The 248,327-nt window shown below is 45.4% G+C and overlaps 4 protein-coding genes across 7 annotated transcripts; 1 reads left to right on the forward strand and 3 right to left on the reverse strand.

Moving 5' to 3' along the window:
- Nucleotides 1–14,554: 14,554 nt before the first annotated feature.
- LOC135573390 (uncharacterized) lies at nucleotides 14,555–18,224 on the reverse strand. 2 transcript variants are annotated; one of them, XM_065022568.1, is made up of 11 exons: nucleotides 17,843–18,224; nucleotides 17,492–17,562; nucleotides 17,228–17,404; nucleotides 17,076–17,137; nucleotides 16,907–16,993; nucleotides 16,778–16,819; nucleotides 16,538–16,709; nucleotides 15,781–16,458; nucleotides 15,596–15,711; nucleotides 15,388–15,499; nucleotides 14,555–15,293 (listed from the first exon to the last, which is right to left on the reverse strand). In XM_065022568.1, exons 1-7 carry the CDS (start codon nucleotides 17,998–18,000, stop codon nucleotides 16,575–16,577), a joined length of 732 nt encoding a protein of 243 aa, XP_064878640.1. In that variant the 5' UTR covers nucleotides 18,001–18,224; the 3' UTR covers nucleotides 14,555–15,293; nucleotides 15,388–15,499; nucleotides 15,596–15,711; nucleotides 15,781–16,458; nucleotides 16,538–16,574. The 2 variants fall into 2 exon arrangements, with proteins under 2 accessions (XP_064878640.1, XP_064878639.1); XM_065022567.1 differs by lacking the exon at nucleotides 15,596–15,711.
- An 18,632-nt stretch (nucleotides 18,225–36,856) lies between these two features.
- Nucleotides 36,857–62,571, forward strand: ttc23 (tetratricopeptide repeat domain 23). Of its 3 annotated transcripts, none has more exons than XM_029668060.2 (12): nucleotides 36,857–36,934; nucleotides 40,339–40,441; nucleotides 45,781–45,907; nucleotides 46,183–46,306; nucleotides 46,436–46,592; nucleotides 50,419–50,544; nucleotides 54,792–54,963; nucleotides 55,279–55,384; nucleotides 55,795–55,922; nucleotides 56,370–56,519; nucleotides 61,827–61,909; nucleotides 62,113–62,571. In XM_029668060.2, the coding sequence occupies exons 2-12, from the start codon at nucleotides 40,356–40,358 to the stop codon at nucleotides 62,231–62,233; spliced, it is 1,380 nt and encodes a 459-aa protein (XP_029523920.2). In that variant the 5' UTR covers nucleotides 36,857–36,934; nucleotides 40,339–40,355; the 3' UTR covers nucleotides 62,234–62,571. The 3 variants fall into 3 exon arrangements, with proteins under 3 accessions (XP_029523920.2, XP_064878644.1, XP_064878645.1); XM_065022572.1 differs by lacking the exon at nucleotides 36,857–36,934 and adding an exon at nucleotides 39,164–39,283; XM_065022573.1 differs by lacking the exons at nucleotides 36,857–36,934; nucleotides 40,339–40,441 and adding an exon at nucleotides 43,859–45,612.
- On the reverse strand, nucleotides 62,568–78,516 carry synm (synemin, intermediate filament protein). The gene is made up of 4 exons (XM_029668059.2): nucleotides 77,609–78,516; nucleotides 74,462–74,586; nucleotides 72,403–72,458; nucleotides 62,568–67,715 (listed from the first exon to the last, which is right to left on the reverse strand). The coding sequence occupies exons 1-4, from the start codon at nucleotides 78,395–78,397 to the stop codon at nucleotides 65,623–65,625; spliced, it is 3,063 nt and encodes a 1,020-aa protein (XP_029523919.2). The 5' UTR covers nucleotides 78,398–78,516; the 3' UTR covers nucleotides 62,568–65,622.
- Nucleotides 78,517–82,227: 3,711 nt separating this feature from the next.
- Nucleotides 82,228–234,221, reverse strand: igf1ra (insulin-like growth factor 1a receptor). Its single transcript, XM_065022571.1, has 21 exons — nucleotides 233,237–234,221; nucleotides 220,492–221,055; nucleotides 119,663–119,969; nucleotides 117,375–117,511; nucleotides 116,618–116,762; nucleotides 115,652–115,860; nucleotides 115,379–115,505; nucleotides 115,044–115,279; nucleotides 114,641–114,808; nucleotides 114,218–114,425; nucleotides 99,749–100,020; nucleotides 99,460–99,602; nucleotides 99,198–99,363; nucleotides 98,942–99,044; nucleotides 98,661–98,731; nucleotides 98,329–98,558; nucleotides 97,530–97,634; nucleotides 96,336–96,495; nucleotides 95,959–96,088; nucleotides 94,558–94,692; nucleotides 82,228–89,200 (listed from the first exon to the last, which is right to left on the reverse strand). Exons 1-21 carry the CDS (start codon nucleotides 233,328–233,330, stop codon nucleotides 88,672–88,674), a joined length of 4,239 nt encoding a protein of 1,412 aa, XP_064878643.1. The 5' UTR covers nucleotides 233,331–234,221; the 3' UTR covers nucleotides 82,228–88,671.
- Nucleotides 234,222–248,327: the final 14,106 nt, after the last annotated feature.

The following is a 248,327-nucleotide window of genomic DNA, read 5'->3' on the forward strand; positions in this document are numbered from 1 at the left end:
CCAGTGGGTCAGATGTTTACATACACTAAGTTGAATGTGCCTTTAAACAGCTTGGAAATGTCCATAAAATGATGTCATGGCTTTAGAAGCTTCTGATAGGCTAATTGACATCTTTGAGTCAATCGGAGGTGTACCTGTGGATGTATTTCAAGGCCTAACTTCAAACTTGGTGCCTCTTTGCTTGACATCATGAGAAAATCAAAAGAAATCAGCCAAGACCTCAGACAAAGAATTGTAGACCTCCACAAGTCTGGTTCATCCTTGGGAGCAATTTCCAAACACCTGACGGTACCACGTTCATCTGTACAAACAATAGTACGCAAGTATAAACACCATGGGACCACGCAGCCGTCATACCGCTCAGGAAGGAGACACGTTCTGTCTCCTAGAGATTAACGTACTTTGGTGAGAAAAGTACAAATCAATCCCAGTACAACAGCAAAGGACCTTGTGAAGATGCTGGAGGAAACAGATACAAAAGTATCTATATCCACAGTAAAACAAGTCCAATATCGACATAACCTGAAAGGCCGCTCAGCAAGGAAGAAGCCACTGCTCCAAAACCGCCATAAAAAAAGCCAGACTAAGGTTTGCAACTGCACATGGGGACAAAGATCGTACTTTTTGGAGAAATGTCCTCTGGTCTGATGAAATAAAAATAGAACTGTTTGGCCATAATGACCATCGTCGTGTTTGGAGGAAAAAGGGGGAGGCTTGTAAGCCGAAGAACACCATCCCAACCGTGATGCACGGGGGTGGCAGCATCATGTTGTGGGGGTGCTTTCCTGCAGGAGGAACTGGTGCACTTCACAAAATAGATGGCATCATGAGGTAGGAAAATTACGTGGATATATTGAAGCAACATCTCAAGACAACAGTCAGGAAGTTAAAGTTTGGACGCAAATGGGTCTTCCAAATGGACAACTTTGGAAGTATGCTTGATACTTCCAAAGTTGTGGCAAAATGGCTTAAGGACAACAAAGTCAAGGTATTGGAGTTGCCATCACAAAGCCCTGACTTCAATCCTATAGAAAATTTGTGGGCAGAACTGAAAAAGCATGTGCGAGCAAGGAGGCCTATAAACCTGACTCAGTTACACCAGCTCTGTCAGGAGGAATGGGCCAAAATTCACCCAACATATTGTGGGAAGCTTGTGGAAGGCTACCCAAAACGTTTGGCCCAAGTTAAAAAATGTAAAGGCAATGCTACCAAATACTAATCGAGTGTATGTGAACTTCTGACCCACTGGGAAGGAGATGAAAGAAATAAAATCTGAAATAAATAATTCTCTACTATTATTCTGACATTTCACACTCGTAAAATAAAGTGGTGATCCTAACTGACCTAAGACAGGGAATGTTTACTCTGATTAAATGTCAGGAATTGTGAAAAACTGTGTATAAATGTATTTGGCTAAGGTATATGTAAACTTCCGACTTCAACTGTATATACTGTATATCATGCATGTTTTTTCTAGTGGAATAACTTTGACAATATACATAGAGGTAGGTTATTGTAATTAGTACCTGCATCTGTGCTCTTCTTAGGAGTGACTGAGGTGGCATGTAAAGCACGTTGTTTTAATGAGTAGATGATCTCCCCTGGGGATTTCTAAACCCTTGGGCTTTGGTTTTCTAGCCCATACTGCTTTGTTCTTCACACTGCTCAGTGCTTCTGAACTCTGCAGGGTGGAGGAGCACAAAACAGCTTATTGTCTGTTTGTTTTGGCTAGACCCTTTCTCGGGGAGAAGTACAGAATTCCCAGCAACAATATGAGCTCCTTAATTATCTTAAATATTCAGACTAAGGCTTCATTTATAAAATGTGCCAGCCCTCGTACTGAGCTCATAAAAAATTTAACAAGGTCAGAAATGAAACTCCTCTTCCCATTTTTCATTTTGTCCTTAATTTCAAGTATCATTTCATTTATCACTTAAGATGACTACCAAATAAATGACTCTGGCATTTTGTTGTCAGGTAACATTAGCAGTATCTCTACAATAAACACAGATCAAAAATCGGGAATAATGTGATGTTGTACTCTGACCAAACAAGAGGTTCTATCCATTATATGAAACAATTAGAGATATATTTTTGTAATATCTTATGTATGTGAAGTATGATTCACTAGTGAATTGTTGGTTATAATTTATGAATGACAATTGAAAGAAACCATCTGTAATTGTTTGAAAAATACTTGAGATCAATCAAAATACATTGTTATGCAATGGTTTTGTGAATACTAGTCCTACCTAAAATGAAAGTGTTGGGTTTTGACTGATATTTTGAAAGCAGATAAACAGTAAGCTGTATTATTGAGTGACAGTTCAGTGCTGTTAGAATGGCCTTCACTTAATCATACGTTACACCTAACATTGAACTGTGTAAAAATGCCGTGAGAGTCGATATTATCTCGCACCTCACCTTTGTCTAGTTTAAAAACCCCAATGCAGATAGCCCATTTGGACAACCTAATCAATGCTGCAAAAACTGAACGTAAATAACAGATATAAAAAGCTTGTCTGGAACAAGATTCTTGTTGTCAGTTATCTATTCCCAATATGCATCTCCAGAGAAAGGGACGATAGATGATTAAATAAAAAGTCCATTTATACTACCTGTTAACTCATTAAAGATGGCACTGAAAGAACATTCTTTTTGAGTCTCATCTTGTTATTGTATACTCAATTTCACAATTATTTTATATACAAGGAATCAGTTGCAAGTCAAATATATTGAAAGCCGAGAAGGAACAATTTCTGCACGAATTTAGTCATTCAAAGGAAGGTGCCATGACATTATTGAAAGTGAGATGCACCTCACAGTTTATATCATCCCAGACACAACCCTTTTACTCTTGCATTGAGCCAACTGAGCCTAAAGCAGCTAAATCTTCTCCAGATGTTGGGGCCCCTAAAGCGTACTGCTGTACTAAGACTGCCACACAGACCAGGACAATGCAACTGATATGTGATACTGTATAAAATATCTGAGAAAGTATTATCAGAAAATATGGATTTGATAAAGTGTATCAAAGCTTAATGTCTAAACTTATAATTATGCACATATGATAAAAACGTAATGAATGTTATCTAATCATGCCATGTTCATAAAAAGACTGACATTACTGTCTACCCAATCATTAGTGTTGCTTTTGTTGTGAGTCATTTCAAACAATTAATCTGTTCCAATCCTTTCACATCTAACATCTAAGACCAGTTTTCACTTGAATTATCTCGCACAATCTGTTCACCTGCCACTGATTGTGTGGCACCCAGAATAAACAGCCTGCTTTGTCCTACATTTTCTGGGATAGATTCATAGTAGAATAGAGCATTGTCCACAAAACAGGTGCATATGTTTTTTTAAATTAGGGTATTGTGATGTTATTTTAGAGGAAAATAGCTGTAACATTCTAACTGCAGTACACTGCGTACTGCATTTCTATGTAATACCTTGCATTTGTTCAATTTGAATAATGACTAGAATATCAAGTTTACATTTCTTCACTGTATACACTAAACGTTTGTTCCATTAACCCACTCTAACATAAAAGGTTGCCATAAAATGTAAGGTACACAATTTCAACTAAGCATTATGACTTCTAGCAGGCACAGACTATCCAATTCTAATCCATGAAAGATAATTTGGAATTCATGTCTTACAAATGTGCAAAAGATCCTTAGCTAAATAACTTTGGCAAGAGCATTCGAACAAATTGCAAGCACATCCTCCACCATAAAATGCCAGTGAAATGATCCAGCAATGCCAGGCTTTGTCTCTGGAATTCTATAGAAACCCTATAATCTAAGCTTTCCTGTGTTTTTCTTCATGGATTTGGTTTTTCCCCTTATTTGACAATTTTCTCAAAGGTAAACAGGAGACAGACACAGGGGACTCGTGCAGTTTTCCTACAACAGGTAATAAACGTGCATGTCAGGCCTGAGCGTCACAAATGAAACATGCTTTGTTTAGCAATGATTTATAGCTCTGATGCCTGGGCGCACTTGGCTGTGACTAGCTGAGGGTTTGATAGTGGTGAAAGAGCAGTTGGGAGAGGTTGGGGGGGGGGGGGGGCAGTGTCAGATTTGTCTTACAGGAAGACTGATCTGTACCTGCTCTGAGGATGCTCACTACAACACACAGCACTGCCATTAATCACATGGAGCCTCAGAGTGCTGTGAGCGTTGTCTTCCCCTGCTTTCCTCTGTGTTGCATGATGCCAGGAGGCTGGGGAAACCAAGTCTCACCAAGCCCTTCACAGCAGCTCCAGGCCATTAACAGACTTCGACTGAGCATCCTTAGACACAGAGACCACTGGGACATACACAGTGCATAGTACTGTACTACCCGTGTAAAAGCAGGCAGATGTAGGGAGAGTCCCTAACTCTATTCCAGCTCTCAGGCCGTCTCTCTATAACTACAGCATGAAAGTCAGCCAATATTTGTCAAGCTCTTAGATACCTGGAAAAAGTATAATTAAGCAATAAGGCCCGATGAGGTGTGGTATATGGCCAATATACCATGGCATAGGGCTGTTCTTATGCATAACACAACGCGGAGTGCCTGGATACAGCCCTTATTCGTGGTATATTGGTCATATATCACAACCCCCTTATTGCTATTATAAACTGTTTACCAACGTAATTATAAAAGTACAAATACATGTTTTGTCATACCCGTGGTACACTACGGCTTTCAGCCAATCAGCATTCAGGGCTCGAAGCAAACAGTTTATAAGAATAAATAATCTGTGATTCAACCCAATCAAAACTGGGCCTTATAACCATATTTCATTTTGCTGTCTGGTACAGAGGGGCTTCCTCAGTGTATTGTTGTGACAAAGCACTGAGTCTCTCTGTCTCATATCCATCCTACATCAGAAAAGGTTTCCTGGATACACAAGATTTAGATCTTTCACTAGCATTGCAAAGGAAGAGCTAAATCTACAGGCGCCTCAAATTACAAACCAAATACGATTGGCTGCCGATACTCTGCTTTTATCAGTTCGCAAGTCCCGGAATCCAGAACTGAATTTACAGTGCAGTATCCTGGCAGAACTCAGCGGGTTAAACTGCTCCCAGATTTATTCAGTTGTATCTGCTGTTGCAAGGGTGTCCTTGAAGCTGACATTGTACATAAAGGAGGCAGCCAGTGTTTGACTTTGTTTAGGGATACTTCAGGATTTGGGCAATGAAGCCTTCTACTTCCCCATGAATCCGAGGAACTCGTGGATACCATTTGTATGCCTCTGCGTGCTGTTTGAAGAAAGGTACTAACTAGCGTTAGTGTAATTGTTAACTAACATTAACTCAATGACTGAAGGTCTATGGTAACAGCTAGCATGCTAGTAGACACCATAGACCTCCAGTAATTGCGTTAACACTAGTTAGTATTGGTTAGCGAAACTACCTCTAACTCCCTTCATAATGGAAGTAGATAAAAGCCTTGATTGCCAAAACCCCTAAATATCCCTTTCATTAACCACTTCCCAGCCAAGTTCAGAGGACCATTGTAATCTGGATAAGCCTACCTTCAGTATTGATAGGCGTGTACTGTATTTGAACAATCAGGTGACCAAACAATCAAATAGTGGCACTCAAGAGTGTTGGTTTAAAAGAAAGTTGATATGTATATCAGATAAAAATGGTCTGGGCTTGTTACAGCGTCCTCCCTTATACAATGTATAGTCTCTATGTAGTGATGCCACTTATATGTAACAATGTCATTGTATAGTCTTAAAAAGAAAGAATGATTGCAATACTGACAAAAATAGGCTCTGAGATTGCGATGGTTACCCAAGGCCTAGATCTATTGTATCCAGCAGCCTTCGTTCATCACAACCCGATGGTCCAGTCAGGACATTGGGAGAAGGCGATTGTTCCTGTTCCCAGCTCCAGAACAGTGATGGCAGACATAGACGTGAGAAAGCATAGAAAGGTTTTTTAAAAAGGAGGAGGACTGTGGAAAGCAAGACCAATGAAAGGGAATAAACTAATGTGTGTGCAGGAAGGAAGGCTAAGACAATGACAGGAAGCTCATAGAGCTAGCAGGTAACAGCTAGCCCAGACTGTAATAGCATTAGCCTAAAATCCAATATCAAACAGATCCAGTCTTTGTGTTCAGAATGCAGCCATCAAGTCTAAACACTACTTGATCAGTCGCCATAGAATTCTATGATATCGTCAACATTTTAACATCAAAAGATGTTTTCCTGGCGAAGATTTCGATTTCAATTGATCATGAACCATGAGTGTTTAATCACAGCTAATAAACAGTTCATCTTTGGATGTAATAGTAGTAGCTCAGGAAGAGGAATAACGATCTGTCAGAATAGAACGTCAGCATACAAAGGCATTCTTTCAGTGTGGAGGGCCAGATATGTGAGGTCTACAATTCCATACACTGTTTAACATTTATTTCATTCAGTACACCATCGTGGTTTGTTTATCTAAACATCCAGAGCAAACTGTTTAAATATGTGCCTAAGCAAATATTTGCAGCACTATATCAAATTCCCCCCACAAAATTAAGGATATCAGGGAGGCCAAATGTTAGAGCCGTGTACTGCTCCACACAGAGATGGACCTATCGCAGGAGCAGCTAAAGTGTTTGTCCACGGAGAGCTGTGCCGTCTCCAGGCTAATAGATCACACTGTGCCTTCCTTATTAAGAGCTTTTAAAAATCTGGCTTTCACTAACACCCATCCCCCCCTTTATTCACAGGCAGGTAGGCAGGAAGTACATTTTTACACTACTCTGCCTTAATTCCCACTAGTATCCCCAAACAGATTGGAAGAGTACATTTTCTGCGATAGATAAAAAGACAAATATTTGAGGGGAAGAATGGAGAAGTCATGGTTCAGCTCAATGAGCTCAGGACAGAAGTGGTCCAAACTGATAACCCTCTCTCTCTGTATGCGTCTTTGGCCCTGTGCTTTCCATCCCCTCTCCCTGAGTATCTGTAATAAGAAGAGAGGGATCAGACACGTACTGTAGGGAAGAAACACGATTGGTGCAGACTGCTTGGAGAGAGACAGGGCTGAGGTCTCCGCATCCACAAACACAATAACCCCTCATCTTTAGGGAATGTCATGCTTTTACGTGATTAAATTTTACATCATAAAAGCATTTATATTGAGCCGAATATATTCGTATTTACTACAAATGCTACTTAGAATTCAGAGAGCGCAAACCAACGGACAATCATTTTTTCTCCCTGAAACCTCAGATTTTCCTTAATGCAGTAGCCATGCAATCAATGACAAGCTCTATTTTGACCGCCATGGAGGGAACATAGAGGATATTTAATTCATTCTGCTCACACGACAGTGACTTATTTTACTCAGTGGCATAGCACAGTTTCACAGTCTGAGCAAGGCCCCCCATAATATTGCCATGGAGTATAGAGACAAATGTGCAGTTTTATAGCTAATATCATGCTATTCTACACATTTTGCAATGGGGCTAAGAGAAAATGTTGCAGTTTTACAGCTAATTTTCTGTAATTCTAACTATTTTGTCATGGCTTATGACATGTTCATATGCTATCTGGGGAGGAGGGCGACCTCTAGGGGTTGGGGGCCCCCACACTCCATGCCCCCCCTCCCCGCTTTAGCAGTTAGAGATTACAGATCAAACATGAAATGTTTCAGTCAATGATTAGCATTTGAACCACTATGTCACGTCCTGACCATAGAGAGCCCTTATTTTCTATGGTAGAGTAGGTCAGCGCGTGACTGGGGGTTAGTCTAGTTTATTATTTCTATGTGGGGTTCTAGTTTTGTTTTTCTATGTTGGTGATTTTGTATGATTCCCAATTAGAGGCAGCTGGTAATCGTTGTCCTTTATTGAGGATCATATTTAAGTAGCATTTTTTCCACCTGTGTTTTATGGGATATTGTTTTGAGTTAGTGCACGTAGCACCTTAATTTATTGTTTATTTGTTTTTGTCTTTGCTAAGTTTCACTTTATCATTAGATTATGTGGAACTCAACATCCGCTGCGCCTTGCGCCGATATTTATTCAATCGAACGTGACACACTAGCTCACAAATTAATTAATTATCAATGGCTACAGACTAACCCATAGAAAATGGTTGCATTTTGCACATTTCCTGCAGTGATGTAAATATTGGGTGTAGCCCAATGACATTACTTCAATCACTAAAATAGAAGTCCCAGTTTTATGACAGCCTGCTGGGAATTCCCCACCATTTCCCATGCTCTTGACCTCCCACCTCCCATTGTATGAACGAGTAAGGGGTTTGAGGCCAGAGGAGCCAGGAGCCAGCCCAATGCCCCAGCCAGGCTGACAGATTGTCCTTCCATTGCCTCTGCTTCTCCTCCAGCACTGCGGACCCATTGTTCTGCCCGCTCAAGCCCCACCACAGGACACACCTCACCATTGTGTCTGACAGACCTGCAACCTGATACCATGGCAGCAGGCGCCTGCCTCCCTCCAGTGGACGAGTGATGCGGAGTGTGTGTGAGTGTGTGTGTGTGTGTGGTGATGTGCATGCGCTGTAGAGCTGAGGAGCTGGGTGATTGAATAAGGATATATGAGTTTATGCATCGGTTGGGGGTAGAGCTCACTATCAACAATACTAATGTGGAAAGAGATGACGAGGGGGGTGTTAAATAAGATGCATGGAGACATTGGTATCATCTGAGGGATGTTAATGTATTGTGTGATTGGATCCTCGCTAGAATCGGATAGGGGAGATATACTGGGGTTTACATTAACTCCCTACCAGCACACTTTGGGGGATGGATCTGTAGACAAACCATTATTACCAGTGGACCAGATCAGGGGCATCTGGGACCAGCCCTACAGTACACTGTGAGAAGGTGCAAGCCTACACAAGCCCACATCTGGTAACACTGACACTGCAATCTCTGTTGCAACAGCACCAGGACTGCAGTTCTCTTACACTGCCACTGAGATCAACCCAAGAGGAGTAATAGTAAGACACAACCCAAAAGCCTGTGTACAGTAAGTACATCAAAGCAAAGCCCTAACTGTGGGTGGCTCCATGTGCGTTTCACAGAGGAATATTCCTCTTTTTATATAACACACACAGATGATTAAAGAGTTCAACACTGCTAGGGGACTAATGACTCCACTGGGTTGGAAGGGAGCTTAAGAGAGAGGAGTCTAGGAGAATAGATGGTTCCCTGGAGAGTAGTCACAGAAATGGGGGTACACTTTAAAATATACGAATGTATTCATCAACAAGCAGCATTCCTGGTTGTGTCTGCAGGTGGCAGAGAAAGAGGAGAACGATGAGAGGCCTGATGGGAGGCCTGATGGGAGGAAAACAGGGCATCAGAGGGCAACAACACACTGAACAATCAAGAGACACAGAGAACAAGCACCATGGAAATACTGCACTGTTTGACCTTACGTTGCCCATGACCTTACGTTGCCCATATGTTTTACTCCACTCTATTATTATGATTCATTGTCAGCTTTCTAAATATAACAACTTGTGAACGTGATTTATACACTGTTGAATTTTTGCAGTGAAACATATCCCAAACTTGTAGTCATAGAGGCTGTGGTTTCAGTTTGCATGCCCAGCGATTCCCTCCTCACATAGATAAATGGACAGTGCACTGTCCCATGTGAGTGCCAGTAGATGACAGAATGACAAATGGCTATGTTGTCCCTCGTACAGTGCAGGGATTATTGTCAGTCACTGTAGGGGATGGGATTAATGACCACAACCCAGTGGCAAAGGGTAATCACAGTAGATTAAGAAGAAGAAATCCCCCAGACTCGGAAGACCGTAACGGTGCCTCTATTGCAAGGTCCGTAAGGACTAAATATTACCCATGAGAGGGAAGGACTGAAGCTTCTAGGTAATATAACCCCAGTGATACACTGAGATGGTGGTTTGAACGGCAAATTGTACTAGTACAGATAATATTTTTTTTAGAACTCTGCTGTCCCCTTTTCTATTAAGATGAGAGTCAAATGCGTTACAAATCCTCTTAAGCTGTAGGCTACACCGTGGGCTACACAATGAACCTTGTTTCAAAGGGAGGTTTTCATTCCTGGTTATACCATTTACATGGTATTGTACGTACAAATCCACTAAAATGATTTCCCCTGTGAGGCAGACCCAGAGGGGATGACAATGTAAACAATGGTGCCGATTCTTGTTCAAACCAGCGGCACGAATGTTCACAGGTTGGGATTTGGATGAGGAGCTCAGCACAAGGTAACACTGAAAGTAATCATCGTAAAGACACATGATTAGTCTAGGTGGATAAGTCATTGTTCCACTAACTCCGTGGCTGTTGCAGTCAGCAAAAACCTGAGCCACATATTTCTACCAACTGAGACATTGATCCAAATGTCATGAGTGTGCCCTCACACCAGGTAGCTGGGCTGCTGTGTGGTGCAACCAAAGATGTTGTTCACAGCACACATTTAACCGGACCAAACACAAAACACACAGCACTACAGGGATGACTGGTAGATGGTGAGACTATGCAGAAGCACTGAAGAATATCAGTGATAACGGGGTCAAAGGAAAACAAGTCATGGAGAAGGAAAGGAAAGAGAGGAGAGGGGAAGAAGGAGGAGAGAGTGAAAGCCCCTCTGACTAGAGGGGCAGAAGGCATGCAGCGCTTGGCAGGAGTTCTGCTCCCAACAGCAGCTGTGGCCCCAGCTTATATCTTAAGGTGGTGCCTATTCCACCCGACACCCTATCTCCTGCGCTCTCATGTTTTAATTCGGGGGGGACCATCAATTATTGTCAGCAGTAATCACAGCTGTCCACTGGGGCACCGCTGAGGGGTCCCAGCTTGTCTGGGTGCATCCATTCACACTTTCCTGACACCACTGACACGGGCATCGAGCCGGGCCTGGGCCTGCATGTGGGCCAAGCAAACAGCACCCAGCTCCAAAAAGAGGCTGCACCCCGTCCGGGACTAAGAGCTCATGATACTGATTAACCTACTGTATATGCTTAGGGCCTATTACATCAGCAGTGGGAACGGGTCAGGATGGGAAATATTTGGGACTGATGGAGATCCATGTGATTAAAGCTCCTCGCACCTTGAAGGGAATATGCTGTTTTGTTGAACTCTAACCTTTAATGGAATGGATACGTACATGGGCCTCTGACTGCCACGTAACACTGATACAGTTCTCCTTCCCAGTGTAATACGACAGACAGAAGGGGGTTTTCCCTCTCCCTCCCTCCCTCCCTCCCTCCCTCCCTCTCCAAAACTCATCTGGCTTCTTTGGCTGACTGCCTGTGTTTTTTGTTATTTCACTGTGAAAACTCCCAGCATGGGGTGGCACACCCACCTCTGGCAAGACACTGCTGTCAGAGCAGATCATCGGAGAGCAGCCTTCCCCTTCAATTAGCCCTCATCTGTCTGAGAGGAGGGCCAGGAGCACCGGAGCACAGGCAGGCACCCAGCCCAGCCAAGGAACAGAACAGCAATGAGAGCAGGTGGGAGGAGAGATGAGGAGAGATAGAGAAATAAGCTCCACAACTCCAGACGGGGACTGAAATACCCTCCACTGCTGCACACTAAGACCCTCCATACCAAAGAGACCCCGCCATAGCACGTCACAGTAAACACAGCCCAGCGCTATGGAAACGCAGCCGTTTGGCACTAAAACATTTGATGAGAAACGGCAGCAATGAGCCATTTAATTCCCTGAATATCTGGAACTGCTCATGCACTCCCTGTGACTGAGAGGGAGGAAAGACCGAGACCATGAAGCAGGGCTGCAGCACTGTGAGGCGTTCCAGTGAAAACACCCATCTCACATGTTACCAATGGAGTGAGACCAGAAACCACAACATATATGGCATTAATCCTCAATGGACAAATCAGGGGCTGTTCAGTGAGCTTGTAAAGAGACGTATGTGGGGAAGGGGCTTCAGGGGGAACACAGAGAGTGAGATGGTGGAGGATGGCAGCCCTACAGCAACGCCCGTAGGTTGTTTTTTACAAATGCCACATCCAGGTGGGATTACCACTGCTGCACCCCAGCCAGCCAGCTCTCTCTCTCCCTCTCTCCCTCCCTCCCTCTCTCCCTCTCTCTCCCTCTCCCTCTCTCCCTTTCCCTCTCCCTCTCTCCCTTTCCCTCTCTCCCCCTCTCCCTTTCCCTCTCTCCCCCTCTCCCTCTACCTTTCTCCTCCTCTCCGCTCTCCCTCTCCATCTCCCAATCCCACTTCCCCTACCTTTCTCCTTCTCCCTCTGCCTCTCCCTCTCAGTGGAAAGAGCCTGAGGTGGATGGTGGTAAACATGGCAGCTGCAACAGTGGCAAAACTGTCCCACCAGGCACTGCTGGGGGCCTTGAGCAGGGACATGGACAGGGGGACGTTCAGCAGCTATTCCCCCCTGTATGTTTACATTAACATTCAATCAGAGTACACGAAGGAGAAGAAAGAAATGTATTGCAGAATGAAAGACATCTTCCGCCCACATAGTAATCGTCTTATCTCCTTGGAAATCATTTCAAGGCATGTCTAATTCAAACAACTTCATGGTTACCAGCAGATAGTTTGAGGTGAATGTCTGGCTGTGCCTCCACAAGATTGTCAGGAGAACTTGGGGCTTACTTGGAAGCTCAGCATAATTCAATGCAGAACAATTGTCTCAGTCTCAACACCTACAGTTCATCCGTCCTGCTCCATTCCAGACTGTGTTTGGCTCGCTGTGGCCAAATGGGTCGAACTAAACCAGAATCTATATATTTTTAAATCACAGGGATGCTTAGGTATGCTGCTCCAATGACTTTTCCAAGCATGTTTGTTTTTCTCCAGCAGAAAGCAAAAGCAGAAATGTTCCAGTGTAATGAGTCCTGTGTGCTTAGAGCCTCCACAGAGGACCATTGTACCAGATTTCAAATCAACAGGCTAACACTACTTGTATGGGGCTGTATTCAGTCCAGAACTCAGAGTTGGACTGAGGTTTCAGACTTTTGATAAATTCTTCTGTTGATGTGAAAGTATTCTCTGAAGCTTTTGCATTTAAAAGTAATATTCTGTGCAGATATGTGGGCCACAGGCAAAGTGAGATAACTTGACCATATTTGGGGACAGGAATACTAAAAGGACAAAGGACACAGAACAACACAGAGTCCCCGTTATTACAGGTCTGCCCTCCAGTGGAACAACTCCTCCGTCCATTGCATCACTCCATTGTTGTTGTGGATCATAGACATAGATTCCAAGCATGCCATACTTGGCCAAAATCCAACTCCATCTAGTCTCAGTGGGTCCATGTGCATCCTGTTGAATCCATATGTCACAGAGGACATCTCTCTTTATATTTCCCTATTTGTTCCTCTGCCATTCACAAAACAACCATATATGATTCAAGTTCAATTGACAAAACATCCAAACATTTCATTACGCCCCCCCCCCCCCCGATAATGATCGTACGTATCTAAGTATTGGACACTATCCGAACAAAACTCATCACAGACGCAACCATTTCGTTACACACACAACTCACATATGTCCATGTCTGTACGTACCTTACATCCCTCAGAGTTGGACTGATTGCTTTGCCATTTTTGAGAGGGGGAAGAAAAGAGCAGAGAAAAGGAAAGAAGAAACCGAGAGAGCAGGAGAATAGGACAGGATAGGACAGGACAGGAGTGCACATCCTCTTTCCCCACTAGAGCTGCTGTGTTGGATGGGTGCAGGGCCCTTTGGTGGGTGCTAGCTGTTGTCAGCGGAGACAAACTGCAGCTCCTGGGAGTGCCCCAGATCTGACAAGACTCTCCCCCTCCATCAGTCACATCATCTGGCTCAGTGAAGGAGTCTGTGCCCTGCTGGAGGTCACCCTAACCAGGGGCCTGTTGCACAAAACTAGGATAAGGGATTAAGCCAGGATATCTTGGTGATCCTGGCTCAATTGATCCGTAATCCGGTTGCACTAAAGATGGATAGGGGGCAGGAGGATATGTTATGGTATAAATTACCATGGAGATTTATTCTGTGGAGCTAGCCTGCTCCAGACCAGGCTAAATTCCAGGATCTATTTAATCTCATCCCTAATGTCAGTCAGCAGTCACCACAAATGGAAACCAATAGTTATTTCACTGCTCACTATACATTGTTATCACATATAACTAGACCCACTGTTATTATTTAAACGTTTGTGATCATTAATTTCAATGATTTTGGATAAAAAATGATTTTTAGATGTTGCTATCATTAGATAATTTACAGTTTCCCATAGACTATAAGGCTATATATAAAATGATAGAATATTAGGGCCACAGAGGGGAAAAAAAACACAAGTCATAATATTGTAACCAGTTGTTTTAAAGGAGGACAGTTGTTAAAATGACAGATGTGGGGCATTTCGTGAAATTGTACTTCAGTATGGTTTCATAAACAAAGACATGCTGATGTGCCAGAATATTAAGTATCACATTGTCATAAGTATCAAAACTGTAAAAACAATATGTAGCTTTTCTGCAGAAAGAACCAGCCTCATAAATTTATGACTTTATCCTTTTTCTTCAGTGTGGCCCTAGTACTCTGTCATATAAACAAATACACATTCCATATGAATATAAAAACACAATGTGTAACATTATGTTCCTTTATTGAATAAGGACAAAACAAAGCAGGTAAACCATCAGCTCCTTTCGAAACTGAAGTCACAGTGACTCTACAAGATGGAAAGCACAGAATCCAAGCATATTATACAAAATGATACATACACATTCAAAGGTCTGTATATAACACACCCTGCATGTCTGCACACTAAAATAAATGCAGGACAAATCCATACACATCAACTGAACAGACAAATGAATGGATGCAGTAGCCTCCCTGCAGCCTTGTATTACACACAGTATACCGCACAAACATCATAAGAGGCCAAATTCGTCAAAAAACGAACCCAAAAACCCAAATTGAAAGCACACATACTAACTAAAATAATTCAACACATATTGGTCCCTCAGCAGCCGACCACTGTCGTCATCAGGGAAGATAGCCGGATTGTCCCAGTCCATGGATGGTGGCACTCTGGGGGCCCTCTCCTTCCTCAGGCAGGCCACATTGTGGAGGACAGCACAAGCCACAGTAATATCACATGCCCTAACAGGGCTGACCCTTAATTTGTGAAGGCAGTGAAAGCGTGCCTTCAGGAGGCCAAAGGTCATTTCAACTCTGGCCCTGGTCCTGGCATGGGCATGGTTGTAGGCCTGCTGTGCTTCCTGGGGGTCTGTGAAAGGTGTCGGGAGAAAAGGCTGGCAGCCATACCCCCTGTCTCCCAGCAACACACCAGAGAATTCACCTGTCAACACAAAATCTCATCATTACTACCTCATAAACACAGTGATATTCTTGACACAGCCATGATGGTTATAAATAGGGGTTGTGTGGCTTACCTTGTGATAGGCACTGATAGATTTCAGAGGCCCGAAAGATTCTGGAGTCATGGACTGAGCCAGGCCATTTTGCCACAACATTGCTGATCACACAGTCAGCATTGCAGACCATCTGAAATCATAAGATGAGGAATATTACACCAATCAATGCACATCACTGGCAATGCAGAGTGTTCGTCAATGGACAATATCAAAAAGTTATGTTCACCTGAACATTAATGCTGTGAAAGGATTTCCTATTCACAAAATCGGCCTCATGGGCACCTGAGGGGGCTTTTATCCTTATGTGTGTGCAGTCCACTGCACCAATGACATTGGGGAAACCTGTCACACAAAGTAATGAGTATCCTACTATGTGTTAACAGTTGTCCTGTAATTTGTAGATCCTCTTACCTGCAATCCTATAGAACTCCTCTTTGATGTCACAGAGTCTTCTGTGGCCAGGGAAGGAGATGAAGACATCTGCTAATGCTTTGATAGCCAGACACACACTCCTTATTGTCCGGCAAATTGTGGCCTTGTTCAGCTGTTCTGCATCCCCCACTGAGTACAGGAAGGCTCCACTAGCAAAAAAAGCGCAAGGCCACACAAACCATTTGCTCCACACTCAGTGCATGGCTCCGTGCAGTGCGGTGCTTAATCCTGGGACCCAGTAGTCTGCATAGATACCTGATGCCATCTGCAGAAAACCTGTATCTTTCATATAGATGGTCATCAGGGAAGGCCAGTGGGTCCAACCGGTCCCTGAAGACCCTTTCTCGCCTGAAGGCTCTCCTCAGCACAAGTGCTTCTTCATCCACCACATCTCGCACGAATGGGCATGCCATTGTCAGAGCAGAAAGGAACACACAATTTTGGGCCTTCATATAGGCTAGTGGCCACACCTGGTGCTGGGGGGGTGGGCAAAAGAGGGCGATGCCTTGGTTGTACTGATTGCTGGGAAAATAAAAAAAACCTTAGAAAGATGCCACCGTCCTGTGTGCTCACAATAAGAGCTCATATGTCATGGCTCACTTGACTTTACGAGAATATACCTAATTTTTTATTTTGAGCTGTGTCATCTTCTTGGAGCTGGGGGAGGAAAGAAAAATAATGATTAATACATTTGTGTTACAGTTAGCATACAGTGTACATTGAAGGCATATCTCACCTCCCTCTCAAGTTTTTTTATTTCAAGGTCCAGTTTCCTAATTGTCCTCTTTTATTTCGGACTCCAGTGCAAGATTTTCCATCTTTTTCTTCTTGTACTGAATGTCTATGTCTGCCAGTTCTATTTGGCGCCGGAGGTGGTTGCCATACAACTTTCTGATAGCTTGTGAGCTCTGTGAACACAATACAATTAGCGCAGCTGGAATTTGGCAGGATGTGGTGTCCTTTTATTAATACGCACTATGTTGCCAGGCTGGTTTTCCCACTGTATAGCATCTGGGTCCTGTAAAAGAAATTAGATTTTTTGATTTTGATGAGGACTCCTCACCATTGTAGAGTAAATAGTACTTTCACAGTCTTAACATGATACCTCATGCCTTCTGGAATCCAGAGAGATGGTCTCCTCCTCATCATCGTCTCCATCATGTGCTGTTGCTGCTGCACTGGGGCCTTCACCCTATCACATTTAATCGGATTCATATTGAAGCTAGTAGACAAGACATGCCAGGCCTACAGTATGCCTTTGATGGAGTACTCACTGGATCAGCATCGTCTGGTGCTTGTGCTGGTGGCTCTAACAGGAACACAGTGCTGCCAGGCACTGCAAGGCAATAGGTAAACCAAAGTCAGACAGTCCAAATTGATTCAATATGAATGTGGTTGTATCCCATGTAGAGATGGAAGGACATACCTTGAATGAAGCGGGTGGCATCTTGGGAGGAACCTATGCTCGTCTCTTTCCCCCCAGGGATCCCCTCTAAGACGGGCCTGCCTTTATTTAGCTCCAAGGCCATGTCCTCTGCTGGGGTAAGGTCAGCCTTTGGTGACCCACCACCCGTGCCTTGTCTGTGGGTATTCTTTTTCACTGCTAAAACAGTACAGACAATGTGTGAGCAGGCACCTTCTGGGTACAATATATGTTTGTGCTTTGTTAAATATTAGTCAGGGACCATACCATTCTGCAGAATGTTCTTGTATTTGATTTTGACCTGGTGCCATGTCCGTTTTGGCCCGTTCATGTTTAATCTACACACACACACACACACACACACACACACACTGCAAAAACTTACTTGGTATTTTTGTCTTGTTTTCAGTAAAAATATCAAAAAATGTATCATAGCTTTATACAGTGTGATGGAGTTACTTTACACAATTTCACTCATATCTGCAGTGCATTTCAATTAAAAATTTAACCGTTTCATAATTACAGTACAACTGCATTTTTGGAGATGTGAATTAAATATTTGAATTGTAATTGTGATGTTTCAGCGGAGCGGTGAGTGTGTAATTGTGCACTACTTACGCATTCAGGCGGTCTGCAATACTTTGCCACGCTTTTTCTCTTTGCTTTATCACTGTGGCGGTGTTGCCTTTCTTCTTAATTATATCTTTTACCTCCTCGTATGCCTCCATGAGGATTTGTGCTTCCGACGGGGAAAAGTACGCGGCTCTAGTTGCCATGGTAAATCAGTTAATCTGTGATCTGTGGCGGGGTCTATTTGAGTGAGCCGTGAGCGCGCACCTATCCAGGATTGGTTTCACCTGGCTTAATGAATCCGTGTCTGCTCATCCTGGCTTGGTCTTTGTGCAACCAATTAAGCCTGGACGCACATGTTTTGGCTTCATTGAGCTCAGCTGAGTCATTTATCCCGGATGTCTTAATTCTACTTTTGTGCAACAGGCCCCAGGAGACACACAAGCTGTTCTCTCTCCTCCAGGTGTTCATTAATGCAATTGTCCTTGATGCCTCCCTCCATGGTACACAACACAAAGACACAAAAACAATACCTCCCATCCTGCACTGCTCTAATTAAACAGAGGAGCATATGCATCATGCAAAACACTAAAAGACTTAAATGTCAAACACAGCATATCCATAACATAGGCAGTAGTTTGTTGTTGTTGTGTTTGTTTGGGTGTCCCGTCCCACTCAGGCACCGACATGGCTGTGTATAGCCTGGAGTGTAAATCCCATGCAGATGTAAGGATGGAGGAGCCCTTTGAAGATGAGGACATTGGGGACAGCTGATGGGAATGCCAGCCCATCACTGGGATGTTGGAGATCTGGGAGAATTCAGCAAAACTCCTCCACTATCAGCATATGGGGCTCATTATCATATGGAACCAATCCCCCATAAAAGCTCTCTCTCTGCTTGCCATTCTACTCCCTATCATTGTATCGCTCTCCCCACTCAGTCAGGCCAGAGCAGAGAGTGGGACGAACCCAGTCCAGCTCACAGCACCACTCTAAAGAGTCCTGCCTGAGTAACTATACCGCACCTCACCAATTTCTGTTTCCATTAAGCTGTTAAGCTACACATTTAATTATCCAGGACCATGGAGGCAGGGGCTCTGTGCAGGCTGTGATGACGATATGCTTTGCTGGGCAGGGAATGGGGAGGGCCAGCCGGGGGAGCCGTGTTCAAGCCAGGCAATCTTTCAAAATAAAGGGGCAGGCAATTAGATGCAGCGGTGCAACCAGAGATGACTAGTGTTATTGAAGATACTGGGTCGCTGCTCTAATGGGGGTATTTAGGGCTATTATGATAAAGATGTCAGGCCGACCTCCCTGCTGCTGTTGCTGCTCTTACATGTGTTACCTCTGTGCAGGGTCAGAGAGTACAAATACTGTAAGTGTGATGCTTTCAAGCGACCCATGGCCACCCACATACGGAGCTTTGATGGGTCTGGAATCCAAATGTCTTGCTCAACGTATTTGTTCAAATAACCTTTTCATACACGAACAGGGAGGAGGATTAGTCAATGTGTTTTTCTTTCAAAGGAAAAAGCACAGTCACATAATAATAGCAAGGCAGTACTATTTATTCTTTACTTAAATGCTTGGAAAGTGTTTCATTTTGGTTGCGGTGAGTATGGGTATGATGGCTCATGAATGGCTGACTTCGATTATAGGCTCTTTAAACAAGTGACAGGCCATTGCAGGATGGCAGACTGGAGAGGATTGGGGTTAGTAAAGTCCACTCAATGGAGGAAAATAAACCTAGTTGTGATCAGCCAGAGAGTGACCATGATTCACCACATCTCGTCTGGAGGAGGATTTACTGTTATTCTTTAATGGCTGAGGGTAGGTGTCCATCTACATAGCCTCTTTTCATGTGGTTACTGTCAACAACACTGCTTGCCTCTGAAATGTTTCCATTCTCCCCTTTGCCTCAGACTGTACCCCCACCACCACCACCCTCAGATCAAAGCCCTAGTGTGGGGAAATGACCAAGAGTTACTGGTCCCCTTATGGAAACGTCCACTCAGCTTCTTTACATCATAATGTTAGCATATGCCTGGGATGGGCACCTGGCGGAATTTGGACAGTTGGCAGATAACAGGGCTTTTTTGAAGGTCCTCGGAGGAATGGATATATAGTAATAATAATGAATTATTTATTATGTTTTTCTTACTCAGTCGGGGTCTCAAGCTATTGTTGCGAGTTAGAATAGTAGAATACACATGGTGGAATTTCAAATGTTGTCTATCAGCAGTTGTACGCAGACCCACGCTGAACTGCAGCCCCTCATGATGAGTTCAGATTTTTGACCATCCCTGGCATATGCCATCCACATGGCTGGCATGGATCAAAGCTCACACTGTAGTCGGCAGTCCGCACTGACTATTGTTTGAAGCAGGTTCAAAGGAACACAGTGAGAGACAGAGTGCAATGTGGAAGCAACTCATGAATAGGTCTCCTCCTTTAAAAAAGCCCTGCTATCTGCCAACTGTCCAGCCAACAACCACGTCCCCTGAAAAAAAAGATTGAAATAAATACATTAGTATGAGGAAATGTTATATTTTCCTCAGTGCATTGATGTGATTAATGTGCAATGTAAAAGAGGGTCACCTGCTTAGTTTTCAATCTATCAATAACCCACCTGATGGATGTAGGACAATCGTTTTGGAAACAGCAAATCCCACTTAACTAAATGAAGAAAAGCCCTGGTGTTTCCAACAGTGAAGCAATGTTTCCGTGGCCAGCTGAGGCAGAACTGGCACGCTGCAGCCCACTCTAAAAGAACTGCCATACACTAATCAGGAGAGATTTGAACTACTCTAACATACCCAAACCACTACGACTTTCAGATTTCTTTCATGTCACCACTATTCCAGGGTAAATGCTTTTCTAGGACCTTTATGAATAATTATTCTACAGGAATAAAAGGTGGGGGAGAAATGTCAGCAAGGAAAAACCATTTGATGTAAATGTATGGGGCCCTGGAATACATTTGAATACACTTTGTAATGGTACACCTCCATAAATCAGATAGAAAGCATCCCCAGGAGAGCATACAGAGGAGCAACATGGGGTAAATAAATACATAGTAAAGACACACTTTTAGTTTTTCTTTATTTTTCTTCCCACTGGGCACACACTGGTTGAATCAACATTGTTTCCATGTCAGTTTAATGAAATTACGTTAAAACAATGTGGAATAGATGTTGCATTGTAGTCTGTTCCCAGTGGGGAGAGCTATTTCAAAGCTCTAAGTCATGGACAGTCAATAGTCTGTAAATGGTATGAAGTCGGATTCTCAACATGACCTGCAAGTGCATATGAGTGGGTTAGTGTGTACCTATTAATGTGTATTGGTCACATGCTGAAATATCAGGTGGTGTTTTTAAAAACTTTATAATGCAGAGCATATTGTATGATAAGATCATTTTAGGTCAGAGCCCTTTCGTGTGATATTGCATGTGACTCCCTGTATCGTATTAACTAATGTGCCGCTATGGGGTAGGAGAGTGTTAAAATGGAAGCATTCAGATTATACACATTTTGTCTGATCTAAATCATATAAATACCAACATTAGGGGATTATGCTGATCTCTTCCTCTTAGTCTGAATCTTCCTCTTTTGGGAGGGGGTGTTTGTTCTCTCACTAGCGGACTCATCAACTTCAGCACTCTGTCATTATCTTTCTGTCACTTTGGAAAAGTCTCTCACTCCAGAAAAGAAGCATAGGCAAATGGGCCGGGGGCCCCTGTGAAACACTAGCCAATCAATCAGCTTGGTTTGCCCTTCTGGAGCAACAAGCTCACATCACATCCAGTCATCAGTCATGTCCTACCTCTGGTTGTCCTCTCTCCTGTTTTCACACCATTTCTCTCATTCCACACAGCTAACATGAGTTATTATGTTTTCCACCAACTTGATTCCTCACATTGTTTGCACTCACACTCCCTTCTCACTTCTCTGCCTGTGAGTTACGATCCCCTTCCCCAATTTTCCATCTCAATAGGTGGAGAATTAGCTCCAAATGTCTGGCAGGGTGTCAGTCAGCAAGCTGGGCAAACCTCAGGGAAAGATTACTAGCTTTGAGGGGTAATTCTCCTTCAGTAGAACTCTGGGAATAATATTAATCTTACCAAAAAAAACACATCTTTCCCCTTAAAACACATGAGAAGGGAGAGGAGTGAGCTACATGCAAAGAGCCTATTCTGATTTTAACAGGGCCAGGGGAGCGTAAAATCTTTGCACCTTCTCTACAGAAAGACACATTACATTCATTCCTTTTCCCACTGTGAATCTCTGACAGCTGGTCAGTATGTGAGACTGGCCAGTGGCCACTACTCAAGCTTCTCATCCCTGTTTGTGTTCCCAGATAATCCCTGTCTGTTCCTTCAATCATATCATATGCAACACATCATGAGACAACACATCATTCAACAGTCAGCTACGGAATATTCCATTACAGGTGTAGGATCGTAATTTTATCACTCTTTAGTTGCTGAGAATTTTCCAGAACCTCAGGAAATGCAAATGAACCTCATGATTTACATAAATTCACTGAAAACCCACGGTCATATTAACTATTTTGCACTTTTCAAGTAGCCTCCTTTTGGCCTGCTAATAGCCTTACCATGATCAAACAAAATGATGGACTAAATGTTGAAATCCTGTTGCTGCAGGATGATTTTGCTGTGGATCAAATTAAGATCCGAAACCTGTATGTCCCTAATGCCATTAGTAATAATGCACCAGGTCCAATCCCTCAGCCACAGTCAGTGTTGACTTTTTATCACCTCATACATCAGCAAAACACAGGTGCTTACTGGAGAATAGTCCCCCACTCTGATCCACAGCCCACCTATGATTGGGATGACCGGCGTACAGTAAAGGCTGCACAGACAGTTAGGCAGAAAACTCAACAGAATTTAGCCAGCAACCTGGGGAGAAAATAGATGTCAAATCCCTTCGTGCTCCAGCTTCCTATTGATATATGGATACAAAACAGCAGCAAGGTAAAGGAGATACCCCTGACCTCACAGACAAACAAGCCCTGTGTCAACTGAGCCTGAATAATCTTCAAAATATTTACGTAAATGTATCACCATTCTCAATGGAATATGAAGATGAATACCAGTATAAATGTGCAAATTAGAAAAAGAAAACCTTTGAGTCAGGTCAATTGGGAGGTAAAAAGATTCCATACTACCTACAAGGACAGCAGCACAAGGACACCACTGCATGAAAGACAAATAACCACTTGCATGAATCAAATTTATGATGGTGGTATTGGAGGGAAGACATTGTCTTCCTAAATGTAATGCCTCATCCTGTTGTAACATAAATAAGACATGTTACAGCTTTTCCCAAAAGTGTGATACATATGTCTGTGAAAAGCTCATTGTTCACCCTGCTGAGTCTCAAAAGGTGACTTTTAAGGTTACTGTGCTCCAGCCTCTGCCAAAACATACAGACTAAGTTGTGTATTCAACAATTCTGTGTTGACTACTCTAAATGCCTCAGGATGATACAACTGTCTGTCATTGTGGCAATTAGCCTCTGTGTTAGCTTCCATACAAATCAACACCTACATCGTTGTTAGCACTCTGACTTTTATAGATTGTTGAGCAATATAGATAAACAAGATGTTTCTACGTGTTTCTAACATTGTTGTGTGGGCTTGTATTACAGGACATGTCTTGAATATCACTGAACAACGCATTGTTTATTATACTGTATATATACACAACACAATACCGAGACAATACGAATGGCTGCCCCCATCAGTGGGTGCTCTGGTCAATGGGTGCGCTCGCCCACACCTGCCCAGAGACCCCGGCAGGGTGTTGCCCCCTCCCCCAGCCCAAAGGGATTTTCCAAGGGAGGGAAGGACCAAGCCCCGCCCGACGCCCGGGAGGGCATGGAAACGAACACACCCACCGCTCACAACATGAAACCAAAACAGAAATAACTTATCGCAAAACATACAGTAATCATTTCCCAACTCCTGATTGGAGGACCTCAAACCTTTATACTGTACATGTGTGTATGTATTTAACCCAAAACTCTTTAATTCCACCTTCAGACAGCCACAGATCCACCCATCTTTCCCAGTAAATCATCATTCTACTATTTCCTCTTGCAATTACATCCCTCCATTCTTCCTTGGTGTCTCAATAGGGACTTGAACCTCCCCATCTGCAACATTTCTGCTGAAATTGACCCAAAAATAAACATTTTACCCAAGAGCACATTGGTATTTCCTATTCAAAGATTGTGGTCCTTCAAATCCCCCAACAATACCGTTTGTAGGTCCAACAGCGCCCTGATACTATGACATAATAACCATTCCTGGACCTGACTCCAAAACCCAGCCACTGATAGACAGAGATGCTATATTGATTCTGTTTCTACGTGGCAAAGCCTGCACAGGGCTAACTGATCAATGCCACATACTGAGCATTCTTTTTGAAGGGAGAATTTTACATAATAGCTTAAATTGTAAAGAACGGATTGATGAGTTTTGTATATCAGTTCATAAACCCGATGCTGTGGTAACTTCAAAAATCTGTTCCCAGCTATCTTGAATTGTGTGCAGCATAGTTGTCAACCCTCTTGACCGTAAGTAAAACTGATATATTTTACAATTTATATTGGTCATTTTAAGCCATTTATCATTTTTAATTGGCGGCAGACAAACTAATTAATTCCTTTCTCTTTTAAGCAATTGCCTCTTCCATTTTTGTGGCAGTGCAGTGATGAGTTGGTTATAATTTTATATTGAGCATACATCTCCATACACATTGATGAATTACTTGAGTGACATCATTTTACAATGTCATTCATAAACATAATACTTACCTTCCTTATACATTCTCTTCAAGAAAATTGGTTTATCCTCTATCAGTACATTGGAGTATAGCCACATTATTTGCTGTAATACAGTGTTCTGCCTCTTCTGGAGGATAAAATTGGAATTGAAACCAATTCTGTATGGCTTTGTTAAAAAAGGAGGATATTTTACACGGGATTCCATTGTCAATCCACCGGAAACTGATTTAATCTGTTAAAACAGCAAAGAGCCACCTTTAAAACATCAGATATGCCTCTCTAGGTAGACTACTGGAAAAACTGGATTTAGATACAGTTTCGGTATAATAGAGAAGTTTACAGCATACATTGATACCTTTGTTTCTAACCCATTAATTTCTAACCCTTTCATTTTATCATTGGATCTGATTTTGATAGATAACCATTCAATGTTCATAACAAACAAGCATGGTGATAGAGGGAAACCTTGTTTTACACCTCTAGACAATTCAGAATTCTCCGAGAAATAACCATTATTTATCATTTTACATGACTTTTATCCATTTTATGAGAGATTCTCCAAAATTGAAATAATCCAGGCACTTATAAATAAATTCTAGCTGTACTTTATCGAAGGCTTCAAAAAAATCTGCTATAAAGATTATTCTTGGTTTCCCTGAATTCTCACAGTTTTCAATTATTTCAAAGAAATTGTCTAATGCTATCTCCAATATATCTTACTTTTAAAAATCCTGTCTGATCGGGGAAGAATAATATCCTGTAAGACATTTTTAAATTCTATGAGCTATACATTTTGCCAATATTTTTAAAATTCCAACATTGAAGTGTGAGGGGCCTCCAATTTTGGGGAGATTAGGTCTGTCCCCAGGCTCCTACTTCAGTAAAAGATAAATCAGTGCCTCTTTTTGTGTGTCAGACAGTTTACCATATGATAAAGTCTATGAATATTTAAAACATGCTAGTAGTGTATCTTTCAGTAATTCATAAAATGTTTGATATACACTATACAGTATGTACACAAAAGTATGATGACACTCCTTCAAATGAATGGATTTGGCTTTTCAGCCAAACCCGTTGCTGACAGGTGTATAAAATCAAGCACACCGCCATGCAATCTCCATAGACAAACATTGGAACTAGAATTGCCTTACTGAAGAGCTCAGTGACTTTCAATGGGGCACTGTTATAGGATGCCTTTCCAACAAGTCAGTTCGTCAAATTTCTGCCCTGCTAGAACTGCCCCGGTGAACTGTAAGTGCTAATATTGTGAAGGGAAAACGTCTAGGAGCAACAATGACTCAGCCGCGAAGTGGTAGGCCACAAGCTCATAGAACGGTAGCGCCAAGTGCTGACATGTGTAGCACGTAAAAATAGTTTGTCCTCGTTTGCAACACTCACTACCGACTTCCAAACTGCCTCTGGAAGCAACGTCAGCACAATAACTGTTTGTCGGGAGCTTAAATGAAAGGGGTTTCCATGGCTTAGCAGCAACACACAAGCCTAAGATCAACAATGTGCAATGCCAAGCGTCAGCTAGAGTGGGGTAAAGCAAGCTGCTACTGGACTCTGCGGGAGTGGAAATGCCTTCTCTGGAGTGATGAATCATGCTTCACCATCTGGTAGTCCAACAGAGGAATCTGGGTTTGACAGATGTGAGGAGAACGCTACCTGCCCCAATGCATAGTGCCAACTGTAAAATTTGGTGGAAGAGGAATAATGGTGTGGGGCTGTTTTTCACGGTTCAGGCTAGGCCCCTTAGTTCCACTAAAGGGAAATCTTAACTCTACAACATACAATACATTGTGTGCTTCCAACTTTGTGGCAACAGTTTGGAGAAGTCCCTTTCCTGTTTCAGCATGACAAAGCCCCCGTGAACAAAGCGAGGTCCATACAGAAATGGTTTGTCGAGATTGGTGTGGAATCATTTGAATGGCCTGCACATAGCCCTGACCTCAACCCCATTGAACACCTTTGGGATGAATTAGAACGCCGACTGTGGGCCAGGCCTAATTGCCCAACATCAGTGCCCAACCTCACTAATGCTTGTGGTTGAATGGAAACAAGTCCCTGCAGCAATGTTCCAACATCTAGTGGAAAGCCTTCCCAGAAGAGTGGAGGCTGTTATAGCAGCAAAAAGGGGACCAAGTCCATACTAATGTTTATCTCATTCATGATTTGGAATGAGATGTTCGATGAGAAGGTGCCCGCATACTTTTGGTCGTGTAGTGTATGTCTATTGGAATGCCACCAAGGCCAGGGGTTTTCCCAGTCTGAAAGGAATTAATTGCCAACCATAGTTCGTTCTCTGTCATTTGTCCTTTACAACAATAAAAAATTGTGTCGCAGATACAGGCCCGGCTCCAGGATGACATGCCTGAGATATCACATTTCAGGTAAGACCCAGATGCAGACAGTGTCGAAGTAACAAAAGTGTATTACTAGTACAGGGGCAGGCAAAACAACAGGTCAATGGCAGACAGAGGTCAGTAATCCAGATAAGATACAAAAGGTCCAGAACGGCAGGCAGTCTCAGGGTCAGAGCAGGCAGGGGTCAATAATCCACTGTGTTGTGGCAAGGTACAGAACGGCAGGCAGTCTCAGGGTCAGGGCAGGCAGGGGTCAATAATCCAGTGTGTTGTGGTAAGGTACAGAACGGCAGGCAGTCTCAGGGTCAGGGTCAGGGCAGGCAGAATGGTCAAAACCGGGAAAAACTAGAAAACAAGAACTAGGACAGACGGGAGCAAGGGGAAAACCGCTGGTAGGTTTCACAAAATAAAATGAACTGGCAACAGACACAGAGAATACAGGTATAAATGCACTGGGGATAATGGGGAAGATGGGCAACACCTGGAGGGGTGGGGGGACAAGCACAAAGACAGGTGAAACAGATTAGGGTGTGACATGAGGGAGAATTTTAAATCCATGGGGGGAAAACTAGTATTGCTTTAGATCCCTAATAAAACAGGGTAGATTGGTCGCACTACTGTTCAAATATACAAACATGTTTCTGAAATGTAGCCATTCATGTCAACAACCGCTGTTTTGTAGAATAACACAAGAAAGATATGCGCCCCACTACGACATACAAGTGTATCTAACACAAGATATGCAGCCATAGCAGCCATAGCTGCCGTACGCCTACACACAATTAGTGCCTACCAACACGCACAGATCAGCTCGACAGAATGAGCACCCCTATCAAAGATTCTTACAGGTTTCATAGCTTAAACTTCTATAATTACAATTATAAACTACATTGCTCTCGAATTTGTGACACTATGCAATGAGCATAACCAAGTCGCCACTTCTCCAGGTGCGCAATATTTTCTGTGTGGGAGAGTTTCACACAAACACACATGCTATAGCAAGAGATTAGGGACGTGGCAAAAAAAAGTAGGCTATGAGTCGTTTTCATAGTATTGACATTCGTTTTACAGTAGCTTATCACACAACGACTGTGTAATGCAAATAGATGATAACAGAATGAACTTCTTTAAGTAGGCTACACACGATATTTGTCCTACTACTGTGACATACAAAATGTACAAAAATGTAGGCCTATCTGAAAGGCAGCCATATGCACAACTGCATACAACTGAAAGCATGTGATGTTGAAGAGAAGGCCCATGAAGACTGGTAGCCCATGATGCGCTCATTAAAACAACACACACCGTAACCATCGATTCAGGACCATGGACAGAAGGCTACCGCCAGTCAGCATGATGAAAGGATAACTTTAGATGCTCTGCGGATTTCAGCACCAACAATGTGGACCGCCAGGACAAGGCTCACCTCAGAGCACAACCAACTAGGCTACATTGGTCATTGTCCCTATACCCATCAAATAACACAAAGCTGTATATCTATCAATTAGACCGGCAAAAGCAAGTAATGACATCAAGAATCACAGATAAATCTAAAAGATGCATTGCAGTAAAACGCAAAGGCCTAAACTATACATTACATCCAAAAATGAGCCAAACAACCAGTAGGTTTACCGATACATGAGGAATTCTGGCACGGCGGCCAGGGCCATAAAGGTTGTAGCTTACCATTTAGAAGAGTTGCAGCCTTATTCATGTTGTGTTGAACCTGTTCAAAAGTTTCTGATTCCATTATCCTTCCTGGAAAAACGTACGTGTCAGGTCCCTCTCAAATGCCAGCAGAACAAGTTGGGTTTTTCACTGATGTAACATGCTCTGTGTTCAGAGTCTCTGTTCACTGAATACGTTCTTCAGTGTGGAGAACACATTTTATCACATTGTTGTATATGCCCCAAAATCTTTTCTTGTGTTTCAGTGCCAACAGTTGGCATTGCTGATAAAGACCCGCAGTGTGGAGTCCATTTGAACGCTGAGTGGAGTCCATTTGTTGTTGCTGGCTGTGGTTGCGATTTCACTTTGCAAAAATGTGTGAGCCACAATAAAAACTATGCTTCAGTTTTCATTAGATTGAACAGGTCCTCAGATGCTAGTGGCTGGGGTAACGGAAGTGCAGGTGCGTGTTGTGATGTTAACCTCGTGTTGTTGGTGCTAGGCCGTGGCTTTTCTCGCTCTTGTTGGTCAGCAGGCGGCGTGGAGGATAGGCGGGTATTACATTTACTGCTAGGCTCCTCAACCTCGGTGGTTGGGCCTGCAGGCTGGTCGGTGAGCTTGACTTCGCCCTCGACATGGTGGTTTTTGCCCAGCCAGCCATTTTCGGATATCCATGCTGATCAAAGCTTAGCCACCTTGTTATAATTATTCAGCACGCTGCTCCCAAAACTTAACGAACCTAGTAGCTACTGCAAAAGTGAACAACTTTTTCCCCTCTCAATTAGATCCCAACCAACTGGGATCCAATGAGCTTCCTAAAAAAGGTAATGAAGGTCATACCTTATGACAATGCATGGCTAAATGACCAATCAGAATGCATTTTGGGATTTGAAGTACTAAATATTACATTATTACATAAAACAAAAATATAAAAGCAGCGTTCAACAATTTCAAAGATTTTACTGAGTTACATTTCATATAAGGAAATCAGTCCATTTAAATAAATTCATTAGGCCCTAATCTATAGATTTCATGACTATGAATACAGATATGCATCTGTTGGTCACAGGAGCGTGAATCAGAAAACCAATCAGTATCTCGTGCCGCCATGCAGCACGACATCTCTTCGCATAGAGTGTATCAGGCTGTTGATTGAGGCCGGTGGAATGTTGTCCCACTCCTCTTCAATGGCTGTGCGAAGTTGCTGGATATTGGCGGGAACTGGAACACGCTGTCTTACACATTGATCCAGAGAATCCCAAACATGTGACAAGTCTGGTGAGTATGCAGGCCATGGAAGAACATTTTCCGTTTCCAGGAATTGTGTGCAGATCCTTGTGACATGGGGCTGTGCATTATCACGCTGAAACATGAGGTGATGGCGGCGTATGAATGCATAACAATGGGCCTCAGGAGCATGTCACAGTATCTCTGTGCATTCTAATTGCCATTGATAAAATGCAATTGTATTCGTTGTCCGTAGGTTATGACTGCCCATACCATAACTCCACCATCACCATGGGGCACTCTGTTCACAATATTGACATCAGGAAACAGCTTGCCCACATGACGCCATGCACACTGTCAGCTATCTGCCAGGTACAGGTTCATCCGTGAAAAGCACACTTTTCCAGTGTGCCAGTGGCCTTCGAAGGTGAGCATTTGCCCACTGAAGTTGCAGTCAGGTCAACTGCAGTCAGGTCAAGACCCTAGTGAGGATGACGAGCAAGCAGATGAGCTTCCTTGAGACGGTTTCTGACAGTTTGCGCAGAAATTCTTTGGTTGTGCAAACCCACAGTTTCATCAGCTGTCCGACAATCCTGCAGGTGAAGAAGCCTGATGTGGAGGTCCTGGGCTGGTGTGGTTACACGTGGTCTGTGGTTGTGAGGCCAGTTGGGCATACTGCCAAAACGACATTGGAGGTGGCTTATGGTAGAGAAATTAACATTCAATTATCTGGCAACTGCTCTGGTGAACATTCCTGCAGTCAGCATGCCAATTGCACGCTCCCTCAAAATATCTGTGGCATTGTGTTGTGACAAAACTGCAAATTTTAGATGGGCTTTTTATTGTCCCCAGCACAAGGTGGGTGGATTATCTTGGCAAAGAAGAAATGCTCACTAATGTCCAAAATTTGAGAGAAATAGGCTTTTAGTGCTTATGGAAAATGTCTAGGATCTTTTATTTCAGCTCATGGAACATGGTAGGTAGCCTAGTGGTTAGAGCCACATAGTCATGGGTGAACAGGGAGTACAGGAGGGGGTTAAGCACTCACCCTTGTGGGGCCCCAGTGTTGAGGATCAGCAAAGTGGTGATGTTGTTTCCTACCTTCACCACCTGGGGGCGGACCGTCAGGAAGTCCAGGACCCAATTGCATAGGGCGGGGTTAGGACCCAGGGCCTCCGGCTTAACGATGAGCTTGGAGGGTACTATGGTGTTGAATGCTGAGCTGTAGACATTATTTTTGGTATTCCTCTTGTCCAGATGGGATAGGGCAGTGTTGAGTGTTAAGGCGATTGCATTGTCTGTGGATCTATTGGAGCGGTAAGCAAATTGAAGTGGGTCTAGGGTGACAGCTAAAGTAGAGGTGATATGATCCTTGATTAGCCTCTCAAAACACTTCATGATGACAGAAGTGAGTGCTACGGGGCGATAGTCATTTAGTTTAGTTACCTTTGCCTTCTTGGACGTGGCTAGAGATGCCATCTGCGCCGGCCGCCTTGCGAGCGCAAACAACGTTTAAATGACCTCGACTAACCTGTACCCCAGCACATTGACTCGGTACCGGTACCCCCTGTATATAGCCTCGGTACTGTTATTTTATTGTGTTACTTTTATTAAATGTTTTCTTTTAATTTATTTAGTCTCTACTTCTTGAACTGCATTGTTGGTTAAGGGCTTGTAAGTAAGCATTTCACGGTAAGGTCTACATCTACTGTATTTGGCGCATGTGACAAATATTTGATTTGATGCCTGGCTTTGCCATCCCGTAGAGCCAGCCATGCACAGAGAGTTGAACCTGATTTTTAAGGAAAACAATATTACCACACTGTTCGTCAAGTGAAGTTGGAGGAACTTGAAAGTATAACTTTAAAAATATATATATTTGTAACGGCTTTCTAATGGTGAAGGAGAGTCGGACCAAACTGCAGCGTGTCTATTGCGATTCATCTTTAATAAACAAACGTAACACACGACAAAACACTAACATTACAAAACAATAAACGAAAACCGAAAACAGCCTATACAAGTGTCTACTAACCTCAAACAAGGACATCAAGACACACAGGACAATCACCCACAATACAACCAAAGAATATGGCTGCCTAAATATGGTTCCCAATCAGAGACAACGGTAAACACCTGCCTCTGATTGAGAACCACTTCAGACAGCCATAGACTCTCCTAGAACACCCCACTAAGCTACAATCCCACTATACACACATACCAAAATCCCAAGACAAAACACACCACAATACAAAAACTCTATGCCACACCCTGGCCTGACCCAATACATGAAGAAAACACAAAATACTTAGACCAGGGCGTGACAATATTTTGCTTCTTCATTCAAAATATCCTTCGGTGAGGAAATGATTTCTATGTCATTTGTAACTATTTTCTGCAGAAGACTATTCTACAGAATGAAGCATTTCTCAATGGGGGCACATATTATTTCCAGCATGGGAGAGGTGTTCCTCTTACAAGTACTGATCAAGACTTGTAACACACATGGCTTGGACAGCAGACAAACAAGACCTGCTGTGTGAACATAAACTACTGGAGGAGTGATGGATGGTCTGTGTGTAAGACTGTTGCTGTGTGATTCAGCTTAGGAGATTTCAAATCTACCCCATCACACACTCGTCTCCATGGTCAAACTCGGACACAGATGGTCAGACATATGTGTAATGGAGCATTGTCGCACAGATATTGAGGCACAATACAATATTGACAGAACTTAGCTTCAATTCTGGTGCACTTCCGCGTGTGGTTACATGCACAGTACATTTCGTACAGTAGATGTAAATGTAAAGTCTCAAGTCTCCTCAAGTCTCTCTGGAGACTGGTCGACAGTCTGCCACACAGCCCCCTACCATCCACTACACTCCAGACTCCCAATAAATGTATCATGCATCCATTTACGATGGGGGGGAAACAAAAGAGAGAGAGTGAAAAAAGGTAACAAGCATCTTTCCAGGAAAGGCCTAACGGATTTGGAGCTCTGAAAAACAAGGCTAATTTAAAGGTTGTTTGAAGAGCGTCAGGCTGTGTTTACTCAGGAGGGGGGGCTGTGAGCGAGTGCAGGGGGAGAGTCTGGGGTAGCTCGGCACTGAGGTGGCGTTTAGAATCTCTCCCCGGTGCTCTTCATCAATTTCCCCTGTCCTCCGAGAGCCTCTTCTAACCCACATGGCAGCCAATGGCAAAGGGAGTGCCTTTACTCCATTATTGATACCACTGCATCACATGACCCCCACTTTTCTCAACCAACACAGTAGAGAAGCCACAAAGGTCAGAGGACCATCGGCAGACATTTAGCCTCTCACTCACAGTCACAAAGTAGGTGACAAAACTCCCTCTGAGATCACTAGGACTGTTTATGGTTTCAATACACAGCAGGCCATATAAGGATCTGACGGAAACTTCATGGCATGAATTTTACTTCAAAAAATGTTTTACATAACTAATTATGGCTGACAAAAGTAGTGTAATTAGTTAACTCAAGCTCAAAATAACAGGAACTGTAAAAAGTACAGTTGCTTTTTGTGTCCAGTAACTTCATCAAAGTGCACTGACTGTTTATTGATGTACAAGAACATTTGTGAGTTTTCTCAAAAGAGCCTCTATCTAAGCACAGGGGAAAGTCTTCTTTTCTTGGCAACAGTGCCTGTAGCCATGCAGCTTGTGAGACATCGGAGATCTAACATCTCAGATGCTGTTAAATAAACTGAGTAAGGACAACAACCCTATAAGCTGCAAAAAGCTGGAGGCAAAGATTGTTCGTTTTCACCTGGATATCCATTTTCACAACTCTGGCTAAACAAATAGGTGAAATGAGGTCGCCTCATGGTGTGTTGACGCTGGACCTCTCAATGGCATTAGCACAATAAACCATGAATTTCTGCTCCCTGGGTGAGCGAAATAGCATCTCTCACATTTTCCATTGGTTAACACCAGGATGACAGAGGGCAGTGGTTTTAGCATGAGCAGGAGGGTGTTCCAGGGACACAGGGCTACTAGACCCCCTCTTTACCTGGAGCACTGCCCTCTGCTACACCGTTCAGGGGAAGCCTCACCAAGCAGACAAACACCTGAGCACACTCCTGGAGCAGCCTGCTGTATGTTTACGAAACAGACTGTGTCTGAGCAAAGCTAAGCCTGGATACGCTACATAGCCTTCGCTCGCTGACAAAACTCTACAACACATGTATCTCCCTGTCACAATGCTGCTAAAACTGCAATTACAAAGGAATTTACACACTGTCAGCAAACAAAACATGGTTATTGGTTTACTGTGCCATTGTCTAAAACAAAAGGCAGACAACATCACCTCCAAAGCTTTCCAGAATCATAGATTTTGACACCAAAAAGGAGTGTGAGTGGAGGCTTTAGCTCTGAAACAATGGGATATTTGTTCTCGGCATACGCCTACATTTAGGCCAAGGTTTGCGAGGATAAAACAGCAGTCTAAGCCATTCTAAGACTTTCCATAGTATAGAACAATTCAAATGTGAATGTGAAGCTATTTTAAAACCCAAATGCAGGCATGGAATGAACTTCTGTTGGATGGAAACACAGCTTATCTTATCATAACTGTATCATGCTACTGCCATGGACAGTCTCGCTCTGATTCAAAGCTAGGGGCGCCTGGCTTAAGTGTTTGGCTTTGTTTCTTCTTCTTAACTGCTGCATTACTTGCACAAACGATTTGATTAAAGTACTGGGACACATTACTCACTCTGCGTGTGAAAAGCGGTCTTTATCTGAAGTGCAGCAGCTGTGAAGCTATTAGCATATGTGCTGTGAGTCAGAATAAGACACCTTTGTTGAAGTGTTAAACCACTTATGCAATTTTACAGCCAAGAATGTGCTCCAGCTTTTTCCCAAAATTTGGTTTCAGTTCATTATAAATAATCATAAGATGGAGATAAATTCGGAGAAAGTTGGAAATCTTTCCTCCTCTCTGGCAGACAGCATTGTGTTGTTTAACTTCGACGTTGTTTTACCTCAAAGTTAGGAATAGATGTGGCTCCTCGGATGAGTTTTTCCCTGGTAGTGAACTGCATTTCAAAGCCTTGGCTTTGCAAAATGACGGTATATTATCATGTAACAGTACAAACACATAGACTAAGCACTCAACACATACAACTTCAGATCATATGTTAAATGATATGTTAAACTATCGCCTTCTTTTGGAAGGGTGTCTCTAATGTTTCCACGGTACTACTCCAAGTTATGTATCATATTCAAAAGAGCACATTTGAAGTTTTGTGATTGGAAACACCTTAGAGAACGTGGGTTGAACAATGCAGGGGATCATATGGCCGAGGGATGAATGTGTGTTGGTAAACTAAGACAGGAAGTGGGGACATCTGTATGACTGAAAGTGAGGTGTTAGTTTGTGGCTCAGACAAATAACTGTGACTTCCCTAGCAAACATGAGTATGATATCGAAGAGGATTAGACAAATTCCTGAAATATGTCAATTAGTCTGTCATGCTCCTTTCCGGTTGTATAAAAGTGTGTATAGTGTGTATGCTTGTGACAATTCAAAAAGAAAACATGTACAACCTGAATGCCATGCTGGAATCCTGAAACAATTAGAGATATCTGAGGGTAAATCAAAAACAAATTACTGTCCTTGATGAGATATAAATGGGTTCAAAGCTGTAAATGATGCATTGCAATTATATTAATTACAAAATACAACTAACTCAATAAAGATAATGTTACTGTGAAACCTGTCTCCGTTACGTGACTCAAATAAGGTCCTGTGGCTTGGCGGCTTGGTGTCTGTGTGGCAGAGAGCACAGTGCACCACACCAGGTGGGGGGTGGAAAGGTGGGTGCTGAGAAGCAGACAGAGCGGTTTGTCAACATGAAAACAGCTCATGATCACAAACACAGAGGCGCTGCCTTGTACCTACAGTGCAGCCCAGGGGAAATCACCTGTAGTCCCTGTTCACCTCTCTATTTTTCACAGAGGTATCGCACAGGTTGGTCTATGACACTAATAATATCTTATTGAGTCACTCATTTAGCTATGTTTCCAAGAACTGAGTGCTAAACTATAATCACACTGCCTAAAAATGCTACATAGTAAAATACTGTCTGTGTGCTATTGCCTCCTTTAACCACATGCTAGGGGGGGGTTGATTTAATTTGTAGCTGCGGGACATGCAAGTGAAGTCAACAAGGTTGACATGAGCCCCTTGAACTGTGAACAGGGTGGGGAGATTGTCATGACAATGTCTAAAGGTGAGGATGCAATTACAAGCAGAAAAACACTAGGGAGGTTGAACAACTCTTCATATAAGCCTAATTGATCATTGACATACATGAAAATATAAACGTTTTCAAATAAAAATCAAACAGCAGCTCCCCTTTAGAATGCCCTATGATGCCCAGGAAAGATGCCGAGAAGCCGGGTGTCACAGAGAGTCCAGCATTTTCACACAAGACATTTTTACAAATATAGCCAGGAGCCCAAACTCACTGCAGACTCACTATAACAGCACTCACTGTGGAGGTTTCTTACACAAGCTACTAACAGTGGGATTTAAAGGTAAAGGGGAGAGAGTGTTTGGCTGGGGGAAGAAATTCAGAGCACACACAGATGTAGGAGAAGTCTGTGCCGTGGCTTCACTCCTCTGTCACTGTGTGCCTGCTGTGAAAACAACACCCCCCTTTTCTCCCCCTCGCTCTCTCCCCTGGACGCCAGCCTGACATACCAGACCTTGTTCGTTAGCGCATATTTTTATCCGCCGTTACTAAATTAGGAAGCCAGAGAGAGCAAACGGAGGGTGTCTGCCAAGGCAGAAGAAGAAGGGTCTGCTCAGGCCTGGGTTTGCTGAGGGCCCGTGCCAGCCCTGCCAGGTTCATTAAGAGCCACTTGGGTTTCAGAAATAGAAGCCCAACAGGGACCCGAGCCAAACAGGACCCAGGACAGCCCGGCCAAAAACTCACGGGACAAACAAACAAATAAACTGCTATCTTATGCACTGCCAGAGTCAACCGGCAGCAGCCACCCTAAGGAGCTATTATAAGTTATCTTGGGCAGTTCTGCAAACAAGGTGAGCACTGCCGCAGGTTTAAAACTGGTGACAGCACACACACACTGCCAACCTGATAGAGAATAAATTAACCTACAAACTCTCTCTAGAGACCAATTTCTTAAAGCAGCCACAGAGACATCAATTTGTGTTAGTTTAGCATGGTTTTAAGACAGATGTTTAGGATATTTATAATGGATGGATGGATATTTATAAAAAAAGTACATAAATTCTTGTTAGTTCGGCATGGTATTAAGACAGGGATGTTTAGATTGATATTTATAAAAGTACATTTACATTTTCTCATTTCTCATGCAGTTGGCATCATGTCTGCTCTTTAAGTGCTGATTAGGACATGGATAAAATGCCACCCGAGAGATCATAGAGTTGAAGCAGAATATCAACAGGGGGTTGATTGACCTATCTAACCTGCAGGACATTCTCAGATGGAACTTGATACAGTTTACATTTGGGGGGCTTGTCCAGTACAGAGATTTCATGAACATCCAGGCGTATTTGTAAAATCTGTCTTGTCTTCTTTAGTAACCTTTAATCATATTTTTAATAACTTCTAGAAATAAAAAGTATTCTTAAAGTTTTGACTCCAAGGTCAAATAAAAGTTACCATATCAGTGTCTAAAGTCAGTATATTGCCAGCAGCACAAATGTCTCCCTTCAAAATGTGTCAATGTGTCACCAACACACACCATATTCAAGAAGGCCACAGAGCGTGAAAGGGATGGATGTCTGGTACTTTACTGACATCTATTGGATCATTAGAAAACTTTACTTATCCAGCTGTGCAATACAGTCTATGGTCCAGCAGCCCCATCATCAGGGAAAGAATAAAGCAGGAAGGGGAAGGTCAGTTGTACAACTGAATGCATTCAACTGAAATGTGTCTGCCCCATTTCACCCAACCCCTCTGAATCAGAGAGGTGCGGGTGGCTGCCATAATCAATATCCACGTCTTCGGCTCCTGGGGAAAAGTGGGTTAACTTCCTTTGCTTAGGGGCAGAACGACAGATTACTGGCTCAACGCTCTAACCACTAGATTATAGCATGCTGCGTGTATATATTATTACAGGCATGGCAATTGAGATCATGGTCACATCTGTCTTGATACAGTTTAATCAACTCCAAATAAATGCAATAAAGGAGGCTGTTGTGACAGCATGCACTAAAACACATGTTATCGGAATGAAACTTTATAGCACTTATCAGGAGTCACTTGTATTACAGAGTTTGAAATCCCAGCTCTAGTTGTGTTAAATCCTAATTAATAGGTCTACTCAAAATACTGATATTTTGGCACTATTTTGTGTGTATTGTTATTTATTTTAATTGAAAATGTATTTATCTAGGCAAGTCAGTTAAGAACAAATTCTTATTTACAATGATGGCCTAGACAGGCCAAACTCAGACGACGCTGGGCCGATTGTGTGCCGTCCTATGGGACTCCCAATCACGGCCGGTTGTGATACAGCCTGGATTATTTACTGCTAGTTAACCTATTAAAGTGAACACGTTATTTAATGCAGTCTAAGTATATTACCTTATTGACATCTTCAAAAAAAGAAGGGATTTGGCATAGCCCATTGAAAAGGGACAAATACACAGACCCAAAGAAACTAGGTAATGATGATGGATAGGGATTCCTCTAACTGGATTTCCACTTGGCTGGAGAAAGCTTTTATTAAATGTCTCCATTGGAAAATGATTACACCGTCCCATGTGGGACCGCACCAAGGTGGTCTGTATATCCTCACACTCCAGGACAGTTGACTATAAACCAATAAACCCATAAAGATCACCCATATTAGAAACGAATGGAGTAGTAATAGGAGCAATTTCCTCCTTCCCTAGTGCCCTTTAAAGATCCTCGCCAAAATAAGGAATTTTATGAGCTGTTGAATCAAACAATAAGAAAGCATATTATTTATTGCTGCAATTATGACAATATGCCTATTGTAAAGTCAGTTCTCAAGAAAACTAGAAATGCTACATTTTTCATAAAGGATTTAATCACAGGTGGCTGGTGCGGGGAGCTTTAGGAGGACAAGCTCATTGTAATGGCTGGAATGGAATGGAGTCAAACACGTTGTTTCCATGTGTTTGGAACCACTCCATTAATTCCATTCCAGCCATTACAATGAGCATTTCCTCTTATAGCTCCTCCTACCAGCCTGCTCTGGATTTAACAATAAGTAGACACATCCTATATAGCTGTATTACGCCACCTTTTATATCATGAGGTGAGGTCCTTAGAGCTAGCACCTAAAAGCACATGTTCTTGACATTAAGGATTGGAGCATGGGAATGATGCAACAACATAGCACATCAAACAGTCATATTTGTCTTCAGCTCCAGGTACTTTGTCTTTGCATTGCCTACTTACATTAGGTGTAACTTAAGCGTTAAAGGACTGTGTGTTGCAGTAAGAGTGGTTTTGACAAACTGATGGCAATGTATTCCATTCTGGAAATTTGTTTAGGATCACTCTTAGTCTGGAACCTCCCCCTCTTGGGATCTTTGGGACTAACAAGCTCCTCTACCAAGACAAGGTGGCAACACACAGAGAATATTTATTTATTTATTTGATTTGTCATTAAATGGACTGTGCCTGTCTCAGATTGCACTGTAAATCAAAGGTGGGGTTTTATCGCTCATTGGCTAACCAGCATTCATGTCTATACTTTGGCAGATTTCTTTGGTTAACGCCATATCTTCAGAGTCCTGAGGCCTGAAACCCATACCGTTAGTCTTTCTGAAACTCAATATTTTGTGATTGTTTGTGGTATTTTGTCCCTCTTTGTCAGACAATTGGCATAGGCTACAGGCCATATTTCACATTTGGTACATGGGCTACATATCATAATCGACACGGACACATTTCACAATCGGCACACTGTCCACACTTGGAAGCTCCAACAAGTGGCAAAACAATAATACAAATTATTAGAAAATGCCATTCCTTCAGAATGTGTTTTTATATTTCAGTTTTAAATTCTGAAAGTTCTGTGGCATTTCAGTTTAGAATGTTGAAGCCTGCATCCCACCATTGACATGAATGGGGATACAATAACCTTCACAGTTTATTGTATGAATGATAGCAAAACTTTAAAAAGTACAGTACAGCACAAAAGTTTTAGGCAGGTGTGAAAAAATGCTATAAAGTAAGAATGATTTCAAAAATAGACATGTTAATAGATTATATTTATAAATTAACTAAATGCAAAGTGAGTGATCAGAAGAAAAATCTAATCCATATTTGGTGTAGGTACACTTGCACAAAGTCTGGGATTTTTTAGGCATATAGTCAGGTGTATGATTAAACATTATGCCAAACAGGTGCTAATGATCATCAATTCAATATCTAGGTTGAAACACAATCATTAACTGAAACAGCTGTACCTGTCCTCCAGGACACCTACACCACCCGATGTCACAGGAAGGCCAAAAAGATCATCAAGGACAACAACCACCTGAGCCACTGCCTGTTCACCCTGCTATCATCCAGAAGGCGAGGTCAGTACAGGTGCATCAAAGCTGGGACCAAGAGACTGAAAAACAGCTTCTATCTCAAGGCCATCAGACTGTTAAACAGCCATCACTAACATTGAGTGGCTGCTGCCAACATACTGACTCAAATCTCTAGCCACTTTAATAATTAAATATTGGATGTAGTAAATGTATCACTAGTGTTAGAAATTAAATGTGTAGATGGGTGAGCCGGTCAAGGATCGATTCAGACTAAGTGGTAAATTTTATGACAAGTAAACAGTTTATTCAGTGTGAAAATATGTAGTACAACGTAATTACGGCTCTTCCGTTAGTTCGTGTGGAACGGCAGGAAAAAAGAGACCGTTCCTATTCAGTCCACCACTAATATACGGAACAAACAGAAGGTTGATTCTAGGAAGATCGGATCTCCGGATTGGTTCAGCTGGTAGTAGTCTTTGGTCTTCCGCCATTGGCTCAGTTGTCTGTCCGTCATCGTAGAATCTTCTTCGGGCACACAGTGTTCGGTTACAAAAGAGATTATGTGTAATGTGGGAGCTATCCTGTAGGGGACCCCACAGGCTTTACTGTGAGTTGTAGCCACGTAATTTAGCAGTAAGTTAGTCACCTGCATACGAAATAGCAATTCCTTACAAAACCCTCTCTTCACGTCTCACCAGAGACGTGACACAACCTAACTGGATCCAGACACAAAGAGAAACTTCTCCCATAAGGGACTATGAAATAAGGCACGGTATTTAAACAGAAATAGACATATATGTATTACCATCATGTTCTCCCTTCAATCCCACTATGTACTAAGTTGGCTACCAGCCACCTAGGAACTTACAACCCTCATCTAACAGAGCAGAGAACAGCTCAAAATAAAAGTAAAAATTATTGTCCACATTAGCCAACTTTTTCCAGCAGGAAAAAGTTTCTGATACCCTCTCTTCACATCTCCTAAGAGATGTGATATAGTCCAGATACATTACTCCAAGCAAAAACGAAGACATAATCCAAAAAGGAAAAATATCCTAAACTAGGTATGTCTATCCAGAAATGGCCCACAAAGAAAAATAATTTCCCCCTCTTCCCATCCCAGATGGGACACGACATACAATGGAGAAGCTTAATCAATAAAAGCAACTGGATCCCCCTCTTAAAATTGCTGCAAAAACTGAAAGATGGGTCTCATGCTCCATACCGTTATCTCGCACCTGGCTCCTGTTATCTAACCAAAAAGACCGCTTGTTCTCGCAACCCCACGCTCTGAATGTGCCCTCCCTTCTGTATTTTTCCAGCATGAGAAAGTTCCATGGCCCTGATACTTTTAAGAATGGTTCAAATCAGCTAGGTAGCATAACACATACATACATCCACACAAGGCAACAGCAGATAATATTCAATCATATATATGGTAATGGCTATAATGTAAAAATAACCCCAAGGGTGTGAACAAAAACTCAGCAATGAATCATATAACAGTTACAAAGTGTAAACTACCTTCATGTCAAAAGAGAACAGCTCATTCAAAAACAGAACAAAAGAAAACAGTGTGAAATTTAGGTCCCCCTTTTGACACCAGCTAGGGTGTCACTCAACTATCCTTTATTTCAGCAGTCATAGCATTTCATGAAAATAATAAAAAGTTTATTACTAATAACAAGTTATATATGCCTTTGTTGTATGCCCTTGTTCCCCCCAAGGGTGTCACCTATCAAAAACAGGATAAAACTTTATTGTTATTGACATGTAAGATGTAGGATAAAACTTTGGTCATGGAAAACAGAGTAAAGAATTATTAGAAACCATCTGGTCCTCTCAGCTACTTCTATCCTGTACCAAGTGGGCTCCTTGCCACCCAGGGACTCCAAACCATGTGTCATCATCAGTCAGTCCCATCCTCCCCTGAAAGCATGCTTCCGTATCGGCATCGCCAACTGGAGCATCAAGCAAAGGCATCATGCCTGAAGCCCTCACCACATCTGTAACAGACTTGTCAAAACACAGTATGATGCAAGCAGCACATCACATCAATAACAAATAATACAAGAATTAGGGTCAGAAATCCAGTAACCATCCTCTGCTACCAAGTTCTGTTAGAAATTAAATGTGTAGATGGGTGAGCCGGTCAAGGATCGATTCAGACTAAGTGGTAAATTTTATGACAAGTAAACAGTTTATTCAGTGTGAAAATATGTAGTACAACGTAATTACGGCTCTTCCGTTAGTTCGTGTGGAACGGCAGGAAAAAAGAGACCGTTCCTATTCAGTCCACCACTAATATACGGAACAAACAGAAGGTTGATTCTAGGAAGATCGGATCTCCGGATTGGTTCAGCTGGTAGTAGTCTTTGGTCTTCCGCCATTGGCTCAGTTGTCTGTCCGTCATCGTAGAATCTTCTTCGGGCACACAGTGTTCGGTTACAAAAGAGATTATGTGTAATGTGGGAGCTATCCTGTAGGGGACCCCACAGGCTTTACTGTGAGTTGTAGCCACGTAATTTAGCAGTAAGTTAGTCACCTGCATACGAAATAGCAATTCCTTACACTAGCCACTTTATATCATGCTTACATACCCTACATTACTCATCTCATATTTATATACTGTACCCTATACCATCTACTGCATCTTGCCTATCGCTCATCCATATATATGTACATAATCTTATTAATTCCTTACACTTGCGTGTATAAAGTAGTTGTTGTGAAATTGTTATATTACTTGTTAGATATTACTGCATTAGCATTTCGCTACACTCGTGTAACAAAATAGTATAGCTCCCGTCTCTCTCCTCGTCCCTATCTGGGCTCGAAACAAGGACCCTCCGGACACATCGACAACAGCCACCCTCGAAGCATGTTTACCCATCGCTCCACAAAAGCCGCGGTCCTCACAGAGCAAGAAGAACAACTACTTCAAGGTCTCAAAGCGAGTGACGTATCCGATTGAAACGCCGTTAGCGCACATCCTGCTAACTAGCTAGCCATTTCACATCGGTTACACTCGGATTAACATCTGCTAACCATGTGCGTGGGACAAATAAAATTAGATTTGGTTTAGGGGTGGGAACAGTAAGTGTTTGTTGTCATTCAACTGAGAGACGACTAGCAAATATTTGAATAACTAGACCAAGATAGCCCACAGCCTGTCGTTTCCAATGGGAACAAATTAGTCATAGTGAGCAGAACAAGCAAAGGAGGGGGCAGAGCCAAGCACGAGCTAGTGAGATCCTATTAGCCCGTTCTAGCAAATGTCTGCATATTTCCTTTAGGGAACGCCTACTTTGAAGTGCGCGTGTGCAAAAGCTCAATTCCCCTTTGCACTCCTAAACAACTTTGGCAAAGGTTAAAGTTTACGAAACGTAATCCACTCTGTTCATAACATATTCTAGTTTTGGGAACAGAAAACTATATTGAGATCAAATGCTTCATCGATGAGAAAATGTGCAGAATGTCGTCCAAAATCCATCTCTTCCAACTTCTCCCACTGGGCTACCACTTTTTGGTAGTGAGTGGAAACGCCAAGCGGATGTTTCACATTTATACATCCGGTGAAATATCTGTCTCATTGTTCTATCTGTGCGACTAGTTTACATGCAATTTTTTATTATTTGATAAATACTGCACCAAACATCTTAGCTAAATGTAAAATTGCACTACTCGGCAAAAACGTCAACATTTATTTATTTTAGATGAATTCTGACTATTTTGAGGAAGTGTTTCTGGCCATGTTGTTGCTAAGGTGTCTCAAGAGGGGAAAACAACAATAATTATTGCTTATTTGATCTCATTTTTCAAGCGAAGGTCTTTGGTGTGTTTAAGAGTCCAGGCGGTCCCTTCGCTTAGCTGAGTTATGCTAGGAGCAAACCGAATCTATTTTTATTTGATTTATTTCACCTTTATTTAACCAGGTAGGCTAGTTGAGAACAAGTTCTCATTTGCAACTGCGACCTGGCCAAGATAAAGCGTAGCAATTCGACACATACAACAACACAGAGTAGAATAAAGAAAACATACAGTCAATAATACAGTAGAACAAAAGAAAACAAAAAGTGTATATATACAGTGAGTGCAAATGAGGTAAGTTAAGGAAATAAATAGGCCATGGTGGCGAAGTAATTACAATATAGCAATTAAACACTGGAATGGTAGATCGGCAGAAGATGAATGTGCAGGTAGAGATACTGGGGTGCAAAGGAGCAAAATAAATAAATACCAGTATGGGGATGAGGTAGGCTGATGGTACAGTTATCACGTCGGGGACAACAGTTGTTGACAACCATAGCGTTTTAGCTTTATTTTGTATTTGTATTTATTTAACTAGGCAAGTCAGTGAAGAACAAAGTTTTATTTACAATTACGGCCTACCTCGGCAAAACCCTCCCCTAACCCGGACGACGCTGGGTCAATTGTGCGCCGCCCTATGGGACTCCCGATCGGTTGTGATTACAGTCGGGGATCGAGTCAGGGCCTGTAGTGACTCTGAGTTTCAGTGCCTTAGACCGCTGCGTCACTCGAAAGCCCCAGTCCCGACAAACCATCACTGTCACCACCGGTAACAAAATAAGGGTAGACCAATCATTTAGTAAAAATTCAGCAATAGCCTAAAAAGCTAGCGTACAATAATCAACACGGCATGTTCCCCATCATTTATTTTCAGCTACATCCTGCCACCTTATCAGCTGTTGTCAGACACACCCGGGTCTGAGAAGTAGGCCTTATTTCACATATTCATATTTTTATTAATTCGAGCTAAAAAACAAAGCCTGATTTAACATCAAACAATTTGTCTGCACAAATATTTGCACGTGCATAAAGTTGGTCTGGTGCTGTAGAACATTGTCGGTCACGTGACATTTTATCAGGAAGTTACATTTAGCGCTTTTTGATTTTTAAGTTTTATATTAGTGGATGCTTGCTTGTATGAACACCCCGAGCGAACTGTTTGTGGTTATATGATGAATACAACCAACAAAATAAAAATAAAATGTCGCGCATTGATTTATGATGAACCTTTGCTGATTATGACGCATACTGCCGTATCCACGACAACGGATGTAAAAAAGAAACAAACATGGCATAAAATTATTCTGCAAAAGGTTTCTTTTTTTTAACCTAAAAATGAATTATAATTATCCAATGACAAACACACGCTCCAAACCAGGACTTGGATTAGTTGACGGTGGAGAATCGTAAGTTAAACATTGTGCTTGTGCATGCATGCATTGCTGTAAAACTGATGTTGGAAGAAAAAAAATATTTTCGAAGAGATCAATTCTGCGCATTCGAGTCAATGTGGATTGTGCATGTCTATTATTAGAAAAATGCTGCTGCTGATGATTGTGCACCTTTATCCTCAGTGATAAAGGACTGGCAAGTGTCTCTCAGAGAGGAATGGATGACACGGGAGAGTCGATGATGATGACTCCTGAGGAAAAACTTACCCAGTATGATAGCAGGGCCCAAGCCTTTGCAGACACTCAACAGGTAGACCTATAGAGGTTTTAAGTTGCTTTCCATTCTGACACCTGTATGCAATGGGGTGAGGTGGAAAGTACTATAACCAGAGGTACCTGCAAAGTTTGTGAAGGTTGTCTTAACCTTCTGTAGACGTCATAGTCACCCTGTCATGTTCAGGAATTGTATCATTCTCTTTTCAAAGGTATAATGCATGTACAGTACCACTCAGCATAAAGGCTTTTTTCAATACAGCATCATGTTGGTCATGTATGTCAACAATAATGAAATGTTTGTCCGGACAGTTTGATGCTTGTATCCAGGACCTTGTCCGCTGTGTGGCTCTTACAAGACTGGTATATGGAGATGGGCAATTGAAACTAGCCCAAGCCCATGTCAGACTGGCTAAAGCATACCTACAGTTTAAAGGTGAATTATGTTGTGATTAGCCTTTAGAATGAGGTACCATTTATAAAGAGTTCATAACGGTTAAAATTGTATATATTTATACCTTACCAAATCTTGGAATTACCTATGTGTTGTCCCTGATTCCCACAGGCTGGGCAGTGCAGGCCCAGGAGCACTCAGCCAGAGCCAGTGACCTGCTCCCCTTCTGCACCCCCAACTCCACCAGCCCGGAGGACAGGGTCCACATTCTCGCCTGTCTCCTCAACATATACCTAACACAGGGAGGCGCCACTCTGCTGCTGGCAAAATATCCTTTACCCACATTGTTTCTGTGATAAATTACATTTCATCGGTGAATACAACAAGTGTAGACTTTACCATTAAATGACTACTTACGAGCCCATTCTCAACAATGCAGAGTAAAAATGTATGAAAAATATTTGCTAAATAATAAAGGAAATAGAAACACAATAAAATAACAATAACGAGGGTATATACAAGGAGTACCGGTACCTAATCAATGTGCAGGGGTACGGGATTGAGGTAATACAGTATGTACAGTTGAAGTCGGAAGTTTACATACAGTTAGGTTGGAGCCATTAAAACTCATTTTTCAACCACTCCACAAATGTCTTGTTAACAAACAATAGTTTTGGCAAGTCAGTTAGGACATTACTTTGTGCATGACACAAGTAATTTTTCCAACAATTGTTTACAGACAGATTATTTCACTTATAATTCACTGTATCACAATTCCAATGGGTCATAAGTTTACATACACTAAGTTGACTGTGCCTCTAAACAGCGTGGAAATTTCCATAAAATGATGTCATGACTTTAGAAGCTTCTGATAGGCTAATTGACATCTTTGAGTCAATTGGAGGTGTACCTGTGCGTGTATTTCAAGGCCTACCTTCAAACTCAGTACCTCTTTGCTTGACATCATGGGAAAATCAAAAGAAATCAGCCAAGACCTCAGAAAATAAATTGTAGGCCTCCACATATCTGGTTCATCCTTGGGAGCAATTTCCAAAGGCCTGAAGGTACCACGTTCATCTGTACAAACAATAGAACGCAAGTATGAACACCATGGGACCACGTAGCCATCATACCGCACAGGAAGGAGACACGTTCTGTCTCCTAAAGATGAACATACTTTGGTGCGAAAAGTCCAAATCAGTCCCAGAACAACAGCAAAGGACCTTGTTAAGATGCTGGTGGAAACAGTTACAGAAGTATCTATATTCATAGTGAAACGAGTCCTATATCGACAACCTTAAAGGCCGCTAAGCAAGGAAGATGCCTCTGCTCCAAAACCACCATAAAAAAGCCAGACTACGGTTTGCAACTGCAGATGGGGACAAAGATGATACTTTTTGGAGAAATGTCCTCGTCTGATCAAACCGTTCTATTTTTTTTTTACAATAAAGGGGGTCAATGTAAATTGTCCGGGTAGACATTTGATTAATTGTTCAGTCAGCTATCTTATGGCTTGGGGGTAGAAGCTGTTCAGAAGCCTTTTGGTCCCAGACTTGGCACACTGGTACTGCTTGCCGTGCGTTACCGGAGAGAGCAGCCCATGACTTGGGTGGCTGGAGTCTTTGACAATTTTTAGGACCTTCCAATGACACTGCCTGGTCCTGGATGGTAGGGAGTTCAGCCCCAGTGATGTACTGGGCCATACGCACCAACCTCTGTTGCGTCTTGTGGTTGGATGCCGAGCAGTTGCCATACCAAGCTGTAATGCAGTCAGTCAAGATGTTCTCAATGGTGCAGCTGTAGAACGTTTTGAACATCTGCCAAATCTTTTCAGCCTACTCAGGGGGCAGAGGTGTTGTCGTGCCCTCTTCACGACTATGTCGGTGTGTTTGGACCATGATAGGTCTTTAGTGATGTGGACACCAAAGAATTTGAAGCTCTCGACCCGCTCCACTACAGCCTTGTCGATGTGAATGGGGGCTTGTTTGGCCCTCCATTTCCAGTAGTCCATGAAAAGCTAATTTGTCTTGCCCACGTTGAGGAAGAGGTTGTTGTCCTGGCACCACACTGCCAGGTCTCTGACCTCCTCCCTGTAGGCTGTCTCATCGTTGTTCAACTACTGTTGTGTCGTCAGCAAACTTAATGTTGGTGTTGCAGTCGTGCGCTGCCACATAGTTGTGGTTGGGCAGGGGGGGACTGAGGGGCCCCCGTGTTGAGGGTGAGCGGGGCAGATGTGTTGCTACCTACCCTCACCACCTGGAGGCAGCCCGTCTGGAAGTCCAGGATCCAGTTGCAGAGGGAGGTGTTCAGTCCCAGGGTCCTTAGCTTAGTAATGAAGTTGGAGGGCACTATGGTGTTGAATGCTGAGCGGTAGTCGATGACCAGCATTCTCACTTAGTTGTTCCTTTTGTCCAGGTGGGAAAGGGCAGTGGTGGCGTCATCTGCGGATCTGTTGGGGCGGTATGCGAATTGAAGTGGGTCCAGAGTATCTGTGATGATGGTGTTGATGTGAGCCATAACCATTCTTTCAAAGCATTTCATGGCTACAGATGTGAGTGCTATGGGGCGGTAGTCATTCTTGGGTGCAGGGTTTGGTGGTGTGGTTGAAACATGTACAGTCCTGGCCAAAAGTTTTGAGAATGACACAAATATTAATTTCCACAAAGTTTGCTGCTTTAGTGTCTTTCGATGTTTTTGTCAGATGTTACTATGGAATACTGAAGTATAATTACAAGCTTTTCATACGTGTCAAAGGCTTTTATTGACAATTACATGAAGTTGATGCGAAGAGTCAATATTTGCATTGTTGACCCTTCTTTTTCAAGACCTCTGCAATCCGCCCTGGTATGCTGTCAATTAACTTCTGGGCCACATTCTGACTGATGGCAGCCCATTCTTGCATAGTCAATGCTTGGAGTTTGTCAGAATTTGTGGGGTTTTGTTTGTCTACCCGCCTCTTGAGGATTGACCACAAATTCTCAATGGGATTAAGGTCTGGGGATTTTGGACCCAAAATATAAATGTTTTGTTCCCCGAGCCACTTAGTTATCACTTTTGCCTTATGGCAAAGTGCTCCATCATGCTGGAAAAGGCATTGTTCGTCACCAAACTGTTCCTGGATGGTTGGGAGAAGTTGCTCGCGGAGGATGTGTTGGTACCATTCTTTATTCATGGCTGTGTTCTTAGGCAAAATTGTAAGTGAGCCCACTCCCTCGGCTGAGGAGCAACCCCACACATGAATAGTCTCAGAATGCTTTACTGTTGGCATGACACAGGACTGATGGTAGTGCTCACCTTGTCTTCTCCGGACAAGCTTTTTTCCGGATGCCTCAAACAATCGGAAAGGGGATTCATCAGAGAAAATGACTTTTCCCCAGTCCTCAGCAGTCCAATCCCTGTACCTTCTGCAGAATATCAGCCTGTCCCTGATGTTTTTCCTGGAGAGAAGGGGCTTCTTTGCTTCCCTTCTTGACACCGGGCCATCCTCCAAAAGTCTTCGCCTCACTGTGCGTGCAGATGCACTCACACCTGCCTGCTGCCATTCTTGAGCAAGCTCTGTACTGGTGGTGCCCCGATCCCACAGCTGAATCAACTTTAGGAGACGGTCCTGGCGCTTGCTGGACTTTCTTGGGCGCCCTGAAGCCTTCTTCACAACAATTGAACCGCTCCCCTCTCTCTCTTCAGTTCATTTGCATGGCAAAGAGGGACTTTGCAATTAATTGCAATTCATCTGATCATTCTTCATAACATTCTGGAGTATATGCAAATTGCCATCATACAAACTGAGGCAGCAGACTTTGTGAAAATTAATATTTGTGTCATTCTCAAAACTTTTGGCCATGACTGTAGGTATTACAGACTAGGTCAGGAAAGGTTACATTTTTTATTAAAGACACAGGCCAGCTGGTCTGTTCATGCTCTGAGCACGCATCCTGGTAATCTGTCTGGATAAAGCTCTGGCACAAGGAAATGGGCCTGAGCGTTAGGAGAATCATTAGGAGAATGATTAGATATTTGTAATGGAAGCCCCAAAAACATTAGGAGAATGATTGTCTAAATGTGAATTCAAACAATTGCATGGTTAAATGTCCACGGGTAAATGAATGTAGTACTGCTTTAATGTTGATTATGCAATACTCTTTAACCATCCCAACTCTCGAGGAAGCAGAGTATAATCATCGAAAAGCAGAGAGGATTGTGGTCGAACTTCATCAGCTAGGAGGCATGAGCAAGGAGGAGAAAATGGAGACTGAGTTTCAGATATCCACGTCTCTGTCCAGGTATTATAGAGAGAACTAAACTGATCTGCAGAAATATTTTGCGTCAAATCACTTTCAAAAGAAACTTATTTGGAGCATTGTGTCTATTTGACCAATGTGGCCTTTACTACAATGTCCGCTGTGACAGCAGAGAGTGCTTTGATTTTCACTGGATTCCTCTTTAGGTATCATACGCTATGCTACTCTATTTATTTCCACAGACTCCTCCTTCAGTATCATATTCAGGTTGAAGTCTGAATGCCTTCGCACTTCTCCAACAAAAACAAGTTAATGTTCATGTGAAGTGTCATTGTAGATTCAGATAAGACTGTTGTATCAAATACACCTATATGTTCAGATGTCAACATACAGCCTGTTACCTTGAAGGCACAATAACAGCCTGTTATTAATACTGTTTATCTGAGTATATCCACTGAGAAAGACATTAGGTTTTGGCCACAAGATGGAGACAATGTCTAACATGTCCACTGAGCAAATCCATCTATTGAAATACATTTTAATGGTTCATTTCACTCAAACAATGTGGTATTTTCTGCTCTAGTTTAGACTAGTAGTGACATGGAAAGTCTCTGAATGATCTTAACCTGGTCCTCACAGTAGAAGTGCCTAAAGTACCCTCAAAGTTGTTGTTTTTCCCATGTAAACATCAAGCTGTTCTCCCAGGCCTGTTGTCAAGCCCATGGGGTGTGGGCATGCGCAGCTGCAGACCAGTGACTGGGGTGACTGTGACTGGGGTTATTGCACTTCCCACTTGTTTAGTGTCTGCTGGATGGAGTGGAGCAGGGAGGATAACACATCCCCAGCGCTGCATTCATATTTCATGATTGCCTTCACTGCTCTGCCTGTAATAGCTAATTATTGTGTACTGAGGAGGCTTTTTGCACTAAACGGCATTGATCATTTTGTTCAGTTGTAGGGTAACACTGTTTTTGCTAAAGTATATTGATGCCTTCCCACCCTTCCACACTGAAGTTGTATTAACTTCACTGTTATGGATTTGTCAAAACATAATTTGAGTAATTCATGAATACACAATATTTGCTGTACAAGTCAATATTGATTACAAGACATGGCTGAGGCAAATGTGGTACCAATATACCCAGATACTCAGTGTGGAATATTAGTAGCATTAGAGTTGTTTCAACTTGAAGGGAGCTGAGGTAAAAAAGTATTTGGGAGTAAGGTCATCCTTTTAAGTTTTTATGACTGACTGTTTGTTTACGCAATTTGTGAAATTGGAAAAATGTGCGGACGCTCGCTGGTGTGTAAGCTTGCTAAAGCTCTTTTGTTGGAGGATGACTGAACTTGGCTGGCTTCTGTAAGCACCATAGTCAACAGGACTGTAATGTTGTGACCAGTGTGAATGTCCCCACAAAAGCCTGGAACAATAAAACAAGCTTTCACACAGTTTCAGGTCTAGTTGGAGATTTTCCATTTAACTCATTGTAGAGGTACAGTATATGCAAGGTGCCAGTGTAATGAGCACAATATGAAATACTGATCACAGTATTATAGTTTACTTTGCCACCTGTACTAAGTTATTGTTTAAAGGTTTTGAAACAATTCTAATAAATGCAACAGTTGGACAATGAAAGAAGATACTCATATAAATTAACATAAAGGGGTGGAACAGGGCTGCAACCACCAAAGACCTGCTCTGTCTACCCTACCTGCTCTGTCTACCCTACCTGCTCTGTCTACCCTACCTGCTCTGTCTACCCTCCCTGCTCTGTCTACCCTACCTGTGTGTTAAATCCCTGACGAAACTAGCGTTCTAATAGATTCAATGGTAAAACAGGGTGTGTTAAATCCCTGATGAAGCTAGCGTTCTAATAGATTCAATGGTTAGACAGGGTGTGTTAAATCCCTGACGAAGCTAGCGTTCTAATAGATTCAACAGTACGACTGGGTGTGTTTAAATCCCTGATGAAGCTAGCGTTCTAATAGATTCAATGGTAAAACAATGTACTTTATTCCATTGAGCTCATTTCAGCCATTACCAGGGTGTGTTTGACAGGTCATTACGAACATTTCCTTGGTCGTAACGTTAACGGAAAAAATGTCTGGCACAAGTAGGAGTATGAAAGAGTCGCAGGAGTAAAATGAAAGCAATCAATCCAGCGATATTTAAGTGACAAGTAGATTTTACATAGATGGTTGAAAAGACAAGTCCTGAGGTGGGCTTTGCATGCGAGTTGCTGTTGACATTAGAGGTTCTCAGTTGAGCCGGCTGTTATGGCTCTCATCCCCCACTGACTTGCATTCCTATGGCAACATGTCATATTCTGGTCTCAAATCTAGGTGTTGTCACAGTGGATTTACTTGATGCTGCCTGAGGCACAGGAAAGGAAATGATAATGAAGGATTGTGTTTTGTTCCAACAGGGCACCCACAGCCCAACAAAACAACAGTTTAACATTAATTTTTCTGTATATTTCCACCTCCAATAGTTCCTTTCCTGGCTTTGTGAACACTGTATAATTTTCCCTGTATAAGGAGCAAACCTTCGAGGGCCCCTACGTGCGTCAGTATTGGTCTGGTAAGCATTACTAAACAGAGGGCCGTGTGGGCTGCTTGGCAGTTCATGTGAAAATCACTAATTACATTATTGCTCTGCTCTGTGGACAGTGAATTAGATGTCAGCTGCAGATGACATACTGCCTCCTGTGCCAGGAACAGGAAGCTTGGGAGGGTGGCATCAGCTGGTGAATGAGGGGATGCAGTGGCATTGTCCACAGGTCTGTCTGTGGAAAAGAAGGCAGTACGCTGGCCTGGGCAATGGGCACACAGAGTTTCTGCCAATGCAGCCAGCCATCCCAGCTGCCCTAAAAGGCTGTGCTGTTCTCTGGAATTTCTGATGCCTGAGGGGGGAAGCCGTCCCATTCCCATGCAGGCCAGCTCCCATCAAGGCTTGCTTTGATAATCAGGGATTGATGGGAAATCTCAGAGATATTAATTTAGTGCTACCCTCCACAACCAAAATTTCACTGCACTAACTATACACACTGATGTTTTGATTTGTAGTCATTTATACTATACTATTATTTATGGGGTAAATAATAGAAAATGACTGTCAGCATAAAATCACCTGCTTTACCGTTACTGTCCATGTAGAGGGATTCATTAATGATGGGGTGTTTTCCTGCTGCAGTAGTAGTCCTGTACTGTGGTATTGATGCAAACAGTATTCCCTCTGAGGAAGGCCACCTACGAACAGCAGAGCTGAATTGAATTTAGACTCCATTAGTGTCTGAATCAAATCAAAGTTTATTTGTCACGTGTGCCGACATGCTTACTTACAGGGCCTAACCAACAGTGCAATTCTTAAGTAGAAAATAGTTATTAGGTATTAGAATCCTGTGGTGTGTTGAGGCTATTAGCAGGCTAGATGGATTGATGTCTGACTAGTGTCCTTGCTGAGGATGATGCAAGTCTCTGCTGTGCTGCAGCCCCTTGCTAGCATCCCATCACCCACCCCCCTATGTGGTGACTGAGGGTGTTAGACCACAGACTGAAGGCCTATTGTACAGAGATCCAGAGCTGGTGTTGTCCTCGGAGTGGCACATTATTAACTGCCTACGTGCTGCCTCATATCAACAGCAAATATACATGTTTTTACAACAGTGTCTTACAACAGGGGTGATTTGACCATTTTAGTGCAGTTTTTGTTTTCGTCTCATCAGATATCTGTTCACAACCTATTTAAGGAACTGTCTGCATTCTTTACTGGTGCAGAGGATCTCCACTGTGTTGTGACTACCAGGACAAACCTAATTTAGACATCCTGGTGTGGAGCTCTTGTGTGGTTGCTCTGCGAGGTGCTGGACTTGTTAGGCAGTGTCAGTAAGTCTTTATTTATAATGTGGCTCTGAGAGCAACACACTCCTCAGTCTTCCCAGAGGAGAGACCATTAGAGACCATCTGAAAGGACACAGCCAGAGACGGAGTAAACAGTTCTTTGTGTAGGAATCTCCTTTTATAGTCTGCACTCACTGCACCTGACATCAGAGGCAGCAGTCCGCTAGACCCAGCCAGGCCTAGTTCGACGTTCCTCCTCAGGCCCCACTCTTGGCACAGTTCTGACCAACACTCTGGGCCAAGATTTCAACACTGCAACATGCCTACAGAAAGAGCCCGACCACTAATGCTTTTCTTTACTCTCCCTCCCTCTTTCTCTCTCTCTCTCTCTCTCTCTCTCTCTCTCTCTCTCTCTCTCTCTCTCTCTGCCCTATCCATCTCTCCTGCAGGGTGTACCAGCGGCAAGGCAGGTCAGAGGAGGCCCTGGGTCAGTGTGAGAGTAGTTTGCAGCTGCTGGAGGGCTGGGAAAGGCCAGGTCAGGCCTGCTCCGTCTATAAGGACATGGCTGCCATCGAACAGGCCCAGGGCCGCCTCGACAGAGCTTTAGAGCACCTCTCTAAGGTAAGGGACATATGAGACCTGAATACAGGCACAAAACAGCAACACATAACAGTGAAGGTAATACAACTTCAGTGTGGAAGGGTGGGAAGGCATCAGTATACTTTAGCAAAAACAGTGTTACTATATTAACATTACACACGACTATATGAATGACTTAACATTACACACATACTGACTATATTACTCAGACTATATGACTATCTTAAGATGAGCTGAGGGCTGTTAGAATGCCTCTGAGACCTGTTGTTTGGTAATGTTCTCCTCAGTCCTTAGTGTGATATGTGATCTGTCATATTTCGTTTGGGTTTCTGCTAGGCTCATGCCATAGCTCTGAGTCAGAGCCCTGGGGGTCTGGATGGGGCTCACATCGCTCACAGCCTGGCCTTGGCCTACTCTACTGTAGCAGAGCCCCACCACAATGGTGAGTCTATTCATACAACACAGGACTGCTGCAGTGCACTATGGGGGAACTCTGCTATATAGGGGGTTGTTGTTGGGGACATGAATCCTTTTCTGCCTGTCTTATGTCAAGCTCTTTGAGTTCATAAATTTGAAGGCAGGCTGATTATAGTTTTGCAGAAATAGCATGTTGTGTGAGTTCACCCCCATATCAATGTTCACTCCCATCTGACCTGTATGTATGGAACTTCACGGTATAGTTACATTACATGAACAACAATATATGAGCAACCACTACCAGGAATGATGAGCTGTGGAGGAATGGACAAACTACGTAAAAAGCAATGCAGGCAGCACCAATAAGCAAATAAATAACATACTGTAATATGTTGAAGATCATAAGTGATTACGTGATCTTCCATCTGCGACTAGACTCAGCAGCACACTACTATGAGGAGAGTCTGAGTACATACAGGAGCTCCCTAGGCCCACAGGCTACTGTCACTCTCAACCTTCAGGATGACTACTGTCGCTTCCTCCTCCTCACTGGGCAGCAAGAGGTCAGTCCTGCATACACACACATACTCACACACACTCCAATAGACCACCAACACCAGTGGTCTAATCGCCCTAATAGCATGCCTTCCAGGTGTTTACAGCATCACAGACATCTCTGTTCTGTCGCTCTGAGAGGTTTGACATTCTCAAGGGGACTTCCCTCTCTCACATGGCATTGTGGGAATCCACCTTGCAGTCAGTCATGTCATGTTTACAGGGATAGTTTAATCTGCTACTAAGGATCAGGCTAGCTGAGGGTAACAGAGGGTGACAGGTGTTTTTGAGACAGGAGAGTCTGTGAAATGAATAGCCACCATAGTGAGCTTCAATTGCCTGAAGCTCCGTAAGACTGGCCATACGGAATCAGTGGAGGGGAAGACACAAAAAAAATGCACTAAGCAGTCACTAAGTAGTCATTAACCAATGTTGTTGTGTATGTACTATGTCAGAGGTGTGTAGAGATCCAGAGGGAGTCCCTGGCCTTGAAGAGAGAGACGTTTGGTGACCTGAGTCCTGAGGTGGCTGACACACTGCAGCTGATTGGAGGGGTGCAGATGACCCAGGGCCAGGTGAAGCATGCCCATAGGACCATGAGCAAGGTAAACACTGGCATTATACCCACCATTCCCTTTTGTTGCCCAACACTGATTTTAAAGACTCAATGCAGTCAAAAACGTGTATATTTGTATATTTTTCCACATCATGAGGTTGAAATAATACTGTGACATTTTGAAAATTATGAATATGCTTTTTTAGTATAAGAGTTGTTTGAAATTTGTGCCTGTTTTGGTGGGGTGGGGTTTTGGCCTGCCTGGTGACATCACCTGGTTGTAAATGAGTTAATACACCAATAAGAAAGAGAGTTCCAAACCTCTGCCAATAACAGCTAGTTTTCAGTTTTTCCCTCCCCACTCAGACCCCACCCAGACAGTCCAAGCTAAATTCTTGCTTGAGAAATTGCTCTTTGTTAAGAAGTTTCTTTTTGACAATTTTTATTGAAAACAATAGTAAGGTACTTAATTGTTAAACAGAAATTATTTGATATTGAGATAAAAACGGCTGCATTGAACATTTTAAGGCAGCTTGAGGATCACTGGGCAATATTAATATTATTATTATGTTAAATCCAGTCGAATTATATGGCAAAATGTAGATTTCCACCCTGCGTAGACATACTCAAAAGTAATTATTTTTCATGAATTGGCCATAAACAATAGCTAGTAATGCTGCAGGTAGCCTGGCGGTTAGGAGAGCTGGGCCAGTAACCGAAAGGTTGCTGGATCTAATCCCCGAACTGACTAGGTAAAAATCTGTCGTTCTGCCCCTGACCAAGGCAGTTAGCCCACTGTTCCCCGGGAGCCGACGACGTGAATGTCAATTAAGGCAGCCCCCCTCTCTGATTCAGAGAGGTTGGGTTAAATGCAGAAGAAACATTTCAGTTGAAAGCATTCAGATGTACAACTGACCTTTCCTTTCTAGAAAGATCGGAAATCCCTTTTCTGGAGAAAAACTCATTGTTATGCATTGCTGAGTTGTACTCCCATTTTGAGGACACAATCTCAAGTACATAGTACACTATATATATACTTTTTCCCCCTTCCTATTATACAAGTGGGGCAATAGGGCTTGAAATGTCAGATATGCTTTCTAAATAAAGTAACAATAAAATTAGAAACAACTTACTATAAGATTTCACCTTATAACTGTAAAATAAATATGATCATATTTAGTGACAGTACAAATATGGCACCATTTTATATAACTGACAACAGAGCATTTTCTGCCAAGCCTCCTCTGAGCGATGATGAAACACCATTCTAATTGCTGCAGACTCGTTACAACTTTAGTTTCGTACAAAGTGATTTCGTGAGACCAAGAGAAAGTGGTTGTGTTTCAATTCTATGAAATCATTGAATATTTTTTCCTGTTGAGATCTCTAAATCCGACTGAGAATATCACATCGAGATGAAACTACAACTGTTGGATTTGCTAGACTGTCCCCTTTATTATGCCCTCTCCCGGGCTGGGCTCCATCACTCAGACGGAGAGCAAATCAATTATTTGTCTGGATAAGCCAGAAAATGGCACTCCCTATGCAAATGTGGGGTGTGAAACCTGACACTTCATGGCAGCTCCACTGACAGAGTGGTAGTGGAGAGCAGGCAGATGAGACTTTCTGGCACTATAAGGCACTGGACCCTACGACATTCACAGGGAGCTTTGTACAACAAAATGTCAGTTGGAACCATTCCAGAACCGCTAAAAGTCCTCTATATAGGGGACTTAACATCTATTCGAAAAAGCACAGTTATATTTCATTACCATGTCTTCCCTACTACTGCTCAGTTTGATAAAACATGGCTTAAGGACTGAAGGTAACTGCCAAAATAAAGGAAACACCAACATAAAGTGTCTTAATAAGACATTGGGTCACTACGAGCCAGAACAGCTTCAATGCTCCTTGTCATAGATTCTACAAGTGTCTGGAACTCTATTGGAGGGATGCGACCCCATTCTTCAACAAGAAAATCTTGTTGCAATTTGGTGTTTTGTTGGTGGGGATGAAAAACACTGTCTCAGGCGCCGTTCCAGAATCTCCCTTAAGTATTCAGTTGGGTTGAGATCTGGTGACTGAGATGGCCATGGCAAAATCTCTGAAACTGGAAACACTTATCTCCCTCACTAGCTTTAAGCACCAACTGTCAGAGCAGCTCACAGATTACTGCACCTGTACATAGCCCACCTATAATTTAGCTCAAACAACTACCTCTTTCCCAACTGTATTTAATTTATTTATTTATTTTGCTCCTTTGCACCCCATTATTTTTATTTCTACTTTGCACATTCTTCCATTGCAAAACTACCATTCCAGTGTTTTACTTGCTATATTGTATTTACTTTGCCACCATGGCCTTTTTTGCCTTTACCTCCCTTCTCACCTCATTTGCTCACATTGTATATAGACTTGTTTATACTGTATTATTGACTGTATGTTTGTTTTACTCCATGTGTAACTCTGTGTCGTTGTATCTGTCGAACTGCTTTGCTTTATCTTGGCCAGGTCGCAATTGTAAATGAGAACTTGTTCTCAACTTGCCTACCTGGTTGAATAAAGGTGAAATAAAATAAAATGGTTCACATCGTTTTCATGTTCATCAAACCATTCAGTGACCACTGGTGCCCTGTGAATGGGGGCATTGCCATCCTATATGGGCATAGCCATGGTAGACAAAATAATGGGCAACTGGGCCTGCCCAGCATTTTTATACATGATCCTAAGCATGATGGGATGTGAATTGCTCAGGAACACTCGAGTGTTTCCTTTATTTTGGCAGTTACCTGTATGTTTTAAGCGTAGGGAAATATGAGTATGTTGTGTTTACGTGGAGTTACTGCTCTCTCTCTCTCTCTCTCACCCACATACAGAGTATTGCCCTTTCTTATTGCCAAGCTATTTGAGAGGGCTCTGCTAAAGTCTAGTAGTCACAGGGCAACCTAACATTGATACATGACTGAGAGTATATTTATGAAGCTCCCTCATATATATATACACACACACACACACACACACAGAGAGAGTCCCTGTCATTGTGAGAGCAGCTATTTCTGCCATGGTCTCTCAGGCTCAGTGCCTTGAGAATAACATGCTAATCTAGGCTCTGTGCAGTGTGCTCAGCCAGCCACTCTCTGGTGTAAAAGTCACACAGAATTAAATTGTCCTGCTTTCTCTTTTTGAACACAGCCAGATAGGTCTGGGGAGTGTGGACGGAAAGGGGAACTTTGCTCACCACTGTCAAATGAAAGGGGCCACTGACCCCAATTAGACTGACAGGCCATTACGTCCTTCTAAATCTAAAATTCCTGAATCTGTCCCTGTATACAGATGGAATATGAGACTTATATGATGACTATCAACTCAGAAAACAGGTAACAAAAAGTTGCCTTACAAGTTCCTTGTCAATACCACAGCATACCACCCTGCATACCACTGCTGGCTTGCTTCTGAAGCTAAGCAGGGTTGGTCCTGATCAGTTCCTGGATGGGAGACCAGATGCTGCTGGAAATGGTGTTGGAGGGCCAGTAGGAGGCACTCTTTCCTCTGGTCTAAAAAAATATCCCAATGGCCCAGGGCAGTGATTGGGGACATTGCCCAGTGTAGGGTGCCATCTTTCGGATGGGATGTTAAACGGGTGTCCTGACTCTCTGAGGTCATTAAAGTTCCCATGGCACTTATCGTAAGAGTAGGGGTATTAGCCCCGGTGTCCTGGCTAAAGTCCCAATCTGGCCCTCAAACCATCACGGTCACCTAATAATCCCCAGTTTACAATTGGCTCATTCATCCCCCTCCTCTCCCCTGTAACTATTCCCCAGGTCGTTGCTGCAAATGAGAACGTGTTCTCAGTCAACTTACCTGGTAAAATAACGGATAAATAATTATTTATTTTTTAAACTGTGTTTGTGCCAATTTTGTTTGATTTATAAAAGACACAGTTAATGCTTATAGCAAATACCTGTCATCAATAGCTATATACTAAGTATGACACACATATACATTGACACACTTTCTCCGTCCTTGCCTTCTGAGCTCGTTCTCTCCATCCCCAGAAACACACTAAAATAGTCCAGTTCAGGGAGATTTCAGAGTACTAGTAATAACAAGCCTGTAAGTTAAGGAGCCTTGTTGCTATGTTGCTTTGTTATTGTATCTAAGTGCAAAGTGGGTCCAAGTATCCCAGAGTGAATCAGAGCTCCCACACTCTGCTTCTTATCCGGACGGGATGGGTAACCTTTCTGAAGTACCCCTGACAGATAACGTGCAGTGTTATCATGTTCTTTCCCCCGTTATCATGACAACCGCTGCTCTCTGGAGCCATGATGTTAGATTTAGAAATCTGGACAGAATCCAAGAGGATTTCTCAAAGGAAAAAATACATGAAACTTGACAGTGAGAGAGTCCCACTTATCCTAAACTTTTTCCTCTTTGGGGACTATAAAGGAAGCCTGACTCTGACATGACACTCAGAGTTTATGAAAGGGGAAAACAATGGCTCACACAAACATTTGTAGTTTTTCTCCATCTTCCTGTTGCAATAGAAGTCCTTCCATTACATAGTGCAGCAGGGAGAACTGACGAAAACATCCAAGGCCAGATGGCTATCTGCCAGAGTTTCCCCGAGCCCTTTACTCTGCCGTTTCCATCGCCAGGCAGGAAACATTGAGCACTCACTTTCCTTGGTTCCACAAAGTTCTGTTGACATCCTGTGATTTATGTTGATTGTGGAAATGTTTGATAATCTTTCTCATTGTTGTTATCAAACACACGTGTGTGTGATAACAACATTACTGTTTTCTATGGTTACAGTGCATTCAGCAAATCTGCTCTGACATAGATAAACAAAGTGGTCGTTCCCCACTCATTTCCATTGATTAAAGAAAGTCACTCTTGATCATCACTGCTACTTGAGTTTACCTTATAAACCTATTAAACCAGATCAGATGCCAGGTTTGTTATTGTTTGGTCATAGAAATACCCTGAGATGTGCTGGTCAGTGTCTACTCCCCGGGGTGAGTCAGATAGACTGGTGTTATCTGAACCCTGGTTACTAGAGGGGTTATTTCTGGATGGGAAGAGCTCTCTATAGAATTGGACAGGAAGTGTTTTGATACCCCTCAGCTGTCTAAGTGTAGCTCTACCTTTTCATATTGTTTGTAGACAAAAAACAACCCATCAGCCTCCCTACTATTTGTCATACGTTCACACAATTAGCGCTGTAGTCACTAAGTGCTTTGAATTTGAATGAACTTTAACCTCAGATTTTGTGCTAAATAATTCAGAAGTATGTCATATCCTTTCCTATTTAAAATCATATCTTACCCCACAGTGAACCTTGTTGTTTCTGTTTCAGTGTCTGGACATTCAGAGTATCCTGTATGGCTCTCAGCATAAGAAGACAAGAGCCACGCAGAAGACAGTGGACATGCTGGCCCAGTAAGTCTGCAACCTCAGTAATGACCATCGATACCAACACATTATACATCCAATGCATTTATCAATAGAAACATTGTTGTGAGAGAAAGTAAAATAGTGACTTTAATGTGTTGGCAAAATGATAAAGGGCATTCCCTACACTGTCTGCCCTGTTAAATATATTAAACCCACATTGTCATTTACAGTAGTGTATGTTTTTCCAGGGCGCCCGAGGTTGCTGGGAGACAGAAGAGGGAGGGTAGCCTGAAAACAAGGCCTCCTTTCTGTGCAGTCCTACCTTCTTATAGCAAGGCAGGAGGAAACGCCAACATGTCGGACTCCTAACATGCCATCAGAGCTGAGCTGGATGAATGAGCCTTGGCCCTCTAAGAAAATAAAGCCTCTCCCTTTGTCGCAAGGAGAAATTCTATGAATTGGAAATTAACCAAGAAGACCCCTGGCAATCCTTTCTGTTTTCATTGTGCATTCTCTGCGAAATTAGTGTCAGGCTGTTGGCAGGACAACGCAGACAGAACTCCTCAGAATGAAGGGAAGGTTCTACAGCTCAGGAGAAGAGCTGCAGCGGAGGACTCTGTCCCTTCCCTGTCTCTCTGTGTATACAACGAAGACGTTCAATGTTATGTTTATGTTGTATTAATAAAGACTCAAACTCAGGAAACACACTCAAGTAGTAATTTAATTGTTTTTGCAATATGAAGAGGTGTCCAAACAATGGTTGAAAACTCATTCTCACTAAATTCACTAAAAGAAGAATAAAGTAGGCTAATGCATGAAGCACTTACTTTCAATATGCGAATAACACCAATGAATCATGAGGGTAGCACATCCCCTTTTTAAACATTCAAAATTGAGGCATGAAACGCTCTTTTGCACTGCACCATTTTTGTGTTTAAACATGGCACATTGGGTAGTTTGGAGGTTTAATTTCACCTACAATGTTGCGTATCAAAAAGGACTGCCTTTTTGATAATGTTCTTAAACACAAAATGAACCTACAGTATGTAAGTGTTTTGGCCAAACGGGGTGTTTTATAAAAGTCTTTCACGCTATATTCACACACTAAAGAGATGTTTAAGGACTTGTACTGTGAAAGGCAAAACCTTGTTTCTAATGTATCTGGGCACTTAAGTACAACAACAAACCATTGTCTATAGCTAACATCTTTCAACTCTAAAGTGCTCTACTTTAGGTCATTTGCGTTCAGCTTTGTCACAAAACAATTTGTAAAGCAATTATATTGTATTTTCACACTCTTTATGCTCTGTTATAACAAGACTGTGCCAAGTAAGCATAATGTGAAAGATCTGTGTTCGGTGTTTCTGCTCTGGTGCAGAGACGAACTCTAAAGCAGCTTATTGAGGAAGAAGACGGGGGTTGTGGGGTGAAGTCATATTGGAGGTGTTTTAGTTTTTCCACACGCGCGCAGACACACACCACACACACACAGGCAGTGCTACTAAGCTGGTGCGCTGGTCCTAAAATAGCCACGGTGGTACACACACTAACTCACCTCTGAGCCAAGGTGAATTCTGACACTGGTCACCAACACAACATGGCTCATGCCGAGGCAATTCATATGTACTGTGGTTTACTGAAATTAGATATACAGGTGTCTTCTCAGACACTAACCATCTGCTTACCTCCTCATTCTCTCTAGCTCTCTGTCTCTATTCATTCCTCAAGTTATTTCCACCTAGTTTAAAGCCTCTGTCTGTCTTGCTACCACTGCCTCTACAAGCAGAGAAAAACACCTCTCTTTGGAATTCAAGATGGCCGGATTACTTCTCGCCGATCTAAAGCCATTTACAGATTAAAAGATCATGGTGAGGGAACCGGAAGGATAAACTATAAAATTATTTTGAGGGACAATTATTTTAAACGTATAAGTCATGTCAAACATGCAAAGTGGTGATCAGAATCACTCGATAACACCCCATTTGATTTGACAAATTGCAGTTAAAAAAATGTCTATTTCCAATTCAAATGATTCATAGAGGGTAGATTTCATTTGACAAGACATGATACACTTACTTTTATGCCCTATCATAAACACATTCCTATATATCCATCATAAGCACTGTATTGGATGATTCCACTTATTAACCACAGGAAGTCCCTCAGCAACAAACCACTAGCTTTAAATGTGGTTCCAAATATCATGGCATTACAGGAAACAATACGTTTACGTTTTTTCTTCTAGCTACATACATGTTGAACCTGTTTTAAGACTGCAATCTTAACCATAACAATGAAGGATATACATGTATATTAGCATCATTCCATATTTGGTTAAAGTATCTCAGGCAAAAGAGAAGAGAGGCCTAAGCAGTGTAGTACAAGTTAGTACACAAATATATACACTCCCTACATATTTATTTGAATGGTGAAGCTACTTTTTTTTTTTTGGCTCTAAACTTCAGCATTTTGGATTTGAGATCAAATGTTTTATAGGAGGCGACAGTAAAGAATGTCACCTTTTATTTGTGGGTATTTTCATACATATTTGTTTTGCCATTTATAAATGAATGCAGTTTATGTATCTAGTCCCCCCATTTGAAGTTGTGATAAGTATTTGGAAAATGTAATTAATAGTGTATTAAATTCAGGCAAGTTTAGTATTTGGTCCCATCAAGCTTGTGACTACAAATTTGTTAAATGCATTTTGAAGTTTGTTTTGGTCTTATTTTGGATTATGTTGTGCCTAATTGTAATTATTGGTACATAATGTATTGAGTCATTTTGGAGCCACTTTTGCGGTAAAAAAAATCATATAATGTTTCTGAACACCTCTACATTCATTTGGATGCTACCATGATTATGGATAATCATGAATGCATCTTCAATAATGATGAGTGAGAAAGTTAGAGGCATAAACATCATACCCCCATCAAAAAAGCATTCATTCATGATTATCCAACATCCTGGTAGCATCCACATTCATGTAGAAGTGTTCAGAAACATGTTGTATTCTTATTTACAATAAAAGTGACAAAACATTATTTACCATCAATTTCTATTGGGCACAACATATAATCCGAAAAACAAACTGTAAATGCATCCAATAAGTTTGTAGAGTCACAAGCTTGATGTAGTCATTGCGTGCTAGGAAAATGGGACCAAATACTAAACATTTGACTTCATTTAATACACTATAAGTGCATTTGTCCAATTACTTATGACACCTTCAAATGGGTGGACTATATAAATGAAGTGCATTCATTTATAAATGGTAAAACAGATATGTCAAATAAAATGTTATACAGGTAAAATAAAATAAAATAATCAAATACAACAGGTGTAGACCTTGCAGTGAAATGCTTACTTATAATGTATGAAAATACCCTCAAATAACAGTGATATTCTGTACTGTCGCCTCATATAAAACATTTGATCTCAAATTCAAAATGCTGGAGTATAGAGCCACATTAATGTTTTAGCTTCACTGTATAAATAAATAAATAGAGGAGTGTATCTAGCAGGAAATGAATATAACATATTCTCAAAGAGAAGCAGAGAGCAGTGTGAAAATGGGTAACCAATGCTATTTCACTTTTTGATATACAGGCAGGGCTATAATTTGTATTCTTACCATGATTGTAGGCATCGCAATTTATGAATCGCAACTAATGACGTCACTTCACTGTTCGTTGCAACTGATTGACTGGTGTGTGGCTTAATATGGGGAGTAATGTAATAAAATGATCTAATTTGAATCAGATCTCATCTTCATTAGATTCAAGATAGACTGTGGCAACTCTTTTCTCATGAGTGACCTTCAGTGGGGGATCCTGTCCTTGGCCGTTATTCACATCCATCTGGAAGGAAAAGGACTTATCTGATGGCCCCAGCTTGATGTGCTTCTCAGTGACTTCAGTCGTGGACTCTCCTCCCTGTCCCTCACTGCTAGTCACCCAGCCCATCTCATTTGTGACCAGGGTGAATCCTCCCTCTGCTCCAAGGCCGGAGTTGGAGGAGCGTAGAGCCGCCATGATCTGCTCCTCAGATACATCATCCCCCTGCTCCTCCAGCAGCCCAGAGTCCTCCAGGGTTGTTGAGCTCTTGAGCTCTGCCACGATAGTCGTGGTTCCGTTATTGAAGGACTGGTGTACTTTCTTGATGTCCACAGATATGTTCTGAGGACCATCACTGCCGCCTCTTGTGAAGAGCGCCAACTCTTCTTTCAGGCTCCCTGACACTGTTCCTTGGAGCTGCTCTAAGGCTCCCCTCAGCTGCTCTTTGGGGTCCAGAGTTTCCTCTCTCAGGTATCCAAGCATCGACTCCTGTACTGTGGGGGAGACATGGATGGTCTCCTCTTCAATAATGCACTCAGGGAAACTCTCTCGCGCCAAGGAGTGGTCACCCTTTATGTGCAGGCTGTCTGATGCAGGTCTGCAACTATCGCTTTCCTCAACAAACATTCTGTTCCTTGAGAGTCCCCCATCCTGGTAGTACCTTTCATCTGAAAGGTCGTCCACCACTCCGTAATGTCCATATGATGCAATACCACCACCCTCCTCAGGCTCTTCAGGTGTAGAGACAAAATACTCTTGAGACTCTTGGTCGTGGCTGTAGTATGGAGATTCACTATCTCTGGAGTCTTCCTGGACCTTCACAGATCCACCATTCCTGCCATAGTTTTCATCTGTCATGGAGGTTTTCATTACATCAGCACCACTCTCATGGTATTTGGTGCCGTGGGGGTAATTCTCTAGTTCTTCAATCTGGAAGAACATTGAAGAGGGCTGGGAGAACTTGGGTGTGGACTTCTCCTCAAACTCGTACTCCTCGTCACTGTAACCCTCCACTGGTTCCTCAATGATCTCCACATTGACAGACTTGTTTTCCATGTCCTCTCCTCCATGCAGCCCAAGGCTGAGAAGGTTCTGAATCATGTTTCCTGTTTCACTGCCCTTGATATCCTCCAGTGACACGTGTTTCACTCCCTTGCTGAGCAGTTGTTCCAGTGCAGAGTCCTCTGACATATCCAGCTCCTCCTGGACCTTGGACTCCAGGATAATCTGTGTCTTTGTTGACCCGTCCTCCTGCTCCGTTTTCTCCACATGGTAAGTGATTTTGGAGTCTGGAGATGAGCTGCAGACCATTCGATCAAAACCAGCAGGTTTCATGACCTTATCAATAAGTTCTTCCATAGACACAGAGTCTAAGACCATCTCATCACTTGTTGTGGTGCCTGCAACGTTGCCCTCTTTGGCATGCATCTTGACATTCTGAAGATGAAATACATCGCCTCTCACCTCTCTTTCAACTTGCCTCTCTCCTTTCTTTTTGCTGTTCTCCTCCGTGTTTCTGCTCAGACTCATCATTGGTGGTGACACTATTCTCACTGATTTGATGTCAGCAGTGGGTGAGGCAATGGGACTGGACTTGTTTGCTGTGCCTCGAGAATGGCCGAGAGAATCCTTAGCTGAGTGTTGTGACACCTCTTTGATTCTCACTCTCCTCTCCTCCACAACTTTTTTCTGAGCATCTACATTCTTCTTGTCGGTACTCTGGGCCACAGGTTTAATAGTAGAGGATGAAGAGCTGGAGGATGCAGACTGGGATTTAGTGAACGAGACCATGTCCCTTCTGGCTGCAGGACTCTGATTCCTATTGTAGCTGCTGCCTGTGACTGAGATAGGTATGACCCTGGAAGGACTGGTGCGACCATACTGAGATGGAACAGGTGATTTTCTCAAGCTTGAGGTTGGTTCCATGTATCTCACATCCAGATGCTTCCTTACATCCTGTCTGGCTGAGGTGGAAACTCTTGGTTTGTAGTGTTGTGGAGGCCTCATCTTAATATCTGAGGTAGAGAGTTAAGGACCAAATTAATATGATTATAAATCCTTTATATAAATACATTGGGAAATGTTTATCACTGCATGTATATACACTGAGTATACAAAACATTAACAACACCTGCTCTTTCCATGACATATAATGATCAGGTGAATCCAGATGAAATCTATGATCCCTTATTGATGTCACCTGTTAAATCCACTTCAATCAGTGTAGATGAAGGGGAAGAGACAGGTTAAAGAAGGATTTTTAAGCCTTGAACATTTGAGACATGGATTGTGTATGTGTAACATTCAGAGAGTTAATGGGCGAAACAAAAGATTTTAGTTCCTTTTGAATTGGGTATGGTAAGAACTGCAACGCTGCTGGGTTTTTCACACTCAACAGTTTCCTGTGTGTATGAAGAATGGTCCACCACCCAAAGGACCTCCAGCCAACTTGGTACAACTGTGGGATGCATTGTAGTCAACATGGGCCAGCATCCCTGTGGAATGCTTTCGACACCTTATAGAGGTCAGCAACGGGTGTGGCTGAAATAGCCAAATCCACTAATTTGAATTGATGTCCACATACTATATAGTATATATACAGTACCTGTCAAAAGTTTGGACACACCTACTATTTCAAGGGTTTTCTTTATTTTTACTATTTTCTATATTGTAGAATAATAGTGAAGACATCAAAACTATGAAATAGCTCATATGGGATCATGCAGTAACCAAAAACGTGTTAAACAAATCAAAATATATTTTATATTTGAGATTCTTCAAAGTAGCCACCCTTTGCCTTGATGACAGCTTTCTTTATACACTCTTGGCTTTTTCTCAACCAGCTTCATGAGGTAGTCACCTGGAATGCATTTCAATTAACAAGTATGCCTTGTTAAAAGTTCATTTGTGGTATTTCTTTCCTTTTTAATGCGTTTCAGCAAATCAGTTGTGTTGTGACAAGGTAGGGTTGGTATACAGAAGATAGCCCTACTTGGTAAATGACCAAGTCCATATTATGGAAATAACAGCTCAAATAAGCAAAGAGAAATAACAGTCCATCATTACAATAAAACATGAAGGTCAGTCAATACGGAAAATTTCAAAAACTTTGAAAGTTTCTTCAAGTGCAGTCGCAAAAACCATCAAGCGCTATGATGAAACTGGCTCACATGAGGAACGCCACAGGAAAGGAAGACCCAGAGTCACCTCTGCTGCAGAGGATAAGTACATTAGAGTTACCAGCCTCAGAAATTGCAGCCCAAATAAATGCTTCACAGAGTTCAAGTAACAGACATCTCAACATCAACTGTTCAGAGGAGACTACGTGAATCAGACCTTCATAGTCAAATTGCTGCAAAGAAACCACTACTAAAGGACACCAATAGGAAGAAGAGACTTGCTTGGGCCAAGAAACACGAGGAATGGACATTAGACCTGTGAAAATCTGACCTTTGGTCTGATGAGTCCAAATGTTTGATTTTTGGTTCCAACCTGTTCTTGCCATAATATGGACTTGATCGTTTACCAAATAGGGCTATCTTCTGTATACCACCCCTACCTTGTCACAACCCACTGATTGGATCAAACGCATTAAGAAGGAAAGAAATACCACAAATTTACTAGGCATACTTGTTCATTGAAATGCATATCAGGTGACTACCTCATGAAGCTAGTTGAGAGAATGCCAAGAGTGTTCAAGGCATCATCAAGGCAAAGGGTGGCTACTTTGAAGAATCTAAAATCAAATATAATTTGATTTGTTTAACACTTTTTTTGTTACTACATAATTCCATATGTATTATTTCATAGTTTGATATCTTCACTATTATTCTACAATGTAGAAGATAGTAAAAATAAAGAAAAACCCTTGAATGAGTAGGTGTGTCCAAACTTTTAACTGGTACTGTATGTGTGTGTGTGTGTGTGTGTGTGTGTGTGTGTGTGTGTGTGTGTGTGTATATATATATATATATATATATATATATACTGAACAAAAATATAAACGCAACATGCAATAATTTTACTGACTTTACTGAGTTATAGTTCACATAAAGAAATCAGTCAATTGAAATGAATAAATTAGGCCCTAATCTATGGATATCACATGACTGGGCAGGGGCACAGCCATGGGTGGGCCTGGGAGGGCATAGGCCCACCCACAGGGTATTTGGAAAGTATTCAGACCCCTTGAATTTTTTACGTAACAGCCTTATTCTAAAATAGATTAAATAGTTTTTTTCCCCTCATCTGTCTACACACAATACCCCATAATGACAAATCAAAAACTGTTTTTTTATTTATTTAGCTTCTACACCTGCATTGCTTGCTGTTTGGGGTTTTAGGCTGGGTTTCTGTACAGCACTTTGAGATATCAGCTGATGTACGAAGGGCTATATAAATACATTTGATTGTATTTGATTTATAGAAAAAATAACAAACTGAAATATCACATTAACATCAGTATTCAGACCCTTTACTCAGTACTTTGCTGAAGCACCTTTGGCAGTGATTACAGCCTTGAGTCTTCTTTGGTATGACACTACAAGCTTGGCACACCTGTATTTGGGGAGATTCTCCCATTCTTCTCTGCAGATCCTCTCAAGTTCTGTCAGGTTGGATGGGGAGTGTAGGTATTTTGCACAGCTATTTTTAAGTCTCTCCAGGGATGTTCCATCGGGTTCAAGTCTGGGGCCTCATTTATAAAACAGACTTACGATCAATTTTGATCTTAAGTATGACTTTCGCAGAAAACGATAAGTAGTATAAGTAGTTATTTATAAAACCTTAATTTGACCTGGAAATTATGTTATCTCTATGCAAAGTCTAGACTTGACGTAAGTGATTTTCCTACTACTTATGCACGGCTATTATTATTTCCCCTTGCAGTTTAAGGTCAGACCCATTTCTTTTTCACATCAGCCACAGTTCTGTCTTGCTGTCCCACCTCGTTCACGGCAGTGGTGACACACTCCCAAGCTACCTGTTTGGTTTTGTTTGTCAACCCACTATTTAGTCCACCGAATAATACGTGTTGCCTGTCTTCAATCTCCTCTACCATCGCCGTGATCTCGTCTTCCAAAAAGTTCGCTTTTCTCTTTTGGTCCATGGCTATTCCTGACTAAACCCTAATTTGTGCTAGCATTCTATGAGGGGAAATCGCTGATTGTAAAGGCATTTTCAGGTGCTGTCAATTTTAAGTTAATTTGAGATTCATAGATCACAGTAAGTTACAAATGGGCTTCTTAGAACCTGTGTAAGCAAGGTTTTTTATGCTCAGTATCTTTTATGAATCAAACGTAAGGACACCGTCGGAAATTATCTTATGACTAAGTTCAAGTATAAATCTAAGAACATTTTTATAAATGAGGCCTCTGGACTTTGGCTGGGCCACTCAAGGACATTCAGAGACTTGTCCCAACGCCACTCCTGCTTTGTAATGGCTGTGTGCTTAGGGTCGTTGTCCTGTTCGAAGGTGAACCTTCGCCCCTGTCTGAGGTCCTGAGCACTTTGGAGCAGGATCTCTCTGTACTTTACTCCGTTCATCTTTCCCTCGATTCTGACTAGTCTCCCAGTCCATGCCGCTGAAAAACATCCCCATAGCATGATGCTGCCACCCCCATGCTTTACTGTAGGGATTGTGCCAGGTTTGAGGTTTCCTCCAGACATGATGCTTGGCATTCACGCCAAAAAAGTTCAGAGAAGAGAATGTTGAAGAGAATGTTGTTTCTCATGGTCTGAGAGTCCTTTAGGTATCTTTTGGAAAACTCCAAGCGGGCTGTCATGTGCTTTTTACTGAGGAGTGGCTTCCGTCTGGCCACTCTACCATAAAGGTCTGATTGGTGAAGTGCTGCAGAGAGGGCTGCAGAGAAGGATCTGGAAGGTTCTCCCATTTCCACAGAGGAACTCTGGAGCTCTGTCAGAGTGACCATCAGGTTCTTGGTCACCTCCCTGACCAAGGTCATTCTCCCCCGATTGCTCAGTTTGGCCGAGCGGCCAAGCTGTAGGAAGAGTCTTGGTGGTTCCAAACTTCTTCCATTTAAGAATGATGGAGGCCACTGTGTTCTTGGGACCTTCAATGCTGCAGAAATGTTTGGGTACCCTTTCCCAGATCTGTGCTTGGACACAATCCTGTCTCAGAGCACTACGGACAATTCCTTCCTCCTGGCTTTGCTTTTGCTCGGACATGTACTGTCAACTGTGGGACCTTATATAGACAGGTGTGTGCCTTTCCAAATAATGTCCAATCAATTGAATTTACCACAGGTGGACACCAATTAAGTTGTAGAAACATGATCAATGGAAACAGGATGCACCTGAGCTCAATTTCGAGTCTCATATCAAAGGTTCTGAATACTAATGTCAATTACATATGTCTGTTTTTTATTTATTTATTACATTTGCAAACCTTTCTAAAAACCTATTTTTCGCTTTGTCATTATGGGGAAATTATGAGGAAAATGTTTTATTTAATCCATTTTAGAATAACGCTGTAACAAAACAAAATGTGGAAAAAGTCAAGGGGTCTGAATACTTTCCAAATGCACTGTATATATAGTTTGGGTAATTGAGTAAAAGAAAATATTGCTACCAATAGGATGTCACCTACTGAAACATTTGAAACATGTAAATTTACTCTCAAGTGTATAGTAACACAAATTTCCCAGCCAAAAGCGTGACTTATTTGAAAGGAATGTACAATACCTAGGACTCTTTCTCTTGACTGCAGATGTTGCTGATGCTCTCCTTCAATAAGTGCCCTATAGAAAAACAAAAGGGCATTAAAACCAAGGATAAATACATGGTAATGATATGATTGGATTTGCATTCTTAGAGAAATATTGCTTCTTCAAAATTAAGCACCGTTTTGTTTTCATACAATTACAATCGCCTCACAGGAGAATGCTGATCACCCTGCTCTGCCATCTCAAACCTCAAATCAAACACAGAGGTAAGCTACCAGACGATGAACACAACCTATGGACCTGGCCATATACAGAAAAGAGCAGGTCAACAACAACACTTTACTACAACAGACCAAAAGACATGAACAACAAAGACACTATACCAGTAACGTTGACCAGCTCACACGCCCCGGCAAAGCATTGGCTCCACAAAACAAGTTTTGGAAAACAACATCTACCATAGGATACTTTTCTGAAGCTATAACCCCTCTGAAAGTCCATGGTGTGCCTCACAAAAGGCTCCGTAAAAATAACAGCTACAATGCACCGCTGTCTACTCTCTACTATAGATCCTAATGTGTTAACCTGCACGTACACTAACATACATACCAGCTTTCCCACTACCTCTCCAAGGAAGACATTTCATTTCTTGCAAATATTGTAAACAAAGTGCAGATGTGTCACCCTAAGTAGGCCTACTACAAGAGAGCTCAATTCAGAGTCTCGGGAGACCAGGGAATTGTCTGTAAAAATAGCCTTGAAATAGGCCCCAGACCAGGAGAAATGAAAAGAGACTCTGGAACATACCCGAAAAGAGACCAGTGTCCGTATTACATTTCTGAAAGAACTCTGGACAATGGGTAAAAAACAATATCATTAAATGTCATTGCTTTATATAAATAACCATGTGCATCGACTAAAGTAGTCTCTGTTATGATAATGTTGAAGTGTTCTTGAAGTGATCCACTGTGACCAATGGGAATTGTAGTGACATAGTAATAGTCTGGCATTGTCATTACAGGGCTCAACAGGTTGACATCTATCAAGTAATAACCCCTTTTTGAACACTTTTTTCTATATGAAAAGCATATATTTCCTGTTCACCGAAAACCAAACTATAACAAATAAGCCAAAATATCCCTACAGATATCACAATGTTTTAGACTTTTCTGAAGCTATAACCCCTCTGAAAGTCCATGGTGTGCCTCACAAAAGGCTCCGTAAAAATAACAGCTACAATGCACCGCTGTCTACTCTCTACTATAGATCATAATGTGTTAACCTGCACGTTAAACATTAAACATTGTGATATCTGTAGGGATATTTTGGCTTATTTGTTATAGTTTGGTTTTCGGTGAACAGGAAATATATTAACTAGGCAAGTCAGTTAAGAACAAATTCGTATTTTCAATGACGGCCTAGGAACAGTGGGTTAACTGCCTGTTCAGGGGCAGAACGACAGATTTGTACCTTCTCAGCTCAGGGGTTTGAACTTGCAACCTTCTGGTTATTAGTCCAACGCTCTAACCACTAGGCTACCCTGCCGCCCCAATGTGGATAGCATCAGGAGTTAATATAAGTAAAGGCTGTGTGGAGGAATGCTAAGTGCCCCTGCCAAATGGGAGGGCAGCAGAGCATTTGCTTTGCAGCTACAGTGAAGGGTGAAATCACTATAAATACATTCCAAGACCAACAACACTGCAGCATTGAAGGATCTGTGTTGGGCCTAACATGACAGAACTAGCATCAACAGGCAAAACAGTTGTATTATTATACATAAGGCTGCTTTGTAATTCCATGGTACCATTAAATTGCGATATTAAACATATTGTTTTTACACAAGCACTGTCATCTGACAGTTGATTAAAAACCACAATGTTGTATTCCTCAGAATCAGCATTGTCAGCCAGCTCCTCTGATTTCCCAAGATAGTAAAAAGGGTCTCTCCACAGGCAGAATAAATGTCACAGTAAATATTAAGGCTGCTATGGGTTGCATTACAGTCATTTCTACTACAAGTCTCCATAGTGGTCTCTATTGAACTCAGAAAGGCCTAACCAGAACATAAGAAGACCTACCTGTAGTAAGCCACCTCCATGCCCAGATCCATCTTGACCTGCAGGAGCTCCTGGTGGTCTCTGACCTTTTCTGCCATGGTGTTGGCCAACATTTCCCGCTCCCTCTCCAATTCATCAATAATCACCTGCAAAGAGACCATGGAACAGAATTGTGAACCTGTACATTCCCTTCTATCCTGTTCTAACATACTTCTATGAGACTATTATAGGGATGGTCTACATTTATTTTGTTCATTGCAATATCAGGTAGAGGGAATTAAGATAAGAGATGGTGCCCTGAGTATGAATATAAAGACATCTTTCAGGTCACAAATGACTGTTCAGGTTTGTCCCTCTACAGTACCTATATGGTCATGCATTGAACTACTTGTCAGTTTCAATAGTACTTGGTTCACCATCTGACCCTCCTTGTTTATTTCTAAGTAGGTAACCGATTAAATTGTATTGAGCGTGTTAGGGTGAACTTTAGCAGTGCTGTTGTGTTGTGCACCTGTTTCAAGGCCCTTGAGACACCTTCCCTAGAGAGAGCAATAGTAATGCCGTCTTTTTGTAGGCACTAACGGGGGCTAACTTCGCCATGGCTTGTCGGCCGAAGCCTATGGGGAAATGAATGGATTTTTTGTAGGTTTTTTTGATAAATGCTGAAAAATAAGGTCTGTGGTAAACACAGGCTTAAGAGATCTAAAACACATTGCACCAAATGTGGATCTAGCGTTTGTTCAGCGTGCTGTGTTTTAGGGACCACCCGCTGTAGACATCTGACTGACACCATTTTTTCACACAATTCTACATGTAAAATTGGTGTGCACTCGGATCGCAAATTAGGTTCAGGGGTGCTAAGTACTCTCGGCCAGCAAACGGTGTTGGTGTATCTGAGCCTTATATGTTTTGTTCTAGTAGATCATCTTCATCAGCTAATGTCACTTTTTTTGAATGTTGAAGCATTTATGTAATCACAACTAGCACATAAATGATTCATAATTCCTAAAGGTCATGTTAACTGACGCGCGCGAGCGAGGTTCGCAAAATAAATGTACACATTCATGTTACTCAATCATTGCACCCACACTGCTCACACGTGCCAACGAGCGTCTGTGTAGCCAGGTGCTAAAATAGAACTTGGTTCTATTTGTGATGCTTAACACGTTACAAGTCCTTCCTCTCCCATCTCCTCATTGGTTTTTAGGAGCATTTACCCACGTGGGTGATTGAAAGACGAACTGAGGTCCACACTCCAGTCCAGTTGGTGGTGGTAATGCACCTTAAAAATGGTTGCCGCCATATAAAGTCCAAAGAAGAAGAAGCCTGAAGGAGGAGAGACTACTAGAAACTAACTCGGTTTACCCTTTTATCTGTTGATTAATTGTTGGAGTAGAGGACCTTGTGCATTTCAGGTAAAATAACAACCAAATGTTTATATTCCAGGACGAATTAGCTAGCAACAGCAAGCTAACTAGCTAAATTGCCATAAATGTTGGCTTTTCAACCTGTCCCAAAATTAATATAGTTGGTTTAGAGTTTGTTTTGATATTTCAACCTGCGTGTCCTGATCGCGTCTGGTGTGGGTGGACAAAATTAACATGAACGAGCGCGAGTGGTGTGGTCAGCATGTAAGCCTGTGTTAACCTCAAACCTTATTTTTGGCTTTTATCCCAAAACTTCATTATTTTCCCATTAATTTCCCCCATAGGAATGGCTGAATGAACCAGATATAACTAATTTCTGTTTTTTAGGACTACAAGCTGGTGAGCTCTAGTTCACTGTTACCTCTCATTTAAAGGAGAAGGAGGATGGACTGGATGAATCATGGGTGATCCCTCTAACAGATCAGACGAATTAGTCAGCTCAACAACTGTCCCTTTAAGTCTAGTCTGACACTCACTGTCCTAGAGTGAAATATGGCATCCCATTGGATGAGTGTCAGGGTCAATTTACAATTAATTTATTGGGATTGCAACATAATTTTTAACAATTAGACATAACTTGAGAGTTTTACGACAATATCATGCATAACGTACATTTAAATTCAATGCAGTTGACTTGCAAATGTGCATGGGAGAAAAATGATTGACCTGCTTGGTATAGCTCTATCATTAGTAGGCCACTAAGGATTAGTCTCTGCATCAGCTAATTGGTTTAAGTGGCTGATGCAATCCTTTTAGTCTGTCCTGAAACACTGCACTGGTGCAGAATGCATTTTTCTCTGTGGTTATGAATGGAGTTTTGGGCAGTCCTTTTAACGGCATGGGCTATAAATCAAAGCTTCTGAGATTATTTTCTAGATTTATTTGCTTCAAAACCAGCGACTGTGTGTTGATATCATCTATAAAAGTGTGATCCCAGTGGATGAATGAAGGCAGTGGGTGTGAAACAACAGAATGTCACTCCCCACTGTGGTCCAAACAGGCCTGTCAGGGAACATGCACTGAATGATAGTTTATATGCAGTTGTGCACATTTAGAATCACAAAGTAGTACCATGACCCTTCAAGTTGGATAGTGATACTTCTGAACCACAAGGAGGTGTGGCTCATGTATCAATTCCACAGCTCCTGCAGTAACCTTTGCCCCTCTTTTTAATTCATGTGGGCCAATATGATTGGTGATTGAGGTGCACGAGCACCTGAGCAAGAGTGGCCCCTGCTGTTTCACTAAATGAATCAAGTATGCATATTTTGTGTAGTTTAAACATAACTTTGAAAGCATACAGCATACTGTGAACATTATCCATGAAGACATAGCTGATCAATTAGTTCAGTCATTTTCATTTAGATTTTTTTATTTTAATTTTGACATTACCAAACACTATAATTTATATAAAGACCCATCTGTCATCATAATAATTATGCATAATGATGTAAAATATGATAATGAGCTATTAAAAAACACATTGTGGATGTTGGGGTAGCTGCTCTTTCTCGTCAGATCGTGGGTGTGGCACCTAGAGGAGGAGGTGGTCAGCTCTTATGGAAAGGCTGGGCAATCTGTGCGTAGCACCCATCACGTTGAAGAAATACATTTTATGATCCATAAACAGATCCAAAAATAACACACATATTGCATTTAAAAAAAACTCTTCTAAAAAAACAGCATGACCGACAGAGAGTGATGTCTAAAGTAACATGGGTTGCAAACCCAATTTTCTCACCTGATACTTGGTGATGTCCCCATGGAAGTTCTCCTGCATGTCTATGAGCTGTTCCTCCAGGTGTATTTGAATCTGACCGTGCGTGTCAGCCTCTTTGCGTAATTTGTCAAACTCTGCGGCATAATGTATCTTTTCCCTTTGGAGATCATGCAGCCTCATCTGGTCGGCTTTGATCGAGTCCTCCATTTCTTCGACCTTCCTTCGATACATTTCGAAAGTGTCCATCCATCCATCGGCCAGGCTGAGGGCGTACTGTTGCATATCTTCCATCGAGACTCCCGGAGGGCCATGATACATTTTGGTAACATTAGGTCGTGAATGGACCTGGTTCTGAAGCTTGGTCATTTCTTGTCTGTGCGCATCCTCAATAAATCTGCACTCGTTCTCAAGCTGGAACAGACGTTCCTCAAGTGCATCATTAGTCTGTTGAGCTTTTTGAAGCTGCTTTTCACAACCTTTCATCTCTCCATCAATGTCTTTGCATACCACCTGCTCCTCACCACACATAGACTGTAACATCTGAAACTCTTGCCATAACTTCTCTCGTTCCATCTCGGCTCGGGACTTATCGAAGGATAGTTGCCCCACCGTTCTCCTCAGGTCCCGCATTTCGGCCATACATTTGTTGTCCCATTCCACCGTTTTATCTTGTCTTCTCTTGTTTATTTCAGTTATCAGGATTGCATTTTCATGCTCCAACTGCTTCGTTCTTGACAGATACTGGCCCAGTCTGTTGTTGAGCTCCTGTAATTGATGTTTTTCGGCATCGAAGCTCCTGAATTGTAACATTTTGTAATTTACAAATTGTACACCTTTGCTTCTTTATATTTCTATACAGGGGAAATGTTGTACTGGTCTTATTTGCAAGTGCGTTTGTGAGCAGAGCTGTGATGCAACTATGTGATGAGGGCTTGACTTGTCAAGTGCAGAAGGTGGGCGGGGGCTTAATTATGTGTTCTAACGTTCCGTTATCCTGGCAGATGTTAGTTGGTTAGAAATCTCCTTAGCTTTCACAATGGTGGGCTACAGCGCTCACAAGTGGAGAGACATTGACAATGCAACGGGGCGCGGTTCTAACATAGATAATAGCCTATATCACGCAAATAATTGTTTTTAATTAGGCTTTCATTAAACTATTATTGATTCATCTCTTTATAGACATACATGTAATCCATAGGTAGAGATTCTATTTCCTGAATGTACAGAATGCGCGTGGGTAAAATGGATGGGATCAGTTGCGCAAAATGGACGAAGTCGCCTTGGTAATAACTGGTTGGTGTATTTGTTACTTTTACAAGTTTTATTTCGAAGTTATATTAGTCTATTGTATGTTTAATTGACAGCTGAACAAGTTTGGGCGTCTGCTTTGTATGCTATTGTTTCGCTACTGGAACGGAGCTCTCTGGTGTTCACCTTTGGACGACAGTTTTGTTTTATTTTGATCCAGGTTTGGGAGCTTTTTGGTAATATTTAGTAAGTCCTTGTTGGTAGGTAGCTCCTACACAGCACGTTAGATCATAATTGTAAGACCCACGGTGTTAAATCTTTCTTAGAAATGATATGTGACCCACTGAAATAGCGTTAAACACTTTTCAAAGTGGTGATAAAGAACACCCCCAGAGTGTTGAGTCCCCAACACAGTGTGTGTTACAAATTCCGACTTAAATTAACACTTTATTAGAGCTGATGTTGTAACATTTTCTGTGTTAGGGAATAACATATGTAGTGTTACAGGGTGTAAAGCCTTATTTACATATTTGCCAGGGTGCCTTTCTAATGAACGTTAGAGCTGCCTACCTATGACTGCGTTTGTTAGTGACAGACACATGAATGTTTCGTGAATTAATTTTCAGTTCTCTAGCCTTCACTAAGTGACTGCTTAAGTAAATGTGTTTGAATTAAAAGTAAACCCTTCCTTATCATACATTATATAAGGCATTTAATTGTGGCCAAGTGTTCCCCCAACATTGTGGTCTGAAAATTCTGGCTCATGGGCCATATCAGACCCGCGAGTCACAATATGCTGGATGTGAAGTAATTTGTCATTCCAGTCATATAGTCAACATATAGTCAACAATTTGAACATTTCATCACCCATAATCTGCATTCAGAATGCAATTTGCCAAAGAAGACTACCTAAACCATCTAAACTAGAACAATCATCTCAGTAACATGTGCAATAAGTCCCCACTTACATATTGGATTAGTTTAGAAAAATGTAAGTTATTTCTCTTAGATGAATTAATCAATCAATGTGCATGCAGAACCATAGATATTAAAACATACTTTTCTAAAAATCAACCTGCAACAAAGCATGCTGGGAAATATGATGAAGCCCCTCCCATATATACATTAACTAAACATAGCCAAGTGACAACAACACCAAGCAATGTTGATTCAAATAACACTTAATTTATTTACTGCAGGTAGCTTCAATTTCTTTTTTTGAATTCTTTACAGGTCTGGTTAGACTGTAAACTCTCCTTCCAGACCCATATCAAACATCTCCAATCCAAAGATAAATCTAGAATTGGCTTCCTATTTCGCAACAAAGCATCCTTCACTCATGCTGCCAAACATACCCTTGTAAAATTGACCATCCTACCAATCCTCGACTTTGGCGATGTCATTTACAAAATAGCCTCCAATACCCTACTCAACAAATTGGATGCAGTCTATCACAGTGCTATCCGTTTTGTCACCAAAGCCCCATATACTACCCACCATTGCGACCTGTACGCTCTCGTTGGCTGGCCCTCGCTTCATACTCGTCGCCAAACCCACTGGCTCCATGTCATCTACAAGACCCTGCTAGGTAAAGTCCCCCCTTATCTCAGCTCGCTGGTCACCATAGCATCTCCCACCTGTAGCACACGCTCCAGCAGGTATATCTCTCTAGTCACCCCCAAAACCAATTCTTTCTTTGGCCGCCTCTCCTTCCAGTTCTCTGCTGCCAATGACTGGAACGAACTACAAAAATCTCTTAAATTGGAAACACTTATCTCCCTCACTAGCTTTAAGCACCAACTGTCAGAGCATCTTACAGATTACTGCACCTGTACATAGCCCACCTATAATTTAGCCCAAACAACTACCTCTTTCCCAACTGTATGTAATTTATTTATTTATTTTGCTCCTTTGCACCCCATTATTTTTATTTCTACTTTGCACATTCTTCCATTGCAAAACTACCATTCCAGTGTTTTACTTGCTATATTGTATTTACTTTGCCACCATGGCCTTTTTTGCCTTTACCTCCCTTCTCACCTAATTTGCTCACATTGTATATAGACTTGTTTTTTTTTTTTTTTTTTTTTTTTTACTGTATTATTGACTGTATGTTTGTTTTACTCCATGTGTAACTCTGTGTCGTTGTATGTGTCGAACTGCTTTGCTTTATCTTGGCCAGGTCGCAATTGTAAATGAGAACTTGTTCTCAACTTGCTTACCTGGTTAAATAAAGGTGAAATAAAAAAATATATATATATTTTTTTTTACCCATTTTTCTCCCCAATTTCGTGGTATCCAATTGTTTTAGTAGCTACTATCTTGTCTCATCGCTACAACTCCCGTACGGGCTCGGGAGAGACGAAGGTTGAAAGTCATGCGTCCTCCGATACACAACCCAACCAAGCCGCACTCCTTCTTAACACAGTGCCATCCAACCCGGAAGCCAGCCGCACCAATGTGTCAGAGGAAACACCGTGCCCCTGGCAACCTTGGTTAGCGCGCACTGCTCCCGGCCCGCCACAGGAGTCACTGGTGCGCGATGAGACAAGGATTTCCCTACCGGCCAAACCCTCCCTAACCCGGACGACGCTAGGCCAATTGTGCGTCGCCCCACGGACCTCCCGGTCGCGGCCGGTTACGACAGCCTGGGCGCGAACCCAGAGTCTCTGGTGGCACAGCTGGCGCAACTACTGCGCCACCCGGGAGGCAGTAGCTTCAATTTCAATCCTATTGGTGTTAACCCCACTAGAATCAACACTCAGAAAGAACACGCACAACACTTGTAACCTCAAAAACGAGATTTTAATACCCAAACCTGAACAGTCACATTTTTTGGGCTTGCTTCAAAGTTTGCCATACATCTTGGTATAGCCCTGGGTTCTAGGGGTATCTCTCTGGAGCAGACAGGGAAGAACAATGGCTACAGAGATGTGTGTGGCTTCTGTCCTGTCAACCATTGCTGCATTGAAGGAAAACGAGATAGACTGAACTCCATCATAGACATGAAGTCCCTCTCCAAGGATGGGTCTGGATGTCATCTACTCAGGTGTGTTAGATGATGGCCCCATTTTTGTTACTATTCATACTGTATCAGTATATAGTCTCACTTGCTATTTTACTGCTGGTGTTTAATTTTTTGTTACTTTTATTCTTACTTAACACTTTTTTTTCTTAACTTCTTAAACAATTGTTGGTTAAGGACTTGTAAGTAAGCATTTCACTGTAAGGTCTACTACACCTGTTGTATTTGGCGTATGTGACAAATACAATTTTATTTGATTTTTGATTTGATCAACAGAAAGTCATTCTGCTAAATATACAATTATACAGTCAGGTATGTTGAGATGTGGATAATTTATAATTCATAAGTAATAAGTCATCACAAAAAGTCATCTTTCTCATTCACTTTTTTATTCAAAATTTAAGAAAAAAAGAAAATACAAGAAATTCTCATAGATACACATTAAGAGAATGGCATGTCAAAAATACACCAGCTCAACTCTACTCATGAAAAAAACAGGAGGCCTCAGATACAGAACTTGCAAGAAGACAGTCTAGCCAAGCTGTTTAACCTAATCTATTTGCCAATCAATGAAATGACACAGCGATTCAGATTTTGTGAAAGTAAAGAAAATAAAAAAACAAGTAAAATATTCTCAGTAGATCAAGGCCCATTTTGAAGTTGTCAGAATGCTAAACAGAACAACAGTGCCTGAAAAATTATACTGATAAACCTCAAGCTCATTATTGCGATTTGATTGCACTGATGCATCTCATATAAACCTGAAGTTTACATATAAAACATTCGGAAGAATATACAATTACATGAATATGAATGAGAATTGAAATGCAACCTTTTCAGTCAATTTGATCTCCATTTATCTCCATGCAAACTGGCAATGCAAAAAGCAACTATTTATCTACTGTAAACAACTCTTCTTAAAACTCTAGTCATGTTATTTACTCTCTGCCATGACTACCCGTAATCTACTGGACATGCCTGTACTATTTATGTCCATGTGTTTGGTTGAGTTATGGGTATAATCGGTCTGTAACCTTCTGGTAACTAAACAACTCTGGCAGCGTTCCATAAAAACAGATATTCACTTCACAACAGGACAACCCTTTAACCCATTTTGATAACTGAAAATAAGAAGAAATAAATGTCACTTATCTGTATCTTTTATCATTACAGACACCAACACTTGAAACACTAAATCTAATTGTGAAACACTCCCATCCATTATACTGTACTCAACAACAGAAGCGCAAGGCTCTTGTTAAAGCTAGAATCATTAGTTGCTACATACATTTTTGGACTTATGAATTATTGATATATACCCATTGATTCTTGAAGAATATAACTTTTAAATACCTCAGGTCTTAATTCCACTGTCATACCCGATCAGAACCCCAAATATAACCTTTTTTTTGCTCCAATGTTTGTAAACAACATCAATGTAAACAAACACTGTATACTGTAGCTTCAAAATATGGTTAAAATGTACATTTTGACATCATGGATGGTCAGTCCTTGCATCCATAGCTCTGTCTATATATTTGAGAGTGGTAACATTTCTCCAGGCCCATCCCTCAGCTTTTACCAAAAAAAGAGTTGGGTTGACTATTTTGTTTTTGTTTCAACTAAGGATTCTAGCATTAAAAAGGTGACCTAGATTCTTTCTTTAAAATCTGGTAGCATATATACAGTATAAAGCCATTTGTTCCTGGAAATGTGCCATTCATCCAACCAAGTCTTTTTTGCTGCACTCATTTCCCCCCCAATTGATTTCTCAAAAATAATAACTTCAGAATATACTGTAGAACACTTTAGCCTTCCAGGCTATGTTGAACTGTGAACCAAAAACCTTTCTCCATCCCACGACCGAACAAATTAAATATTGTTCCGCAACTAGTATAAACTCTAATATGCCCTCAGATCCACTTGTCTTTTGCTCGACAAAATTGGATCTTCCCCTTTCAATGACCCTTAATCTATTGAAAAATACATCTAATGAGAATTTGAGGTCTAAATCCAACGCCGCCATCTCAACCACACTTCCATTGATATTGGCATAGTCTTAGAGGATTTACACCCACGGATTGAGACAGTCTTTGAAGCAGTATTATTATCAGCAGCAGTAGAATAGAGAAAGAGGGTGCAGTCTTATGAATAATCACAATGAGGATGACGATGAAGAAGATTACGATGAAGGGACAGTAGAAAAATCTGATAAATCTATTCCAAGCCAATTGGAATGGTTTCAAAAATCTTAACAAGATACAAAAAAAAGATAACTGCATTATTTGAATGTGGGAGCTTTGTAGGTGTTATTTAGAAAAGTTAGTCATTGGGGGCAGGTGGATAGGATGGAGAGATTAGATGATGAAGGAGTACAGAGGAAACAACAGTGTCCTGTCTGACAGATGCACGAGGAGGTGGAGCAGCAGCAGACGGCTGTAGATGTTTTTTATACAGTTAGTCTGCTTTGAGACATCCCTCCCAGGACAGAGTGTGTGGTGTCCTAACCATATGCCTTCATATAACACAATTACTCCATATTGACCTAGTATTTCTCTAATGCTGGTGATTTCTACACTCAACTGCTCCCAGCAACATAAACGACAAAGCTCTGTTTGTTGTTGTAGCACTAACTTTGAGGACTTGTGGGGCAGTTGAGTCTAGGAGTATATGAGTATGTTGTCTTCACTATGAGCGTTTCAAAGAAATAAGTGCCGTCATTTATACTTCAGGGGAAATCCATACTTTACATCACCGTACATAGGATATTATCAATTAACATTTTTACATGAAGAAACGTTTAAGCTGAAACCAGAAGCCAGTGTTGGCAAACATTCTATTGGAGTTGTTTCAATGTCAGTAGTGGTTTAGATGTCCAGAATTCAGGCTAAAGCCAAACATCCTCTGATCTACCTGGTTCCCCAATATATATTACATTGCAAAATGTCTTAAACGATCAAAGATGATAAATGCAATGTTCCCACTTTTCTTTACCCACATGTTGCTTAACTGCAATGTATTGATTTGCTTAAAATGGACCTAAATACATGATACAATAGAAAAAGAAGAAGATACCATTCAGCTTCACCCTTCTTACCAGCTGTATGATCAGAGGATTTCTAGTTGTGAAATCATTTGCAGAGGAGTGGAGATGGGATGTCTGAGGTGGCTGTGTCATGCTCTCTACCAATACATAGTGTACCTCATGTAGCTTTCCATAAATGCTTCCCATCACAATAGTAATTTAATGTTGTTGTAAGTTAGCATTATTAGGTAACCCGGTTAGCATGTTAGTGCTCGAACCATGAGGGTGGGAATAGAGCCATTTCCTGTGCAATACAGTACATGCCAGTCAACCTCTTTTATTAAATCAAAGCCATGATATAACCTGTACCACATACATTATATTCCTCACACTTTCAGCTTAACTACAAACATACTGTTTTCCATTTAAAATCTTTGGACCAGCATAACATTTTAAGAGGGCACAACAACACCTTTTCCCCCTCAGGAGATTTGGCATGGGTCCCCAGAACCTCAAAAAGTTCTACAGTTGCACCATCGAGAGCATCACCGCCTGGTATGGCAACTGCTCGGCATCTGACCATAAGGCGCTACAGAGGGTAGTGCGTACGGCTCTGTACATTACCGGGGCCAAGCTTCCTGACATCCAGGACCTATATACTAGGCGGTGCCAGAGGAAGGCCCAAAAAAATTGTCAGAGACTTCAGTCACCCAAGTCAGACATGGCAAGAGGTACCAGAGCGTCAAGTCTAGGATCAAAAGGCTTCTACCCCCAAGCCATAAGACTGCTGAACAATTAATCAAATGGCCACCCAGACTATTTATATTGACCCCCCCCGTTGGTTTTTACACTGTTGCTACTCGCTGTTTATTATCTATGCATAGTCACTTTACAAATGACCTCGACTAACCTGTACCCCCTCACATTGACTCGATACCTCCTGTATATATCTTCCTTATTGTTATGTAATTTTCTTGTATTACTTTTTGATTCGATTTTTTAAAACTTTAGTTTATTTAGCAATTATTTTCTTAACTATATTTCTTGAACTGCATTGTTGGTTAAGGGCTTGTAAGTAAGCATTTTCACGGTAAGGTTGTATTCTGGACAAATCAAATTTGATTTGACATGTAGTTGATACAGAACTTTTTAAGCATGGGACCAGATATAATTAGAGCCACCCTAGCGCCATCCCATCTCCACACCAACCGGGTTTGGGTGTGGTGTGTTTTGTTAATAATGTTATAACCTTATACAGAGTAATGAGAAAAGGTGAGACATACTTTTCTTTTCATACACACTTAAAAAGAGTGAGGTAGATATATACTTGAAGGGAAGGGGAAAAAAAGTCCCCCAGCCATGACACCAAAGAAAGTACATATCAAAAATCCAACTTTATAATGAATGAAGGGGCATTTATACAGTGATTTAAACTGATATCACAAAAGGAAAATAAAAAAATAAATAACAATCCTACAGAGAATAACTTCAAAGCTGGAAACTTTTTCAAAAGATGAGGAGAAATCCTTCAAAAACACTTTTCATACTGACACCCCCAGTAAGACCTATTCAATTCATGACATTGAAATGCGACCACTTCCCTGGACTTTAACCCATCCTTATTTGGTGTACAGGTGCCATGTTTAAGGAGACAAACAATAGAAACTGTTTTCACTTTGATTGTAAGAGAATGAGTATGACAACACAAATTAAATGAATGATAAAGGAGAATAGGCAGTAATGCTGCACTTGAAATCTAAGACACAAAAAGAGAACTTTGATTATGGATGAGCATTATTTGAGAGGATGGCGAGTGGTTGGGATCATTAAGGCAAACAAGACAACCCAATTAGCCCTATCAATTGAGAGGCAGGAAAATGAATGGGTTAAAACACCAGATCCAGTAGAAAAAAGAAGATCCTGTGCAACTAATCCTGACTTCAAAAGGAGGCACTGGGGGAGGCAGGTGTACTGCACATTTCAGTGTGGGGCTGGAGGGGAGGGGAGAGGGCACTATTGGACTCAACAGAGAGGTGAAACAAGCAGAGGACAGTAATGAGAATGTATGGAGAAAGCAAAACATGTACTTCGACCTGAGATTAAGTTGCACCTAGGGGGCAATAACTAGGTACTAGACAACTGGTACAAAAAGGGTGCCAAACGTACACACTCGCAAACGGAGCTACAGTGTCCATTCGAACTAATAATAATAATAATAATAATAATGATAATTATATAGAAATCTACAAAAAATAATGCAAAGAAAAACATGTTCATAAAAAAATAAAAGGCAATGGACAATATGTTGTGATACAGACAACCTGTTCTGGGGTAAAGAAGAGAGAAAGGTCATTTTTTTAAATATTTTTTTTGCTAGAAGTATGAAGCATAAGAAATGGACTGTAGTGGAGATCATAAAATAGTCAACCTGAAGGATTTCTTTATATATATATAACATCCAAAAAAGAAAAAGAAAAAAATAGCAGCTTTATTCTGTACAGACATAGAAGAGAACATCTGAACCGTATAAAAGTTATAAAAGTGACAAACCAATGATGTGTGTGTGACAATGATCCTAAGGTCTAACATACAACTGTAAGACCTTTATATAAATGTTTGAATTGTACAGAGAAACTAATGACTAGTCTAAAAAATACCTGTTGTGTACAATGCCTTTAGCAGACTTATGTATGCTCACAACATGGAGTTCTGTTAAGTCCTTTAGTTCTCCTTGTATCAGAACTGATCCAATACCTTCCACTTCAGGTTTGTCTCTGTATGTGTTGTATTTTTGGCGCCAAGTCCTTTTTGTTCAATGTCTCTGTTGGTGATGATGGTGTTTTCATCTCTCAGATGACACATACAATAAAATAGGACTCCAAATAAGGGCTCTGATGTGAACCCGAAAAACCTCAGAAAAGAAAACAGGCAAATTCCTTTTACAATTTGATTGTAATTGTGAAGTAGAAAAAGAAAAAAAAACAGCAATGTGGGAGTTTTATGATGCTTGATTGTGTTTCTCTCCATGTCCAATCAAAGAGAGAAATGAAGAGCAGGAGGGAGAAAATTGCTCACTTTGATTTGGCAAAACATATGGCAGATTTACAATAGCCCCTCCTCGATCTACCCACTCCTGAAAACATTCCCTCCTACCCCCGGAATATTGACAGGAAAACCAATGAGCCTAGTCCAGAACACATCAATGTCTGAAATATGGGAGGAGAAGTATATTGATGGAAAGAAGTGTGGAAGAGGAGCTCTATCTTACTGTCAAGAGAATCATGTGTTTGTATAGAAATACACAATCAGATATATACAACCTTCTCTCTGAGATCATCAAAAAGTGCTCTTCTGTCGGATCTGCTGGCAGATATGCTTAAAATAAGTTATTGTCTCTCACTTACAATACCTGTCAGTCAGGGAATATTAATAAGTCTGTATTTTTGTCTTTCTTTAAGGATTTTTAAAAAAAGTAACAAATACTCTACAAGAAGGAAACACCAGAGCTCCCCAGTGTTGTAGTTCGGTTTGAGCCACCATGCTCCAAATGCTTTAACAGGTTTCTGTACTGTTTCTCAGTCTCGGGATTCAATCATACATCTTGTTAATATTAAATTTTTTAAAGAAAAGACTCCTACTGCAGTAGAGTAGTATGATGTCTGTCAGTTATTCACTCGTCCATCCCCCCATTAGAACTAAAGCGGAGGAGAAGTTTATGTTACCCTGTCTGAGAAGAGGAGGCGGAGAGGGGTGATCTGGCTGAGGGGAGAGGAGGGGGGCTAGAGATCAGCAGGCTGAAGACTGGGGCAGTGGCAGCGCCCGCTCGTTCTTGCGCCCCCCGTTCATGTGAGCGTAGTTCTGCGTGTCCTCAAAGTTGGGCCGTAGCACTACCACTGGCCCGTTGGCCGATACCTGTGCTGAATGCTTGTCCAAAGCCAGGCTTGGGGAGGCTGAGGCAGCAGGGGCTGAGGTGGAGGGGGAGCCAGGTCCCATCAGGGTACTAGAAGGGCCTTGTATTGGAGATAACTGCTGGGGAGGAGGGGGCGCTGAGCCCCGTGTGGCCCCCATAGGTCCCTGGGAGGGCTGAGGGACGGCAGTGGGGGGTCTGCTGGGTGCAGGGTCCAGTGGCACATTCTCCATGTTCTCCACCTCCATGTCCAGCTCCTCAGTGTCCGGGGGCTTGTTCTCCTTGCTGAAGAAGAAACTCATCTCACTGAACGGAGGCTCCAGCTCCTCCTTGAGGCTGTTGATGATCTCCAGGAAGGAGGGCCGCATCTTGGGGTTGTACTGCCAGCACATCCGCATCAGTTCAAACCTAAGGGCAACACACAGACAATCTCAATAATACATATATCATTACATCTTCTCACCAGAAGATGGCAGAGTACACCAATATCATAGAGCCCATGAAAATGTTTCTGATACTCACTGAACCAAAGAACTTCCAGAACTTTCTATACAAACAACCACTGAAAACTATACATAGTATCTCAGTTTGAATGTACCATCATAATATACTGTAGAATGTGTACAACTACACTATATGTCCAAAAGTATGTGGACACCTGCATCCCAAATGTGTTTGATGGAGTTTAGGTCAAGGCTCTGTGCATGACAGTCAAGTTCTTCCACACCGATCTCAACAAACCATTTCTGTATGGACCTCGCTTTGTGCATGGGGACATTGTCATGCTGGAATAAGAAAGGGACTTCCCCAAACCGTGGACACACAGTTGGAAGCACAAAATTGTCTAGAATGTCATTGTATGCTGTAGCGTTAAGATTTCCCTTCACTGGAACTAAGGGGCCTAGCCTGAACCATGAAAAACATCCCCACACCATTATTCCTCTTCCACCAAACCTTACTGTTGGCACTATACATTCGGGCAGGTAACATTCTCCTGGTGTAACAGTATAACTTTAGACCGTCCCCTCGCCCATACCCGGGCGCGAACCAGGGACCCTCTGCACACATCAACAACAGTCACCCACGAAGCATCGTTACCCATCGCTCCACTAAAGCCACGGCCCTTGCAGAGCAAGGGGAACCATTACTTCAAGGTCTCAGAGCAAGTGACGTCACCGATTGAAACGCTATTTAGCGCACACCACCGCTAACTAGCTAGCTATTTCACATTCGTTACACTGGCATCCGCCAAACAAAGACTGTCCGTCGGACTGCCAGATTGTGAAGAGTAATTCATCACTGCAGAGAAGGCATTTCCACTGCTTCAGAGACCAGTGGCGGCAAACTTTACACCACTCCAGCAGACGCTTGGCATTGCAAATTATGATCTTAGGCTTGTGTGCGGCTGCTCGGCCATGGTAACCCATTTCATGAAGCTCCCGACAAACAGTTATTGTGCTTCCAGCGGCAGTTTGGAACTTGGTAGTGAGTGTTGCAACTGTGTACATGATTTTTACACTATATGTGCTTCAGGACTCGACGGTACCGTTCTTTGAGCTGGTTGCCTACCACTTCGCAGCTGAGCCGTTGTTGCTCCTAGATGCTTCCACTTGACAATAACAGCACTTACAGTTGACCGGGGCAGCTCTAGCAGGGCAGAAATTTGATGAACTGACTTGTTGGAAAGGTGGCATCCTATGACGGTGCCACGATGAAAGTCACTGAGCTCTTCAGTAAGGCCATTCTACTGCCAATGTTTGTCGATGGAGATTGCATGGCTGTGTACTCGATTTTATACACCTGTCAGCAATGGGTGTGACTGAAATAGCCGAATCCACTAATTTGAAGGCATGTCCACATACTTTTGTATATATAGTGTAGACAGTAAATCATAAATGAACATACTGTGAAAGGCCAGCGACAGAACACAGAAAACGTCAAAACAACATAATAAAAGGAGAATCATTACAGTTGGGTGCGGTGCTCCCCCACACACCACATCTTAAATTATACACAAACAAGCTAAGAATACCTTCTGAAGCCTCAGAATACCTTCATAAACACCTCAGTCATCTCCCTCTATCTCCCAGCAGCCACCTCTCTCTGTCTGATCTCACAACAGCCTGTACAGCTGGGTATTCTAGCCTCTCTGCACCAAAGCATTCTGGGTAGTTAAGCAGACACTTAACTTCAAACTATGTTTTAACCAGCCATGGGTTGTTTTTCACCCTCTCAGTTAGTCTCTTAAAGTTGTCTTTCAGATGGCTAAACTAAACCCCGACTCCAAGACCTCCCATGAAAATGTCTGTAATGCTTGGAGCTGAGCCCACGCTCCAGAGTAACCTGTCTGCTTGGCGTTGGCCTGCTGCAAATTCTTCCTGAGCCATCTGTCGCTGTGTGTAACACTCGTTGATGTGAATACGCTGCAGTATATCCTCTCTGCTTGTCAGCACTCAGCTCCTCATCACACACAAACACATTCCAGGACCTTTTAGCAGATTTCACTCACATCATGATATGTAAACGTTGCATCGTTCACAACATTATAAATAACCAAACCAAAGCTGGCCAGAGTAGAGCTAGAGAGAGCAACCTATGCTATGCCAGACCATTAACGTAAACAGGAATCTTTAGCTGTAGACCATTAACATGTTCCCCAATATCACCACTCAGAAAACCATATCTTTTCATGCAGCTCCCTAACATTGAACCGAATGTGTAGTCATCCTTTACCATAGAACAATAGTTCAGATATATCAAAAATGTCTATCTAGTATAAATATTTCATTTGTCACTCATGCCCATAATTCAGCTTTGAGGGAAAGTAGCCCTTTGAAAATCAGAATTTCCTAACTAATTAAGGATATGATACACGCGGTAAAACCTTTCAAATAGGACTTATCCCTTTCTCTATTATGTTCTCCTTGTCTTCTCTGTCATTGATGTTGCCAATCATTTTTATGATTACTTTATTGGCAAAGTGGCAAACTTAGGCAGGAAATGCCAACAACGAAAAGTGAGCCATCATATTTATGCATTTAAAAAAAACACAATTAAAGAATAGCATTGCAAATGAGAATTTTGTAAAGTTAGTCTGGGTGAGGTGGAACAATTATTGTTATCGATCAATGATGACAAACCTTGTGGAAGCGACAAGTTAGATGGAAAGCTACTGAGGATGGTAGCTGACTCTATAGCCACTCCTATCTGTCATATCTTTAATCTGAGTCTAGAGGAAAGTCTTTGTCCTCAGGCCTGGAGGGAAGCCAAAGTCATTCCGCTACCCAATAGTGGTAAAGAGGCCTTCACTGGTTCTAACAGCAGACCTATAAGCTTGCTGCCAGCTCTTAGCAAACTGTTGGAAAAATGTATTTGACCAAATTCAATGCTTTTCTCTGTAAACAAATTAACACCAGACTTTCAGCATGCTTATAGAGAAGGGCACTCAACATGTGCTGCACTAACACAAATGACTGATTTAGTTTAAATTAATTGATAAGAAGAAGATTGTGGGAGCTGTACTGTTAGATTTCAGTGCAGCCTTTGATATTATTGTTGAAAAAACGTATGAGGTATGGCTTTTCAACCTCTGCCATATCATGGATTCAGAGCTATCTATCAAATATAACTCAAAGGGTGTTCTTTAATGGAAGCTCCTCTAATGTCAAACATGTAAAGTGTGATGTACCGCTGGGCAGCTCTCTAGGCCCTCTACTCTTTCCTATTTTTACCAATGACCTGCCACTGGCATGATTTCAACTATATACACATCAGCAACCACAGCTAATGAAGTTACTGAAACACTTAAAGAGGGTTTTGGAATAGGTGGCCAGTAATGAACTTGTCCTGAACATCTCTAAAACTAAGAGCATTGTATTTGGTACAAATCATTCCCTAAGTTCTAGACCTCAGCTGAATCTGCTAATGAATGCCAGTCTCTCTTGGTAAAGAGTTGAGGATAGACTGACTGCATCACTTCTTTTTAAAAGAAACAAGACTGACTGCATCACTTCTTTTTATAGGAAACAATGTGTTGAAACTCCCCGATTGTTTGCATGGTCAACTTACACACAGCTCTGACACACACACACACTTACCCCACCAGACATGCCACCAGGGGTCTTTTCACAGTCCCCAAATCCAGAACAAATTCATGAAAGCGTACACTATTATATATAGAGACATTACTGCATGGAACTATCTCATGGAAGTGAACAGCAAACCTGGTTTAAAAAAACAGATAAAGCAACACCTCACGGCACAACGCCTCTCCCCTATTTGACCTAGATAGTTTGTGTGTGTGTATTGATATGTAGGCTACGTGCCTTTTCTATTTTATTAACAAAAAACATGTATTCATGTGGTTCTGTCTTTGAGCTGTTCTTGTCTATTAATGTTCTGTATTATGTCATGTTTCATGTTTTGTGTGGACCCCAGGAAGAGTAGCTGCTGCTTTTTCAACAGCTAATGGGGATCCTAATAAAATACCAAATACCCCTCTCTCCCCAGACTCTGATTACAGCAGTGTTCACCTCTGCAACCCTACTGGCTCTACAGGCCTCTATAATGTAACTCTTCACTAACTCACTACAGTAGAAGTGACCAGCAGCTTTTCCCATTTAAACCATCCCCCCTAACCCTCACCCTCCCGCCCCTGCGTAACACAACCCACAAGCTCCTGCAATCAGGACACCACTGTGAGGCTGCCATACAAACCTGAGGTTTGTGTCTGCATAACACTTGCCCCTCTCTCACCTCTCTGTAAGGTGAGGTCAGCCATGGAGAGTGGAGAGAAAAAAGGGAATGCCTTCACATTGAGATCAGAGGCAGAGGAGAAATGCATATACGCAGAAGAGCCACCTGACAGCTAAGGAGGCTGTTCTCTCCCACTTTCCAGACAGACATTTCTTAATGAGCCTAGAAATTCAGGCTCTGTCTGTATATCTTGGTTTTCTGTTGCAGTTCCTTAGTGGTCTCTGGGTAGTATACAGTCTCATGTTATTAATGAACAACACCAGGGCGGCAGGCTAGCCTAGTGGTTAGAGCGTTGGACTAGTAACCGGAAGGTTGCAAGTTCAAATCCCCGAGCTGACAAGATACAAATCTGCCCCTGAATAGGCAGTTAACCCACTGTTCCTAGGCTGTCATTGAAAATAAGAATTTGTTCTTAACAGACTTGTTAAATAAAGGTCAAATTTAAAAAATATATATATTAAAAAAATCTCTATTACAGGATAGGGCTGATGAGCAGACACTGATCTGTTGCCTCGTACCCTCACTAATGGGGAATGAGGGAAATATTTCACACACGGGCCGTGGCATCCCTTCTATGGGCCTCGGCTTACTGCTGAGGCGGGAGCTCCTGTCTCGCCAGCTGAGCATGGGGGCCATGATGTCACTGAGCTTCATTTAAACCGTGACGTAAATGTCACCAGTCAGGCCTTCGCTTAGCTCCCCCCTGGCATACAGATCTCATGATATAGTATGCACATTTGGCCCCTCAACTCTAAATAGAAGCAGCAGAGGCAATATTCGCAAGAGGTAAATCTTTAGATTTAGCTAGGAAACAATACCAGACAGTGAGCTGGTACTAAAGGACAATAATATCTGAAAATGCACCTAAAGAATAAGCATAACAGTGGAACAGAAAACAGGAAAGACATAGCATCTTGAAGGAGTGGCTAATAGTGTCATTGAGAAATGATCCTACCCCTGACCCAGCCCAAGAGTGAGATTGACATTGAGAGAAAGAGAATGGGACTCACAGCATGTCAGGGCAGTTGTCAGGCTTGTCCAGGAGTCCTCCCTCCATGACGAAACGCAGCACCTGCTCGTTGGACATGCCCTGGTACGGCTGCTCAGACAAGGTGGCAATCTCCCACAACACCACCCCAAACGACCTGCAGGGGACAACCGAGAGGATACAGGCCTATTAGACAACACATTAGCTGCTGCATAACTGTGGTAGAACCAGGCAGGGTAATACAGGCTAAAACATCCATACACAGGGCCCAGCAGGGCATGTAACTAGTCCCTGGAAGCTCTTTACAATGATGGCGCTGCATAGTACAAGGTTGAGTAAGAATGATCCCTCACAGTATAAAGCAGATGGTGCAAAGAACAGAAGAAAAGTTTATTCATAAATTCATGTTCCATATATTAATCAAAAAAGGACATAGACTGCATTATGTCTGCCATATGTAAATGTTTGTGTCATCTTGCCTTATCCATGTGTTGTTCATTAATAACATGAGACTGTATACTACCCAGAGACCTCTAAGGAACTGCAACAGAAAACCAAAACCTAAGCTTGACACAAGAAAACAAAGAGTGCATCGTTGCCAATTATTATTTGTTAGCTCTCCAAGGCCACTGGCTAGGGATCTAAGACGGCTCTCAACACTCTTTAAAAAAGCCTATTACAACACTGACTTGTATCTAATTGGCTGAAACAGGAGAGTGTTGAAAGACAAAACCACATTAAGAGACTTTTTTAGATAAAGACACCTACTGGTAAATCTCATAAGAGCCCAGAATGGGTTCCCACAATGCTCCTTTTCATCTGCCTGACTTCAAAGAGGAAGATAGGGAGTGGGATGTGGAGGTGGGTTTCTGTTGGCACTCTAACCCATCATTTGAAAACATCTGGAGGAGTTTAAGTGTGCTTGTAGGGACAGACCCGTGGGACACTTTCGATTGAGAAACAAAAACTAAGGAGCTAGTAAACAGCTATATTTCTCTAATGCAGCCCATTCCAGAGAGAAAACTGGGCGGAGCCTTGATCTGCTGTTCTAAACTCACTCCATAGTCCTGAGAGCACAAAGGTACATGACTAAACAAGAACTATTTTTCACTGCCAAGACTTACTGTATCTACTAACTATAATGGCATCCAGATAACCTCCAATCTTCCTTCCCACTGGGCACACCCTGGTTGAATCAATGTTGTTTCCACGTCGTTTCAATGGAATTACGTTGAACCAACACAGAATAGACTGTTCCCAGTGGGTTAGGACATGGGCTGTGTGTGTGTGAAGTGATCTGCCGTTTTTTCCCAAGCTAGGGCATGCAATGTTCTAGAACACATACAGAGTACACTTGTTGTTCTGCGCAGGGCTGCTAACTCTGTGTGTGTATGAGCCAGGGAGGACAGCGGGGAGCTCGTACCAGACATCAGAATTTGTGGTGAACACGCCATCTTTCAGCGACTCTGGAGACATCCAGCGGACCGGCAGAAGGCCTTTTCCTCCTTTCCGATAGTAATCCGTCTCGTAGATGTCTCGCGTCATGCCAAAGTCTGAGAAGAAGAGGAGAAGAGAGGTTTAAATGGCCACTAAATATCCCACAAATGTGAGAAGAGGAGGCACATGAGGCCTTATCCATCACCTCACCTCTCCTTCTCCTGTCCATTTAGATTTACGAGCTATTCCTCCCACTCAAGCACTCAGTGATCTCAAAATACTTACTTTGGAGTACAGCAGAGGGAGTTGAGCGTTAAACTTACAGCGGGGATTATGAGTACTACTGTATTTTGAGGCACTCACCTCCGATCTTGACGGTGAAGTCCTCCGCCACCATGCAGTTCCTGGCAGCCAGGTCTCTGTGGACAAACTTGTTGGCGTTGAGGTATGCCATGCCGTCCGCAATCTCTCCTGCCATCTGGATCATCTTCTTCAGCGGGGGCAGAACCTGGCTGGACGTGTTCTGTGGCAGAGAGGCAGAGACCTGAGCACAAGCAGGCCATTCAGTCTCTCCCTCCAACCTCCCTCTCCCTGTCTGCAGCACTGAACCATGGCCTGGCCTGGAGTCCAGGGCACACCACACAATGGGAGAGACCAACTGAAAGAGGTGTGGATATATCTCCCCCTCCATGTCTTTCGTGTGTGTGTGTGTGTGTGTGTGTGTGTGTGTGTGTGGGTGTGTAACTATTTTGGTGGGGACCAGTAGTCCCCACAAGGTCAAATGGTATTTCTAGGGGGTTTAGGGTTAAGGTTAGAGTTAGAATTACGTTAAGGGTTAGGGTTAGAAGCGAGGGTTAGTTTTAGGGTCAGGATTATGAGCTAGAGTTAGGAGCGAGGGTTAAAGTTAGGTTTTTGGGTTAAGGTAAGAGTACAGGTTAGGGTTGGGGTTAGGGAAAATAAGATTTTGAATGGAACTGAATTGTGTGTCCCCACAAGGTTAGGTATACAAGACTGTGTGTGTGTGAGTGCGTGTGTCATATTAATGCACTGACACAATGGCCGTGTCCAAAAACCTGTACTTACATTGTAAATTGTAGGCATTCTGGGAATGCGAAAATATGTTTTACAGTATGTGAAATTAAAAACAATAAGTATGCTTTAAATGCCAGGATGTCAAACACATTTGGGCTTTTCATTTAGTATAATTCGCTGCACATTATACAGGTGGAGAGTCGCATTTTCAGATCCACGTGTGTTTGACAGCAGCTGATAATCAGCTAATAGTGACATAAGGTCAGACGCTCTACCAAAATGGACGAATGGCGGTAAACAACGCAATTGAGCATTAGATAATGCATTCTCAGTATGAGTGAGTCTAGTATGCTGATATTTGTTGTTTACATTTTTACACAACAGTATGTTCTAATTAGTAGTATGATTAGTACACACATTATGCAGTTTCTGTAAGTAGTAGGCAAGACAGATTCAGCACAAGGCCATAGACTTGAGTTCTGTGAGAGACTATGTGAGAAAGAGCAGAAGGGGTAATGTACGTACCTCTTTCCGGAGTGATCGCAGGTGGCTCTTCAGGTCTCCACGGGTCATCAGCTCCATTATCACCAAGGTGGGCTGGCCCTGAGAGACCACGCCCAGCAGACGCACCTACACCAATTAGAACACAGAACAGATATGGCATCAGAGAAATGAGTACAAACAATTCTCATTGATGTAGTATTTCTTATGAAGCTTTTGGGCAATAAACATTATCTCTGGGCTATTATTGGGCAAGAAACATTATTTCTAAGTGTTATTAATCGAACTGACTGAAGTCATGTTGAATGTTCTGGCTTTTGAAACTACTCTGGCTCCTCTTAACTAAAGCTACTGAGGAGCTTTGAAGAAAGCAAGAAAAAAAAAATCCTCTTTGCCTCTAAATTATTCAAATTGAGCTTAATAATTAAATGTTTGACTTTTAAACATCCAGACATGCTAAAAGATTGTAACATAGTCTTTCCAAGGGGGAAATCCTTAACACTTCCGTTTAGCTGAATTAATGAGGATTTGGCTGTGATAGAGCTTAACGGTCTCAGGTCACACAGTTATAGCTGGCCTCAGGTTATACTGTAATTATACTGCATCTCCTTGGGTAGTGAACCCTGGATTTGACCTCAACAGCCAGCTAGGTGTCTCTGACCCTATGCATCAGGAGGGGTGACTTACAACTCCCAAGCTGATGGATCTCTTTCCTTTGTTTCTAACTTTTAACCTTTGAAATTGAGGCAATACCTTATAATTTAAAAGCAAATGTTTCTGAACCAATATCCCTGATGTTAACTGGTGTTTTGGACTCTCTCACCACGTGGTGACAGTTGAACTCCTTCATGACAGAGGCCTCATTGAGGAACTCGATCCTCTCCCTCATGCTGGCTGACTCGTTGACTGTCTTGATGGCCACGCGGGTCTCAGGCTCGTCCTTAACCACGCCCTTAGCCAGGCCCTCATACACCATGCCGAAGGAACCCTGGCCCAACTCCTTGTGCATGGTGATTTTCTCCCTGGCCACCTCCCACTCGTCTGGAACATACACTGAACACAGGAGGAGAGGACAGTCAGAGACAGCCATCATCTAAGGAGACATTGACAAAATCTCATCATTAAAATGACAGTAGGTCTTCAGAGGGTTCTTACTCTCGGCAGCACTGAAGTACTCAGGGTTGACAGAAGCATAGAGGACACCATTCCCCAGCCTGTCACTGTTCCTGTGGACACAAACACATCTGTGTGAGCCATGGGAGGCAGATTTGGCAACAGATAAATGGGATTGTTCATTCAGCAGAAAAGCCTACGATCTTATGAACTGACTATGGCAGGAAAATGATCACAATAGCACTATTATATCATTAAACTGATTAAGATTGCATTAGTCAAATGTTTTGTTATTTGTTCTGTGATCATTCAGCTTCTCTTACCTCTTTTTGTTGATAAAGAAGAGTACAGTGATGAGGCTGGCGATGAGAATTATCACGATGATGGGGATGATGATGACCAGATAGAATGCGTTGTCATAGTCCCCTGCAACCAGATGAAAACAGAACAACTATTCAAATCTGACCAGTGAGAAAAGGAAGATGTTCACATTGAAATCATTTCTGGGCATGAAAATAATCGATATAAAAAGTCCTTTGAAGAGGGTCACTTATGTGGAAATGCATGTGTTCTCCATACGTTTGGGTGGGGGCACGTAGAAGGACACTGGCTCAGTCCAGGACCCATTTCCTGCCAGGGAGGTGGCACGCACGCGGGCAGAGTAGTTCCCATAGCCCAGGTTGGTTAGACGAGTTCCTTTGTGAACACGGTAGTGCTGGCGTGACACACACTCGTGTTTCTCAGGCTGAGAGAAAAGACACACACAGACAGTGTCAACCTGAGGGTTGAGGCCCTGCAGAGCTCCCATAGGCCTCAGGAGTCCTGGTCCATGCAGACTCACCTCGGTGCCCTGGCGGAACTTGATCTCATACATCAGGATGAGGCCATTGGGGTTGACAGGCTCTGGCCACCTCAGCAGCACCGACCCCTCCACCTTCTCATCCCTCTCCTGGATCACGCTGCCTGGCATGTCATCCGCTTTGTCTGATGGACAGAGACACACTGGATATCAGATGGCTTCCTACTCATTAGCCATGTCCAAAAATGCATAGCGAGTCTAGAACGATAATCTATACAGATGGCTGCTGTTGTTGAAGCCTTTTTCTAGCGACTGTGTGTGACTGCCTCACCTGCAGGTTTGGTCCTGGAGAAGACGAAGGCTCCAGCGCTGCAGCGACGGACCTCCTGGTTGCAGGCGTGGATGTCGATGCGGTACACAGTGAAGGGCTGCAGGTTGGGGATCTCGATAAACTCTGTCTTGCTCCGGTCCTCCATGAAGGGGAACTCCCTCTCAAGGGGTTCTCCTTCTGTCCTATTACCCTCCAGGCCTGTGGTGTTGCCACCCCGTGCCAGGGTGCTGTTAGCGACACCAAATAGATCCCTACGTCGCCGGTCTGGGGGTCTGAGGGACAAAGGGGGTCCAAAAAATGTGAGAGAGACCCATTGACTGACTGCAGCACAAAAGGCACAAACGTGGCAAAGAAAGACAAAGGATAAAAGACAGAGGTTGAGGAGGAGGAGGAGAGCAGATGTGTGGGCTTTCAGCTTCTCTGGAAGGGAGCAGAGGCGAAGTTAAAGAGGAGAAAGGGGAATACGAAGTCAGCCAACCATACAGTAATATACTCTGGAACATCGGTTACAGACAGCACACTAGGGCTGGGAATTGCCAGGGACCTCACGATATGATATTATCACGATACTTAGGTACCGATGCGATTGTATTGCAATTCTCACAATTCCCAGGATTCTATATGTATTGTGATTCGATACTGTGGTTATATTGCGGTTCGATGTTCCAAACATATTGCTCACCATGTCTGTTGCAGAGGGACAAGAAAGAGCCATGAGCAAACACGTGTTTATCAGTCATGGAAATAAAAGTGCTGTAAACATATTGGCTCACCATTTATATACTGAACAAAAATATAAATGCAACAGACATTTTCAGACATTTTCCATACACACAAAAAGCTTATTTATCTCAAATTTTGGCCAGCATTCTTTGTACATCCCTGTTAGTGTTCATTTCCCCTTTGCCAAGATAATCTATCCAGCTGGCAGGTGTGGCGTATCTAGAAGCTGATTAAACAGCATGATCATTACACAGGTGCACCTTGTGCTGGGGACAATAACAGGCCACTCTAAAATGTACAGTTTTGTCACACAACACAACACAATCCTCAAGGTTCCGTTTTAGTAAACAGCTGGAGGCAGGGCTTTCTCCTATAGAGCTCAATTTTTATGGAATGGTCTGCCTACCCATGTGAGAGACGCAGACTCGGTCTCAACCTTTAAGTCTTTACTGAAGACTCATCTCTTCAGTAGGTCATATGATTGAGTTGAGTCTGGCCCAGAAGTGTGAAGGTGAACGGAAAGGCTCTGGAGCATTGAATCGCCCTTGCTGTCTCTGCCTGGCCGGTTCCCCTCTCTCCACTGGGATTCTCTGCCTCTAACCCTCTTACAGGGGCTGAGTCACTAGCTTACTGGTGCTCTTCCATGCTGTCCCTAGGAGGGGTGTGTCACTTGAGTGGGTTGAGTCACTGACGTGATCTTCCTGTCTGGGTTGGCACCCCCCCTTGGGTTGTGCCGTGGCGGAGATCTTTGTGGGCTATACTTGGCCTTGTCTCAGGATGGTAAGTTGGTGGTTGAAGATATCCCTCTAGTGGTGTGGGGGCTGTGCTTTGGCAAAGTGGGTGGGGTTATATCCTGCCTGTTTGGCCCTGTCTGGGGGTATCATCGGATGGGGCCACAGTGTGTCTCCTGACCCCTCCTGTCTCAGCCTCCAGTATTTATGCTGCAGTAGTTTATGTGTCGGGGGGCTAGGGTCAGTCTGTTATATCTGGAGTATTTCACCTGTCTTATCCGGTGTCCTGTGTGAATTTAAGAATGCTCTCTCTAATTCTCTCTTTCTCTTTTTCTCTCTCTCGGAGGACCTGAACCCTAGGACCATGCCTCAGGACTACCTGGCATGATGACTCCTTGCTGTCCCCAGTCCACCTGGCCGTGCTGTTGCTCCAGTTTCAACTGTTCTGCCTGCGGCTATGGAACCCTGACCTGTTCACCGGATGTACTACCTATCCCAGACCTGCTGTCTTCAACTCTCTGGAGACAGCAGGAGCGGTAGAGATACTCTCAATGATCGGCTATGAAAAGCCAACTGACATTTACTCCTGAGGTGCGGACTTGTTGCACCCTCGGCAACTACTGTGATTATTATTATTTGACCATGCTGGTCATTTATGAACATTTGAACAACTTGGCCATGTTCTGTTATAATCGCCTCATAGTGGCAGCGTAGCCTAGTGGTTAGAGCGTTGGACTAGTAACCGGAAGGTTGCAAGTTCAAACCCCCGAGCTGACAAGGTACAAATCTGCCATTCTGCCCCTGAACAGGCCGTCATTGAAAATAAGAATTTGTTCTTAACTGACTTGCCTAGTTAAATAAACCTCTCTAGGTTTTGGCCTTTCTAGGGAGTTTTTCCTAGCCACCGTGCTTCTACAGCTGCATTGCTTGCTGTTTGGGATTTTAGGCTGGGTTTCTGTACAGCACTTTGATATATCAGCTGATGTAAGAAGGGCTATATAAATACAATTAAAATACATTTGAATGCCACCGATGTCTCAATTGTGCAATTGGCAATCTAACTGCAGGAATGTCCACCAGAGCTGTTGCCAGAGAATTTAATGTTAATTTCTCTACCATAAGCCGCCTCCAATGCCATCTTAGAGAACTTGGCAGTACGTCCAAGCTGCCTCACAACCCGCAGCCCAGGACCTCCACATCTGGCTTCTTCACCTGCGAGATCGTCTGAGACCAGCCACCTGGACGGCTAACGTAATTCTGTCTGTAATAAAGCCCTTTTGTGGGGAAAAAATGTATTCTGATTGGCTGGGCCTGGCTCCCCAGTGGGTGGGCCTGGCTCCCAAGTGGGCCTATGCCCAGGTCCACCTATGGCTGTGCCCCTGCGCAGTCGTGAAATCCATAGATTAGGGCCTAATTTATTTATTTCAATTGACTGATTTCCTTTTTGAACTGTAACTCAGTAAATTGTTGTTTAAATTGTTGTATGTTGCATTTATATTTTTGTTCAGTATAAAAAGAAGATAGGAAAAAAAGCTAGAGAAGGAGAAATACCTGAGTTTTGGTGCTAGTACAGACAATATTTTTAGAGAATCAATACAATAGTCATAGAATCGATATAATATCGTCAAAAACACTACTGTATCTTAATTCTTCCCCCATCACTACATCAAACAATTTTGTACATACAGTATACTGTAGCCTATATACACCGCCCACATGACGTCATCGACACCGAGTCACACTAAGCAAAAACATCCCCTTCAACCTCACGGGACAGGGTGGGGTCCTCTACAAGAATCCAGAATGGGAATAAGAAGTAGTCAGAAGTACATATCATGTAGTAAAATGACAGTTTCCCGTGTGATACAACTCAACTGAGAGTAGAGTACAGTATGTTGAAGTGGCTTGGTGTTATTTGTTGTTGCAGTGTGTCTGTCCAGCTGCAGTGGTCTGCTCCCTGTGGAGCTGTGTGGTGTGATGAGGTCAGAGGGATGGGAGAGAGGTGCAGAGAGAGCACACATCCACACACTGTCAGCAGCCTGCCTGTCCATACAGACGCCTACTGACTGTGTTATCCTACATGTCCTCATCCACAGGACAAATTCACTGCTCAGGGAAAAGTCATGGGAGAATAATAACCACCTGTTTGATGCATAGTGGTAGTTTTCATATGATAAAGAATAAGGTAAATAAAGTAATAAACACCAAATCAGAATGGTACATTTCACCCAAAAAGAGAAAACACGAGAGCCTGCAACAGGACTGCAGCCCTCTTTCATGGAACGATGGAGATGGATGTATACACAGTCATGAGGATGATGGTGTGATGATGGAGAGCCAGGCCGACTGCAGGTGGACCCTAGCTGGAGCCACTGACAACATGTAGGCAGCGGCAGCAGCAGCTCACCAGATGCTACGAGGCGAGGCCACTGGGAATCCACAACACACGGGGGACGCTGTGGCGGTACCGAGAGGAGCAGACCTTACCTAGAGGCACATTTTAGGAGACGTGTAACGACTGGCTCTCTCTGAGTCTCTGAAAGAATTCAACAGTCAGCCCACAGTGCAGTTAAGTGGGCTAAGGAGAATACAGGACTGTCTGACAGTGGTGGGATGTGCTGTATATGTTGAACCAAATGACAGGGAATCCAGAATATATTTAGATTCATGCGGTGTTTGCAGTACACTTGGAAAAGATAAAGTCAACATGTAATGTTGGTTCATCTTTACTTAGCTGAGTCTTTAAGGAGAGGTAAATTAGTGAATGACTGATGAGTTTATCTGAAATGACTGTGACCTCCGAAGGATCCTTTTCTAACTTCACCTAACAGTACCGGCCAGCAGGGTTTACACAAGAATCCAAGAGAATGTTGTTTCTGCTTTATTTTACATTCCATCATCTAGAACTTTAGCAACTGTAGAAAGCCAATGACAATGTCCTCTCAGAACTATTCCTTGTGAGTATGACAATATTATGAGCGGGTGACAAAAGACCTTGAGACTGACCGGGCACCCACGGGAAAATACTATTTACTGTGAGTGGAAAAACCCAGCTGACAGACAGATCTGTGGGAAGAAAACAGTAGCCATCGCACACCACTGTCAACATTCCATTCTGACCATTTTAACTGCTCCAGCAAAGTCCACGGTCCAGCTCTCTCCAAAAGTATTAGTTACTATTAACAATACACACAACAGCACTGAGGACTGGCATAGCTTTAATGAACATCTTGTATAAAAGACAAGTGCTTGGAAGATAGCACAAGACAGCCTGCCATTGAAGACTGGGTCACCCCCGAGATGAATGAGAGGGGTGATGGGTAGACCCCCCCCGTGTGCCTGTGTGCCCAGGAGAGGGGACAAACAGCAGGAATGCCAGAGAGCTGCCAGGGCCAGGCAGAGCAGAGCAAGGGCAGACCTGTCCTCAGATGAACTCCAGACAGAGGACTTAAGCTGAAGCGTGACCATCTAACCAGGTGCTGACTACAGCTGGTGTCCTCCCTCCCCAGCTCCACTTCTACTTTCTCACCTTTTCTGCTGTGCGAGAGATCCTGAGTGGGACATGACTGCACACTCTGTCTGGAGCCAGAACAGCGTGATTTAACGCTACTCTTTTACCACAGCAGCTGAACACAGCAGTCTCTCATGCCAGTGAAAAGTGAGGCCAGAGAAAGGGGACCCAAGACTTTTTAACTTCATGCTCATATACAGTATCAAAGCTAGTGGTGTCTGAAGGATACATAGAGAGATAACCAGAGGCTAAGGGCAGTGCCAACAACAGGACAAAACACACAGAAAGCTTTACTGTACTTCCTTCTACATGAGGTCATGTTTGCAACAACCCAATCAGCTGATGTCCAGTCAGTGAATCTAATCGGTCATCACCCATCCCTGTCCCCTGACTATTCTCCTCTACTACTCGAGCCAGTCAGTCTATCCCACTGAATGGTGTTCACTGGTCTGGCCAGCTCTAAGGGGATCTTCCCTTCCCTTCTCTCATTTATTGGAATTCCAGATGGCTTCGCTGTACATTTCCTGGCAGCCGGTCACTCCGAACTGCGCCGCGGACAAAGAGAGCGTGTGAGTGGAGGAGGAGGGAGAGCAGCGAGGAGGGCGACAGAATGGAAAACATTTCCTCTTCCCTCTGTTTCTGTTTCCCCCTCCCTTGCTCCCTCTCCCCTTCTCCGTAAATCTTGAACTTTTCAATAAACTCACACTAATTCAGAGGCACTTCCCTCGAGTGTTCTGTGATAATGCTGTCTCTGTTGTGGTGGAGGGCCTGTGCATACACAATAATAGCCTTTAGCGGGAGGCAGGCAGGCAGGCCAGAGACCTGGTACTCCTCGGTTTCCTAGACAGCTATACTATAACAAATCAACACAGTCAAATGCAGGGAAGAGAGAGAATGAAAACAATTAGTAACAATAGTGGTCTTGTTTTATTGTTTATTTTCTGAGTTGGACATATTGTTTTAATACTGTGAAAGATCGCATCACAGAGGAGAAGGAAAGGGCATCATAACACTACATGAATGCATGAGCTTGGCCCAGCAGGTGATAAAGAGCAATCTGTACCAAGCAGGCTGGAGTCAGGACTAGGTCTGTGGCGGTCACGAAATTTCATCAGCCGATGATTGTCAAGCAAATAACTGTCGGTCTCACGATAATTGACCGTTAATTAACATAAACACATTTAGCATCTCCTGGCTTCCACACATGCAGACCTTTGGAACATCTACATTTTAAAAAGTCTAATAAATCCATGTAATGTAGCCTACACCTTCACAACAAATCCATTTATCATTTTAGACAGGTCTAAAGAAACATTATATGAATAAAATGTAGTCTATTTCAGAAGAACAGAATAGTTGCCCTTATGTTAAGTCCTGATGTGACTATGCCATAACGCTGTGGGCTACACTAGTTCATTTAGCAGACAAGATTTGCTTAGAATTCCGTGGCATTATTTTATAGTATGAAGAATATAATTAAACAAAGCTGAATAAAATAGAATGGACATTTTCTCCAAATGATTTAAGGGAGTGTTGCACATGCGACTATTCTGTGTTGAGCTGTTAACATAGAAATAGGTCCTCCTATATGCTTCATTTATTAATGTAACTTTAGTTGTTCTACAAACGTTGGGCTATATGTTCTGATTAATACATTCTAAGGCTGCATGATGAGACTCTAATGATGATATTTTTTTAATTGCTTGAAAGGCATGAGCTCTGCTTTGTTATTTGCGGAGGCTGTACAAACTTCGTCAGTCTCTCATTCACAATTTGAGAAGTACTCGATAATGCCTCGAATTTCCAGGCGGCATCCCCCTTGTGTGGCCATAATGCACCCTGAAAAATGTCTTTTGCAGCCCTTCTCCCTAAATGCTGCCTGCTCCAAAACACCTCTCATCTCACTCACATGGTTCTCCATCACGTGATCAGGTCTTTCTCACAGGCAACAAGTGAAGACCGACACATCGGGGACGCAACTGCGCATATCCTTATCCAATTCCGAGGTGCATATTAAAGATATTGGAAGAACTGTTCACATTTACTTTTCATCAGCCAACAAGATGAGTAGGCCTAATGAACAGCAAAAGCATTAGCCTATGTCAATCTACTAAACCCCATAGTACAAAAGTATTCTATTCTGTGCGAGAAATAAATATTACAAACGTAGTCTGGGACAGTTGTGGGATGCGATAGATTCCAAATTAATACAACTAATGCATTTAAAAAATGATGCTGACGCAACAAACCAGAATGTTTAGCTTAAAATGTTGATAAACTATTGGGATATTTCTTCACATTATAAGCGCAGCAATGTGCACATGGCAGTAGGCTATAAGCACACATGTTCCATTAGCAGAAAACATAATTATGCATGCATGTAATGCTTTTATTATAAAGGTGCATGTTTATGGTGAAAATGATCTTCCCCAACTTGAAACTCGGGCGCTGCTTATACAGGTCAGTCAGGTTCTACACCCCTTGTAAAGCAGATTAATGTGCTTAATTTTAAGACGTTATTTGGCCACTTTAGTTGTGATACAAACCTTATCAAAACATATAGGCCTATGGGCTAGGTTACATGAGGTGTGTGACTATGATTAGAAAAAGTCACATAAAAAGGCATTGTTTCTTGCCTTAAGCTGGGCATCATTCACAAGTGTTAATATATAATTCACAAGTGATAGGCTAATATTGACCCATATTCTTGATTTAATCTTGTCTTTACATATACTAAATAATATATGTGTGAAATATGTTTTGAATTAGAATTGACCATTATCATGCACCTGTCTCGAAACGGGGGCAGGGGGGAAAATGCATGCCATCTCTGCACTTAAATAGCAAATGGGGGACGCTTTTCCTGTGGTTTATTTTCATGCCAGCCAGGTAGGCTATATTCCTGTTGTAAAGATAAGCAATGTGCTTAATATTAGCTTAATATTAGGATAAATAAATATAGTAGGTCTAGCCCAGGGCTGTCCAACACTCTTCCTGAAGATCTACCGTCCTGTGGGTTTTCAGTTCAACCCTAATTTAACACACCTGATTCTACTAATTAGCTGCTCAACAAGACCTTAACTAGCTGAATCAGATACCTTAAATTAGGGTTGCACTGAAAACCTACAGGACAGTAGATCTCCAGGAAGAGAGTTGGGCAGCCCTGGTCTAGCCTATAGAAAGCTGATGGGATCCTCCTCTTTTTAATAGAGGCCACCATTTCTCACGTAATTACATTACCTGTAGAAATGTTGCGCAACAGGAGCTCATGAGCTCTCATGAAGTGTTTTATTAGATTTTCGATTACATTTGCATTGATGTCAGAGGGACTAGAGGGAAAATAGAGTTTTTTAATGGCGCTGAAGAGGATGGCTGACATCTTACATGCTCCTAACTAATTGTGCTATTTTGTAATTTTTTTTGTGTTGTTTGTAACTTGTTTTTTTACTTATTTTGTACATAATGTTGCTGCTATCGTCTCTTATGACCGAAAATAACTCAGAACATCAGGACATCAGAACAGCGATTGCTCACCACGAACTGGAAGAAGATTTTTCCTTTAACGAGTCTGACGAGAAGGATATACTGCTCTCCCGGGAACAGGCCCAAATCCCCATCATTTGTGTGAAGAAAAGACGGCGGAAAAGAAGACGCAGATCGGGCTTCTGAGAATTCGTAGGCGAGCGAGCGAGTAAACTCCCACTGCCATCCATTCTACTTGCTATCATGCAATCATTGGAAAATCAAATGTAAGAGCTACGATTACAATTATCCTACCAATGGGACATTACAACAGTAATATTTTATGTTTCACCGAGTCGCGGCTGAACGACGAAATGGATAATATAGAGCTGGTGGGATTTTCCATGCAGGGGTGGGGGTGTGTGTCTTTGTCAATAACAGCTGGTGCGCGGTGTCTAATATTAAAGAAGTCTCAAGGTATTGCTCGCCTGAGGTAGAGTACCTTATGATAGGCTGTAGACCACATTATCTACCAAGAGAGCTCTATATTATTCGTAGCCATCTATTTACCACCACAAAACGATGCTGGCACTAAGACCGCCTATCAACCAACTCTATAAGGCCATAAGCAAACAAGAAAATGCTAACCTAGAAGCAGCGCTCCTAGTGGCCGGGGACTTTAATGCAGGCAAACTTAAATCAGTTAAACATTTTACCAGCATGTCACATGTTCAACCAGAGGGAAAAAAACTCTAGACCACCTTAACTCCACACTCAGCGATGCATACAAAGCTCTCCCCAACCCTCCATTTGGTAAATCTGACCATAATTCTATCCTCCTGATTGCTGCTTACAAGCAAAAACTAAAACAGGAGGTACCAGTGACTCGCTCAATAAGGAAGTGGTCAGATGACGCGGATGCTACACTACAGAACTGTTTTGCTAGCACAGACTGGAATATGTTCCGGGATACATCCAATAGCATTGAGGAGTATACCACCTCAGTCAGTTATCGGCTTCATCAATAAGTGCATCGATGACGTCGTCCCCACAGTGACCGTAAGTACAAATTCCAACCAGAAGTCATGGATTACAGGCAACATCAACATCTGCATCGAGCTAAAGGCTAGAGCTGCCACTTTCAAGGAGCGGGACACTAATCCGGACACTTGTAAAAAGTCCCGCTATGCCCTCAGACAAACCATCAAACAAGCAAAGCGTCAATACAGGATTAAAAATGAATCCTACTACACCGGCTCTGATGCCCGTTGGATGTGGCAGGGCTTGAAAACTATTAAGGACTACCAAGGGAAACCCAGACGCAAGCTGCCCAGTGACGCGAGCCTACCAGATGAGCTAAATGCCTTTTATGCTCGGCAAGCGAGACTGAAGCATGCACGAGAGCACCAGCTGTTCTGGATGACTGTGTGATATCGCTCTCAGTAGCCAATTTGAACAAGACCTTTAAACAGGTCAGCATTCACAAAGACGCAGGGCCAAATGGATTACCAGGACGTGTACTCAAAGCATGCGCGGACCAACCGGCAAGTGTCTTCACTAACATTTTCAACCTCTCTGATCTGTAATACCTACACATTTCAAGCAGACCACCATAGTCCCTGTGCCCAAGGAAGTGAAGGTAAGCTGCCTAAATTATTACCGCCCTGTAGCACTCACGTCGGTAGCCATGAAGTGCTTTGAAAGGCTGGTCATGACTTATATCAACAGCATCAGCAATCAGCAACAGCAATATACCCTAGACCCATTCCAATTCGTATACCGCCCCAACAGATCCACAGATGATGCAATCTCAATTGCACTCCACACTGCCCTTGCCCACCTGGACAAAAGGAACACCTATATGGCAATGCTGTTCATTGACTACTGCTCAGCGTTCAACACCATAGTGCCTTCAAAGCTCATCACTAAGCCCCCTGGGACTAAACACCACCCTCTGCAACTGGATCCTGGACTTGTTGACGGGCCGCCCCTAGGTGGTAAGAGTAGGCAACAACACATCTGCCTTGCTGATCCTCAACACTGCGGCCCCTCAGGGGTGTGTACTTAGTCCCTTCCTGTACTCGCTGTTCACCCATGACTGTGTGGCCAAACACAACTCCAACACCATCATTAAGTTTGCTGACGACACAACAGTGGTAGGCCTGATCACTGACAACGATAAGACAGCCTATAGGGAGGAGGTCAGAGAACTGGTAGTGTGGTGCCAGGGCAACAACTTCTCCCTCAATGTGAGCAAGACAAAGGAGCTGATCGTGGACTAGAGGAAAGGGTGGGTCGAACAGGCCCCCATTAACATCAACGGAGCTGTAGTGGAGCGGGTCGAGAGTTTCAAGTTCCTTGGTGTCCACATCACCAACAAACTATCATGGTCCAAACACACCAAGACAGTCGTGAAGAGGGCACGACAAAACCTTGTCCCCCTCAGGAGACTGAAAAGATTTGGCATGGGACCCCAGATCCTCAAAAGATTCTACAGCTGCACCATCAAGAGCATCCTGACCAGTTGCATCACCGCCTGGTATGGCAACTGCTCGGCATCTGACCATAAGGTGCTACAGAGAGTAGTGCGTACGGCCCAGTACATCACTGGGGTCAAGCTTTCTGCAATCCAAAACCTATACAATAGGTGGTGTCAGAGGTAAGCCCATAAAATTGTCAGAGACTCCAGTCACCCAAGTCATGGACTGTTTTCTCTGCTACCGCACGGCAAGCGGTACCAGAGCCCCAAAACTAGGACCAAAAGGCCCCTCAACAGCTTCAACCCCCAAGCCATAAAACTGCTGAACGATTAATGAAATGGCCACCGGACTATTTACATTGACCCCCCCCCACCATTTGTTTTGTAAACTGCTGCTACTCGCTGTCTATTATCTATGCATAGTCACTTCACCCCTACCTTCATGTACAAATTACCTCAACTAACCTGTACCCCCACACACTGACTCGGTACTGGTACCCCTTGTATATAGACTCATTATTGTTATGTTATTGTGTTACTTTTTATTATTTTGTATTTTTTACTTTAGTTTATTTGGTAAATATTTTCTTAACTCTTCTTTAACGGCACTGTTGGTTAAGGGTTTGTAAGTAAGCATTTCACCGTAAGGTCTACACTGTTGGTTAAGGGTTTGTAAGTAAGCATTTCACCGTAAGGTCTACACTGTTGGTTAAGGGTTTGTAAGTAAGCATTTCACCGTAAGGTCTACACTGTTGGTTAAGGGTTTGTAAGTAAGCATTTCACCGTAAGGTCTACACTGTTGGTTAAGGGTTTGTAAGTAAGCATTTCACCGTAAGGTCTACACTGTTGGTTAAGGGTTTGTAAGTAAGCATTTCACCGTAAGGTCTACACTGTTGGTTAAGGGTTTGTAAGTAAGCATTTCACCGTAAGGTCTACACTGTTGGTTAAGGGTTTGTAAGTAAGCATTTCACCGTAAGGTCTACACTGTTGGTTAAGGGTTTGTAAGTAAGCATTTCACCGTAAGCTCTACACTGTTGGTTAAGGGTTTGTAAGTAAGCATTTCACCGTAAGGTCTACACTGTTGGTTAAGGGTTTGTATGTAAGCATTTCACCGTAAGGTCTACACTGTTGGTTAAGGGTTTGTAAGTAAGCATTTCACCGTAAGGTCTACACTGTTGGTTAAGGGTTTGTAAGTAAGCATTTCACCGTAAGGTCTACACTGTTGGTTAAGGGTTTGTATGTAAGCATTTCACCGTAAGGTCTACACTGTTGGTTAAGGGTTTGTAAGTAAGCATTTCACCGTAAGGTCTACACTGTTGGTTAAGGGTTTGTAAGTAAGCATTTCACCGTAAGGTCTACACTGTTGGTTAAGGGTTTGTAAGTAAGCATTTCACCGTAAGGTCTACACTGTTGGTTAAGGGTTTGTAAGTAAGCATTTCACCGTAAGGTCTACTACACTTGTTGTATTCGGCACAGGTGACAAATAAAGTTTGATTTGATTTGAGTACCAGGCAGTTGGCAGGTTTGGTAGTCTACTAATGACCAGCAGCAGCATCAGAGATAGGAGAAGCCTAATTAATGTGACTAAACGGTCACATGGAATTTGACTGCCTTCGTGACTCGTGACCACCGGTGTGGCGGTAATACGGTCACCGCAACAGCCCTAGTCAGGACAAAGTATAAGCACTGGGATTTATCAAGCACTAGAGGCTTCACTCTGGAGGTTAACTAGGGGACTAGAATTTGTTTTCCATTCCATTTGTATTGAGAGAAACTGGTACTAATTCAGTGAATACTCAAAACTGTACCCTGAATACACAAACACAGTACTGCTCATGCACTCATTTACCTCAGACACACACACACAGTCTGATCTGCCATCTGGTATGGGGAAACAAGTGGCCTGAGTTTACCCTGAAAAAGGCTCAATTTCAAAACGCAATCAGTCTCTCAGTGTGAGTGAGTACATCTGTGTGTCTGTGTGTGTGTATGACAAAGAGTGAGTGTGTGTGTGGGAATGGGTTGGAGTCTTTAAACTGTAAAGCATCCGTAGCCACGAGCAAGGTAAAATGATAACACAACACAGATGTCAGTCCCCATTCTGGCAAACAAAAGGCTAACGGGCTTATAGTGTGCAGCCAGGCCAGCGAGCAGAGCGCAGGCCCTTCAGACTCATTAATCAGATCCCTCTCCCCGGGTTTGTTTGTGCTGCCTAAATTACAGCCTGCTAGGCCTTAATATCCTGCCGCCGCTGTCGTCATGGTGATGGAATCCACAAGTGCCGTAAGCAGGCCTTTGATCCCCGCACCCGTGTCTCTCTCTCTGTCAGGGTCCTCTGACACAGTTCCAGCCCAATCCCTTCCTACCTCCTCCCTTCTGCTCCCCTCCCTCCCTACCTCCCTCCCCTCTGCTCCCTCCCTTCCTCCCTCCCCTCTGCTCCCTCCCTCCCCTCCCTCCCCTCTGCTCCCTTCCTCCCTCCCCTCTGCTCCCTCCCTCCCCTCCCTCCCGCCCTCCCTCCCTCCCTCCCCCCTCTGCTCCCTCCCTCCCCTCCCCTCTGCTCCCTCCCTTCCTCCCTCCCCTCTGCTCCCTCCCTCCCTCCCTACCTCCCTCCCCTCTGCTCACTCCCTCCCCCTCTTCTCCCTCCCTCCCCTCTGCTCCCTCCCTTCCCTCCCTCCCCTCCCTGCTCCCTCCCCCCTCCCTCCCTCCCTCCCCTCTGCTCCCTCCCTCCCTCCCCTCTGCTCCCTCCCTCCCCTCTTCTCCCTCCCTCCCTCCTCCCTCCCTCCCTCCCCTCTTCTCCCTCCCTCCCTACCTCCCTCCCCTCTGCTCCCTCCCTCCCCTCTGCTCCCCTCCCTACCTCCTTCCCCTCTGCTCCCTCCCTCCCTCCCCCTCCCTCCCTCCCTATCCTCTGCTCCCTCCCTCCCTCCCTCCCTCCCTCCCTCCCTCCCTCCCTCCCTCCCTCCCTCCCTCCCTCCCCTCTGCTCCCTCCCTCCCTCCCCTCTTCTCCCTCCCTCCCCTCTTCTCCCTCCCTCCCTCCCTCCCTCCCTCCCTCCCTCCCTCCCCTCTGCTCCCTCCCTCCCCTCTTCTCCCTCCCCTCTGCTCCCTCCCTCCCCTCTGCTCCCCTCCCTACCTCCTTCCCCTCTGCTCCCTCCCTCCCTCCCTCCCTCCCTCTCCTCTGCTCCCCTCCCTCCCTCCCTCTCCTCTGCTCCCCTCCCTACCTCCCTCCCCTCTGCTCCCCTCCCTACCTCCTTCCCCTCTGCTCCCTCCCTCCCTCCCTCCCTCCCTCCATCCCTCCCTCTAAACCCTGATGATGTTTAGATCCTGTCAGTCCCAGTCCCAGGGCTGGGTAATTACAACACCACTGTGTCCTGACCCTGGATCTCTCTCTAGGCTATTAAAGAAAACAGGACCCAGATTGTGAGCTCAGCTCTTTGATAATCATCTACAAAGCCTCAGAGAATGGTTTGGTCCAAAAGCTGTTAACAATGGGGAAGGTAGAGTTTTACTATCTTACTGTTGTGTGATCTCTCTCCATAGAGGGAGGCTGCCTGCTGTCTGGCACCTACCTGGGGGTGAAGATAGAATTGTGCAGGAAGTTCTCAAAGACTTTGCGGTAGGAGGCGTCGTCTATCTCTGCCTTCAGGTCCTCCTTGGTCTTGGGGCAGGGGCAGCAAGGGCCCTTATCCCCCCCAGACAGGTCAGACTTGGTGGGCTTGGTGTCCTCCTCCATGTCTGCCAACCCTGTGGCTGATATCCTGATGGGGATCTTCAGCTCTGTTGTACAGTGGGAGGGGAACGGGACCCGTTAGTGAATTACTTTCCCGAAGAAAGCACAAATCCCCTGTGTACAGGGGATCTGAATACAAGGTTAGAACAGATACAATACTTATATTGGAGAATCAGTGCAAAAATCTATTATATCGATTCCATAATGTACACAGATAAAAATACAGAACAGGTTGGATAAGAAGAGGGGTTGGAATGCTGACCTTTGGAGCAGTAGTTGTGTTGGTACAACTCCCTGTCTTCAGCTTGCTGCTGCCAGCGGATCAGGTAAAAAGTGAGATTGCCGTTAGGGTTGAGGGGAGGTGACCATTTCACGACCAGCTTTGAGGATGAGTTGGCATACGCACGGGCATCCATTGGCATAGACGGCTCTGTGACAAAAACACACAAATGTTGAAATGTTGTGAGTGGTGTTTAAAATGTGTAGTTTAAAATGTGTAGTTTCAAAATGTGTAGTTTTCATGAAGCGTTAAATAAGAGGGATACATTTGATGAAGTTCTGATAAGAAGTCTTTCAGTTTATCTTAGTTGGGTGAAAAGCTGTCCATGGCTGAGGTGACTTGCTGTTGTTTACAGAAGCTGTGCTGTAGCCCAGTACTGTCTTACCTGAGGGTCTGGTGCGTATGTAGACCACGTCACTCTTGGCTCCCGGGATGTGTTTGTCCTCCACCACCAGGGTGATGGCCTTGACAAAGATGGCGTACTGGGTCCAGGGCTTCAGTGGGGACAGCAACACACCAGGGTCTATCTCTTTGTCCTGAGGCAGGTCCACGTCAACCATGTTCCAACTGTTGGAGCCACACCCATCCTGGCCATCAAACTCTGTGATGTTCTGGTGCGGTCTGGAATACATGAAAAACACCACCTTCGGTAAATGTGAAGTATAAAGGCTCTATAGTAAAATAGTGTAATATCTGTGTGTGCTATATGCGAGCACTCACGCCTCCTTGTAGTAGACAATGAAGCTGATGAGGTCTCTGTAGTCTGGTGGTCTGTAGCGCTCCCAGGTCAGCTTGATCCGGTTACTCACCGTGCTGTTGGACTTGAACTTCAGGATGTGGCTCTCACCTATAAACACAAACCCCATCTTAGATATCCCCCTTACAGGAAACTCAATAGTGATATGATAAAATACTACATTGTATTAATTCAAGTACTGAATGAGCATAGAAAGTTAAAGTAATCCCACTCCAGATGTCCGGTGGTGTACTCACAGCTGGCTCTGTCCCCATTGTTGCGGAAATCGTCTTCCTCAAACTTCTCAGTGATGTCAGTCTTCTCCCACATCTTGTGTATCTCAGACATGCAGAGTTTGGGGTTGAAGCGGAAGGATAGCCTCCCAGCCCTGATGGTCAGGTTGTGTTGGGTCCAGTCCCACAGGTACTGCAGGCGCTGGTTGTCGATGGCAGAGAAAGCATACATCCTGATAAGGAGACAACAGACAGGTGTTCACTTCCTCATACACCTAGTAGCTGTGCTGTGGGCATAAATGGGGCCAAACCACTTTTCAATCCATTGATTTACTTTAAACACAGAATAGAGCACTGAGGATAAAGTTGTCAAAATGTTGTGGAGTGGTTGGCTCAGTTTTCCATCTGGTGGATGTGTAAAGGGAAGTAGATCGGGGGTCATTGTGCGGTTGTGTCTGTCTAACACTGAGCTGTACAGACAGAGAGGGCCAGAGATGAAACAGAGCGACTCAGAGCCTCTCAGCTCCATGGAACACCTCGGAAACTAGCAGAATGTCAGTGCTGCTCTAGAGCACTCCTCCTGCTGTAACTCTAGCCTGAGAAGGATGACAACAAGAGGCCTAAGAGGCTTTCCCACGACCCTCCTGGTCATCTCCAGAAACACACTCCCTATCTCTGACAAGGGATAGGCCGCTGGTGATGTCATGCTACAGCCAGAATAGGCTGGGAGACCTGAGAGTTTCTATTCAGATAGATAGCTCATCCACCTTTTCATTACATCACAAGGAGAGGTGCCATGTTGTCTTATGGTGGTTTTATGGGAATTCCTCACTGAAAATGTTATGGCTGGAAGCTTACTTACCCTAGCCACATATAAAAATAATTCACAAGGCTTTCAAAACCGTCTGGGATACATCTACCATGAGATAAACGCTGACACTTCCCCTAATCCCCAGACATGGGTCGGACTCAGAGAGCGGCCTGTCGTACCCTTCCATGAGCTCCTCCCCGTTGATGTAGCGCAGGCTCTTGAGGAAGGAGAGCGAGCCTAGCGTGTGGGAGTGGCGGATCCTCACATAGCCTGTCACTGTCTGGATCAGCCCCATGAAGCTTTCCAGCTCTGAAGCGATGTTATCTGGAGAGAGGAGAGGGGAAGTTAGCAAACACATACTCAGACACAACAGTCAGCGTGTGAGAACCCCTGCTCTGAACACATCAAATCCCACCGGTAACTGTACTGAACACATCAAATCCCACAGGCAACTGTACTGAACACATCAAATCCCACCGGCAACTGTACTGAACACATCAAATCCCACCAGTAACTGTACTGAACACATCAAATCCCACAGGCAACTGTACTGAACACATCAAATCCCACAGGCAACTGTACTGAACACATCAAATCCCACAGGCAACTGTCCTGAACACATCAAATCCCACAGGCAACTGTACTGAACACATCAAATCCCACAGGCAACTGTCCTGAACACATCAAATCCCACAGGCAACTGTCCTGAACACATCAAATCCCACAGGCAACTGTACAGTCTAAAGATAAGCTGTAAGTCACCTTGTAAACTGAGCAAATACATAGCATAATAGCAAAATGTGATAATTGGTTTGGGGCACAGTGCAGACAGCTGATGTAATGTTGACTCTGCAGCCCAGACTAGCTCTCCCAGCGCCCCAGTGCTCCCTTTCCGGTCTCTGGGGAGACTGAGTGGTCCTGGTTACTGGTACTCACTGCCACGGCGGATGTTGATGTGCAGGTTGCCTTTGATGACTGTACAGCCCATTAGAGACTGAGCAGCATCCACTGAGTCGATGGTCTTGGAGTCACAGATCTTATCACACAGGCCATCACAGGCACTGCAGAACATACTGTGATTGAGGAAGAGAGAGAAGAGGGAAAACAGTCAAGGAATGTCCTTAACCAAATAAAGCTACAAAATTACAATTTCCAAGAAACCAGATTAAGATGCCTCCCCCTAACTCACCCAAAATTTCAAAAAATGTGTCTAATGTTTGCTTTGAAATAGAAGCTCACTTTCTTTATGAACTGTGTAATCTTTTATGAGTGCTTAATTGAACCCTTGGTTTCGTGAGAGTGACTCACTAAATGGCCCTAAAGACAAAAAAAAGACTGATATGTCCACAAATATATGGCAACAGTGACTCAACATGGAACGTTTGGAGAATGAAAATCTAAATATGGAGACAAGTTACCCTGAGTCACAAACAAAGACATTCTCTTCTTCAAACAGGGGAAATGTCAAATGGGGTAAATGTTCCGAGTTGCAGCGCTGCTGTGAGGAATCCCTCCTGAATGCCTTCAAGCAACATTCATAAAGTATTTTTTGTATCTTACGGTAATGCACCAATGGAGGAGTCTTGTATACTGGGCACTGAGGTCAGCATCTTCCTCTGATTCTGAATTACATGGAATGTCCACAGGCTTCAATCATTCATGACCTAACATGACTTTCTGCCTGAAGCATTTTCTATCTCTGAAGCTTCTCTTTAAGAATGGAATCTCTGAGAGGACCAGGTGGGGAAGGGTTTCACATGGAATCTCTGAGAGGACCAGGTGGGGAAGGGTTTCACATAGAATCTCTGAGAGGACCAGGTAGGGAAGGGTTTCACATGGAATCTCTGAGAGCACCAGGTGGGGAAGGGTTTCACATAGAATCTCTGAGAGGACCAGGTGGGGAATGGTTTCACATAGAATCTCTGAGAGGACCAGGTGGGGAAGGGTTTCACATAGAATCTCTGAGAGGACCAGGTGGGGAAGGGTTTCACATGGAATCTCTGAGAGGACCAGGTGGGGAAGGGTTTCACATAGAATCTCTGAGAGGACCAGGTGGGGAAGGGTTTCACATGGAATCTCTGAGAGGACCAGGTGGGGAAGGGTTTCACATGGAATCTCTGAGAGGACCAGGTGGGGAAGGGTTTCACATAGAATCTCTGAGAGGACCAGGTGGGGAAGGGTTTCACATGGAATCTCTGAGAGGACCAGGTGGGGAAGGGTTTCACATGGAATCTCTGAGAGGACCAGGTGGGGAAGGGTTTCACATAGAATCTCTGAGAGGACCAGGTGGGGTAGGGTTTCACATAGAATCTCTGAGAGGACCAGGTGGGGAAGGGTTTCACATAGAATCTCTGAGAGGATCAGGTGGGGAATGGTTTCACATAGAATCTCTGAGAGGACCAGGTGGGGAAGGGTTTCACATAGAATCTCTGAGAGGACCAGGTGGGGAAGGGTTTCACATGGAATCTCTGAGAGGACCAGGTGGGGAAGGGTTTCACATAGAATCTCTGAGAGGACCAGGTGGGGAAGGGTTTCACATGGAATCTCTGAGAGGACCAGGTGGGGAAGGGTTTCACATGGAATCTCTGAGAGGACCAGGTGGGGAAGGGTTTCACATAGAATCTCTGAGAGGACCAGGTGGGGAAAGGTTTCACATGGAATCTCTGAGAGGACCAGGTGGGGAAGGGTTTCACATAGAATCTCTGAGAGGACCAGGTGGGGAAGGGTTTCACATAGAATCTCTGAGAGGACCAGGTGGGGAAGGGTTTCACATGGAATCTCTGAGAGGACCAGGTGGGGAAGGGTTTCACATAGAATCTCTGAGAGGACCAGGTGGGGTAGGGTTTCACATAGAATCTCTGAGAGGACCAGGTGGGGAAGGGTTTCACATGGAATCTCTGAGAGGACCAGGTGGGGAAGGGTTTCACATGGAATCTCTGAGAGGACCAGGTGGGGAAGGGTTTCACATAGAATCTCTGAGAGGACCAGGTGGGGAAGGGTTTCACATAGAGGTGAATTATTCAGAAGACCTCTGCATGCAAATTCAAAAAACAAACACAGGGCCAGAGAAAACCCACAACCAATATGTCAGAGGATTGTATACAGTAACAATAGTGCTGTATATAATAGTATAGATGACCCATACCAGGACCATGCTTGATCCTGGAGAGCCCTTTAGAGCCCTTTAGAGCCTTTGAGGTGAAGTGTGCTCTCTGCTCTCTTACCTATTGCTCTCATTGCGTGTAAAGCCTGATGGACACTCAGGCATGCACTCTCCTTCGTGAATGACAAAGTCAAAGTCGCTGGGCAGGTGCACCCGGGCACACAGGTCCATGGTGATGCAGCGCCAGCCCTCAAACTTGTAAGTGTCTGGGGGGCAGTGCTGCACGCAGCGGCCCTCGTGGTAGTAGTGCAGGCAAGCTGCGCAGGCCATGTCGTCGTCCGGCTCCGTACAGCTTCCCAGGCACTGGGCATGGCAACATTCCCCACTGTCCGTACATGCCCTCCTCTCACACTTCTTCTCTGGGCACACTGGGCGAAACACAGAGAGAAACAGGTTAGTGAGATGACATGACTGGGTCAGAGTAAACAGTCATCGTTTTACTATAGGTCTGGATGACAGGGGCAGAGTAAACAGTCACCATATTTCAATAGGTCTGGATGACAGGGTTCGAGTAAACAGTCACTATATTACAATAGGTCTGGATGACAGGGTCAGAGTAAACAGTCAGCATATTTCAATAGGTCTGGATGACAGGGTCAGAGTAAACAGTCACCATATTTCAATAGGTCTGGATGACAGGGTCTGAGTAAACAGTCACCATATTACAATAGGTCTGGATGACAGGGTACGAGTAAACAGTCATCATTTTACTATGGATTTGGGTGACAGGGTCAGACTAAACAGTCACCATTTTACTATAGGTCTGGATGACAGGGTCTGAGTAAACAGTCACCATTTTACTATAGGTCTGGATGACAGGGTCTGAGTAAACAGTCACCATTTTACTATAGGTCTGGATGACAGGGTACGAGTAAACAGTCATCATTTTACTATCGATCTGGGTGACAGGGTCAGACTAAACAGTCACCATTTTACTATAGGTCTGGATGACAGGGTCTGAGTAAACAGTCACCATTTTACTATAGGTCTGGATGACAGGGTATGAGTAAACAGTCGTCATTTTACTATCGATCTGGGTGACAGGGTCAGACTAAACAGTCACCATTTTACTATAGGTCTGGGTGACAGGGTCAGAGTAAACAGTCACCATTTTACTATAGGTCTGGATGACAGGGTTCGAGTAAACAGTCACCATATTATTATAGGTCTGGATGACAGGGTCTGAGTAAACAGTCATCATTTTACTATCGATCTGGGTGACAGGGTACGAGTAAACAGTCATCATTTTACTATCGATCTGGGTGACAGGGTCAGACTAAACAGTCACCATTTTACTATAGGTCTGGGTGACAGGGTCAGAGTAAACAGTCACCATATTACAATAGGTCTGGATGACAGGGTCAGAGTAAACAGTCACCATTTTACTATAGGTCTGGATGACAGGGGCAGAGTAAACAGTCACCATTTTACTATAGGTCTGGGTGACAGGGTCAGAGTAAACAGTCACCATTTTACTATAGGTCTGGATGACAGGGTTTGAGTAAACAGTCACCATATTACAATAGGTCTGGATGACAGGGTTCGAGTAAACAGTCACCATATTACAATAGGTCTGGATGACAGGGTTCGAGTAAACAGTCACCATATTACAATAGGTCTGGATGACAGGGTCTGAGTAAACAGTCACCATATTACAATAGGTCTGGATGACAGGGTCAGAGTAAACAGTCACCATATTACAATAGGTCTGGATGACAGGGTCAGAGTAAACAGTCACCATATTACAATGGATGACAGGGTCAGAGTAAACAGTCACCATATTACAATAGGTCTGGATGACAGGGTCAGAGTAAACAGTCACCATATTACAATAGGTCTGGATGACAGGGTCTGAGTAAACAGTCATCGTTTTACTATCGATCTGGGTGACAGGGTCAGAGTAAACAGTCACCATTTTACTATAGGTCTGGGTGACAGGGTCAGAGTAAACGGTCACCATATTACAATAGGTCTGGATGACAGGGTTCGAGTAAACAGTCACCATATTACAATAGGTCTGGATGACAGGGTTCGAGTAAACAGTCACCATATTACAATAGGTCTGGATGACAGGGTCTGAGTAAACAGTCACCATATTTCAATAGGTCTGGATGACAGGGTCAGAGTAAACAGTCATATTACAATAGGTCTGGATGACAGGGTTAAACAGTCACCATATTACAATGGATGACAGGGTCAGAGTAAACAGTCACCATATTCAATAGGTCTGGATGACAGGGTTCAGAGTAAACAGTCACCATATTACAATAGGTCTGGATGACAGGGTCAGAGTCATCGTTTTACTATCGATCTGGGTGACAAACAGTCACCATTTTACTATAGGTCTGGGTGACATTTCACCATATTACAATAGGTCTGGATGACAGGGTTCGAGTAAACAGTCACCATATTACAATAGGTCTGGATGACAGGGTTCGAGTAAACAGTCACCATATTACAATAGGTCTGGATGACAGGGTCTGAGTAAACAGTCACCATATTTCAATAGGTCTGGATGACAGGGTCAGAGTAAACAGTCACCATATTTCAATAGGTCTGGATGACAGGGTTCGAGTAAACAGTCAGCATATTTCAATAGGTCTGGATGACAGGGTCAGAGTAAACAGTCACCATATTTCAATAGGTCTGGATGACAGGGTCAGAGTAAACAGTCACCATATTACAATAGGTCTGGATGACAGGGTCTGAGTAAACAGTCACCATATTACAATAGGTCTGGATGACAGGGTCTGAGTAAACAGTCACCATATTACAATAGGTCTGGATGACAGGGTCTGAGTAAACAGTCATCGTTTTACAATAGGTCTGGATGACAGGGTCAGAGTAAACAGTCATCGTTTTACTATAGGTCTGGATAACAGAGAGAAAACACACTAATGCAGCTAACAGATAAAGCACCGCTCACTGTTTAAGCTCATATACAGTCTCGAAATACAATAAATGAAAATGAAAAGGCTTTTAGACTGGAATACATTTATGAGCTTCTTCCCCTGGAGAGGAAAAAGGGTTAAATGGGTTAACTATTATTAGACTTATATCAAGTGTTCTGAGGACAGGAGTGAGGATAGGTGACATGATGAGGCTCGGATTAAGCTGGACGGTGTGTGTATGTGTGTGTGTGTGTGTGTGTGTGTGTGTGTGTGTGTGTGTGTGTGTGTGTGTGTGTGTGTGTGTGTGTGTGTGTGTGTCCGTTTACACACTATGTGTGCGTGCCTAGCCTGTTCTGTGCTCGTTGGAGGTCGAGGAGAGGCAGGCTTTAGGATTAGTGGGCTGTAAAATGGTAATCGCTGAGCAGAGCTGGGGAGCTGTAGAGCGCTGTCAGAGAGGAAGTGGTGTGCCGTCAGGGCGTCGAATGTTTGCGCAGGGCCCCACGCTGCTCTATGCCAGCCTTGTTAGTAAACTGCAGAGCTGGACCCACTATAGATACATATTATTGCTGTTTGGGACTATTAAGGGAATTTGAGGGAGGGGAAAGAGAGAGTGGAGAGCAATAGAGGTTGTCTCGCCAGTAGTTGGAGATCCATTGACTCCAGGAGCAGTGGAGGGCTCCAGAACAAGGTCCCGCTGAGAAGAACCTACGGACGTACAGTACAGCCCTACCCGATTACAGTGCATCCCTTTATTCAAATAGGTTTTTTGTTAAGGGACTTGCCACCCAAGTCAAGAGTAAAAGACTCCAAAGAAAACCCTCATCTTATGCATCATAGGCTATACAATCCCAGACAGCTAGACAGAGACAGAGCGGTCTGATTTTCAGTCAATTGCTTGAGAAACAACATTGATATGTATTTCATTGGTTTACCAATATTGTGCCTTAACTAGGGACAAAAATGACACCACTTACAGAGCTCAGAACTCCTATCCAAACTACCAGAGCAGCTTCCAAGACAGATGAACTTCCTTCAAGACCGTGAGAAAATCAACAGTAAAATTATTATGTGGAGAACACTGGCATGTTTCAAATTAAGCTTTTAGCGACATGAATAACAGAATAGTCAGTGTTTACTGAGGATAGCAAAAGGACTGAACCGCACAACAATGTGGTATGAATAACAAAGCATTCCCTCTGGTTGAGACAGACACTGACTTTGATTACAATAGTAGGAAAGACAGGCTCCAAACAGTCCATTGGATTTGCTGCCCTATCAACTCTACAACTACAAGACTTTAAATCCGCCTGTAATCAGCTCTGAATATCCGACCAGGTATTAGGCCTATGCTGTAAGATGTTTAGACCTAAGTGGTATTAACCCATAGTTAGTACTTCTTATTATAATCCTTATGTGCTATTTGCTGATGTCTCCGGCAGGAGAAGAGGAGGAGAGGAGACTCACTAGTTCTAATGTGTTAAAGGTCACCTGAGTTTGGTCAGGAAAGGGAAAATTACTTTTTCAGGGGCCCTAGGGATGCATGAGGGAAAGTGAGGCAGCATATCCCCATGGTAACTCATGCACAATGATAGGAGCTCTAATCTGGAGGCCAAGGGAAGTCTACTACACAGAGACAGGCCTGGGTGTGGGCCCAAGTGAATTGACGTGCATGTGCCCTTGGTGACCCAGTGCTTTTTGCAAAAGATTGTCCCCTGTGTGAAGAGGATCTAGCTAGTAAAATACCAACTCCAACTGAGAAGGCCAACGGCGAGCAACACGACGACACTCCTGGTCCCTTAGCAACGGCGTCCTGGGGCCAAGTGCTGCAGGCTGGACGGGCACAGCCAAACACACATACACATGTCTCCATCATTCTGGTCTGTTCAGGCCTATACATGACACAGCACTAATGAGGAAATCCACTCATTGTGTGTTTATTGGGGTAATTAATCTGCATACTGACATATAGAATGATACTCAATCACTGAGTGTGATGTAGAGAGAGAGAGAGTATGAGAAAAAGAAAGAGAGCGAGAGAGAGAGAGAGAAAGAGAGAGAGAGAGAGAGGGAGAGAGAGGGAGTGTGTATAGTAGGGGTGTTTTTTCGAGAGACAAGTTTGTTTGCTTGTGTAAGACGTGTCTGGTGTCAGAAGATCAGCGCTGCTTGTGAATCAGGGGAGAGAAGGAGTGGGGCTAAACTAATCTCAACATGAATATTTCATGCTGTTTTACCAAACATCTGTGTAAGTTAAGGAGAACGTGACAATGCACTACAGCAATTCTGCAGTGCAAACACATCATACTCCCACAGTAGAAACTAGCCTAGCACTTATCTTCCTAACAAGGGAGGACACTCTTTCATCATTCCCACTCCTAACCATTTCTCAAATAGTTGAGATTCTTTCTCACATTGGTCAAATCACAAGCTGAACATACAAGAGGTTCCTCAAACATTCCATCAGAGTTTCGTAATCAACAGAAAAACAGAAAAAAATGTCATGAACAAACAAAAAATGCTAACATTTTCAGCTATTTAGTTAAAACAACACAGGCATTATCCTTTTTAATTCTTCTGATACCTTTAGCCAACACTTCGGCTAATCACTCCATTATTGCAATCCAGAATGTGATCATTTGTTTATTACTGATCAGCTCCTCACCTTTAGCACACAGGAGTGAATGCGGGAAAACCTTTTCTAAACCCTATCACAGTGGAATGAGTATGGGTGGCAAATGAGAACTACACTTCCTTAAATAGCCAAATGGTCCTTTTATGAGCTATATATAGATACACCATTCCTCATTCCAATTCCAACTCTCTAACCAGGCTCTGGCTCAATGCTCCATAAATACCCAGCCATTCTGGACCTACTCCATGAAGAGAAATGCTTTTCCTTTAACTAGCCTATCCAATGCCAACACATATTAGTCATTGATCTCAGAGTTGATTCCCATATTTTCATGATGGAGGTGAACAGAGAGAGAAAGAAAAGCAGAGAGGAGGAAAAAAACAGGAAGCCATTCATTTCTTGGAACTCTGCCAAAAGGGGGCAGCCCAGGCAAACTCAAAGGGGCCTCGCTGGGAGAGGTTCCGCATCATTTAAACAGATTCCTCAATGAAGAGAAATTCCAAACATGCATACCTTCCGCTGGGAGGAAGAGGGTGGAGCTGCTGCCTAACTATCCATATAAGTCAAGCCCATTTCCCTGTATGACCAAACAACCCGTGGTATCAAGGATACAATCCTGTATTTATAGATGCTCCAAGTGCAGCCAGCCTATTTCCACGCTGCTCACTCTACACACAGCTATGCATGGCATTGTGGGTTCCCACTGCTTCAGAGGAAAGGGAAGAGACCACCAGACTACCTAACAAGGAAGGGGCTCCACGCAGGACTGGTGAGGGAGTATGCCTTATCAATTTAGGAGTTAGTTAGGCCCAATAGTCCTTATCAGGAAGGAGTGCTTTATATTGCACAGTATTGATCTAAAGGAGATGAATCACAATTGACATGTATATCACTGAATTAAGGCTAAAATGTAAATAGATACAGTATAAAAAAGTGCAATTTCAGTTATCCTTCATTAAAAATTAAAGAGTTCATTATGATACTGGAACACTGGGCTTAGATAATATTAGCTGTGAATTGTTGTTGTGCCCAGTCATGTGCTGCAGTGAACCAGAGGGTTGGGGAGTGGGTGTAGGGGTTTTGTACCATACTCTTATCCCTGCACAATCTCTCCCTCCCCTCTCCCAGTGAAAAGTGTCAGGTCAGACGCCATAGACACTGCAGCTGCCCAGCCTGCCCCCGCTGCATGCTGCAAAATCACTGCAACGTGAGGAGCAGCACGGTCCATCTCCTCTGTAGTAAACAACACAATGAACACAGAGAGAGAGACAGAGAATGGGCTCACCGCAGAGACATCCACACATTCCTGTACCCTCCAAGTAATAAAAGGAGAATGAACGAAGAGCTACAGTAAAATCAGTGCTGTAACAGACTGGAAAACATAGATGCTGTATAAAAGCCCATGTTTTTCCTGTCATATGTTGCTGCCTGTGGTCTGAAGTCACTGGAGGAGCCTATGTAAAGTATCCCCAGAGTGTTCTGGGCAGCTCAGTAATCAAGGAGTAGAATGTTAACCCCTTTATCCTCTGAACCAGCACAATAACACACTTCAAGAGACTCAAATAAAGGCTATAATAAACCCCGGTTATCCTCTAGTTCTGTAGTAGAGGGATGAGAATGCTCATCTTGCTGCAGGAATGCTACTGCAGGGCCAGGATGCAGATAAGTGGTCTGAGAGGTTTGGCTGACAAGCAGCATCTGCATCAGAGAGAGAGCGTCAGATCCTTGCATCGAGAAGGCTCACTGGCGATGGGCATGTGATCACGGGGAGCTGTTGCGATCCTGGGTTTAGTAGCCTATGGGAACTTGATGTGACCCTCCATCTGGCCTGATGTATATATATCATTCCGGACTCTGACATTGCTCAATCTGATATTTATACATGTTTTAGTTAAATTCTTTGGATTATGTGTGTACTGCTAGGTATTACTGCACTGTTCGAGCTAGAAACACAAGCATTTTACTGAACCTGCGATAACATCTGCAAATCTGTGTACACAACCAATACACTTTGATTTGATTTTCAATTTTGCAATATCTATGCTTTTCAAGGCCAGAAATAAAAACAATAAATATAATCCTATAGTAATAACAAAAATAACAGTTATTATATAAAAATAACACCTAATATTATACACATTGGATTATTATTATTATTATTAAATGCATTCTTATAATCCTAGATATCCAATTGGCCAGTGTCATGAATAGGATGTGCGACGTGTGCAACAGAGTTGGGAAATGATTCATGATTTACTGGGGAGGAGTTTGAGGGGGTGTAACTGGGAGAGATTTCTTGTGGACTAATAACAGACGTGCAGGGGCGGTTCTGGATGATTGGCATGTTATTGAGTCTGGAGTAGAGATGGTAAACAATTCTTCTCTGGTGAGGGGAGTGGGAGGGGGAGCTGTAACCATGGTGATTAAACATGCCTTTTTCAGCATACAGCATACAGTGACTATACCTTCAGGAAAAACCTGAAATACAATACAATTTCACTCTCAAAACTCAAAAGTCCCCTTTGTTGTAGAGGATGTTATTTTGCCTTCGCTGGAATAAAACCTGCATGTTTTAGGGGCTAAAAACACTGAGAAAAGAGTATCAAAGGAATATATACTCATTATCTAATCACAACCATGATCTTTGAATGGTAGTTAAATGCCATCTCGTATGTCATCTGACCTGGAAACAAGCCTACATCTGTGGCAAATCAATGTACCATATGTTCGATTAGATTGTTATCTCCTTCCTTGCTCTATTAACATGGTCCCATTAACAGTTCGAGTAATCTGCATGCATCCATTTATTGCAATTTCCAGCCTATACACGAAGACCATCGATGGAGATTGAAACTAGCGAGCTCAGTGCTGACCCCAGCAGTCAGGTAAAGTAGCCACGCATTTTGTAAACAGTGTCAAAGCTCTCCGTCTCAAGATTACAGAGAGAGCCAAGAGCAGTAGCAGCAGTCTGCAGCCGTCTGGACCAACCGCCTCCACAGGCCTGTGTAGCTCCTGCAGCCTGAGTCCTCCCCCACCCCCAGCTCCCTGGCCTCCATCGGGCCACATCCTCATCCAGCAACCCGATCCTCCCCTGGAGCCCCCAGCGGATCACTCTAGACACTTGTTTAAAGCACATCAGCACAGCGAGCCAGATCGAGAGAGGATGCTTCCTTCCTACACTCAGCCTAGAACAGCCGAAGGCAAACAGCACCAACAAATCCAAAACTACTGTTGCTGTTACAGCGAAGCTTTTCAAGGACTAGCTCAAATTGGCCGATTTAATCAGATGTTTTGCACATTTACAGACACAACATCCGCTTGTTTGTTCATGGAGTTACTGTAGGCCTACATGTTTTGCTTTAAACTGCATTTTTATGGTCAAACTCTATAGCGTCTACAATCATACCTGATCTAGTTTTCTCATGCAGACAGCTGGCTCAGGAAAGCTTGAAAAAAGTATCTTCAGTGTTTTGCAGGTGTACGTGAACTCATTCCTCTTAGCCCAGCATTTTTTGAGTCTCTTCCAATCCCATGCCCACTAAAGACCAGCACTGTGTTTTTCACTAAGGTATGTGCTGGTCTGTGTGTTCAGGCATGCATGGCATTTCACATCACCCATGTTCAGTCACAACAACACACACCCCTTCCTTCCACCCTCAGGCCTCAGGGAGCTGCTGCCTGCTAATGTTGTCTTACACATATGCAATACATTATTATATAGAACTGTGTTTTCCTATCGTATATGCATGAGAGACCATTTAGTGGAGAGCATTTTGAGTATAGGCTTACTTTTAAGCAGCTTTAGTGCCACATAGAATGTCTTGTGTCAAACATCTGTAAATATTGTTGTCATACTTTTTTGTCATAAAGGCTTAAATATCAAACATTCTTTTAGGAGTCAGGGAATGGAAACATATTTAACCTTTATCAGCTAACAGCAGTGAGTCTTACACAATTATATACAGAAAGGGATTCTGGTCATAGAGAGATGTGGAATGTTTGGAGCCTCATATTTGACGGGGACCCTTCCTGGATCCTAAATGTGTTGTCTAAATATGGTGGTTGTGTGAGGTCCTGGGCTTCAGAGATAACGCAGCCCAGTCTCTCATCCCAGTCTCTCATCCCAGTCTCCCAGTCAAGTCTCTCATCCCAGTCTCTCATCCCAGTCTCCCAGCCCAGTCTCCAATCCCAGTCTCTCATCCCAGTCTCTCATCCCAGTCTCCCAGCCCCTCATCCCAGTCTCCCAGCCCAGTCACTCATCCCAGTCTCTCATCCCAGTCTCCCAGCCCAGTCTCTCATCCCAGTCTCTCATCCCAGTCTCCCAGCCCAGTCTCTCATCCCAGTCTCTCATCCCAGTCTCCCAGCCCAGTCTCTCATCCCAGTCTCCCAGCCCCTCATCCCAGTCTCCCAGCCCCTCATCCCAGTCTCTCATCCCAGTCTCCCAGCCTAGTCTCTCATCCCAGTCTCTCATCCCAGTCTCCCAGCCTCTCATCCCAGTCTCTCATCCCAGTCTCCCAGCCCAATCTCTCATCCCAGTCTCCCAGCCCAATCTCTCATCCCAGTCTCCCAGCCCAATCTCTCATCCCAGTCTCTCAGCCCAATCTCTCATCCCAGTCTCTCATCCCAGTCTCCCAGCCCAGTCTCTCATCCCAGTCTCTCATCCCAGTCTCCCAGCCCAGTCTCTCATCCCAGTCTCTCATCCCAGTCTCCCTGCCCAGTCTCTCATCCCAGTCTCTCATCCCAGTCTCCCAGCCCAATCTCTCATCCCAGTCCCTCACCCAGTCTCTCATCCCAGTCCCTCACCCAGTCTCTCATCCCAGTCTCATAGCCCAGTCTCTCATCCCAGTCTCTCATCCCAGTCTCCCAGCCCAATCTCTCATCCCAGTCTCTCATCCCAGTCTCCCAGCCTCTCATCCCAGTCTCCCAGCCCAGTCTCTCATCCCAGTCTCCCAGCCCAGTCTCCCAGCCCAGTCTCTCATCCCAGTCTCCCAGCCCAATCTCTCATCCCAGTCTCCCAGCCCAGTCTCTCATCCCAGTCTCTCATCCCAGTCTCCCAGCCCAATCTCTCATCCCAGTCTCCCAGCCCAATCTCTCATCCCAGTCTCCCAGCCCAGTCTCTCATCCCAGTCTCTCATCCCAGTCTCCCAGCCCAATCTCTCATCCCAGTCTCTCATCCCAGTCTCGCAGCCCAATCTCTCATCCCAGTCTCCCAGCCCAGTCTCTCATCCCAGTCTCCCAGCCCAGTCTCTCATCCCAGTCTCCCAGCCCAATCTCTCATCCCAGTCTCCCAGCCTAATCTCTCATCCCAGTCTCCCAGCCCAGTCTATCATCCCAGTCTCTCATCCCTGTCTCCCAGCCCAATTTCTCATCCCAGTCTCCCAGCCCAATCTCTCATCGCAGTCTCCCAGCCCAGTCTCTCATCCCAGTCTCCCAGCCCAGTCTCTCATCCCAGTCTCTCATCCCAGTCTCCCAGCCCAATCTCTCATCCCAGTCTCCCAGCCCAGTCTCTCATCCCAGTCTCCCAGCCCAGTCTCTCATCCCAGTCTCCCAGCCCAATCTCTCATCTCAGTCTCCCAGCCCAATCTCTCATCCCAGTCTCCCAGCCCAGTCTCTCATCCCAGTCTCCCAGCCCAGTCTCTCATCCCAGTCTCTCATCCCAGTCTCCCAGCCCAGTCTCCCAGCCCAGTCTCTCATGCCAGTCTCCCAGCCCAGTCTCTCATCCCAGTCTCCCAGCCCTGTCTCTCATCCCAGTCTCCCAACCCAGTCTCTCATCCCAGTCTCCCAGCCCAGTCTCTCATCCCTATTTCCCAGCCCCTCAGCCCAGTCTCCCAGCCCAGTCACTCATCCCAGTCTCCCAGCCCAGTCTCTCATCCCAGACTCCCAGCCCAATCTCTCAGCACATGCCCAGACAGACACAGATAGACAGAGGATGCATCTAGATCTTATTTTTAGTCCAAACAGTGCCCTCAGCATTCTCCCTTATTAATTCAGGAAACTCTCCAAGTTCATCTGAGGACTCTTCACGGCGGCTGAGTTCAAGCTGTCATGAATGAAAAACAGGTTGGAACGGAACTCTCTCTCTCTTCTCACTCTTGTTTTTCATCTTGTCATCTCCCGGTGTGACTAACCTGCCTACTAAGACATTGCTCAAATTAACGACAGCGTGTCATTTGATCTCCACTCTCCTCCAATGTAGAGCGCTCTCAAATCAAGGAGTTAATTGAGATGCCTGTTGTGTGACAGCCAACTAAATGTATCATGAAATAAACATTGGGAATATAGTGCATACTGCATTTTTCTGGCAAACCCATTCACACAAGAATGTATAGCCATGTTAATGACTGTCAGCAAGAGCAAATCAAATTACTGTCACTTTTGTTCTGGTCAGGCATGAAGATGATGACATTCATGGTAGAACACAAACATGGAAGCATTCCGGCACACAAGGTTCTATTTGGCAGGGCCAAAGCAGCCATGTCTTCTCACTGGCTCAAACACACATTGGTATGGGAAAGGGCAAACTCTGTGAGAAACCAGGCTAGGCTTTTTTTCACCGATTTGGAGGTGTTTCCTCTCACTGTAAGTGGCTTCTAAAAATACCTGAGTTACCAGATCTGCTTCATTAAATGCACTGTGTTTCCTGGCAGCCCTGAGCTGGTTGGCTGGCTAGTTGGCTGGCTGCCTATTTGGCTGGCTAGTTGGCTGGCTGTTTGGCTGGCTGCCTATTTGGCTGGCTTGCTGGCTGGCTGGCTGGCTGGCTGGCTAGTTGGCTGGCTGTTTGGCTGGCTGCCTATTTGGCTGGCTGGCTGGCTGGCTGGCTAGTTGGCTGGCTGTTTGGCTGGCTGCCTATTTGGCTGGCTGGCTGGCTGGCTGGCTAGTTGGCTGGCTGTTTGGCTGGCTGCCTATTTGGCTGGCTGGCTGGCTGGCTGGCTGGCTGGCTGGCTGGCTAGCTGGCTTGCTGGCTAGTCTGTCCCTCACACCCCCACCCAACACATGACCATATATTCCCTCCTCCCAGCACTACAGACATATACACCAGTACTATTTCCCTATATCCAAAGGAACAAAAACAACTTAGCACATGATTTCTTGCCACCTGTCTGCATGTTCACCTAACTTATGCCCCATACTCCCACTTATAGCACATTCCATAGCATATACCATATTTTATTAAGTTGTGCTCGACTCCAATCACAACAATATAACTACACATGACTCCAATCACAACAATATAACTACACATGACTCCAATCACAACAATATAACTACACATGACTCCACTCACAACAACATAACTACACCTGACTCCAATCACAACAATATAACTACATATGACTCCAATCACAACAATATAACTACATATGACTCCAATCACAACAATATAACTACATATGACTCCAATCACAACAATATAATTACATATGACTCCAATCACAACAATATAACTACACATGACTCCAATCACAACAATATAATTACATATGACTCCAATCACAACAATATAACTACACATGACTCCAATCACAACAATATAATTACATATGACTCCAATCACAACAATATAACTACACATGACTCCAATCACAACAATATAACTACACATGACTCCAATCACAACAATATAACTACACATGGCCTTTGTCCCCTTCTCCATGACTTGTTTTGGTGAGTGACGCACTTCACTGTGGCTCTGCACCTCCCTGTCCCCAGACTGCAGGAGTCAGAGACTAGGAGCATTATAGGGGAACATTACATCACAACACAAGCTAATACTAAAACTGGCCAACACCTTGGCTGCAAACCGGTCCTTTTTCATGAACTGGATTATTACTCTGCCTGTAAGTACGCTGTCTGCACAGAACAGAGACTGAGAGTCCACAAGCACATAGCCAATCAGAGCCTCTGGATTGTGGCGGTTCTGATGCTGCCAAGCCCTATTTTTGTGGATAGCCATCTGCAGCTTTGCGGCAGGCTTCAGTACGATTGGCACACAGCACACACACTTCATCCTGGCACTGCGGCTTGCACACACTGCTGGCACAACATCTGGATTTAAAATTACATCTGTATTTTACATTTACTTCAAGGAAGCCCTAATCCTGATTAAGCAGACAAACATTTACTCTCACTTAAAAAGTGGATGAAGCTGTATTCATATTCACTCTAGGCCTCCTCATTTGGATAAATTGGGAGTGCTTTACCAAAACAGATAATGTCATTAATGAATTGCTAATCTGACAGCTGGTGGATAGAAAATCCTCAAATGATACTTAAATGTGTAGTTGCAGTGTGTGTGTGTGTGTGTGTGTGTGTGTGTGTGTGTGTGTGTGTGTGTGCACGCGTGTTCTAACCCAGACGACGGTTCTGTTGTCTTTAGCCACTCTTTAACAGAGGTTGTCAGGGGCGATACGTCTGACTCCGCAGTCTCTTCTCTTATCTTTCCTCTCGATCTCTCTTCTCTCCCTCCTATTTCTCTCCCTCCCTCTCCCTCTCTCTCTCTCTCTCTCTCTTTTGTGCGACCGTGGCCAGGCAGCTGGCACACCCAGACCAGCCTTTGGCGAGAGACATTTTGTTTTGCTGCCTATTTCACTGGCTTTCTCTGTCTCGTTTTGTTATGGGGATGCCAGCAAGCGTCTTCCACTTCTCCTGCTGGCATCCCGATCTTCAATAAAACATTGGTGGCCACTTAGGATCTGACATCTGGCAGGGAGCCTCATTTCCCAGTGTCATTTCATTTTCATATTCTGTTTCTCAAGGATTCACATGGTTGGTGTGTGGATGTTTTTCTACTTTAAAAAGGACCAGCCAAGGGTTCAACAAGTGCAGTTGTGCCTGGTCTTGACATCTGTTGAAATAGGGCAGAAAGATAGTCTGCCCAACTTCACTAAGGGCTTTGTTTGGATTTTGGATGTTCGGCCTTTCAAGTGTAATGGTCTGATAACGTTCGCCTGACTGTATCAATAGGTAGGCCATGATAACATGATGACCACGTACCCAACACAAAGTACCATAAGCTTCATTTCACATGAAAGAGACGTAGCCTCGGATCTTTCACATCACATGGATATCAAGGGTTCAATGCTTGTTCTGCTCATTTCCTACCTGCCTATCTATTGTAAAGCCCAGGACTCTCTGGACGTTCACGGACACTTGAACAAAAATACAGAGGAGAAAAAAAGGCCACTCATACTGAATTACTGCCATGTTTACACACTGATAAGATTATAGAGGTGTGGTCATATTAGAGGATACACTCCTTTTGTATTGTTGACACAATACATATTTAAGAGTGTTAAACACTCCAATTTCATCCTGTTTTATCAAAAGGCCAATTCAGAATGCAAATAGTGGAGACAAGATATTAGCAATCTTCTTTATGCTCCTCTGTTAGAGAGGACAATAAAAACGATGTGTTATGGTGAGGATTAGACGACTTTGATTACACTAAGACGCTATTATATTGCCCGTAAACAATGAACTCAGAATAGCTTGTCCTCATTAAGCATTGGGTAACAACAGCACCAAATAAGGCTCTGCAGTTACACTGCTGTGGTACAAAAAACGTCACTGTTTACGGTCTTTGAACAAATTAGGGGTTACGTCACCTAAGTTTCTCCCTCAGTCCGAGCTTTGCAGGATAACTGAAGTTAATCTGGGGTATTGTACCACACCTTTTACACTACTGACTTCAGATAATTAAGTTTGACAGAACAATATTAATATCTTAGAAGAAGAAAAAGGACAGAGTCTGCACACAGCCTAGCTCTGGTACACAACAACAAGTAGTTCATGGAGAGGGTTGCTTGGAAATCCCCAAGTGTTGTTGTTGGTTAGGGAGAGGGGCAAACTGTGAGGTCGCCTGGCTGGCACGCGTAGAGTCAGACGCAGGGATCACGGGATTGAGGATAGGGGCCAGAGGCCAGAGGCCAGGGGACAGAGCAAGCCTGGCCTGGTTAGCCCTGGTCAGCGATCCAACAGAACACACTTCCTACTGGCTGCCAGTGACATCATCATTTTCTTCCCCCGTTTCACCTCCTCTCTTCAGCGAGAGGAGAGTTTGGCCCTTCCTCTCTCTCCCCACCACTATTTTTTTGTCTCTCTTCCCCTTTTTAGGGACCCCGTGCAGCTCATATGGCCACCCTAGTATGAGATGAGAAGAAACAGGGGGAAAGAATGAGAAAGAAAAAGGAGAGGGACAGAGGTTTTAGTCACTGGTACAGTCATTATGAGCATCAGAACTATATAAGCCCATAATGCAGATAGGCTTAACCAAGCAGTTCTCTCTCCATGCTTCCCCTCGTTTTGATACTGTATCTCTTGTTGGAGCTGGCTGGAGGTTGGGCTGCGTGAGGCTAGTGTTTGTGTGCTGGTGTGGAAAGTGCACACTGTGTCTGTGACATTCACAGGACGTGGCATGTGCGCAAGGCTGCAGAGCCCACCCCCAGTGAACCCCCTCTGACACATCACACTCAGTTACCATTAATGTCCACTGTCAGTGTGGGCTCCCATGGGCCAGTGTGAGGTCCGCTGAGACAGGGCAGGAACACACACACACACACACACACACAAACACAAACACAGCTGCACACAAGCGCTCCTCAATCTAACAACTGACCAGTACTCCCTGGCTAAAACCATGTGTTATGGTGTGTTATTGTGAATAGAGCTTAAGTTGTATTGTTGCAAAACTTCCTTCATCACCAGCTGAACTTCACAGACATATTTGAAACCCAAGAACGAGGGAGACAGAGAAAAGGAGATACAGAGACAGGGACAGAGCAGGGTTAGACAGAGACAGACAGGGACAGACAGTGATAGGGACAGGGACAGGGTTAGACAGAGACAGACAGGGACAGACAGGGATAGGGACAGGGACAGGGTTAGACAGAGACAGACAGGGACAGACAGGGATAGGGACAGGGACAGGGTTAGACAGAGACAGACAGGGACAGAAACAGGGACAGACAGGGATAGGGACAGAGCAGGGTTAGACAGAGACAGACAGGGACAGACAGGGATAGGGACAGGGACAGGGTTAGACAGAGACAGACAGGGACAGAAACAGGGACAGACAGGGACAGGGACAGGGACAGGGTTAGACAGAGACAGACAGGGATAGGGACAGGGTTAGACAGAGACAGACAGGGACAGAAACAGGGACAGACAGGGACAGGGACAGACAAAGTCAGGGAAACAGAAACAGTACAAACAGAGACAGGGACAAATAGAGACAGACAGGGATGGACAGAGACCCGGACAGGGACAGACAGGGACAGACAGAGACAGGGAAAGACAGGGAAAAATAGATACAGAGACAGACAGAGAAATAGATTGATCTCTGTACCAGACAGGTGTCACTTATCTGGCGAGGCAGGGAGGAAGAGACTGAGAGATGGAGGGGGGGAGTGAGTCAGCCAGCCTGCCTAGCAGCTCTGTTCTGTTCTGATCTGAGGCCTGGCCCAACAACCCACATCCCCCCGGTAACAGATTAGCCCTTAGTCGGATTAAGGAGGAGTCAGCGCTAGCTCCACGTAGGAGAGGTGAAATGTCGTCAGAGCACTGCAGGAGGAATCAAGGGGGCTGCGCTGCAGTGGAGAGCGCAACACAAGACAGCTGGGGCCCAGGGAGCAGAACAGTGGGCCAGGGGCAGATGGCCAAGGCTCTGCTCCACTCCACAGGCACGACACGCCACAGCACGACACGCCACAGCACGACACAGGAAACAGTCAGTTAGTCAGTCAGTCAGTCCCCCCCTCCACAGCCCCCGCTGCAGTGCATTTAAGGCACAAATCACAACAGAGCCGTGGGTGAAATGGTGTGCCTGTACATGTTTGTGAGCGTGTGCATGTGAATTGAGAGACCTCACTTGAACGACAGTGGGCAGGACTGCTGAGAAGGACAATTACATTCACGAAACAGAAATCTCATTTACATAAGTATTCACACCCCTGAGTCAATACATGTTAGAATCACCTTTGGCAGCGATTACAGCTGTGAGTCTTTCTGGGTGAGTCTAAGAGCTTTGCATTCCTGGATTGTACAATATTTGCACATTATTCTTTGTAAAATTCTTCAAGCTTTCTCAAGTTGGTTGTGGATCATTGCTAGACAGCCATTTTCAAGTCTTGCCATAGATTTTCAATCCGATTGAAGTCAAAACTGTAACTAGGCCACTCAGGAACATTCAATGTCCTCTTGGTAAGCAACTTCAATGTGTATTTGGCCTCATGTTTTAGGTTATTGTCCTGCTGAAAGAAGCAGGGAGCAAGAACATGAGTCCGAGCCACAGGAAGTGCTAAAACCCCACCACGTCAAACATAAGACTTCCAGAAATGATTGAAAAGGAATACCCTAGTTCTTTCCCCCAAACAAACAATGAATCCCATTGTAGAATGTTGTGGCACTCACAGCCAGGGGAGACATAAAGACACGGTTTGAAAGAGCCTCTCCCCTCTCCAAACCCCCTCCCTCTCAGATAGGACATTGACAAGGCCAGGCAATGCCACAGCCCACTTAGCGGCCCCTGTTCTGAAAAATATGTCGCCAGAGACCTCACAGAGCTAAACAGCCATGCAGATCCAGGTTCAGAAGCACTACCGCTGCCAGCCAGCAGGGGACTAGACTACACCAGGCTAGATTAGAGGAGAAAAACAGGCTGCTGCCACTTTGTACTGTTTTAAGACTGGGGAACGAGGTACAGAGTAATGTCGCCCACATAATTACACAGAGAACAACCAAAACAAAAATGTAGGAAGCAACTTTTCTAATCATGGGAAACATTACCAATACCAGACCCAGACCCACCCCTAACACTATATGGCCTCACTATAATAAAGATTTATGATGTTTTTAGCTACAGCATATTTGTATATGGTCCCTAGAGTACTTCATCTTAATATGTTGACAAAAACAAAATGTTTTTCAGACATGATCCCAAAGTGAAAAATACTAAGTTCTCCAGTCACACTCAAGCACATAGTGGGTAACTACCAGCCAATCACGTTACATGATCAGACACAATAACAAACAAATGATTCCTCATTGAGTCTACTCAATGGGCTTGTATGAAACTGGACAATTGTTAGCCACTTCAGGCATGCGAGCAGTCCATGGCGTAGCTCATTCTGCCTGGGGGCTTTCCCTTAACAAACTACTATAATTCTATTTTCCCTTCATTCAAAAATAGGATATTTTGTTCCACTCACATGCCAGTGTAAACCTGAGGAGGCTCCTGCATCTGACCTTCCCATTTAACACAGCTAACCTGCCCATTCAGCAAAACTCCCAGACCATATCCTACTACAAACAACCAATGAACAGACCAGACCAACAAACCATCCTGTCCGGGTAGGAGGAAGAGAGATAATAAAAGTTTCAGTTTAGTTTAATGTTGAACATATGTGCATTAAATGAAATGGAATGGAATGTTCTCCACTACGTGCCTGTATCATCCCAAGTGTAGTATGTCTCCTGATTTGACTTATTTCTTACATTGTGCATTATCTCTGATGTTTGATGTAATCATTTGTTGAGGGTTTTTCATGAATGTTTAGTTAACTGTCACTAGTACGGAAGATGCCAAATTACACAGTCCTAGGGAAATATTTACTGTTACATGGTGGTGAAGTACCGCTCTGGAATCGGTTCAAAAACATGACTATGGCTGAAGATAACAAGAAAATAAGGAGTTTATCTAGCACTTAATTAAGGGAACTAAAAGTAAGGGCATGTTGATTAATCAAAAGTTATTTTCTCCCAAATGAATGTCTGTTGAGACAGATTTCTCTCCAAAATGATATTTCCTCAATGTGTTAAACCTTGCCCTGGTTTTACATTGCTGCTAGTCACATATCATCAAGCTATTACTGTGTAACAATGGTATCACAGCGTAGTGGCAGGGTGAGACAAGGAATCCCACGTGCTAGAGCAACGAGTTAGTTTCTCTAACTAACATGTCTCCTCCTAACCTGTGTGTGTTGTTGCCTGACCGGGCTGCAGACAGGGAGCAGATAGCTGCCTCGCTCAGCAAGGAAGCGGGAGCACGCTGCTCAGTCAGTGACCTATCAATCACACTGAGAGAGAGGGAGAGGAGATAGGGAGCAAAAACAGGAAACTGGAGACCATATCCTTTAACTAGCACGCAAAAGAAATGAAACAAGGAGCTGGCTAGGACTTTCCAAGCATTGGTTTCACTTGTGATGATTTGATTAGATCCACTGGTGCTGCTGTGACTGTCTGAGAGTCCCTATGTTCTGTCCTGCAGCCTGATGTGGTACCTGCTACTAGGCTATATCCAGATACTGCCAAGCCCACCACTCCAAGGCCTTAGGCCTTACAACACTGTACTGGGCATTCAGACAAGTAGGGGTTTAAAGCACTTTGTTTTCAGGAAAGTATGGGTTTGGGGAAAGGTTGGTAAGGGGAGGGGTGGGATTGGGATTGATTGTCTGTGTATTTTCCACAGTGTGGGAGAGAGGGGGAACAGGAACACAACCCAGCTGGAGGTTAGGTTAGCACCAGACAGCCTGCAGATCAAAGGCACATTCCAACCCTCCTACCCAGTCCCAGCCTGGCCCTATTCTGCCTGCAGGAGGACATTCTTACTAACTACATGCAACACAAGGCACACCTGAAGCCTTTTATTACCCGCCCCCTTCCTTCTCTGGAGGGAACACAGACAGGCCAAATAAAACCTTGAGACCTGTGAGCTCACACAGCTCAGTTGTTGTTGTTTTGATCAAGGTGGCCTTAACTTTGAATGAGAAAATCTCTAGAACAGTGAACAGAGTGCAGGAACAGCGCCAGAGCCGTTTGTTTGTCTCCGTGGCCTCAGAGTAAGGTCAGACAAGAGAAGGGAAGGGCAGCCTCAGTTGAGTAAGTGCAGGCGGTGAGTAGAAAACAACACTGGGGCCATCCTCCTCGGGGGGGGGGGGGGGGGGGTCACCACAACAACACACAGGCCCTGGAAAACAACAAACTCTAAGTTACCAGCTTTCTTGGAAATCTGGCCAATTGTCAGGTATATACTGTATAATGCGGAGAATGAATGAAGAGCCTCTGTTGAGGCTCTCATACTGTATATCCTCCAGTTAATCCACAGTGTCTCAAGCATTAGGCTACCTTTCCATGTTTACACAATGCCTTTTCATTTCTCAACGAGCCTGCTAGTTGCCTTTTTATGGGCTGCCATTTAAAATAAGAAGAAAACGAAATGCTAAAAAGTTCAGAGGTGGAACAAAGGGGAGATACATCTACATTTGCGTCAGGAGGGGACAGCCTAAATGAAAAAGACTCCCCAATGCCCAGTAGTTGTATCTTTGCCTAAACAAAATGGCCTTCTGCCTCCATAAAAGCCCCTGTATGCTTATTCAACAGCAGGCCTGAGTTATCTGGGCTCTTTCAAAGAGCTTTGGAAAATAAAAATGGGGGGAGGGCTGGTGGGGGTGGCACACATTTGACCCATTTCCCCTGACGAGGGCCCCTGGTCGTATCATGCATCAAATAGAGTTCAGGGATGGAGGGGCAACCATCCCAGCATTGTTGGCGGTTTAAGGATGGATTCTAGCAATGAGAGCATGGATCAATACGTCTTGGCGGTCTGAACACCACATGTCAGGGACATCCATGTAATATACTGCATCTACAAAGAACAGAGGTTTCAACTCACTGTAACCTCACACTGACCATGTATAAGAAAAGTGTGACAAACAATGTTCCCTCAGGTCGGGACAAAGAGAGCACACCCAGTGTTCACAGTTCCATCGCTCCCTCTACGCCTTCGGGAGACACACTAATATTGATGTGTTTCATTCTACTGAGAAGAAGCAGACACCAATCAATTGTAATAATACATGCCGATTTTGACTCTACTGGTGGGAGAACTGAAGATACTGAAGATGCATATGAGAAAAGAGAAATATATCTTTAGATGCGATACGAGACAGTCAACACCTCACACACAAACATGTACAAACAGATACATAAAACCATTCCTGCAAGTCATTGAGGTGTTCACAATGTGAAATAGAGAATGGAAAACAGAAAGCGCTGGAGTGGGGCATTCTTCCTTCAACACCCCAGACGGAGGCTGATCTGGTCAGGCTGCAGAGTGAGCCGTTTGGGGCGGAAAGGAAGCTCAGCCCAAACTAGGTCTTTCTTTCCACACTGCTCTTTGCTTTGGAGAAGGCAGGAACAAAACACTAACACACAAAGCCTGCGGAGAGGAGAGGCAGTGTGTGGGCCCACCCCTAGCTCCTCCTTATCCAGCGAACACATACACACACACTCCGCCACGATCGCCTCGCTGAGCTGCGTCAAGCACACACCACCTGACCAACTCCCCCTCCCGCTCCCTCTCTCTCTCCCTCCCTCCTTCCCACCCTCATTCATAAAATGGCCGCTTCACAACTCCAGCTGCTGGCATGGGATTTATAGATGAAGAGTCACAGCCAGTGGCGGGATGAGAGGGAGGAGGGGATGTTTGTGTTTTTAAATTTTTCTTCGCTCTGTCTCTCTTATCTGTCTGTGAATCTGATTCCACACCCGCTTCTTTCATTACGCCTGATGTAAGAACTCTCCCTCTGTTTGTCCTCACTGCGTATGTCAGCCTTAGCCCCTTTCCCTTGCCCTCCAGGGTTGTCCTCACTGCGTATGCCAGCCTTAGCCCCTTTCCCTTGCCCTCCAGGGCTGTCCTCACTGCGTATGCCAGCCTTAGCCCCTTTCCCTTGCCCTCCAGGGTTGTCCTCACTGCGTATGCCAGCCTTAGCCCATTTCCCTTGCCCTCCAGGGTTGTGCTCACTGCGTATGCCAAACATAGCCCCTTTCCCTTGCCCTCCAGGGTTGTCCTCACTGCGTATTCCACCCTTAGCCCCTTTCCCTTGCCCTCCAGGGTTGTCCTCACTGCGTATGCCAGTCTTAGCCCCTTTCCCTTGCCCTCCAGGGTTGTGCTCACTGCGTATGCCAAACATAGCCCCTTTCCCTTGCCCTCCAGGGTTGTCCTCACTGCGTATTCCACCCTTAGCCCCTTTTCCTTGCCCTCCAGGGTTGTCCTCACTGCGTATGCCAGCCTTAGCCCCTTTCCCTTGCCCTCCAGGGTTGTCCTCACTGCGTATGCCAGCCTTAGCCCCTTTCCCTTGCCCTCCAGGGTTGTCCTCACTGCGTATGCCAGCCTTAGCCCCTTTCCCCCTTGCCCTCCAGGGTTGTCCTCACTGCGTATGCCAGCCTTAGCCCCTTTCCCTTGCCCTCCAGGGTTGTCCTCACTGCGTATGCCAGCCTTAGCCCCTTTCCCTTGCCCTCCAGGGTTGTCCCTCACTGCGTATGCCAGCCTTAGCCCCTTTCCCTTGCCCTCCAGGGTTGTCCTCACTGCGTATGCCAGCCTTAGCCCCTTTCCCTTGCCCTCCAGGGTTGTCCTCACTGCGTATGCCAGCCTTAGCCCCTTTCCCCTTGCCCTCCAGGGTTGTCCTCACTGCGTATGCCAGCCTTAGCCCCTTTCCCTTGCCCTCCAGGGTTGTCCTCACTGCGTATGCCAGCCTTAGCCCCTTTCCCTTGCCCTCCAGGGTTGTCCTCACTGCGTATGCCAGCCTTAGCCCCTTTCCCCTTGCCCTCCAGGGTTGTCCTCACTGCGTATGCCAGCCTTAGCCCCTTTCCCTTGCCCTCCAGGGTTGTCCTCACTGCGTATGCCAGCCTTAGCCCCTTTCCCTTGCCCTCCAGGGTTGTCCTCACTGCGTATGCCAGCCTAAGCCCCTTTCCCTTGCCCTCCAGGGTTGTGCTCACTGCGTATGCCAGCCTTAGCCCCTTTCCCTTGCCCTCCAGAGTTGTCCTCACTGCGTATGCCAGCCTTAGCCCATTTCCCTTGCCCTCCAGGGTTGTCCTCACTGTGTATGCCAGCCTTAGCCCCTTTACCTTGCCCTCCAGGGTTGTGCTCACTGCGTATGCCAGCCTTAGCCCCTTTCCCTTGCCCTCCAGGGTTGTCCTCACTGCGTATGCCAGCCTTAGCCCCTTTCCCTTGCCCTCCAGGGTTGTGCTCACTGTGTATGCCAGCCTTAGCCCCTTTCCCTTGCCCTCCAGGGTTGTCCTCACTGCGTATGCCAGCCTTAGCCCCTTTCCCTTGCCCTCCAGGGTTGTGCTCACTGCGTATGCCAGCCTTAGCCCCTTTCCCTTGTCATCCAGGGTTGTCCTCACTGCGTATGCCAGCCTTAGCCCCTTTCCCTTGCCCTCCAGGGTTGTCCTCACTGCGTATGCCAGCCTTAGCCCCTTTCCCTTGCCCTCCAGGGTTGTCCTCACTGCGTATGCCAGCCTTAGCCCCTTTCCCTTGCCCTCCAGGGTTGTCCTCACTGCGTATGCCAGCCTTAGCCCCTTTCCCCCTTGCCCTCCAGGGTTGTCCTCACTGCGTATGCCAGCCTTAGCCCCTTTCCCCCTTGCCCTCCAGGGTTGTGCTCACTGCGTATGCCAGCCTTAGCCCCTTTCCCTTGCCCTCCAGGGTTCTGCTCACTGCGTATGCTAGCCTTAGCCCCTTTCCGTTGCCCTCCAGGGTTGTCCTCACTGCGTATGCCAGCCTTAGCCCCTTTCCCCCTTGCCCTCCAGGGTTGTCCTCACTGCGTATGCCAGCCTTAGCCCCTTTCCCCCTTGCCCTCCAGGGTTGTCCTCACTGCGTATGCCAGCCTTAGCCCCTTTCCCTTGCCCTCCAGGGTTGTCCTCACTGCGTATGCCAGCCTTAGCCCCTTAGCCCCCTTGCCCTCCAGGGTTGTCCTCACTGCGTATGCCAGCCTTAGCCCCTTTCCCTTGCCCTCCAGGGTTGTCCTCACTGCGTATGCCAGCCTTAGCCCCTTTCCCTTGCCCTCCAGGGTTGTCCTCACTGCGTATGCCAGCCTTAGCCCCTTTCCCTTGCCCTCCAGGGTTGTCCTCACTGCGTATGCCAGCCTTAGCCCCTTTCCCTTGCCCTCCAGGGTTGTCCTCACTGCGTATGCCAGCCTTAGCCCCTTTCCCTTGCCCTCCAGGGTTGTCCTCACTGCGTATGCCAGCCTTAGCCCCTTTCCCTTGCCCTCCAGGGTTGTCCTCACTGCGTATGCCAGCCTTAGCCCCTTTCCCTTGCCCTCCAGGGTTGTCCTCACTGCGTATGCCAGCCTTAGCCCCTTTCCCTTGCCCTCCAGGGTTGTCCTCACTGCGTATGCCAGCCTTAGCCCCTTTCCCTTGCCCTCCAGGGTTGTCCTCACTGCGTATGCCAGCCTTAGCCCCTTTCCCTTGCCCTCCAGGGTTGTCCTCACTGCGTATGCCAGCCTTAGCCCCTTTCCCTTGCCCTCCAGGGTTGTCCTCACTGCGTATGCCAGCCTTAGCCCCTTTCCCTTGCCCTCCAGGGTTGTCCTCACTGCGTATGCCAGCCTTAGCCCCTTTCCCTTGCCCTCCAGGGTTGTCCTCACTGCGTATGCCAGCCTTAGCCCCTTTCCCTTGCCCTCCAGGGTTGTCCTCACTGCGTATGCCAGCCTTAGCCCCTTTCCCTTGCCCTCCAGGGTTGTCCTCACTGCGTATGCCAGCCTTAGCCCCTTTCCCTTGCCCTCCAGGGTTGTCCTCACTGCGTATGCCAGCCTTAGCCCCTTTCCCTTGCCCTCCAGGGTTGTCCTCACTGCGTATGCCAGCCTTAGCCCCTTTCCCTTGCCCTCCAGGGTTGTCCTCACTGCGTATGCCAGCCTTAGCCCCTTTCCCTTGCCCTCCAGGGTTGTCCTCACTGCGTATGCCAGCCTTAGCCCCTTTCCCCCTTGCCCTCCAGGGTTGTCCTCACTGCGTATGCCAGCCTTAGCCCCTTTCCCTTGCCCTCCAGGGTTGTCCTCACTGCGTATGCCAGCCTTAGCCCCTTTCCCTTGCCCTCCAGGGTTGTCCTCACTGCGTATGCCAGCCTTAGCCCCTTTCCCCTTGCCCTCCAGGGTTGTCCTCACTGCGTATGCCAGCCTTAGCCCCTTTCCCTTGCCCTCCAGGGTTGTCCCTCACTGCGTCCATGCCAGCCTTAGCCCCTTTCCCTTGCCCTCCAGGGTTGTCCTCACTGCGTATGCCAGCCTTAGCCCCTTTCCCTTGCCCTCCAGGGTTGTCCTCACTGCGTATGCCAGCCTTAGCCCCTTTCCCTTGCCCTCCAGGGTTGTCCTCACTGCGTATGCCAGCCTTAGCCCCTTTCCCTTGCCCTCCAGGGTTGTCCTCACTGCGTATGCCAGCCTTAGCCCCTTTCCCTTGCCCTCCAGGGTTGTCCTCACTGCGTATGCCAGCCTTAGTTCCTTTCCCTTGCCCTCCAGGGTTGTCCTCACTGCGTATGCCAGCCTTAGCCCCTTTCCCTTGCCCTCCAGGGTTGTCCTCACTGCGTATGCCAGCCTTAGCCCCTTTCCCCTTTTGCCCTCCAGGGTTGTGCTCACTGCGTATGCCAGCCTTAGCCCCTTTCCCTTGCCCTCCAGGGTTGTGCTCACTGCGTATGCCAGCCTTAGCCCCTTTCCCTTGCCCTCCAGGGTTGTCCTCACTGCGTATGCCAGCCTTAGCCCCTTTCCCCCTTGCCCTCCAGGGTTGTCCTCACTGCGTATGCCAGCCTTAGCCCCTTTCCCTTGCCCTCCAGGGTTGTCCTCACTGCGTATGCCAGCCTTAGCCCCTTTCCCTTGCCCTCCAGGGTTGTCCTCACTGCGTATGCCAGCCTTAGCCCCTTTCCCTTGCCCTCCAGGGTTGTCCTCACTGCGTATGCCAGCCTTAGCCCCTTTCCCTTGCCCTCCAGGGTTGTCCTCACTGCGTATGCCAGCCTTAGCCCCTTTCCCTTGCCCTCCAGGGTTGTCCTCACTGCGTATGCCAGCCTTAGCCCCTTTCCCTTGCCCTCCAGGGTTGTCCTCACTGCGTATGCCAGCCTTAGCCCCTTTCCCCTTGCCCTCCAGGGTTGTCCTCACTGCGTATGCCAGCCTTAGCCCCTTTCCCTTGCCCTCCAGGGTTGTCCTCACTGCGTATGCCAGCCTTAGCCCCTTTCCCTTGCCCTCCAGGGTTGTCCTCACTGCGTATGCCAGCCTTAGCCCCTTTCCCTTGCCCTCCAGGGTTGTCCTCACTGCGTATGCCAGCCTTAGCCCCTTTCCCTTGCCCTCCAGGGTTGTCCTCACTGCGTATGCCAGCCTTAGCCCCTTTCCCTTGCCCTCCAGGGTTGTCCTCACTGCGTATGCCAGCCTTAGCCCCTTTCCCTTGCCCTCCAGGGTTGTCCTCACTGCGTATGCCAGCCTTAGCCCCTTTCCCTTGCCCTCCAGGGTTGTCCTCACTGCGTATGCCAGCCTTAGCCCCTTTCCCTTGCCCTCCAGGGTTGTGCTCACTGCGTATGCCAGCCTTAGCCCCTTTCCCTTGCCCTCCAGGGTTGTCCTCACTGCGTATGCCAGCCTTAGCCCCTTTCCCTTGCCCTCCAGGGTTGTCCTCACTGCGTATGCCAGCCTTAGCCCCTTTCCCTTGCCCTCCATGCCAGCACTTAGCCCCTTTCCCTTGCCCTCCAGGGTTGTCCTCACTGCGTATGCCAGCCTTAGCCCCTTTCCCTTGCCCTCCAGGGTTGTCCTCACTGCGTATGCCAGCCTTAGCCCCTTTCCCTTGCCCTCCAGGGTTGTCCTCACTGCGTATGCCAGCCTTAGCCCCTTTCCCTTGCCCTCCAGGGTTGTCCTCACTGCGTATGCCAGCCTTAGCCCCTTTCCCTTGCCCTCCAGGGTTGTCCTCACTGCGTATGCCAGCCTTAGCCCCTTTTTGCCCCCTTGCCCTCCAGCCCCTTTCCTTGTTGTCCTCACTGCGTATGCCAGCCTTAGCCCCTTTCCCTTGCCCTCCAGGGTTGTCCTCACTGCGTATGCCAGCCTTAGCCCCTTTCCCCTTGCCCTCCAGGGTTGTCCTCACTGCGTATGCCAGCCTTAGCCCTTTCCCTTGCCCTCCAGGGTTGTCCTCACTGCGTATGCCAGCCTTAGCCCCTTTCCTTGCCCTCCAGGGTTGTCCCCTGCGTATGCCTTCCCTTGCCCTCCAGGGTTGTCCTCACTGCGTATGCCAGCCTTAGCCCCTTTCCCTTGCCCTCCAGGGTTGTCCTCACTGCGTATGCCAGCCTTAGCCCCTTTCCCTTGCCCTCCAGGGTTGTCCTCACTGCGTATGCCAGCCTTAGCCCCTTTCCCTTGCCCTCCAGGGTTGTCCTCACTGCGTATGCCAGCCTTAGCCCCTTTCCCTTGCCCTCCAGGGTTGTCCTCACTGCGTATGCCAGCCTTAGCCCCTTTCCCTTGCCCTCCAGGGTTGTCCTCACTGCGTATGCCAGCCTTAGCCCCTTTCCCTTGCCCTCCAGGGTTGTCCTCACTGCGTATGCCAGCCTTAGCCCCTTTCCCTTGCCCTCCAGGGTTGTCCTCACTGCGTATGCCAGCCTTAGCCCCTTTCCCTTGCCCTCCAGGGTTGTCCTCACTGCGTATGCCAGCCTTAGCCCCTTTCCTTGCCCTCCAGGGTTGTCCCACTGCGTATGCCAGCCTTAGCCCCTTTCCCTTGGGTTGTCCTCACTGCGTATGCCAGCCTTAGCCCCTTTCCCTTGCCCTCCAGGGTTGTCCTCACTGCGTATGCCAGCCCCTTTCCCCCTTGCCCTCCAGGGTTGTCCTTAGCCCCTTTCCTTTCCCCCTTGCCCTCCAGGGTTGTCCTCACTGCGTATGCCAGCCTTAGCCCCTTTCCCTTGCCCTCCAGGGTTGTCCTCACTGCGTATGCCAGCCTTAGCCCCTTTCCCCCTTGCCCTCCAGGGTTGTCCTCACTGCGTATGCCAGCCTTAGCCCCTTTCCCTTGCCCTCCAGGGTTGTCCTCACTGCGTATGCCAGCCTTAGCCCCTTTCCCTTGCCCTCCAGGGTTGTGCTCACTGCGTATGCCAGCCTTAGCCCCTTTCCCTTGCCCTCCAGGGTTGTCCTCACTGCGTATGCCAGCCTTAGCCCATTTCCCTTGCCCTCCAGGGTTGTCCTCACTGCGTATGCCAGCCTTAGCCCCTTTCCCTTGCCCTCCAGGGTTGTCCTCACTGCGTATGCCAGCCTTAGCCCCTTTCCCTTGCCCTCCAGGGTTGTCCTCACTGCGTATGCCAGCCTTAGCCCCTTTCCCTTGCCCTCCAGGGTTGTCCTCACTGCGTATGCCAGCCTTAGCCCCTTTCCCTTGCCCTCCAGGGTTGTCCTCACTGCGTATGCCAGCCTTAGCCCCTTTCCCCCTTGCCCTCCAGGGTTGTCCTCACTGCGTATGCCAGCCTTAGCCCCTTTCCCTTGCCCTCCAGGGTTGTCCTCACTGCGTATGCCAGCCTTAGCCCCTTTCCCTTTCCCTTGCCCTCCAGGGTTGTCCTCACTGCGTATGCCAGCCTTAGCCCCTTTCCCTTGCCCTCCAGGGTTGTCCTCACTGCGTATGCCAGCCTTAGCCCCTTTCCCCCTTGCCCTCCAGGGTTGTCCTCACTGCGTATGCCAGCCTTAGCCCCTTTCCCTTGCCCTCCAGGGTTGTCCTCACTGCGTATGCCAGCCTTAGCCCCTTTCCCTTGCCCTCCAGGGTTGTCCTCACTGCGTATGCCAGCCTTAGCCCCTTTCCCTTGCCCTCCAGGGTTGTCCTCACTGCGTATGCCAGCCTTAGCCCCTTTCCCTTGCCCTCCAGGGTTGTCCTCACTGCGTATGCCAGCCTTAGCCCCTTTCCCTTGCCCTCCAGGGTTGTCCTCACTGCGTATGCCAGCCTTAGCCCCTTTCCCTTGCCCTCCAGGGTTGTCCTCACTGCGTATGCCAGCCTTAGCCCCTTCCCTTGCCCTCCAGGGTTGTCCTCACTGCGTATGCCAGCCTTAGCCCCTTTCCCTTGCCCTCCAGGGTTGTCCTCACTGCGTATGCCAGCCTTAGCCCCTTTCCCTTGCCCTCCAGGGTTGTCCTCACTGCGTATGCCAGCCTTAGCCCCTTTCCCCCTTGCCCTCCAGGGTTGTCCTCACTGCGTATGCCAGCCTAGCCCCTTTCCCCCTTGCCCTCCAGGGTTGTCCTCACTGCGTATGCCAGCCTTAGCTCTTTCCCTTGCCCTCCAGGGTTGTCCTCACTGCGTATGCCAGCTTTAGCCCCTTTCCCCCTTGCCCTCCAGGGTTGTCCTCACTGCGTATGCCAGCCTTAGCCCCTTTCCCTTGCCCTCCAGGGTTGTCCTCACTGCGTATGCCAGCCTTAGCCCCTTTCCCTTGCCCTCCAGGGTTGTCCTCACTGCGTATGCCAGCCTTAGCCCCTTTCCCTTGCCCTCCAGGGTTGTCCTCACTGCGTATGCCAGCCTTAGCCCCTTTCCCTTGCCCTCCAGGGTTGTCCTCACTGCGTATGCCAGCCTTAGCCCCTTTCCCTTGCCCTCCAGGGTTGTCCTCACTGCGTATGCCAGCCTTAGCCCCTTTCCCTTGCCCTCCAGGGTTGTCCTCACTGCGTATGCCAGCCTTAGCCCCTTTCCCTTGCCCTCCAGGGTTGTCCTCACTGCGTATGCCAGCCTTAGCCCCTTTCCCTTGCCCTCCAGGGTTGTCCTCACTGCGTATGCCAGCCTTAGCCCCTTTCCCTTGCCCTCCAGGGTTGTCCCTCACTGCGTATGCCAGCCTTAGCCCCTTTCCCTTGCCCTCCAGGGTTGTCCTCACTGCGTATGCCAGCCTTAGCCCCTTTCCCTTGCCCTCCAGGGTTGTCCTCACTGCGTATGCCAGCCTTAGCCCCTTCCCCTTGCCCTCCAGGGTTGTCCTCACTGCGTATGCCAGCCTTAGCCCCTTTCCCTTGCCCTCCAGGGTTGTCCTCACTGCGTATGCCAGCCTTAGCCCCTTTCCCCTTGCCCTCCAGGGTTGTCCTCACTGCGTATGCCAGCCTTAGCCCCTTTCCCTTGCCCTCCAGGGTTGTCCTCACTGCGTATGCCAGCCTTAGCCCCTTTCCCTTGCCCTCCAGGGTTGTCCTCACTGCGTATGCCAGCCTTAGCCCCTTTCCCTTGCCCTCCAGGGTTGTCCTCACTGCGTATGCCAGCCTTAGCCCCTTTCCCTTGCCCTCCAGGGTTGTCCTCACCGTATGCCAGCCTTAGCCCCTTTCCTTGCCCTCCAGAGTTGCCATGCCTTAGCCCCTTTCCCCTTGCCCTCCAGGGTTGTCCTCACTGCGTATGCCAGCCTTAGCCCCTTTCCCTTGCCCTCCAGGGTTGTCCTCACTGCGTATGCCAGCCTTAGCCCCTTTCCCTTGCCCTCCAGGGTTGTCCTCACTGCGTATGCCAGCCTTAGCCCCTTTCCCTTGCCCTCCAGGGTTGTCCTCACTGCGTATGCCAGCCTTAGCCCCTTTCCCTTGCCCTCCAGGGTTGTCCTCACTGCGTATGCCAGCCTTAGCCCCTTTCCCTTGCCCTCCAGGGTTGTCCTCACTGCGTATGCCAGCCTTAGCCCCTTTCCCTTGCCCTCCAGGGTTGTCCTCACTGCGTATGCCAGCCTTAGCCCCTTTCCCTTGCCCTCCAGGGTTGTCCTCACTGCGTATGCCAGCCTTAGCCCCTTTCCCTTGCCCTCCAGGGTTGCCCTCCTCACTGCGTATGCCAGCCTTAGCCCCTTTCCCTTGCCCTCCAGGGTTGTCCTCACTGCGTATGCCAGCCTTAGCCCCTTTCCCTTGCCCTCCAGGGTTGTCCTCACTGCGTATGCCAGCCTTAGCCCCTTTCCCTTGCCCTCCAGGGTTGTCCTCACTGCGTATGCCAGCCTTAGCCCCTTTCCCTTGCCCTCCAGTATGCCAGCCTTAGCCCCTTTCCCCTTGCCCTCCAGGGTTGTCCTCACTGCGTATGCCAGCCTTAGCCCCTTTCCCTTGCCCTCCAGGGTTGTCCTCACTGCGTATGCCAGCCTTAGCCCCTTTCCCTTGCCCTCCAGGGTTGTGTCGTATGCTCACTGCGTATGCCAGCCTTAGCCCCTTTCCTTGCCCTCCAGGGTTGTCCTCACTGCGTATGCCAGCCTTAGCCCCTTTCCCTTGCCCTCCAGGGTTGTCCTCACTGCGTATGCCAGCCTTAGCCCCTTTCCCTTGCCCTCCAGGGTTGTCCTCACTGCGTATGCCAGCCTTAGCCCCTTTCCCTTGCCCTCCAGGGTTGTCCTCACTGCGTATGCCAGCCTTAGCCCCTTTCCCTTGCCCTCCAGGGTTGTCCTCACTGCGTATGCCAGCCTTAGCCCCTTTCCCTTGCCCTCCAGGGTTGTCCTCACTGCGTATGCCAGCCTTAGCCCTTTCCTTGCCCTCCAGGGTTGTCCTCACTGCGTATGCCAGCCTTAGCCCCTTTCCCTTGCCCTCCAGGGTTGTCCTCACGTATGCCAGCCTTAGCCCTTTCCCTTGCCCTCCAGGGTTGTCCCTCACCGTATAGCCCCCTTTCCCTTGCCCTCCAGGGTTGTCCTCACTGCGTATGCCAGCCTTAGCCCCTTTCCCTTGCCCTCCAGGGTTGTCCTCACTGCGTATGCCAGCCTTAGCCCCTTTCCCTTGCCCTCCAGGGTTGTCCTCACTGCGTATGCCAGCCTTAGCCCCTTTCCCTTGCCCTCCAGGGTTGTCCTCACTGCGTATGCCAGCCTTAGCCCCTTTCCCTTGCCCTCCAGGGTTGTCCTCACTGCGTATGCCAGCCTTAGCCCCTTTCCCTTGCCCTCCAGGGTTGTCCTCACTGCGTATGCCAGCCTTAGCCCCTTTCCCTTGCCCTCCAGGGTTGTCCTCACTGCGTATGCCAGCCTTAGCCCCTTTCCCCTTGCCCTCCAGGGTTGTCCTCACTGCGTATGCCAGCCTTAGCCCCTTTCCCTTGCCCTCCAGGGTTGTCCTCACTGCGTATGCCAGCCTTAGCCCCTTTCCCTTGCCCTCCAGGGTTGTCCTCACTGCGTATGCCAGCCTTAGCCCCTTTCCCTTGCCCTCCAGGGTTGTCCTCACTGCGTATGCCAGCCTTAGCCCCTTTCCCTTGCCCTCCAGGGTTGTCCTCACTGCGTATGCCAGCCTTAGCCCCTTTCCCTTGCCCTCCAGGGTTGTCCTCACTGCGTATGCCTTAGCCCCTTTCCTTGCCCTAGCCCCTTTGCCAGCCTTAGCCCTTTCCAGGGTTGTCCTCACTGCGTATGCCAGCCTTAGCCCCTTTCCCTTGCCCTCCAGGGTTGTCCTCACTGCGTATGCCAGCCTTAGCCCCTTTCCCTTGCCCTCCAGGGTTGTCCTCACTGCGTATGCCAGCCTTAGCCCCTTTCCCTTGCCCTCCAGGGTTGTCCTCACTGCGTATGCCAGCCTTAGCCCCTTTCCCCTTGCCCTCCAGGGTTGTCCTCACTGCGTATGCCAGCCTTAGCCCCTTTCCCTTGCCCTCCAGGGTTGTCCTCACTGCGTATGCCAGCCTTAGCCCCTTTCCCTTGCCCTCCAGGGTTGTCCTCACTGCGTATGCCAGCCTTAGCCCCTTTCCCCTTGCCCTCCAGGGTTGTCCTCACTGCGTATGCCAGCCTTAGCCCCTTTCCCTTGCCCTCCAGGGTTGTCCTCACTGCGTATGCCAGCCTTAGCCCCTTTCCCTTGCCCCCTTTCACCTTGCCCTCCAGGGTTGTCCTCACTGCGTATGCCAGCCTTAGCCCCTTTCCCTTGCCCTCCAGGGTTGTCCTCACTGCGTATGCCAGCCTTAGCCCCTTTCCCTTGCCCTCCAGGGTTGTCCTCACTGCGTATGCCAGCCTTAGCCCCTTTCCCTTGCCCTCCAGGGTTGTCCTCACTGCGTATGCCAGCCTTAGCCCCTTTCCCTTGCCCTCCAGGGTTGTCCTCACTGCGTATGCCAGCCTTAGCCCCTTTCCCCTTGCCCTCCAGGGTTGTCCTCACTGCGTATGCCAGCCTTAGCCCCTTTCCCTTGCCCTCCAGGGTTGTCCTCACTGCGTATGCCAGCCTTAGCCCCTTTCCCTTGCCCTCCAGGGTTGTCCTCACTGCGTATGCCAGCCTTAGCCCCTTTCCCTTGCCCTCCAGGGTTGTCCTCACTGCGTATGCCAGCCTTAGCCCCTTTCCCTTGCCCTCCAGGGTTGTCCTCACTGCGTATGCCAGCCTTAGCCCCTTTCCCCTTGCCCTCCAGGGTTGTCCTCACTGCGTATGCCAGCCTTAGCCCCTTTCCCTTGCCCTCCAGGGTTGTCCTCACTGCGTATGCCAGCCTTAGCCCCTTTCCCTTGCCCTCCAGGGTTGTCCTCACTGCGTATGCCAGCCTTAGCCCCTTTCTTTCCCTTGCCCTCCAGGGTTGTCCTCACTGCGTATGCCAGCCTTAGCCCCTTTCCCCCTTGCCCTCCAGGGTTGTCCTCACTGCGATGCCAGCCTTAGCCCCTTTCCTTGCCCTCCAGGGTTGTCCTCACTGCGTATGCCAGCCTTAGCCCCTTTCCCTTGCCCTCCAGGGTTGTCCTCACTGCGTATGCCAGCCTTAGCCCCTTTCCCTTGCCCTCCAGGGTTGTCCTCACTGCGTATGCCAGCCAGCCTTAGCCCTGCGTATGCCAGCCTTAGCCCCCTTGCCCTCCAGGGTTGGGTCCTCACTGCGTATGCCAGCCTTAGCCCCTTTCCCTTGCCCTCCAGGGTTGTCCTCACTGCGTATGCCAGCCTTAGCCCCTTTCCCTTGCCCTCCAGGGTTGTCCTCACTGCGTATGCCAGCCTTAGCCCCTTTTTGCCCCCTTGCCCTCCAGGGTTGTCCTCACAGCGTATGCCAGCCTTAGCCCCTTTCCCTTGCCCTCCAGGGTTGTCCTCACTGCGTATGCCAGCCTTAGCCCTTTCCCTTGCCCTCCAGGGTTGTCCTCACTGCGTATGCCAGCCTTAGCCCTTTCCCTTGCCCTCCAGGGTTGTCCTCACTGCGTATGCCAGCCTTAGCCCCTTTCCCTTGCCCTCCAGGGTTGTCACCTCACTAGCCCCTTTCCCTTGCCCTCCAGGGTTGTGCTGCATGCCAGCCTTAGCCCCTTTCCCTTGCCCTCCAGGGTTGTCCTCACTGCGTATGCCAGCCTTAGCCCCTTTCCTTGCCCTCCAGGGTTGTCCTCACTGCGTATGCCAGCCTTAGCCCCTTTCCCTTGCCCTCCAGGGTTGTCCTCACTGCGTATGCCAGCCTTAGCCCCTTTCCCTTGCCCTCCAGGGTTGTCCTCACTGCGTATGCCAGCCTTAGCCCCTTTCCCTTGCCCTCCAGGGTTGTCCTCCACTGCGTATGCCAGCCTTAGCCCCTTTCCCTTGCCCTCCAGGGTTGTCCTCACTGCGTATGCCAGCCTTAGCCCCTTTCCCTTGCCCTCCAGGGTTGTCCTCACTGCGTATGCCAGCCTTAGCCCCTTTCCCTTGCCCTCCAGGGTTGTCCTCACTGCGTATGCCAGCCTTAGCCCCTTTCCCCTTGCCCTCCAGGGTTGTCCTCACTGCGTATGCCAGCCTTAGCCCCTTTCCCCTTGCCCTCCAGGGTTGTCCTCACTGCGTATGCCAGCCTTAGCCCCTTTCCCTTGCCCTCCAGGGTTGTCCTCACTGCGTATGCCAGCCTTAGCCCCTTTCCCTTGCCCTCCAGGGTTGTCCCTCACTGCGTATGCCAGCCTTAGCCCCTTTCCCTTGCCCTCCAGGGTTGTCCTCACTGCGTATGCCAGCCTTAGCCCCTTTCCCTTGCCCTCCAGGGTTGTCCTCACTGCGTATGCCAGCCTTAGCCCCTTTCCCTTGCCCTCCAGGGTTGTCCTCACTGCGTATGCCAGCCTTAGCCCCTTTCCCTTTCCCTTGCCCTCCAGGGCCTTAGTCCTTTCACTGCGTCCATGCCAGCCTTAGCCCTTTCCCTTGCCCTCCAGGGTTGTCCTCACTGCGTATGCCAGCCTTAGCCCCTTTCCTTGCCCTCCAGGGTTGTCCTCACTGCGTATGCCAGCCTTAGCCCCTTTCCCTTGCCCTCCAGGGTTGTCCTCACTGCGTATGCCAGCCTTAGCCCCTTTCCCCTTGCCCTCCAGGGTTGTCCTCACTGCGTATGCCAGCCTTAGCCCCTTTCCCTTGCCCTCCAGGGTTGTCCTCACTGCGTATGCCAGCCTTAGCCCCTTTCCTTGCCCTCCAGGGTTGTCCTCACTGCGTATGCCAGCCTTAGCCCCTTTCCCTTGCCCTCCAGGGTTGTCCTCACTGCGTATGCCAGCCTTAGCCCCTTTCCTTGCCCTCCAGGGTTGTCCTCACTGCGTATGCCAGCCTTAGCCCCTTTCCCTTGCCCTCCAGGGTTGTCCTCACTGCATATGCCAGCCTTAGCCCCTTTCCCTTGCCCTCCAGGGTTGTCCTCACTGCGTATGCCAGCCTTAGCCCCTTTCCCTTGCCCTCCCCCTCACTTGCCAGCCTTAGCCCCTTTCCCTTGCCCTCCAGGGTTGTCCTCTCTCACTGCGTATGCCAGCCTTAGCCCCTTTCCCCTTGCCCTCCAGGGTTGTCCTCACTGCGTATGCCAGCCTTAGCCCCTTTCCCCTTGCCCCCTCCAGGGCCCTTTCCTTGCCCTCCAGGGTTGTCCTCACTGCGTATGCCAGCCTTAGCCCCTTTCCCTTGCCCTCCAGGGTTGTCCTCACTGCGTATGCCAGCCTTAGCCCCTTTCCCCTTGCCCTCCAGGGTTGTCCCTCACTGCGTATGCCAGCCTTAGCCCCTTTCCCTTGCCCTCCAGGGTTGTCCTCACTGCGTATGCCAGCCTTAGCCCCCTTTCTTGCCCAGTCCCTTATGCCCCCTTAGCCCCCTTGCCCTCCAGGGTTGTCCTCACTGCGTATGCCAGCCTTAGCCCCTTTCCCTTGCCCTCCAGGGTTGTCCTCACTGCGTATGCCAGCCTTAGCCCCTTTCCCTTGCCCTCCAGGGTTGTCCTCACTGCGTATGCCAGCCTTAGCCCCTTTCCCTTGCCCTCCAGGGTTGTCCTCACTGCGTATGCCAGCCTTAGCCCCTTTCCCTTGCCCTCCAGGGTTGTCCTCACTGCGTATGCCAGCCTTAGCCCCTTTCCCTTGCCCTCCAGGGTTGTCCTCACTGCGTATGCCAGCCTTAGCCCCTTTCCCTTGCCCTCCAGGGTTGTCCTCACTGCGTATGCCAGCCTTAGCCCCTTTCCTTGCCCTCCAGGGTTGTCCTCACTGCGTATGCCAGCCTTAGCCCCTTTCCCTTGCCCTCCAGGGTTGTCCTCACTGCGTATGCCAGCCTTAGCCCCTTTCCCTTGCCCTCCAGGGTTGTCCTCACTGCGTATGCCAGCCTTAGCCTTTCCTTGCCCTCCAGGGTTTCCTCACTGCGTATTGCCTTAGCCCTTTCCTTGGGTTGTCCTCACTGCGTATGCCAGCCTTAGCCCCTTTCCCCTTGCCCTCCAGGGTTGTCCTCACTGCGTATGCCAGCCTTAGCCCCTTTCCCTTGCCCTCCAGGGTTGTCCTCACTGCGTATGCCAGCCTTAGCCCCTTTCCCTTGCCCTCCCTCCAGCCAGCCTTAGCCCCTTTCCCTTGCCCTCCACTCACTGCGTATGCCAGCCTTAGCCCCTTTCCCTTGCCCTCCAGGGTTGTCCTCACTGCGATGCCAGCCTTAGCCCCTTTCCCTTGCCCTCCAGGGTTGTCCTCACTGCGTATGCCAGCCTTAGCCCCTTCCCTTGCCCTCCAGGGTTGTCCCTCACTGCGTATGCCAGCCTTAGCCCTTTCCCTTGCCCTCCAGGGTTGTCCTCACTGCGTATGCCAGCCTTAGCCCCTTTCCCTTGCCCTCCAGGGTTGTCCTCACTGCGTATGCCAGCCTTAGCCCCTTTCCCTTGCCCTCCAGGGTTGTCCTCCCTATGCCAGCCTTAGCCCCTTTCCCTTGCCCTCCAGGGTTGTCCTCACTGCGTATGCCAGCCTTAGCCCCTTTCCCTTGCCCTCCAGGGTTGTCCTCACTGCGTATGCCAGCCTTAGCCCCTTTCCCTTGCCCTCCAGGGTTGTCCTCACTGCGTATGCCAGCCTTAGCCCCTTTCCCTTGCCCTCCAGGGTTGTGCTCACTGCGTATGCCAGCCTTAGCCCCTTTCCCTTGCCCTCCAGGGTTGTCCTCACTGCGTATGCCAGCCTTAGCCTTTCCTTGCCCTCCAGGGTTGTTGCCAGCCTTAGCCCCTTTCCCTCCAGGGTTGTCCTCACTGCGTATGCCAGCCTTAGCCCCTTTCCCTTGCCCTCCAGGGTTGTCCTCACTGCGTATGCCAGCCTTAGCCCCTTTCCCCCTTGCCCTCCAGGGTTGTCCTCACTGCGTATGCCAGCCTTAGCCCCTTTCCCTTGCCCTCCAGGGTTGTCCTCACTGCGTATGCCAGCCTTAGCCCCTTTCCCTTGCCCTCCAGGGTTGTCCTCACTGCGCCTTATGCCAGCCTTAGCCCCTTTCCCTTGCCCTCCAGGGTTGTCCTCACTGCGTATGCCAGCCTTAGCCCCTTTCCCTTGCCCTCCAGGGTTGTCCTCACTGCGTATGCCAGCCTTAGCCCCTTTCCCTTGCCCTCCAGGGTTGTCCTCACTGCGTATGCCAGCCTTAGCCCCTTTCCCCTTGCCCTCCAGGGTTGTCCTCACTGCGTATGCCAGCCTTAGCCCCTTTCCCTTGCCCTCCAGGGTTGTCCTCACTGCGTATGCCAGCCTTAGCCCCTTTCCCTTGCCCTCCAGGGTTGTCCTCACTGCGTATGCCAGCCTTAGCCCCTTTCCCCTTGCCCTCCAGGGTTGTCCTCACTGCGTATGCCAGCCTTAGCCCCTTTCCCTTGCCCTCCAGGGTTGTCCTCACTGCGTATGCCAGCCTTAGCCCCTTTCCCTTGCCCTCCAGGGTTGTCCTCACTGCGTATGCCAGCCTTAGCCCCTTTCCCTTGCCCTCCAGGGTTGTCCTCACTGCGTATGCCAGCCTTAGCCCCTTTCCCTTGCCCTCCAGGGCCTTAGCCCCTGTCCTCACTGCGTCCTCATGCCAGCCTTAGCCCCTTTCCCTTGCCCTCCAGGGTTGTCCCCTCACTGCGTATGCCAGCCTTAGCCCCTTTCCCTTGCCCTCCAGGGTTGTCCTCACTGCGTATGCCAGCCTTAGCCCCTTTCCTTGCCCTCCAGGGTTGTCCTCACTGCGTATGCCAGCCTTAGCCCCTTTCCCTTGCCCTCCAGGGTTGTCCTCACTGCGTATGCCAGCCTTGCCAGCCTTAGCCCCTTTCCCTTGCCCTCCAGGGTTGTCCTCACTGCGTATGCCAGCCTTAGCCCCTTTCCCTTGCCCTCCAGGGTTGTCCCTCACTGCGTATGCCAGCCTTAGCCCCTTTCCCTTGCCCTCCAGGGTTGTCCTCACTGCGTATGCCAGCCTTAGCCCCTTTCCCCTTGCCCTCCAGGGTTGTCCTCACTGCGTATGCCAGCCTTAGCCCCTTTCCCTTGCCCTCCAGGGTTGTCCTCACTGCGTATGCCAGCCTTAGCCCCTTTCCCTTGCCCTCCAGGGTTGTCCTCACTGCGTATGCCAGCCTTAGCCCCTTTCCCTTGCCCTCCAGGGTTGTCCTCACTGCGTATGCCAGCCTTAGCCCCTTTCCTGCCCTCCAGGTTGTCCTCACTGCGTATGCCAGCCTTAGCCCCTTTCCTTGCCCTCCAGGTTGTCCTCACTGCGTATGCCAGCCTTAGCCCCTTTCCCTTGCCCTCCAGGGTTGTCCTCACTGCGTATGCCAGCCTTAGCCCCTTTCCCTTGCCCTCCAGGGTTGTCCTCACTGCGTATGCCAGCCTTAGCCCCTTTCCTTTGCCCTCCAGGGTTGTCCTCACTGCGTATGCCAGCCTTAGCCCCTTTCCCTTGCCCTCCAGGGTTGTCCTCACTGCGTATGCCAGCCTTAGCCCCTTTCCCTTGCCCTCCAGGGTTGTCCTCACTGCGTATGCCAGCCTTAGCCCCTTTCCCTTGCCCTCCAGGGTTGTCCTCACTGCGTATGCCAGCCTTAGCCCCTTTCCCCCTTGCCCTCCAGGGTTGTCCTCACTGCGTATGCCAGCCTTAGCCCCTTTCCCTTGCCCTCCAGGGTTGTCCTCACTGCGTATGCCAGCCTTAGCCCCTTTCCCCCTTGCCCTCCAGGGTTGTCCTCACTGCGTATGCCAGCCTTAGCCCCTTTCCCTTGCCCTCCAGGGTTGTCCTCACTGCGTATGCCAGCCTTAGCCCCTTTCCCTTGCCCTCCAGGGTTGTCCTCACTGCGTATGCCAGCCTTAGCCCCTTTCCCTTGCCCTCCAGGGTTGTCCTCACTGCGTATGCCAGCCTTAGCCCCTTTCCCTTGCCCTCCAGGGGTTGTCCTCACTGCGTATGCCAGCCTTAGCCCCTTTCCCTTCCCCTCCAGGGCCTTAGTGCCCTCCACTGCGTATGCCAGCCTTAGCCCCTTTCCCTTGCCCTCCAGGGTTGTCCTCACTGCGTATGCCAGCCTTAGCCCCTTTCCCTTGCCCTCCAGGGTTGTCCTCACTGCGTATGCCAGCCTTAGCCCCTTTCCCTTGCCCTCCAGGGTTGTCCTCACTGCGTATGCCAGCCTTAGCCCCTTTCCCTTGCCCTCCAGGGTTGTCCTCACTGCGTATGCCAGCCTTAGCCCCTTTCCCTTGCCCTCCAGGGTTGTCCTCACTGCGTATGCCAGCCTTAGCCCCTTTCCCTTGCCCTCCAGGGTTGTCCTCACTGCGTATGCCAGCCTTAGCCCCTTTCCCTTGCCCTCCAGGGTTGTCCTCACTGCGTATGCCAGCCTTAGCCCCTTTCCCTTGCCCTCCAGGGTTGTCCTCACTGCGTATGCCAGCCTTAGCCCCTTTCCCTTGCCCTCCAGGGTTGTCCTCACTGCGTATGCCAGCCTTAGCCCCTTTCCCTTGCCCTCCAGGGTTGTCCTCACTGCGTATGCCAGCCTTAGCCCCTTTCCCTTGCCCTCCAGGGTTGTCCTCACTGCGTATGCCAGCCTTAGCCCCTTTCCCTTGCCCTCCAGGGTTGTCCTCACTGCGTATGCCAGCCTTAGCCCCTTTCCCTTGCCCTCCAGGGTTGTCCTCACTGCGTATGCCAGCCTTAGCCCCTTTCCCTTGCCCTCCAGGGTTGTCCTCACTGCGTATGCCAGCCTTAGCCCCTTTCCCTTGCCCTCCAGGGTTCCTCACTCATGCCAGCCTTAGCCCCTTTCCCTTGCCCTCCAGGGTTGTCCTCACTTAGCCCCTTAGCCCCCCTTGCCCTCCAGGGTTGTCCTCACTGCGTATGCCAGCCTTAGCCCCTTTCCCTTGCCCTCCAGGGTTGTCCTCACTGCGTATGCCAGCCTTAGCCCCTTTCCCTTGCCCTCCAGGGTTGTCCTCACTGCGTATGCCAGCCTTAGCCCCTTTCCCCTTGCCCTCCAGGGTTGTCCTCACTGCCCTCCAGAGTTGTCCTCACGTAGCCAGCCTTAGCCCCTTTCCCTTGCCCTCCAGGGTTGTCCTCACTGCGTATGCCAGCCTTAGCCCCTTTCCCTTGCCCTCCAGGGTTGTCCTCACTGCGTATGCCAGCCTTAGCCCTTTCCCTTGCCCTCCAGGGTTGTCCTCACTGCGTATGCCAGCCTTAGCCCCTTTCCCCTTGCCCTCCAGGGTTGTCCTCACTGCGTATGCCAGCCTTAGCCCCTTTCCCTTGCCCTCCAGGGTTGTCCTCACTGCGCCTCCATGCCAGCCTTAGCCCCTTTCCCTTGCCCTCCAGGGTTGTCCTCACTGCGTATGCCAGCCTTAGCCCCTTTCCCTTGCCCTCCAGGGTTGTCCTCACTGCGTATGCCAGCCTTAGCCCCTTTCCCTTGCCCTCCAGGGTTGTCCTCACTGCGTATGCCAGCCTTAGCCCCTTTCCCCTTGCCCTCCAGGGTTGTCCTCACTGCGTATGCCAGCCTTAGCCCCTTTGCCCTCCAGGGTTGTCCTCACAGCGTATGCCAGCCTTAGCCCCTTTCCCTTGCCCTCCAGGGTTGTGCTCACTGCGTATGCCAGCCTTAGCCCCTTTCCCCTTGCCCTCCAGGGTTGTCCTCACTGCGTATGCCAGCCTTAGCCTTTCCAGCCCTCACTTCCAGCCTTAGCCCCTTTCCCTTGTCCCTCCAGCCAGCCTTAGTTGTGCCCTCCACTGTCCTCATGCCAGCCTTAGCCCCTTTCCCCTTGCCCTCCAGGGTTGTCCTCACTGCGTATGCCAGCCTTAGCCCCTTTCCCTTGCCCTCCAGGGTTGTCCTCACTGCGTATGCCAGCCTTAGCCCCTTTCCCTTGCCCTCCAGGGTTGTCCTCACTGCGTATGCCAGCCTTAGCCCCTTTCCCTTGCCCTCCAGGGTTGTCCTCACTGCGTATGCCAGCCTTAGCCCCTTTTTGCCCTCCTTGCCCTCACTGCGTATGCCAGCCTTAGTTGCCCTCCAGGGTTGTCCTCACTGCGTATGCCAGCCTTAGCCCCTTTCCCCTTGCCCTCCAGGGTTGTCCTCACTGCGTATGCCAGCCTTAGCCCCTTTCCCCTTGCCCTCCAGGGTTGTCCTCACTGCGTATGCCAGCCTTAGCCCCTTTCCCTTGCCCTCCAGGGTTGTCCTCACTGCGTATGCCAGCCTTAGCCCCTTTCCCCTTGCCCTCCAGGGTTGTCCTCACTGCGTATGCCAGCCTTAGCCCCTTTCCCTTGCCCTCCAGGGTTGTCCTCACTGCGTATGCCAGCCTTAGCCCCTTTCCCTTGCCCTCCAGGGTTGTCCTCACTGCGTATGCCAGCCTTAGCCCCTTTCCCTTGCCCTCCAGGGTTGTCCTCACTGCGTATGCCAGCCTTAGCCCCTTTCCCTTGCCCTCCAGGGTTGTCCTCACTGCGTATGCCAGCCTTAGCCCCTTTCCCTTGCCCTCCAGGGTTGTCCTCACTGCGTATGCCAGCCTTAGCCCCTTTCCCTTGCCCTCCAGGGTTGTCCTCACAGCCTTAGCCCCTTTCCCTTGCCCTCCAGGGTTGTCCTCACTGCGTATGCCAGCCTTAGCCCCTTTCCCTTGCCCTCCAGGGTTGTCCTCACTGCGTATGCCAGCCTTAGCCCTTCCCTTGCCCTCCAGGGTTGTCCTCACTGCGTGCCAGCCTTAGCCTTTCCCTTGCCTTCCAGCTCCCTTTAGCCCCTTTCCCTTGCCCTCCAGGGTTGTCCTCACTGCGTATGCCAGCCTTAGCCCCTTTCCCTTGCCCTCCAGGGTTGTCCTCACTGCGTATGCCAGCCTTAGCCCCTTTCCCTTGCCCTCCAGGGTTGTCCTCACTGCGTATGCCAGCCTTAGCCCCTTTCCCTTGCCCTCCAGGGTTGTCCTCACTGCGTATGCCAGCCTTAGCCCCTTTCCCTTGCCCTCCAGGGTTGTCCTCACTGCGTATGCCAGCCTTAGCCCCTTTCCCTTGCCCTCCAGGGTTGTCCTCACTGCGTATGCCAGCCTTAGCCCCTTTCCCTTGCCCTCCAGGGTTGTCCTCACTGCGTATGCCAGCCTTAGCCCCTTTCCCTTGCCCTCCAGGGTTGTCCTCACTGCGTATGCCAGCCTTAGCCCCTTTCCCTTGCCCTCCAGGGTTGTCCTCACTGCGTATGCCAGCCTTAGCCCCTTTCCTTGCCTTAGCCCCTTTAGCCCCTTGCCCTCCAGGGTTGTCCTCACTGCGTATGCCAGCCTTAGCCCCTTTCCCTTGCCCTCCAGGGTTGTCCTCACTGCGTATGCCAGCCTTAGCCCCTTTCCCTTGCCCTCCAGGGTTGTCCTCACTGCGTATGCCAGCCTTAGCCCCTTTCCCTTGCCCTCCAGGGTTGTCCTCACTGCGTATGCCAGCCTTAGCCCCTTTCCCTTGCCCTCCAGGGTTGTCCTCACTGCGTATGCCAGCCTTAGCCCCTTTCCCTTGCCCTCCAGGGTTGTCCTCACTGCGTATGCCAGCCTTAGCCCCTTTCCCTTGCCCTCCAGGGTTGTCCTCACTGCGTATGCCAGCCTTAGCCCCTTTCCCTTGCCCTCCAGGGTTGTCCTCACTGCGTATGCCAGCCTTATGCCAGCCTTAGCCCCTTTCCCTTGCCCTCCAGGGTTGTCCTCACTGCGTATGCCAGCCTTAGCCCCTTTCCCTTGCCCTCCAGGGTTGTCCTCACTGCGTATGCCAGTCTTAGCCCCTTCCCTTGCCCTCCAGGGTTGTCCTCACTGCGTATGCCAGCCTTAGCCCCTTTCCCTTGCCCTCCAGAGTTGTCCTCACTGCGTATGCCAGCTTTAGCCCCTTTTCCTTGCCCTCCAGGGTTGTCCTCACTGCGTATGCCAGCCTTAGCCCCTTTCCCTTGCCCTCCAGGGTTGTCCTCACTGCGTATGCCAGCCTTAGCCCCTTTCCCTTGCCCTCCAGGGTTGTCCTCACTGCGTATGCCAGCCTTAGCCCCTTTCCCTTGCCCCAGCCTTAGCCCCTTTCCTTTCCCTTGCCCTCCAGGGTTGTCCTCACTGCGTATGCCAGCCTTAGCCCCTTTCCCTTGCCCTCCAGGGTTGTCCTCACTGCGTATGCCAGCCTTAGCCCCTTTCCCTTGCCCTCCAGGGTTGTCCTCACTGCGTATGCCAGCCTTAGCCCCTTTCCCTTGCCCTCCAGGGTTGTCCTCACTGCGTATGCCAGCCTTAGCCCCTTTCCCTTGCCCTCCAGGGTTGTCCTCACTGCGTATGCCAGCCTTAGCCCCTTTCCCTTGCCCTCCAGGGTTGTCCTCACTGCGTATGCCAGCCTTAGCCCCTTTCCCTTGCCCTCCAGGGTTGTCCTCACTGCGTATGCCAGCCTTAGCCCCTTTCCCTTGCCCTCCAGGGTTGTCCTCACTGCGTATGCCAGCCTTAGCCCCTTTCCCTTGCCCTCCAGGGTTGTCCTCACTGCGTATGCCAGCCAGCCTTAGCCCCTTTTCCCTTGCCCTCCAGGGTTGTCCTCACTGCGTATGCCAGCCTTAGCCCCTTTCCCTTGCCCTCCAGGGTTGTCCTCACTGCGTATGCCAGCCTTAGCCCCTTTCCCCTTGCCCTCCAGTCCTCACTGCTTATGCCAGCCTTAGCCCCTTCCCCTTGCCCTCCAGGGTTGTCCTCACTGCGTATGCCAGCCTTAGCCCCTTTCCCTTGCCCTCCAGGTTGTCCTCACTGCGTATGCCAGCCTTAGCCCTTTCCCTTGCCCTCCAGGAGTTGTCCTCACTGCGTATGCCAGCCTTAGCCCCTTTCCCTTGCCCTCCAGGGTTGTCCTCACTGCGTATGCCAGCCTTAGCCCCTTTCCCTTGCCCTCCAGGGTTGTCCTCACTGCGTATGCCAGCCTTAGCCCCTTTCCCTTGCCCTCCAGGGTTGTCCTCACTGCGTATGCCAGCCTTAGCCCCTTTCCCCTTGCCCTCCAGGGTTGTCCTCACTGCGTATGCCAGCCTTAGCCCCTTTCCCTTGCCCTCCAGGGTTGTCCTCACTGCGTATGCCAGCCTTAGCCCCTTTCCCTTGCCCTCCAGGGTTGTCCTCACTGCGTATGCCAGCCTTAGCCCCTTTCCCTTGCCCTCCAGGGTTGTCCTCACTATGCCAGCCTTATGCCAGCCTTAGCCCCTTTCCCCTTGCCCTCCAGGGTTGTCCTCACTGCGTATGCCAGCCTTAGCCCCTTTCCCTTGCCCTCCAGGGTTGTCCTCACTGCGTATGCCAGCCTTAGCCCCTTTCCCTTGCCCTCCAGGGTTGTCCTCACTGCGTATGCCAGCCTTAGCCCCTTTCCCTTGCCCTCCAGGGTTGTCCTCACTGCGTATGCCAGCCTTAGCCCCTTTCCCTTGCCCTCCAGGGTTGTCCTCACTGCGTATGCCAGCCTTAGCCCCTTTCCCTTGCCCTCCAGGGTTGTCCTCACTGCGTATGCCAGCCTTAGCCCCTTTCCCTTGCCCTCCAGGGTTGTCCTCACTGCGTATGCCAGCCTTAGCCCCTTTCCCTTGCCCTCCAGGGTTGTGCTCACTGCGTATGCCAGCCTTAGCCCCTTTCCCTTGCCCTCCAGGGTTGTCCTCACTGCGTATGCCAGCCTTAGCCCCTTTCCCCTTGCCCTCCAGGGTTGTCCTCACTGCGTATGCCAGCCTTAGCCCCTTTCCCTTGCCCTCCAGGGTTGTCCTCACTGCGTATGCCAGCCTTAGCCCCTTCCCCCTTGCCCTCCAGGGTTGTCCTCACTGCGTATGCCAGCCTTAGCCCCTTTCCCTTGCCCTCCAGGGTTGTCCTCACTGCGTATGCCAGCCTTAGCCCCTTTCCTTGCCCTCCAGGGTTGTCCTCACTGCGTATGCCAGCCTTAGCCCCTTTCCCTTGCCCTCCAGGGTTGTCCTCACTGCGTATGCCAGCCTTAGCCCCTTTCCCTTGCCCTCCAGGGTTGTCCTCACTGCGTATGCCAGCCTTAGCCCCTTTCCCTTGCCCTCCAGGGTTGTCCTCACTGCGTATGCCAGCCTTAGCCCCTTTCCCTTGCCCTCCAGGGTTGTCCTCACTGCGTATGCCAGCCTTAGCCCCTTTCCCTTGCCCTCCAGGGTTGTCCTCACTGCGTATGCCAGCCTTAGCCCCTTTCCCTTAGCCCCTTTCCCTTGCCCTCCAGGGTTGTCCTCACTGCGTATGCCAGCCTTAGCCCCTTTCCCTTGCCCTCCAGGGTTGTCCTCACTGCGTATGCCAGCCTTAGCCCCTTCCCCCTTGCCCTCCAGGGTTGTCCTCACTGCGTATGCCAGCCTTAGCCCCTTTCCCTTGCCCTCCAGGGTTGTCCTCACTGCGTATGCCAGCCTTAGCCCCTTTCCCTTGCCCTCCAGGGTTGTCCTCACTGCGTATGCCAGCCTTAGCCCCTTTCCCTTGCCCTCCAGGGTTGTCCTCACTGCGTATGCCAGCCTTAGCCCCTTCCCCCTTGCCCTCCAGGCCAGTTGTCCTCCTCCAGGGTATGCCAGCCTTAGCCCCTTTCCCTTGCCCTCCAGGGTTGTCCTCACTGCGTATGCCAGCCTTAGCCCCTTTCCCTTGCCCTCCAGGGTTGTCCTCACTGCGTATGCCAGCCTTAGCCCCTTTCCCTTGCCCTCCAGGGTTGTCCTCACTGCGTATGCCAGCCTTAGCCCCTTTCCCTTGCCCTCCAGGGTTGTCCTCACTGCGTATGCCAGCCTTAGCCCCTTTCCTTGCCCTCCAGGGTTGTCCTCACTGCGTATGCCAGCCAGCCCCTTTCCCTTGCCCTCCAGGGTTGTCCTCACCTATGCCAGCCTTAGCCCCTTTCCCCTTGCCCTCCAGGGTTGTCCTCACTGCGTATGCCAGCCTTAGCCCCTTTCCCCCTTGCCCTCCAGGGTTGTCCTCACTGCGTATGCCAGCCTTAGCCCCTTTCCCTTGCCCTCCAGGGTTGTCCTCACTGCGTATGCCAGCCTTAGCCCCTTTCCCCTTGCCCTCCAGGGTTGTCCTCACTGCGTATGCCAGCCTTAGCCCCTTTCCCTTGCCCTCCAGGGTTGTCCTCACTGCGTATGCCAGCCTTAGCCCCTTTCCCCCTTGCCCTCCAGGGTTGCCTCACTGCGTATGCCAGCCTTAGCCCTTTCCCTTGCCCTCCAGTCCTCCTGCCAGCCCCCTTTCCCTTGCCCTCCAGGGTTGTCCTCACTGCGTATGCCAGCCTTAGCCCTTTCCCTTGCCCTCCAGGGTTGTCCTCACTGCGTATGCCAGCCTTAGCCCCTTTCCCCTTGCCCTCCAGGGTTGTCCTCACTGCGTATGCCAGCCTTAGCCCCTTTCCCTTGCCCTCCAGGGTTGTCCTCACTGCGTATGCCAGCCTTAGCCCTTTCCCCTTGCCCTCCAGGGTTGTCCTCACTGCGTATGCCAGCCTTAGCCCCTTTCCCTTGCCCTCCAGGGTTGTCCTCACTGCGTATGCCAGCCTTAGCCCCTTTCCCCCTTGCCCTCCAGGGTTGCCCTCACTGCGTATGCCAGCCTTAGCCCCTTTCCCTTGCCCTCCAGGGTTGTCCTCACTGCGTATGCCAGCCTTAGCCCCTTTCCCTTGCCCTCCAGGGTTGTCCTTTCCTGCCCTCCAGGGTATGCCAGCCTTAGCCCCTTTCCCTTGCCCTCCAGGGTTGTCCTCACTGCGTATGCCAGCCTTAGCCCCTTTCCCCTTGCCCTCCAGGGTTGTCCCTCACTGCGTATGCCAGCCTTAGCCCCTTTCCTTGCCCTCCAGGGTTGTCCTCACTGCGTATGCCAGCCTTAGCCCCTTTCCCTTGCCCTCCAGGGTTGTCCTCACTGCGTATGCCAGCCTTAGCCCCTTTCCCTTGCCCTCCAGGGTTGTCCTCACTGCGTATGCCAGCCTTAGCCCCTTTCCCTTGCCCTCCAGGGTTGTCCTCACTGCGTATGCCAGCCTTAGCCCCTTTCCCCTTGCCCTCCAGGGTTGTCCTCACTGCGTATGCCAGCCTTAGCCCCTTTCCCTTGCCCTCCAGGGTTGTCCTCACTGCGTATGCCAGCCTTAGCCCCTTTCCCTTGCCCTCCAGGGTTGTCCTCACTGCGTATGCCAGCCTTAGCCCCTTTCCCTTGCCCTCCAGGGTTGTCCTCACTGCGTATGCCAGCCTTAGCCCCTTTCCCTTGCCCTCCAGGGTTGTCCTCACTGCGTATGCCAGCCTTAGCCCCTTTCCCCCTTGCCCTCCAGGGTTGTCCTCACTGCGTATGCCAGCCTTAGCCCCTTTCCCTTGCCCTCCAGGGTTGTCCTCACTGCGTATGCCAGCCTTAGCCCCTTTCCCTTGCCCTCCAGGGTTGTCCTCACTGCGTATGCCAGCCTTAGCCCCTTTCCCTTGCCCTCCAGGGTTGTCCTCACTGCGTATGCCAGCCTTAGCCCCTTTCCCCCTTGCCCTCCAGGGTTGTCCTCACTGCGTATGCCAGCCTTAGCCCCTTTCCCTTGCCCTCCAGGGTTGTCCTCACTGCGTATGCCAGCCTTAGCCCCTTTCCCTTGCCCTCCAGGGTTGTCCTCACTGCGTATGCCAGCCTTAGCCCCTTTCCCTTGCCCTCCAGGGTTGTCCTCACTGCGTATGCCAGCCTTAGCCCCTTTCCCTTGCCCTCCAGGGTTGTCCTCACTGCGTATGCCAGCCTTAGCCCCTTTCCCCTTGCCCTCCAGGGTTGTCCTCACTGCGTATGCCAGCCTTAGCCCCTTTCCCTTGCCCTCCAGGGTTGTCCTCACTGCGTATGCCAGCCTTAGCCCCTTTCCCTTGCCCTCCAGGGTTGTCCTCACTGCGTATGCCAGCCTTAGCCCCTTTCCCTTGCCCTCCAGGGTTGTCCTCACTGCGTATGCCAGCCTTAGCCCCTTTCCCTTGCCCTCCAGGGTTGTCCTCACTGCGTATGCCAGCCTTAGCCCCTTTCCCCTTGCCCTCCAGGGTTGTCCTCACTGCGTATGCCAGCCTTAGCCCCTTTCCCTTGCCCTCCAGGGTTGTCCTCACTGCGTATGCCAGCCTTAGCCCCTTTCCCTTGCCCTCCAGGGTTGTCCTCACTGCGTATGCCAGCCTTAGCCCCTTTCCCTTGCCCTCCAGGGTTGTCCTCACTGCGTATGCCAGCCTTAGCCCCTTTCCCTTGCCCTCCAGGGTTGTCCTCACTGCGTATGCGTATGCCAGCCTTAGCCCCTTTCCCCCTTGCCCTCCAGGGTTGTCCTCACTGCGTATGCCAGCCTTAGCCCCTTTCCCTTGCCCTCCAGGGTTGTCCTCACTGCGTATGCCAGCCTTAGCCCCTTTCCCTTGCCCTCCAGGGTTGTCCTCACTGCGTATGCCAGCCTTAGCCCCTTTCCCTTGCCCTCCAGGGTTGTCCTCACTGCGTATGCCAGCCTTAGCCCCTTTCCCTTGCCCTCCAGGGTTGTCCTCACTGCGTATGCCAGCCTTAGCCCCTTTCCCTTGCCCTCCAGGGTTGTCCTCACTGCGTATGCCAGCCTTAGCCCCTTTCCCTTGCCCTCCAGGAGTTGTCCTCACTGCGTATGCCAGCCTTAGCCCCTTTCCCTTGCCCTCCAGGGTTGTCCTCACTGCGTATGCCAGCCTTAGCCCCTTTCCCTTGCCCTCCAGGGTTGTCCTCACTGCGTATGCCAGCCTTAGCCCCTTTCCCTTGCCCTCCAGGGTTGTCCTCACTGCGTATGCCAGCCTTAGCCCCTTTCCCTTGCCCTCCAGGGTTGTCCTCACTGCGTATGCCAGCCTTAGCCCCTTTCCCTTGCCCTCCAGGGTTGTCCTCACTGCGTATGCCAGCCTTAGCCCCTTTCCCTTGCCCTCCAGGGTTGTCCTCACTGCGTATGCCAGCCTTAGCCCCTTTCCCTTGCCCTCCAGGGTTGTCCTCACTGCGTATGCCAGCCTTAGCCCCTTTCCCTTGCCCTCCAGGGTTGTCCTCACTGCGTATGCCAGCCTTAGCCCCTTTCCCTTGCCCTCCAGGGTTGTCCTCACTGCGTATGCCAGCCTTAGCCCCTTTCCCTTGCCCTCCAGGGTTGTCCTCACTGCGTATGCCAGCCTTAGCCCCTTTCCCCTTGCCCTCCAGGGTTGTCCTCACTGCGTATGCCAGCCTTAGCCCCTTTCCCTTGCCCTCCAGGGTTGTCCTCACTGCGTATGCCAGCCTTAGCCCCTTTCCCTTGCCCTCCAGGGTTGTCCTCACTGCGTATGCCAGCCTTAGCCCCTTTCCCCTTGCCCTCCAGGGTTGTCCTCACTGCGTATGCCAGCCTTAGCCCCTTTCCCCTTGCCCTCCAGGGTTGTCCTCACTGCCCTCCAGGGTATGCCAGCCTTAGCCCCTTTCCCCTTGCCCTCCAGGGTTGTCCTCACTGCGTATGCCAGCCTTAGCCCCTTTCCCTTGCCCTCCAGGGTTGTCCTCACTGCGTATGCCAGCCTTAGCCCCTTTCCCCCTTGCCCTCCAGGGTTGTCCTCACTGCGTATGCCAGCCTTAGCCCCTTTCCCTTGCCCTCCAGGGTTGTCCTCACTGCGTATGCCAGCCTTAGCCCCTTTCCCCTTGCCCTCCAGGGTTGTCTGCTCACTGCATATGCCAGCCTTAGCCCCTTTCCCCCTTGCCCTCCAGGGTTGTCCTCACTGCGTATGCCAGCCTTAGCCCCTTTCCCTTGCCCTCCAGGGTTGTCCTCACTGCGTATGCCAGCCTTAGCCCCTTTCCCTTGCCCTCCAGGGTTGTCCTCACTGCGTATGCCAGACTTAGCCCCTTTCCCCCTTGCCCTCCAGGGTTGTGCTCACTGCGTATGCCAGCCTTAGCTCCTTTCCCCTGCCCTCCAGGGTTGTCCTCACTGCGTATGCCAGCCTTAGCCCCTTTCCCCCTTGCCCTCCAGAGTTGTCCTCACTGCGTATGCCAGCCTTAGCCCCTTTCCCTTGCCCTCCAGAGTTGTCCTCACTGCATATGCCAGCCTTAGCCCCTTTTCCTTGCCCTCCAGGGTTGTCCTCACTGCGTATGCCAGCCTTAGCCCCTTTCCCTTGCCCTCCAGGGTTGTCCTCACTGCGTATGCCAGCCTTAGCCCCTTTCCCTTGCCCTCCAGGGTTGTCCTCACTGCGTATGCCAGCCTTAGCCCCTTTCCCTTGCCCTCCAGGGTTGTCCTCACTGCGTATGCCAACCTTAGCCCCTTTCCCTTGCCCTCCAGGGTTGTGCTCACTGCGTATGCCAGCCTTAGCCCCTTTCCCTTGCCCTCCAGAGTTGTCCTCACTGCGTATGCCAGCCTTAGCCCCTTTCCCTTGCCCTCCAGGGTTGTCCTCACTGCGTATGCCAGCCTTAGCCCCTTTCCCTTGCCCTCCGGGGTTGTCCTCACTGCGTATGCCAACCTTAGCCCCTTTCCCTTGCCCTCCAGGGTTGTGCTCACTGCGTATGCCAACCTTAGCCCCTTTCCCTTGCCCTCCAGAGTTGTCCTCACTGCGTATGCCAGCCTTAGCCCCTTTCCCTAGCCCTCCAGGGTTGTCCTCACTGCGTATGCCAGCCTTAGCTCCTTTCCCTTGCCCTCCAGAGTTGTCCTCACTGCGTATGCCAGCCTTAGCCCCTTTCCCTTGCCCTCCGGGGTTGTCCTCACTGCGTATGCCAGCCTTAGCCCCTTTCCCTTGCCCTCCGGGTTGCTATGCCCTGCCAACCTTAGCCCCTTTTTGCCCTCCAGGGTTGTCCTCACTGCGTATGCCAGCCTTAGCCCCTTTCCCTTGCCCTCCAGGGTTGTCCTCACTGCGTATGCCAGCCTTAGCCCCTTTCCCTTGCCCTCCAGGGTTGTCCTCACTGCGTATGCCAGCCTTAGCCCCTTTCCCTTGCCCTCCAGGGTTGTCCTCACTGCGTATGCCAGACTTAGCCCCTTTCCCCCTTGCCCTCCAGGGTTGTGCTCACTGCGTATGCCAGCCTTAGCTCCTTTCCCCTGCCCTCCAGGGTTGTCCTCACTGCGTATGCCAGCCTTAGCTCCTTTCCCTTGCCCTCCAGGGTTGTCCTCACTGCGTATGCCAGCCTTAGCCCCTTTCCCCTCCAGGGTTGTCCTCACTGCGTATGCCAGCCTTAGCCCCTTTCCCCTTTTGCCCTCCAGGGTTGTGCTCACTGCGTATGCCAGCCTTAGCCCTTTCCCTTGCCCTCCAGGGTTGTGCTCACTGCGTATGCCAGCCTTAGCCCCTTTCCCCCTTGCCCTCCAGGGTTCTGCTCACTGCGTATGCCAGCCTTAGCCCCTTTCCCCCTTGCCCTCCAGGGTTGTCCTCACTGCGTATGCCAGCCTTAGCCCCTTTCCCTTGCCCTCCAGGGTTGTCCTCACTGCGTATGCCAGCCTTAGCCCCTTTCCCTTGCCCTCCAGGGTTGTCCTCACTGCGTATGCCAGACTTAGCCCCTTTCCCCCTTGCCCTCCAGGGTTGTGCTCACTGCGTATGCCAGCCTTAGCTCCTTTCCCCTGCCCTCCAGGGTTGTCCTCACTGCGTATGCCAGCCTTAGCCCCTTTCCCCCTTGCCCTCCAGGGTTGTCCTCACTGCGTATGCCAGCCTTAGCCCCTTTCCCCCTTGCCCTCCAGGGTTGTCCTCACTGCGTATGCCAGCCTTAGCCCCTTTCCCCCTTGCCCTCCAGGGTTGTCCTCACTGCGTATGCCAGCCTTAGCCCCTTTCCCTTGCCCTCCAGGGTTCTGCTCACTGCGTATGCCAGCCTTAGCCCCTTTCCCTTGCCCTCCAGGGTTGTCCTCACTGCATATGCCAGCCTTAGCCCCTTTCCCTTGCCCTCCAGGGTTGTCCTCACTGCGTATGCCAGCCTTAGCCCCTTTCCCTTGCCCTCCAGGGTTCTGCTCAGTTCTGAATTTAAATGTGAATGCCTCAAATTCCAGTTCAATTCTTGACAAGATACACAATTGCATTGAATTCAGTTAAATTAAATTCAATTCAAATGCCTTCTTTCTATATTAGGTGTAGTCTGTACAAATATACTGTACATCTTGTACATAAAACATGCATGCATATAAAATATTGATGAAACAATTGATTTTCAGGACAAACTTAAAATTAATGATCAAGGAAAATAATAAAACACTTATTACGTTTCCCAGAATGCATTACTTTAACCCTGAAGTTGACCCTAAAGCCTTCAAAAAGAAGCCAAACAAATGAATTAGTTGGCTGAAATATAATTGGCTATTCTAAGTACTAAGGTTAATTGAGTATATGAACATTGTTTCCAAAGAAAAGTTATTTATTATTTGGTATCTGGAAGTGTGACCTGTCAGATTCAATGAAACTCATGTTCTATGACTGAGTGAAATTTCTTTGAATTGTACTGAATAAAATGTTACTTCCTGTCACTTCAAATTCTACATCACGTGGGGTGTGGCCAATTCATTCGAATTGCAACTCTTGAGTTGAATGGGAGTCAATTCCAAAATTATGAATTGAACACCCCCCCCCCCCCCAAAACAAACCTGATACCCCCATGGCCTGAGAGGGAAACCAAAGCTCTGTCTCCAGCAGGGAGAGAGAGGGCAGGAGCGGGAGTGGGTGAATCCTCCTCAGAGGCCAGCGAGAGGGAGCAGGGACATTCTCACGTTCCAGTCCAGGAACACAACTTCCATGTGTCTGCTATTTTACCACATCAAACGCTGAGCCTTGAGGCAAGGCAACATAGAACCTACTGTTACTGTATGATGCCCTGCTGTTTCTCTTTACAGAAACACTTTGTTTTTGTCTTTTTATTTTATAGGATGCTGTAAAATGATCTAGATCCAGTAAGAGATTGTGTCTAAAGAGAGAAAACAGACAAGGCAAGGAGTACCAATGGACTGTATTCCTGAGCAGCTCATTCCAGACTGCCACAGTCTTATGAAATGATCAATCAGAGGGAGAGAGAAGGCACCAGGGTTGAGTTCCTGGAGAAATGACTGAGACAACAGCGTCAAAACCGTTCAGACAAAGCCACAGGGAGCAGGCAGGCATCCTGCATCCGCCAGTGTGTATGTGTATGCGCGTGACTGCCTGCGTGCACGTGGATCTGAGGTGAATGAGTGCATGAGCGGTACGGCATCTGATCCTCCTTTCAGCCACACTGCAGCGTCTTCTGCTGTGAGCAGACAAATTAAAACTCACTCAAGCAAAAGGCTTGGCTATACCCCTCTTCCTCTCCACCACCACCCTACTCCCTCTCTGCTATCCCCTCCCACTCCTCTCCTCCCTCCTGCTGCTGCAGCCCCTAGCCAGACAGGGGCCCCGGGTGCAGGGAGGATGGGGGGGGGTCACAGCCAAGCCAAGCGGACACACCTCTTGCCTGAGTTCATTTTAGTTTGGGAGGGGTGGGGCTTGGCCTCTGTGGCAGGACAGGACACGCACGTGTGCCACACAAAGGGGCATGTGTTTATTGAACATGAGGGGACACACACAGAGTGACTGACAGGGGCCAGTCTGAGGACAAAAACAACCCCTGCTGCCGCCTGCTGTCACCCCTCATATCATCACTATTCTCTAATGAACCAACATGGATACCAACCCCTGTCTGACCCATTTATTCACAATGAAATTCTGAGTCTCCTTTTGAAAAGAATAAATACAGTGGGGCAAAAAAGTATTTAGTCAGCCACCAATTGTGCAAGTTCTCCCACTTAAAAAGATGAGAGAGGCCTGTAATTTTCATCATAGGTACACTTCAACTATGACAGAAAAAAATGAGGAAAAAATCCAGAAAATCACATTGTAGGATTTTTAATGAATTTATTTGCAAATTATGGTGGAGAATAAGTATTTGGTCACCCACAAACAAGCAAGATTTCTGGCTCTCACAGACCTGTAACTTCTTCTTTAAGAGGCTCCTCTGTCCTCCACTCGTTACCTGTATTAATGGCACCTGTTTGAACTTGTTATCAGTATAAAAGACACAACCTCAAACAGTCACACTCCAAACTCCACTATGGCCAAGACCAAAGAGCTGTCAAAGGACACCAGAAACAAAATTGTAGACCTGCACCAGGCTGGGAAGACTGAATCTGCAATAGGTAAGCAGCTTGGTTTGAAGAAATCAACTGTGGGAGCAATTATTAGGAAATGGAAGACATACAAGACCACTGATAATCTCCCTCGATCTGGGGCTCCACGCAAGATCTCACCCTGTGGGGTCAAAATGATCACAAAAATCCCAGAACCACACGGGGGGACCTAGTGAATGACCTGCAGAGAGCTGGGACCAAAGTAACAAAGCCTCCAGCCCCGCAGGCTACCTCTAGCCCACCCACCCACTACCCACGCAGGCTACCTCTAGCCCACCCACCCACTACCCACGCAGGCTACCTCTAGCCCACCCACCCACTACCCACGCAGGCTACCTCTAGCCCACCCACCCACTACCCACGCAGGCTACCTCTAGCCCACCCACCCACTACCCACGCAGGCTACCTCTAGCCCACCCACCCACTACCCACGCAGGCTACCTCTAGCCCACTCACCCACCGCCTGCCTGTCTCTCAGCCCTGGCCCAGTTCCACTCAAACTTTCCACAGATGGGCATGGGCTCTGTGGAGGTCGGTGTGTTTAGCATGCAGCCTGTGTCAACCACACCACAGCCTGGGGACCAGAGGCTGTCACCACAGGGGCGGAGCCAAGGGACAACAGCCTGACGGGGGCAGAGCTAAGGCATCGGCATGGCGACGTCACTCACCATATCTGAGGGGCCGAAACGGGAGAGAGGCCGGTCTAACACACAGGCCTTGCTGCATAGTGTGGTTTATGCAGCCAGGCTATTTATATGTGTCCCTCCTTCAGAGGAGGAAGCTGGACCTATTGAATCCAGATGTGAGAGGACAGAGAGACGGCACAAGACAGAACCAGAGCCTGAAGAGACAGGGCCAGAGTGGCAGCCTACTGTGTCTGAACAGAGAACACTGTCACACAAACACAGGTAGGATATGATAGGCCTCTGATTAATGTCACTCAACATGGGTTCACAAGGAGGAGATGGTCATTACATCCATACTGTATATGGGACAAGTACAGATGAAAACAAAGTTACACGCACATACATTTCTGTAACGCTACAGACATGTAGAGACAATGAGAGACTGGACAGTACTCTGTGATGTGCAGGGCGGGACAGTGCAAATACCAACAGCCCTTGCATATTTGTCCCAAAACAAATCAACCATCGTCAGTCACACAGACGCACGCACGCACGCACACACACACACACACACACACACACACACACACACACACACACACACACACACACACACACACACACACAAACAAAGAGAGAGGCGCAGTGAATATAGGTCACCTAAAAGGCCCATGGTGAATCCATTTCCGGATCTTTCCATGTACTTTAATATTTAATCGGCCCTGGTCAAGCTGCATTGGTGATTTTATGAAATAGTCAGCATAAAGTAAGTGCTATTCTGAAGAGCCTATATCCTATAGTTTAGCCCAGCGCAGCTCTCCCCGCAGATGTAGGTCCATAGCACTTGAATGACAATGAGGGCTTGTGGGACAGGGCTAAATGTGTTGTGACCCCTGATGATGAATTGCCAGAGGCCAGCCTTACTGTGGGCCTTTAGCCCATTGATCTGCTGCAGATCCCAATGACACATCATCAATCCCTAGTCAACAGCTCACAGGGGGATTGGAGGGGCTACAAAGGCCAGGCGGGCTTCACTCTGACCCTCACTCCTCCTGCAGTGGTCTATGATAAGAGAGGATCTCTCTCTCTCTCTCTCTCTCTCTCTCTCTCTCGCTCTCTCTCAACCTCCACAGTCATATACTTAGAGGACAAGTGATGTCCAGTCAAGAGAGCGGATTCCAGACCGTAGACAATGGAGAATCTGGTCAACCACTAATCCAGTCACCTCTGGCTCTATAATCATAGTACAGTATTCACATGGACAAGTATTCAGTATAAGTATACTCAGATCAGTATTCACATGTATTTTCAGACGTGGATGGATAAGTATTCAGTATCAGTATTCTCGGATATAACACACTGAACTTTTGATCCAGTGTTGCATCTGATTTGCACCAGCCTGCGTTGTGAAAGCAGACACACACACAGACATGTGTGGTTGTGGGACATCAGTCAGTATGAGGTCTGAACAGGAGCCATTGTGGACTGAGATCCCAGGCACACTGCAGCCCACTCTCTCCTCTGATATACCCAGAGATGAACAACGACGTCAGCCCGCAAGCAGCCTGCATGACGTCAACAGATATGTGCTTTGACCAGGAGCCTGAACTGTCTGGACGTCATGTTGAAATTGTGGCCCACCATAACAGAGAGTGAGATCAGCTTTGAACAGAAGAGCAAAATAAAACTGCAGTATTTCAGTGCAAGCATCACTGTCAGTGCAATGGTACAATTATCTGTCTGCTCTCCTCTCCAATAACGCTGAGATATTCCTGGTGCCCACAACACATCCAGTGTTCATAGAAACACTCACGTCTTGTTGACCTGTGGGGGCTAACTTACACTTCCAGAGAAGTGATAAGGATGGCAGAGTGTATCCTAATAAAACACATTTTAACCAGGGGGAGATAGATTAACGTCAAATTGGATTTCAGGTCTCTCCAAATGAGTCAGCATAAATCATGTCTTAATTATTAACACAATAGCCATGTCCAGTGATGGGTAACACAGAATGACAGCGTTGATATTGTATTCAGTTAGCTAATAAATGACATCATGTTGCTGCTGAACTAACTGAGTTGTGCAGATATGACTGGGTGAAAGTTTGGTGAAGAGGGTTATAAAAAAAGAGCACATACATAAACCTCGGAGTGCATTCCATGCCTTCCTCTGCTGCACTCTTTGGCTCCTCCCCCAGGGCCACGAGGAGGGAGCAGGATCTGACATTCCACAGGGCTACGTGTGAAGCCACACAATAGCTTAGGCACAGGGAGGGGAGGCCTACCCTGCCAGTCCCAACACAACCAAGGATGCATGGCCTCAACACAACAACCTTCTCACCAACCACATCATGTCACATATTACTAGAATGTTTTTATTTACATCTTTTCTCTTTTACCCCATTTGGTAGTTACAGTCTTGTCCCATCGCTGCAACTCCCCTAAGGGCTAAGGAGAGGCAAAGGTCGAGAACCACGTGTTCTCTGAAACATGACCCTGCCAAGCCACACTGCTTCTTGACACACTGCTCGCTTAACCCGGATGCCAGCCGCACCAATGTGTCGGAGGTAACTAAGTCCAGCTGACAACCGAAGTCAGCTTGAGGGTGTCTGGCCCGCTACAAGGAGCCATAGGGACAAGGAAATCCTGGCCGGCCATAGCCCTCCCCTAACCTGGGCAAAGCTGGGCCAATTGTGCGCCACCTCATGGATCTCCCCGTCACAGCCGGCTGTGACACAGTCTGGGATCGAACCCGGGTTTGTAGTAACGCCGATGTAGTGCCTTAGACCGCTGCGCCACTCGGGAGGCCCACAGTACTTGATTTTTAAAGGCCTTCACAAATTTTTTGATTTGTGATATCTGTTATGTTCCTGTGCTGGTCAGCTGGTGAGGCTACTGTACATATGGTCAAGGTTACAGACCTCCCCTCCCATCACCCAGACCACGTTACCATCAAAACACGGGAGCAGTGTTTGAACCGAGTCCAGTGACCAATGGGGACCGGAGGAGGGCTAATGGGCTTAAGTGAGTGTCCAGACTACCCACTGCTCTCCTAAGCCTGTTTGACCAGCTGTCTGTCTGTCTAAAGACGGTTAGAGAGCGCCTCACTCACGCACTAACTTAAGGGAGTGCTCTGAGAGGCTAAACACACTCCTGCGTAGCGGCCGCCCCTCCCATCTGTTCCACCAACCGCCAGCCTCTCCTCCAACACAACAAAAGGCAATATTGACTGGATGCAGAAAACAACAAGGGGCGAATCCAAAAAGGAAAAGCTAAAACAATAAATGCCAAAAAGTCCACAGCATTAGACTGCGGTGCCTCCACCATAGTGACCGTCACACTCCCACTGTCTTTCACTCTTTTTCGCTGCCTTGGCATAAGAGCAGCGGTATAAAGTACTTAAAAGTACAAATACTATAAAGTACAACTTAAGTAGTTTTGGGGGGTATTTGTACTGGACTATTTATAATTTTTACTTTTACTTCACTACATTCCGAAATAAAATAATGTACTTTTTACTCCATATATTTTACATGGCACCCAGAAGTACTCGTTACATTTTGAATGCTTAGCAGGACAGGAAAAGGGTCCAATTCACACAATTATCAAGAGAACATCCCTGGTCATCCCAACCGCCTCTGCTCTGGCGGTTGAAAATGGCACCATCTGGTTTGCTTAATATAAGGAATTTTAAATTATTTGTACTTTTACTTTTACCTTTGATACTTAAGTATATTTTAGCAATTACGTGTACTTTTGATACTTAAGTATATTTAAAACCAAATACTTTTAGACTTTTACTCAAGTAGTATTTTATTGGGTGACTTTCACTTTTACATTAGTCATTTTCTATTAAGTATTCTTTACTTTTACTCAAGTATGGCTACTTTTCCCAGCACTGCATAAGAGACACGCAGCTGTTAGGCTGGCGATCTCTGCCTTCTTCATCCTAAGAGGGCACTCAGGGGACTCATGTGAATGTTCTCCACCACAATTCCAACATTCATAGTCTTCTTCTATCTTAGCAAAATGATCACTCATATCCAGTTTCCTACAAACACATGACACATGTCCAAAGCGCTTTGCAGTTTGTACATTGCAATACCCTGGGAACAAATGCACTCACAAGGTAATTCACATAACCCATCTTTGTGAATAAGGAGAGACCCCTTTTTTTTAAAGAGTAGCACTGACACACTTCTCATTTCTTCCATTGACCATACGAGACAACCGACGAACACCAACTCCTCCAGGAGTTTTCCTCTTCATAATCAACTTCTCGAGAGACCCCAAAAATCACTCTTGGTGCCCCCACTCTGGTGAGGTCCAATGTGCGCAAATTCGGCCTCCGCTTCTGCCATTTTCCTCGCCACCATCTTCTTCTCCTTCGTTGGGGTTTTAAACCGATGTACATACCAATATTAGGTGCATTTACCGCCACCTACCGGGCTGGAGTGTGATGGACACTATGGAGGTGTTCTAGATTCTACACTCTAGTCTACATGAATGGAAGAGGGACATTATTGCTGAGTGAATTACTTTGTTCTGAACGGGTTTTGAGTAAATCGGGGAGGGTAAAGTTTAATCCCAGAGATGTGATCGTTCTTCTGAGCGTTTGCCTTTGACGTTCATAGGTTTGACAGTGAAGGAGGACGTGATCTTTAGTTTCTGCCACTGGACAGTTGGGATATGAACCTGTGTTAGCCGCCAACATTATTACCCACATCCCCCTATGGAGGGTGGGCGTGGAGCAGAGGGTGAATGACGGAGAGATCCAAGTATCCATCGCCACAGCACATAGAAGGTGGCACCGCCCACCACACGTATCATTTGTTGAGGCAGTGTTGCCAATTTAGGGCCTTTGTCGCTAAATTTAGGGAGTTCAGACTCCTCCAGCGACTTTTATTAGTAAAAGAGACAAGCGAAAAAGCTACTTTTCAGGCTGCCTTCGGGGAATTTTGCCAATGAGAGTATCTATGGTTTTGATAGAGAGTTTCTATGGTTTTGATAGCATTAACCGAGTTGTTCCACTCAATTCTGCCGCAAACGAGATTGGGAGAAGCTGACTGTGCAACAGAAGTTATAGCAATGGTGCACACACAGGCAGAGAAGCACAAGATAAGGGGGCGTGCGGCAGGAGAGGGGGCAAAAACAAAACGCTACTTTGGGGACCGCAGCTGTATCACAGCAAGCAAATTGGTGCTGTGACGTCGTCGTGGCAACATCAAAACATAATCTAGCGACTGCTAGTGACAAATCAATGAGCCCGTAGAGCATTCACATTCTACTATGCTCGACACAACGTAGCATGCATGGTGATATGTCAGCAGTCAGCACATACACGTACAGCTGAAGTCAGAAGTTTTCATACAACTTAGCCAAATAAATTTAAACTCAGTTTTTCACAATTCCTGACACCTAATCCTAGTACAAATTCACTGTATTAGATCAGTTAGGATCACCACTTTATTTTAAGAATGTGAAATGTCAGAAAAATAGTAGAGAGAATTATTTATTTCAGCTTTTATTTCTTTCATCACATTCCCAGTGGGTCAGAAGTTTACATACACTCAATTAGTATTTGGTAGAATTGCCTTTAAAATGTTTAACTTGGGTCAAACGTTTCAGGTATCCTTCCACAAGCTTCCCACAATAAGTTGGGTGAATTTTGGCTCATTCCTCCTGACAGTACTGGTGTAACTGAGTCAGGTTTGTAGGCCTCCTTGCTCACACACGCTTTTTCAGTTCTGCACACATTTTCTATAGGATTGAGGTTAGGGCTTTGTGATGGCCACTCCAATACCTTGGCTTTTTTCGTCCTTAAGTCATTTTGCCACAACTTTGGAAGTATGCTTGAGGTCATTGTCCATTTGGAAGACCCATTTGCGACCAAGCTTGAACTTCCTGACTGATGTCTTGAGATGTTGCTTCAATATATCCACACAATTTCCCCTCCTCCTATTTTGTGAAGTGATGCTGCCACCCGCATGCTTCATGGTTGAGATGGTGTTCTTCGGCTTGCAAGCCTCCCCTTTCTCCTCCAAACATAACGACATAACATTTGGCCAACATAACGATGGTCATTTTGGCCAAACAGTTATATTTTGTTTCATCAGACCAGAGGACATTTCTCCAAAAAGTATGATATTTGTCCCCATGTGCAATTGCAAACCGTAGTCTGGCTTTTTTATGGCGGTATTGGAGCAGTGGCTTCTTCCTTGCTAAGAGGCCTTTCAGGTTATGTCGATATAGGACTCGTTTCACTGTGGATATAGATACTTTTGTACCTGTTTCCTCCAGCATCTTCACAAGGTCCTTTCCTGTTGTTCTGGGATTGATTTGCACTTTTCAAACCAAAGTACGTTAATCTCTAGGAGACAGAACACGTCTCCTTCCTGAGCGGTATGACGGCTGCATGGTGTTTATACTTGCATACTATTGTTTGTACAGATGAACGTGGTACCTTCAGGCATTTGGAAATTGCTCCCAAGGATGAACCAGACTTGTGGAGGTCTACTATTTTTTGTCTGAGGTCTTGGCTGATTTGTTGTGATTTTCCCATGATGTCAAGCAAAGAGGCACTGAGTTTGAAGGTAGGCCTTGAAATTCATCCACAAGTACACCTCCAATTTACTCAAAGATGTCAATTAGCCCATCAGAAGCTTTTAAAGCCATGGTATCATTTTATGGAATTTTCCAAGCCGTTTAAAGGCACAGTCAACTTAGTGAATGTAAACTTCTGACCCACTGGAATTGTGATACAGTGAATTATAAGTGACATACTTCTGTCATGCACAAAGTAGATGTCCTAACCGACTTGCCAAAACTACAGTTTGTTAACAATCCATTTGTGGAGTGGTTGAAAAACAAGTTTTAACCTAAGTGTATGTAAACTTCTGACTTCAGCTGTAGTTAACAGATCAGATCAGCTAGCTAGCTTGTTAGCTGGCTAACATTGGTTTACAGAGTCACATCTCACAATACAAATCTTTGTTTTGTAATCTATTTTTTGGTTCGCTAATCATTTCTGTTGACTGTAAATACTTGATATGCATGCTTATGGTGTTATAACAATTCGCTTTTCACACGTTGAACATTTTTTACTTCGTTGCTATGGTCACCGGTGGCTCTCTTCCTCTGCGCGTGTGTGTGTGTGTGTGTGTAAAGGACATCATGCTGCTTGCTTAACGAGTGCCACTTCCTCCCGATTCAGCCCATACCTGGCACGCATTCAGGACCTCTCACAAACACACGTTCTCCTCCAGCATCTTAGCCGATCATGCCACCTCAATAGCTAGCTAATGAGGCAACGCAAGAAGGACACTTAAGGCTGAGGAGTATGTTTCACACATCCCCATTTGCTACATACAGTGTGTGTGTGTGTGTGTGTGTGTGTGTGTGTGTGTGTGTGTGTGTGTGTGTGTGTGTGTGTGTGTGTGTGTGTGTGCAATTTATGGTTCACTTTCAAAATTAAAGTTCCTCATTAAAAGTGATGTAAACGGATAGCGGAATCATGGCATATTTGGACTAGATAATGCTAAACAAGGTTGGAATGTTGTTACATCATAAAAAATTAATACAATAATTGTTTATTTTGACAACAAAAATAACTGCTGATGTATTAGACTGCATAATTGCATTGGGGCATACTTATATGCACTGTACAATAGAGCTAGGACACTAATATTTGTGTAAACTCTACATAGTTGTGGGTGTCACTGAGTAGGCTGATGCCCCATTTGATGGGTGCACAATCCATTGGTAAGGCTGTACATGGCAATATGAATGCCCAATACACACAATAGACTGACTAGAAAGGTGATTTCCCACAGTCCTGCAATAACAGCGAAGATGCTAATATTTGTGTAAACTCTGCAATACAGTGTATATACTGTAAGTATGCCCCCAATGCAATTAAGCAGTCTAATACATCCACAGTGGAATTTCCCCAAAAAAATCCAGTTTATTGTCAGAATAATTCATTATTGTATTTAATTTGTCATTTTTAAATTATGTAACAATATTCTAACCTTGTTTAGCATTATCTAGTCCACATATGGCATATCCACTATTTTTCCGTAAGCATCACTTTCATTGAGGGACTTGTATTTTGAAGGTGAACCGCAAATTCCACTATTGTTCAGCAGGAGGACAAACACAACGTTGGCCAACGTTCAGATAGAAATGTATTATGTAGAACAAACATGTCTCTCTGATTATAAGGAATCATGTCAGTTCTATTCACGGCCTCTCTATCTGCAACGTTCCAAGAAGATTTTGTACTGAACCTACTGAGCTACAGGATACGAATTCCGCTCTGCTCATCGCTTGTCTGTCTGGAAAGCCACCGCAAATGAAAATGTGTAGTAGACGGGGTTGACCCCACCCCGTTCCGTGTGCCATGGCGGTGGGCTTCTCTACAGATAAGGCTGCAGCTACACACACACACGTCTCTCTCTCTCTCTCTCTCTCTCTCTCTCTCTCTCTCTCTCTCTCTCTCTCTCTCTCTTTCTCTCTGTGTATTACACAAACATGTACTCTGCTGCTCCGCAGTAGCCGTGTCTCTAGTCTGCTGCTGTTCAAATGGCCAGAGGAAAGTGAATGTGTCCCCCCAGTGTGTGTGCCTCAGCAGCCATTTCCCTCCACACTCATCTCATTACAGCTACAGTAGTGGAGAGGAGAGCAGGTCCAATCAAGTTGAGGGGAAGAGGAAAACAACCACCACAGGACAGGCCTGTGAGCTCATCCCTGTGCAGTACAGTTCTCTCTCTCTCTCTCTCTCTCTCTCTCTCTCTCTCTCTCTCTCTCTCTCTGCCTTCCCTGTCTTACATTCCCTCTGCTGTTAACCAGGTATCAGCCTGAGATGATTGACTACATTAATTGCTTGGGATAGCTAGGGGATCTGTGTGTGTGTGTGTGTGTATGTGTGTGTGTGTGTGTGTGTGTGTGTGTGTGTGCCAAACCGTTCACTTACAACCAGTCCTGATGGGTAAATGTCCCTGTGCTCCCTCTGTCTCCTCCTTAAAATGCAACTCATAAGAGGGACAGCGGGGCACTTAACCCCACTTTGTTAGAGGGACCCATGGCACTCTCTCTTTCTCCGTCTCATTCTCTGTTCCTCCTCAACTCAGAGCTGTTCCCGTAAGGTGCGTCCCCACACCCCTACACCCCCTCCAAGTCGGTTGACTGACTACTGGTGTTCTCAGATTGCTGCAGCTGTCAGGGAGGCCCAGCGGAGTGAGTGTCTTGTTTACCTAGCTCACTGAGGTGGCAGAGCAAAGGGCTACCCTCATCTGCCAGCCTGCCTGCCAGGCCACCTCCACAGCAAGCAGGTTATGGAATGGCTATGAGAAGAACTGAACTGGTGTTGTTACGACAAACCTGTTTGCTTGGCTGGCCCTCTAGACAGGTGTCCAGTACTTCATGGCCTCAAACCCATACATCTGCCAACAGGCAGGTGTCATATTCTCTAACATGTGATTAATAGTCATGTGAGAGCTGAGACTGGGGCGGTTGGGGGAATACCTCCGTGTTCTGTTGTACTGTATCATCATGGCACCTTTCTCCAGAGGGTACCTCTAATCCATTTAGTGAATTAAACAAAGGTATTGGTTCCAATCACATGGATAACAGAAAAAAAGGGTACTGTTGACTCCACAGGGACTTTAAAAGGTTCCACCTGAGCCAATGGGAGAGTGAGGAGTAGTAGACTATTCAGCTCTTCTTTCTCCAGGGTTAGAACAGTACACAGGTGAGCAAGCTAAGAGTAAGAGCAGGACATTTCCATGTAAAAGGACCCATGAGAACCAACACGTGAAGTTCATAGGAGCATGTCAAATGAAAGCAAAAGTCTATATAACAGCACAGTACCGTATAGTACAGCACAGTAGAGTACAGTACAGAGTAGAGCACACTAGAGTTGAGTACACTATAATGTACTGTACTGAACTTTACTTTGCTTTACTGTACTGAACTATACTCTACTGTACTGAACTCTACTCTACTACATTGTTCTGTGCTATGCTGTTCTCTAATGTGCTGTGCTATACTGTTCTCTACTGAGCTCTACTGTGCTGTACTTTGATGTCCAAACTTGTGAACCATAGACGTCTATGATTGGTTCAGATTTGATCTGGTCCGGACCAACCAAATTTGGTCTTGTTTTGGGCAGAGCTCATTAAAATAATATCAAGTGAGAAGAATAATACCCAAATATGCCAAGGAGGATATTGTATATTTATACCTTTGTGTACTTATTTAGGATACATCCCCATGAAGAAAATTACAATTATTTCCATAATTATGCATTTCTGTGTAGTACAGATCAGGGACCGCAATTCTGTTACCGTGTGTAAATCCACTTCACTTACTACAGTTCAATAACCAAAATAGATATTTTTTTAAAGTCAATGTGTCATGGCATAGCTGACATCCCATTATTTTCTTTGTAAATTGTTCAAAGTAGTCCTTGTGCATAGAGTTGTATGGTTTGTTAAACTTTGAAAACAAAGGTTTTTGTTTGGCATACAGTTTAAGTGGAATATCAGCGCAATTCCATTATCGTGGAATTGACCAGCACCAACACATCAATGACACCTCCACATCAGACCAGTTACCACAAAACAGCATAAACTTGCCAACTCATGGCACCACCTGCATGACAGCCTAACATGGCCCTTAAAGGGCAACTCCAAACTGTGCATTTCTACGTTGTATAGACAAAATATACAGTTAAAACATTTTACTGAATGTCAACATCATAAATTAAAACATTTTAAAAACACATTTCCAAACACTATGAGATTTGAGGTGACTTGGGGAGTAAGAAAAGATCACCAAGGACATCAACCACCCGAGCCACTGCCTGTTCACACCGCTATCATCCAGAAGGCGAGGTCAGTACTGGTGCATCAAAGCTGGGACCGAGAGATTTAAAAACAGCTTCTATCTCAAGGCCATCAGACTGATAAACATCCGAGTGTGGCGAAATGCTTGTGCTTCTAGTTCCAACAGTGCAGTAATATCTATCAAGTAATCTATCAATTCCCCAACAAATACCTAATACACACATACACACACATCTAAAAGGGGGGAATGAGAATATGTACATGTAAGTATATGGATGAGCGATGGCCGAGCGGCATAGGCAAGGTGCAATAGATGGTATATAATACAGTATATACATGTGATATGAGTAATGTAAGATATGTAAACATTATTTAGAGTGGCATTGTTTAAAGTGACTAGTGATCCATTTATTAAAGTGTCCAGTGATTGGGTCTCAATGTAGGCAGCAGCCTCTCTGAGTTAGTGGTTGATTAACATCTGCTAAACATGTGTATGTGACCAATAAAATGATTTGGACTGAGCTTTTTTGGGACCTTTCTTATCTTTTTAAATCATAGAAACGTGCTGTTTTCACATATATAGACACTGGTATGTTGCTCGAGATAGTGTATATGAGGTTGAAATGTCGAGAAACTGCCCTTTAACTCTTCACCCTGATTCCCCATTCCCCCAATGCATGGAGAAACAATGGAAATCTCAAATACCATTCGGTATCCGCTAATCGTGATTAACTGTTTTAAAAAGAATAAGAAGGGCGGAATTTGCTATAAATACCCTGATTTGCTGGGGTCTAAGAGGCTAAATGCGGAATGCTGGAGTAGATGTGCTCTGACGCACTGGGGTGGGCTGAATAGGGAGTGATGTTTTGGGAGACTAATTTCCCGTCATACATTCTTTATTTGAGCTGTGTTCCTGTGACTGTTTAAACTCCTCTAATGCCCGTCATGCTACGGAGCACAAAGGGTTATTATACGTAGAGCAGGCATCGTCATGGTGACAGGACAGAACTAGAACTAGGCCCTCTGGTTCTTCAACAACACACTGCTAGCCAATGAGGAACTCCAGATCCCCCAATGTGCTCTTTAATTTAGCGACAATTTAAGATGATACCCTCTCAGAACTCCTCCATATTTTCCACTTGCTTGCTCTGGACCAAATGACACAGGGAAAAACAATGAGTCATCGGTTAAATGCGCTGGCTTACATTGTTTAATTGTACTGATCCACTGAAAGGACGGTAGGAAACGATGAGCACAGAAGTGCCAGCTGTGACAGAACTGTCTGTCTGGACTGAGGGTGAATTGAGGAACGGGGTCTTGGGAGGACAGAGGTTGTGTCCTATTTTTGCCTTTGTAATTACATAAAGCGCCACATACACTGTGCCCTCCGTAACAATAGAAAAAACTTCTTAGCGATATCCCCCTTTTTTTTCAATTTTCACCTAAATGACATACCCAAATCTAACTGCCTGTAGCTCAGGCCCTGAAGCAAGGATATGCATATTCTTGGTACCATTTGAAAGGAAACACTTTGAAGTTTGTGGAAATGTGAATTGAATGTAGGAGAATATAACACAATAGATCTGGTAGAAGAAAATACAAAGAAAGAAACAACTGGTCCTTTTCTACCACCATCTTTGAAATGCAAGAGAAAGGCCACAGTTGTAGCCATCACTATGGTTGTAATTCCGATAGTGTCCACAAGATGGCAGCAGTGGATGTGCAAAGTTTTGGATGGATAACTTGAAAAATTTGTGGACAACACGACTTATAGTGTGAAGTCCCCAGGTACATTTGGGAAAATTGTGAAGCAGACATTCACATTTTTAAAAAAAATTCTGGAAGAATATCGTCAAATCTGTATACTTGGACTTTGATTTAGCTTTCCAAGTATTAGTAGCCATATTATAAGTTCAACATTTGCAAAACAACCAGTTTTCATAACTTCATAATTCTGAATATCCTTATAATTTTTGTCCAAAATGAAAAGGCATGCTGTCGTACAAGGTTAGAAGCTACATTTCACGACATATATATGGTTTCCAGATACTCACGTAAATCACAGCTCATAGGCTATCTAGCTAGCTTTGTTTGACCCTGATTGGTGCTTATTTGACAAAGATACAGCCGCCCGCGTCATCGGCGTGCCATGAAGGCGTCGCTCTCTGACCAAATATGGTGTTCTGTAGGATATACTACACCCCTAGTGAAATAGTGAAGTCTTGTTACCTTCTAGGCTATCTGAGGAATAGATACGAACGTGATTTGACTCGTTTAAACAACGTTTAGGTTGAGATTTTTACATATTCCTTTGTTTGCAAATTGAACGAGTGGAAATACAAAATCGATCGTGCGTGCTATATGGACCTTTTTAGGATACGAAAAGAGATGTTATCTAACAAAACGACACTTCATGTTATCTCTGGGACCCTTTAGATGATAAATCAGAGCAAGATTTCAGAATGTAAGTACACATTTCACCTTCAGAGGTGAATTTATCAAACCTATCGGCCTGAAAAAAAAGTGTTATGTTGTTAGGAGTTCTCCTCAACCAATAGCTTCTGGAAATTGGACAGTGCAGTTATATTAACAAGAATTTAAGCTTTCGGCCGATATAAGACATTTCTATGTACCGACATTTGTTGTTACTCTAAAATCTGCAATCTTGATATCATGCGTCGCATGATTTACAACTGTCCCGTTGACGGAACGCCAATCCTTAAGAAGTTTTGTGCCGGCTTACATTGTTTAATTGTAATGATTCACTGAAAGAAGGGTAGGAAACGATGAGCACAAAAGTGCCAGCTGTGACAGAACTGTCTGTCTGGACTGAGGGTGAATTGAGGAACGGGGTCTTGGGAGGACAGAGGTTGTGTCCTATTTTTGCCTTGTTAACTACATAAAGAGTCACACACACTGTGTCCTCTGTAACAATAGAAAAGTAACAACAACTGCATCAGCCATGACATGAGAGAGTAAAAGTAGCCTTTACGTAATCCTGTCCAGATCAGGGCTTTTTATCCTGGGTAAGCAGGCCAGCAGTGCCCACGGGGTGAGGAGAGGTCTCCCAGCTCTGCCCTGCTCAGCAGCTGTTCTACTAAAGATGAGCAGGCCAGGGAGAGCAGTTGGAAGATGAGGAGGATGAGGGGATGGAAAGAGTAGATAAAGAATAAATAGAGGACAAAGAGGAGATGAAGAGGAGGAGAGGTGGACTAGGTGAAGAGAGAGGCTAACAGCTTTTGGTCCAGATAGAGCAGACCCAGAGGTCATCAGACAAGACAAGTAATGAGAAAACAATAAACATTCCGTGAATTCTTCTCTTTGCGAGGGCAAGACAATGAAATGAGCACCCCTAGCAGTGGCCTACAAAAGCAATAACAGTGAGGAGCTAGCGGTCTCTGTCCTCCTATTGTGCTGTTATGTAAAGCTGCAACTTAAAATAACAAGAGAGACAAACTCTCATAAGCTAGACATGACATCACCCGGCAATGAATAATAACAAAGCTATGCCAATCAAGTAAGGGCACTCTGAGAGCCCGAGTCCATACAGGCTAACACCACACACTTATCTTAACCAAGAATCTGACTGTTGCTTGACTTTGGTTTGAAGAGCCTCATCTCTCATTGCTGTCTCTCTCCGGCCCAGAGGCCACTGTCTGTCTCCTCTCCTTATCTACAGCCCAGCACGAGGAATCCCTAAAATGTAGCAGGAATGCCCACCGGGGAGGCCAGCCATGGGTCAACTGAGTCCTGAGGTGAGTCTCTCTGAGGGGATCAAGGCTCCACCAACAGGGTGCTAGGTTAGGTAAGAATGCCCCACCGTGGCTCGTAATCACATTCTCCAGGCCAGTGTTCGTTCCAAGAAACATAGACTGTTTGGTTTCACAGTAACCTTTATGAGTAGCTGTTTGATTTTCAGTCACCATACAGTGCCTTCGGAAAGTATTCAGACCCCTTGACTTTAGTGTTACGTTACAGCCTTATTCTACAATTGATTAAATTGTTTTTTCCCCTCATCATCTACACACAATAAGCCATAAGCAAAAACAGGTTAAGAAATATTTGCAAATGTATTAAAAATAATAATCTGAAATATCACATTTACAAAAGTATTCAGACCCTTTACTCAGTACTTTGTTGAAACACCTTTGGCAGCGATTACAGCCTTGAGTCTTCTTGGATATGACGCTACAAGCTTGGCACACATGTATTTGGGGAGATTCTCCCATTCTTCTCTGCAGATCCTCTCAAGCTCTGTCAGGTTGGATGGGGAGTGTCGCTGCATAGCTATTTTTAGGTCTCTCCAGAGATGTTCGATCAGGTTCAAGTGCAGGTTCTGGCTGGGCCACTCAAAGAGATTCAGAGACTTGTCCCAAAGCCACTCCTGCGTTGTCTTGGCTCTGTACTTAGGGTTGTTGTCCTTTTGGAAGGTGAACCTTCACCCTAAGCTGCTACCACCATGCTTCACCGTAGGGATGGTGCCAGTTTTCCTCCAGATGTGAAGCTTGACATTCAAACCAAAGAGTTACATTTTGGTTTCATCAGACCAGAGAATCTTGTTTCTCATGGTCTGAGAGTCTTTAGGTGCCTTTTGGCAAACTCCAAGCGGGCTGTCATGTGCCTTTTACTGAAGAGTGGCTTCCATCTGGCCACTCTACCATGAAGGCCTGATTAGTGGAGTGCTTCAGAGATGGCTGTCCTTCTAGAAAGTTCTCCCATCTCCACTGAGGAACTCTGGAGCTCTGTCAGAGTGACCATTGGGTTCTTGGTCACCTCCCTGACAAAGGCCCTTCTCCCCCGATTGCTCAGTTTGAACAGGCGGCCAGCTCTAGGAAGAGTCTTGGTAGTTCCAAACTTCTTCCATTTAATAATGATGGAGGTCACTGTGTTCTTGGGGACCTTATATGCTGCAGATCTGTGCCTCGACACAATCCTGTCTCGGAGCTCTGCGGACAATTCTTTCAACCTCATGGCTTGGTTTTTGCTCTGACATGCACCGTCAACTGTGGGACCTTTATATAGACAGGTGTGAGCCTTTCCAAATCATGTCTAATCAATTGAATTTACCACAGGTGGACTCAAATCAAGTTGTAGAAACACCTCAAAGATGACCAATGGAAACAGGATGCACCGAGTCTCATAACAAATGTAAATAAGGTATTTCTGTTTTGGCTTTGTCATTATGGGGTGTGTAGATTGATGAGGGAAATCTTTCATTTAATCCATTATAGAATAAAGCTGTAAAGTAACAAAATGTGGAAAAAGGGAAGGGGTCTAAATACTTTCTGAATGCACTGTACATGTCATAACAGCACCTCACGGTGTGGTTGACAGGGCATTATTACCCAGTGTCCCTACAAGGCACTGTGTACTTCCCTCCCCATGGACAAAATTCCAGGAGAGCCAAGACAAAATGAAATCCCGGAGAGGCTTTTCTTTTCAATAATGTCTGTGTGCTCGCTTGTTTATTCCTGGTTGAGACATTTGCTTCCATGGGTTTAACAGAGCGGCACACTCTCGAAAACTCAATTAACAGATTTATAGCCCTTCAGCCTCAAGTCACACACTGGCTGGGAGAGAAAGAGGAGAGGGAGAGCAAAGAGCAACCGGGCTGCCCAGATGAACACGGACTAGCCTTGGATTACACAACAATAGGCTCATTTACATCTTGGAACCAATTCAATAATGATAGAAGCAGTGAAATGCAATATTCAGATCAAATAAAAAGGCCATGGTGCTACTTTGCCAAATGCCAACCAACGTAACAACAAGACTACAATAGAATGACTTCTCTATTCCATTGTCCATTTTAAGAAGCCAATGTGAGGTCATCTGGCGCCTTGTGTCTCTTCTCCTCCAATGGGAGAGCAAAGTGTAAAACTGCGTGGAGCAGAATAAGTCCAGAATAAGTGCATTCTCCCAGTGTTGATGATTCTTAGACAGACTCCAAACTAAGCAAACAGCCCATTAGTCCTCAGTTGTACGAGGCCATTAGTAAAAAAGAGGGGCTTCAGTCTGCTGAGGAACATAGCCTAGCTTTAGCTTACAACACTCAAAGTTAGGCTGAGGCCTTTGATGACTCATGAAGACTGATGCCAAACTGGACAAATGGCAACCGAAAGAAAGGGTCATGCAGACGGGATTGAAGTGAGGATTTGTCTTCCCTCTGATGGGGTAGTCCAGTCACCCATCCATCCATCTCTCCTTCCTCCTGCTCATAGCAGTGAGGTGACACCACCATTCTCAGGAACTTAATCCGAATGAGAATGCCTTTTCTCAAAGGATGCCCGCAGCCCAAGAGGGAGATGGATGCCCGCAGCCCAAGAGGGAGATGGATGCCCGCAGCCCAAGAGGGAGATGGATGCCCGCAGCCCAAGAGGGAGATGGATGCCCGCAGCCCAAGAGGGAGATGGATGCCCACAGCCCAAGAGGGAGATGGATGCCCGCAGCCCAAGAGGGAGATGGATGCCCGCAGCCCAAGAGGGAGATGGATTCCCGCAGCCCAAGAGAGAGATGGATGCCAAGCAATTAAATGGAAACTCATTGGTTCAACAGTCACGGTCTGGAACCGTTTTAATAAGCTGGAAACTATTTCCAAAATGGTTGATGGTTCTGATGGCGACCAGAGACAAAGGGCCTCATTGTAAAGGGAGAGCGTGTATTTTTCTTCACTGATCAAGTTCACTGCCAAGAGGCAAGGAACAAGCGACAGACCCAAGAGCTGTCATCTGTTGTTTTTTCATACCCCCTACCCCCACCACCACAAAAGGAGACAGACGAGACCTCCTCCATTGAGTGCTGCTAGAGAATGCCACACTATAACCATCCCCACCGTGGCCTATTGCCAATATCTGAATCAATCTATGATAACCCTAATCTTCCCCCAGTCAAAGGGGATGTAATTACTTGGGGAAGTTAAACTCAGTAAAACCACAAAACATTTCTGGAATGGGTGTGTCAGTTTACACACAAAAAAATACTAAGAGAAAATGTCACAGACAGATGCACTTCTTCTCAGCACAATGCAATCGTTACAATTACAGACAGCAAACAGTGAGGAGACAGAGCTGCTTTTCTTTTACACTTCTCTCCCAGTTTCCAAGCTATGGCTCACAGCTGTAATCCACAAAAATAGCCAATGCTTTTATTCTTTAAAGAAATTATGAAAGAGATTGGTGTGTTTTGTTACTATCTAATCATGGCATGGCGTTGTTTAATGACAGTCATTTACTTGTTTAAAATCTACACTACCGTTCAAAAGTTTGAGGTCACTTAGAAATGTCCTTGTTTTTGAAAGAAAAGCACATTTTTTTGTACATTAAGATAACATCAAATTGATCAGAAATACAATGTAGACATTGTTAACGTTGTAAATGACTATTGTAACTGGAAACAGCAGATTTTTAAAAAGGAATATCTACATAGAGGCCCATTATTAGCAATCATCACTCCTGTGTTCCAATGGCACGTTGTGTTAGCTAATCCAAATTTTAAAAGGCTAATTGATCATTAGAAAACCCCTTTGCAATTATGTTACCACAACTGAAAACTGTTGTTCTAATTAAAGAAGCAATAAAACTGGCCTTCTTTAGACTAGTTGAGTATCTGGAGCATCAGCATTTGTGGGTTCGATTACAGGCTCAAAATGGCCAGAAACAAAGAACTTTCTTCTGAAACTTGTCAGTCTATTATTTTTCGGAGAAATTAAGGCTATTCCATGCGAGAAATTGACAAGAAACTGAAGATCTTGTACAACGCTGTGTACTACTCTCTTCACAGAACAGTGCAAACTGGCTCTATCCAGAATAGAAAGAGAAGTGGGAGGCCCCGGTGCACAACTGAGCAAGAAGACATGCACATTAGAGTGTCTAGGTTGAGAAACAGACGCCTCACAAGTCCTCAACTAGTACCCGCAAAACACCAGTCTCAACGTCAACAGTGAAGAGGCGACTTCTAGGCAGAGTTCCTCTGTCCAGTGTTTGAGTTCTTTTGACCATCTTAATCTTTTCTTTTTATTGGCCAGTCTGAGATATTAATTTTTCTTTGCAACTCTGTCTAGAACACTAGCATTCCGGAGTCACCTCTTCACTGTTGACATTGAAACGGGTGTATTGCAGGTCTAAAATTTAAGAATAAAACATCTGACAACAGTCATTTGGGGCGGCAGGGTAGCCTAGTGGTTAGCGCGTTGGACTAGGAACCAGAATGTTGCAAGTTCAAACCCCCGAGCTGACAAGGTACAAATATTTTGTTCTGCCCCTGAACAGGCAGTTAACCCACTGTTCCTAGGCTGTCATTGAAAATAAGAATTTGTTCCTAACTGACTTGCCTAGTTAAATAAAGGTTAAAAAATACTTCACACACACACACACATGGTGTGCCATCATTTCTGATGGAGAAAAAAAACTTGGTGGATATAGCATTTTGGAAATAAACACTTGATGTACTTTTAAAGAAAGTTATTTTATCAATCAAAGTTATTTTATCAAAAGTGTTATGTTCTTTCTGATGTTCATTTCTATCTCCTGTGAGTTTCTCAGCTGCCTTAGTTGGTGATTAGTAAGAGGAAAGCTTACTTTGCCATTTCAGCTGCCCATATATCAACCCTGAGAATCAGCAGTGGGACCAGGGGGTGACAGACTTGTTTGATCTAGACCTCGCCTTACAGAGATGTCAGTGTTGTGTGTGATCCAGCCCACAGACCTATGAGTGCAGTGGGGAGATGGACTTCCTCCTCCTTCTCTCTCTCTCTCTCTCCTCTCTATCCCCCTCTCCCTCTTTCTCTTTCTCTCCCGTCCTCGTTCCCTCCCTCCATTCAGAGTTTTTCCCGTCCGTCCACCTCCCCAGTAGCCAAGCTCTCCGGCAGGACGTGACCCGCCCAGATCACACTCACTCCATAAATCACAGGCCGCGTCTCCGCCGTCCACTTGAAAAGAGGCCGCTGCGCTGCCTTTCTTTGGTGTGCTCCAAGAGGCTGCTTCCTCCCACTGCGCTGGCCTGTTTTGAGCCAAGAGTTTAAACATATGCTTGTGTGCAGCACTTTCTAACACCCGCAGGCACAAAGTGACGCGCAGTGCACAGAGGTGTCTGTCTCCATGGCAGCATGGAGAGTGCGTTCTCCAGAGCACGTACTTACACGCTAAGAAATGGCAACCCCCTTCGATATTTACATACACTTCAATGCAAAATCACAATGGGCTAGTGTGCTGTTGCGCAGCTTGAAGAGAAACAAGGAAGCGGAGATCACTTAAAATACTTTTAAAGTATCAAGCTTGGTAAAGAACGGAGACAGAGAGAGGTTGTGCTCCCCCACAGCATTGGATTCAGAGCAGTTCACTCACTCTGTATGGAGCATGACTCTTTACACTATCAATACAAATCTACTCCAAAACAAAGAAAAGATCCTAATACAAATCTTAAAACTACCACACATTTAAGGGGAGAACATTAAATGACAATTGCCTAGCTTGAAGTAAAACAAACTAGGAAATACTGAATTCTAAGAGAGCTCAAAATCAAGTCTTGTACTCCTTTCACAAAAGGATTCTTGGTATGTTGCCTATAAAAACAATTTGGCAATGTTTATATGGCCCCCTTTCAAACAGCCCAATTTTAACCTATTTATTACCGGCATTCACCTTTTATATAGCCATTGCTTTATCCGTCAAGGAGCAAGAGACATTAAACTTTGACCCTGTTGTTGCGACCGTTGTCATGGTAACCTGATGTGACAGCAGCTTGTTCTATATTCCTCTGTTTAAATTCAGACTTTCCACTAGGGGTAAACAACTCCAGGATTTTGGGAGTAGACACCAACTCCTGCTCGACTCCTAAAACACGCTGAAACACCACTCCATTATCACAGTCCTACTAGGATAGGATTGGCATGAGCATGATGCTGCCCATTTGCTTATCAACTTATAAAAGGCCTATTTTGTTTGAATATAGAAGATGTGTAGGAAGTAGATTATTTCAGAGATAATTCAGCTGTGTGCAGCCTTGACAGATTCCCATGGGATGATATGGCGCACTCTCCACACTGATAAGCCTATTCTTTGATGTGTTGTATACCCCTATTCGGACGGGACTAGTATTGATAGAGACGTTGGTCATGTAATTATTATCCAAGCATTTGCGTTATTCCAGAGGACGATTCACACAGGATTCATTTTTCCAAACTGCCCCCTGTAATTCTTAATATTTTTTCATTCAATTGATTCTTACGATTGAAGCCTGGAGTGGAGGTTCGATTGAAGCCTGGAGTGGAGGTTCGATTGAAGCCTGGAGTGGAGGTTTTTATTCTAGGGGTGAAGATAGTTCAGTGTCTTGTCTAGACAATAATAGGGTACTACACTGATAACTCATGCTTGCTTGGCTGCAAAATCTATAGGTGTTCCCATAATATTTAAATTGAGGAAGTGTGATCATAATCATTACTTTAGAGATCCATGGTAGACGTCCCTCCTACTAAAAAAGCCCTTTATTCTGCTGATTTGAGCTGCTGAACAGCATTTGCACTTGAGATGTGTTTATTTTTATTTGATTTATTTCGCCTTTATTTAACCAGGTAGGCTAGTTGAGAACAAGTTCTCATTTGCAACTGCGACCTGGCCAAGATATAGTGTAGCAATTCGACACAATACAACAACACAGAGTTACACATGGAATAAACAAAACATACAGTCAATAATACAGTAGAACAAAAGAAAACAAAAAGTCTATATACAGTGAGTGCAAATGAGGTAAGATAAGGAAATAAATAGGCCATGGTGGCGAAGTAATTACAATATAGCAATTAAACACTGGAATGGTAGATCGGCAAAAAATGAATGTGCAGGTAGAGATACTGGGGTGCAAAGGAGAAAAATAAATAAATAAATACCCGTATGGGGATGAGGTAGGTAGATAGATGGGCTGTTTACAGATGGGATATGTACAGGTTTTAACGGTTTTTGGATGAGAACGTGAACTTGCCATTTTCCAAAAAGTTTAGACCAGTGGGTAATTAGGAATGCCATGCTTTGTGATCTATTGCCTAGGACATCAACATCCATTGCTTCATTAAATAAGCTATTGGCAATGTATACAAGACATAGCCTATGCGTACAGTTCTGACTGTCTATCTGTCTGCCTGCCCTTTCTCTCAAATCAAATCAAATCAAATTTTATTTGTCACATACACATGGTTAGCAGATGTTAATGCGAGTGTAGCGAAATGCTTGTGCTTCTAGTTCCGACAATGCAGTGATAACCAACAAGTAATCTAACTAACAATTCCAAAACTACTGTCTTATACACAGTGTAAGGGGATAAGGAATATGTACATAAGGATATATGAATGAGTGATGGTACATAGCAGCATACAGTAGATGGTATCGAGTACAGTATATACATATGAGATGAGTATGTAGACAAAGTAAACAAAGTGGCATAGTTAAAGTGGCTAGTGACATAAGGATGCAGTCGATGATCTAGAGTACAGTATATACGTATGCATATGAGATGAATAATGTAGGGTAAGTAACATTATATAAGGTAGCATTGTTTAAAGTGGCTAGTGATATATTTACATCATTTCCCATCAATTCCCATTATTAAAGTGGCTGGAGTTGGGTCAGTGTCAATGACAGTGTGTTGGCAGCAGCCACTCAATGTTAGTGGTGGCTGTTTAACAGTCTGATGGCCTTGAGATAGAAGCTGTTTTTCAGTCTCTCGGTCCCAGCTTTGATGCACCTGTACTGACCTCGCCTTCTGGATGATAGCGGGGTGAACAGGCAGTGGTTCGGGTGGTTGATGTCCTTGATGATCTTTATGGCCTTCCTGTAACATCGGGTGGTGTAGGTGTCCTGGAGGGCAGGTAGTTTGCCCCCGGTGATGCGTTGTGCGGACCTCACTACCCTCTGGAGAGCCTTACGGTTGAGGGCAGAGCAGTTGCCGTACCAGGCGGTGATACAGCCCGCCAGGATGCTCTCGATTGTGCATCTGTAGAAGTTTGTGAGTGCTTTTGGTGACAAGCCAAATTTCTTCAGCCTCCTGAGGTTGAAGAGGCGCTGCTGCGCCTTCTTCACGACGCTGTCAGTGTGAGTGGACCAATTCAGTTTGTCTGTGATGTGTATGCCGAGGAACTTAAAACTTGCTACCCTCTCCACTACTGTTCCATCGATGTGGATAGGGGGGTGTTCCCTCTGCTGTTTCCTGAAGTCCACAATCATCTCCTTAGTTTTGTTGACGTTGAGTGTGAGGTTATTTTCCTGACACCACACTCCGAGGGCCCTCACCTCCTCCCTGTAGGCCGTCTCGTCGTTGTTGGTAATCAAGCCTACCACTGTTGTGTCGTCCGCAAACTTGATGATTGAGTTGGAGGCGTGCGTGGCCACGCAGTCGTGGGTGAACAGGGAGTACAGGAGAGGGCTCAGAACGCACCCTTGTGGGGCCCCTGTGTTGAGGATCAGCACCTGGGGGCGGCCCGTCAGGAAGTCCAGTACCCAGTTGCACAGGGCGGGGTCGAGACCCAGGGTCTCGAGCTTGATGACGAGCTTGGAGGGTACTATGGTGTTGAATTCCGAGCTGTAGTCGATGAACAGCATTCTCACATAGGTATTCCTTTTGTCCAGGTGGGTTAGGGCAGTGTGCAGTGTGGTTGAGATTGCATCGTCTGTGGACCTATTTGGGCGGTAAGCAAATTGGAGTGGGTCTAGGGTGTCAGGTAGGGTGGAGGTGATATGGTCCTTGACTAGTCTCTCAAAGCACTTCATGATGACGGAAGTGAGTGCTACGGGGCGGTAGTCGTTTAGCTCAGTTACCTTAGCTTTCTTGGGAACAGGAACAATGGTGGCCCTCTTGAAGCATGTGGGAACAGCAGACTGGTATAGGGATTGATTGAATATGTCCGTAAACACACCGGCCAGCTGGTCTGCGCATGCTCTGAGGGCGCGGCTGGGGATGCCGTCTGGGCCTGCAGCCTTGCGAGGGTTAACACGTTTAAATGTCTTACTCACCTCGGCTGCAGTGAAGGAGAGACCGCATGTTTTCGTTGCAGGCCGTGTCAGTGGCACTGTATTGTCCTCAAAGCGGGCAAAAAAGTTATTTAGTCTGCCTGGGAGCAAGACATCCTGGTCCGTGACTGGGCTAGTTTTCTTCTTGTAGTCCGTGATTGACTGTAGACCCTGCCACATGCCTCTTGTGTCTGAGCCATTGAATTGAGATTCCACTTTGTCTCTGTACTGACGCTTAGCTTGTTTAATAGCCTTGCGGAGGGAATAGCTGCATTGTTTATATTCGGACATGTTACCAGACACCTTGCCCTGATTAAAAGCAGTGGTTCGCGCTTTCAGTTTCACGCGAATGCTGCCATCAATCCACGGTTTCTGGTTTGGGAATGTTTTTATCGTTGCTATGGGAACGACATCTTCGACGCACGTTCTAATGAACTCGCACACCGAATCAGCGTATTCGTCAATATTTCCATCTGACGCAATACGAAACATGTCCCAGTCCACGTGATGGAAGCAGTCTTGGAGTGTGGAGTCAGCTTGGTCTGACCAGCGTTGGACAGACCTCAGCGTGGGAGCCTCTTGTTTTAGTTTCTGCCTGTAGGCAGGGATCAGCAAAATGGAGTCGTGGTCAGCTTTTCCGAAAGGGGGCGGGGCAGGGCCTTATATGCGTCGCGGAAGTTAGAGTAACAATGATCCAAGGTTTTACCACCCCTGGTTGCGCAATCGATATGCTGATAAAATTTAGGGAGTCTTGTTTTCAGATTAGCTTTGTTAAAATCCCCAGCTACAATGAATGCAGCCTCCGGATAAATGGTTTCCAGTTTGCAAAGAGTTAAATAAAGTTTGTTCAGAGCCATCGATGTGTCTGCTTGGGGGATATATACGGCTGTGATTATAATCGAAGAGAATTCTCTTGGTAGATAATGCGGTCTACATTTGATTGTGAGGAATTCTAAATCAGGTGAACAGAAGGATTTGAGTTCCTGTATGTTTCCTTCATCACACCATGTCTCGTTAGTCATGAGGCATACGCCCCGCCAATCTTCTTACCAGAAAGATGTTTGTTTCTGTCGGCGCGATGCGTGGAGAAACCCGTTGGCTGCACCGCATCGGATAGCGTCTTCCCAGTAAGCCATGTTTCCGTGAAGCAGAGAACGTTGCAGTCTCTGATGTCCCTCTGGAATGCTACCCTTGCTCGGATTTCGTCAACCTTGTTGTCAAGAGACTGGACATTGGCAAGAAGAATGCTGGGGAGTGGTGCGCGATGTGCCCTTTTTCGGAGTCTGACCAGAACACCGCCTCGTTTCCCTCTTTTTCGGAGTCGTTTCCTTGGGTCGCTGCATGCGATCCATTCCGTTGTCCTGTTTGTAAGGCAGAACACAGGATCCGCGTCGCGGAAAACATATTCTTGGTCGTACTGATGGTGAGTTGACGCTGATCTTATATTCAGTAGTTCTTCTCGACTGTATGTAATGAAACCTAAGATGACCTGGGGTACTAATGTAAGAAATAACAAAAAACTGCATAGTTTCCTAGGAACGCGAAGCGAGGCGGCCATCTCAGTCTACCTTGCTGGCTCGCCTGCTCTTTCACTTTGCTATGAAAGATTAAGTGAGAGTGTGTTCCGTCTTCGGTCTGTTGCGTGTAGAATAGTTTACATTAGCCTACTCATTGATAGCCTCTACTTTAGTGATCTTTTGAGACATTGCAAGCCCAGAAATTGTGAGATATGTACAGCATTGCAAGATGCTATGCCCATCCCCTCTTTCCCTCGCTAGCTCGCTCTTTCTTTGGTGTGAAAGATGTGAGAAAATGTTTTCTCGAAAGTAGCTTACAGCAACTACTCAGTCTCCTCTGTTGCAAAAATACTGAATCTTAGGAGTCGAACTGAAGATTGACAGTCAGAAAGGCGACATCATGAGTCGACAGGCAAAGAGTTGAGGAATCTATTATTTTGGAGTCGACTCTGCACCACTACTTTCAAATGCTTTTATTTTTTCACAGTCACAATAGTAAGTTAGCAGCTTGCCATACTTGTAAAGCATTTGTAAATAATTACCTTGTAATGTGTTAATTTTCCTGTTACGGTGAATAAAAAGTTTGCTACAGTTAAACGCAGATATTTTCTGGTAATATATGAGCTGGATAGCCAGCTAGATAGCTAACTAACAAGCTAACTAACAAGCTAGCAACTAATTAAAACATTGTCTAGAAAGTCCCTTTTACTTGCCTGGCTTGTTAAATTGACATATCCCCGCAAAAATTATTTAACGGATGGGTTTAGTGTATATTTTTTTGTTTGTTGTTGCATGTAACGTTGCTATTTGACCCAGGCTGCTGCGGTGTCATGCCTTTTACAGTACCAGTCAAAAGTTGACACACCTACTCATTCAAGGGCTATTTTCTACATTGTACAATAATAGTGAAGACATCAAAACTATGAAATAACACATATGGAATAATGTAGTTACCAAAAAAATGTTAAACAAATCAAAATATATTTTGGATTTTAGATTCTTAAAAGCCACCCTTTGCCTTGATGACACCTTTGCACTCTCTTGAAATTCTCTCAACCAGCTTCACCTGGAATGCTTTTCCAAAAGTCTTGAAAGAGTTCCCAAATATGCTGAGCACTTGTTGGCTGCTTTTCCTTCACTCTGCAGTCCAACTCAACCCAAACCATCTCAATTGGGTTGAGGTCAGGTGATTGTGGTGGCCAGGTCATCTGATGCAGCATTCCATCACTCTCCTTCTTTGTCAAATAGTCTTTACACATCCTGCAGGTGCGTTGGGTCATTGCCCTGTTGAAAAACAAATGATAGTCCCAGTAAGCGCTAACCAGATGGGATGGCGTATCGCTGCAGAACGCTGTGGCAGCCATGCTGGTTAAGTGTGCCTTGAATTCAAAATAAATCACAGACAGTGCCACCAGCAAAGCACCATCACACCTCCTCCTCCATGCTTCACAGTGGGAACCACACATGTGGAGATCATCCCTTCACCTACTCTGCGTCTCACAAAGACTTTGGTTGGAACCAAAAATCTCAAATATGGACACATTTCCACCGGTCTAATGTCCATTGCTCGTGTTTCTTGGCCCAAGCAAGTCTCTTCTTCTTATTGGTGTCCTTTAGTTGTGGTTTCTTTGCAGCAATTTGACCATGAAGGCCTGATTCACGCAGTCTCCTCTGAATAGTTGATGTCTACACTATATTTCTGATCAATTTGATGTTATTTTAATGTACAAAAAAATGTGCTTCTCTTTCAAAAACAAAGACATTTCTAACTGACCCCAAACTTTTCAACAGTAGTGTATTATATAGTAAGAATTCATATCTTGGAATAACAGAATATAAAACTGTTTTACTATAGAAACTGCTCTTTGCGATCATGTAAGGAAATGTAAAAAACTGACCTAGATGAACCTCTCAAGGATGATTTCAAAAAGTTGTCATCCATGTTGGATGCGATCACACCGCGTGCTTTCTCTCCTTTCAAACTCCCCAACGGTTCCTTTGGCTGAAGACAGGTATCCTCCTAGCAATTTGTAGTTTAAGTTACAAACTTAAACACTTATTTACCATCATTTATTTACCATCATTTATTTGCTAAATATAAAGTTAAGAAAAGTTGAAATGGCAGTGTACATTCCGCCCAGGCTAAATGCCAAAGCATTTCTGTGACATTAGACAAGAAATACTCAAGGACAGAACTACATACATTTCAATGGAGAGAATAAATGCCTTAAAAGCATTTCTGTGAAGCTTTGTGATTGACAAGGACAGGTTTGATGTCGGACAACAATATAATGTTCATGATTTAATGCGTGCCAAAGACCGGTAAGATGAAAAGCGGGTCGCCAACCCCTCAGTAAATTACCGCAGTCACGAATAGGTTGGTTGGGGGAAATAAATGCACAGGATTTGTTACCGGCGATACTTTTCAGATATAATGAAAAGACAGCAAAAAGTTGGTGGCAAAAGCATCCTTGGTGGTCTGAAATATTTCCTTTACTTAGCCCTGCATACTTACACAATTACACCAACACTTAATGCTTTCAGTTAATTAAAGCATGGCCAGTGTATCCAACAGTGTAAAAAGTTCAAAAGCATTCCATGCCACTCCGATAGCATAACCACTCAGTTAGGCAAGAGGGCGGCTCAGTCTTTTTATGATCATGAGGTCTCCTGAGGGATAGCAGGCTAAAATAATACCAATGGCAACACTGACTAACTAAGGGAGCGGGACAGAGTCCAGCATGTCTGACTATGTACCAGACAGTCATGCCAACATAATGCCTCACCATCTGACTCATCCTGGCTGACTGAACCTTCTCCTTCCTACAGTAGCCTACCTCACATCTGACACACTAGGAATCCAACATGGATTACAATGTTTCTACAATCCAAGATAGTCCAAGAAAGGGATTAAAAAATGCAGGGGGGGAAAACGATGTCTTAGTGCAGTATCTTTCCATCTTAGCTGTGCTCTCTAGAGTGTAGATGAACTCTCACACACAGACAAAGACACTCAGACACTCACACATCACTGCTTGGGTTCAGGCCTGAACTCTCCATGCTACTCTGTACTGAGGATAACCAACACCAACTCAGCCATCTGAGCACAACGTCAAAAACACACAGAAAAATCCTTCCAGACTCATTCCTAGCTTCTCTGTTGGTCAGAAGAGTGGGAGGAGAGAGACAGGAAATGAGATTCAGCAAGCATTACATCAGCAGCTATAGGGCCACAGTCCTCAGTCCAGGCTGGGAAACATGTGAACCTTAGCACCTGTTGCACCTGCCTCTCCTCTGCCCGCTCAGCCAGTGCTGTGCTGAGGAACCCTGTGACACTGTGCTAAGGTCACCACTGTCTCCCGCTGTGACAGCAAAGTGGAGGGAAAATGTCAGGCAGGGAGACATCGTCTCTCCACTGTTAAGCCCCTAGCGAGGCTCCAGCCAGCCCCTGTCTGCCTGGCTGTCACAAGATCACGTTACATCAACATTCCCTGTGCTGCACACCAGATGAAGTAAAGGACCACCAGGATCTCCAGCACACAATGCTATACAAAGTCAACAATACAGATACAACTGATGGCGGAAAAAATCAATACAGTTATATATCGCAATATAATTTCTTTACGATATTATATCGATAAAATATGTGTGTTTTTGTCGGGTAGCGTTAGCTAGCGCTAGTTGTGAGAATTGCAATACATATCGTATAGGCACCTAAGTATAGTGATGATATCGTATCGTGAGGTCCCTGGCAATTCCCAACCCTAGAAGATATGTCATATAATCCTCTCACTGCCAGCCAATAAAACACACTGTCCTCTCATATCAGTCTTATTTGATCAAGCGTCTTGTCAGCCAGTGGTTAGCAAACAAAAGCAAGTAGACTGACAGACGGCCTGGTTTCTGGTTTACTTCAGATCAACCTGAGTGTGTGTGGCCCATCTATACTGCATGGTCTCTTTATTTCACACTGCCCAGTGATGTTCACAGTCCCTGTGGGGCAGACCACAGTTAAGCACATATTGGATTAAATGTTCTGTCCATGTATTAGACACTGAGCAGAGCAATGGCAGCACAGTGAATGAATCCGCAGTGAAGGAGAACAGATGACAGCACATGGGAGAGGGGGGTCAACTAAGTGCTTAATCTAATACAATCAACATCCACTACAATTGGCCATTTGTGTGGCACAACGCAGACGCTCTTCGGTGCTGGGGGCACTAATCACGTTCCCTTGATGACTCTGATGTAAACAAAATTAGCCAGTCATTTGAAAAATGCCATGGAGGGAAAGAGAGAAAAAACTCCACACGTATAAATATGACCCAAAGGAAACGGCATTCCACAGTGCAGATGAATGACTGACTTGGGTACGCGGAGTGAGAAACATCATAGACACAACGTTGCAATCCCCTTGAACAAATGCCACTTTGTGTTGCACACACACACACACACACACACACCCACACACACACACAACCCACACACTTCCTATCACACCACGCCTCCCAACCCCAACTAGCTCTATGTCTAGAGGACACACATCTGGAGTTGGGCTTTGACATTTAATGGCATTTGTCTAAACACACGCATCTAGCATGTAGGCCTAAAGTTAATCACAGACAGCCACTCTCAAGCTGGTAACAGACAAACTTTCTGTGAGCTCTGAACTGCACCAGGCAAAAGAGAACACAATGTTGTTCCAGAAAAAATAATTGTATAAAGCAACCTTACGTAACACATCTTTTCCCCATTTTTGGAAATTCTTCAGAAACATTTTAACAACCCTCAGTGCCAGTATCAACAGCAGATACATGGACAGATAGAGCAGTAGTTTGGGTGGCAGGTAGCCTAGCGCTTAAGAGTGTTGAGCAAGTATCTGAAAGGTCGCTGGTTCGAATCCCCGAGCAGACTAGGTGAAAAATCTGTCAATGTTCCATTGAGCAAGGCACTTGGTAAATCACTCTGGATAAGAGTGTCTGCTAAATTACCAAAATGTAGTTTGGTTGGGTAGACGGATAGAGCAGTAGTTTGGTTGGATAGATAGAGCAGTAGTTTGGTTGGATAGATAGAGCAGTAGTTTGGTTGGGTAGACAGATAGAGCAGTAGTTTGGTTGGATAGATAGAGCAGTAGTTTGGTTGGATAGATAGAGCAGTAGTTTGAATGGGTAGATAGATAGAGCAGTAGTTTGGTTGGATAGATAGATAGAGCAGTAGTTTGGTTGGATAGATAGATAGAGCAGTAGTTTAGTTGGGTAGACAGATAGAGCAGTAGTTTGGTTGGGTAGACAGATAGAGCAGTAGTTTGGTTGGGTAGACAGATAGAGCAGTAGTTTGGTTGGGTAGACAGATAGAGCAGTAGTTTGGTTGGATAGACAGATAGAGCAGTAGTTTGGTTGGGTAGACAGATAGAGCAGTAGTTTGGTTGGATAGATAGAGCAGTAGTTTGGTTGGATAGATAGAGCAGTAGTTTGGTTGGGTAGACAGATAGAGCAGTAGTTTGGTTGGATAGATAGAGCAGTAGTTTGGTTGGATAGATAGAGCAGTAGTTTGAATGGGTAGATAGATAGAGCAGTAGTTTGGTTGGATAGATAGATAGAGCAGTAGTTTGGTTGGATAGATAGATAGATAGATAGATAGATAGATAGATAGATAGATAGATAGATAGATAGATAGATAGATAGATAGATAGATAGATAGATAGATAGATAGATAGATAGATAGATAGATAGATAGAGCAGTAGTTTAGTTGGGTAGACAGATAGAGCAGTAGTTTGGTTGGGTAGACAGATAGAGCAGTAGTTTGGTTGGGTAGACAGATAAGAGCAGTAGTTTGGTTGGGTAGACAGATAGAGCAGTAGTTTGGTTGGGTAGATAGATAGAGCAGTAGTTTGGTTGGGTAGATAGATAGAGCAGTAGTTTGGTTGGATAGATAGATAGAGCAGTAGTTTGGTTGGATAGATAGATAGAGCAGTAGTTTAGTTGGGTAGACAGATAGAGCAGTAGTTTGGTTGGGTAGACAGATAGAGCAGTAGTTTGGTTGGGTAGACAGATAGAGCAGTAGTTTGGTTGGATAGACAGATAGAGCAGTAGTTTGGTTGGGTAGATAGAGCAGTAGTTTGGTTGGGTATTGCGTCAGATGGAAATATTGACGAATACGCTGATTCGGTGTGCGAGTTCATTAGAACGTGCGTCGAAGATGTCGTTCCCATAGCAACGATAAAAACATTCCCAAACCAGAAACCGTGGATTGATGGCAGCATTCGCGTGAAACTGAAAGCGCGAACCACTGCTTTTAATCAGGGCAAGGTGTCTGGTAATATGTCCGAATATAAACAATGCAGCTATTCCCTCCGCAAGGCTATTAAACAAGCTAAGCGTCAGTACAGAGACAAAGTGGAATCTCAATTCAATGGCTCAGACACAAGAGGCATGTGGCAGGGTCTACAGTCAATCACGGACTACAAGAAGAAACCCAGCCCAGTCACGGACCAGGATGTCTTGCTCCCAGGCAGACTAAATCACTTTTTTGCCCGCTTTGAGGACAATACAGTGCCACTGACACGGCCTGCAACGAAAACATGCGGTCTCTCCTTCACTGCAGCCGAGGTGAGTAAGACATTTAAACGTGTTAACCCTCGCAAGGCTGCAGGCCCAGACGGCATCCCCAGCCGCGCCCTCAGAGCATGCGCAGACCAGCTGGCCGGTGTGTTTACGGACATATTCAATCAATCCCTATACCAGTCTGCTGTTCCCACATGCTTCAAGAGGGCCACCATTGTTCCTGTTCCCAAGAAAGCTAAGGTAACTGAGCTAAACGACTACCGCCCCGTAGCACTCACTTCCGTCATCATGAAGTGCTTTGAGAGACTAGTCAAGGACCATATCACCTCCACCCTACCTGACACCCTAGACCCACTCCAATTTGCTTACCGCCCAAATAGGTCCACAGACGATGCAATCTCAACCACACTGCACACTGCCCTAACCCACCTGGACAAGAGGAATACCTATGTGAGAATGCTGTTCATCGACTACAGCTCGGCATTCAATACCATAGTACCCTCCAAGCTCGTCATCAAGCTCGAGACCCTGGGTCTCGACCCCGCCCTGTGCAACTGGGTACTGGACTTCCTGACGGGCAACAACATCTCCTCCCCGCTGATCCTCAACACGGGGGCCCCACAAGGGTGCGTTCTGAGCCCTCTCCTGTACTCCCTGTTCACCCACGACTGCGTGGCCACGCACGCCTCCAACTCAATCATCAAGTTTGCGGACGACACAACAGTGGTAGGCTTGATTACCAACAACGACGAGACGGCCTACAGGGAGGAGGTGAGGGCCCTCGGAGTGTGGTGTCAGGAAAATAACCTCACACTCAACGTCAACAAAACTAAGGAGATGATTGTGGACTTCAGGAAACAGCAGAGGGAACACCCCCCTATCCACATCGATGGATCAGTAGTGGAGAGGGTAGCAAGTTTTAAGTTCCTCGGCATACACATCACAGACAAACTGAATTGGTCCACTCACACTGACAGCGTCGTGAAGAAGGCGCAGCAGCGCCTCTTCAACCTCAGGAGGCTGAAGAAATTCGGCTTGTCACCAAAAGCACTCACAAACTTCTACAGATGCACAATCGAGAGCATCCTGGCGGGCTGTATCACCGCCTGGTACGGCAACTGCTCCGCCCTCAACCGTAAGGCTCTCCAGAGGGTAGTGAGGTCTGCACAACGCATCACCGGGGGCAAACTACCTGCCCTCCAGGACACCTACACCACCCGATGTTACAGGAAGGCCATAAAGATCATCAAGGACATCAACCACCCGAACCACTGCCTGTTCACCCCGCTATCATCCAGAAGGCGAGGTCAGTACAGGTGCATCAAAGCTGGGACCGAGAGACTGAAAAACAGCTTCTATCTCAAGGCCATCAGACTGTTAAACAGCAATCACTAACATTGAGTGGCTGCTGCCAACACACTGTCATTGACACTGACCCAACTCCAGCCACTTTAATAATGGGAATTGATGGGAAATGATGTAAATATATCACTAGCCACTTTAAACAATGCTACCTTATATAATGTTACTTACCCTACATTATTCATCTCATATGCATATGTATATACTGTACTCTAGATCATCGACTGCATTCTTATGTCACTAGCCACTTTAACTATGCCACTTTGTTTACTTTGTCTACATACTCATCTCATATGTATATACTGTACTCGATACCATCTACTGTATGCTGCCCTGTACCATCACTCATTCATATATCCTTATGTACATATTCCTTATCCCCTTACACTGTGTATAAGACAGTAGTTTTGGAATTGTTAGTTAGATTACTTGTTGGTTATCACTGCATTGTCGGAACTAGAAGCACAAGCATTTCGCTACACTCGCATTAACATCTGCTAACCATGTGTATGTGACAAATAAAATTTGATTTGATTTGATTTGATTAGACAGATAGAGCAGTAGTTTGGTTGGGTAGACAGATAGAGCAGTAGTTTGGTTGGATAGACAGATTGAGCAGTAGTTTGGTTGGGTAGATAGAGCAGTAGTTTGGTTGGGTAGACAGATAGAGCAGTAGTTTGGTTGGGTAGACAGATAGAGCAGTAGTTTGGTTAGGTAGACAGATAGAGCAGTAGTTTGGTTGGGTAGACAGATAGAGCAGTAGTTTGGTTGGGTAGACAGATAGAGCAGTAGTTTGGTTGGGTAGACAGATAGAGCAGTAGTTTGGCTTGGAAGACAGACAGGTCAGTTAAACAACTGTACCAGCTAAAACTACCAGCCTGTGATTCCGGGGACTTTCCTCAACAGGAACATCAGTATCATTACCACACACAGTTGGACGGCAAAACGGCAAGACAAACCATATATCACCCAGTTAAGGGGGTGGAATGTAAAAAAACAAGCTTTTTAACAAGTTAGTACATGCCTGGCCAAGGAACAATGCATACTGCAGTACATGAAAACAACTCCTGGCTGCAGTGAAGAGGTGGGAGATGGACCACACAGCAGAGATCTGATGCCTCATATCATGATAGAAAATAACATTGTACAGATGTAGGATCTTCATTTGATCACTCTTTTGTTGCTGAGAATTTACATAAATTCACTGAAAACCCACACTAACACACAGTTATATTAACAGTATTACACTTTTCATGTCGCATAATATTGGCCAGCTAATAGCCTTGCCACTGATCAAGCAAAATTATGGAATAAACGTTCAGATCCTGTTGCTGCAGGATTATTTTGCTGCGACAATACAGGTAAAATTATGATCCTACATCTTTAACTCATGTATCAACAATAATTTATATGTTTGTCCACTCAATGTTACAATTATATCAAAAGGACCCAGGCAAGTGTATCAAAATAAAACCTAAAAATAATAATAACTCAAAAGAAATTGTTTAGCAACAAAAGGCAGCTTTGAGTAAATGAGTGTAAGTAATGTGGACTAATAAAACATTCATAAGAATCGGAGGTGTTTACATGAACGCTGTGGACTAGCGCCTGTCATGTTTTTCAGAAGACCAGAGAGAGGTGGACCTTAAAGCACACTCAAGTGCAAACAAGCCTGGCTCGGCTGGTCATGTCTCAGTAATTGATGCACTAATGGGAGGGATAGGGGGGTTGGGGATGGTTGGGGAGAGAGTAACGGAGGCTGGGACTTCAAAGGCTTGCTAGACACTTATCAACAAACGTGCTCTCATCAGACACAAGAGGACGGGCAGATGAAAGGTAGACTAATGCACCTCACCCCACCGCTCCACTCTACTCTGCTCTATCAGCACTGGGCCTGGTTATGGGAGCCAGACGACCACACCAGAGGAGAGGACTGGGGGAAAGGGGGAGGACAGAGGAGTGGGACATGGAATCAGCCAGAACCCAAACATATGAGATAGGGAGACCAGCCAGACAGTGTTTGGGCGGTTCAGTAAGACATCTGCACAGATACCCAATAAGCAACTTCCTCTAGGATTGGGGAAAAGATGGGCACACGTGGCATGAACAGTGTCTGTCTCCATAATGGTGCAGCGGCCTAAGGCACTGCATCTCAGTGCAAGAGGTGTCACTGCAGTCCCTGGTTTGAATCCAGGCGGCATCACATCCGAACGTGATTGGGAGTCCCATAGGGCGGTGCACAATTGGCCCAGCGTCGTCCGGGTTTGGCAGGGTAGGCCGTCATTGTAAATAAGAATTTGTTCTTAACTAACTTGCTTGGTGAAATAAAGGTACAAAAATATATATATCATGTAATTTAAGGACTGTTTTCCCACAATATACTTGTAATGATGCCAGGGGTTACCTTGGGAGAAGTTTTGGAGGATATAGAAAATGTAACATGAAAAAAATCTCCAACTGTAAAATGATAGTAAGGAACACTAAATGAGTGCCCTGTGGGTCCTGAGTCAGATTAGCCGGCTGGATGAATGAGGATAGTGAGGTCTCCCAGGTGACGTGGCCTCTCCCTCCACTCCCCGCCTAACAGACTGAGATAGAGCTGCTGTTGGTGCTGCTCTGGAGACTCTGTCTATATTTAACACAGTAGCGGCCCACTGTCCGTCCGCTGATGAAACAAGAGAGCAGCTGTGCTGAACCTCCTCAGCTCCCAGACCTTACTATAGTACTGCAGACATGGATAAGGACAGGACAGGGATTAGGACAGGACAGGGATGAGGGCATGGTAGGGATAAGGACAGGACAGGGATTAGGACAGGGAATAGGACAGGGTAGGGATGAGGACAGGACAGGGATGAGGACAGAACAGGGATGAGAACAGTGCACAGATAAGGACAGGGATGAGGATAGGAATGAGGGCATGGTACCTAAATCCACCACTGATATGAAGACATATCAAATAACATAAGATCCTCCAAGATTAAAGTGCATTTCTCACACAAGATCAGACTGAAACGATATTGAAACAGGCTGCAGCATTGTCTAACTCTTCTTTAGTCAATGTGAGGACTTCGACACCTCCGTAGTTCTCTGAACAGGAGCAGCGTAGACTTACCCCCACACCAGTGTTTTGTGTCATGTTAGCTCTGGTGTTATTATGTTAACACAGGAGAGTGACACGAAAGACTTGTTGCGAGCAGAATCAACATGCTTTGCATCATTCAAGACTGTTGCTTTGTGAGATGGTTTTAACGTTCAGAGATAGCCATTGTTATGTTAATGCCAGCTGAAAAGTACCCAGGGCCTTGCCTTGGCTCCAAGTTGGAACAGGTCTGCCGGAGCCATGGCCCAATGAGACACGGGTGCTGGCCCACATAGCAGCAAAGACAAAAGTCTGAGCCTTTTGGGTGAAACACGGGTAAATCCTCAGTGGAAATGCGCCATAAGACCCCATATTTCATCCTTGGCCACCCTGATGCTAACACAGCGCCAACTGGTGAAAGGCCAGTTGGTGTGGCCAAGGAGCAGCAGTCCTGCCAGGAGCAGGAGAGATGGACAGGCTGAGAGGAGAGGAGAAGGCCAGCAGCAACAGCAGACCAGAGGAGCCCCATACACCTGTTCACATTACCCAGCGTCCTGACAACTGCTCTAGGGCTTGGGTATGAAACCCAAACAGACCAGGAGACAGAGGAAGGGGAAGCATCCTCCTTGTCCTCCCGGATGAGGTCAAGGTCACTCTTCAATCACAGACAAATGCAGACATGACTTAGACAGGATAGACAGCAGCTAGACCTCACAGGTCTATATCAACAAGGCACTCTGTTCTCTCTTCACATTGACTGAAGAAGCTCAGTAAAGGGTTAAAGGGGAAGTGGGGTTGTCAGAAGCATTTCAATTAGCTGAGTAAGTCCATAAGATTTCCTTTGTAATTTTATGACACCCTTTTATCTCCTCAGTGCATAAGAACAGACAGGCATGTTGCAGCCTGTACACACACACACACACACACACACACACACACACACAATCCTACATGTGGCTTTTCTTTAGCTCTTAAGAAGTAACACAAAGCGTGTTGTTATGCTAACCTCTGTTATTTCAAAGAAGTTCCTACCCACTTCATTCCAAAAGAGAACAGTCATAAATGTAAGTCTTTTTTCTCTAGACAAAGACCAGCTAAAGCTATAAAGAGCATTAGCCTTGACATCTGATTTCCATTGCTCCACACTCCTAACATGTACATCATGTTTACACTGTTTAGCAAAATCCCTTTACCATATTTCCTCATGATAGGAACTCATGGTGACATTGGGCACACTTTGTTATCAGCAGCAGTGATTTGTATGACCTTTTCATATCGCATATCAGCTGTAAAGAGTAACAAAAACACGAGCTAAAATAATATGTGAAATTAGAAAAGACATTAGAAAGGACAGACAGTGATCAAACAATGTTCTGAAACTGAGACAGCTCTGGGGGCATCCTTCTTCGACCGGTCAGCTGGTCTCTCCTCACTACCCAAGGGGACTTGGGTAGCTCAACTGAGCATCTCCGCGTAGCTCCACTGAGCATCTCAAGACCCACCCTCCTCATCTCAGTCATCACACGTGCCACATCCACACACTTTCCCCTCAGTGTGTATGTCATAAGCTTCTGCCTTCAGCGGTACACATTTATTCAATGTGAGGGGGCATCACACATGAACAGAAAATATACAAATAAACACACGCCATACAGAGAGAAGGAGAAGAAGCCAGCAGAGAAGCGGATCTGATCCCGTTGCCCCTGAAACTAGCTGTTCACCCATGGCAGAACAATATTCTTCTTCTGCGGTGTGTCAAATATATCCACCAATACCGCACACATCCTCACTTCTGCAGGAGAGATTTGTCGGCAGGAGATTTTTTTTCCCCCGTTGTGGAATTAACTTGTGCTCTGAGAGCTTACTTGCGGGCATGGCGCATTATCCCCCCTGGCAATGCCAAGCCTGCCCAGTAGTGAGCAGTGGCTGCAGCGGGCACAGAGCTCAGGCAGGCAGCCCAAGCAGCGTGGAGCAGAGCAGAGCGGCTACTCCTCTCACCTCAGTGGGGAGCAGCTAGCGAGTAGCAGTGCTAACAGGCGGAGAGGAGATAGGCCTCGTCCTTCCTGCCATTACACTGGGACTGAGTGGAATCTATCACAGAGCGGTGGCCCCACGGCGCTGAGAGAGGAAGTTATAGTATTCACACAGATTTATGAATGAGTGTTAAGAGTGCCGGATGAGTCACAGCTTCCGCACAGAGCAGCCAGAAGGCAGCAAGCAGCCCATCAGCACAGGCAATGAGTGGCTCGCACACACCGGCACCAGTCACCACGTGTATGCACACACACACACACACACACACACACACACACACAGACACACACAAATACACACACACACACACACACACAGACACGCACAAATACACACACACACACACACACACACACACACACACACACACAGACACGCACAAATACACACACACACACACACACACACACACACAGACACGCACAAACACACACACACACACGCACACGCACACACACAATAGGCACACTGGGCGCGGATAAAGGCAAATGTGAGGGCATGGAATGCCTATGTGTGTGTGTGTGTGTGTGTGTGTGTATGTGTGTGTGTGCGAGCGCTCACATTTGTGTGTGTCTCTATCCGTCTCTGTGGAGTGGCAGCATTGCTACACAGTCCAGCCTTTTAAATCATTATAGAAGAATCTGTGGTGGCAGCATTGCTACACAGTCCAGCCTTTTAAATCATTATAGAAGTATCTGTGGTGGCAGCATTGCTACACATTCCAGCCTTTTAAATCATTATAGAAGTATCTGTGGTGGCAGCATTGCTACACAGTCCAGCCTTTTAAATCATTATAGAAGTATCTGTGGTGGCAGCATTGCTACACAGTCCAGCCTTTTAAATCATTATAGAGAGGCATTGATGACAGTATTTTCATAACGGGTATTCAAATTTGACAAATACACAACAGATAACCAAAACAAATGTACTATTTGAAAGACACTACTATTTAAAATGCTTTGCATAGTAGTATAGTATGTGTTGTTGACACAAGCAAGCATGTAAGTGGCTTGCCATGCATTGCACTACAAACTAGCAACGCACTGAAGCAGATAATATATTAAACATTTGCTGGGAAAACTAAAAACAAACTGTCTGACCAATCATACTGTCCAAAGGAAACTTACAAAACCAATTGAACAGAAAAACTATTTGTAACCAAACCGTTTTATCCCCTTGCGTTGCAAGGGCTCTGATTATTGGGGCCGAATGAAGAGCATCTCTATAACAGCTAAACATATTAAGATCTCCTGCTCAAATTTCTCAAGAATGACATTTATGAATGTGACCTAATGGGAGAAAATGTGTCAGAGGCCAGGAGAGGAGAGAGAGGGGAGAAGAACTGCATGGAATGTACTCACATACACACACAGACACACAAAAACTAGAGGACAACAATTATTTGTTCTTGTACCTGCGTAGGTATTAAAGCTTATTAAGCACTATACAAAAAGTATGTTCATGGAAGGCCTCTGTCCACCGACCACTCTTTAAAATACATCACAGTCTGAAAGCACAAAGATAGGGATGGGGTTGCACCCAGGCCTACCATGAAAGGGCTTGTCATCCATCTCTAATGTCGTTTCAATCAATGGCACCATAGAGTAGCAACACAAGGAATCAATATCCCCTAGTCCTCTGAGAAAATAATAATTAAAAAATAAATAATAAATAAACACTGTGGTTATGCTAGCTAGCTAGTGTTGTGCAAGTCCAGTTTCCCATGGCTTTTCCCCTCTCAAGAGGAGTTGTAGTGACCCATTGAGAGCGCTGCAGGGTTGAGGAGAGTGGAGGAGAAGATGAGGGATCTGATTATGCCATCTTTACTGTGGGGGAGGAGGGAGTAACGAAAGGGAGGGATGGTACGATATGTGAGGCTGATAAACAGAATGGCGTGGCTCTGTCTTCACAGTGGAACACTGCCTGGGCAGAGCTGGGCAGGCATGCCTGGCACAGGGAGATGGATCCAGGAAGTGAGTCACCAGCAGCACTACCATACCCCCCAGGAAAGTACAGGGCTCTTGGAGAAAAGGCCAGACTGTTGGAACTGGAGCCCTTCCTGTCCCTCACCACGGCCCTTTGATAAGCCTGAGAGAAGCCTTTAAAAATGTAAAGCCTTCCCTGCATGTCGAGGCAAGTGTCTGGGATTACGTTGGTTAAACAAAAACAAGACAACCGATCATATGACATAGCCCACCTAACGCCTCACGCACACACACACATTCCCAGGGCCTGTCTCTACCACCCACATCATCATCTTCCATTCAGTGATCTCTTGGTTTTTCACAAACATTCTTTCTCTACCATACCACATGGCCTCTGTACATACAGGGAGTTCTGTGTGTTTCCCATCTTTATCCTCTCAAAGCAGCAATGACTAAGCCAGCAGGAATTTCTACCTTATATACTCCCTTAAAGAGACAGTCACCAGCCCCTTTTCCCCATTCCTGTCCAGTACGCACTCTAGCTCTGCTGTAGATTTAATGTATCGAATCTCACAAACTAAACATTTAATTTAAAAGCTTTCATCACAATGGCTTCCTCCAAATCTGCTCCCCCTGATCTAAACCATGAACATAGTTGAGGGCAGAGCCCTCAGAGCAGTGTGATATCAAGTTGTACACTTGAAGCAAAGTAAAAGATACAAGCCAACACGGTGTTATCTGGGGAATGTAAGTAAAGGGCAGTGTGGTTAAGAAACCAGACTCCAGAGTGTCATTCAAGCTGAGCGTATTGTAAGTAAATATTTAAACACATTAATGGGAAATGTTAGCTATATGAGGTCAGACGAGCTGTATGGTGGTGTGATCTGCACTAACAGAACAGGGTTGGTCAGGACAGCCTGGGTGCTGCTTATCAACCAGCCTCTCTCTCTCCCGTTGGCTGGCTTTGCTCACTTCTCCTCTGGGGAAGGAAGACATACCCGCCTGGAACAGAGTGACCAGAGGGCCACATTCGAAGCAGGCCAGAGAGCAGGTCACAAGACCCAAAATCACACGCCAACAACACGCAATGTCACAGGGGCCACGGCCAGCCAAACAACTCAACTGGCGGCTGGAGTGTTGAGAGAATGAGCACAGTGTGTAAACAGTAGATATCTCACAGCTAAAGCTTTTAGCAGTCTCTGATAACGCTGACAGAAGAGAGAGGGGGAAAAACTGGTCAAACTATGAAGAAGTGCAATAAAAAAAGACCAAACTTGAGGGAGGGAAGGAAAGCGGGAAAGGAGTACCAGATGAGGAGGAGGGAGCTGGGCTGTGCCTCCTCTGGGGTGTTAGTGAGAGCCTGCCGTTGTGCTTGTACACTTGACATTTCTGTGACATTTTCCCCTCAGACCCCCTTCTCACATAAGCCATCCGTTAGCGCCTCTCCACATGCCATGGCCCGCTACTAAAGAGAACCCACTACCCCCTTAAATCTCCATGGCCCGGGTCTGCCTCTTTCCAGACAAAGAGCCTAATATCAGCCAGGTAACACTATCCTACCCTACCCACGCCCAGCCAGACAGGAACATAGAGCCAGGAATTAACCTCGAAAGTCATACGTTGCCATTTTCATATCCATTTCTGAGGCAATCTGTTCCTTTCTAATTAAACATTTAGTAGATTGGTGTTGCTTAAAACTGTACACAGCGAGTTCATACAAGCAGGCAAGGCAAGTATAGAGTAATGCCTGTTTGACCTAACAAACAATAGCTCTCCAAAGAAACTTCCCCAGAGGCTAAAGTAGTCCTACTAGCAAACAGCATCTCCTAGTCATGTACTGTAATTAAAGAGATGCATTCAGAGTAGAGGATTGGTCCGGATTGACTAGGAAACCGCTACACAGCATGCCCTTGAAGAAACATCTGTACTGGAGAAAAACAAGGCAATTATGCAGAGGGGTGGAGACAAGTGGAGTATCTGCCCTTCAGTGAGGGCCAGAGAAAGTCTCATCTCTGCTAGACTCAGAGCCTTGAACATTGTATGGGTGAGAACTGAGCCTACAAATCTAGCTGTACTACCACTAAGCCACAATCACACATCCTCTAAATGAGCCATTTTATCCTGATATCACAATCTCTGTTAGTCTTTATTTGCAGAGTTGAGACCTCAAGTCTCAGAGTATTTACCCTGACATCTGCTCGGCTTTAAGGTGGGAGAATGGATCTGCGGGAGCAAATCAAAAATGCCCTTTGTCTCCTTACCATAACAAATCTTAGGAAAAACAAAAATGTTGACCCTTAACATTGGTTCCAAACAACATCAGATAAATCAGTTAAACAGATAAACATCAGACAAGCAAATATTTGTACATCAATTAAGTTAATTCCACACAGGTCACTTAAGCCAGTCCAGACTGTCTATACTGCAACATACAGTTAGATACACCAGAGACCCTTACAACAAATACTATAAACAGCCTCATTAATTTAATACTGCATCCAAATAACAAATATCGCAACAATAAAGTCCATTCCTTGAAACATAAATGGCCACTAATGAAGTCACTATTTAGAGGTTGATTTCCTCTATTTGTTTTCTTGGTCTGAAGGGAAGATGTTTAGAAGTACCAGTTATCCATGGGAGCTGTAAACAGGTCTTCAAAAGGCCATGGCTGGGAGGACATTTTCCCATTATTATTTCATGTTGAGAGGAAAGGGGAGCAGACAGGCAAGTAGGAGGCTAAGAGAAGTGTTTTCCCCCAAAGCTCCTTGAAGTCAAGGTCGACCTACAGTAATCTCCTTCGCAGGGTAAATATGCATCTGAATTCCTTTGATTTGGACCAGTGAAAAACTGTCCACACAGTGAGACACTTGAGGTTTTAAACAGGCGGCCATTCCAACTCAAGCTCTGCAGTGTGTAATCGTCTAGACAAAACAGACAAATACACTACGGTGGGAGCCTGGTTGGCCAATACCGTGGCACTGATGTCACTCTGTCAGCCACACATTCACAACAACAACGCCAACCACAATGCCTAAGGAAGACAACTAAACAACAAGACCAAAACAACTTTTCCCACTATCCCTTGCCCTTAACTTCCAGTCCTAAATAAGTCAATTGTTGACATGAATTTTATTTATTAACTTAAAGGGGCAATCTGAGGTTGCGTCATCCATTTTTTGACTTTAATTAATTAAATGTACCAATTGATTCTTGAAAAATATAACATGGAAATGCTCATGAGCTTAGTTCATCTGTCGTACCCCATCAGAACCCGAAATATAAGCTTTCATTCCAATGTTTGTAAACAAAGTAAATGTAAACAAACACTATATTGCCTCAAAACATGGTTTAAACTATCATTTTTATATTAGCTCTGTCTATGAATTTCAGAGGGGTTCCATTTCTCCAGCCCCATCCCTCAGCTTTTTACAGAAACAGGGGTGAGGAGAACACTTTTTTATTGTTTCAACTGCTGATTGACAGTTTCATTCTCATTCTGTGAGTAATAGACATGTATACAATTAAAGTCCCACTGTAAACAAAAACATGATTTCTGGTTTTTTATATATATATTTCCACACTATGAGGTTGGAATAATACTGTGAAATTGTGAAAAATATGATAATGCCCATTATAGAGCTATATGAAAATACCTTTGAATTTTCAGCCAGATTTTGTGGGATGGAGTATGTCATCGGGCAGTAAATGAGTTAATAGACCGATAAGAAAGAGAGTTCCAAACCTCTCTGCCAATAACAGCTAGTTCTCTGTTTTTCCCTCCCCACTCAGACCACTACCAGACAGTCCTAGCAAAATGATTGCTTGAGGAATTGCTCTTGCGAATAATATATTTTTGTTTCTTTTTTACCATTTTGACTGAAAACAGTCACAGTATGGTACTTCATTGTTACCCAGAAATGACTTGATATTGAGGTAAAAAAAATGGCTGCATTGGTCCTTTAAAAATGGAACTATAAAGAGGCTACAATAAAACTATATCCTTCCTTCTTCATAGACTTTAAATACTTATGCTGTAGTGTATTGTGTCATAACTCATTAATCACACCAGATAAGATTTAGTAAATATTGACCTGATATGGTCCAGACATGAAGACTCACTGCCTCGCTTTTTGGCAGAGCAACAGTAACCTCAACTGAGAATGTATTTAATAGCAGAAAATGTATTATGCACACATCCTTAGTTCTGTCAGCAAATAGGTTGATCTAAAGAAAAGACCTCCATAACAAACAGACAGGAAATGTTTTTACTGGGCGGGGGACAATCCTGCTCCCTGACGAATATGAAAGAAAAACAACATTGATTCATGGGATTTGTTCACTGGGGAATTCACATTTTCTAGATCAAAAACACCTCTGCAAATGGTTGCATCACAAGTTGGATAGACAAACACTGCCAAATACCCCAGTTATTTGAGAAACAATCTACCTTAAAACCAGAGGTGGGGACTCAAGTCACATGACAGGTTTTGTAACGTATTGTCACCAATTATGTGGCACAGAGTTTCTGTGGATGACTCTCTATGCAGCCAGAGACAGTAGCCGCAGCATCATACTTGTAAAAGAAACGTGCAATAGAATGGCTAGTGAAAAGCACACTCGGCCCTCTGATTGGACCAGCAAACTGTCAATCAACACAGGTCAGGTGCTAGCAAACAGATTGTTGATTTTCGATCGGCTGCAGTGCAAAACTCAAATTGTAGGAAAAAGGATTGCCATAAATAAATATGCAGGTCCAAGAATTGGTTGTTAATAACCGTTTACTTTGTAAGCTCACCAGCAATGGGGCATCATGCAACAACGACTAGCATAGGCCTACTGGTCTTTTGGTACATCAAAATCGCTTGAAATGTATAATTTACTTATGAAGATTGCATTTGGAATTTTTGTTCAAATGAATTATTACATAATCAAAATGTGTTGTAGACAAAATAATTAAAATGTGTGTCTGGTAGCCTCAAAAAATAGACAAAGATTTGTCATTGCATGTATAGATTTAATTTTTATTGACTTTGTTGACTGTTTTTCTTGAGACTCAACTTGATACTCAGACCTTGCGAATTGAGACTTGCTTGTGACTTGAATAATAGTGACTTGGTCCCACCTCTGCTTAAAACCTTTAAAAACCAACACAAACAAATACAGAATTCTGCAGGAGTAAACAACAAAAAAACAAGTAAACGGGAGCTCTGTGGACAGGCTGTCCTCTGTGCTGATGTGACTGGGTCTCTGCTGCCCAGACTGTGAAGAGAAAAGTTCAGCGCTCCTTACCTTTCTGGCAGTGGTTGGATGTCCAGCAGCGAGAGTTAAAGTTGCCGTTAAAACTGGTCTTGATGCACTGAGCGTTGTCCTCCATGATGCCTGGACACACGTCACCACACTCCTTGGACTGCTTGTTCCCCGCGATGAAGTTGTTGAACTCTGCGTCCATGATGAGAGACCAGTCCACAGAGTCCAGGTAGCAGAGCTCAGGGTTCTTCTCGATCCGGATGGCCCCTCGTGTGATGTTCCTCAGGTTGTACAGGCCAATGTCCTTCAGACTGGTCATCTCGAAGATCACCAGGGCGTAGTTGTAGAAGAGGTTGCGTCCGCGGATGACGTTGAGGTTGGGGAAGAGCGTGCTGAGGCTGTCCAGGCCGGACACGCGGAACAGGAGCAGGTAGTCGGTGATGACGGTCAGCTTGGGGAAGCTGAGGGAGCGGAAGAGCTCCTGGTTGAGGTTGTTGGTCTTTTCTCCGATGAGGAGGATCTGCAGGTAGCCCTCCACCACCGTGCAGTTCTCCAGACTCTTGAACTCACTGATGTCATTACGGATGTCGATACTTAGACCACAGACTGGAGGAGAGAGAAAGGGAAAGAAAAATCATACATTATTACACATCATAGTTAATCATTTTAAAACACATTGTTTGTGTCCCTTATTCAATGTGCCTAAATAAAATGTAACCTTTAATTATATTATATATGCATTTATTTGTCTGCATACCTATTCATTGTATTAATCTGTTTACCATGTCTACCATGCAAATCTAATTTCAAGTCAATGTTTCTTTTCAAGGGGTGACCTGGCTTAAAGGCGTACTGTCAGCCAGTCCCAGAAATTGTAAGAAACAAATGAGAGCACCAAAATAACAAGCACAACACCCATTAAAAGGGCTGAATCTAATCTTCTTGAGATCATTTCTGAAAATATATGGAATTGATAGTACAACAGGACTTAGAACAGGACTTCTTGTGTTATGTTATACTATTTAGGCCATGCTTTGTTCTGTTCATGTACAAAAGCTTATTGTTGCTTTTGTTTCATGGTTGTAACTATTGGTCTGTAATGATGGTCCAACGTGACAACAAGGTCTGTGGCAGAGGCATTCTTTTTGAGACAAATGAGAGACAAGCAGTCAGGGTCATCTGAGGTGAGTGTGCTCCTCATACTGAGCAGACTTAGGAAGTTCTCTCTCAAAGACAAGGGTTAATATTTTGAGACACTCTCTTGACATATATCTTATTAAGACCTGGAATCCTATGTTCCGCTCCTTTACCTGGATAACACCTCGGTTTAAAAACATCCCATCCCTCTCAGCTCAACACACAGAAAACAACACACAAAGCCACAGTCCCTGAAGCCTCCTCTGTCTCTCTCTCTGTTACACACACACACACACAGACACACACACACACACACACACACACACACACACAGACATCTATTATAAATCATCTCTGCTTTCAATTGTATCTGTCAATTACACCAATCAGGAATGGATACAAGTATAGCTAATAGGATATCATCACTGAAAGACAGCTACGATAACAGACCATATAAAACCCAGCCGTTGTTTATATAAGTGCTTCATGTAGGACACTGAATATACTGCCCGAATGTAAACAAAACATCACACCTGTAATGCCTGTCGCCTGTCACCCTATAAATCCAAGACAATCCTTTCACTGTAACACTTGGAGTAAACCATCTCCTCTGGGTCTATTGATACATAATGACGACAATAATGATTATAACAGTCCATTTACACCAGGGGAGCAGAGCTGCAATTGTAGCCATGACAAAACATATAAAATGTATGAGATTCTCAGGACTGTAGTTCAAAGACAAACCCAAACAAATAGTATCAACATACGCAATCTCACAGTGGGAGGGAGACCTGTTACGCTCCTTACCAACTCCGTGTCCCTGTCTATATGTCAAGGCAGGTACTGGTCAAGACAGTACAGTGTGATAAAGGCAAAACAAACATAGAGAAAACACCACACCAAAAAAACATAGAAAACCCGACAGGTAGCCAAGAGGTTTCAAATGCTACTTGGAAGGTGAAACGATCCGTTGAAGAAATGTCTTGTCATATGAGCTCCTTTGGCTGAACCTGTTCTGTTCTTCCAGAGGCTTAGGACACCCTCTCAGTGAGCGTCACAGGGCCTGTGCAGCGAGACCAACAGTCGTGCATCAAACCGCCCGGCCCTGATCCATGTCAACACACCATTTACCTGATGCTATGATTTCTAGAGGTCGACCGATTATGATTTTTCAATGCCGATACTGATACCCATTATTGGAGGACCAAAAAAAGCCAATACCAATTAATTCGGCATATTTTTATATATATATTTGTAATAATCACAATTACAACAATACTGAATGAACAATGAACACTTTTATTTTAACTTAATACAATACATCAATAAAATCTATTTCGTCTCAAATAAATAATGAAACATGTTCAATTTGGTTTAAATAATGCAAAAACAAAGTGTTGGAGAAAGTAAAAGTGCACTATGTACCATGTAAGAAAGCTAACGTTTAAGTTCCTTGCTCAGAACATGAGAACATATGAAAGCTGGTGGTTCCTTCAATACTCCCAGGTAAGATGTTTTAGGTGGTAGTTATTATAGGACTATTTCTCTCTATGCCATTTGTATTTCATATACCTTTGACTATTGGATGTTCTAATAAATACTTTAGTATTGCCAGCCTAATCTCAGGAGTTGATAGGCTGGAAGTCATAAACAGCGCAATGCTTAAAGCATTGCGAAGAGCTGCTGGCAAACGCAGTAAAGTGCTGTTTGAATGAATGCTTACGAGCCTGCTGCTGCCTACCACCGCTCACTCAGACTGCTCTATCAAATCATAGACTTAGTTATAATATAATAACACACAGAAATAGGTCATTAATATGGTCAAATTCGGAAACTATCATTTTGAAAACAAAATGTTTATTCTTTCAGTGAAATACGGAAACGTTCCGTATTTTATCTAACGGGTGGCATCCATAAGTCTAAATATTGCTGTTACATTGCAGAGGCTTCAATGTTATGTCATAATTACGTAAAATACTGGCAAATTAGTTTGCAATGAGCCAGGCGGCCCAAACTGTTGCATATACCCTGACTCTGCGTGCAATGAACGCAAGAGAAGTGACACAATTTCCCTAGTTTAATATTGCCTGCTAACATGAATTTATTTTAACTAAATATGCAGGTTTAAAAATATATACTTCTGTGTATTGATTTTACGAAAGGCATTGGTGTTTATGGTTAGGTACATTCGTGCAACGATTGTGCTTTTTTCGCAAATGCGCTTTTGTTAAATCATCCCCCGTTTGGCAAAGTTGGCTGTCTTTGTTAGGAAGAAATAGTCTTCACACAGTTCGGAACGAGCCAGGTGGCCCAAACTGCTGCATATACCCTGACTCTGTTGCACAGAATGCAAGAGAAGTGACACAATTTCCCTAGTTGAAAGAAATTCATGTTAGCAGGCAATATGAACTAAATATGCAGGTTAAAAAATATATGCTTGTGTATTAATTTTAATAAAGGCGTGGATGTTTATGGTTAGGTACACATTGGTGCAACGACAGTGCTTTTTTCACGAATGCGCTTGTTAAATCACCTGTTTGGCGAAGTAGGCTGTGATTCAATGATAAATTAACAGGCACCACATCGATTATAAGCAACGCAGGACAAGCTACATAAACTAGTAATATCATCAACCATGTGTAGTTAACTAGTGATTAAGTTAAGATTGATTGTTTTTTACAAGATACGTTTAATGCTAGCTAGCACCTTACCTTGGCTCCTTGCTGCACTCGCATAACAGGTAGTCAGCCTGCCACGCAGTCTCCTCGGGGAGTGCAATGTAATCGGCCATGATCGGTGTCCAAAAATGCCGATTACCGCTTGTTATGGAAACTGCCCTAATTAATCGGCCATTCTGATTAATCGGTCGACCTCTAAAGGTTTCTGCTAATTTCCACAAAGCTGTATCTAACCTCACAACAATGACCATAACAAAAGCTCCCAGTAATCATTTTATCTACTGATACTTAGATTTGAATTGAATGGAAGACAAAATATAGCATCTATACATTCATATGACATCCATAAAACCCATACTGCACCATAGGCCAAACATTTACTTTTTTTTTTTAATCTAGAAGTATCCTAAATGAGATTCCACTTCAGTAATAAAATTGAAAAAATCTTCAATATATTCTGCCAAAAATAGTGAGCACATTGTTTATCGGGATGAATTGCCTTTATTTGCTCCTGTCAGTGTGATGCACTTTTCTAAATTTAGAACGCAAATGATTACTTGGGTAGAAAATAGCATTTGCGTTCTCCTATCGACACAAATGCCCTGGGGCTCCACTTGTGAGCCATCGAGCTGCATGTCCTCTTTGTTTCATTGAGAATTTTTCCTCTGCTCCTTGAACAGCCAGAGGGGGGAGGGGTACAGCAACTCAAACACAAAGACTAATTTGTTTGTTAGTAAAGAGAAACTCTAGGCCTCACTTCCTGTTGGAGGCGGCATTAATACAATCAGTGGGAGTCTGGTGGGGAAGAGACAAGAGGAGGGGCAATGGGGGATATTGTGGCAACGGAGGAGATAGGGATTCTGCCAGGCAAGTCTATCTGAGGCCTTACTATCGGTGTGAACCCGTCAGCGATAAAAGGAGAAGGTGAAATTAATTACAAGTATTTTTGGAAGCTATAGTGACAATTACCAAAGAGACCACACTCCCTGAAATGATGAACAGATTGTCTAATACTACAACTAAACCTGTGACACTCCTACACCTGAACATGTCGCAACATCTCTGTTCTGAAACCAACAGAGAGAGAGAGAGGGAGAGAGAGAGAAAAGATGGAAATTAAGAAGGTAAGAAAGAAATAACGAATCCCACCTCACTGCTTTCTCACTACCTTGTTAAAGACGTCAGCATGCTTCAGTTCGGCTGGCGCCTAGCCGAACTCAGCTAGGTGAACCGAATGAGTGTGCTTGCATACTCCCTTAAAAGACCTTCACTTGAAGAGAAAGAGAAAAGCAGCAATAGTACTGTTTGTCCATTTTGAGACGCCATAGCCAGTATACACTTCCTCAAAAAGTCAGAATCTAAGATAACTCTGTCATTAATATAGACGTCTTTGCTGAGTACATCTTAGTTGCTCAATTTTAAAGTATTTCTCATTTTAAAAAATGTACATGAAAATGAGCTGAATGACAACTAAGACTTCACTGAATAATCCCTACAGTTGACCAATCACCAACGAAGGGGCGTAGACTTTCAGATCTGTGCATCCTGACAAGCCTGGTCCATTTGCACAAAATATGATTTGTCTTCATACTTGCATAATAATTCATTTAAACAGACATTATGGGGGAATTAATATAATTCCAGCCCTGACAGCAGTCATTTCCTATTGTTGTGTAACGGCTGTATCTAGCAGTAACCACTGTCCTCACAATGGGATAAGCACACATAGAATAATGTGCTTCTCCCTGTCCCTGTTCACACTGCTGAGTAAACACACATATCTCCAGCGCGTAATGGGATCCAGCGGCTCATGTTCATGATTGATAACCTTGCCCTGACCTTCCATATAAATGTCATCCCACACACAGTCATACACACACGCGCAAGCATGCCCACACACACAAACACGTGACTCCGTAAAAGAGCCAGTGCATTTTTAGTCTGTAAAAATACAAGGGTAGTAAACAACTTGACTATTACAATATATCAGCCGTGATCTTTTAACAGACTAAAAATGCACATTTTGCTTTAATTGAACTTTGACTGACAGCTTAAGCTGTGCCGCATAACAGGAGAGGATGTCAGTCCCTATGGGACAGATCAGTATGTTGAGTTCTTTATCAAAGGTTACTGAAACCATTTAACAGTCTAGTATGAGACCATTCTCGGAAAGCGAACAACTGTATATTTTTCAGGTCTTCCCACTGTAATCCCCAGCAAGGTTGTTATGGGGAGTAATCTGATGGAGACAAGCTCTGGGGCTGGACTTTATTGAATTGAATCGCCCACAAATTCATGTCCATCAGAACACATGACACTTTCCCAAGAAAATGTGCTCAGATATGCAGACAAATGTGAGCATCTGATGGGCAGTGCAAAGGCAGTGGACCTGGTCCCTCCCTCAAGCCCAGTACCTCACATCTGCCACCTCAACTTCACTTAATCCCCCACATGCTGGAAGTCATCTGACTAGTGGTCTGGTGGGCCACTTCCCCTGCATGGTCTTCACTTCAAAAGGCTCAGACATCAGACCCAAACTGGTAACACAACACTGTCACCCCCTACACATGCACTCCAAACCCTCTCCCCGGTTCCATCGCAGCATGGCAGAGAACAGGTAAACACACACATACCTGCAGTCTTTTAAATATAGTTTAGAGTGACATTTAATAGGTTTGCACAATCAGTTCCAATACCACGTTTAGTTTAGATTAACAGTTGAGCTATTGAGGTACAGCTTAAACATTAGATCCCCACCCCTTTTACAGCATCTACAGCGTATTTATATGGTTTCATCATATCAAGTGTTACAAATCAAAGAGCTGCATATTACCAAAGAGAGGAGGTTCCCCCCCAGAACAATAATGCAAATGATGAAAGTCCCCATTTCAATATGCATCTGCCCACAGTCTCTTGATCTGCAGCCTGTCACTGATATAGTCTGTGCAATCTATTAGAAGAGATAATATTTGCAATCATCTTGCAAATTGTACAATACTCCACGGGCTATTAAAGCCACGGGCCACAGCACATGATGTTGTATGCGGCTGGCCAGAGATTGCACATGCGCAAATTTGAAATAAGTGTTTAATTAAGCATTGTAAACCTCAGCTTGCGGCCTGGAGAAGCCGTAGGACAGCATTTGACTGCACTCTCACAAACTAGCACAGTGACACACTTTCCCATCCCTGCCTGCACAGGGGCATGCCAGTGAGACAGGCTGCCTGCCACGCTGCGCTGTACTGCAGTGCGAGAGCAGAACAGCGCACAAGGCACACACACACACAGGCATGCCCACTGCACTGACTCCCTCATGGGGGTGAGTAACGATATGCCGGCATCACTGCCCCCTTAGCGGATCCAGGGCTAGGGGGTGGGCAGAGGCACAGAGCGAGAGACCGAGGAGTCTTACTGCCTCACCCATGAGAGAGAGAGGGTGCATTTCATTTTTTATTTAACCTTTATTTTGACCAGGAGTCATGCTGAGACCAGTCTTTTTTTTTTTTTTTTTTTACAGATGAGCCCTGTATACACATCAATACACATCAATATACACATAAAACTAATTAATGTCTGAGTCACTAGTCCCAGTCGCAGTCACAAAGGCCACAGCACCGCAGTCCTCTGTACCCCTCAACCTAAGACAGAGAGGGAACGTGGATGTTAAATGCAGAGAAACATCTACACATTCCCCCTTTCTGTGTAACCTTGGCGACAGCTACTGCCATTCTGCTTTCCAGGAAGAATGGATCCAGTCGTAACTATGCATTAGCAATGCCAGGGAGTCTGCGTTAAACAAGGGGCAGGAGTCACAGGACATGAACAAACAGTGGATGCTGAGTCTAACAATATACACACAGTGAGATCTGTCTTCATTTAAGTCCAATAGTCCCTACAGGTGAGAATAGCATCATTATTCTGAATTGTAATTTTAGCCCTGAATCCCACACAAACCTTTACTTGAGCTCCAACAAGCGGTTAGTGGAGTAAAGTTATGAGTCATGCTCGCCAAAAGGAGTACCTCAAATAGTGTGTGTCAAAGTGTGGCTGGGGCTGGGGTTCGATAGGAGCATGTGTCTGCTGCCAGGCCAGGCTGTCCAGAGACCGCCCGTGTGAACAGCAAAGACCAATAAAACAGTTCACAAACTCTCCACTCTTCCAATCAACAAAACCATGTCTGTTTCCCTAGCGGGTGTATTTTTGCACATTCTATTTCCAAACACCAACTTTCTCCTCTCTCTCTCTCTCTCACCCTTTCTCTCTCTCTCTCTCTCTCTCTCTCTCTCTCTCTCCCTCTCTCTCTCTCGCTCTCTCTCTCTCCCTCTCTCTCTCTCTCTCTCTCTCTCTCCCTCTCACTCTCTCTCTCTCTCTCCCTCTCTCTCTCTCCCTCTCTCTCGATGTATCATTGAGCCTTGTTTTCTGTATACTTGGAAGCAATGGCATGGAAAGTTTACTGTGGTGGGAGTTAAAAGGGCGCTTAATTACATTTTATTAGCAGGGACAGATTATTAAAATGCACAGGGTAAAAAGTATACAAGCCCTAATGGAGCATGACCATTCATTTGCAATGCCCAGAATAATTGTAAATTCTATACATAAAATATAGTCCTTGATTAAATTTAGCAGATGTTTTAAAACTTCTGAACAATATCATTCTCATGTACACTACATGACCAAAAGTATGTGAACACCTGCTCATCGAACATCTCATTCATGGGCATTAATAAAGAGGTGGTCCCCCCTTTGCTGCTATAACAGCCTCCACTTTTCTGGAAACGCTTTCCATTAGATGTTGGAATATTTCTACGGGGACTTGCTTCCATTCAGGCACAAGAGCATTAGTGAAGTTGGGCACTGATGTTGGGCGATTAGGCCTGGCTCGCAGTTAGCTTTCCTATTCATCTCAAAGGTGTTCGATGAGGTTGAGGTCAGGGCTCTGTACAGGCCAGTCAAGTTCTTCTACACCAAACATAACAAACCAGTTCTGTATGAACCTCGCTTTGTGTAAGGGGGAATTGTTATGCTGAAACAGGAAAGGACCTTCCACAAACTGTTGCCACAAAGTTGGAAGCACAAAATAGTCTAGAGTGTCATTGTATGCTGTGGTGTTAAGATTTTCCTTCACTGGAACTAAGGAGACTAGCACGAACCATGAAAAACAACCCCAGACCATTATTCCTCCTCCACCAAATTTTACAGTTAGCACTATGCATTGGGGCATGTAGCGTTCTCCTTGCATCCATCAAACCCAGATTTGTCCGTTGGACTGCCAGCTGGTGAAGCGTGATTCTTGACTCCAGACAACGCGTTTCCATTGCTCCAGAGTCCTATGGCGGCGAGCTTTACACCACTCCAGCCGACCCTCGGCATTGCACATGGTGATCTTAGGCTTGTGTGCGGCTGCTCTCCCTGATGAACAGTTCTTGTGCTGAAGTTGCTTCCAGAGGCAGTTTGGAACTTGGTGGTGAGTGTGGCAACCGAGGACAGATTATTTTTATCCTCTATGCACTTCAGCACTCTGCGGTCTTGTTTTTGAGCTTGTGTTTGCTACCACTTCGCGGCTGAACCGTTGTTGCTCCTATACATTTCCACTTCACAATAGCAGCACTTAAAGTTGACCGGGGAAGCTCTAGCAGAGCAGAAATTTGACGAACTGACTTGTTGGAAAGGTGGCATCCTATGACGGTGCCACGTTAAAAGTCACTGAGCTCTTCAGTAACACCATTCTACTGCCAATGTTTGTCTATGGAGATTGCATAGCTGTGTGCTCGATTTTATACACCTGTCAGCAACGAGTGTGGCTGAAATAGCTGAATCCACTAATTTGAAGGGGTGTCCACATACTTTTGTATATATAGTGTATATTCTGTACTGTTTATTGTGAAAACAGATGGGCTGGCATCAACAATAATTTAGAGTACAAAAAAAACGTTTAACCATTAAATTAATGTAAACAAGATTTGTTGCTGAAGTGAAATGGTAAACAAACATGTTTATTATCACTTGTTTACTGTTGTCTGGGCTGTATTGGTCTGACCTGAAAGTTCTGGGCTTGTTTCCAGTCCCTACACATGATAGTGAGTTATATGTTGAGAAACTCACCACATGGCTTGGAGGTCAGTGTCAGTGGACTGAGAGGTGTCATTAGCATGCTGTGTGTCAAGACACAGTTCAAGAATAAAATATTTTCATGGGCTTCCCTACTGAGGCGGTGGGACCTTGCCAGGCTCAGCAGGGTGTTGAGAAATGCCCCACTCTGTGATTCACAGTGGTAAGGACGCTGGCCTGACGACACTGGTCAATAGCTCTCAATTGAGTCCTGCTCCTTTTTTCATGCTAATTGAGGTCGTTCCCTGTCTTCTTTCCATGTAAAAATCATCTCCATTATTCCATATCCCCTTCCGTTCCTCTCCTCAGTCCTAGCACAGCACACAGCCATTCTTATCAATGACATCCACAGGGCTACACAAACACACTAGCTAGTAAGTATACGAAATCAACCAGAAACCAATCACATAGATAAAAACCCCTCATAAAGTCTCCAAGTGCAAATGTAATATATGATGAATACCCATAATCACTTATAATGTAAATGCAACCACCAAAGTACTATAGATATAGGCCTCAATCAAAAACAATCAGCACCTGACAAACAAATAAATAACAACTGGCTGACAGTAGCTCATAATAAAGACTGTGTTTAAGTACAATCTCTGTCTAAGTAATTGTTTCACCAATAAACAAACGACACCCCTTTATTGAGCAATTCAGAAGGTTTGTTTGTGAAGGGTCTTATTAATCTATCGATTTTGCAGGAGACATGGTTCCGTCACTGTTGGGTCCCTTTGCTCCACCACACGGTGTTTAGCCTTAGAGATTCCACTAAGCAGCTTAACAGCAGTCAAACTTAAACAACATCAAAGTGAGACGTTACAGTAAATATTCCTAATATATTTATTCCTCAAGTTATTATCTTTCTATTATGTTTCTATTCTTCTCTCTGCATTGTTGGGAAGGGCCAGTAAGTAAGGGTTTCACTGTTAGTCTACCCCTGTTGTTTATGAAGGAAGTGACAAATGAAATTGTATTTAATGGTAACAAACTGGCCATACTCTATTCTGAGGGGGAAAAGTCTTCCTAAACTCACTGAGGCTCATTCAACTTTTCCCATTCAGATAACACATGACTGGATAAAACATTTTTGTTCTATTTAGGTCATATACCTTCAACTGTCTTTACAGGTGTACATGAATAAGACTGGAGAATTGTATACTGTGCAAACCTTAACATAGGTCCAACTTCAAGAGAAATATTGACAAAGGAGCTTGCTTCGAAACATCATGACCACTTTATTCACTCTTCAAAAAGACCTGCCCCTTCTTGTCCTGCCACAGTTGTCTTCTCCACCAACTAACAAGCCATTGCCTCTTCATAGAGACTACTAAAAACATGATGAAGCACACTATTTACACCAATCAGCACAATTAGGAGATTCTATGACAGGCTACAGGAACTGTTGTGAGAAAGGATTGCAAGATGGATGGGGAATGTAGATCAACAGTCCTCAAAGCAGAGGATGACCAAAACATTGGGAGATCTGAGCTCACTTCCAGTGCACTGTTTTATGTCATGGAAAATAACCTATTTCTTTACAAGCTGCTCAACCCTTCAAAGTCATTGTGCTGCACTTGTGGGAACTACTTACATGTTATTTAAAGATAATTATTCCTTTCTTTAACATAGAACTTGCATGTGGATGAGAAGTATTGTAAATAGAGAGAGGACTGAATAGTAGCTCCGTTGTAAATGTGATTGTCCTGAACAGGTCATCTGCATTTCGTGTGTATTCCACCAATTCCTTGCATAAACAATTGTTTAGCCTTCGCGGGTATCCAACGACCTTGTCCCTGTTTCTGAATATCACACCACTTTTAACAGGTCGCACAGACCTGTGGTAAAGAGATTGAGGCCTATACCTTTATTTAAATACATAGAAGTGGGTAAGAGACTAAACTTTACCATTGTATATTTTAAACTAATTCTGGTGAAATAGCCTACTACTTTGATTGCAAATGAGAACTTGTTCTCAACTAGCCTACCTGGTTAAAAAAAGGTGAAATTAAAAATTAATAAAATACTAGGTTTCCTCCTGAATGTGACACAAAGTCCTATATACTATTATAATACAATAATAACAATAGTTTTCTGTATTTGTTGTCAGTACATCAAAGGCCAAAAGCGAAGATTAGGCCTATATATGACAGTATTTTCCTCTAGGCTACTATGCTTGTGGATGTACATGCGCAGCATGAAATTGTTTCGACTCGAAACCGTGCTTTGCCACCACCACTACGAATGCAAAATGGCCACATGGTTGAAGTAGTAACCTTCATCCATGAATTCATCCTCGTTCGTTTGCGGAAAAGCATAATTGTAAAGACTCATTGTTACGGGTGTAATTCACTCATAGCCTACAATATGCTATATGAGCCTAAGATTTATCCAAAATGAAAAACATAATTTGTTTGTAAGCTACTGTGGAAATCTAACAATTCCAATGACTAATGTGATATGTTTACATTATGCAATGTACCATATGTTCACCAATTTTCAATAGCTAAGATTTGTTTTAATCATCCATTTGCTTTGGATATTTACTCCAAATGTGCTTAATCTCTGAACTCATGTGAGCCTGGCTATGAAGCCTACAATAACATGTAGCATGTAGGCCTATGATATGGACCAAAAATGATAGCCTGCTGATACTGACTGTAGTCAGACCAACAATACAGCTGTAACTAAGTAACGTCAATAATAACAGATCAAATAGCTACAATCTCAAACGATAAACATTGTAACAGCAATGTTGAAGCATTGTAACAGCTCGCATGAATGAGGATAAAAGCAAAGAAACACGCCAACGAATAGCTACAGTATTATTTTGATTAGGACATCACAATGACACTTACTTTTTCCATTTGCGGACAACAGGCAGATAGCGGAGACAGACAGCATCAGACCCCAAAACAAGGTCGAATTATTCCTCTCTGTCCCAGATCTCATTCCTGATCAATTATTAACCTCACTAAAAAGCAAATAACTTAATTCCAAAAAAAGTGGAAAAGGGAGATGATGCCACCAAGATCACAAAAAGTAAAATGCACTGTTTGACAGGTCGATACAAATTCGTGTTTAGAGGATAGGCTACTCTTGTTCCAAGTCTCAGGGTTTTGTGTATAGGGATATTATTTAAAAAAAATATATATAAGATGAAATAAATTAAAACAATTCGTTATTCTTGCCAAAGACAGAATGATTCAAGGGTGGCTGGCAAAACAGACATCCGTGCCACTGATTTTACTCGACATATGACAGTAATCCGCATCCTCAGTCTCCATCTCTTGAAACATCAGTAATGGTATGCACGAGCTTTTATGACTGGCAATCGAACGAGATTCACTTGTAGACCGAAGAGTCTTCCGATCTTCTGTCATTCATTTCCGTCTGAGTGATGGACATTAACAATAGAGTCTAGGGTGGAGGCTGAGATGGGAAATGAATGAAAACGTAACTCGGCTCAATAAACCCTCCCAACAAGACGCAATCCAAAATATCCGCCAGAACATAAATGGTTTCACCAATCGCACCCCCTTTTCTCCCCCCTGCGCTTTCTGTCTTCAAGGTTAACGCAGTCAGTCGGCTCCTTTGCAGCTGAAAAAAAATAGTTATGCCACGCGAGAGTAGACTATCGGGCTTCCGTTGGAGTGGAGTATGGTATACTTGCACCAAACTCAAGCTTCCGTTATGTCCTGTGAGCCGTGTATGGTTGATGATGTGTATTTTTTCGTTTTCTCCTACAGCTCCAGTAAGCAGCTATCCTATCACTTGCCCTCGTTCTCGGTCTAGTCCGTAGAATCACTGCTGTAAACAAGAGTCAGGTCCGCTCACATAGAAACACAGCGCTAAGCATAAGGCAAGTAATGGAGAAAAGCTGGAATGGAGTAGGCCTAGCCTCTGACATGGATAAGCAATGTTGAGATCACTTTCCACTTAATTCATTCAAAAAAATGTAAAAATGACACAAAGGTTTCCAGTAGATTTGTACACTGTTATTTATAGCTCCTTTTATATAGGCTACAGTTAATAGCCTACATCTGTAATAAACAGTAACGCATTGGTTGCATGTGTTTATATAGGCATATGACCAGACTACACTATTATTAATTATTACTGCTTCTGTTATTACCAGTGCAATCATGGGCAAGTGCCAAAACAAACACACAGTTTCAACTAATGTGTTATAACTGTTTATTACATTTATAAACTATCTAAACAAATAATTAAGAGTTTATCATCTACATGTAAGCCATTTATAACCATAGCCAACCTTAATGTAAAGTCATGTAAATTAAGCTATTTGGTCTCATTAGTGGAAGCAAATGTAAAAAGAAAAAGGCATTATTCTGCACATAGGTTTATCTATATATTCCATATATTATGTTGTGTAGTAGTAAGAAGCACAATATCTGGAAGGAAATATCGTTTATTTGTTGTTTCCTGGGAATATAATATTATATAAGTAGCCTAAAGGTCATATGAAATCTAGAAATGTTAGAATCCAGCCCCTCTTGATGTTTGGCTGTATCAAAACAGGCAGGCCTAATCCCTCTTTCCGGGATGAACATTTAGCAAGCACAAAATATTTTTGTTGCTGTTTCACAATCACAGTGCAACATTGTATTGTCTGATGAATTGTTCTTTCTTAGAATGCAAAACAATTTGTTATATTAGATTAGGCCTACTGGTATAGATTTACACAGATAATATAAATAGCCTAGCGCCCTAGCCTATATATTAGTATATTTCCGCAGTGCCTGTTTGATTTAATTTTTGTCGGAATATTTTGGTTGTAGGCTAAATGAATGGGAACGTCTTTTTCAAATGGTTTATCTCAAACCATACCTAGTTCCGAATTTTTTATGCGCACATAGGCTACTTTGCCTGTGACACACCATTGCCCAAAGAAAATAGTAAAATCCGCCACAGAATTATATTGAAATGCACGGATTGGACTCAATATTAGCCTTCATTCGTCCGTAGCCTGTCTCTGGCTTGTTTTGCATAGATAGCGCTCAATGGGCGGGCCTCAAATAATAAAATAAGTTAAATCTGAATTTTGCATCTTAACATCTTAACATATTGAATTTTGCTGCATATTTTGTTACTTACTAATTATTTGTAAAAAAATATATATATAAACATATTTGTTCAACCATGACAAAATAAATGATGTGGAGAATTATGTTCCATATTTTGTTACTTACAAATGTTTGTAAGTATAGCCAAAATCAATTTCATGTTGCCAAAATTAAGAATCAATTTTTGATACTTAGTGTAATTTGTGTAAATAGTTGTGACTGCTTTAGATTTCAGTCAAGAATAGCTCTACTATTACAGTTTATACTGTAGGAGTGTTGAGCTCAACAAGACAATTCTGTTTACACTGCCCTGCTCCGAGGGGGCAACTGTCGAGCGAGTTTTGTGCGAGACCTCCGGAGGTAGCGCTAGAGATGTGATAATTTCGCAAGTTTAGACAACAATATTTATTCTCTCGAGAATCGATTTCTCTCGAGAACCTCTCGAAAATGTCCCTTTGCTGTTGTGAATGTGAAAACAGTCTAAGTTTGAAATTGTTAAAACTGAGAAAAGTAGGTAGGCCTATTTATGTTAATTTTACAGTAAAATTAAAAACAAAACAAACTTCTGACAAAATAATCTAAATCTACAGAAGATGGCATTATGACTTGTTTGCCTCTTTTACAGCATCGTATGTGAAACATGACATAGGAATGCCAAAAACGCTTTGATGTGTGGCCTGCTAATTTTTTCTTTAATCAAGGAATTCTTATGAGAAAGTGTCTGTCATAATAACTTTGACTGACAGTGTGCATTTTATTTATGTTTACCTCAATTTCAAACTTATATTTTATAAACAACTAGACCTAATCAGTGGCATCATGCACCAACTATTTTTTTGAGGGCACTGATGATCACTGTGTTTATATTTAAATGGATAGAATTAATGATGTCTCTAAACCTAAGGGAAAAGAATAAGGCAAGACACGAGATAGAGAATAAAATACATTTTTACTGGCACTCCCGTACCCCTATACCAGCACCACTGATTTTTCTATCAACTATTGCTCATATAAACATTTGCAAACCATTCCTTTCAATATTGTTTTGCCATCTGTCCAGACCTCTTCTATACAACACTATCAAGAACATATACAAGCACAATTTTGTAACTGGCGCCCTCTGTTGCTACAAAGATAGTATTGATGCATCATTGAGCATTGGACAATGCACCTTTATACAAGAGCATGAAACTCTTGAGTGTGTTGCTCTGTTACAGCTTCTTCAGAGTGTGCTTTGTCTGTCACCCTGTTGTATTTCAAATCTTACTGCAAGCCAATAGACCAAATGGTCAGTCATTCACAAGTGTAGGCTACTCTCGCCTTGTTCTTTTGATCCTAACTGGTACCTGGGAAAAGGTGCATGGAAGCTTTGTAGTGTGGCCCTATCACTTGATTTAGGGAAGGCAGCAATAATATTCTCAAATCAGGTAGAAATGAATCCAAGGTCATTAATTATCGGCAGACTCGACATCGGCAGACTCGACAGCCTTGGTTTCTCAAATGATTGCCTCGCCTGGTTCACCAACTACTTCTCTGATAGAGTTCAGTGTGTCAAATCGGAGGGTCTGCTGTCCGGACCTCTGGCAGTCTCTATGGGGGTGCCACAGGGTTCAATTCTTGGACCGACTCTCTTCTCTGTATACATCAATGAGGTCGCTCTTGCTGCTGGTGAGTCTCTGATCCATCTCTACGCAGACGACACCATTCTGTATACTTCCGGCCCTTCTTTGGACACTGTGTTAACAACCCTCCAGGCAAGCTTCAATGCCATACAACTCTCCTTCCGTGGCCTCCAATTGCTCTTAAATACAAGTAAAACTAAATGCATGCTCTTCAACCGATCGCTACCTGCACCTACCCGCCTGTCCAACATCACTACTCTGGACGGCTCTGACTTAGAATACGTGGACAACTACAAATACTTAGGTGTCTGGTTAGACTGTAAACTCTCCTTCCAGACCCATATCAAACATCTCCAATCCAAAGTTAAATCTAGAATTGGCTTCCTATTTCGCAACAAAGCATCCTTCACTCATGCTGCCAAACATACCCTTGTAAAATTGACCATCCTACCAATCCTCGACTTTGGCGATGTCATTTACAAAATAGCCTCCAATACCCTACTCAACAAATTGGATGCAGTCTATCACAGTGCTATCCGTTTTGTCACCAAAGCCCCATATACTACCCACCATTGCGACCTGTACGCTCTCGTTGGCTGGCCCTCGCTTCATACTCGTCGCCAAACCCACTGGCTCCATGTCATCTACAAGACCCTGCTAGGTAAAGTCCCCCTTATCTCAGCTCGCTGGTCACCATAGCATCTCCCACCTGTAGCACACGCTCCAGCAGGTATATCTCTCTAGTCACCCCCAAAACCAATTCTTTCTTTGGCCGCCTCTCCTTCCAGTTCTCTGCTGCCAATGACTGGAACGAACTACAAAAATCTCTTAAATTGGAAACACTTATCTCCCTCACTAGCTTTAAGCACCAACTGTCAGAGCATCTTACAGATTACTGCACCTGTACATAGCCCACCTATAATTTAGCCCAACAACTACCTCTTTCCAAACTGTATTTAATTTATTTATTTATTTTGCTCCTTTGCACCCCATTATTTTTATTTCTACTTTGCACATTCTTCCATTGCAAAACTACCATTCCAGTGTTTTACTTGCTATATTGTATTTACTTTGCCACCATGGCCTTTTTTGCCTTTACCTCCCTTCTCACCTAATTTGCTCACATTGTATATAGACTTGTTTTTTTTTTTTTTTTTTTTTTTTACTGTATTATTGACTGTATGTTTGTTTTACTCCATGTGTAACTCTGTGTCGTTGTATGTGTCGAACTGCTTTGCTTTATCTTGGCCAGGTCGCAATTGTAAATGAGAACTTGTTCTCAACTTGCTTACCTGGTTAAATAAAGGTGAAATAAAAAATTAAAATTAAAATTAAAGGTCAAATGCAATAGTTCTTGTTGTAATGGCTGCCAACAAAAATACTTTATCTGCAGCATGTTTGATGGTCAGCAGAACCATTCTATCAGAAAATAAAACTGTCTCAAAGAGATAAATCCTTTCACTGATTTAAATAAATATGACAAAAAAACAAGCAGAGAATTTCTGGCCACCCAGACTGCAGATATGGTGAGTCATCCTTGCATAATTGCACACTGTACTACCAACACAATGTCCCTGGTCTCCAGTGAATGGCCTGCCTGTCCACTTGCATTTGTTAAATCATCAGAAACAGTTACTCATAAAGAGTGGCGGCAGGGCCCACCTACCTTGATCGCCACTCGTTTGCTTTCATTCTGCCCTAGCACTCAAGTGGAAATAAGTGTGTTTACCACCAGAGGGTCACACATGCTAATGAGTGGCTGTTTGTTCTTCACAGCACTCACGCAGGAGAAAATTAATTTTAGAAAGTGATGATTGTGTGTGAGACAAAAAGTGATATTCCTAAAATCATAATGTATTTGTGATGCTTAAACACTATGCCTAACTATGTACATTTAGAAGTATAGGTGCATATTTCAAGTCATTTATTGAATATAATGTTTAACAAACTTCATCAAGGGTAAATGTTTACAGAATTGGAATAACCTGAACAACACAACAGAGGCAGACTTCCCTCACAGGGATGCGGAGATGGTCATTTGCAATATGATATTCTAATCCTATTATTAGGATTTAGGAGTTAGGAGTTATTTATTGGATTTGTAACATACACAATTGTGTGTGTGCGTGTGTGCGTTTGTATGTGTGTCACAGGGAAAGCAAAGACTAGGTATAGGTTATGTCTCTGCCACCCTCCAGTATAATAGCTCTTCTGCCAAAACACCTTCATTGAGTCCACGATAATGAGAAACCCATAGCAGTGGAAAAACAGATTTACTCACTAGACTGCGGCTTTTCCCTGCAAGTGGAATTCCAGAAATGTATTCTATTTCTCTGTGGGAAGCTTGCGGTTTTGTGTAATGGTGAAAGAGACAGAATAAAGAAAAGGACAGACATGACTGGTGAACCAGACATGACTTAAATTCCATTCTGTGTCATGGGACCACAGTCAAAGGCATGGGAAAAGAATACCTTATCATAACATTTACTGAAGAAATGGCCATCAAAGACACAATTTACATGTATGCAATGTTTTTAGAAATGGACTGAACTATTCAAACTTATAACCAACCTTTAGCCAAGCTATGACATGCAAAACCACATAAAGAGAATGCAAAAGTACATTCAACTCCGGCGGTGATATTTACAATCTAGCTCAGTTCCAATGGCTTCCAAATGGGGACCAAAACCTGACTACAATCAAATGTACACATGGAATGCCAGTGGGACACATTTTACCTATCAATGAGGATGCTTGGCTGGCCTGTTGTAGTGCTGCTTGTTCCTCATGGTGTTTAATACCTGGGGGGTCTGATGCCTTTTTAAACACTGCAAGAAATAATGAACAATGGCTCTTTATTAAATAGGACACCCAGCACAGGACGTGTCCCCATCAATTATGGTGACAAGACCGCACAGCAAGAGCATTAAAGCTACAGTGACCTTCATTGCGGTCTCCTCACAGTTTGATGATGAGCTGCATAATGTGCCCTTGTGATTTGTGACTTTAGAGATCAGTTGGGTTGGTTTGGAGTTGCCCATTCCTCAATATACCACTGTGTCTGATTTGTGCTTAGGAACTAGTGCCAGGTATATTGCCACAAGACTGTAAGCCCCCTGAGATAAAGCCTACAAATTAGCTTCAGGTCTTAGACAAGGTTAGTGCATGGTTCACTAAACCACCTCCACTACACTTAGGGTGATGCTCTGAAGACCTGGTTGTAACATCTATTCAGTCATGGGTTCTAAATCAAATCAAATTGTATTGGTCACATACACATATTTGGCAGATGTTATTGAGCGTGTAGTGAAATGCTTGTATACCCATTTAAGGGAAACTGTCGGAGGCAGATATAAAAAACAAGGATATTGAAGGATAAAGGTTTGCTGGTTTTAAACAGGTTAGAGTACAACTCATCAACACAGATAGCTTCTTAGATCTTTCGCTTACACTGAATAGAACTGACACTCCTCAGTTCAGTGCATTCACAGGACAATAATTGTTAATGAGCAAGTTACACAATATTGACTGACCAAAAACAGTGACAAAAAAAACTACAGCATGAAAGAAAGAGAAAACAAGTCAGGCTCTGCATTAAAACAAACAGTTCATATTTCAGAAATAGAAATACAGTGCATTCGGAAAGTATTCAGACCCTTTGACTTTTTCCACATTTTGTTACGTTACAGCCTTTTTCTACAATTTATGAAATAGTTTTTTTCCCCCTCATCAATCCACACACAACACCCCATAATGACAAAGCAAAAACAGGTTTTTAGAAATGTTTGTAAATGTATATATATTTTTTAACAGATATATACAATTTACATAAGTATTCAGATTCTTTACTCAGTACTTTGTTGAAGCACCTTTGGCAGCGATTACATCCTCAAGTCTTCTTGGGTATGATACTATAAGCTTGGCACACCTGTATTTGGGGAGATTCTCCCATTCTTCTCTGCAGATCCTGTCAAGCTCTGTCAGGTTGGACGGGGAGCGTTGCTGCACAGCTATTTTCAGGTCTCTTCAGAGATGTTCGATCGAGTTCAAGTCTGGGCTCTTGCTGGGCCACTCAAGGACATTCAGAGACTTGTCCCAAAGCCACTCCTGCGTTGTCTTGGCTGTGTGCTTAGGGTGGAAAAAGTGAGGGGATCTGAATACTTTCTGAATGCACTGTATGTATACACTACCGGTCAAAATTTTAGAACACCTACTCATTCAAGAGTTTTTCTTTATTTGACTATTTTCTACATTGTAGAATAATAGTGAAACATCAACACTTTGAAATAACACATATGGAATCAAATATATTTTATATTTGAGATTCTTCAAATAGCCATCCTTTGCCTTGATGATAGCTTTGCACACTCTTTGCATTCTCTCAACCAGCTTCACCTGGAATGCTTTTCCAACAGTCTTGAAGGAGTTCCCAAATATGCTGAGCACTTGTTGGCTGCTTTTCCTTCACTCTGCAGTCCAACTCATCCCAAACCATCTCAATTAGGTTGAGGTCGGGGGATTGTGGAGGCCAGGTCATCTGATGCAAAACTCCATCACTCTTCTTATTGGTCAAATAGCCCTTGCACAGCCTGGAGGTGTGTTGGGTCATTCTCCTGTTGAAAAACAAATGACAGTCCCACTAAGCGCAAACCAGATGGGATGGCGTATCACTGCAGAATTATATGGTAGCACGGGTTAAGTGTGCCTTGAATTCTAAATAAATCACAGACAGTGTCACCAGAAAAGCCACCCCACACCATAACCCCTCCTCCTCCATGCTTTAGGGTGGGAAATACACATGGGAAGATCATCCGTTCACCCACACCGCGTTTCACAAAGACCACGAATGCCACAAAGGCCTCATTCACAGTCTCCTCTGAACAGTTGATGTTGAGATGTGTCTGTTACTTGAACTCTGTGAAGCATTTATTTGGGCTGCAATTTCTGAGGCTGGTAACTCTAATGAACTTATCCTCTGTAGCATAGGTAATTCTGGATCTTCCATTCCTGTTGCGGTCATCATAGCACTTGAGAGTTTTTGCGACTGCACTTGAAAAAAATTTCAAAGGTCTTGAAATGTTCCGTATTTACTGACCTTCTTTGCTTATTTGAGCTGTTATTGCCATAATATGGACTTGGTCTTTTACCAAATAGAGCTATCTTCTGTGTCCTCCCCTACCTTGTCACAACACAACTGCTTGGCTCAGATGCATTAAGAAGGAAATCAATTCCCACAAATTAACTTATGAGGAACACCTGTTAATTGAAATGCATTCCAGGTGACTACCTCATGAAGCTGGTTGAGAGAATACCAAGAGTGTGCAAAGCTGTCATCAAGGCAAATGGTGACTATTTGAAGAATCTCAAATATAAAATATATATTGATTTGATTAACACTTTTCTGGTTACCACATGGTTCCATATGTGCTATTTCATAGTTGTGACGTCTTCACTATTATTGTACAATGTAGAAAATAGTAAAAATAAAGAAAAACCCTTGTAGGAGTTCAAAGACTTTTGACTGGTAGTGTACAGTTGAAGTCGGAAGTTTACATACACCTTAGCCAAATATATTTAAACTCAGTTTTTCGCAATTCCTGACATTTAATCCTCGTAAAAATTCCCTTTCTTAGGTCAGTTAGGATCACCACTTTATTTTAAGAATGTGAAATGTCAAAATAATAGTAGAGAGAATGATTTATTTCAGCTTTTATGTCTTTCATCACATTCCCAGTGGGTCAGAAGTGTACATACACTCAATTAGTATTTGGTAGCATTGCCTTTAATTGTTTAACTTGGGTCAAACGTTTCAGGTAGCCTTCCACAAGCTTTCCACAATAAGTTGGGGGAATTTTGGCCCATTCCTCCTGACAGAGCAGGTGTAACTGAGTCAGGTTTGTAGGCTTTTTCAGTTCTGCCCACACATTTTCTATAGGATTGAGGTCAGGGCTTTGTGATGGCCACTCCAACACCTTGACTTTGATGTCCTTAAGCCATTTTGCCACAACTTTGGAAGTATGCTTGGGGTCATTGTTCATTTGGAAGGCCCCTTTGCGACCAAGCTTTAACTTCCTGACTGATGTCTTGTGATGTTGCTTCAATATATCCACATAATTTCCCCTCCTCATGATGCCATTTATTTTGTGAAGTGCACCAGTCCCTCCTGCAGCAAAGCACACCCACAACATGATGCTGCCACCCCTGTGCTTCACAGTTAGGATAGTGTTCTTCGGCTTGCAAGCCTCACAATTTTTCCTCCAAACATAACAATGGTCATTATGGCCAAACAGTTCTATTTTTGTTTCATCAGACCAGAGGACATTTCTCCAAAAAATACGATCTTTGTTCCCATGTGCAGTGGCAAACCGTTGTCTGGCTTCTTTTATGGTGGTTTTGGAGCAGTGGCTTCTTCCTTGCTGAGTGGCCTTTCAGGTTATGTCGATATCGACTCGTTTTACACTGGATGTAGATACTTTTGTACCTGTTTCCTCCAGTATCTTCACAAGGTCCTTAGCTGTTGTTCTGGGATTGATTTGCACTTTTCACACCAAAGTACTTTCATCTCTAGGAGACAGAACACATCTCCTTCCTGAGCGGTATGATGGCTGCGTGGTCCCATGGTGTTTATACTTGCGTACTATTGTTTGTACAGATGAACGTGGTACCTTCAGGTGTTTGCAAATTGCTCCCAAGGATGAACCAGACGTGTAGAGGGCTACAAAAAAATATTCTGAGGTCTTGGCTGATTTCTTTTGATTTTCCTATGATGTCAAACAATGAGGCACTGAGTTTGAAGGTAGGCCTTGAAATATATCCACAGTTGCACCTCCAATTGACTCAAACGATGTCAATTAGCCAATCTGAAGCTTCAAAAGCCATGACATAATTTCTGGAATTTTCCACGCTGTTTAAAGGGACAGGCAACTTAGTGTATGTAAACTTCTGACCCATTGGAATTGTGATACAGTGAATTATAAGTGAAATAATCTGTCTGTTAAAAATTGTAGGAAAAATTACCTGTGTCATGCACAAAGTAATGTCCTAACCGACTTGCCAAAACTATAGTTTGTTAACAGGACATTTGTGGAGTGGTTTAAAAACTAGCTACAATAGTCATTTACAACATTAACAATGTCTACACCATATTTCTGATCAATTTGATGTTATTTCAATGGACAGAAAAATGATTTTCTTTCAAAAACAAGGATATTTCTAAGTGACCCCAGACTTTTGAACAGTAGTGTATATGTATTATATAAATCATGATTTGGTGAGCTATATGTCAAGGACATATCAGGTTCAAAGCGTCACCACTCACATTCTGAGACTTTTTTTTAGATTGTCCCTGCGAAATAAACTTAATATCGCCTATTCAGTTAAGCTAAACAATCCTGAAACACAGATTTGACATGGAGTACAAGTAATGATACAGGAAGTCAAAATCACATCAATGTTTAGCCTGGTCTGATGGTGTGGCCATGTGTTGTATAACCAGGAGTCCCGAAGCAGTTGAAAATAATCCGGTTTTATTCTCTGTTCTTTATCATTCTAAACTTTTGTGAAAGGTGAAGTGGAACAATGATCAAAACACCATTTCTCTTTAGGGTTTGAATATCACCTTAATGTGACATCTTCCTCTATGTCCCTCTTCTGGACGAAGTGGTTACAGCAGTCCTCTGTTGCTGTGTGTGTGTGCGTGTGTGTGTGTGTGTGTGTGTGTTTGTGAGAGAGAGAGATCCATTTACAATATTTGAAATGTGTGTTTGTGTGTGTGTGTGAGAGCGAGAGAGAGAGAGAGGTCCATTTACAATATTTGAAATGTGTTTTATGTGTATGTTACCTGAATGGGACGTCCAGTAGAGTGTACAAGTGTGTGAACTGAGACACCCCCAGACTTGATGGTGCCATCCTCATGGCATACCATGTAGCTCAGTTGATAGAGTGTTGTGCTTGTAACACAAGGATTGTAGGTTTAATTCCAATGGGGGACAAGCAGAAAAATGTATGCACTCCCTACTGTAAGTCACTCCGGATAAGTGTGTCTGCTAAATTACTTACATTTAAAATAAGCAGCCTAGACATTAGTCAACATTGAACTGAACCAAATTAGCAACAATTGTCTTTCTAAACACACAGTCGCTGCTTAACAATAATCCCCCACCCCCTTGCTGGAAATCATAGCTAATGTTCATATGTTATTATATGATCTGGTGTGATGAATGTAGGTATGTGCCTTTTACCTCTATGCTGCACAGCATTCAATCTGTGTGACTCCATGTGTGCCCACACACACACATAGTCTCTTGGTTTTGTAGCTAGAAGGCTTGCAGAAGGGGTCGTGATATATACAAAACAAAAATATAAACACAACATGTAAAGTGTTTGGTCCCTTGTTTCATGAGCTGAAACAAAAGATAAAAGCTGAAGAACATATCCAGGTATTTTCCGCAGATCCTGGAGTCGTAGGCAAACTCATGGAAAACAGAAAGGAAAACGCTGCACACTGCTGCTCATGATCCCAGGTGATTTTATTTATAACAACATTTCGACCATTATGTGCCTGATGAAGACCTGAGTCAAAACCTGGTTATAAATAAAATCACCTGGGAGCAAGAGCAGCAGTGTGCAGCGTTTTCCTTTCTGTGTTGGCTGAAATATAAGATCTCAGGAATGTTCCATATACACTAAAAGCTTATTTCTCTTAAACAGCCTGATCTTTACACAGGTGTACTTTGTGCTGAGGACAATAAAAGGCCACTTTAAAATGTGCACTTTTGTTATAGAACACAATGCCTTAGATGTCTCTAGTTTTGAGTGTGTGCGTGTGGGGGGGGGGGGGGGGCTGAGGAGTATTTCTGTCTGGAAAAAACTATCTGGAAAAACTCTAATGAATTAATTTAAATTTACTGATTTCCTTATATGAACTCAGTAAGTCTTTGAAATTGTTGCATGTTGCCTTTATATATTTTTTCAGTATAACTTGCACTTCATTCACATGACTATTCCATACAGCCATCAAGGTCTTTTCTCCCAGTGGTATTAAAGATTTTTAGAACTAACCCAAGATAGACCACAGCCTGTCGTTTCCAATGGGAGCATATTAATCCTAGTGGGCAGAACAAGCAAAGAATTGGGCAGAGCCAAGCACGAGCTAGTGAAAGCCTATTGACGTGTGTCCCCCCCGCAGCTACTCGCCCAAGCATCCCCAGCTTCTCCTTTACCCAAATCCAGATAGCAGATGTTCTGAAAGAGCTGCAAAACCTGGACCCGTACAAATCATCTGGGCTAGACAATCTGGATCCTCTATTTCTGAAACTATACACCGCCATTATCGCAACCCCTATTACCAGCCTGTTCAACCTCTCTTTCATATCGTCTGAGATCCCCAAGGATTGGAAAGCTGCCGCGGTCATCCCCCTCTTCAAAGGGGGAGACACCCTGGACCCAAACTGTTACAGACCTATATCCATCCTGCCCTGCCTATCTAAGGTCTTCGAAAGCCAAGTCAACAAACAGATCACTGACCATCTCGAATCCCACCGTACCTTCTCCGCTGTGCAATCTGGTTTCCGAGCCGGTCACGGGTGCACCTCAGCCACGCTCAAGGTACTAAACGATATCATAACCGCCATCGATAAAAGACAGTACTGTGCAGCCGTCTTCATCGACCTGGCCAAGTCTTTCGACTCTGTCAATCACCATATTCTTATCGGCAGACTCAGTAGCCTCGGTTTTTCTAATGACTGCCTTGCCTGGTTCACCAACTACTTTGCAGATAGAGTTCAGTGTGTCAAATCGGAGGGCATGTTGTCCGGTCCTCTGGCAGTCTCTATGGGGGTGCCACAGGGTTAAATTCTCAGGCCGACTCTTTTCTCTGTATATATCAATGATGTTGCTCTTGCTGCGGGCGATTCCCTGATCCACCTCTACGCAGACGACACCATTCTGTGTACTTCTGGCCCTTCCTTGGACACTGTGCTCATTAACCTCCAATCGAGCTTCAATGCCATACAACACTCCTTCCGTGGCCTCCAACTGCTCTTAAACGCTAGTACAACCAAATGCATGCTTTTCAACTGTTCGCTGCCTGCACCCGCACGCCCGACTAGCATCACCACCCTGGATGGTTCCGACCTAGAATATGTGGACATCTATAAGTACCTAGGTGTCTGGCTAGACTGTAAACTCTCCTTCCAGACTCATATCAAACATCTCCAATCTAAAATCAAATCAAGAGTCAGCTTTCTATTTCGCAACAAAGCCTCCTTCACTCACGCCGCCAAACTTACCCTAGTAAAACTGACTATCTTACCGATCCTCGACTTCGGCGATGTCATCTACAAAATAGCTTCCAATACTCTACTCAGCAAACTGGATGCAGTTTATCACAGTGCCATCCGTTTTGTTACTAAAGCACCTTATACCACCCACCACTGCGACCTGTATGCTCTAGTCGGCTGGCCCTCGCTACATATTCGTCGCCAGACCCACTGGCTCCAGGTCATCTACAAGTCCATGCTAGGTAAAGCTCCGCCTTATCTCAGTTCCCTGGTCACGAGGGCAACACCCACCCGTAGCACGTGCTCCAGCAGGTGTATCTCACTGATCATCCCTAAAGCCACACCTCATTTGGCCGTCTTTCCTTCCAGTTCTCTGCTGCCTGTGACTGGAACGAATTGCAAAAATCGTTGACGTTGGAGACTTTTATCTCCCTCACCAACTTTAAACATCTGCTATCTGAGCAGCTAACCAATCGCTGCAGCTGTACATAGTCCATCGGTAAATAGCCCACCCAATATACCTACCTCATCCCCATACTGTTTTTATTTGTTTACTTTTCTGCTCTTTTGCACACCAGTATCTCTACCTGCACATGACCATCTGATCATTTATCACTCCAGTGTTAATCTGCTAAATTGTAATTATTTGCCTACCTCCTCATGCCTTTTGCACACAATGTATATAGACTCTTTTTTTCTTTTCTTTTTTTTCTACTGTTTTATTGACTTGTTTTATTGTTTACTCTCTGTGTTGTTGTCTGTTCACACTGCTATGCTTTATCTTGGCCAGGTCGCAGTTGTAAATGAGAACGTGTTCTCAACTAGCCTACCTGGTTAAATAAAGGTGGAAAAAAAACCTTCAACTAGCTTACAATTGGCTCATTCATCCCCCTCCTCTCCCCTGTAACTACTCCTCAGGTCATAGCTGTAAATGAGAATGTGTTCTCAGTCACTTTACCT

This window comes from Oncorhynchus nerka, linkage group LG9a (genome assembly GCF_034236695.1).
Source record: "Oncorhynchus nerka isolate Pitt River linkage group LG9a, Oner_Uvic_2.0, whole genome shotgun sequence".
Taxonomy (NCBI): domain Eukaryota; kingdom Metazoa; phylum Chordata; class Actinopteri; order Salmoniformes; family Salmonidae; genus Oncorhynchus; species Oncorhynchus nerka.

What these genes read in the sequence shown, in the direction of transcription:
- LOC135573390 (XM_065022567.1), bottom strand. Translation starts at nt 18,000, where the DNA reads ATGGCAACTAGAGCCGCGTACTTTTCCCCGTCGGAAGCACAAATCCTC. An exon ending in CAAGAACATTCTGCAGAATG is followed by an intron (nt 17,405 to 17,491) that starts GTATGGTCCCTG and finishes GTACTGTTTTAG; the next exon opens with CAGTGAAAAAGAATACCCAC. An exon ending in TGGATTCCAGAAGGCATGAG is followed by an intron (nt 16,820 to 16,906) that starts GTATCATGTTAA and finishes TTTCTTTTACAG; the next exon opens with GACCCAGATGCTATACAGTG.
- ttc23 (XM_029668060.2), top strand. Translation starts at nt 40,356, where the DNA reads ATGTCACAGGAAGGCCAAAAAGATCATCAAGGACAACAACCACCTGAG. An exon ending in GCCACTCTGCTGCTGGCAAA is followed by an intron (nt 46,593 to 50,418) that starts ATATCCTTTACC and finishes AACCATCCCAAC; the next exon opens with TCTCGAGGAAGCAGAGTATA. An exon ending in AGCAGAGCCCCACCACAATG is followed by an intron (nt 55,385 to 55,794) that starts GTGAGTCTATTC and finishes ATCTGCGACTAG; the next exon opens with ACTCAGCAGCACACTACTAT.
- synm (XM_029668059.2), bottom strand. Translation starts at nt 78,397, where the DNA reads ATGTTACAATTCAGGAGCTTCGATGCCGAAAAACATCAATTACAGGAG. An exon ending in GGGACATCACCAAGTATCAG is followed by an intron (nt 74,587 to 77,608) that starts GTGAGAAAATTG and finishes GTCTCTTTGCAG; the next exon opens with GTGATTATTGATGAATTGGA. An exon ending in ATGGAGGTGGCTTACTACAG is followed by an intron (nt 72,459 to 74,461) that starts GTAGGTCTTCTT and finishes GTTTTTCTATAG; the next exon opens with GGCACTTATTGAAGGAGAGC.
- igf1ra (XM_065022571.1), bottom strand. Translation starts at nt 233,330, where the DNA reads ATGAGATCTGGGACAGAGAGGAATAATTCGACCTTGTTTTGGGGTCTG. An exon ending in CATACGCACCAGACCCTCAG is followed by an intron (nt 114,809 to 115,043) that starts GTAAGACAGTAC and finishes TTTTTGTCACAG; the next exon opens with AGCCGTCTATGCCAATGGAT. An exon ending in TTCTTTATCAACAAAAAGAG is followed by an intron (nt 98,732 to 98,941) that starts GTAAGAGAAGCT and finishes TTGTGTCCACAG; the next exon opens with GAACAGTGACAGGCTGGGGA.